Source organism: Cygnus atratus, chromosome Z, assembly GCF_013377495.2.
Source record: "Cygnus atratus isolate AKBS03 ecotype Queensland, Australia chromosome Z, CAtr_DNAZoo_HiC_assembly, whole genome shotgun sequence".
Classification (NCBI taxonomy): domain Eukaryota; kingdom Metazoa; phylum Chordata; class Aves; order Anseriformes; family Anatidae; genus Cygnus; species Cygnus atratus.
The window spans coordinates 61,279,069-61,567,426 of NC_066396.1; the positions used below are offsets into that span (position 1 = coordinate 61,279,069).

At 39.6% G+C, this 288,358-nt stretch overlaps 3 protein-coding genes and 2 long non-coding RNA genes across 33 annotated transcripts in view; 2 read left to right on the top strand and 3 right to left on the bottom strand.

Annotated features, from left to right (window-relative positions):
* The first annotated feature begins 15,956 nt into the window (after positions 1-15,956).
* On the top strand, positions 15,957-171,461 carry CAMK4 (calcium/calmodulin dependent protein kinase IV). 3 transcript variants are annotated; one of them, XM_035562629.2, is made up of 11 exons: positions 15,958-16,251; positions 86,385-86,463; positions 102,387-102,449; positions 103,070-103,152; positions 116,577-116,649; positions 155,812-155,902; positions 157,454-157,528; positions 161,519-161,594; positions 166,443-166,569; positions 167,500-167,652; positions 170,630-171,461. In XM_035562629.2, exons 1-11 carry the CDS (start codon positions 16,073-16,075, stop codon positions 170,792-170,794), a joined length of 1,164 nt encoding a protein of 387 aa, XP_035418522.1. In that variant the 5' UTR covers positions 15,958-16,072; the 3' UTR covers positions 170,795-171,461. The 3 variants fall into 3 exon arrangements, with proteins under 3 accessions (XP_035418523.1, XP_035418522.1, XP_035418524.1); XM_035562631.2 differs by lacking the exon at positions 170,630-171,461 and adding an exon at positions 168,707-170,608 and having other exon boundaries at positions 15,966-16,251; XM_035562630.2 differs by lacking the exon at positions 157,454-157,528 and having other exon boundaries at positions 15,957-16,251.
* Positions 171,462-182,300: 10,839 nt separating this feature from the next.
* STARD4 (StAR related lipid transfer domain containing 4) lies at positions 182,301-192,808 on the bottom strand. The gene is made up of 5 exons (XM_035562627.1): positions 192,510-192,808; positions 189,614-189,663; positions 187,949-188,075; positions 186,667-186,781; positions 182,301-186,146 (listed from the first exon to the last, which is right to left on the bottom strand). Exons 1-5 carry the CDS (start codon positions 192,612-192,614, stop codon positions 185,911-185,913), a joined length of 633 nt encoding a protein of 210 aa, XP_035418520.1. The 5' UTR covers positions 192,615-192,808; the 3' UTR covers positions 182,301-185,910.
* Positions 192,809-244,399: 51,591 nt separating this feature from the next.
* Positions 244,400-266,874, bottom strand: NREP (neuronal regeneration related protein). 2 transcript variants are annotated; one of them, XM_050716195.1, is made up of 5 exons: positions 266,714-266,874; positions 266,563-266,610; positions 265,070-265,124; positions 250,057-250,134; positions 244,400-246,082 (listed from the first exon to the last, which is right to left on the bottom strand). In XM_050716195.1, exons 3-5 carry the CDS (start codon positions 265,070-265,072, stop codon positions 245,957-245,959), a joined length of 207 nt encoding a protein of 68 aa, XP_050572152.1. In that variant the 5' UTR covers positions 265,073-265,124; positions 266,563-266,610; positions 266,714-266,874; the 3' UTR covers positions 244,400-245,956. The 2 variants fall into 2 exon arrangements, with proteins under 2 accessions (XP_050572152.1, XP_050572153.1); XM_050716196.1 differs by lacking the exons at positions 266,563-266,610; positions 266,714-266,874 and adding an exon at positions 265,686-266,156.
* A 404-nt stretch (positions 266,875-267,278) lies between these two features.
* On the top strand, positions 267,279-273,524 carry LOC118255979 (uncharacterized). Of its 2 annotated transcripts, none has more exons than XR_007709245.1 (3): positions 267,279-267,354; positions 268,165-268,351; positions 269,812-273,524. It is a non-coding gene; the product is annotated as an uncharacterized LOC118255979 (long non-coding RNA). The 2 variants fall into 2 exon arrangements; XR_004781121.2 differs by lacking the exon at positions 267,279-267,354 and adding an exon at positions 267,473-267,936 and having other exon boundaries at positions 269,812-272,683.
* An 11,394-nt stretch (positions 273,525-284,918) lies between these two features.
* The window catches only part of LOC118255977 (uncharacterized), an 85,895-nt gene continuing 82,455 nt past the window's right edge, over positions 284,919-288,358 (bottom strand). For all 25 annotated transcript variants that reach the window (XR_007709234.1, XR_007709233.1, XR_007709239.1 and 22 more), the window contains one exon: positions 284,919-288,358. This exon is cut by the window's right edge and continues 3,523 nt beyond it. This is a non-coding gene — a long non-coding RNA (uncharacterized LOC118255977).

Below are 288,358 nucleotides of genomic sequence, written 5' to 3' on the forward strand. Positions count from 1 at the left end.
CCCAAGCATGTGGGCAGAACGTGAAAGAATATTGAAATTCTGCACAGATGTAACAAGGGAACGAAGGTCTACTGAATGGGGGAGTTGTCATGCTAATGGTGAGAGTGTGAGGGTTGTGGGTATGGGCTGTGAAGGAACTCAGAGAGACAAACGAGTCATTTTTTGACTTGAACTAGAGGAGTCACATAAAACAACAGTTTGGGAGGCAAATTATTTTATCAGCACCATTTTGTGTAAGGCTAAATCGCATATGTTGAAGTCCAGGATCAGAACTTGAACTCATTGGGATGTGAATAGTTTTAGTTATGTAGATAGGTGGAAAAAAATATATTAAATACTGAGAGGAATCTGCAAGACTTAGACACAGCCTGCTTTGTGGCCAGGGATATCGGGGTCGCACATGTAATCCAGATGGCAGGCAGATGTGTTGGCAGTGTTGAAAGAAAGTATCTGCAATTAAGGCTGGATTGAAAGTGCTTTGGTCGGTAGAAATCAGATATTAAAAGTTGCACCCAGTTCCTAAGCCAGCTGCCAAAATACTGCCATAAGCTCCATTCCTTCCTCTTGACACACAAGGTGGTGGGTAGCTCTCCAGCGTCCCCATCTGCCCTGAAGTTCCTTGGCTGTACAATAATAGCTTGCTGTCACTGTACCCATTTCCCCTTCACACCTGGAACTTCTGATGATTCAGACAAGTTCTCATTGTATGTTTGCCACAGCACTGAATCACTGTGCGGCTTTCCCACCTTTGGTTCATCCAGTTCAGGAGAGCCTCAGGGGCCAAAGTGACTCACTTTGTGGAGGTGTGGCCAGTCTGTTCAGGACCAACTTCTTAGGCTTAAAAAAAGTCCAGACATTCTTCCACTGTTGTAAGCATCATTATTCTTTAAAACTGATATTTTTGTGGCCTTTCCTAGCTATGTAAAAGGAATGGATTACCTTGCAAAAGCTAATGACTTCACTGTTGCTGAGCTACTGGCTGCATCAGAAAAGGGAAGTTTGAAGTAGCCTATAGTGGAATGGGAGGTCAGGCACCATGTGTGATAGTGAATGCACAAAAACTACTCACTCATGAGGGTGGTGGTAAAAAGTGACATATTGGTAGCAATAGCAGAAGGAAGTCTATAGCTCTTGAACAGAATATGTGGTCTTAACAGCTCACTTCCTCTTTGGATACCTAAACCAAGTCAGTAGGAGGAATGCTGTTCATTTCTATATGTGACATGGAAGTGACAGACAGAGAAGAGGTGGGTGCATCTCCTGAGTGAAAGCTCTTGAGATTTATAAAGCACTTAAGATTTATAAAACAAATATTAAATTCCTTCTTTTTCCGCACATTCTTAATTTCAAAATAACACCATTTTCATTTTTTCTTCCCTAAATATCATTTGCAACTACAAAGATATTTTTTTCTTTACTTTTGTAAACTAGTTAAATTCTGATACAGACTGGTGGGAACTTCTGGGTATATAAGGAAAAGACAAAATATTACAAGACCCAGTCATGCTGGTATTGACACGTGTGTGTACATAGTCAATGATGGGTATGGATTTTTAATAACGCTTTGTGTGCTGTCTGCAATGTGTTAGCTGATTCTTGTTATATAGTCATAGATAAAAGTTGTCTAGGATTTGTTTTTTAACTGGAGGAGAGCTGCACCCATATAAAATCTCTGCATCCCAAACAAAGGGAACCTAACCAGCTAAAAAGATTTCCAACCATATTAACTCATTCTGGTTTATGCGTTTTCCTTTTTTAAGACAGAAAACATTTTCAGCCTACCTCAAGCTCTTAAATATTGTTTGTATATTTCACATGGTTAAATATTTGACCCCTGTTGGGAACAAAACTCCCTGCCAGCTAACACTGTTACAAAAGGTGTATCTGTTCTATCTACGATAGCAATGATGCATGCGCTAAATGCAGGTGTTGAAGTTTTCTGGGAGTTAAGCAGGTTTGAGATACAAAAATCTAAATACTCTGAAGATTGCAAGATTTTAATGATAAATCTCATGGGATAAATTGAACAGGAAGTTCCAGAAAGGGGAGAGGAAAAAAAAAAAGGAACATGTTGATAGAATTTAACTGGTGGTACCCTCGCTACACTGCCAGCACGCAACAGCTATTTTTGACCTAACATTTAATGAGAAAATGAGATAACACTTGAAGATAATTTTGTAACACACACATTCTTTAGTATTCTTCTGCTTTCATGTAAAAGCTTGCATTCAGATTGTAAAATTCTTGGATATACTCTAGGCAGTTTAAGAAAGAGGAAATGGGGGCAAGGGAGGTAGAGAACCTGGGGACAGCCTCTGGAAATTGCCAAAGTCAGAGAGGCCCAGGAAGAGAGTGGCAGGGCTGTAGATTTGGTCTGTGGTAGTTGCCTTTTTTTTTTTTTTCCCTTCGAAGGGAGGTCCCCAATGAGCTGATCTCCCTGTCCCTGCCCTGCAGAGCTTGGCAGCAGCCCTAGGGCCAGTCTCCAGCTCCAGCCTCCATGCTCCCCGTGGAAGAAGTCCTCCTTCCCATCACCTGAACCTCCTGCCGCTTGGCTGCCCTTCCTTCCCAGCTGGAATTTGGCCCCTTTTCGTTCCTGTGTCAGGGCAGGCATGGTGGTCAGCCCCTCCAGCAGGATGGTGTGCAGGGTCGGTCACACTGCGCTTGTCTTTCTGAGCTGCATTTCCCCCCTTCTGATGCGGGAGGAGCAAGGGCAGCAACTAGAACTGGTTTTCCTTCAATTACAATTATCTGGAACTCCTTCCTCTTCAGCCAGTTTTCACTTTGTAACCATTTAGTCCATTGCCTTCTAAATTAAAATGCAGCTGGAGTGGCCCACACAGTATGCCACATCACTGCTACATCTGCCTGCAAAGGAAAATAATTGCTTTGTATGGATGTGCTGAAGGCACCGCACTATATTTGGCACCATTGCCCAGGACTCCCCTTTTTCAATAATAAACGTAAACAACCTAGCTTCACAGGCAGTTTGCTATTTGTCAGTGGGTTATTCCTTTCATGGAAAGATTGAACCTGCCTGTACTTCAGGTATGTGAACTACGCATGATTGCTCACAGATGTGTTTCTATTTATTAGACTACTGCAAAGTAATTAAATCTTCTAGCAGAGAATACCTATCCAGAAAAGTCTAATAAGTTGAAGAGACAGCCCCTGGAGTCTTTGCTGAAATTTATATGAGCTCCTGCTGCTGCTTTCCTGTTTAGGGGCTGCTGCATTGCTTCCATTTAAAATCAACGTGTTTAAGAATTAAGTATATAAACATGATTATGGCAGGACACTGTAATATGTATAGGTGCCTTAGGCAGAGGGACTTTTTTTTTTTCTTGATGTCTGGTTGTTTGTTTTAAATGTATGCATATTTGATCTTTTGCCCACCTTTTTACCTAAGAAAATTTGACAGAGACTACTTATGGGTAGCATTTCCTGTAGTCTGCTACAAAAGTTTGCAGTTTGTGTAGATTCTGTTATAAAGAATCTACATTTTTAGGAAGTTAATGAGGGAGGCTATATAATCCAGTGGCATGGAGCTAAATCTGTTCTTCTAACATCTGAATTTTGCTATTGGTTGCACTGGGTGCCAGGACTTAAGTTTGTATTCACCAATCCAGTGATTCACCAATGAGTCTCTGATTTTGTTCAGCAAGACATATGTACGTGCTTAAGTTTCACTAAAATCAATGACATGAGTTGAAGTCCATTATTTATGTCTTGCAAAATAAAGTTGCTAAATCTTAGAAAGAGAGCCTGTTTTCTAGGATTAGTATGTAGTGGACTGGAACTTTAAAAGGGAACCTGTCTTATTCTGGGTGTGGTACATGCTAATTAGGCATCTATAATCAATTGGAAGCAATTGAAGCATCTGACTTCCTGTTCCTGCATTAGGAACTTTAAAGAAGCATTTCTGGAAAGAATGGATCATGTTGTGGTCACCAGTGACTAGAGGGGAGGGGATGTGACAGTAGTGCAGGGGCACACAGAGTACCACATGATGGGTCATGATCCAAACTCATCCAAAATGTCAATTCAGCAGATCAGTACAGTCTTTTGTGCTGTCTGACCAAGCTGAAAGCAGGTAGGCTTGGTAGCAAGAGCTGCTCGTGTCACCTGTATTTATGAAACGATGCATGGTTTGTGTGGATACCATCTATAAGTGCAATTCTACCGTGAGTCTATTGCAACAAAAATTCCACTGACATGAGTGGGACCACACATTCAACCTCTTATCTGCATGTCTGCCTCTAATTTGTCACAGGCACGCATCAAATAGGGTGTCTATGAAGCATTCTTTATCTCAGTTCTGTTCTGTATTGTTGGTCTGGCTGTCAAAACTTGGTTCTGCCTCTCTCTTTTTGCTTTCTGATGTTATTACTATTTCTTTCCGGATTCAGCAAAGTAGAAAAAATACTTTTTGCTGAGGGAGTGATTCTTAGATTTACTTAGAAAAAAAATTAGGGTTTTAACTCTAAAAATCTATTAACAGTATTGTGTCAGTGGTACAACTTTTATATTTAAAAATATTTATGTCTTGCTGACTAGAATTCTAGAGGAAAAATATTTGTTTTAAATGAAGATATTACCTCAGTCTCCGCTCCGCTCCTCTCCACTCCTCTCCTCTCCTTTTTGTTTTTATTTTCTTTTTAAATTGAGAACAAAGTTTGGACTGAAATTGTCAGGTTTTGCAAAGATACAATAGCAATACTAGAGTTCTACAGAAAAGTGCCATTTCAGGTATATAAACTGTCAAATTGCCCTGTAAAAATACTATGTTTATTGACTGAATTGCTGAGTGTTTACCAATCTAACAGTACAAGGAGAAGATTAGATTCTTTAAAAAATATATGTATATATAAACACAATGTGCACTTTTAAAACTGCCCTAAACTTGCTTATGAGAATAGATATATTTAGAATAGGGACCTTTTTATTTATCTTAGCAATCTGTTATTCTTTAGACCTCACTTTACTGCTTAGTTTTAAACATCTTACACACATCACAGTGACTTCCATAAGAAATTTCTGTTTAGTAAGTTAGATAGAAGGATGTCAGACTTAAGGTTGGAGATTTTAGAAAAGTGTCCCATATAGAATTGTGCAAATCAGTGTAAAGCCAAGAGTACACTGATTTTCAATATTTTATTTGACTAGCTTTCTCTTCTCTACTGACAGGGTGTTTTATGTGGCTTCCAAGTAAACTTAATTTTAGTTTTTAAGAATCCTCATTCCCATCATTTACATGCAGTAAAAATTCAGGCCAGGTAAAGAAGAAATCATTTTCACTGAAAGAATTGCACACAGAATACATTATGCATAATGTCTTCTTCCTCTATCCTTAGTCATACCTGCAATTATACTCTCTTCATTACTGTACCTGAACATGGTGAGAAAGACTTGGACAAATCTTACTCTCCTTTTAATTGCCATTAATACCTCCATCTTTTCTGCACCTGTGAAAATAATAAATGTGGTACAATAAGCAGTAAAGTGTCTTTATACCCCCACCGAAGTGAGATTGAAAGAAGTGGAGATGGGTCTACTCTGGCAGACCCAATTTCTGTGCAGATACATCAGGGATATTTGCCCCACAGTGTTTCTCTCATGCAATTTTTTTTATACAGGAAACAGTTTTCCCACTGATGGATCATCAAGTCCCAGGTGCGGCTATTGAAGAGTGGTACAAGGAGAAAGATACGATTTAAATGTTGACTTTTAACAGCAAAGAATCTCATATTTTATTATTTCCATTTGTTTTAATGTCACAACGGCAAATTCAAGCTTTCTTAGTCTCTCTTCTGCTGGACAGTTTTTCTACTGACATCCCAACAGGGAAGAATTACCCAAGAAAATGGCTGCAAGTGCTAACCAAAAGCATGTTGTGTTTTGCCATGGTAAGCTGCTTTACTCTGATAGAAGTAAAAAACCAAAGCCAAGATAAGTGCACCAAACAGATGGTTCTTCACATTCCTGTCTTTTAAGCTCTACATTGCTGAGAACAAAGTTTCTTTATGTTTTCTGTGCTGCTGTTTGTCTCTCATTGAACTGCAGAATTTTTTAACTAACATCTTCTTAACAGAAAAACAACTTTGGTAGAAATTAAATGTACTCTTTGGGCTAAACTCAGTCAATAATTCTGTATGAGAAAAATGCTGGAAATAATCAAGTGTTTTGTGTGGATACTTCTTAAACTAAATGTTTTGCTTCTAAAATAACTTTGTTCTTATAAAAAATCTGTTGAGAAAGATAACCAGAACTGAGTCAAATGAAGTGTTTATTTGATGGCTTGAAATAAGCAATTTGCATTTTACTGCAAAATCCCAAAATAGTGATTTTAAGTTGCCTTGAGTAAGTCAGTGTGGGATTCAGATGACCAGCCAGGAAGTCTCTTTCAGAGCTAGTCTCAGAGAAGGAGAAAACACACACAACAGTGTCTTCACTCTAGTCAAGAGTGAGGAGACTCTTTCTGTTGTTTCCTCTTATTTCATACTGAAAGTACATCCTTCCAAATACAGTCAGCAAAACATAATGAGCTCTACGATTCTTCAGTTCACTTCAGATAACTCACGTTTCCTTTCTTCTATGAGTGAAGATGCTTATCTACATAACTGTTGACATTTCATAACAGTTCTGCAGCTCCTACAGAAGTGTGAAAGTTGCAGGTAAAATAGAAGCAGTCTTACATTGCTGGAGTGCTCATTTTCTGGAAATTTCAAGTAGGGAAAGGCATTATTATCTGGTCAATAGAGCATTAAACAGGTCAGTTCTCAACTGGTATTGAAAAAAAAACTATTGTTTTCAAAGTCAGTTTTACAGCTTCTGACACTGGAATAAAACTGTTGACAATGTGTTCATAATGTGTAGAGTTCATTGGCATTGAACAGGTGAAAAAACAGAACAAAACAAACCACATTAGTGTCTGACCTATTACTAAATCATATAAATAATTGTTTAATCCTTAATCAGACAATAAAAATCTAATATTGAAAGCCTCTATCTATTGGACAGAAGGCAAGAAACACTGAGAAACGTACAGTAAGACTAGCAGGTGTGCTCTTGATACTTTGGTATGTTTGTTTCTAAACACTAGTTAAAAATTTTAATATTGCCTTTCTGCAAAGCAACTCTGTGGAAGCAGGAGAATTTATTTATTTATTTATTTATTAAGTACAAAGGCTTTATATACAGAAACAGTAATCATGTGCAGATCAGCACTCGAATTATGCATGATTTTTTACATAGACATAATTTGTTTACTCTTATAAATGCTGAGGGATCATTTTTAGTCTGTGGGTGAGCTCAGCTTTACTATGAAGGTCAGCACAATTTAATTATTTATGTTTAATTTTGAACATCGATGAATCTAAGCAAAAAGTAGATTCATTTGAATAATATACTCATTTGTAACATAACATTTTGATTTAGTGGAAAATTCTTCATTGAATTCCATGTTCAATATTTTACTGATTGTGTTCGAGTTTAGAGAGAGAGAGAGAAAGAGAGAAAGGAAGAAAAGTGAGAAATACTGCTTGGAGGAAAACAATGTCCCTAATTTTGTTCCTAACATTTTTAATGGCAGCAAAAAGAATTTATGATTCCTTGTAAAGTGATTTGTCCAACTCTGATGTTACCAAGGCTCTTAGAAACATTACATAAATCAAGGATCTAAGCAATGATAAGGGTATATATAGCAGCAAACCTACTGAGTGAGAAATAAACAAGAAAAAAAAAAGTTCACATAAGTAATGAAACTGTTCTGCTTTTTGCTTTTGACTTTTGGTGGTTATACTGGGACATGAAGGTGCAGATTCTGAAATACAGTGTTTATACACAACATCTGCTGAGCTACAGTAGAAATTCTACCAGGTGTCTTTATAATTCTTCATTTAATCCCTGTTCAACTTTGTTAGAAAAAGTAATAGTTGGAGGGACAAATACAGTAATAACATTGTACATTTGTTCAGTCTGGCAATGTGTTTGTCGTTGTTAGTTCCCAATACTGTAATTATATGAGGGGGGGAAACATTTAAAAAATTAAGCTACACAAGAAGGTATACAAAATAAACAGTAGCCGCTTTTCAAAAAAGCACAAAAAAAACATCACTTTTACTCTGAAAAGCACATTTTGGTGCAACTTGTTAGAACATGTATATAATTTTCTAAAGAAGAAATGACACTGCTGTGACTTGGTCATATTAAGCTCTCTTTTGCCTTGGAGGTATTCAGATCTTTTGTTTTACAAGATGTAATGTCTTCTATGAGAGTATAATCTCACATGATCTTATAACTAAATTTGCTAGTTAGTTCCAGTAAAGTCTCCTGGGTTTTGTTTTGTGTTAAATGAAAACTGCAGAATTTATCTGTGCTATAGGTATATAGCTGTGCATTTCTATCAGTGTGTTGAATAATGCTGAGATGCTGAAAAATGCCAAGACCTTGCAGTTCATCAGCAACTTAATGTACCCTATCCCTATGTACCTGCTTGAATTACAGTAATTGCTTTTGAAATGTAATAAATACAGGCTAAAAGCTTTCACATGATGCTTATCAGAGAGCAGATGATGTGCTGTGATTCCTTTTCCCTAACAGTAACCTTTTCTTGTCCCTAAGAGTTAAATTAGTCACAGCAAATTTTCAGGAATCAAAAGTGAATGACTGTAGGCAAATCCAGTGATAATATGGGGAAGAGTGATCATAATGAGGAAAGTTTTAATTTGAAGCCCCAGAGCTTTTGTATGAGAACTGTTAAGAGCTGAGCATTTAAGTAAAAGGTGTCTGAGGGGACAAAGTGGAGGTAATCTCAAACAGGCCTTCCTACTGACATGAAACCAGCATCATGCTTAGTAGAGACAATACAAGCTCAAGACTGTATTTTCCTAATCCATTCCTTGTCACTCATCTGCAGATAAGCTTATAAATAGTACTTCCTGGAACAAGGATGCTCATCTACTGTGTATCTCTGGTCAAACTGTGTCAGACAGAAATCAATGGCAATGTCTACCTGGAGTACTTGTAGTAGTACTGTGTTTAGCTCTGGGGCCCTCACCTTAAGAGAGGCATCAACTTGTTGGAACAAGTCCAGAGGAGGGCCATGAGGATGGTCAGAGGGCTGGAGCACCTCTCCTCTGAATATAGGCTGAGAGAGCTGGGGTTGTTCAGCCTGGAGAAGAGAAGGCTCCAGGGAGACCTTATAGCACCTTCTAGTACCTAAAGGGGACCTACAGGAAAGATGGGGAGGGACTCTTTGTCAGGGAGTGTGGTGATAGGACAAGGGGCAATGAGAGAGGGTAGGTTTAGGTTAGCTATAAGGAAAAAATTCTTCACTCAGAAGGTGGTGAGGCACTGGAGCAGGTTGCCCAGAGAAGCTGTGGATGCCCCATCCCTGGAGGTGTTCAAGGCTGGGCTGGATGGGGCTTTGGGCAACCTGGTCTGGTGGGAGGTGTCCCTGCCCATGGCGAGGGATTGGAATTAGATGGTCTTGAAGGTCCCTTCCAATCCAAACCATTCTGTGATTCCTTGGTTCTGTGACTAGGACAAGACGGATTCAAGGAGTCAGGTGACTTACAAAAAGAAAAGGACATAGATATTCAGTCTAAGGTGGACTTAAAGGAGAAATTCTTCTCTGGGCAGTATAAGCAGAAATATGGAAGTGCAAGTATTTTGACTCCTTCAGATTTTATGCAAAACCTTTTTTCCATGGCTGCCATCTCATTCATCTTTGTGAGAGCCATGAATACAAGCACCAGGTGTCTGATGCCACTTGAAATAATTGTCCCCATGAAGATCCAATGTACAGTTTAATCCCTGACCATAACACATAGATAATTAGTTAGTCTTTATTTTTAAATTGGGTGATGTTGTATATCTGTGTTGTTGTTGTTGTTTCCCCTGGGGTTTGATCTTTTCTTGAAACCTTTTTGCTAACACATAACAAATCTATTATCATCAATATCTGGCAGGGCACTCAATGCAATTAAGCAAGGCCATATCTGGATGTTTAATCAGAAAGTACAAAACAAAAACAAACCACAGCCATTTCCTTGCTTATAAAAGCTGCAGTTTTCCAGAATTTACAGAACTGGCATCTATCCAATCAGAAATCACTGAAGTAAATGACAATAGCTACTTTTCTTCCTAAGTACCATGTCCTTAACTGTCCAAAACTTAGCCCCAGTTTTCACTGGCACTGATGTGACAAGAGACCCAGGGACTATTACACTCTAAATAGAGCCCTCTCAACTTGCAACTACTCAAATATGAGGCAAATGAGTGAAACAGAGATCTGTTCTATACCGGACAGCAACAGTCAGAACCAATGGTCATAATAGCTTTTTTTATTTTTTTTTTTTATATATTTCACAACACAGTGGGGTTTTATTTGTTTTCTTTTGGATGGGGTGTGTGTGTTGTAAAATAGTACAGCTAGAAAAGCAAGAATTACTAGCTAGAACAGTTTGGGCAGCTATATGGAAAGTCAGTAGGAATGAGCCTTGATTTCTAGCCCCATGACTATAGCCATGGCTATTAACATCTCTGCTAGTGGAACAGCTACTGAACACACTTTGCTGCTGGATTAGATGCTGAGATTCTGGAACCGAAGAGTCCTCAGTTTCCTTTACATCTGTAGTAAGAAATGTTGCGCTGCTGAATCTGGAGAAAATTAAATAGGAGAACTGAGCAAATAGCTTTTAGAGTCATTCTCCTTGCTTGGCAATGCAACACGGAGGGATCTGCTGAATTTTAGCCAACTTGTTCACAAGTCAGCAAAGGGACTTGCACAACCTTTGAGTAGCTTTTAAAATCAGGAGAGTGGCAGCTGTTTCTCTTCATATGAATCCTTACTATTTGCTTTGATTGTGGCCAAAATACAAGTTGTAGGCGTTAGGAGAAAAAAAAAAAAAAAGTAAGTTTTTAAAGTGTGGTATCCTAGTTCTTCAGTTCTCTGTATATCCACCCAAGGTAGTAATGCTCTTGTGCATACACCTGCATTTAACCTTCCTCCAAAGTATCTACTATACTACAGAATTGAGGTTGGAACCTGGCCTACCATCTGAAAGCGAGTTTGCCTCATATGAATGACTATTTCTCAGAAACAGCTAACTTTGCCTTTCTCTTGCAGTTTTTATATAATTTTCTGTATCTAGATGTCTTTTTCCAAATACCAAAACAAAGATGAAATTGTCTTTTCCTTCTGTGAAGGGAAAGGAACAATATTAAACATTGCCAAATTTTTAAATATTAGTTATTTATTTTAAAAGTGCTTGGTTGTGACTCTTTGTGTCTGTTTTAATAACATTTCCTGTCTTTTCAACTTTCTGTATTACTGGAATCATACTGAGCCCTGGCAGAGTTTGTATTCTTACATATACATTTTAGAGCTCACTACATAATGTTTTTGTTGTTTTTGTTTGTTTGTTTTCCGTACCCTGGGCTGGAGTGTTGTTTAAACTGCGTAATTGCATTCTGGGAAACAAACAAACAAATCCACACAACCAAACCAAAAACATCTGCACATGAAAAAGCAAGCATCCATTTTGTCCTAGAGGAATTTCTTGAACTGCTAATGATGGCAGGGAATATCCAGCTGGAGCTCATTTGAGCAGGGAGTAGGAAGGCAGAAGCAGTTCAGTGGGTTTCATTCAGGAAGGGCAGTGTGTATCTTCTGTGGGTCCTGCTGGCTGGCTTGTGGTTTGTGAAGCCTGCCCTCAACAGATTGTTTTATTTGGATTTAATGACTCATGAAGGCTTGTGGATCTGCTTTTTCTTTAGTGAACCAAAGGATACTGTTTGATCCTGAAAATGAAAGAGAATGCTTCAAGAATGCCTCTACACTCTTGAAATCAAAAGATCAATTAAATCATTTAAAGAGGGACATGAAAGGTAGGTGCTGTGACTATGTTGCAAAGATAACTGTTCTGTCCATCCTCCGACAGAGACTATAAAATGATCCTGTTGATACGTGGGGCGCACAGAACATGGTTCAGGGATGGTTGAATCACATTGTTTTCTAATTGTACTTCCTCAGGGAGTCACTTTTTTATCCCCATTTACATATTTGCTTTCCCCAGACGTTAGTAACAATTATAATAATAATAATAAAAATGTCTTGAGTTCAAAACATGAGGAGAGATTGATACAAAAGGGCATGTTGCTGCTGTCCTCTTTCTCCCCTATTGCTGCTCTGTGAAGCAGCTTATGACAGTCTGTTCCTCCTCTTTGTTCTTTGGCATTAAAAAAAAAAAAAAAATCTGCCTGCCATCACTTCTCTTCTGGCCTCTCCCTGTACCCTGTGCTCATTCTTACCTGATTTAATCTACTCACATAAACAGCTGACAAAAGACGCTGTCTTTATCCAGCAGCTCTATTAATCATTAAGTAGCCTCACATTTACATACAAAACAGCATGAAAGATGATAAGAGATTATGATGAACTTGTTCAATATAGGTCATAAGGCTTCTTCTACATAAATAGAGACAATAACTGAAGGTTTTGGCATTCCTAACTGATGGGCATACTATGGAGGCTTGCATAGTCATCCAGAGGTACAGGAAGTTCAGTACAAGATGAAAGATATTGCAGAAACTAAAATGTAATGTGAGGCTTGGTGTTCAGCACAGAAAATCCATGAAAGGAAGGAGAAGAGAATTGGGGGATTTGCCACAATCTGAACTTTTTTTGATTTATATGTGCATAGTTTGAGTAAACTCTCTTTCAGAAGACCCAATTTGTTTTACATGCATAGCTGATAAAGATCAGATCTAGCATGTGTGCAAACATGGGTTCTGTACTGGATTATCTATGCAAAGGAGGAAGCTCCACTATATGCAAATGGCTTTAAGAGGAATTTTCCTTAATGATGACACAGTCTGAAAGTTTTGTTATTTTGTATGTCTATGTACTCTAAAACAGATGTGGACAGCACATACCTTCAATAAGCAACCACAATACTTTTTAAAAAGCATATAATGGACAAACAAATATTTTTTAAGTACCTTGAAGATGTATGCTGGTTCAAGACAGTTTGTTCAGGAAAAAATGCTAGCCTAAGCTGGCAAGGCTAACATACTACTCTTTTAAATGGTGCCCATAAACTGTGAACAACCTATTCAAAACTCTGTAAAGAATTTTCTTTTTGCGTTTCTACCAAAGGTCTAGCTACTTGAATTGTACAAAAATGTCAGAAGCCAAGTTTAAAAGGTTCTTGTTCTGTATTTATTTTTGAAGGATATGCTGTAAAGTGTGTACTGCTTCCATCTGACACAGTGATGTCTATATAAAAGGACATGAGTATTCACAAAACAGAACCACAGCCACTGGAAGGGCAGAAAGATTACTGACCCCATCTCCCCCAGCACACTAGATTAACTTCCTTCTTTCAGTTTAATTTGTGGGTGGTAGGACAGGGGCAGGAATTTGGACATCTCTTGTACATGTTTTTGTGTTCATAAAAACTGCTTCCTCTGCAAAAGTTGCATGCCTCCTTGACCTGTTTTCTTTTCCTCTGAGTTCATAACCTCAGTTTGCTGGCAGGAAAATTATGGTATTTGTGGCTCCAAAATAAAATTTCACACACACAAATACATAAATGAGGTTTTCTCCATTGTTTAGTCTCATGTCGAGTAATGACAGTGCAAATCTTCAGATTGTCAACATAGCTCAGAGATGAGTGGAGCACTGCACATTAGAAATGCTGCCGCTGGCTCTCTGAAGACTGAGGAAGGCATTCATATGCTGGTCACATGCAAAGTGCAACCTGAAGACTTTCTTTAATTGCATATTTACGTACTGTTATTTTAGTTTTTTAAGGAAGTGGGGCTCCAGAGAATAAGGTCTAGTCAGTTTTAAAGCACTAGCTTGTCAGCATGGTGTGATCCAAATCATGTTGAGGAAGTATTTTAAGGAAAGTCAAATGCCTCTCACATAGGATGGTTTGGGTTGGAAGGGGCCTCTGAAGATCATCCAGTTCCACATAGCTGGCCCAGCACAAAAATAAGTAAATAAATGCCTTGTGCTATGCTGTTAACACATAAAGGCCCAAGATAAAGTATATCTAGAACATCTGGGATACAAATCTGAGTGCAGATACCTGGATAAACCATAAAACTGATAAGCAAAACAAAACAAACAAGCCAAAATGAAACAAAACCACAAACAGGAATATCAGGAATATGTGTACCTTCTGTATTACAGAATATGTCAGATATTTGACTAAACAAAAATATGATATTTTATATAGCTGCTTTCTATTTTGCCAATTGGCTTTTTTGTCTGTGCACGATTTTTATGATCAGTGACTATTTCTGCTCCCAGGAGATGTGTCAGAAAATACTGTAAGAAAAGAGGAGGAAATGTCACCTAGCAACCAAAGCTTTATGAGGAAAAGTTCTGTGCTGACCAGAAGAGATGGAGTGAGCTGGGGAGTTGGGAGAAGGCATGAAGAGCAGTGGGAAGGCTGCCTCTCTGCTGCTCTGGGGCTGATCGCAGCCCGGCTGTGGTAGGTGCTCAGGGCCCACACTCGGTCTAAAGGGAGGCTTGGAGTTCCTGTTAAAATGGCTTGCAAAAAAACTTGGTTTGCAAAACAGGACTTTGGTTACTTTATTGCAGCTTTCCCAATCTTAATTTGAAAATGATAAAATCTCAAATTGTGATGGGGATCTTCATAGTAATTTTAAAACAGCAGAAAATAAACTTGAGAGGAAAGGGCATTATTTCTCTTTTGTCTACCTCATTTATCTCTTTTATCCTTTCCTACCAGTACCAAAGACCAGATTAGCAGATATTTTTTTCTATTATCTTGTTGAGATAGTAGAGAGATTATCAATAAGAGCTTTTTTGTTATTATTTATATAAATTTATTTATTTATTAGGTCTTTGAGGAATTAGGAGATTCAAAATTAATATTGCTTGTTCCCCAGTTCTGGAAGGAAGCTAGGGAACAATAATAGACAGACTTGTTTATAGGGGGAAAACAAAACAAAACAGGCTGGGAAACATTAACATACTTGAGTCAACACAACACTGAACAGGATACGGTGGTTTGTCTGAGCAAGGATACAGTGTTTAAAAACAGGCTAGCAGATTGTGGTTGAAAATTAGAGGACAATACTTCTGTCACTTCTGCTGCACAGGCTTGCATATGGTCCATTTTACCTCCTGCCTGTGCTTGCATGACAGTAAGAGTGGGTGTAATAGCATGGAGAGGATGTGAGTAGGATTGATCTGGCATACTATGCATGCGAGGCACACACAACTGCTGCTGCTTTATGCCACCACGGCACCAACAGCAATAGCCCGTATATAGGCACTTCTGGCTAAGGTTTTTGCAGGCAGGAATACAATATATTTGCATGCATCTCATAAGCTGCAGATTCCAAAACCTGTTAAGAATGCCATTGCAGCACGGAAATTTTATTTCTTTATGGCTTCTTTTAGTTCAGCGGTGGGAAGAGAAGCCCTATTTTTTGCCTTCTACCGCCTTGGACCGTGTTTGAGCTCTTTCCCACCGCTATTAATTTTTGCCCAGGATCTTCCTCCACACCCACCTCCCCCAAACCAGAGCAGACGCAGTCAGGGCACCCCCCAGCTCCCTTATCGCCCCACGACCACCGATCCCACACCTGGAACCGGGAAAACGGAGCAGCACCCCCGGTCCTCACGGGCTGCGCATCCTTCCCGGTCTGTTCCCCCCCCGGGCTCTTCCCCGACCCCGTGCCGGTGCCTCTCCCTTCCTCAAGTTCTCCCCAAATTGTGTCGGGCCTGGGGGCGCCCGTGGGCGGCTCCGTGCTCCGCGACCCCCGCCCCGGCGCGGCTCCGTACGGCCGCCCCCTGCCTCCCCCCCCCCTGCCCCGGGCCTGGGGGGAGCCGCTGCCGCCGCCTCTGCTCCAGCCCGGCCCGGCCCGGCGGGGAGGGAGGAGGAGGAGGAAGAGGAGGAGGAAGAAGGGAGAGGGAGGGAGGGAAGGAAGCGGAGAGGGAGGGAGACGAGGTGCCGCCGCCAGCAGCCTTGTCGCTCTGCTTTCTGCAGCCAGTGCGGAGGACGGGGCAGCCCCCGCCTGGCGTCCCGGCATGCTGAAAGTCACCATGCCCTCCTCCTCCTCCTCCTCATCGTCCTCCTCATCGTCCTCCTCCTCCTCGGGCTCTGCGGCCGCCGGCCGCCCCGGGGGCGCCGCGCCCGACTACTGGATCGACGGCTCCAACAAGGACACCCTGGCCCACTACTTCGAGCTGGAGTCCGAGCTGGGACGGTGAGGAGGCGGGCTGGGGACGGAGACCGGGAAGGGGATGGGGATGGGGACGGGGATGGGGGGACGGGGATTTCGGGGTCCCCTCCGGGCCGGCACCGTAGCGCTGCCTCCTCGGGAGCTGCCAAACTTCGGCGGGCGTGAGCGGCACCGGGGGGCGCGCTGGGTCTGGCGGCATGCGGGAGGGACACGATGCCTCCTAGGGGTCGCGATCTGCAGACCCCTCCCCCCCAAATAAACCGGTGGTTCCCATGGGAAGGCGTCAGACCCTTTCGGTAAGCGCGCGTCCACGCGAGCAGCTCTGCGTTAGCCAGGTTGCCCAGACCCAATTCTGCATCGGGGGAGTGGTCGGCATCGCTGTGAGAGCCCTAAAATGCCTGCCTGTTCACAGCCTCGCTTCATGCGAGAGCTTTTGCCCCTGCCGCCGTGCCAGCACCCCCAGACCTCGGGCTGACAAAACTCCCACCCAAGACAGGAGCCGTGATTAGGCCTCTGCAAGCAGAGCCACTCCATTGGAGCACAGCACAGGCGAATGAGCTGGTACACGTTCATTCATGAATTCTGCTCTACTGCCCTGATGCTTCTGCATGGCAAGTTAAAGGTCCCAAGTGCTCAGTTGCTCCTTTCCTTCCTCTCTTTTTTTTTTTTTTTTCCACGCTGAACCCCTGCATAAGATGTTGTCACCTTTATCTGATGTGCAGTTTTCCCTCTCTAAACACAGTCGTTGGTTTATGCTGCATTTGTGGGTAGAAAATAACATGTTCAAAAAGAAAAAAGTGGAAACTGAAAGTTTCATTATGGGTCTCACACTAGACTATTTTAGTTGGTAAATCAGTAGATAACAGCAATTGTTAATTTTGACAACAATCAATTATTAAAATCCTGGATGACAATAGGAAATCTGCAGGTAATAACATGGTTGTCCCAGTATGGAATTTTTGCAGGAAGGACCTGTAACGAGAGGTACTTCTACAAAGAACACCTGTGCTTGCCATACTGTAACTAGCAGGGGTAGGAAAGGCTGTAGGAACACAATATAGTATTATTCTTCACTTGCTGGCCAGGTCTCAAGCATTTGCTGCTACCTTTTTGCCACTGTTGCTACTCATGCTAGCCACATTTAAATAGGCATGGGATTGTGTACCCTTTTCCTTCTTGTGCTTCACTGCACACCTATGCAGGAACATAAAAACGTAAAGGAGGAAATAGTCATGTTGGTTTTGTTTTCAGAATTAACACAGAAGTGTGTGCTGCTGAGCAACAGCAGTAGGTAGCAACTCTGCCACCTGTATTGATACTGCTATCTGTGGTCTATCAAGAGTCCTTTTAGCACGCCTACCAGAGATTGTGGGCTTAATTTTTGAAGAGTCTGTATCGCTGATGCATCATGTATTTATTCTGTAGCTTGGGAGGAGGGGTAAAAAATGTGAACTTTCCTGTCTGAGGAAGGCAGAATCAACGAAAGCTGCAGTACAGTGGGTTTTTCTATCTCGCAAGGTGAGACAGTAGATGCTGAAACCCCAACAGAAGGTTTGGATAAGAAATGAGCACACCCTACCAGTGCAGAGAAGTAAGCCACTAAACCTGCTGTGCTATTGGATGGAACCAGGAAATTAGATTTCAAATAAAAGTAGGAAGAAAATAGGAGATAAGAACCATCTTAAACAAAAACCGTGGAGTAGGTATGGGAGCAAGAAGAACTCAGAGGGGTGCACACTCAGAGGGAACTGTACTCCGGGATTTGGCAGCAAGACCTCTGTCCACAGATCCTAAGGCTGTCCTGGAGATCCATGCATTATATGCTAGCATCCAGAGTGATGCTGCATATCTCAGACCCCTCTAGCAGCTCAGGTGTGTCTCAGCAAATCCAAAAGAGATCCAACAATTCCTCTTGGCTCCTAAGTGTAATATAAAATTGTGTTGTATCCTCTTGGTAATCTTGTCTCCAGCCTTTTAATGTTGGAGGTGATTTTGAGTACATCTACAAAGAATACACAGTGCTTAGGTTAGTGATGGTGAAAACATATCTGGATCAGGCTGAAAAATGTGGGCATATCATCCTGTTAGATGCAGTAAATTGAAATAATAAACTAAAATAAGTAACAAGTGGTACTATAATGAAATGTCTTTAACAAGCACAGGGACTGGAAGATGTCTTTTGTTAGACTGAAAAGACGTGTATTTGGACAGCAGTTGCCCAGTATGGGAGTGCCCTTTCCACAGAGTGTGCCTGGCAAATCCCTAAGCTGTGGCAGCCAGTAGTTCTTTCTTGTGTGACCAACTAAGGAGTCATGGGAGAAAAGGAGAGAAGAGGAGGAAGCTCCTGCTAGCAGGAAAAAGCCTAAAAGCTTGGCTAGGAGTAAAGAGTCGGCTTTCAACAGTGGGGTTCCACAGGGATCAGTTCAGTGGGCCATGCTGCTCAAAACACTCGTACATAAGGGGCTGGAGAGTGATATTTGCTTATTGGGGGTTTTTAAAGACAATATGAAGTATTGGAGAAAGACATTACTGGACTGAAAGGACATTTAAATGGCAGATGAAATTCAGTTTAGATGAATAAATGCACATGGGGCTAGGGGAGAAAACATTAAGCTGCACATAGAAAGATGAAATCTGATTGAATTGTTACAGTTGCAATTTACAGCTTTATGAAAGTACTGGCTCTGTGCACCCTAGTGATTAAAAATCCTCCAAATAAAAGGTTGGTATCTGTTTTCTTTTCCTTGTAAACCCTATAGTGAGGCTAAGACAGATTCAGTGGATGTATATGCCATGGAATACCTGGTTGGAGGTTTTCTTTGGGGCATCAAGCAAAGCTAGCAAGTCAAATATGAACAACAGGAGTTAAGACCATTTCAGCACAGGGCATATTTAAGTGGTGGATCTCATGGCCACTGGATACTGCGGATGCTGAAAACTTACCTTGGTTCAATAAGCAGCCAGGCAAGTTTACACTAGGGAAATCCTTTCAGACTGCTAATAAAAAAAATATACTGATTATTGAACTGTAAGTTGTTCAGTGTTGTGACAATATTCTTTGACAGTATTGACATTAGTTTGCTCTATTCATATTCTTCTGTGTTTGGCCACTGTTAGAGACAGTATTCTGGCTGAGACAGACTTTTACTTTGACCCAGGACGGCTTACTCAATGTTTGCCTGTTCATCTTCCCTTTAGTACATTTTCAAAACACTGTAAAAATGACATTTTCATCTTTGTTTTAGGAAGATTATTTGTTACTTCCCTGAAAGTGACAGCATGGATGAGTTGTGGATTTTTGAGTTTTGTTCAGAGTCTATTTCAGCTAAAAGCTTATTTTCTACACTCTCTTGGAAAAAGATTTTAATAATTTTAGGTTCTAAGCCTGTACATTCTTTAAAACTAAAATCTTTTGTTAGCTTTGTATAGCCAATGCTGTATCATTTGGTACAGTGTTTCCGAAATCAGGATTAGCATAACGGTATTATTTGAAGGAAGAGAATATTCAGTAAAAAATGTTTTGATACTCATCCATATTACAAAAAATTTGCTTTGTTGGAATTTTAGTAAATGTTTTACTTATTATGCCCTCTCTTTTGCCTTACTGTGCCAAACTTCACAATCATTTGAGTTGAAACTAACACTGTTATTGTAGGCATACTGCAGATCTATTAAATGGTCAAGAGCAGTTGGAAGTATCTACTACCAAAATACTTGGGGCTTTCTTTTAGTTTCTTAAATAAGATTAAAACAAACAAACAAACAAACTCAAAAGTCACAGCTTTTTTGTGTGTGTAAGGAGTCAGGATCTTCCAAGGTTACATTTTACTTAGTTGTGTGATCCTTGCTGAGGACCTGAAACTGAAAGGTGCTTGGTACTTGCAACTTTGAATTGACAGTGTGAGCTGAATGTCCTTGAGGAGTTCTGAGCACAGAGAGTTTAAATCCAAAGAGTGGTTTGAACTCAAGATTTCAGTGTGCAGGATGACATTTCTCAGTCTGTCAATCCTGTTTATGAATGCTGACATAGTAGCATCTACTTTTGCAATGGCAGCAGTAGATGAAATCGGGCAAATCCTTTGTATAAGCTTCATTTTATAGAAATGGGTTGCTTTTGCACTTAATGCTTTGAAGTTCAAACAGTTTTTGCTTTGAAAGTGTGCCAGTTATTTTCCCTTCCATTCCTTCATTAAAAAAAAAATAGTGGGACTTTTTTTCTGTCTATCTCAACAGTTGTTTGTTATACTGTTTGCCATGTTCACTTTGAAAAATATTTGCTCATTTTTCATTGGGATGCATTTAAAGTAGGTCACTCCCTTCTTCAGCAGCACTTCTTACTTGTTTGTGACTTTCAGTACTGGGCTTGAGGATTTTGTAGGGAGACACGTGTGCTGCTGATAGTACCCGGTGCTAGCTGTCTAAAAATTTGTGCATGCATGTATGTGGGGGGGTGGGAGGGCTGCTTTGCTAAACCACATTAAGAATTCCACATGGAGAATCATCTTTGAGCAGGAACTGCATGGGTAGATTTGCTTCTGCCCAGGTCATATAGTTCCAGTAATTGCAGCTTGCTTGTTACCCTGGCAGCTCACATCTGCGGATGAGCAGTAACCGTTTTCATGCAGGTAGTTCCCGCTGATCAGCTAGTAGGGAACGTTGTTGAAGATGAGGGTCTGAGGCCTTGCTTAGCATTGTTGTGATCTTGGTCACACAACTATTGGGACATTGCTTGAGGTAAGAAGATAGGAGTAAGACAGGACATGGGGTCCTTGTGGGTGCTGGCCAAGGCATATGGAGGTAGGTGGACGTGGAGAATTGTCTTCATGCATTGCACCAGGTCTAGTTGAAGATTTTCACATCCTTTCCACTTGAAGGGATTTGTCTCATCTTTCTCCTTGAAAAATATCTTAAACATGTGACAACAGGCTCTTCCATGGTGAACATGGGTTTTGCCTCTTCTATTAAAGCTATGCTGTAATGGAGAAGACAGTCCAATGTTAATTTGGCCAAAAAGAGGACATCAGAGAAATTTTTGTGAAGTGAAATGATGCTCTAAAGGGGGAGAGCAAGGGGTGGGTTGGGGCGTGTTGTCAGTCACTATTAAAATGCATGTTGACCTACAGAGAGTTGTAAACCAAAAATTATATCCAACAGTGAATTCTTTCTATGGAAGCTCTATAGCTTCTCAACCCAGTGTTCAGGGTGAAATGCATGGAGTTGGTACCAGGAACCAGAACTTGTCATGGTAATAACCCACATTTTGACAACTAAATCTCCTTATTTGGTGAAGGGAGAGTATTTTCTTCTTTGCATCTTGTTCAGTTCAGTAGTTTGATTCAGAACTAAAAAATAGGTGTTGAAGAAACAAGTAAAGAAAATTTCCTCTACTATTCTATAAATAAAAATAATTTGAGAATAGACATACCATTTCACCTAAGGGTCTCTAATAATGGAGAAAAATGGGCAGGTATTTTGGAGAAAAAAAAGGTAACCTTGCCATGGAAGGCTGTTATTAACTCTTGTTGTCCAAACACCTGTCTTAGATGCTTAGATACTTGTCTAAAAAATAACTCTGTCTAAATATTACAGACTGTTGTTTAAATTCCTGTACAGTTGGGATTTCTGGCAAAACCCTTGTTCTCCTTCATCTAGGAGAATTTCTTTGAACTGCTAACTCAGCACCTGCTTCACTGGGACTTAGAAAATAGATGATAAAATACACATTTTTTACAATGGCTTATGTGTATAACTGATTCCTTTTCCTACTATGATTGAGACATTGCTTCCATCTTGGAATGACGGAAAATAGGTTTGCTGATTCTATCTACTGTGGATAAAATGTTTATCTGTCAATGCTTGTGGCTAGTCACATCAGAGAAGCTAAATCTGCCATAGCCTAATGCCTTCTAGGAATAGGTTAATGGTTAGTTGGTTGTGTGAAAGAAATTGTCCTGTTACTTCTGAAAATAAACAGATACTCAGATAACTTTTTTTCTTTAGCACAAGCAGTAATATTTTGTCTAAGTCCTACCTGTATTATTTCAAAAATAGTATATTTTAAATAAGCTTTTCTTCTTCTAAATATGAACCAAAATAGACTACTGATGAGAGCATGTATTTCATGCTTTCATTTACAGAAGCATTGCAATTTTATTTTTAATGTTATATTGCACCATTTTTTTAAAGGGTAATTTGTGGATCCATCTACACTGAAGTTTTAATTTGGATCATGAGTGAAGTTTTTGAAACAAAAGCCTCAGTTATTCCCTCACACCATGCCTTGCTCATCATCATGGAGGATTCTTGGTGTGCACAGAGCAGACTGAATGTAACAGGCTCAGAAGACAGTTCAGGAGCACTTAACCCACTCTATCCTCTTGTGAACACTCAGTTGACAGAACCAGGTTGCAGCTAGTCTGAAGTAAAAACTGCAGAAAGTTGATAAGTTGATATTAGCACGTTGACAAGATCTGTTCCATTGTTGCTTTCCTACTGCACTGTACTACGAGCTAGTGCATACCTAGATTATATGTTTTAGTGATACTCTATTTGAATCTAAATAGTTAATCTGCAAGATGACAATAGAATGCTTATGGTATCACACATTAAACATAATGCTCAGGTCGATGTCCTTGTATTCAAATTTTAATTAACTTTTTAGCTACAGGGAACATATGTTAATGAAAATTTAGTGCATAGAGTGGGCAGTGAAAGAATAGTCAGTCCTTGCAGAGTATTGCGTTGCCTCTGTACTCTTATTGGTCTGTGTACTGAGTGCATTGTTCTGCCAATAAATTGAGCCATTAACATTTTTTTTCTACAAAATGAGTGCTGGAGCAGCTTTGAATAGCTGAAATGAGTAGATGATCATTCTGTATAATTTTCACAGCTTTCTTGAACTTAAAGAAGAGTTCTTAACAGTTCTATGACATCACTTTTTGAACTATTTTTTCTTTATTTTCAGCTACTTATTCCTTCAGCCCCTACACATCTTTTTCATTGGTTTTGCTTCTCTTCTTTTTAATTAAAAAATGTATTTCTAATGGAGAAAATAAATAGCTCTTGAAGTAAGTACTCTCAAGAATACTGTAGAAATTTTTTGCACATACAGCTTTTAAGAGTTGAAAGTAATGACATAATTTGTGTTAATACAAGAATATGTCATATTTGAAAAACATTACAGTAGGCTGCAAGGGGCCAGATATAACAAAGTTGTTCTTTTAGCTTGGTACAGAAACAGTATATGTGAAATTGAATAAGTATTTTCAAGTTCAGTTGAAAACATTTGCCTAAGTGTGACTGTATGAAATGCTTAGATGATTTTAGATGGAAGACAGGTAAACTTACTGAAGTCCTGTTGTAGAAGGGGTAAATATCTGTTCATTCCACTGTACATTTTTAGGTGTGTGTCCGAGTATACATGATATTGTGCAAGGAATTGTAATGATTGTAAAAAAAAAAAAAAAAAAAGGCAGAATTCTATGGGTATGTTTAAATGTTTGCTTGCATAGCAAATAGCCACATTTCAAAACACTTGTTTTCAATTATGTGTGGTAGTCTGTGAAAGAATACTTGCTGTTTGCTGTTACACGTGCATCCAAATGCTTGCTAGGAGGGGCTAGCTATCCTCTCCAGAGACTGTAAGACACTCAGATTAGAGAAATTTTATCTCACTGAATACTGTCTGAAAAGGTCAATTGGAACTAAAAAAAGTGGTCATCTTGTTGTGTGTATAGTCCAAGTAGCTGAGCTGTCTTTTCACAGTAAAGACAAATGATTTTTGTGTAATATTAGGCTACCCAGAAGGCTGGCCTGGCTTTGGGAAAGCAACCTTCTAATACGAAATGTGTCAAAGAAAAAAAAAAGTGCAAAGATTGGAATATTTCTTTCATCTATGTAGGTTCAACAATTATGAATCTTAGAAGTTACTATTGCATAAAAAGAAAAAAACGTAATCCTTTTTGCTTTCATGTTGAAACAGAATTTAGGCCTATAAACTTACATATTTACTATTGATTTCTCCATTTAAGAGTTCTTACCAGTTCTGCTTTCTCTCTTCACAATAAGCAGACCTTTATTATCTGAACAGAGTCATTAATTTCACAAGGGATAATCTTTTTACAGTGTAGTGATAATTATTTGAAAAAGGGTAGGCAAACATGCCATGAGTTTTAATAATGATGTTGCTTTTAGTTCTTGGTTTGTCTAATGTCTTTTTCAGTATTTACAGTTTTCCCGTCTCCCCCATTTTAAAAAATGTATAAGAATGACAGCTTTTACAAACACTCATTCACAACTTGGAAATACTCTTCCACATGTTTTTAGTGATCCTTCATTTGGCCTTGCATTGCCAGAGTTTTCAGCGAATCAGTAACCACCAGAAAATGCATTTTAACTTACCCATTCCTGTTCTTAAAAACTAAACTTATCTTCTAAGTTACTTTGCTGTGTTGGGTTGTGGAATCTGAGACAGCAGTTCTGTGATATGTAAGATGGCATATCATGTAGGATTGTTTGTACTGTGGAAGCACGTTGTTTTCTTGTTGTCGCCTTTGCCTTACTTTTCTATCTCAGTGTTGCAAAAGGTCTTTTCAGAGACAGGATGCATTTTTCCAGTTTACCCATGTTAGTTTTTAAATGTCTGGAAACTTCCAAACAAGTCAAGAGAAATGTACATCTTTCGTTCTCCTGTCCAAGGCCCTAGATTGTTGCCCGTGACACTTTCCCAGCTCTTTCTAACCTGGGAAATAAGACCTATTCTGGGAGCTAGTTCATTTTTTGCTGTGACCAGGTTTACTAGGGAAGGTGCAGGTCAGAGTGCTCTCCTGGCTGGCAGCATGCTTTGCAGCAGACCAGATGTACTGGATCTGCTGAGGATTATGTGTCTTTAGGGCAGAATGACATTTCCCCTGAGGCTACTGGGCAGCGAGGGAGGATTGTGGCTGTGTACGTGGAAGCCTGCATCTCTCCTGGGTTAGCTCTGTTTTTTAAGATCTATTAGGATGGTGCAATAGGAAAGATCATTGAGGATGAGATTTTCTAGAACATTTTCCAGTGTGGGATGTTCGATAAGCATATGCATTGTGTGTCCTCAATTTCTTAGACTACATAGTGTTTAAAACAGAAAGATGGAGTAGTGGTGATACAACACTAAAACGATACCCATTGCTAATGTATGTTTTTGTTATGGAATGTAAACAAAAATGGTATAGTTACTGCCATAGGTTACTATCACTTAAAACACACCGAGTGTCAAGAACCATCAATATTTGCATCTGTTGTCCTGAGAACAGATTTCCAAGGCAGAGTTGCTTTCCTTGTAAAATAATTCTAAAGATAGGTGACCCTGCATTATGACCTTGGAAGAGACCATTCAGTCTGTAACAAGCAAAACTTACATTTTCTTTGAATTTCATCCACAGGGAATAACAGGAGAGTAATTATTTGGCATGAACCACTAAACTACATGGTCAGAATTGAATGTTAATTCTAACACAAGTGAAGTAGTTGTCTGACCAACTTAATGCTGCAGCTTGTTAAGTACTCTTATTTTCACATATGCAGCTATCACTGCTAGAATTCTAGAACCATAACATGTAAATCAAAAGATAAAGAAAATAACAACCCATCTGAGGGAAAAAAAAAAGTATATATTTATAAAATGTGTTGCTCTTTGATGGTTTACTATCTATTTATCATGGCTTTTCTGGGGATAAAGCACTGGCAAAACATGCCCAACATTCCAAATGCATAGCCTCAAAAATAGCAACATCAAAATTTAAACCCTTGAACAAATGTATAGTCTCTGCTCAGACGCGTAGCTCACTGTGAGCATCCATATGTCGTGGATAAGGTGCCAGAATTGCAACTTTACCTCAGAGCTGATGTCATCTCCTCAGTCCTTTTCTCCAAATTCTCCCCACTAGAAGCAAGTGATACATCTCTCCTCTGGCTTTTCTCCAGGCTTCTTGGAAAAAGCAGTTGCTCGGGTTTAAGGAAGAATAGAATTCTAGAACAATTTTCTTTCCTTCTGAATACTTTTTCCTTCTTGAAAGTATTCATAGATTCTTCTGAGCTGAGGATATCATAAACATATCAGTACTGTTACTTATATTCTATATTTAATCTTTAAAACATATCCATATCTACCAGGTTCATTGCCTTTATGAAATCACACTACATCTTAAAATATTATTTTTGTGTGTGCGTGTTTTTAATCATGCAGATGACCCTGATTGTTCCACAAACTTCTGGAGAACTGAATATTGCATAAACAAAAAAGTTTCTATGTATGTTTTGATTTTGTTTTCTAATGCGGTAGCAGAGCATTCTGTGACAGAGGGAGTTTGTCAATCATATCAGTCATGACAAATTTTGAATAGCTTGTTGGCATTTTTTCATATATAAAAAAAGAAAAAAAAACAATCACTGACACTAGCAGATAACAAATTCTTGTAAAGAAGTTGAGATTAGCTCAGAAATGAAATCTAGGGTTTCCATTTTAATCTAAATAAACTATATTCAGTGAGCAATTTTGCCGTCGTGAATGAATGAAATAAAAATGCATGTGAGATCTCAATGACTATCCATGGAATATAGGTCTGGTATTATATTAAAGTACTTTTATAATAATATTCTTATTGATTTTTCTTTAAATAATCCTGTTAACAGAGGCACACGGCCAGTACCAAAGACTGTTCTGCTACATGATTTTATTTTGTGCTTAGTGTTAAAAAAAAAAAAAAATACTGTGCTAAAAAGAGTGGATTTACATACCCTTTCTGTGGAAGGCTGATCATAATTTGTACAACTTTCAGATGATAATGAGACCTCCTAGCTGCTAATACTCTTTGGAGACTAAGTTTGAATGTATTTAAACTAGAGAAAGTATGTCTTTCAGATTTGTTAAATATACAAGATGGTGTTTGCTGTTTGATTTATTAGGTGTCCTGCACCAGTCCAACATTCTGGACCAATGAGAGTGTTTGAAGAACATGCTTTTTTTTGTTGGACAAGTGTGTCATGGATGAGCACAGATTTTTTTTTAACCTATTGACATGTTTTCTGGATTAACAAATTACCATTCTGCTCTGGTATATGAACACAGTGCCTTACAGTTTTTTACCTTCCTGGTGGGGTATGTTTGCTCACTAGCTTTCTGTGGTGTTATAAACATAATCAAAGCATAAGGACCTGCAAGATACGTCTGCATGGATGTTTTTACCTTCTGGCTTCATTGGATGCCTCCCACACCTGCTCTTTTTGCTGTAAGAGCAGCAAGCAACCTACCTCTCTAAATTCCCTTTAAGCCCTCATAATTTTCTGGCTTATTAATTTAGTAAAATGAAAAAGAGAAGGCCTGAAAAGTTGATTTTGTAGTGCGAAGCAGCACTTCACTGAATCACAGAACATCCTAAATTGGAAGGGACCCACAAGGATCATCAAGTCCAACTCCTGGTTCCACCCAGGACCACCCAAAAACCAGACCTTATGTCTGAGAGTACTGTCCGAATGCTTCTTGAACTCCAGCAGGCTCAGTGCTGTGACCACTGCCCTGTGGAGCCTGTCCCGGTGCCTGACCACCCTCTGGGTGCAGAACTTTTCCCTAACACCCAGCCTGACCCTCCCCTGTCCCAGCTCCATGCCGTTCCCTCGGGTCCTGTCGCTGTCCCTAGAGAGCAGAGCTCAGCGCCTGCCCCTCCGCTCCCCTCGTGAGGGAGCTGCAGGCCGCCATGAGGCTTCCCCTCAGCCTGCTCTGCTCTGGGCTGAACAAAACAAGGGACCTCAGCTGCTCCTCAGATGTCTTGCCCTCCAGACCCTTCACAATCTTTGTAACCCTCCTTTGGACACTCTCCAACAGTTTTACGTCCTTCTTATATTATGGTACCCAAACCTGTACACGAGGCAAAACACTTACATGGTGTAGATAGTGATGACCATTTAGAATATGACTAATTGTTGTTGTTGTTTTTGTTTGTTTGTTTGTTTTGTTTTTTGAAGAAAGGAACATGAAGAAATATGACAAACTTTTTTTTTTTTCTTTTTTTTTCTTTTTCTTTCTCTTTCAGGCTTTGCAGGTGTTTATACAGTGCACCATTCACTGTGTGGTCATCTGTTATACTGGCAGGGGATTAATTTAAGTTGAAAGATGAAGCCAAGGCTAGTCTGAATAAAGCATTCTTGTAACACCAAGTAACTGCTTGTACTGGGGCAGTACTTTTGACACTAAAAAGGCAATAATACATTAATTTTGTTTGCTGCAGGAAGCAAAAAGAAAAGTGGATTCTGATTCTCCCTTCACAGCAATTTAATTCAGGAATATCTTAAGTATAAAGAAGAACAGAATTTGGGCTGGTAGTTAATAGTCTTTGTCTGAGTAAGATCATTAATCGATTGCCAAATTGTGTCAATGGGTATCGGAAAACATGCAAGTTAGTTAAGTTTTTTAAATTTAAATTCAAATCGCATCTCTATGCATAATTCATATACTAGGTGTTCAAAAGAAGGCGGAACAGGATTAAAACTGAGTGAAAAAGACATTTGATTATTACTATAAGAACTTGCTCAAAGAGTTGATTTGATTGGCAGTAGCATAGAGAGAAGACTCTTCTGTTTCCAGAGAATCATTCATTTCAAATGAGAAAACAGTCCAGGTCACCTCCTCTCCCGCCTTCACCTTCTCAGCAGAACAATATCTTTTTGACCATTTAAAGCTTCAGCTTGTTTAGTTAAAAGACAGTAGCCCAAGTTACTGTAAAGTCATTTCAGCTGGATTGATCTATACTAGTTTATTGTTCTTGCAACATTTATATATTAAAAAGGAAAGGAACCAAAATGGTTTTAACCTTCTCACATTCTTTTTCTACATGACTTTAGATAAGATGAAACATCTTTTGTGATGGAAGTAATCAGATTAGAATTTCTCTTGCAGATAACCATCTAAATTAAAGCTGGTGAAATCTATTCTTTAAATAGATTGTCCAACATATTGTTAGTTTTTCTCCTGTCAGCCCATATTTTGTGAACTGGTTATGTTTGTTAATTGTGAATGAATACAATAAATGTTTACCAGATAACCTGTTAAAATAGTTTGACATAGTGCTTCATATAAATCATGTGTTTTAGCTATACTGAATACCTAATAAGACCATTTAATTGTGTTTTTCCCTAGTCACAGCCCACATGAACTTACTAAACAAAATAATAATGAGTAGAAGAGGTATTATTCATCCATGATAGCATGTAGCCATTGGAAGACCACATTTCATGCTGTAAAGTCATGTTTATTAAAGCTTGTTTTATCTAAATCATAGAGTCACTTAGATTTGGAAAAGACCTCGAAAATGATCAAGTTCAACTGTTAAATATTCACATTCTTTTTGATAGTGAATAGGCAGAGATGAGAAACTCCACAATTTCTGTCCCATGATTAATTTCAGTATATTGGTCCTTGTTTTTATTTTGAGTTAGGGTGCGTAACTGAAGTGTTTACATGATATGGATAATGGACCATTTCAGAGCATGGAATTTTTCAACAATTTTGAATTAAGTTTACAAACAATTTCCCATTTTACATTTTGTGAAAATTAAAGCTATTTGTCAATCAAACTAACCAGATCTAAGATCAAATTACATTTATCTATTGTACCAGGGTGCCTTATGAGAATTTTTATGGAAGTGCCTCTTTTTCCTATTTTCACTTTGTCCTTGGTTCCTGTTTGAACTGTCTTTTACGTGTTACACCAAAAGTGGATCATCTTTCGTTCAATATATTCCCTTACAGTTATAGAGGGTGTTTGCAGAAATAGCATTTTTCTACTGACTCCACTTATAAAACTCTCAGACTTTTCTAGTAAGAACAATACACATTACTGAATGGGACAGGATCAATTTTGCCTTTCTCGCAACTGTTATTTTCTTGGTAGCTTATAGCTGTCTAGTTGTTTGTTGCCCAGACTCTGTGTGTTCCATTTTCCTTTGGTTTGTGACTGACAAAAATTTTTATATCAAAGCTCCTGTTATTTTTCTGTAATGCACGGCCTTACATTTAATACTGTTACTTTTTTCCCCATTCTTCTTATTCCTGCTCTCCAGGTAGCACAGTTCTTCCCTTCTGATATTACAGCCCTCTCCTGCACTGTCAATGCCTCCTACCTTTGTCATCATCAGGCTGAACTGTCATACTTGTAAGTTTGTGCCAAAGTCATTTATGAAAATATTAAAAAGGATGTCTAACCAACCAAAGGAATATTGATTAAATATGTATGTTGGAACAAAATAGAAACACTGAAGTAAAGAAGAGTAGTGTGTTTCTGGCAAGTTTTTTATGAGGGTTAGATTGCATAGGCAAATTTCATAGTTAAGGAGAAAAATCCCAAACAACAAAAGGCTTATAGAACTTTTTTCCATTATTTCACTTAAACTTGTAATAATCAAAATTCTTACAACATTGCCCATACCACGGATGAATTTGTTCTTTTTTTGTTCTTTTGCTGACTCCTTGCTTTTTTAGCTAAGGATGTCTAGGGCTATTCTCACTTTCCTTCCTTTAAGCACCTAGCACTTTCATTAGAAAGCAATCTCAATCAACTTTATGCAAAGAGGAAGAAATATCATCCAATATATTTAATGGGTGCAATGTCATAAGCTGAAATGTTGGCCATTCTGCAGCTATCTTCCTGCAAGGAGTGCCAAACAAAATATAATTGGTATGCTAGTCAGAAAGATGTCAAATCTTGATGTTTCAGGGGATGTGAGGGATTGGATTTCATTATTCAGATAGGTTTCTACCTACATCCCATCTTCTTCCTCCCATTTTAGGAATGTGGATTTATTGTAGATGAACTTCATGACTTTTGAATGTAGAAGGACTCAGCTCCAATAATTCTGTCAAAAAAAAAAAAGGAAAAAAGAAAGAAAAATAGTATGTTTTTGAGTGGCACTTGAAAATTATGCAAGTATGTGAAATATAGATCCTGATTTGTCCTTGGTTTTCATCCAGCATAATAATTGCAGCCATGAAAAGTGACTGCAACAGTGGTATAAAACACTACCCTACATATATATTATGAAAAATCTGGTTTAAACCTATCTGTAAGTTTTATCATCTGAAAATATACCGTGGAGGAATTGGATTTATTTAGTCCAACAGATGGTGCTGGGGAAAGGTGATGATAGTTCCCCAGCAGAGAATCACACCTGTGAAGTAGAATATTTCACTTAAATTTAAGGACTGTTCCTCTATGGAACGGAGGAGGGAAATAACTTGACTGTGATTACAATACCAAATGTAATTCAGGAGAAAGTGTCTAGCCATCTGCACTTTGGTAGCAGCCTTTTCAATACAAACAGGAGAGACAAGAAATGTGCTTAAAATCTGAATATGGTCATTTTGTGAAAGAGGCTGTATGACATGATTGTCCATGGTGCCAGCGGCTGTTTTGATGATTCAGGAGAGTTCTTCCAGCCTATCTTCAGAATAACTGCATTGATTTTTCAATGTCATCATCTTGTTGATAGCAAGTTCAATATTGATCTTTTGATATCACCAAGGTATCAGCCAACTTCTGATCACATTCTTACCTCAAATTGAAATCAAAATCTCTTCAGAAGCTCATATTGTGCGCTTCTACATTGTAAATACCCAACTAGTGGAAAATCTATCCAAAGTGAGGCTATTGATGTCAGAAATGAGTATGTAGCACACTGGCTATATGTTTTGTATTGTTTGAAGGAAGTTTAAATTTATAAGTAACTCGAACTATAGGATGGATAAATTTTCTACTCTGCCTAGTGCTGCTATTTCTAGAAGCATCTTATCCAGAAACACTAACCATTTGTTTTCAGAGCTTTCAGCCGTTTCGAAATCTCAGATAAAGTCACATCTAAAAATCCTGTCTTCTATATATTGAGTAGCATGTGCATATATGTTTGCAGTATAAATCTAAAATGAACTTGTAATCCCAGACTACTTGAGCCTTCATAATGTAAGAACAACAGTGCAGGGTCAGATCAGAGGTCTTCCTAGGTTAATACGCTGTCTGCAGCTGTAGCAAGAAGCAAATATCTACACAGGAGTGTAAGTACAGGGCCAATGTGTAAAGTTACTGGTCCAGAGCAGTACTTCAGCCTTCAGAACTCTAAAGCCTAACCTGAAGTTTCAGCTCCGTTCCTCATATCAGAATAGTAATGTAGATTTGCATGAAGTGTTCAATATGTGTTGTGGTTTAACCCTGCAGGCAGCTAAGCACAGCACCACACAGCCATTCACTCACTCCTCCCCAGTGGGATGAGGGAAGGAATCAGAAAAAAGGTGAAACTTGTAGGTTGAGATAAAGACAGTTTGATAGGACAGAAAAGGAAGGGAAATAATAGTAACAGTATGAAAAGAATATACAAAACAAGTGATGCACAATGCAATTGCTCACCACTCTCTGACCAATGCCTACCCCATCCCCAAGCCATGGCCACCTTCCTTTTCCCCCCACACCACTCCCTCCAGTTTTATTGTTCAGCATGGTTCCACATGGTATGGGACATTCCTTTGGCCAGTCTGGGCCAGCTGTCCTGGCTGTGTCCCCTCCCACCTCCTAGTGCATGCCGAGCCTCCTCGCTGGTGGGACAGCACCAGAAGCTGAAAAGTCCTTGGCTCTGTGCAAGCACTGCTCTGCAACAACTGAAACATCGCTGTGTTATCAGCATTCTTCTCATCCTAAATCCAAAACACAACACCATAGCAGTTACTAGGAAGAAAATTAACTCTGTCCCAGCAGAAATCAGGACAATATGTAAGACCAGATCACAGAATAGAGAGAGACATTTTTAACATTATCTAGTCCAGTCTAATTAACAAGGGTCAGCTACAGCAAGTTTCCCAAGACCATGTCCAGTCAGGTTTCAAATATTTCCACAAAAGGAGATATTCACACAAGGAGTTTATATAGGAGACAATACTTTATACTTCCTAACAGCTGTTTTGGTGGGGTTTTGATTGTGTGTTTGTTTTGACTACAGTTGAGCATTGAGTTGATAATTTATGGAACTCTTACTTAATTTTCAAGTTGTCTTTTCTTGTAATAAGTGGACACTTAGTCTGTTTAATATATTAAATTAGGATGGTGTTTGATATTCAGCATTTTATATTTATTTACATGGAATTTCATCTGCCATTCAATACCCCATCAATGAATCTCAATAGAGTCCTCTTGCAGCTCTTGAACAAAGCAGAAACTTAGTATTGTGGAGAATTTTGATTAAAGAAAAGGGGGGGTGTGGGGGGGGAAGCGGGAGAGAAAATGCAATCTTCTGTCACCTCATTTCTCCTCTAAGCTCCTGTACTGGCTCACTGAGTGGCAGACATGCCAGCTCTGGGCCATCAGACTTCACTGATGACCTCTGTGCACTGTGAGAACCGAGCACTTATTCTTTACCTGTTTTGTAGCTTGTAACCAACAATTAATTTATTTTCTCCTTCTGTGGCTTCCTCGAGAACCTTTGATGAGGGACCCTGTCAAATAAGTTTTGGAAATCCAATTAGACTAATCAACTAAATTTCATTTATTCATATGCTTGACAAAGCTTTCAAAGAAGCTCTTTGGTTTTGAGACATGACCTAATTTTATAGACACCACATTGATTATTCCCCAAGCTACCATACATACCTGTATGTCCACTGAACTGTTCCTAGAGCTTTAAATGACTTGGCCAATATAGAGCAAGTGTATGGTCCCCCAGTTCTCCATATGTCCCTCAGAAACCTTTTTAAAATTCACTGTTATATTTGTTTCTTTCCAGTCTAGAAAGGCTAAGTAGGAGTTGTATAAGAGGTTATACAACACTTTAATTTGAACTACTTCCTCTATGAGTTCCAGTTAAACAACTGAGTCCTAGCTGCTGCCAATGATGTACTATTGTTCATTTTATCTGTTGGTTCCATAACCTCTTCTACTTCTTCTCTCTGTCTTCAGTTTGAGACGTTTGAAGACCCTTTACCATTTATCTATGGAGTCCCCCTAAAGAAAGGTTCCAGTGTTGGTAAAACTTCACTTTCTTTAACATCAGCCCTTTCACAGTTCTGTTTTTACAGAATTAAGATTTTGTTATCACAGTGCAGCCACTCTTCACTGTTTCATGGCCATACCATGCTGCAAAATCCTGTAGAGGTTGCCTTCAAAGCAGAATATTTTTCATTCAGTGAAAAACAGGCAAGAGGTTGCTCTTCTGCCTCTTGTGGCAAGTGCCTGTCAGCAGAAGGTCTGAGCGAAGAATGAGGCAGAAGCAGACAACTACCATTTGTCTTTGTGAGATTTCTTCCTACACCTTCCTTTTCGTGTGTTTTAGCATGGTTTTGGCAAGGTAAAGGTCTTTGCTTATTTTTACTGGCTTTCATGTATGTTCTACTATATTTTACTGGCTTTTAAGTATGTTTTACTATGTTTATGCAGGTTAGTGACTAAGTTCTGCCAAGGAGAAGCCTATATGACTAAAGATAAGCAAAAAAGTTGTGAAATTATTCTACATCGCTATGCTATGACTTATCAGTTCATTTTTCTTTTTGGTGAACTGTTCAGGGGACGGAACGTTTTGGGGAGCCAAGGGTTACAAGCTAAAGGTTACAAGTTTAAACTTTTTATTTTTTTTTTATTTGTTTATTTTTTTTACTTTAAGCTAAGTTACAAGCCAGGGGTGTTACAAGTTTCTTAGCTAACAGGCAGATTGAGTAAAATTTACTTGCTGTTATATGCAGGTTTTGGTATTGAAATAATGAAAATTAGAAGTCATGTATCAATGCAAGACTTTTTCCAGTGGTACAGGGAATTCAGGTAACAACTTGTTTCTGTAGGTTATAAGGGTAATGTGTGTGACTGAATCACTGGAAAAATATTGTCAACATTAGCCAGTGAAATCCCTGCCTAAATTACCTCTGTTTAGCCTGGCTCAGCTATGTGAAGAGAGTTCCAGTATTTACTAATCTGTAATTTGACTGCTAGATCTTTGGCTTACTACTCCTCTCTTTCCTCATGTCAACATTCATCTGTAGCCTTACATTACAGTATCTGTTATGTTGTGGAAAAAAACTCAATATTGTTTAACTGCCTGGAAGTAAAACAAATAAGTGATGGTATTGACTGAAAGTAACGGTGCAAAACTGCTTAGCATTGTCCATAATAACTTAAGAGTTACTGTTTTGAACTCACTGCAATTCATGTAGATTCTTTAAATGCATGTTCATGTATACACACATACACATGGAGGCACCCCTCAGATGGATGAGAAGGTAACGTAAAAATTTTTCAAGTGTAATGATGTTTATAGTTCCTTGTGCTGGCAGATGAATGGGAACTGCCAGAGACTCTGTAGCGCTGAAAATGAAATTGATGACACACGTTTAGAAGCCTGATGTACGACTTATTTTTCTTTGGAAATGCTGGTCCCAGCTTCTATCAGTGATTGACAATGTAGCATTCTGAATTTAGGTAAAAAGTATTTTTGAAGATTGTTAGAGGCTGTTGGTCAAAACTGCTCTTGAGAACTGTTAGTGATAGAAGATGAAGCATTTTAAGTTTTGTAGGATGACTCATCTGCTGCAAGCCCTCTTGGCCCTAAACCAGAGGATGCACAACTTTCTGAAGGCATGTTGATCTCCATGGGGTGTGCACAGCAGCCTCTCAAAGACTGTCTGGGCTTCTTCTTACCAGAGATACTCCAAGTATCGGAAATTTCTGAGGCACTGCCAGCATCCCCGCTGATGCTGCCCTCAGTACTTCCTTTGCCACCTAGTACAGAGGTGCTCAGAAGAGATACTTGGGATCTAGGTAAATTATTTCATTTCTGCATTTTGTTGACTCCACATCTCTTCTCCAACTGTCAAATTTCTGTTAATAGCTGAGGTTGATAATTGCTAGTAAACATCTAGTAGTAGCTACAGGTTGCTTGGCAATTTGTCTTTCTCCAGCAAAGCACTCCTTTTGTCTGTCTTCTTAGGGTCACCTTTTTAATATGATTTAAAAGTGTATTGGGTATATATGGCAAGGGTTTGGTAGCAGGGGTGCTGCAGAGGTGGCCTCTGTGAGCAGAGCCCAGCAGCTGCCCCATGTCAGAGCAGAGCCAGCTCCAGCTGCTCCAAAAGGGACCTGCTGCTAGCCAGAGCTGAGACAGGGAGCGACGCTGGTTGGGCCTCTGGGAGTTATATAGACTTCAAAAATGTAGATATGACTGCTAGCCACAGGCAATATCCTCTGATCTTCAATGTTTGAGGATGTATATACAAGCAGGTATAATTATATATGTGTAGATGCAAGAACTATTTATACCCTATCCCTCACCTCCAAAGAGCTATTCCATAGAAATAATTTTACTGTATGTTCATTGCACTCCAGCTGCCGCATTACAATTCTGTGAGCAGCGTGGAGAAAAGCTAATGTGGTTATATTCTTCTTCACTTTTAACTTTTTCAAAGAACTTTCAGAAGTCCATCATCCCTGATTTTGCCTTTTCTGCAACCTTGAATTTTGTTAGAACTTTCTGCTACTGGGATGCAATACATTTTAATAATGTCCCTTGGTCATTCAGAAGTGAATATTTTCATTCAGTCCAAAAGGAAAGTTACTCATGTAAAATAAACTGTTCTCAAAATTCTGAATAGGAGACTGGTAAACAAAACAAGTGTTACATAATTCATAAACTGTTTGTTTGATGTGCAGTGCTGAACTTCATGATGGGCTCTACCTTGAATTGGCGCTCATTACAGGATTTGCCCCACAATGCAATTAAAGTGAGTCAGTGGTATGCTGTCATGGCAGTGATTTAAATTCAAACTCTAATGCAAAATATATTTTTTAAGTGTACCATTTTTGTAAAAATCATTCTCATGTGTTGGACTGTCTTCCAAAGCTGATTAAACTTAACTTGAAATACAAATGTGAAATACAAAAATTACTAATTGACAATGCAAACTTTTGCATCTGGGATTCATAGGACTGAACTCTGTCAGGATTGGGATGACTCATTTTATTGCTTTTCATTGATCTTTTCTACGCCAAGTATGAGACAAATCTGCCACTGGAACCATTACTATTTTCTGAAGTTTAAGTCTGAAAAACTGTAGATAGAAGACTACTTCTATCTAGCAGACAGAGTGCTCCTCAGACAATTGCAATCATGATGAAAAAATGCTGATTTATTTTTACCTTTAAAATACATTTAACATAAGAAAAATAACTATTTTAAAAGACAAAATGGAACATTTGATAGTAAAACTCCTTTTTTTGTTCGTTTTGAAGAAATATTGTCCATAATAGCAAATGCAAAGTGTCGTCCACAGCAAAAATAACATAAAACTCACTTTCAGGTAACTTAAACTTTCCTAAATGTGGTAAATTCAGCTTTAAAAACTGGCTTCAACCTGTTCTTCTCCCATATCACCATCAGTCACTGAAGTAAAATGTTAGCATGAAAGCTACCTTGAACTCATTCAGGTACATACCCAGCTTGAGTAGGCACAGTTGTTCTAGTTCAAGTCAAATAGTTAAATGGAACCTGGGTACTTAGAAAACAGACTTTTTCAGGTGGCTCTTACTTTACAGGACATTCATTGCTCACCACTTCAGCAAGTAAAGACTTTTTTCCACTCTCTACATATTAAATTGATCAATATTCCTTCTGTGCATTGGTTCTGCCACTGTCTTCCTCCTACTGAACAAATTTCTTGTAGGAATGATGGTTGTTTTTGCTACACAGTGATGCACAAGTTATTTGGGAAGCCGAAACACAGGATTCTGAAAACTAATTGGAGACTGGGAACACGCACTGTGGTGTTTAGAAAAGCAAAAGTAGTTGCTATACAAGTGAAGGTGTATGTGTAACACAACAAAGCAACCAGTGATTATTTTAGGGAAGAAAAAATGCATATAAACAACAGTGAAGCTCCCATTTTGCTTTTTTCAATGCGACACTGTTACCATTATTATAGAGCTTTGAACAGCTGATAACCACCTTTGCAACTTGTTAATTTGCCACCACAATAGCTACATTCTGAACCTGACTTAAGCTGTCATAGATGTGCCTATGTGCCACAGTTATATCTTAGATACAGATCTGCATGTACGAGAAACAGATTTATTTATTTATTTATTTTTTAGTATGAAATATCATTTGTGTGTCTTTTTTTTTTTTTTATGGTAACAGTGGTGGTCTTGAAGTAACTATATGTCATTTATGTGCAAATAAGTGATATCAGATCTTCAGCTTTAATACTGGCCAGTCATTGAAGCTTTTGAATTTAAAATAAGTCAAAGGAAAAGATGTTTTGTGAAGATTCTGAAAGAGCATACCTTTTTTTTTAAAAAAAAAAAAAAAGAAAAGAAAAAGCATATGCCCATCTGGCTTTGAGCACTAACGGGAGGATAAAAGTTAGGATATCTTAACTTTATCTAGCTAATTATGTAGTGCCTACAGAAAGTACATGCCTAAGTAGATCCCTGCTGTGGTCAGTAGAGAGAGAAGCAAGTAATTCATTGTACCTATGTTCAACACCTGTCTTGCAAATCAATATATCACCTTCTGAAGGGGCTTCCGTTAACTGCAGAGGGTGCCCTGCCAGTAGGATTAAACCAAATGTATTTGCATGACTCACATTAAGATGTGAATTGAACCACAACATGTTTAAAGAAACTGTGCAGCACCTTTCCAAGAGTTATGCTGTAAACTTGTTTCCTGTTGGATGAGTTCTCTCTGCCTGGATAGAGTGAATATACTAATGCAGTTTTATGTGTCCATTTCCAAGAATATCAATAAAGCAAATCAGGCCGACTCACCTGTCTTATCTCTGCAGCTTGAGTAATGCCCTAGATTATACCTAATAGGATAAAAGACCTAAATAAGCCATTAGAGTTGAAAATGAAGCATTAGCATCAAATTATGGAATAACAGAGCATTCGTAATCTTCTGGATGAAGACTGTGTGGACTATCTTGCCAACAAACAGATGGAATTCTGTTTATAGAATGGTGTTATATCAGTTGTACTAGAAGAGTGTTCTACTGGATTTGTTTCAATGAAATTTTTTGTTCTCTATTTTTAATTAAATATAATTTAATTTTTTTAACTAAATCAAAAGAAAAAAAAAGTCTCAGTAAGGGAAGGAGTGGGAGAGCTGCTCCAATAAAGCACTTCAGTGTAGGCTTGAGGCTGAATTCCAGTTGATTACACTTCTCACAGAGTTTCTTAGGAGCAGCTTCTAGAGCCCAAATTAGGAAATATAAAAATACTGATGCATTAGCTAGGTTGATTTTACAAGAGAGAGAGTTCACAGCCACTATTTTCTTGTAACAGATCTATATCCAAACATCACCCTGAAACATAACTGAAACTTGGAAATGTGGCTAGTTTCTTCTTGTACTATCAGTAGCTTGCAGGAAACTTTTAGGGCAAAAATAAATGTAGTCATTTTGGGACCATTTTTTCCCCCTAAATGTGAAATAACTGAATATGAAATGTGTTAGCAGTCTCCAGATTTGCCTCTGTGTTGAAAAGGCTATGTATGTGTAGCAAGATTGATCTCCATGTGGAGCTACCTCACACAATTAATGATGAACTTTCTCTGAGGAAGGCATCTGCACCTTTTAGAGTTAGTTATTTGAGGAAAAGGTGTCTTCCCGAACAGCTTGTCTTGTCTGCCAAGATAATTCTTGTATGCTCTCCAGTATATGTTCCCAGCTTTGTAGCATCCATGTTTAAAACAAACAAACAAGAGACCACCATATTTTTATCCTAGTAATCAACTAGTGACCTATCCAACTATCCATTAATAACCTTTTTTTTTTTTTCATTTAGGTAATTAATCTTCTAGGCTGTCTCACTGTATCATTTCTGAGAAGGTCATGTGAGACAATGTCATAAGCTTTGTGGATGTAACAGTGTGCTGTCATCTGCTGCCTCCACCAATGAGACCTACTACAATGTAGAAGAAAGTTCTCAGTTTGATAATGGTGTGTTCTTGAAAAACATGTCGGTTGCCAGTCATCTCCTCCTCATTCTCTGGTGCTGACAACTAGTTTGCCTAATTTTTCTTGTTCTGCAATTTCTCCAGGGTATAAAGCTGTCTGGACCCTGGTTTCCTGTTTCATTCTTTTTTTTCTTTTAGAGACAGCAACAGCCTGACTTTCATCCAGTCTTTTTCTCCCTCACTTATTTCCCCTGAGTTATCAAACATTGCCAGTCATGGCTATGAAATTTCTTCGGATCATTCTTCTAATATGCTAAAGTAAAATTCATGAAGACTAACTAATTTGGTAACATATAATTTATCCAGGTACTCTTTGGTATATTCTCTTGACAGTCTTCAGCTGTTAAAATACTAATTCTGTTCAGCTGTGCACAGTTGACCTGTTAGTGGCAGAAAGGCATTAACACCTCCACAAAACACAAGTTTATGACAATTGCTTTCTCTCTGTACCAAGTAGAAGGCCAAGTCAGCTCTTCATCTACTTGTATCTCACTCTTGCCGTTGATATGACTTGACTGTCACAATTTGTCCTTGCTTTGTCCTCCTTGCAAACCCTTGTTTTTCTTTTGCAACCATGAGTAATATGGCCTACTTTTTTTTTTGTCTGATGCTTTTTTTTTCATCACAGCAGCCAATGAAGAGTCCAATTTAGCCAAGTTAATATTTTATTATACTTCCCTATTCCTATGCTGCATTAGAATAGTTTTCAATGCTGCTCATATCTGTTTACTGTCAGGCTTTTGCCTTTTTGCCTTTAATTTACCTATACAAGATCTAACTTACTAGTTATGAGTTTGACTTCAAAACAGAAAATCCAATATTCAGCTTGTGATACATTATAGCCTGTAGCATATGAGTATGTAATAATTTTCTGGTGATTTTGTGACAACACATCATATTCATCACTGTTTACGTTGTTTGCACTGCTGAATCTAGGCTACAAACAAATTGTTCTATTTCTTTTTAATTTATTTGTACTCTTCCTTGAATTCACCTGCTTAGCCTCTTACTTATAACTACACCTCTGAAACATTCTGGTAGTATTTAAGTCACATTGCTTGTATACATAAACTTTCAAAGTTTTTATGGTGAGTAATATGAGACATTGAAATTTCTCAGCAAGGGACAGTGGGGAACAAGTGAAACAGTTATGAACAGTTTAGTACAGGTGTGAATAGCTCTTGGGTTTCATGACTTCTTGTTTTGTTGTTTATTCCTAATGTGATCCTACTACTACTTCTTTATACACTCAGAACTATTAAAACTGTTAAGTCAGGCTATGGGGGTTTGACTTCTCTTATGAAACATCATTTAGGTAAAATTACTTTAATAAAAATTATTGTTTATTGTATTTTACTCATAAAACAATCATCCAAGAATATGCTAGAAAACTGCACAGCTGAGGTATGTTGCAAACCTCTCTGTTGTTGGAAGTTGAAAAGGCTTTTATTTAGTGATATGTACCAATCACTACCTTCTATTTGAAGCTGAAAAGACACTGGTTGCTTTATAAATATGGTACTTTATATAGTAGACCTGTCAACAGCAAACAGAATAAATGTTAGCTATAGGGATTAATTTAATCAGCAGGAATACTTTTGATTGTATTATCAACATGAAATGAAATGTAGAGTTATTAAAACTGTTTTCAGACTGAAAAACAAAACAAAACAAAAGCTTGTGGACATACTTATTTCAGCAACGGCAGGATATACTGTTCATAAATGTAGAGATTTCTTTCCATTCCTGAGCAGTCTGTTAGTAATTGTGTGTTATGTATACCTACACTTGTTCATACAAGATTTCCAGAGGGAGTCATATATTCTCAGATATATTCAGAAGTTGACAAAAATACTATTCTGCTTGGCAATAATTTTCATATCCTATTTGCATTTCTAGGGGTGGAAAAAATCCTGGATACTGAAAAGGTTTGCTCTCCTAAAAAGTTGTATCCTCCAAAATATGATATAATGCCTTTGACAGAGTCATAACAGAAGCTTTTAGTTTCATTTAAGGTGGTGTTTCTGCTCTACACTGTGAATGCGAAATTTCAATTTCTTTAACTTTCATTGCAATTTTTCTTGAGTCATTCTGTTTCCCTGAATATAGAAACAATTTTTACTATCTGTAATTCAGAGAAAATTAGAAAAATTGTCTTTTTTTTTTTCTGCTCTAAATTTTAGGGAAAAAAAAGTGTCTTTGTTAGAACTTTAATGAGAGGAAAAAAATGTACTATTTTTGTTGTTAAAGTAGAGATGTATCACCTCCAATTTTTAAAGGAAAAGACACTTCTGGAAGCACACTGGGAAATATGTAAAGAAGTACAATATATGCTACAATAATGCCACAGGAGTGGAGGTACTATGGTATCTACAAAGTTCACAACCACATTCTGAAGTTATTAATGCAGTGCTTTCTGAAACTAAAACACCACTGTTTTATTAGCATCTAGGACAACATTAAGGACATGTTTTTATAATTTGTATCACCTGTGTTATTTTTTTTTTGTTGTTTTCCCAGAACATGCTACACAAAGGAAATGTAGATAGCAGACTGACTAGTTCAATGTAGATTTGTTGGTTGCCAAGTTTCAGACATTCAGATTCTACCAAAACTGAATTCAAAATAGCGAAATGGCTTTTGTTTGTACTCACTTTTAAGATGTGATTGTCTGGCCTGTGGATGTGACTGCAATATTGATATATATCTTAAAGTAACCTTTCTTTCTGCATGGCACCATTGAACCTTTAATTATGTCATCATTTACCTTCAGGAATATCTGGCTGTGGGAGTTATAAAAATAAACTCTAAGTGGTTTAGAATAGCAGAGTTCATTTTTAGATTTATTGTTGAAACCTTAGACTGTCTGTCTAAATATGTTTTCAAACAATGACCTTCTGCCTTCTTGTTTTAGCTCATACAGAGTAACCTTACTGGTTAGTTTCAGTTGCAAATTAATAAGCTAGTATGGTGCATTCTGAGGTAACTTCATCCAATTATTGTAATAAAAAATACTTTTCGTTTGCAAAGCCAACTTTTTACTCAAGGAATTAATTTCTTTAGTTAGAGATGTATGTAACTATACCATAGCAGCTATGACAAACTTTAAATTTTTCTTTCTAATATTCCACATTCCCTTGTATGTCGTCAATTAATGGCTCTTGCTATGATATCAGGCATATATGTTTAAAAGTGAATGTAAAGCTAGCATCTGTTATGGAGTCTACTGTTGGCCTATATGCAAAGTAGAAGCTCTTAATCCAACAGCAGAGTCACTTGAGATAGCAGAAAAAGTATGATATGCAATGAAAAACACTTAGGAATTTTGATAACCATAAGTTAGGTTTTTCCTATGGTTTTATAAAATGTATAGCATCAAGAAAATGAGATGCATTTTAAATATTTCAGTAAACCATAATGAAATGAAAGAGCTTGTTCATTCAAATTATAAATGAAATATATCAATGAAATTGTACTTGACCGTACTCACTGGGTAGCTGTTCAGTTTTGTTGTTGACATGAAAAGTAAACAGTTGCACAATCAAAATTGCCTTAAAAGAGTTATCAGGATCACATATTCTTAAATACATATAAAAATACCTTAAGAACATATAAAAATACTCCTACTGAATAGTGTTTTAAATAAATCTGTCAATCAAAGCAACAATATTCTCTCCAATTTAAACAGTCCACTTGATAAGGGTCTCATTTTAACTGTGTGAAGGAGATATATAGGCCTTTAATACCAAAACACAGAAAAGGGCAAATACAGATGGTTCAGAAAGTACAGACAGCACACAGGTAAATGAGTTAGTAAATGTCAAATGGCTACTATCAAAATAAATTTATTTCTTTGGCCTGTTACAGTGAACATAGTTTTAATAAGATCATCAGTGTCCTCAGCTTGAACTTTCCTCATAATGTCTTGAAATGCTGAATGAGATCGTAAAAATGCATGGAGCTAAGTTACACCCAGATGGCAAAGGATTAATTACAAGTATGCTTAGAACCTGTTCATGTTCATACTGTCAAAGTTGTCTGAATTTAGTTTCAAACAGATTTTGAACTTAACCTGAAAAGGATGTATATAGAAAAGATAAAGATCTCTGAATGTTCCAGTGATGCCTAGAAGCATCACAGAAAATGCTCCTCTTCCTTTTCTCTGATTGGTTGTATGGCTAGCAGGGAATTTTTCCTAAATTAATCTTTGGAGCAGACTCAAAAATATGTTTCTTCAAAATTGTTCTTTTCTCACCCTTACTTTAAATCCCATTTCATTTATTAGAAGTTTATGTAAGTATACTTATCTGCTCTAAATTTACAACAAAAGGAAAAGCTTTCAGGTTGATCATAGTTGTGAAAATTACTGGTTTGCTGTGAACCAATACTATTTACTTGAGGAAATTATGGAGATTTTAGGAGATTTAAACGACAAAATAAGCTTTTTTTTTTAAGAGTGAAAGGCTTTGCAGTTAGGAGGGTAGTATAAAAATAGAAACCTGCAAGAAAAGAGAGAGAAGACAAAAACATTTCTATTCTGGAGAGTAACACTGTGAATAGTGTTTATGAGTTTTTACAGTTTTTTTATTATTATTTTGTTGACTCCAAGATTAAATCTTCTGATTTTTTTATTTTTTTTATAAATGAGATTTTTCCTGCTCCTTATCTTCGCGCTTGACCAATAATAATCTTTTTCAGTCTGAACTTAAGCCTCAACTTGTGAAGGTACTTCAGAACTGAAGTCAGTGGTATTATTCTTATGCTTAATATTAAGACTAGGCTTAAAAGCTGTAATAGGTCAGGGCCACTTACCACAGTTCAACTGATGACGTTGAGATGATGTAGTATGAGCTCACTGTCCCTTCTGTTCTCTCTTGCATTGCAGAGACAATATGTAAAAATGTGTGATGCTTTCTCTGAATCCATAAAACAAGCACAATTTCCAATGTCAGCACCTGGGCACGTTGAGTAAAATGATTCTCTGCAAGATAAGTTTCGACCAGTATATGCTGTACATTTCATTTAAATCTATAAGGTGTTACAATGATTAGTAAAATGTAGTGGATTATTTGTCTTTCATAACATAACAATACAACATAGATACTTGCATTTTACTGAGGATAGATGCAGCTCATGTGATTCACATACAGAGTATGGTGCCATGCAAGCAGCTACTATTGTATTCACCTGATCAGAAACTAAAGTTGCTTCCAGGCCTCTGCTATGCGAAAAATTACTTCCATGTAGCCAAAAGCATCCTTTATTTTAATTGTGAGTTATTTTTAATTTCTAAGCTGCTTTGCATGGATATCTTTTAAATACATGTCATCTGAAGCCTTTCACCACCACTTCTGATTTTGCTGACTTGATATTTAACTATTTGCTTCTATGCATTTTTATTTTTTTGTAAGAAAAAAGCTAATTTCAATGATTTATGAACTCAAATCCAAGATCTTTAAATAGGCAAGAAAATTAAAAAGTCAGAGTAACTGCAGATGTGTCTTCTGTCAGCAACTGACAGAACAGCAGTTATTTTAGAAAGCCGTATGGAGGAGGGGTGGAGGCTGAATAGAAGTTGAGGTCCAGAAAATGTGTGATCTGAAACACATCAGCATTTATATAAATGTATATACCTGTCACTCAGAAACCTTATAAGTCTACCAAATTTGGATATGGGACCAAAGCCAATTGGTAACATTGTCTGTGTTTTTCTTTTAATAAAAGGAGTGTGAGTAAGATATGTTAATAAGTCTTTTAACTAGAGTTATGCAAGATCACTTTTAGCATTTTTAGCAATAAGGTGCCTTCCATAAAAAGCAATGTCAGCAAATTGTATTTGAACCAGAGAATGAGATTAGTATTAGTTATTTATAAAGCATTGTGCATTTATGTAACAGTGCATTTACATTTATGTAGCAGATCTGGAATAGATGTGTTCTGGACTTTCCAGATGCTTTTCCCAAGGGGATTGTTTTAAGCATAATGAAATTTGAGCAGCACTCATTTAAACAGAGATTGTGAATGATTACAGCTCTGCAAAACCCAGGTCAGTAGTTGCCTCTCTGCAGCATCATTATGTTAGGCAGTTTCTGCTTACAGACAGTATTTTGCCTGGATTTTGTGTTCATGCTGTGTGCTGCAGCGTCATTCAGGAGCAACAACTGCCTTAAAACAATGCAGCATCAGGGCACCCATCTTGTTAGTAATGCATGTATTCTACTCACAAAGAAAAATGAGGGCAAAGATTAATGATTTCCTTTGATATCACAGTTTCATTAGGGAAGACCTCATCTTGTCACTGTCTGTAAAGTACCTCCTGGCCAAGCAGCCACAGATGTAACACTGCCAGAGGGAGGAGAAGGGTGATCATTGTTAGAGGCTGATGAGGGTGGAGGGAAGCGGTAGTCCATGCCAGGCCTCGTTCTTTTCCATGTGACAAACAGCGAGTGGAGCGGTGGCCCACCCTCCCAGTGTGCCCACAGGTCTCAAACTCAGCCATGTACTAGGAGGGAGAGTATGTATGTATGTATGCATATTCGTTGTACTGTGCCACTGCATGGCTGGTTAGCAATGTCCTGGAGGGCATCATACAGTGTGGTGTGGCTGGGCAGCATTGACCAGGGTGCTGGGCCCCATCCCACAGCAGTTGTTGCTCACAGAAAAAAAGAGGGAAGGGACAGGTGACTCCGGCAGAGAAATGAAGTAAGAATAAAGACAATTACTTCTTTTTCCTTGTTATTGTGAGCAAGGGTGCTAGCACAATACAGAAGAACTCAGAACTTGAAAACATTGTTAAACTTCTTGTGTAAATTACCTAAGTTGAATTCAAACCATCTTTTGATCAGGCTTATTACAGAATTGCTGGTATAATAATTTAAGCAATGAGCTGCATGGTTTCTTCTGTGTGGCAGAACAAGCTGGTGGGAGTTAGAAGTACTATGAGAAAAGGAGAAAGAGAAGAGCAAAGAATTACAGCTAATCACCTCTGAAACTCTTCTACTCTTATACTTCCTCATAAGTGAGAGAACAATTTTTTCTATGGCTGGCTCAAGTCACATAGTAAAATGACACACCTGAGAACTTTTCTTCCCTGTCACTGTAGAAACATTGAACTGTTATACACTGACATATTCTTAAGTCAGGAGCAATTTTCTTTATCTCTTTGAAGCACTGGCAAGTGGCAAATATGTCAATAATGAGCAATCCTGTTTTCCCCTCAACAGCAGAAATCCTTTCTGCCAGTGTCTTCTTCTGTCCAGCCTGGCAAAAACAATTTTAAATGTTAAGATTCTATATGCAGTGCTGCATTTTTTGAAGTCTCACTGCATATGAACATGCTAGATGAAAAACATAGGTTTGAACACTTTGGAAGAGCCTCCTTTAGCTGTGCGTCTGCATTTGCCACGCCTGCACTTAATTTCTCCCTCATGAGTGATTTAGTAGTCAACATTATTTTTTGATATCCTTCTTTGCAGCCAGCCATCTGTGGTTGAAATCCTCCCCCTATGAATCTGCTGCAAGTCACTTTTTTATTTATACTAGAAGATGTGGATGAACAAGGCATCCTGCTTGTTTTGTTTTACTGTTGGTAATGTAGCTATTAACAAATCTCTCCCTTGTGAAATTAGACGACAATTGATTTCAATACGGCACAATGAATTACTCATTTTCTTTGGTTAAAGAGTTGAGAAGCAGAAAAAAATTTCACGATGTTGTCAAAAGAAAAATCAGTTGCAACAAGCCCATTGTTTTGTTAACCCTTCTACAGTAACCAGCTTTAATTTTATTAATAGATTTAATATAGTCTGAAAATAGAAAGCATTCTTAGATCATCTAATGTTACTTCCTACCTAATTTAGATGATTAAGTATTATGGAAGTATGCAGATTTTGAGCCCTTTGATGAAGGCAGACTCTTTTTTGGCAGTGGTATTCTCTATATACCCTTAAATGGACTAGCAAAACCCAGTCGAGAATATATTCTTCTATAAGATGCAAACCTTTCAGAGTTCTAGTCATTGCTATTTCACCAGTTCATCACCATTTCATCAGTCATTGCTATTTCACCAGTTTCACCAGTGTCCGAAATGGGGAAATCACAGCTAATAAGATCAGATTCTGTCATCCTAACTTTCACTAAGCGATGCTTCTAAGTCCTTGTTGAGATTAAATACATGAAGAGCAGGCCATTACAGAATATAGGCAAAAGCAGCACAAGTTGAAAACAATATTTATTATTTTATGAAAAACTACGTTACTCTTTTAGATATCATTTCAATATGCTACTTTTATGAAAACTCAATGCAATATTTTATTACAAAGACTTGCAAAATCCAATATACTTCACACAAAAATAGTTTCGTATTTGCAATGTATCATGCAAATGTACAGATTGAGTAGCTTTGCTTTTCATGGAAATAAATGAAAAAAGTTTGTAACTTGCTGGAAAATATGCTTGTGATATAATTCCTGCCAATTTTTTTGGTGTTCCGTGTGCAAGTGCAAAATGTAACTGCTGGTCTGTACATGGATCAAAAGTGGAACTGTCCCCACAGGAGGGGGGGGGCGGGAAAGGGAAGAAAGCATGGTGTTTATTGAGCTTAAAAAAAAAAAAAAAAAGGGTGAAAACTTGCAGGTGAAATGGTCAGGTTTGTATATACAATCAGGTGGACTGTAACTGAATAGGATGACTAAAGTCATTTGTTCATTGAATGTAGAAAAAAATATCCTTACGATGTCCTCTGTCTTTGATACCTCGAAATAAAGTTCCAACTCTGATGTTTCATTTAATCTGAAGTTTCACTCTGAAATTGGAAAAGCAAGTCAGGCTAAAGGCTCAGAGGCTGGGGCTTTGTTTTGATGTGATGAGTCAAGGAAGTTTGGATGAGCTTTCAGAGAAGAAGCAATACTTGCAATGCCGTGAGTTTCCCTTGGAGGAGAATAGGTGGGGAGGTGGTAACTGAGCCAGAAAATGTTTACTTGCTTTTTGCCTTTCAGAAACAGAAACAGATTGTCCAAAGAAGATTATCTGTGTTGTTTTCTCAGCTTATAGCAGACATAAGCTTGGAGAGAGAAGCTACCTGTGAAACACCTAGATTCTGCAGGAGCCACAGGACTGTTGTGATAAGGGTGGAAAGATGAAAATTCAGCACTTCTATAGGAAGAAGCATTTGGAAGAACAGGGAGGAAAATGCCATTTAAGGAACTTCTGTGAAACAAAGATAAAGTTTTTGGAAAGTGAGAACATACAAGAACATTGAGAGATGATGCATCCTAGTAATTAATTAGTTTAACAGTTTGATGTGTAACAACACATTCTGCTGCACAGAAATGCTATAGAAGAACAGAACAGATGAATGTGTATAGATCCCACTGTTTAGGTGGCTGGTGGGAGTGTTTTGAAAAAGCTGACAAAAGGTGACCTCTGGAGTGCCAGATCTCTGTCTCCAACAGCTATTTTATTATCAGGAAAGCAAAATAATAATCTTGTTTGGAAAAGGTGTTATATGGAATTGTTAGTTTTTTATTTAGGGTTACTGTCTTTTTAGATGCTGTTATGGAGCAAAGGTAAAAATACCTTCATTGTGGAAAATCAGCTGCACCCTATTCTATAGATATATGTTAGTCCATTAGTTTATCTGGGGTCATATTTCACTCAAAAATGCAACCAGAAAATGACGAAAGAAATCCGTTGTTTTATGAAGAGGAATAAAATAGGTAGTGCTGCCTAATCACACTCTGTCCACCACAGGATCATCTAAGTCCACTCTCCATTTTTCTACAGGGGTACCATAAAAACTTTTATCTTTTACCTTTCTCTGGACATTTTGTTTTTGTTTTGTTTTGAATAATATGATCTACAGACAAACTCAGTCATCATTACTGTGTTGACAAATCAAAGATCAGGCTCGTTACTATTTGTGTCTCCAGCCTTTATAGGTGGCATTTAATTTTGATGGCAGAACATTGAAGCTTTGGTCTTTCTTATACGTGAGGTTTCTTTGTCTGCTGGAGTTCCTTACCACTTACCATTTTCACTCAGAGCTAACATTTTCAGAGCACTCGGTGGAATAACGTCTGCATCCTTTCTCTAATGCTTATCTGATTGTAAACACTGCAAACGTCCAAAGGTGCAGTTTAGTCTGATGGTGTAAAAGTCAATTACTGTTTTCAGATCCAGTATACTAGGCACTGCAAGATTAAAAACACTTTGCCTTCAGAAATATGTTTAACGTATTGGTCTAAGCATTTTCCAACTTGCTTTTTCCTAGCAGTAAAAATGGGAAAATATCCTAGAGTTGTGAAATCCTTCATATACCCACAGCATAAACACTAAATCCTTATGATTCTTGCTTTTTCATATGTAGATATATATGGAGATGATGCAAAAAAGAAATCTCAAGGTGTTGACAGGGAAATGCAGTCTTCAAAGTTGTTTATGACATTCTAAAAACAGTTATTTACAGCACTTAATGTGGTAAAGTCTTTGTGATGTGAATATCTGCGGATCGGGATCTAAGCAGGAACTTCTGTTGGCAAGCTAATGTGGCTGTCAAGAAAGGAAATGAGTTTGGTTGCTACCAACATTGTTTGAGTTTGTTCCATTAAAACTTGGGGGAAAACATTTCTATGGTCCAATGGGAATTAATGTGCAACTCTGAAATTCAGGAGATCTCTGTTCTTTTTAAAGTATATCTTGCACCTGGGAGATCTTATATTTCCTTCTTCTGTGAATGTTCTTTTACTTCTTGCACATTAACAACTTCTTGTGTCAGTTGCTATACTCTTTGATTATTAGCACCTGCTGTGTCAGTTGCTATACACTTTGATTATTAGCACGTACCTGTGTATTCATATAATTTTCACTTTTTCCATTTTAGGATGCATATTGTTTCTTTTAATCTCTCTTCTGAGACTTATCAACTGCAAAGTTGACATGACTATTTCTGATGCCAGTACATTGTTATTGCATACCCTGAAAGAAAATCTAAGGAGTGTTATTGATTTGTCTTGTAACCCAAAGTATATCTGATTTATTTATTTCCTCAGCGGTTTTTAATTGTCTCTGTTTATTACTATCTCTATGTGTGCATATTTATAATAGATGAATCAGAAATTCCTTCTCAGACAACCTCACTGAATAAAAATAGTCTTGAAAGAAAGTTAAGCTAAACCACATCCTGTTGGTGTCAAGTACCATACCCTTCTGTTCTCATTTTTGTGACTAGCTGATAACTTAATTTCCATAAAACTTACATTTTATGAAAATCAAGTTAATTTTTTGAGATTTTTTTTCTTTTTTTGCTATGATGTTTTAGCACACTGTTGGCTTTTGTTGATTGATTTTTTAAATTTTATATTTATTTATTTATTTTTCCACATTGGCTGCAATGACAGTTTATATCCTTGCAAAAATACTCCTGTCAATAGCTTTTGGAACTACAGGACACAATAATTAACCCATAAGTTCCTTGTATTATCTGGTTTTCTGCTGCAAAAATCTACCACATTTTTCCAATGGAAACTTTTTTTTTTTTTTAATACTGCATTGCAGTTGTGTGATTTGATGCAGCGTAGGATGTCACTTGGTAGACTTAAATGTGCAACTAGGTTATTTGATCTTAATTCTGGTCAGGACCAAATTTCTTTGTCTTATGTGATCATTAAACACAATCAACCTGGTTGCCAAAATATGTATTAGCTTTGCATTATACATTTGTTTCATGTCATCATGTTAGAGGATGTTGGCAGAAAATCAGTCACCAGATCTATTTATGATTAAGAGGTATACAAAGATTTTCAGGAAATTAAAATAGAGAGATGTTTTGAACTTTTAAAAACACACAGGTGAGGTGAATTTGTGGAATAATGATGTGCAAAGGACACAAAAGCATTTAGCATGTCAAAAACAAAACCCAAAACCACACAGTTATTAATCATACCTTTTCTGTATATTGTCATTAGTCACTGGTAATGTAAAATCACATATTGTCCATCCGCATTGTAAAACAAATTTTAAAAGCACTTTAAAGCTTTGCAAGATGGCTAGGAAATTAGTTGGCTCAGAGTAGTTGGCAATGTGGTATCAGTCCTGTTACCTTTGACTTCTTAATTAAATCCTGCTGAGCTCTGAGAGTGTTTGAATGTGCTAATCATCTGGTGGTTTTGTGGTTTTGGTTCTTCTACTGTTTCAGTCTACTGTCTTGTCTGAGAGCTAAGCTTGCATGGAAAACATTAAATATCTTTAAAATGAGGTTTGATGAATCAAAAATTCAACTTAGGTGAAGTTACTTAACTTCATGGACTTCAATGAAATGATAGCTGAGCCTCTGGCTCCGTAACGATATATTCTTACTTGCGGATTCCTATTAAAAATTAACTCACATAAAAAACAAACAAAAAACCACAAGAATCTCAAAGGCTTATACAATCTAACATTTTTTTTTTCAAATTTTTGTTTCTCGTGCCTGCGCATGTAAAAGAAAAAAATTAACAAAAGAACAGTTATTGCCTAAATCGTTGAATTTTACGAAATGAATTGGAGAAGGATGCATTCTCTCCCAGTCTGAGATGCTGCTTGATTTACTCCTTGTTAAGTCTCTTGGGGAGTTTTGACTAGAAAAATGGTTTCCGATAGTGGCAGTGAGATGGACTTGACTTTACTAGGACCGAAGTGTAAACAGGGGAGAAACTATGAATCTGAAAGAAGTTCTATTTTAAAATAGTTTCCTCCATTCAAAAAGTCTCATAAAAGTTGCTCCCTCCAAATTAGGATCTGTGATAGTATCTTACAGAAGATAAGGGGCTTCTCTTTAAAAGTAATTACCAACATAGATTCTTTCTTAATAGCTCTCCAAGCTAGAAAATGTTAAGAAAATGTTGAGGAACTGGATAGAAGATTTTATAACATATTGTTACTTACATCCTTTGGGCTACAATTTAGTGGTTCTCCTGGGACAAATGATAAAAATGATGTATTTTGTGAAGGAGGTTAAGAACATGGTAACAACTGGACCATGCAATTGCAGAGTGGCTGAAACTGGCAGGGACCTCTGGAGATTTTCTAGTCACACCACCCACTCAAACCAGATGCAGCTATAGCAGCTTGCTTAGGACTGCTCCAGTTGGGTTTTGAGCATCTCCAAGGATGGAAACTCCACAGCATCTCTAGGTAGCCTCATCTAGTGTACAACCAACTTCATAGTAAAATATTTTTTTCTTATGCTTAAATGATATTTCCTGTATTTCATGTTTTGTCCATTGCTTCTTCCCCTGTCACTGGGCACCACTGACAAGGGTCTAGATCTGTCAGTTTTAGTACCTCAACTGCACCCCAAGCAGGTATTTACATACAGTGAGGAAGGAGATCTTCCCTGACTCTTGTTAAGACTGAGCAGTGAGACTTAAGAGACTTAAGACTCTCTCAGCCTTTTTGTACACCAGATGCTCTAGACTCTTAATCATATTCATGGTCCTTTGCTGGACTCATGACAGTATGTCCTTGCCTTTCTTGTAGGGGGAGCCCAGAACTGGACCGAGCACTTCAGATGTGTCTGTCTCACCAGTGCTAAACAGATGGGAGGGATCTCCTCCCTTGACCTGTGGGCAATGCTCTTCTTAACGCAGCCCAGGATGCTCAGGTCTATATGCCATCATAGGCTTTGGGTCTCCTTTGGCAATACCATTTTGTTTTATTTTTTAATTTCATTTATTTCTTGTTCCTATTTGAAGGTGATTTGTGTGGCTGGGGAGCAGCCTTTTTGAAAGGGACTTGTCAGTCCCTTCAGACAACAAGCAGAGCATGCAGTGCTGCTGCAACAACAAAGGCAAATGAGATCTTGGGCTGCATCTGTGGGGGCACTATCATCAGAGATGTGATCATCTCACCCCACTCACTGTTTGTCAGGCTGCATGAGAAGTACTTTGTCCAGTTATGATCAATGACAATTGAAAAAAGACACAGACAGACTGGAAAGGATCCAGAGGAGGGCTATAAAGATGATCAAAGGGCTGGAGAACTTCCTCTTTGAGGAAAGACTGATGTAGTTAAGTCTTTTCTCCCTGGAGAAGAGAAGGTTCAGGGGGTCCTCACCACAGTTTTCCACTACTTAAAGGGTGGCTATAGAGAGAATGGAGGTTCTCCCATTGTATGGAGCCACATGGAGCAGACAAGGGGCAATAGGTACAAGTGGCATGGGAGAGGTTTTATGTTGATGTAAGAGAAATTTTTAACAGTGAGAATAATCAGTCATGGGAATGACCTCCCCCGGGATATGGTGGAGTCACCACCACTGTAGGTTTTCAAGATGCAACTGGTCAGGATGCTAGATAACCTCATCTAGGCTCCCTTTTCCATAAAATGTGAGATCCCTTCCATCCTGGGCTGTTCTATGATTCTGTGGTTCAGTTTCCCCAAGGTTAAGCTTATTGACTGAGCACCTACTGAATCAAAAACCTTTACCTAGTTATGTGTTATAGTTTGGAATTTTCTTGGGCAAGATATGTTGTGCAAGAATGACAGATTGACAGATCTGAGCAATTCAGGTTTATAGAAAAATGCTTTTAAAGACAATTTTAAAATTCTAGTTGTTTAGCTTGTAAGTTGGGAAAATGTTCAAAAAATAAAAAATAAAAAATGATGCAGTAGAAAGCCAATATCTGTATTATGGTAGAGTGAAGTCAAAGAAACATAAGTGTTAGTCATTGCCGATTCATGGAGTAAGTTGTATGTCATTGTAGGAATGCATTATGGCAAAAGCATATGATCGTTACTGTTTGGTTTGTTTCAGTTGGATGTGCCATGGAAAATATACGTAAATTCCAGGATATATTTTTTCCAATCAAAAGTTGTCTTGTGTAGCCAGAGCATTTACCTGGCGGTAAAAATAATGTGTTGTAGACTGGAAAACTAATCTGAAATAAACTAGGAACACTGCAAATGTATTATAACTACAGTGAGTGAACACATTGAGGAACAGAGAACTACTCTGAGGAAGTCTACAGCTTCCTCGCGAGGGGAAGTGGAGGGGCAGGTGCCAACCTATTCTCCTTAATCACCAGTGATAGGACCCACAGCAATGGTGTCAAGCTGAGGCAGGGGAGATCACCTGTGTGGTGCCAGGAGTTGAACTCTATGATCCTTATGGATCCCTTCCAACTCGGGATATTCTATGATTCTATGATTCTACTTAACCAAACAGCAAAACAGTAACAAGTAGGTATTGAAGTTGGATATGTCATTCAGCACTTGTTGCTGTCAAAGGGAATATAGAAACACTGCTTCCTAAGTGTCATTTCAGTCTCTTTAATCCAGTCATGGATGTTTCTTACTATGAAAATAGGTATGATTTAACAGGGCTGAGAAAGGGATGTGACATGCCACAGACATTTCATAATTCAGCTTAACAGTGAATTTAATGCTGTGCTCAGCCATTTTCAGCTTCTTTTCCAAAAATCCAAAATTTTATCTCACTTACATGAGCTAGAGGAACTCAAAAGACTTCTGAAGTGTTGTTGATGGTTTTCAATTGTAGTACTGCTGTACGGTAGCTAGAGACTTTAGATGATAATATGTTCCTGTGGGACCAGTGTATCTGAACAGATTTATATTTTACATAAACATGAAATCAGACTTTAAATCTCAGCATGCCTGTATTGTATCTTGTTTGCAAGCTCTGTTAGCATCCAAGATGATTACATAGAGCTTAGCTACATGTGGAAATATGTGCTATGATTTCTCTCAGTGAAGAGAGAGATTCACTGTGCTTTTAGGGTCAGAAAGGATCAACACACTGTTTGAATCTAAATTCCTATGTAGGATGACTCATGGAGTTTCACCAAGGCTTTCTTTTATTTAATGTAATAATGTGATGGAACTAAGACTGTCTCCTAGAAAGGTGGACTTAAAATATTTTGCAATGGAAATGGGATGGAACAGAGGAAAGATAGAACCAAGAGCTGATTCTTTGAACTAGAAGTAAAATTATGGATGTAAGTTTTTAAACAAATTGGCTTCATGCTTGGAGGGGAATTTGTTATTGTATTTTTCAAGGGTGTAATTATTTGGCTTTTGGCAATGCCAATTAACATGGCTTTTACTTTACATTGTTATCTATAGCACAAAACCAAGAATGCTGATGTTGGTACAAAGTGTGTGCAAAACAACATGCGGCAAGGAAGGAAGTCTTTGCCCCAGAGATACTCCCCATCTACTGGAAAGGCAGAACCCACAGGTATATACATCGAGCAGTGTTGGATATCTGAGGCCACCAGCTCTGAATAAAACAAAGCAGCTGGAATCTCCCTAATGCATTTCAGGGGGAAAAAAAATACAGTTGTGGCTTATGTAACCAATTCTAGAAGTTCTGCATTTCTTCTGGTCAGCAATAATTCTGCTCATACATCTCTCTGTTGTGTTGCACAGAATATTCCTGAATTTCTCCAGATCCCATCTAAAGTTCATTTCCTAGTTAATAGTCTTCTCTTCAATTTATGGATGCCTTCACCAAGTAAACCTAAACTGCAATCAATATTGACCAAATATAGTTCTGAAAACTCTTTAAAATCACTGTACAAGGTTTAATTTTAAGCTGGTAAGTTAGTAGAGTGTATTAAAACCAGAAACCATATATTTATGTTCTTCAGTCTGTGTCTTAGTTCAATACACTACCATTTCTTCAAGTCTCATTTTATAACCCTTTTCATATGTCAGTCATGCTCCTGCTCCAGGGTTCAGCTGTTTGTGCTGTTTGTTCCTATCAGAACAAATCAGCTTCATTGAAACCTGATTTCTCTGGTGGTTAAATGTGCTTAATTTCTGAGCTAAAGGTAGTTATAGGCACTTTATACCCCTCGTGTTTTGAACCAGACCCTATGCTTTATGTCAAATGGTTTTTTCCCTTCCATGGTGAAGAAACTCAAAACTAGTCTTTTTGAAGAACTGAATCCATGACTTTTCTGGTGGCTTGGTACTTCTCAGTGCTCTGTATTTCTTGGTCTCCTTTGGCTTATGAGACTGACCTTGTAATTCCTCTGCTAGTCCTTATCCTCTCACAGTGAACTAATAAATTCTCATGAATTCTAATGCTTCATTGAAGTCCACAGAGATAAGATCTGCTGTATTTCTTACATATGTAAAATGATACATCTTAAAATAGCAAAGCCTTAATAAATTTAAATTGCATTTTATCCCATTCTCCACTTTTCACTATATCCTTTATTATTCTTCTGTTCAGAAAACTGCAAGGCTTATGCTAAAGCCTTATGTACTGCTGGGTTTGTGCAACGCTTTTTCTCATGTTGCTGTTTTCTTTCTACATGGTCTCTGAGTAAAGCTTATTTCTTCTTACTGGCTCCTGTCAGTCCTATATACAGTCTCCTGTTCAGTTTTGTATAACAAAATAGATCTGAAGTGCCTTGGTAGTCCATTTGTAGTAGTAATACCTTAGCCAATTAGCCATTATATTAAGAAATATAGAATCCATTACATTTTCACAGTTGCTTTCAGCAATATGACAGCTTTGATTTCTTCTACTTTTGAAAAACCAATCTATCTGATCAAAATAGTTTCTGGGCAGATGTTCATTCCTATGAGATGAATTTGTTTGTTTGTTTGTTTCTTTGTTGTTGTTGTTGTTAGTCTTTACCAAAAAACAAATGAAACAAAAAATATAAGCTTGACCACATCTCAGTCACTTCTGTTTGGTTACTGGAAAAGTACAAGGTGCATACAGAAATGCTTAGAACTTCAAGAATATATATGTAAATAAAAAATAAAAAATAAAAAAATAAAAAGGTAAGTAAAATGTGTTTAGCCAATGAACAAGGTATCTTGAAACATAATCTTAAAGAAGATAGATGATAAATTCATTTTGAATGACATACATACAATTAACATAGTATTTGTACTTAAATTGAGTGAAACTTTTACATTCTTATTATAGCACCTGTGGAAATCTCGCAAAAATTAGTGCAAAAGAAATGGTACTGGAATGATTGTGCCTATTATAATTGAAGATATGCTAGTAATATGCTAGTGAAACACAGTTACTGTAAGGCATGAACCTTAGTTAATAACACAACTCTGTTTATTCTTTGCTATGTAACATTGTTTAGAGAAAAAGAAATGTCTTTTTTCTACCAATGCCAAGAAATTTCATTTTCTTTACTATTGATCTGCAACAGCCTTCCAGAACTGCAGCATTTATAGAAACAGAAGAAGCATTTGACCTTTGGCTAAAAACATAGCAGACCTCAGGCTTCATCTAAGGAGCAGTTTCTCAGTTAAAACCTTCTTTCATTCATAAGAAGTGCAAGGAATCTAAGATTTTTATTTTATTTTTTAATGAATTCATTATGTTTCAAACAGAGTTAATGATTAATACCTGTCATTAAAATAGAAGATTAACTGTTTTATTTCTTGGCTGCCTGATGGCAACAAAAAACAGTTCAGGAAAAGATGAGAGAACTCAGATGTTTTTGGAGAAAAAAAAAAAAAAAGTGTGTTGTAGTAGAATGAAAACAGTGCATACAGGAAGGTTGGTCATTATTGCTACCCCCCTAACAAGATTATAAAATACATATTTTTCTTGGAATCTTAGGGTCCCTGTGACTGAAGAATGATCGGAAACACATGCTTGGATTTAATTTAGAAATGCAGAGCCAAGTTTTGGATTGTTAGCTTTCTCTTCTTTCAATATACCCAGTGCAGTGAAAAACGGAAAATGTGCACCACAGCTCCTAAATTCATGAATTTGTTGCTCACCATTTCAGACAAATTTTCCAATTGTTTTGCAGATTCTTGTCTGAAGCAGAGGCTTGGTGTGAGGTTGGGGAGTTCATCCACTCAAATATTCATAGTGTTCTGCCAACTCACATAAGTCTACATCCCTGCAGGATTTAAAAAAAAAAAAAAAGCCTGCCCATCTGCCTGAGACGTCCATAGAATTTAGAATCCGGTAGACAAAAGGTTGCAGTATCTAATCAGTCACCTAATTAGTGGTGAACAGAATTAATTTTTTTAGAAGTTTTTTTGATTGCCTGGTTTAATTCTGCTCTTAAACATAAGAGCATGGTTACAGGAGAAACCCTCTGAAACTGTGGCTACTGTAATTCAAGTTAAATATATTTTGTTGTTATAATGAGAAATACAAGAATAACATAAACAGCTACAATTGATTACCATGTAGAACACTATTTTTTTTTTTTAATGGACCCAGAAATTACAGGGAAAACAGTCTTAGCAACTAACCTCCTCAGTCCTGGTGATTTGCTAAAGACAGACACAAATATTTAGATCGCCAGGTGTCAAGTTTGAAAAAGACAGGAAATTTTTGGACACTACCTACTAAGGCTGTAAGAAAGAAATATAAAAAGGCTGTTTTTCTGTATGGAAGGAAAACACATCTTAATACAAAAATTTCCCTAGCCCATTAATCACTTGAAAGGCTGGCATCATGCCATCCTCTTTTTCTCTGCCATAGTTATCATGAGGAATTCATTGAGCAGCAAAAGCAGCTCTACCAAAATCTTTTCTGTAACCTTTTTCACACATCAGTTTAATGATGAAAATTTGTTAAAAGACTATATTTTCTACTACAAAATGAGAAAGAATCTCCTTTGAAAAGGAGAAGGTTGATAAAAAATAAAATGCTTTTTCCATTCAAGTGGTATTTGAAAAGAAAATAGGAGCTAACTCAAGTCTGTGAATTCAGTGACAGAAAAAAAATTGAATGGCCGGCAAAAGTAATCCTGTATCTATCCCATTAACAAAGACATACTTGCTGGCAAAGTGTGGAGAACAAATACCAGCAGTAGTATTTATTAGCCGATTCATTTGCTTAACTGGTGAAATGATGTTTGTACAGAGTATAGTTTAAAGAATTCTGGTATTTTTCTGCTTGCCTAGCCTGGGGAGAATGGTGTGTTGCTCAAGTAGCAAACTTTGTCTTCCAGCACTTAAGGAATAGCTAGAGTTAAGAAAGTAAAATATATGGTTCGTCAGGAAAAATCAGGATTTCTCCTTTTTACAGGAAGTGATAACACAATTTAGGCAATATAATTTACATATGTTTTACATTGTATACCATTTTAAATTCCCCTGCTTAATATATTGTGAATTATAGCACATGGCTCAGGAAGGGGTGGTTGTTCAGGTTTCAGTGCAACAGGTTGCAGCCTCTCTTAGTATTTTAGCAGACTAAATTTATGGTCACAAGACATATGGTCTTCTAAAACCAAGTTAAGCTTACTTCAGTCTCATGCATGATGCTTAACAAGCAACATTTTTTTTTTCTCCAGCTTCCAAAATTAGATTTATACTTTTTATCAGCCTGTTAGTATGCTGGTTTAACCTACAATGAACAAACATTGTCAGGAATCTCTTCAAAAGTCTTGCTGATCAGACTTGATTTAAATAGTATATTTATATAATAGTATAAAAATACTATATAATAGTATATATATAAAAGTATATTGCAGCAGCTTACAGTGTTCCCAATTAGCTGTAATCACAGGTATCTTAAAAGATAAACCAGCAGTATGCAATTAATGCAAACAGGTATGGAGAACCAGAGTGGTGTTGCAATTTTGTGCTGAAAGGTAAACCCTTGTTTATGGATTTGTGATATCTCTTTTTTTTTTTTTAAAGCATGAGTACTGTATAATACTCCGTATATTCCCCTGAGGTCATCTGTTAATGAAATAACTAGTGACGGCAGATGCTTTTAAGCAAAGATATTATATCTTGTTTTTTGAAAATACAAGGGTAGGGGAAAAGCAATACAAATAGACGTAGATCTGCTATAAAATTGTACATATCATCATGCTGCATGAAAAAACAACTAGAAAGAAAACAATGTTGTTATTTTGTAGTTGTGCACTTAGCTAGTATTGGTGATATGACATCTGACTGTATAGGTTTTTCAAATCCAGTTATTTCAAAATCACATCTATTTAGGTTTTTGTTTGGTTGATTTGTTTTTAAGTATTTGTCACATTGCTTTTTTTTTTTTTTAGCTTTTTTTCACCTTTTCTTTTTCTTTTGAAAAATACATTTGTTGCACGTCAGTACTAGGGCATCCTAACCACTTGGTGCAGGTGTTGGCTATTTAGAACCCAGTGACAATGCTCTTGCTGTACCACTTGTTCCTCTCTGTAATGAGCTTCTGAAACAAACAGCCTTAAAAGAAATAAGTACATTTCTTAGCATGGTAAAAAAACTTTATGCCCCACAGGATATGAGGAGTAAGCAAGTTGATACAGACATCTCTTTTCAAATCCAGCCATAGAAAAAGGTATAGTGTCCTTTATTTGAGTTCTGGATAAGCTGTATTTAGCACTGTTAAATAAACCTTATGTGACTTGTACATTTTACTGCAGCAAATGGCTGAAGCCTTACTAGACTTCCTGCTCACTGTGTGTCAGCCATGACATCTACAGCTGGCCTGCTAGGGAAGCATGAAAGTGCTTCCGAAAGTACCTGCCCAATTTATTGTCTCAGTGATGACTGGACAGCTTTTTAATAAGGCAGTGGAATTTAGTTAGAGTAAAACCACCCAGTGCCTTGTATATTGTATGAAAAACGAGAGCTGTCTTAGTTTATCCGATTATGTTTTGCCAGTGCCATTTTTCAAAATTCATGACACTTTATCCTTAGTCTTATAATGTAAAAATGAATGCAGGTCTTTTTTTTTTTCTTTTTTTTTTTTCTTCAGAGCAACAAGATTTGAAGTGTACTCAGCTTTACTCCAGCTGTTGCCTGTAGAGCTTCTGTCATGTGCAGCCAGGATTTGTCCAGAACCATTATATTCTCCTCTCTTCCAGTCACGCCAAGATTTATTCTTTTGTTACCATAGCAGGAATGCTGTAGCTGATCAATAATAACAGCAGCAATAGGAAAAGCAGCTCCCTTTTTATTTAAATGTTAAGTGATATGCTGCACATGTGCTTGAAACTAAATGCTACAGTTGGCATTAAAAACCTGACATTTACAGAATGCCAATAGGTGGGTAAAGACAATGCAAGAGGGCATGGTTTGCTTACAGAATCTATTGTTAATAGTAGAAAATCAAGTTAAAATGGTTTATTTTAAATGTACATTTAGGAGCACAGTGGAATTTCTGTACATGTACAAGAGAAGAGGAGATTGAGGGGAAGAGTATAGGCAAACTGCCAAAGGTAGATTGATACTGTTACTTTTTGCATTCCTGTTTAGAATTTGATGGTTTGTTTTTTTGTGTGTTTTTTGTTGTTTGTTTTTGTTTGTTTGTTTTTCAGTCTACAGAGTGTGTTCACTTTTATATGAAGATCAGATTTTCAGGTTGGTTGAGGAATATCTGGTTTAAGTAGTGTTGGTCACAATGTATTAATCTCAGACTAATACGTTGCACAGCAAAGCTGTGTAAAATTGTCACAGTCTTGTTGAATCTCATTCTGGTGTAGGTGTCAAGTTTTGCTTATGTACAAGACTGGGGTTTGATGCTTGAGCTTGATGCAGGTGCCACTGTGGATATATTTTGTGTGGAAATTCTTTTTCCAGTTTCTGAATGTGGAAAGTTTGAAACAGCATTAAGTGTAATAAGTCTGTAGCACTTTTTTTTTTTTTTTTATACTTGCCACTTTTGATGCTACATTGAGCTTAAAACATTGGTAAAACAACTAACTCATTTTGCAAGTTTTGCATATATCCCTTAGGATAGGAGAAGGAGCCAAGCTGGAGAAAAAAAAATCATTTTATTCTTTCTTTTGTTCCTATTCCTCTTCAGAACTTAGAAAGCAATGCAGTTATTGACCTCACACTTTGCACTCTTCTCTCTGGCTCTTGTTCTCTACTGTGCCGTGTCACAGCATGCTCTGTTTCCTCAGCCTCTGAAACTGTAAGTTTACCTACATATTTGCTATTTGCTGCTCCTTCTATTCTGATGTCCTTTTCTCATTTACTTTCTTACCAGCTATCTCTTGACTTGTAACATCTCCTGGCCCACTCTGTGCTCTCCCTCCACCCTCTCCTCTCACCACCTTGTCTTCTTACTTCACCATGCTTCCCTCCTCAGACTTCCTCAGTGTCTTGATCTCTCTGCCCATCTCACCTCCAGATATACAGGTATATGTATATGTGTCCTTCTCTGTTTCCCCACCTGGGATGGCTTCCCTGTGGTCTTTCTCCTGCTGCTTTCAATGCAGGTTTACTATAAGGCACATCCTTGGTGCACACCACACCGTACAAGGTAGCTGTTTTCTCACTGTGGTTTCATCACTCCTGATAATCCGCACTGGTCAGGAGGGGTCATGGAGGAGGCAGAAGATAGAGAGGTGTGTGATTTTTTTTTCAGTATTAGTTATATTAAGAGAGTTCCTTTTCAGAGATGAGATTTCAGTGCCCCAGGTCCATGAGGAAAGGGAATCATGGTGAGGTTCCTGCTGCTATGGAGAGTCTGCTACAGAGAGTTGCTTCTTTCATCAAGGCCATGTTATATCGGCTGCAGTACTTAGAAAGAGTGGGAGTAATTTCTCCTAACCATAGACAGTTACTATTATGGTTGCCTATATAAAGCTTCCGTCATGATCAGAGGAAGACAAAAGAAACACTTTCAGGTCATGTTCCACCTGACCTGTTCCAAATGTCCTTAGAAGGAGGTGAATCACGCTCCAGAATTGCCCATTTCTCTCTTTTAACTACAGAAGGAATTTAGGTGATTATCTCTGAAGTAAATGACAACATTTGATCACATGAGTTTTGCTCAGTTTTTGTACAGACTCAGATGGAAAGAAGCAGATTGTATTGAGTCAGAAAAGTAGTTTGATGGCTGAGGAAAGGTATTCAGCACTTGTGTTAGCATCACAGACTGTTATACAAATGGGGAGATAAGGCCAGGGTAGAGCAAGGCTGTTTGTGCTCATGAGACATCTGATGAGTCTGATAATAAGGAAAAATTACTCAGAGTCCTGTGTTTTAACAAGAGCTGATGTCAATATTGTGGGGAGGGAAAAACAGACACAGGAGTTAAATACATTATGTCTCAGTCTTACATTGCAGAAGCACATCTTTTTAAATTACCTTGAACTGGCATTGTTTGCTTTCCACTCTTTTTTTCCTCTCTGAAGAGAAACAATTCCCTAGGTGCACTTTAGAATTAGACTGGGAAGAATATTTATTTCAAAAGAGCCCAGCTAACTTCAAGGCTATTTCATTGATGCTCACAAGCATTTCAACTGGTCTGTCAGAATACATTGTGCTGATAGCTGCCATCTTAGGTACTCTGGACAAATTCTTCTTGACTGTATAAAACAAGAAGGTGAAGAGTCAGTTCTATCTATGACTAAGGTATGCTAGAGAGTAAAGGCTTTAAAAAATCAGTAGGAAAAAAAATTGAGACAAAATTGAGTGTTGTCATACACTAAACTCTTTGCAATGCTCAGTGAAACAGCATTTCAGTCTTTACAGGAAACCCTAGGTATTTTCTTCATAATCTCAGGTCATGTTTACTAAAAGCAGTTTTTCCACCAATGTGAGTATGCCTATTAAGATGCTTTCTTTTCCTGCAAAGCTTGCCATCTTAGACTCTCATGGCTAAAATAACATTATTCCTCTTAAAATTGCTGTGAGAATGTGATGTTCACTTAATCATATGAATACTTAAAATAGCTATGGAGTCTTTTTTTTTTTTTTTTTGACTCATGCCTATGTTTCTGAAATGGAACCAGAGAGCCAATTTGGTTTATGATGCTGTGTGGCACTGTGGGAGTATTTGATTAAATGGAAATAATTTCAAATTACATACTGTCCACTTCTAGTACTGCTGAGTTAAAAAAAAAAAAAAAAAAAAAAGCTTTGTGTGTTTATAACTAATAGTTCTTAGGAAGTGTAGATTTTGAGGATAAATCAAACAAAGCAAACAACAAAAAACCCACAGTACTTCACAAGTTCTTAAAAGCAACTCAAAACAAAAAAATTTGACTCCAGCCAAAATACTGTAAGCCTGTATGGGCAGCCATGCTGTAAGTAACTGCATTTCCTGTTTTTCTGTACCTGAAGCGATTGTGCATATGAAGCAGTCCATGGGGTGGTGAAGCACTGGTAGCAGGAGGATGCTCTCCTGGGCTCTGCTAGTAGAGGTCTGCCTCCTGTCACCGGGGGCAGCTGTGGCTCCTCCCCATGGAGCCCTGGAGCTCCTGTCTCCCTGTCACAGCCCTGCATGTCCCTATGCTCCGGGGCTTGTGGCTGGTACGCTATGTGACCCTGCTCTTCTTCTCCATGCTGGACCCTGTCAGGTCTTGCTTCTCCAATGAGGCTGTCCCCCGTTCAAATGCTGTCTCTGGGATGCAGACTGATGGAATTTCTGACCATAGAATAACAAAAACGCAAAGCCAGACTTCTCTTATTAACGATCTTCTCTTTTCTTTTACTCTAGTAGAGGCAAAGGGCTTTCATTAATTACAGCTGTGTTGTTCATTATTTGGCAAACTACATTGCCATACACTAAGCATCCAGACTAATTACCCATAAATCTTTGTTTATGGGTATCTACTGGTAACTCTTTGCAAATTAGATTCACTCTTATGGAAAAAAACAAGAAGCTCTTACTTTCTATCATTAGAGCTGATAGGAGTAGACTTGAAACCTAGGGGAATTATTTCACATCTTTAAACTCTAGTCAGGGAAGTTAATAAAGCAAACTGGGAGAAAACAGAAGTTAACTATTGATTTTGTTAATGGTATTGGCACTAGGACTTTCTGATAACAGTAAAAAATGTGAAGAATGCTGTGTTCCGCCTTTAGGAGCACAATGTGGTAATGAAGATGGAACTGAGATGGTTAGTTGTGTGAAACACTAAATATGAAGTGTGCTGATTATTATTTTTTAATATTTAAAACTTGTGTTGAATAAGTGATTATCAATAGTTGTTAGCAGGAAACTAAGGATGTTTATTGAGACATTCAAGTCAGAGGCTGCTAAAGTCTTTTCCAACCATAGTTTAATTATAAATAAATAAATAATAATAGTAAAAAAAATTTAATGAAGTCACCTCTGACATCTCACAGAATCTGTGCTATTTCCCAGCAATCAACTATTAAGTCTAGAAGTTGCTCTTAACTGGTAATTACTTTTTCTGTCTGTGTTACTGTAGCATTACTGCAGTGATGTATATATTCAAGTAATGCTTATATTATGCCACAGTTTACTTATCTAGGACAAATTCCGTAACTGTTGTTACCCACAAGTGTATAAAAAATGTCATGTGTATGGCAAGATCATTGTCTGAAGTACAGCGTGGAGCTCACTGAGATCCTGAATAGTACTAACAATATTATCACAGTTGATTGCCCTGTTCATTTATCTTCACAGTGCTGTGTCTGAACAAGTAGCAGATATATCTTTCTTCAGATTTAAATGGTTGAGACTTCCTCAGCTTAGGTTTTCATTTTCGCTAAAGCTAGGCACATTATCTTTCTCTCTTACCTTGCAAATGGAAATCAGCACGCTGTGTATTTTTTTTCTCCTTCCATCCATGGCTTATTAAAACATTTGACAGCTTGATACTGCCTGAGTACTGTCTGAATGCCTATTGAGTTTTCCTTAAAGATGACTTCCTCTTTGCCCAGTTTTCTTAACAGGGAAAAAATTACTGGCTAGGTTGATTCAACACTGAACAACTCACCTCAGAAGCCAGTGTGGGTATGGTGTACTTTTCCTGCAGAATGGCATCGTGCCCAAGTGTGGGTGGGATGCTGGAGCCTCAGAGGTCCTGTGTTCATCAGAGGATGCATCAGCATGGCTGTGCTGTGCCCTCTGTCTGGTTTTGTGGGTAGCCTGGGTCTGACAGTGTATTCCAGTGTATATTTTATGCAGAGCACTTGCTCTTTTACAGTACTTTCATACTGTAGCATAAGGAAATTACCAGAAGTTGAGGAATTATCCATGAGCTCTTACAAGACCAAGAGATGTTCTTTGATGTGAAAAGGGACATTCTTTGTCATAAGTCCATGTACATTTACTAGGAGGCAGTATGCTGTGGTAAGACCAATCTCCAGGAAATCTAGGTTTCTAGAAATGATGACAATGGCAAAATACTATCGCAAAACAAGATGATGGAAAGTTTTCTTTAGATTACCTTTTTTTTTGGGGGGGTGGGGAATAATTCAGTATTTGAAAATGTAAATGGAACAAACACAAAAAATGCATATTGCCTGGGTATGCTGCACTTTCTTCTATTTTCATAAAAAGCACTGCCCTAGTCCATCTCTCTCTTGTGGCCCATGTGAGCATTTTTGTAATATTTATTGCTCTCTCTTAAATGTAGGATGAAATAATTTCTGGCTAAAAATCATGCATATAAAGCACTTTTCCTCCAGTTCTTGTGCATTGGTGAGATGTTTTAGTTTCTATGCTATAGTGAAGAAGTGACTTGGCTCCCTGCAGTGTTAAGAATTAACTGTTGTGTTTTCTGCTCTTGACTATACATCCGTGAAGTGAAGACGATTCATTTGAACTCACAGACAGTGAACAAGGTAATGAAGCCTCATGAAACTTAGTGAATTAATATTAGATCCCCAAGCAGGGGAAATACAGTCTCCAATGAGTTCAACAAAGGAGAAATGTCTGACTCAATAGAAATAATACAGTTAATCTCCTCTTATGTGGCTGGAAAAAGAGATAATTGAAAATGTACCTCAAATTTCCTGCTGATACATGATATGCTAATAAATGCACTGGAAATATCTGATTCCATCTGTCCCATTTCTTTCATTTCTTTTGAGAGGAGAGGGAGGATATGCAACTAACAACAAAAATGTTGTTTAGATTTGCTATATGCTGAAGTATTTGCTGAGCATAACTGAATATTTGCCCTGTGTGCTTACCCCTTGAGAGCGATCCAGTGACCAAAATCGAGAGCTGTTTCATGACCCAAATGAATCAGCCAGAGAAATGCAGGTCTTCTGAGTCAGGGTGTCCTTTGTAGAGTTTGTTTCCCTCTTTCTCTCTGCAGAGCTTCACCATATGGCCAGGCTATCTGAGTATCTCTGCAGTAGCAGCACTGATTTCTCTGCCTGTAGCCAGGTCCACTCTGCTGAAAGATTAGCAGATGGGCGGTGTCAGAGACTAGTGATTTTCACTGGAGGTGCAATGCACGTGTATTTAAATACCTTTGTTTTTAGCTTTCAGAAAGGCTGACTGCCACTTCTTAAAAAGTCATTCTAACTTGACTTCCCCGAAGGACACAAATGCCAGAATAATGTAGCACTGGGAAGTGATTTTCTCAGATAATCATGTCCCTGACACAGACTAGCTGTTACTGGTACAAATAAATGTGTTTTAACAAGGAGAGTTTCTGTCTCTGGGCAATTTTTCTGGAAATTTACTTAATTATAATAACTTGTGTTCTGTAAATGTAGCTCGACACTACAAAACAGTCCCCACGGTAAGTGCAGGTCTTTCTGGAGCTATTTGTGACGTCTCAGATGAGAAGGATTTTTTGCCATAGATGTATCTTGTTTCTTTTCCATTTCCCTCATCTGTTTTTTGTTGTTGTTGTTTGTTTTGTTTTGTTTTAGTGCATTAGTAATCCTAGGTCAGAAGAATGATGTTGTTATAGAAAGGCACCCTTTTTAAAATAATTTTGGAGCAATGATGGTATACACTTAATACTCTGATTACCAATCTGTACAGATTTTATGGTACAACACTGCAGAATTAAGTCCTAATCCTACTCTGTTGTTGTTGTCAAATTTGCCCTGTAGATAAATTTTACATTTATGCTGCTACAGGAAAAAAAAAATAACAAAAGCAAGGGTCTTCAAAAGTACTTTAGCTGGCTAAATGCAGCTACAGGGTGAAATCCAGAGATAGAGGAAATGTAGGATAGTAGTGTTTTTCAGGCACCAGTTTTTTTTCCCAAGGGAATTGACACAATGGCTTTGAAGGTTCCTATTCAGAAACAGAAATACAGAGAAATGAAGCAATTAATTTGAAACACTTGACATAAAACTCCTAACTGGCTAGCAATAGCATGTCAGTAGCTTCATGTAAGAACAAGAATATATTACAGATAGAAATATTTGTTAATAAAATTTGTTTTGGAGTGAATTAATTACTTACATATCTGAAAGATTAACAGATAGAGCTAGACAGGTGTAACACCAGTTTTCTATGCTGTCATGCCAGGTCTGATTCTTTAATGTTAGGCTCCTTTGAGCACGTTTTGTCCTTTTTTTTTAACTGGCATATTATTCCAAATTGTGCAGCCATTGTCTACATGCACAACTGCATGACATCAGCATGTCCCACTTTTGACCTAAACTGTTTTTCAGGCCTGTATCAGATGTCCACAGCTGTGGCTGAGTTACACAATAGCCTTTCTCTTCACTCATTATGTCCTACCTCAACTTCCTACTCTCTCTGAATGGAGACACCGTCTTTCTGACCTCTCAGAGCAGCAGCAGAATGTGTTTGAGGTTCTCTGTCAACTCTGAAGAGTGTCAAACTTCTTTTCTACTGGGAGAATTGTCTGAGAGAATTACTTCTATTGAAAACTTCTGTTTTCCTGTAAATACTAGAAAAACATCTTAGCAATGTTCTTCTGATGGCTCTGTGTTTATGGCTTTAGTTTGTATAATATTTTTTACCCAGGAAAACAGACAAATCTAGCTTTTCTTGCCAGTGTTTTTGGTTATAGTGTGATATGGTGTTGCTTAGCATACCTCTGAAAACACTGGGAAGGCATTTTGCATTTTAGTAAGGCCTCTGATAGTGTCCCTCACAGCAGCCTTCTGGACGAATTGTCCACCTGTGAGATGGGCAGGTACATGTTATGCTGGGTGTTGGGCTGGCTGAATGGCAGAGCTCAAAGGCTTGTGTGAATGGAGCTGCATCTGGCCGGTGGTCAGTCAGGAGAGGTGTTCCCTAGGGCTCAGTTCTAGGGCTGGTCCTGCTCAACATTTTTATCAATGGTCTGGTTGCAGGAGTGAAATTCATTCTCAGCAAGTTTGCTGATGATTCTAATCTAGGAGGTGCTTTTGGCTCTCTGCAGGGATGAGAAGCCTTGCAGAGGGATCTGGATAGGTCAGAGCACTGGGCGATCAACAATGACATGAAGTTCAACAAAGGCAAATGCTGGGTACTGCACCTGGGGCAGAGAAATGCCAGACACAGGCACAGACTGGGAGATGAGTGCCTGCAGAGCAGCTCTGTGGAAAGGGGCCTGGGGGTGCTGGTGACGGCAGGCTCAGCATGGCCAGCAGCATGCCCTGGCAGCCAAGGGGGTGAACCACATTAAATGGGTGCATTAAACACAGCATCACCAGCCAGCCGGTCAAAAGCGGTGATGCTCCCACTACATTTAGCTTTGGTGCGGCCTCACCTTGAATATTGTGTGCAGCTCTGGGCTCCACAGTATAGAAAGGATTTTAAGACGGTTGACTGCATCCAGAGGAGGACAACAAAGCTGGTAAAAGAGCTGGAAGGCATGTCCTGTGAGGAGGGGCTGAGGACACCTGGGTTGTCTGGTCTGGAGAAAAGAAGGCTCAGAGGGGACCTTATTGCTCTCTACAGCTTCCTGAGGAGGAGAGGAGAGGGAGGTGCTGGTATTTGCTCCCCAGTAATCGATGTAGGACACATGAGAGTGGCACACAGCTGTACCTGGGGAAGTTCAGAATGGACATTAGGTAAAATGTCTTTACTGTGAGGGTTGTCAAACACTGGAACAGGCTTCCTGGAGAAGTGGTTGATGCCCGATGCCTGTCATAGTTCAAGAGGCATTAAGATAATGCTCTCTTTAATATGTTTTAACTTTTGGTTATCCCTGAAGTGGTGAGCCAGTTGGACTTGATAATCTTTCTAGGACCCTTCCAACTGAACTATTCTATTCTTTCTGTTAGTGAACTATTCTATACTTTCTATAAGTGAATAGAAACACTAGTTTTTAATGACTAAATATCCAAATTTTCCATTTCTAACAGGTTTACTATGAAATTGGGGGGCGGGGGGGGGGAGGAGGAGGATATTGTATTTTCATATACTACAGACAGAGGCAAAAGGAAAGAAGGAAAGGAACTCCAAATGTAAAATTGGATGAATTTCTCAGTCAGCATTATAGTGAACCTTAAAAAGCATGTGTTCTTTTTCCCCAGGATCAAACAAGTAATATAAACTTACAGTATACTTTGAAGCTAAAGCTTTAGGAAATCTGACATTGCCAAACTTTTTTATATATTGGACATATGCTAAAATTTCATGATATATCTTCTGCAAGGCATTATTAATTAGACACTTGCAGTGCATGTGAAAACACTGTAAATTCATTATTAATCAATCTGGATGGATAGTCTACTGATCAGAATGAATACTAAAAATTGTTAAATCTTCAAAAAAGAATCGTTATAATTTTGGGCTAGTTTTGGAAAATGGGGTACACAAGTCTCCACTCTGAAGCAGCAGTTAGAGACACATGAACCTCACTGTGTTTCCTGGGTAGATGACTTCAGTAGTTGGCAGTGCAGAAGATCTCATTAAGGGTATTTTCTTTCCAAGAATCAATAAAACCAATTTGGGGAAGGAGTGTGTGATGCCTTTTGGCAGCTTGGTTTTTATTCCTGAGCACAATTCTGGGATCATTCTGTTACCATTTATATATAATATGAGACCAAGAAAAATCCCTCGCTGTTCTTTGATTTCGTTTAGCTGGCATGCCTAACTGTCAAGATTCACTTGCTGTAAGGAAAAGCCTATGATAAGAGCCCAGCATTATATACTGTCAGGAGAGCAGTGCTTTTGTTGAGGGTTGCTCTGCATGATGAAGGACTTCCCCATGTGGAAGCAAGCATGCACACACAGGTTCTGTCTATGCTTAGGTCTGCAGCTGCCCTGAGAACTCAGGGTAGCATTAATAGGGCTAAAAGTAGCTCTCACTTTTTCCTTAGAAATTTAGGAGACCCTAATTTCTGAGGTAGGATAGCATGTTACAATATCATTAACACAAATTTGGCCCCTGACAGGGTAAACATGCTTCTAATTGTTTTAACAGGCATTGCTGTGAGTTCCAGCAGTGAACAATGATTCTGCTTTGAGGTTATAACAGTAGTACCCTTATTTCTTGCCACTGTAAAATAAGTGATGAAAATGCTCTGCATATGAATGCAATGCCTCTCTTTGGGATACAGAATGTTGTGCAGTGTTCCTGGACAGCACTCTAAATACTTGCTTATCCTAAAACAGCCTCTTGAAGGTCTGTGGAGGTCACTGTCAAAGACTTCCCCTGTGTTTGCTCATCAAAGCTCTCTTCAGAGATCTCATAGCAGTGTAGTGTCAAGCTGTGGCTGACATGGGCTTCAGAGGGCGTTTGCTGTGTAGGGTAGACATGGGCAACCTGTGTACAACAACAGTCAATTGCATGGCCATAACTTGGTGCATGTAAGTGCGTGAAGTTATGCATGGGTATAACTGACAGCACTGTTTATTCCAAACCTACATTGGGGAACATTCACAAATACGTTTTTTTTTTGTTTGTTTTGTTTTGTTTTGTTTTGTTTTTAATAAATAAATAAAATAAAGGGAATCTGTAAATCCTATAGAGAGTATGTTCCAAATACTGCTTAACTGTGATTCACATTCTTAATACAGGTTGAAAATGCCAGTCTTCAAGTGTGTCATTAGAGTCTGTTATGCTTGAAGTTTCAGTACTATGTGGATACCATGAAAGAATTAATTTAGTTTTAAATCTGTAATACATCATTGTGGTGAGTTCTTCACGTATGTGAGTTCGGACTGACATAGATTGGATTAGAATCATTATCCTGGATTACAGACCAGGTCTGACAGCTAAAAAGCCCCCAGCCTTTAAAAATGGAAACTGCAGTCATTGGAAACTATGGTCTCTCTCTAGTATAGCTGGTTAAACAGTGGCTTTTTCAGTGGCTGCTACAGGGAGCCTCAAGCAAAAATAATATAAAGATGCTGATGGACTAAAAAGTCTGGATTTTTCTCCTGGAAAACAGAAATTTCACTTGTAGTTACAGAAAGGGGCTTCCTTATCTCAAGAGTTTGGTAGTAGTGACACATTCTTGAATATGTCACTCATACATATGCTTGCTTGAATGCATTCGTCATTAGTTATCAGGAAGGTCTGTGATCACCATCACTAGGAATGATTTCTGTGTCATGCTGTGAATCCTTTTCAAATTCCTGTAGGTATAAATATCTGTATTAGGAGCTGTCAAATAATGGGGAGATAAAAAGCAGAATTTCACTAAAAAGTGGGGAAAAAAAAAAAAGAAAAAAAAGAAAAAACACAGAACAGAGGACACTGCACTAGCTCTAGGACTGAGGAAAGATGAAGGCTCAATGTTGATTATATTTGCCAAGGAAGAGATTTGAGTAATGAACTAGGAGGGTGAGGAAAAAGAAAAAGGAAAAAACAAACAAACAAACAAACAGAAAAACAACAACAAGCAAACAACAACAACAAAAACAGGTCTTTACTTAATAGGTCGGACCAGGAAATAAAACATTGTGAAGAGAAAGCTGAGGTCTTCATAAAAGATTTATAGAATACTGAAGGCTCAAACAGAACAGATGTGAGGATATTTAGGCATGTCAGAAGAGCTGATGTTCGTGGTAAATTGGTGAATTTCACCCCAAAATGCTGAAGAAAAAACCTCCCTGGAGCAAAACCTGAGCCATTAGCTGTTGTCCTTGAGAACTGACAACACAGAGGAGAGGTCTGAAAAGGCTAGAATAAAGCAAAATACATGGGAGTGAAGAAAGGGTCGAGGGCAGGGCAATTAAGCGCATAGACTGTAGTTCTGTATGGCTTATATCAGTCCCTGGAGAAACATTAAAGCAAGCTACCAAATGATGAATTTGCAAGAGCAGTAACTTGGTGCTTTTTGTTTGCTTTGTCTTGCAGAGGGCCCATGGCTGAGGGGTAAGGCGGGCACAGCGCATGCAGTGTGTCTTGACCTCTGATGAGCTTTCACAGGGCTGTGCATGGCATTCCTGTAACTCAGGAGGGAGATGCAATGGCCCTGGCCTCCCGCCTGCTTCACCCCTTGGTTGGGGATAGCTCAGGACTGACCCTGCACCCTTCCCTGCACATCCATCAGAGGCCCAGTACTTAGGGAAGGGATAGACCTGCTCTGGTCTTTCCTGGCCACCAGCAGTGAAGTCTGCCCAGCTAAAAATAGAGGGCATTATAGGGCTGGGAGGTCACATCTGACTGGATGCCTCCCCCGCACTGGAAATAAGTTGCCCTTCACACACCAGACTAACAAGAACAGCAAATCTTGTTGCTCTGATGGAATTAAGCCCCCCATTGACACAAGCTGTAGCAGAGTGTGTTGCCTTAATGATATCTTCATATTCCCAGGAAATCTGGTTTTCTGTTTTATGTTTAATATCACTGTGCTCACTGCTGCAGCTTCCTCTTTCTACTGTAGTTTTTTATTAGGTTATTTTTATGATGATGGTTTAGGGTGGCAAATTAGTGGCTTTTTTTTTTTTTTTTGACTGTTAAAACTATTAGAAAATGCAAATTAAATGTGACGCTATGGAAAATTTGTTATTTCAATTTATTCTTTTAGATTCATAGAATCATTCTGGTTGGAAAAGACCTCTAAGACCATCTAGTCCAACCTTTAACCTAGTACTAAAGCCCACCACTAAACCGTGCTACTAAGTTCTAAATCTACACATTTCTTCAAGACCTCCATGGATGGTGACTCAACCACTTCCCTATGCAGCCTATTCCAATGCCACACAACCCTTTCAGTGAAGACATTTCTCCTAATATCCAACCTAAACCTCCCCTGGTGCAACTTGAGGCCATTTTCCCTCATCTTGTCACTTGGTGCTTGGGGGAAGAGCCTGATTCCCACCTCATTACAACCTCCTTTAATGTAGTTATAAAGAGTGATAAGGTCTCCCCTGAGCTTCCTTTTCTGTAGGCTAACTAACCTCAGCTCCCTCAGCCACTCCTTGCACGACTTGTTCTCTAGACTCCTCACTGGCTTCACTGCCTCTCTCTGGACATGCAACAGCACCTCAATGTCCTTCCTGTAGTGAGGGGCACAAAGCTGAATACGGTAGCCATGGTGCAGCCTCACCAGAGCAGAGTAGAGGGGGACAATCTCTTCCCTAGTCCTGCTGACCATTCTATTTTGCATACAAGCCAGGATGCTGTTGGCCTTCTTGGCCAACTGAGCACACTGCTGGCTTGTATACAGCCAGCTATCAACCAATACCCCCAAAATTTACTTCAAAAATACCGTATCTTTAACAGAGAATATACGTGTGATCAGAAATTGCAAAATATTGTAAAACATATTCATTTAGGGAGCACTAGCAAAATATAACAATCTAAACTGTTTTACATTGCCTTCACTCTTAGGATTAGAAAAGGCTGTCCCACCCAGTTTAAAGAAGAAAATACTCAAAGTAGCTAGAAAAAAGCCAAAGAACTTTTAAATCTGTTGTATATTAAAGCTTTGTTTGTCTTCTTCTGGTATGAGGTCCTTTGCTAGCACCGAACATAAACTTTCTGGCAAAAGCAGCTTACTGCAGAGAAGCTGTTGCATAGGAGTTGATGATTCAGCACAACATGAGCCTCCACATAGAAAGCTGTGTAGCTTACCAAAATGAGCACAAGAGCTCACAAAATCCTGGAAATGTTTTGGCCTAGATTAGCTGGTAGAAAATTTTGTTCAAAGCTTAGTTTTGATATGTAGATATGAATAATTTTTCCCATCTAATTTTAGAAAGGTAACTTCTTTTCTATACAGAGCAATCTGCTCAGTCAACTTCCATAGCCTCCCTTTTGCTTCCCTTCCGTTGACCAGGAAAACATGCTATTCTCCAGGAATCACTACAGGGTGTCTGAAGCTGTTTGTGCTGCCACTTGTTGTCATTCAGTGCAAATGTCTGTTTGCCTTCTGCACCTGGAGATCATGATGAAGAGCAGTAATCAATGATGTTGACACATAGTCAAAGTACGGGCTGCTTAAAACACTTCCTCCAGTGGCATATAGCCTGATGAAGGAATGTGTCACAGGAGGAAAAGAGGCAGGTTATTCTGTGGTGGCTCAGAAGGAGAGGTCTCGCAACACACTTTCAAAAGTTTTTTTGTTTGTTTGCTTGTTTTTAATATATAAATTTTTGCTCCTCAGTTCATATCCTACTTAATTAAGAGCAAATAAATAATGACAATAGAATGTGTATTCAGCAATAGTGTTTCTCAGAAGAAGAAAAAAGTGCTGCTTGTGAGCTAATGGTGTAAAAGGTGCTTAAAATAAGGCATACATACTTCTCCAGGAGCTATGTCTGTCGTCAAGCTTTGTGTGTTGTTTAGGGAGGATCAGTAGCTGTTTGGCATGTTGCATAGATGGAAGGCGTGTGCACAGAATCTGTAGCTGAGAGTATGCATTGTGACTGCCAATCCAAGGCTTTGGTTGTGCATCTTGCACAGGTAGTCTATGCAACTGGTTCTGAGTATTTGCTCACGTGTTTCCAAAGTTTAAGACCAAGGATGAAAATCTGTTGGAGCAGCAGGAGTTTACTGGATCCTCTCTTCTAATTCCTTTTCTTTGCTCTCTGTATTTCATTGAACAGCCTGAACATGAGTAAGTAACTACTCTTCTGTCCCTAAAAAGAGAAGAGCAGTCTCAATGGAAAACTCTGTTCTAAATAAAATATTCAAAATCGTCTTCTGGATCTATTGGACTGCAGGAGCTACATGTCAAAAAATAATCTTGATGCTGTTACAAGCTGGGTTTCAGCCAACTTCCAGCTGCAAAATTTTTTCAGTTTTAAATGAAATTGGTTTTGCTATTGAGAAGTCCCCTGCTGTTTTAGAAACACAGCTATTATTATGTGCAGTCTAATCCATTTTTTAAAGGGGCTAAAGGAAAAAGAATGAAGCCCTTCAGTGTTTTTTTATACTTTTGTTTTCCTTAATGCAGTATTAAGTGCTCTGATCATCACCTCGTATCTGCATTTCAGAAATCCTGAAGCATTGTTCAGGAAGCATCTTTCTGAGGGTTGAGTTACACAAAGAAGAGCAAGGTGTACGTGTAGTGAAGCAGTAACCTCTGAAATTCACTGTATTTGACATTTGCTTCCATGTTTTCAAATGGAGATCTGCGAGCATCTGAAAGTTGCTTTTTAGTAAGTCTGGGTCAGTTATATTCTTCCATTCACTGAAACCTGGATTCATCAAAATGCTTTAAAATATGCTGTTTTGGTGGTCTGTTTCTGTTCCTCAACATTTGCCCAGCAGGTAAACAGAGACTCAAGAAATAGTATTTGAGTTGAGAGAAAGAATTTAATGTTAATGTGAATACTATAGAATGCAGCCAATTTAACCCCTAGCTGGATATCCTTTGTTTTAATAGGTAATAATGCCAGATGTAGTGAAGTGTTTAGTCTCCCTGTGGGATAGGGGTCTCTTTCTATAAATTTAATAAAATAGCCCAACTAGTGAGAAATAAACTGCCCCAGCAGGAATTATCAGCTACTAGTCCACCCAATTCAGCAGGGGTGGCTTGGGTTGCTACATTTTAGTTAATTCACCAGCCAAACTAACCCATATCCAAGGGATTACAGCTGTACATATTGTTACCTGTGGATTGTATGGGTTCAAGAAAATTCGTATGCTTACCTTTCACTTAAAAACTACATGTGTTTTTTATTGGGAATGTGCTTATATACAGCAATTTTTGTTTGTCTATACAATGTAGTGAAGTCTGAATATAGAATATACCATCTGGGTCCATTGCATTGCCTTTGTGGGTCAGCCTCAACAGGAATTGATTGCTAAAACATTGAATATTGGAAAGCCGGCACCACAGCTAAAATTCATTGTATCAAAATCTGAAAGGGTGTAGATTTCCTTTCTTGTAAAAATCCAGAAAGAGCTCTGAAAATTAAATGGAATTATCTTTTCCTTCCTGAAGTATGAATTATTATTTTCTTTTCTACCAGCTTTGCCTTCTTCAAAGATTAGTTTTACTCCTTATAGAAGATGGGAGCTCAAGCCATTTTTTCCCCCTACATTATGTTCACTTTTTGAAGTTTTCTATTTTCATTACAAGTTGTCAAATAATGAGGGGAAAGGTAGGGCTGCAGCTGCACAGAATTGTGTGCAAGTCCAACACATGTAGAGAGTGAAGTTTATAAGAAGATTTTAGAGCAGATTTGAATAGTGCTTTAATAATTGCTCAGAAGATTGTTTTGATACACATTCACATGAAATGTGAGTTATTTTCTGAATTTACATGTATGGGATTTTTAAAATGCAGAAAATAGTAATACCACTAAATATATATTTTTTAATGTAATATTCATTTGAAAATATGTTTAGAAAAGAAAGAACATAATTGTTCAGTTGCAAGGGACCTACAAAGATCTAGTCCAACCGCATCACCACTTCAGGGCTAACCAAAACTTAAAGCATATTATTGAGGGCATTGCCCAAATGCCTCTTGAACACTGACAGGTATGGGGCATCAACCACTTCTCTAGGAAGCCTATTTCAGTACCTGACCACCATCCTGGTGACAAAATTCTGTAAGCTGTATAAAAATGCAGTATTCTTTATGGGAACTGATACTGAATTTTAATGTTACTTCAGTTCTGGCAGCACAGATTTCTCTGGCTCTGTATTAAGCATGGTTTTCCTGGGACTGTTCATTCTTTCATCTAATTTCATTGGGCAAATCAGACTGTGTAATCATTCTTTGACTGCATGAAGCACAAACTAATGTATTTTTAAAAAATCAATTCAGAACTTAAGGAATTTAATCCAAATGAAATTTAGAGGAGATTACATTGGGGAGTGTATTTGTACTGAGTTGATTCAAAATGCAGTATAAAGCCGAGGATGATACCATGGTACGGAGATGCCGAACTATTTTAAAAAGGACCAATTTTTTTATTTCTAGTGGAAATACTGACAGTGTTGTTTGATCTGTTATAAAAACTGCAGCTCTAGGAATTCACCCTTCCTTCCTACCTGTGACCAAATAAATGTGTGACTGTTTCATTTTGCTTCTCCTGTTTCAGAGGTAGAAGGACTTATGGTCCTGGTGGTTTAGGGTGGAGGTAACAGGCTTTTACCAAACCAGCTCAAATTCTGCATGTTTTCTTGCCTTGTTTTCTCTCTGTGCCAGTCTTCCCCATGAGTCCAAGCCTGTTTCTGCAAAATCCATTTTATCCTTTATTGTCTTTACTTGCAAATTCTCATCGCTTCCACCTCCATAACGTCCTCCATGGGTCTTCCATCTGTGCTAACACTGCTATTTCTGACTTCGTGTACTTGAAGTGTGACTGTTCCTTTTCTTTTGGCTTTGTAGCCTGGTCTCCTGAGCACAGGCAGAGCTCCACCGCCCTGCTGCCTCTGTGTGCAGGGAAACTAGACCCTGCCATTCAACAGTCAGCTGCATGGGTCAATCATGGTTTACCTCTGATATGCAGATTAAGTAGCTACCCTGTACCGATTAACTGCAGTGTCTGAGGACATCAAAATGCGTTTCCTTTAAGTTCCCTTTAGACTCTTTAAGTCCCAGTTTTTTTCCAACTCCTTGTTAATTTCTGGATCTATTCCTATTAATTCTTTTTATTTTCTAATGACCTGTATAAGTGTTTTTTCCACTGTTTTCCACCCTCTTCTATGGTGAAAGGTGCTAATCTCATCACGACAACCTCATCAGCTTAGCAAGTCCATCCTTTTCTTTGGAGGTTGCTGTCTGAGTCCTGCCCTTCATGCCAGGACAAGCACCTCTTTAGTTCTTTTACTGTAGTCCAACTCTGTTGTGTGCACTGATGAACACATTCTCTGCTATCCACTTGGTATCTGGTATCTGCCAACCAAATGTAGCATACATATAACCATCTCTGCTGTTCTACTTATTTTAAGCATTTAAAATACTTCAATCTCTAAAATAGTGTCCTTCTAAAATAATTGTGGATTCAATAAAACCCAAGGTAAATATGCAGAAAAATAATTCAAAATACGGGAGGAGGGGGGAGGGAATACAAAAAGTTGTACACATGGATTTTTAGTATTTTAAAATGTTTTTCAAATATAGGTGGGAAACAACACACAGAGATGTCAGACAACAAGTTTTATTCTGATTTCATATATTAAGTGTTTCTTTTAATACTTTAAATTGATCATGCAATGTTTGGACTAAAGGCTGAGTGAGTTTATCATGTCACTGAAGAATCTGTACTGCAGGAAAACTAATTCTGTGCTAATATAAATGGGTTTTGTAGCAGCTGTGATTCGTTTCATGTAAGGGACATCATGAAATTTTTCATGAGTTGTCACTGGTCTTGGTGTAGGTGGTATGACATGGAAGCAAGTGTTTTTATTGTTGATTATGACCAAGTAGTTAAGACATAGAAACCCAGTTGTTTAGCAAAGCATATATTGCAGTGTTTTTTTCCTTTTTTTTTTTTCATCTTGAGCATGTTCACAATTATATGTGGGCTTTTAAAAGTAAATCTTTAACAGAATCATTAAACAACTTTCCAGACAGAAACACATATGTCAGTAAAAGAGAATGCTGATTTTTTCAACAACATAGGAATTCTAATTTTTACCGTTCTCTAACTTGGTGAGCTAAATATTCCAAGAGTATGCCTTTTTTCTTATTGTTCCAGCCAACTTCAAATAATTTATGCTCTGAATTCAGGCAGCCTGATATGTACAGAGAAGAGAGTTACAAGCAAAAAAGCAGTAACTGGGTATTCCTCTAAACATAATTTTCTTTAAAAGTAAACAAATACACATTCACCTACAGAAACATACTTCATATAATTGTAGTGTATATATACATACATACCTTGTATACATAAAGATATGTATGTATGCATTTGCGAGCTACGAAGAGGGAAGAGTTGTTAGGAACAACTTTAAATATGTCAAGCTATACAGTGAGTACTTTTGTGGTTGGACTCATCAGGTGTATGGGGTGCTTAATTTCTGGTTTATAGGCTGAATTGGAAATGGATTCATTGTCAATCACACACTGCAATGTACATATGCAAGTGATTATTAGCTGCTTGGGCTTAGGGTCCTCTCAGTTTCTTCTGTTGAAACTGCTCATGCTGTTGGATTAAAAATTCCATAGTTATAGTATCTGCTGGTATAATAGTTATGGTATCACTATTAACATTTATCATTCAGATATAGTGGAGCATGCTTACAGAAAGTGGCATGTATGTTGCCACAATAATTTTTGCTTTCTACATATTTCTGCTTTCTGACCAAACGCATCAACAAGATGTTAGTTGATACGAATTCCAGACCAGCTTCTGAGGGTGTTGTTGTTCTAGTCACAGTTTGATGCTGAACAGCTCAAGATGAGAGCAAGAGATTTCTCCTGTTACCAGCTCTCAGCTCTTCAGATGCACATGAGGTTTTTGCCACTGAAGCTCCCCACTCCTCTGGGTGATGGAAGCTTGAATCACTGTGATTATACTGGTGACCTCCTAATGGTGACCTCCCAAGTCATACAGGCTCTGGAAAACTACATGTGCTGATTCAGCAAAAGGCTCACTGAGTAGAAAGCCAAAATAAGCAAAGTAAAATGCACTTCTCTACACAAAGCAGTTTTGTTTGCACATTTATATTAAGTTCTGCAGGCTGCTTTCTCCCCTCCCCCTACTTTTTTTTTTTTTTTTTTAATGAGAAGAATCAAGGAGATCAATTTATCACCAAAGAGACAAGGAGTAAGGTCTGTACTAGTAAGGCTTGTCTGCTAAGGTTTGCACCAGGTGTGGTGTGATCCTGTTCCTGACTGTTGGTGCTGGTTTCTGGCATGGAGGAGGAAGGTAGTGTTAGCCATGAGCTCAGTGACCTCTTCCTTGGAACAGCATAGGCACATAAACCAAAGGAGATCTCTCTAAAAGCATTCCCAAGTCTTGTGTTATCTTATCATTTTGTCCCGAAATTATAACCCCAGAGATGAGCTGTCAGAAATCTTTACAACAGGGTGTAATTTCTAAACTCACCCCTTCTGTGTATTATTAAAGGTGACTAAAAAGACTGATGGCAAGCTGCTTACCAGGACATGCTTTCTTAAGTATCTGTTTCTTAGTGCTGTTATTTGCCTCTCAAAGATTATGCTGACACTCGTCTGGCTTTGGGTACATTCAGGTGAACTGTTAAAGGCAGTGCCAATGCCACCCTACGGTGGTTTCACACTGGTTGATAGCTCAGTACCACCACTTCCCCTCCTCAACGGAAAAACGGGAGAAAATATGATGGGGGGGAAAAAAAAAAAAAAAAAAAAAAAACTTGGGCTGAGAGAAGGCCAAGAAGATCACTCATCAGTTACCATCATGGACAAAACAGTCAGCTTTGGGAAGATTAATGTAATTTATTGTCAATTTATAAAGGACTAGAGCAGTGAAGACAAAAAAAAAAAAAAAATTCTCCCCACCCATCTTTTTCTACCTCCTACCCCTGAGCAGCGCAGGGGAAGGGTCAGTTTGTGACGCTTTGTGTCCGCGGCTCCTTCACGGTCACTCGCTGCCCCTGCTCCACGTGGAGTCCCTCCCACGGGATGCCGTCCTTCCCGAACTGAGCCTGCGAGGACTGCCCACAGGCAGCAGCTCTTCAAGAACTGCTCCCACATGGCTCCGTACCACGGGGTCCATCCATCCCCCAGGAGCAAACTGCTCCAGCACGGGTCCCCCACGGGTGGACGGCAGCTCCCCCCAGACCCCCTGCTCCTGCGTGGGCTCCTCTCCAGGGGCTGCAGCTCCTGCCCGGGGCCTGCTCCTGCGGGGGCTCTCCATGGGCCGCAGCCTCCTCCAGGCCACATCCACCTGCTCCACCGGGGACTCCTCCACACAGGGGGGCTGCAGCGTGGAGATCTGCTCCATGTGGGACCCATGGGCTGCAGGGGGACAGCCTGCTCCACCAGGGGCCTCTCCACAGGCCACAGGGGAACTGCTGCTGCGTGCCTGGAGCACCTCCTGCCCTCCTGCTGCACTCACCTTGGGGCTGCAGGACTGGTTCTCTCTCAGCTCTCATCCCACTCTCCCAGCTGCTGTAGCACAGCAGTATTTTCCCCTTCCTTAACTCTGCTCTCCCAGAGGCCCAACCAGCATCGCTCCCTGGCTTGGCTCTGGCCAGCAGCAGATCCGTTTTGGAGCAGCTGGAGTTGATTCTGCTCTGACATGGGGCAGCTGCTGGGCTCTGCTCACAGAGGCCACCCCTGCAACACCCTTTCCCCTGCTGCCCCCAACCCTTGCCATATAAGCTCAGTATACACCGCTGCTGGTTTAGCTGTCCATCCCATCACGAATTCTGTTCTGTAAAATCATCCAGGCTGTACTAGTGGCCAGGGTTTTATTCTTGTGGAAGACTTTGCAGAGCCAATTTACAAAATAAAACACAAAATTAATACAAATTAAACACTGACAACAGCATTACTGAGTGGCAGTGACTGCCCTCAGTCACAGCAGCCGCAGTGAATGCCTGGAGATGGGTACAGAAATGATGATCTATCTTTTGGGATCATCAGCTGCACAGCTTATCTAACTGTGCCTTCAACCTGATCAAGTCAGTTCTAGAAGGTTTGTTGCCTACTTAACAAGAGTATATGTAGATCAATTAGTTTAATGTTTATATTGCACTCTGAATATATGAAGTAGCATATAGGAACGATTAGCAGTTTATATAGTGACTTACCCATTACACTGCTGGAGTAAAATATTAGAGTTATAAATTTTGTCGTAGCAGGTCCTTAGAATTTTATCTTTCAAAATTTTTAGTTGTCCTTAAGACATATGATTTTTTTTAATGTGGTATTAATTGTTTGTTTCTTTTCTTTTTTGCTAAATAAAGTCATTTGAGAGTTGGCCAAGGAGGGATCTAATTAAATTCATGTGATGATTCTGGGAGTTACTGAGGCTTGCAGTACTCCCACACATTTATCAATACAATGTTATGAGAGACAAATCATTTTAGCATTTGAGTTGAAGTGAAGATTATGTTATGTGTGTTTGATGTACACAAGCCCTCAGATGACTGAGCTGCATAAACCTTACAGCCGGTGACCTTTCCTGATGAAGAGGTTTTTCCTGAAATAAATCTTCTCAGCCAGGTGCCAGCTCCTGTGCTCACTTGGACATGCCTGTGTAGAGCATTACCCAGCACCTGTGCCCATATGGAGGAGAGGGAAGTGCAGAGCATGCATGCCAGCAGCACAGAAGCTGGTTTTGTATAGAAATAACATATCCGGAATAATAAACCCCATGGGACATCTTAATTCATACAGTCAGCATGTCTGAACCCTGTTCAAAAGCAAGCTATTTGTGTCACGCTGCATCTCATGGCCATCTCTTATACTGGTGTGGGTTTCTTCTGTCTGAAAGAGATCTGCAGTGCAGTTGGCTGCATGGTCTATGTGATATCCTTTGATTTCATGAGGTTCTGCTATGTATGTTTTTCAGGAAGTTGTGTATGATAGTGCCAGTACCCTCTAGCTTAATGTCATGGTTTTGGCTCGGATAATTTCTTTGTAGAGGTTTCTGTGATGATGTGTTTTGGATTTCTGATGAAAACAGTGGTGATAACCCACTGATGTGTTTAGCTGTTGCAGAGCAGTGCTTGCACAGAGCCAAGGCCTTTTCAGTTTCTGGTGCTGCCCTGCCAGCGAGGAGTTTGGGGGTATACCAGGAGCTGGGAGGGGACACAACCAGGACAGCTCACACAGACTGACCAAAGGGATGTCCCATCCCCTATTGAATGATGGTCAGCAATAAAAGCTGGGAAAGAAGGGGGGGGGGGGGGGGGGGGAAGGAGAGATGTTTGTAATGATGGTGCTTGTCTACCCAAGGAACCATTCCATCTGATGAGCCCTGCTTTCCTGGGAGTGGCTGAATACCTGCCTGCCGATGGGAAGCAGAGAATGAATTCCTTGTTTTACTTTGCTTGTGCATGTGGCTTTTGCTTTACCTAATGAACTGCCTTTATCTCAACCTGTGAGTTCTTGCACTGTTGCCTTTCTGATTCTCTCCCCCATCACACCTGGGGAGTTTGAGCAAGTGGCTGTGTGGCACTTAGCTGTCTGTTGAGGGTTAAACCACAACACTTGAAAATCTGCAGCTAATGGGAACTGTGAGTCTTACCGAGGATAGCACATCTCCTGAGGACAGACTTCCTTGCTCTGGCCCATGTGCTCCATGCTGCTAATGGCTCCAAAATTGCCTTAAAGCGAGTGCTGAGATGCAGCATTTTAGTGCCTCCATTTTACTGGTGGCTGGCACTGGGTTGCTTAGAGACATCTAAGCATAAATGTGTTAGAATATAAACTTATCTGAATCCTTTGTAACTATTATGGTTTAGCCAGAGTTTTTTTCCCTCTGTTTTCCTAATTCATAGGGTACAGGTCCCTTCCTTGAAGGTAACAAGTAAAGCTGCTGAGACTGCCCTGATCTAGACCTCTGGAGAGGTCTCAACCTCCCACTCAGAAGTGTCTTCCAACCAGCCGTGCCATAACTTTGAGTGCACACATTTAACACATTCAGGCAAGTAGGCCTTGAAGGTGGCCTGCAGGTGTAATTTGTAATTTGTTTGATTTTTCCCTTCAGTTCCCACTTAACTAGAAGTGCTGCTCGGTCCATCTGGTGCTGTATGTGGCTGTTTGGGCAACCAGGCAGGAAGTAGCACAATACTTATCTCTTTTCCTCTTTTGTGTCTCCATCACCATTACTGCCATCAATGGTTGGCAAACAAAAACAACAACAAAAAGAAAAAAGAAAACATCTCTACTGATTGTTGCAAGTGGATTGCCTTAACAAAGACATGATAGGTTGCCGCATATTTTGGACCAGGTTATGTTCCTTGCTGCCCTAAGGAGTCATCCAGGATGTCAGGACATGTCAAGATCCATAGAAGGCATGATGAAGAGGCACCTTGAGATCTTACAGTTCTGTTGGCTGAACAATCAGTCACTGAAGTTCGCTGGTTTGACAGAGAGCAGTTTTTAGACCATATTTTTGGTTGCGTCTATGGGGAAAAATAAGGTATTTTTGCACAAGCTGGAAGAAGTAGAAAACATAGTTTCAGCTAGGCAACTCTGTTTATTGACATATTCAAAGAGGCATATGTACAACTATTCTTCCTTTTTTTTTTTTTTTTTTTTTAATTTAGTGGGGCTACATCCATTGTCTACAGATGCAGGCAGAAAGGGACCCAGAAACCTTACGCCGTCAAAATGTTGAAGAAGACAGTAAGTGTTTTTTGGTTTTGTTTTTGGTTTGGTTTGGTTTGGTTTTTGCTTTATGGCTTTTTTGTTTGTTTTCTTGTTTTTTGTTTTGTTTTTGTTTTTGCTTTGGGATATGTTTCTGACTTTCTGGTTTTTTGTTTGTTTGTTTGTTTTGTTTTGTTTTGTTTGTTTTTTCTCTTTGGGTGCAGTTTCTTCATGGGGGAAATGGACTAGATTTAGGACCCCACTAAGCTTTGTATTTTCTGTAGCGGGACTTCTTCAGTTCCTTATAGTTAAAACAGCTTTTAGAAGTAATAGTACTCTGTTGCAAATCCCTTATCTCCACAAATCTTGTTTGTATCTTCATCTGGTATTGTCAGTATGGACCTAGATTTGGGCAAAACATTTTAGTAAAAAATTTCTTTCACTGTGAAAAAGAAACAGGTTTTATATTATTAATGCACTCTGTGATTTCATATTGCTTTAGTACATTGATTTGCTCAAACAATATCATTATATGATTTAGCTTTTTCATAAACAGATTAAAACATCAACCCAAACTCAAGTAAAATTAAATATTTCATAGTTTTTTTTTCTCCCTACAAAATTGCAAAAGGACCAGTTGTGACATCATTTATTTTTAGAGCTCCATATATATAACACTTCTACCACAGCTATTTTTGTGTGTGTCATGAAATAGATGGTGGAAAACATGAAGAAAGACTAAAGAGGAAAGGCTAGTAATGGTCTGAGAAACTTCAAGTAGCAAGAGAATAGTGGGGGATAGGGAAGAGTAGTTCATATTTCTAACAAAGATAAATCTGAGAGGAAGCAAGCAAGCTGTGAAGCATGGGTATGATTTTTATTCATGAGTGGTTTTGATTCAGTTTATTCTAGTGTTAAATCATCCATTATTCCATAAAGTTCAGGAATGTTCGCATGTAGCAACATAATGATGGGTGGGTAGGCGTAAACATGTCTAAATGCTGAATTAACTGGTGGTCTCTGTGCAAGACATAATAAGTGGGTTCCACATGAGTAAAATGTTGGCATTAATTTGTCATCTCTGAAAGTAAGCCAAAGTTTAAACTGGCATAGAAATTTAGTTCTCTTTGCTGCTTTTGAATTTGCATCTGGTGCTTTGGAGGAAGCACAGTTTGCATGGCTGCAGCTTACGCTCTCTTTCTTATGGAAATGCATAGGACTTCATTTTTTTTTTTATATATTTTTTTCACTTTTCTATGCCAATAATTCCCTTAATGTTTTAGGAAAATACCTTTTTTTTTTTTTTTAATGATTCTCATTGTGCAGTGCACTTGGAAGAAAGATATTACTTAAAACCATTTCTTTGCCCTTTTTTTGGCCTTTGTGGAGATTAATTCATGTTCACCATGGCCGCATTAATACTAGATCCATCTATATGTGTCTGGGAACTATTCACTTCAGATTTTAGGCAGACTTATTTTAACACAGATTTCTTTTTATAATGAGAGCAATACTAGAAAAATGGCAAGCAAGAAGGACAAAAGAAAATGGTTATGTAAGTTATTTGCAGAACATCAATAGCTTAGCTTAATGCAACCTTGATTGTATCAGCAGTATGGTTAAACAACTTGTGTAAATGAGCTCTTCCCAGGGTAATGATACACATTTTGTTGTGTTATGAGAATAAGCGTATTACTGTACAACTGGGCTTATTTGTATAATTAAGAACATGATACTGATTACAGATACTGTAAGGATATGCTGCAGCTTCTGTCTGTGTGTGACGAGCTACTGTAGCTGTCTTCCAAATTGGACACATAATTATTATCACAGAGACAGAACTAACTGTGTTACAGTGCTCCCACAGTAGGAGGCCTGATCTTTGCTCAGATCCTCTCCCAGTAAAAATAACCCAATGTGGGCCAAGTCATACAGTAAAATGTTGATCAGCTTAAGATTCCTGTTGACTTTTTTAAACAATCATTAAATATTAATAAAATAAATAAATAAATGGCAGTTCAATAGTGGAGGAGATGATGGGAGAGAAAGAGGAAGAGCCTGTGAATGTTAGCTTTTGATACACAGACCCATTCTTCAATTCAGTTTCTTATGTGCACTTAAAGGAGTTTGAAGGAGCACAGGAAATTAGAAGACAAAGATGACAAAAGTTCAAATACTCTAATTTTTCCATTCAAACTGCCTAACTTTAAACACTGCACAGAGCAAGACTAACTCAGTAAGGAAGTGTCCATGAGAACAGGGTGGGGTCAGGGAGTGAGTGGTCCAGCATGTTCTGGAAATGGCAGCAAGCGGTGTGTGGTTAGAAGTCTGACAGCTCCAGACTGTGAGTGCTGATCATTACTGTACTGTCCTTTAAAGCAAAGCTTCTGAAATCATTGCTTTTGTCTCAAGGGAACAGCTCAGACAAGAAACAAATGATCCTTTTGGCCTAAAGTAGCATGCTGGGAATAGACTGTAAGAAACATAAAATGCTTATCAGTGTTCTTTTTATTTAAGTAATAAGATTAATTTTTCATTTCATCTAATGCAGTCTTGTTTAAAAGCAAATAAAGGGTTTGGCAAGATGTACCAGTCAATTATGAGAATACATACTTGCGGAAAGACATGAGTTTTTAGAAGCTTCTGTAATTAATATTACTTCATCACCTAGGTGAACAAAACTTAGTTCAAGGAACTTTTATAGTTCTTACTCTTGAAATTTCTGGCTGCCAAAGTTAGGAAATGAATTAGGACCATACTTCCAGAGTAGCTAAAATGCAACTGTTAGAAGAGGTAAAGGGGCCAAAAGAAAAGTTGATATATGTATTAGCAGGGGAAAAAAAACACAGCTCTGATATAATGTATATAAAATTAAATGTGGAATTGTTCATAAGAGATGTAAAAAGAAATAAGTTTAAAAGCCTACATCTATGGGCAGTGAATTAAGGTGCTAAACTGTTGTGTTTGATTTGCTTATATGCCTCATTCAAAGTTTATGCTCAGTTAGTCTTCTGAGCTTAACTGAAACACAAGGTTGTATTATCTACTCATTATTCAATCTCCTGTGTTTAGCAGATTTCTTACTTTTTGTAAAGGTTGTAGATATAAATAATTGAATCATATTCATTGAATACCTTTATAAGAAAATCCATTTCATTCAGAAAAAAAAATAATAAAAATTAAAAAAGCAAGCAGATTCGTATAGTGCTTCAGAAAAAAAAAAATCATCAAATGAGGTAAGTACAGAGATGAACTTACAAACTTGCAGTTGCAAATATGAGGTCAGTTTGCTTTTCACTATGCAGTTCTGCAATGATGACTCAGTATTTACTTAAGAAAAATGAAGTATCTTTAGGATACACTTTACAAATATGGTTGTTACTACTCTATGCAGGGACTAAAAAATTACATGAGATTTGTAATCAATCATTCTGGGACAGTTGTTGCATACAGTATATATCATATGGATCATACTGGAAGAACACTGGACTCTTGAAGGGGGTAAAATGTGCTATTTATAGAGTAAAACCTCTAGACTGCAGACCTTTGCCTCCTTTTGGTGTGTTCTGAGGAAGCTAGGCAACATATGAACCAGGGCCAGCCTGGAGATCATCTCGTTATTTGGGCAGGTAAATGCCTTCCAAGAAATTAGGTCCACCTCTGCCTTTAAATTTCCTGCTGTGGTCTGGATGAGTTGCTTAAAAAATATTAGTGAATGTCACCATTGAAGAAAACAGATGGCCTCTGCTCTGTCATTTTCCAAGTCAAGACACGGAGGGCCTCCCATCTTTTTAGATGTACCAAGTGCTAACAACTGTAACTGAAGTAATTTGGGAGCTGTCACTGCAGTAAAGCAGCATGCTCTCAGGAAAGGAGAGTGGGATTCTGAGTCAGGTTGCCTGGAGCTTGGGTCCTCCTGTACTCCAAGCTCAGCCTGCACTGTTAGCCAAGTTATTTACTGCTTTTGTTTCAGCTTCATCATTCATAACATGGAGATAATATTTATTTGATTTGTTTAATGGTAGTGCTTTGTAAGATAGCCTGGTTAATACTCCTAGGTTTTAACTGATATATACTGCCCCATAAAATTGATTAAGTATTATGAAATATTAGGTGTTCTGTGTCTCAGTCAATGAGACAACCAAATAAGTGAGACTACTTTGGAGAATTTTAATTTTAATTTCATTTTCTTCATATGTGGGCATCCTCCCTCACAGGGTTTGTGATACTTAGCTAATACTTCCTAGGCATTTACTTAAAATATTTTTTTTAAGAAGCAACATTCTTCTTGAAGACTGGTTGATGTTGTTCAGGCACATAAAGTTCTCAGATCAGAAACACAGCAACAGTTTGTAAGATACACATGTTGGCAATGGCTATGCTGGAATTAGTCTAATTATACTAATCAGTTAGACAATTTGAGAACAATAAATAGTTTACGTCTGTGGAGCAGAGAGGAGTGTCAACAAATGTAAAGGTAACAAGCTTCCCTCCTACATAAGTGGGGTTGGTTTTCAAGGGTTATATATGTATACATAATATACATATATATGTTATAAACTTATTTATTTCCAGCTGTACAGACATTATCGTGGGCTGGGCTTTTTATTCTGAGTTGCAGTGAATTGGTGGTATTAAGTCGTACTCAAGAGGCTTGTGCAAATGTCACGTCTGTTTTCCTGGAAGAGTGTTGCTTTTGGTTGAACCTTTCCAATTGACTGAGATGGCAGGTGCCACAGGTGTTTACTCTAAAAAATGGGTTTGGGGACTGTGTGTCACTCGTGGAGATTGCCAGAGTTAGTAAACAGGACTTCTGTAGAAAAAGCTCCTATGTCTGTGTCTATAAAATGAAAATATCTGTCTGCTGCCATGCGACCTTACAGAAGCCTCCATATTTTCCTGCCACTATGTTTCTCTATTGCTATAGACTGTACATATTGATGAGACCTGTATATATTGGTCCGGTGATGCAGTAATAATCAGCAGCCTTTCTGTACTAGCGTCTGAGAAGAGCAGAAATTTAGCTGGGAAAACTGGTCCACAGAAAAATTCAGAGACTGACATAATATTCTAATTTGTCTGAAGTGCTATGGCAGTATTCTTTTTTGTTTGTTTGTCCAGATCGGAAATGTTTACAATATGTATTTACATACATATGTATATTTAAAATCTAAAATTTTCCTCTCAGAGCTGATATTTTCCATTAATAAAATCATTTAAAACAAAATTCAATTTTAGATTTATGCATATATATATATTATATATATTATATATATATTAGTATGGAGGTATTCAAGTCATTTTGATTTACAATCTTTTTGAGAATATTATTACTTGAAGTATATTTAGTATTGCAAAGATCCAGCTCCTGTGGATCTCTAAGCAGTATTATCAGGAATATCAACCTGCTGAAATTTAGATTTTGTCTGCAAGAATACGTAACCATCATGTTGGTTTCAGCTCTTAGGGTGGTTTTGCACCCTCATAAAACAATAGTGCTACAAGAAGAGTTAGCATGATAAATAATTGTAGATTTCTGAATTGAGTGGCAAATATAGTAGGATTAGAATTTGAATGTAAATGTATGAGAAAATACGGAATCAGAAGAACTCTGTGGCATGGCTTTCTAGAATTTGTGGGAAAGGTTCTAATTTCTGCAGGTGAGAGTCCTATTTCCTACAAATGAGAAGACAAAAATCTGTTTAACAGAACTCTAGGAAAATTATTCATGTCACCATTACAGCCTATTTCAGCTGTTCTTTGGGGGCCATTACTGTGTTGTAGTTGCAGCACCACACTGAGAGAACATGGTAGTTTTTTCATATTTTATGGATGGCAGACACATGAGGTGCTGAGACTAGGAGCTGGATCTGTAAAGGATTTGTATCCAGGCAATTAGTAAGACAGTGCATAACGCAGCAATAACTACATCCTGCGTGCTTTTCTTCACAGATAAAATTCATGGAGATAAGGCAGGTATGTGCAAAGCTTTGGGTAAGGCTACTTGTCCCTTATTTTTGTTGTTTTACATTAGCTAGCAGAATGAAGAGTGCCAGCACAAAGGGCTGAAGAGAGAAAGGAGTGTTAGATCTCAGCTTTTCTCAAACTCTGGTGAAAGGAGCACTGTGTAGAAATTGGGGTTCATAGTTAAAAGCCTTTCAGATCTCTAGGTTAGTCTTTTCAAAGGTGTAATGAGGATTTAAGGTGATGGTGGTACCAGTGCTCTTCTGTATCGCAGCTCCATAATGAAACACTCGTACAGGAGCAGGGAGCTCTTTAGTGTCCTTCACCACATTAGAGGTGTAACCCCATGTCAGAAGAATGCCATTATCAGCTATAAGCTTTTCTATGTTCCATCTTTCCTGTTAAAATGATGCTGGGAGGCAGAAATGAAAGAATGCACAACACTACAAGTGATTCATAAAAGTTTCTTGTTCGTCTGAACTCTTCATTTTATTTGTTGATGTTAATGTCTTCAATGCAGAAATGTCCACAGTGTTTGTGGATGCCATGTCTGTCATGTAACTTGTGTGTTACAAGCCAGATTTTCTTTCTCCCATATCATGGGTGTGTGACATGTTCAAAGAGAGACAGCTACTGCTGAGCATTGCTCAGAACCTGCCCTTCCCAGAGCTTATGAGAGCGTGGTCAGAGTATTGCAGTTGTAATGGAGACTTCAAAAAACTTTGCTTTTAGGTCCCAGTAAGTTTATCAGCCTAGAGTGTCTGGACCTCACCAAAAGCTGATTTAGCCACAGATTTTACCTGCAGTAACAGAAGAATGTAAGAGGTCTTCAGGCTTTGTTTTTCTATGTAGGTACCAAAATTGATCCCCAAAAGGCACTTTATGCATCAGAGATAACTTTTAGCTCACTCTATGTGATTTGCGAAATCTGCATGTAAATTTGATGGCAGTAAGGGAAGAGATAGGTGAGTCTCCTGAAATTCAAATATTCATCTGGTCTAGTTCAAGCTCACATAGTTTATATTAGCCTCCTTTCAGCATCTCCTCTATTGATTCCTAAATTGTATAGAGATTCAGGGACTCCAGATTAAATGCAAAGCACCCTGCAGCACTTTCATGCAGAATTCACAGGTTGGGATTAAATCTAGGCTAATATTCTGCCTGATCTGCACACTTCTGCTGCTCTCAGCCAGCTCAGTTGCTTCTCCTTTTTTTTCAGATGGCTCATAGATCCTGGCAGAGGAGGCAAACTAGTGTGCCTGTCATTAATGTAGTTGAGATATCCTCCATAGGGATTGGAGAGATGCAGAGACAGAAACACTCCTGTAAATTCTGATGGTATTTATTGACGCTTAGCACTAAGAAGAAACTCAATTTACAGCTTCTAATCTATGAACTCTCCAAGTTAGTTGTATGGCCATGCTTTCAGATGTCTATCTATTTGTCTTAATCATCTCACCATTTCTACATTCTTCTCTGGCCCCCCTCCCATTTATTTATATTAAACATTTTTCATTCTTCATCCCTAAGAAGCTTCCTCAAGGCATTTTTTCCCCCCTTTGAAAATCTACTGTCTTTCTGTGCTATTAAGATTATAAGATATATAACCTGTAAATTATAAGCAGTTCTGGGCCCATGGACTCATTTATTTGGTTCTATCTATGGTCAAACAATACTGAAGTGACTTCGGGACTTCAGGACCCCTCGTTGGTATTTGAGGCTGATCTACCAGAAGGCTTGTCTAGCATCAGGAGACTGCAAATCTGCTAGTTCAGGTGCCATTTAAGCAGCAGGTCCAGAGATTCAGGGTATTTTATCAGGGATTACACACAAGACTTTATCTGTACCTGAAGTTGTCAAGATTTCTTCTTCCCCGATGTATGTTGAACAAAATATTCTCATTTGATCAGCAGACTCACAACCAGGCCTTACAAAATGAAGTAGTAGAGCGCGTATTTGATTACACAGAATAATTTGGTATCTGTGATGGAGATCACAATACTAATGGTATTCTTTATGCATCAGCGCTTCATTGGACTGAACTGAAGTTTCACATCCATCTGTGAGTGTGAGTCAATGCAGAGAACAATGTGTATATTAGCTTAATGTTTCTGTGCAATTTCTTAAATTGCAGTAGACATCACACTTGGCTAATAATGTGTAAGTAAGCATAATATATTCCAGATCTTTCTCATGCATTTGAGGACTCCTAAGAAATTAGAATAGCTTTAAAATAAAATGTACTTGATGATAGGAAATGTTCTACCTGATATAAGATACAATGTTCTATCTCTAATAGCTCTCAGTTTCTAAGGGGCTTCTATTATGTGGTGTCATGGTGTGCATGTGAAGCCTTTTACAGAATGCCAGATGTCTAAAATTGTTTACATTACTTAAAGTAAAAGCTAGATTAATAAATTTTAACTGGAAAGTGAGGTAATTTTGGGGTTTGTAACTGTATAAATGAAATGAGAAGAATGGGCAAGGAAATAGTAAGTACAATTTGCTACATAATCCCATAAACGTGACTATTTTGAACTGGAAAAAAAAATGTGATTACCTTTGGTTTACACATTGTTCTTCTGTTTTAAGTGTCTTCCCCTACACAGCTTTGGGAACTCTAGCAATAGCAGTGCCACACTATAAACAGTGAATAGGTGAAATGAGCAGCTCATGAATACCTAATAGCCTGAAATTTGTTTGCATAAATGGTTCAACATTTATCAAACATATTTGAGGAAATCTGTGTAAAAATGAGTCAAGAGCAGAAATAACAACAAAATTGGTCAGATAGATAGACTACAACGTACAATAAGGCCTGTTCTAATGAACATATAACCTGTATTGAACTTGTACAGATAACGTGTTGTTGCAAATCACCTCTGTTGTTCAAGCTACAGGAACCTTGTGATTCACCCTTTTGTGACACCACTAAGTTAATGTGGATGAGCAGTAGGACACCCTTCACAAAAGTCTGTGTGTTTTTGGAGAATATGGCAATATGACCTGCATCTGGCCAGCTTTACCATTAAAATCTTATATTACAAAGTGCAGGGGCTATTAATCAGGTAAATCAGCATTTGCTTTATTGTGCTTAAATATATACAATCCCACAAATCATCTCTATCCGTCTGATGGTTTGCCTGCAAAATGTCCTATGCTTTTTGACAAACACAAATGTTGCTCCTTTGATGGAAAAATTTACATGTAACAGTTTAACAGTATTATTATATACAGATACTGCATTTCTCATTCATTTTTTAAAAAGCATATGCTTGTACAAGCCCATCCAATCTATATTTGCAGCCCGCAGATTCGCATGTGCAAGCAGACTTTTAGGCGCCTCACAGGACTAATGCAGGCACATTAATGTAACTTGCAGTTCCATGCATGCACGTACAATCTGAAGCATACGTATCCATTGAAGCATTGTAGATGTAAATTAGAAGTGTGGTCCCGTGCCCAAAGACAGAAAATATTTGCTTTAATAAGAAATGGTCTGTTTTCTTTGCACTATTAATACTAGTTGATTTATGGAGGCTCAAAAAAAATTTGTCAGCAACCTACAAAATGAAAACTCCCTGCTGAGTTTATAGAAGATACTGCAGGGCTGTGCAATTACTGCTGTGCTTTATTGTATTTTTTGAGGTGTTCTTCAGGGCCCTCATGTTCAGCTTGAATAGAGACAGATCTGGAAAAGTCTGCTAAGTTTAAAATACCAAAAAAAATTACTTTGAACCGTATTTTTAAAATAATAATAATAATACTCCGTTATGAGTACAAAGGTTGCTCCCTTATGAAGAGAGAGCTGCTGACATTGCTGAGAAGGTCAAGCAATGCCCCACTAAGAACAACCCCTAAAACATGGGAGGAATTCTTTATTTCAAAAACTCAAGTTTTCCTCAGAAAAAGGACACACAAAGAGTCAAATCACCTGAAATAGGTGTTAAATACATTCCCTAACTGGAACAAAGAAGCATCCTTTTGTTCAGAAGGTTCAGCTTTTTTTTAACTCGACTTTTACCCACAGTCCACTGCTGCCGGTACGGAATAACACCAGACTAACCCAGAAAGATAGACTGGATCACATATAAAGCACCTATTTTCATTTGCTGTGGGATTTTGCAGCCATGCCACTTCTTGTGTTTCCCAAGATTTTTTATTACTTATGTTGTAGGATGACATCTTTATCTTGCATTGATATGTAAGCCAGCTCAGATACACGTTTTACATGGCACTAACCAGCTTTGCACAGACAAAAATGCAGGCTCAGAAGTCATCTTTGGAGTATTTTAATCTTTGTCATGACTGAAAGGCTTCCTGAGAAGACGTTCTGTGTATGAGCAGGGCAGAAATTGGAATTTCCGGACATTCTGAAATTAAAAAAATAAAGCTTAAAACTAAATAGAAAATATGTAGTTTGAATCTTGTGAATATTTATTTAGATTCATGCTCAGAAACTCATTTCACTTTTTCTTAAAACTTTTCAAGAGAAGCTGGGTAACCCAGCAGCCCTTTGCATATTCATGACAGTTGGGAACAGACCTGTAGACTACCAGAGATTCAACCTCTCTGCTTGCAGGTAGTCTATGTGTGTATACTTTTTAAGAAGTAAATAAAATAATGGCAAAATTAAAAAGTAGTTAGCAACTGACACCACGAAGTACAGAAAGGGCTAGGCTGCAGAGGAGTTCCTCTAACTGAGATGAAAATAAAAATTGTTTCTTAGAAGCACTTTTTGGCAGAGAGTGGTGGCAAGCCAATAATGATTTGCAGCATGCTCCCTGTAAATGCAAGGAAGTACGTGCTCACAGCCTGAACTGTTGGTTCAATAAAGCATTCATTTGCTCCAATTAGAGGTGTTCATGTGAGTCAATAACTAACCGAGATATTTAATAAGGAGCTGTGCAGAGCTGCAGTGAACAGCCTCAGTGAGGTGGGCTGTGCTATGAAGCTCCTCAAAAGCTGCTTTGTGACCCTTGCTGGGGCACAGCATTCTCACCTGACCTGCCTGGTGGCCACACCTGGCCAGATGTGTCCCTCTGTGTGTGTAGGGCCCTGGGAAAGGAGGACAGCATAGTGCAGGCTTGTAGGATGAGGAATGCACTCTGATTCTTGCTGTCTACTAAGTCTGAGGGGCCTCTGTTTGCCTCTTGTGTTTTCAGGATGATGTATGTACCTTACTGCAAGGAAGCGGCTAGGTGAACCTTTTCACAGTAACAGTTTGTTTTGTTTTGTGTTTGATTTAATTCAGATAGAAGCAACGCGTTCACATCTCAGGGGTTTGTAGTATCACTCAGCCTCACCATCTCAGGACATGGGAACATGGAAAAACCTCAGCTTTCATTAAGGATTTTTCCAGCCCTTTCCCTTGCCAAAATCGACTGAAATTTATAAACCAGAAATAGACTGATTGTAAACCAAACTCCACTGAGTGACCAGGATCATATTTTGAAGATGCAGGGCTTTTAGACATATATCTATAAGACAGATGAATGCCTAGTTCTAGAAAAGTGAAGCAATTGGGTAGACAAAATACTAACACATCCAGGAATAATTACATCGTTAAGTAAATGCTTTAACATAAAGTGGGTGGATAATTTCATTGACCCACACTGACAAATGCTGTCCTGACTCACTGTGTCTTCGCTGAGTGAAATACCCTAATAATGCTGTTAACCCTGTGTCTGTCTGTAAACAGGACATAGGAGTTCAGGTTTGAGTGCACACAGCATGCTGCCATTCATCTCGGGGCCACGTCCATCAGCATAGCAAAGCCACAACCAGCAGTGGCTGCAGTGCAGATAGCCATTTCCATTAAGTGCACTGGGTTCTTGGATGCCTCCTGCTCCCAAATTCAGGTTGTTGGATCTTTGCTGCTGTAGGTACTTTAGCTAGTTATGTGAAAGCCAGTGTGCAGATGCTTACCTGTGCTGCAGTCAAAGCTCCTGATGGACTTTACGGACAGAGGTGTATTGGGGACCACTGCAAGCCACAGAAGAAGGCAGTGCTCTGTCACACCTGCAAATAGTTCTTGCTGGTTTTCTGCATGTTAGCACTTCATTTGAGTGTCTTCACAGGAAAGCCATGGAAACATATAAATTTTTAGTAAAATAAAGTTTTAGTCATTAACATTTTTTTTTTTTCTTGTCCATGGGGAGTGAAAACTCAGTTCCTATGGTCAGCAGTGGAGAATAGATAAATAAGTGTTTCAAGATTGGAGAAGACCTTCTCAAACTGATGTAGATCTACCAAGCAGAAATGCAGAAGCCTGCTTCACAGGCCTATCACAGCAAATGCTTTTTGACTGCTTGCAGTATGAAGTTAACAAACAGAAAATATAGCTCTGTAAAATCACTTCACTGTTAAAATTACACAACCAGGCAGTCACACAACCAGGTACAGAATTAAGATAACTTTTTCATGCAAGTGAAAAATAAGCATGCAAACAGAAATTAAGTAATAAAAGGAAATTATTAATACTAATACTAAAATACTAATGAAATATTTGACTAGAAGCACATTCTAGTCCATTTGACATAAATTAAAAACAAAGAATAAAGAAAGCTTGTAGAAGAGTAATCAATAAACTAATAGAACTGGGATCCGTCTTAAAGGTAGCATGTGATTGTTTTCTCTCTTCACAAATAGACCATTTCTGCTGACTTTATTATTCTTGACTGTGATATAATTGCATAGGTCTCGCTGACAATCCTGTGACTAACGTTAATTTAAGGAAAGCTACAATTAATTGGTAGATATTGTGCTAGATTCCTAAATTGCATCCAGAGAGGAAGAGGCAAAAATAAATGGTTTCACAACCTCATTTTTGTAAGGTATTACATCCGAACATTTGCACAAACATTTGTGGTAAAAGAGTATTCTGGCTAAACTATCCAAATTTTAAAATTTGTTGCTCTAGCAAAATATGCTATGGAGTGAACTGCCTGGCTGTCATCCTGTCAAATCATTTCTGTCAAGAATATTTGTACCTGAATTGTTGATATTCCTGCCCAAACTGCAAATAGGCCAACTCTGACCCTGATTTAGGTACCTACATTTTCTTGAAAGGAGCTGCAACAAGATGAGTTTTGATACTCTCTATACTTAGGAGAATGTAAGAATGCAACAATAAGTGAAAAAACAGGAGGTTCCCTATAGTAGAATGTTGTGGCTACATATGCTGCTGCTTTTACTCTAAAACTATTCATATCACTTACACATGCACACGTCTCATGTAAAACATATCCCAATAGACATTTTCTTGGATGCTTTTAAATATTTAACACTCCTAAGCATGTGTATGTGACCTTATTAATCACCAGTGATAGGACCCGCGGGAATGGTGTTCAGCTGAGGCAGGGGAAGTTTAGGCTGGACATCAGGAAGAGGTTCTTCACTGAGAGGGTGGTCGCACACTGGAACAGGCTCCCCAGTGAAGTAGTCACTGCACCAAGCCTGTCTGAATTTAAGAAGCGATTGGACTGTGCACTTAGTCACATGGTCTAAACTTTTGGGCAGACCTGTGTGGTGCCAGGAGTTGGACTTGATGATCCTCATGGGTCCCTTCCAACTCGGGATATTCTATGATTCTACGATTATTTGCCATTGCAACCCAGCATCTTGATTTTTTTAGGTACCTTTTTCTCATACCATCACCTGAAGAAGCATTAGAAAAACAGTTTGTGTGCCAGGTCAGGAACTGGATCACAGAGGGGCCTGCCTATCTGAAACTGAGCCTCAAGTTGCTTTTTCACTTAATTTGTTGCCACTAGTGAGTTGAGAGGGGGCCTTTATCATTTGTCAGTAGTATCTACTTAGTACCAAAAGAAACATATTTAGGATTTGGGCAGACTCTTATATGCTCATTGCCAGGCACGCATGATGGGTGAACATTTTCAGAACTGGAGAAAACAAACTGCAGATTGTTCAGTTTGTACAGGCACCTTTGGAGGGGATGAGTTGCTCAATCTAAGCAGCAGCTGTCCCTGCGATACAGCACATTAATTTTTCTGATCCAGTCTGAGGTGCCTAGCCTATAAAAAGATCCCAGGCATGTATTATTACTCCCAGCATCACCAGAGCCTCCGAGTCCCCAGCTATGCACCTGCACCGGTGACAGAGAGGCAAAGGAACATGCTGATGACACAGGCATCCTGGACCCAAGTCGGACCTCTTGGCATGGGGAGGAACACGCAGGCTGGTGTTCATGGCATGGTAGAGAGACTGCATGTGACACATTTCCTCAAAGCCACTACTCGCTGAGGCAAGAACAGAGAAACGCATTTAGAGCAGAAAGGGATAGAAAGTATAAGGCCTGTGGCAGAGCTGAAAGGGCCTGGTGTTCGTCTGATCCCAAGAAGGTTTAGCTATTGATCCCATGTTCATCTTATCCCAAGAAGGTTTAGTTATTGACCCTGCTCTTTATCTCCCATTAGGTATTCAGGGAGTGGAGCATTTTATTCCTCTTTAATTTTTGTTTTCTGCTGCTTCTCTGATGCACCAAACCTGTTCAAAGTTGGTTTTTGCTTCTTTCATTTTGCTTCCTGTCAGAGCTACGAAAAGCAGGTAAATGTCAATGAGTTTCAAGAATTCCCTAAGGGCTCTATCTCTCTACTGCTTTACACCACTGACAAACCACTGCAGCACTGCTGTCCTGGAATTGTTCCTGACTTACACACACACAGGGAGAATCAAATTTTGCCTGTTCTGTAGTTCTGAGTGTGACTGATATTTGGATTTTGTCATTGCTGGGAAAAACTAGATACAGAGAAGAGCTTCTTGTCTTTCAGGTTATAAAGAAGGGATCATTTTTAAAGCATGTCTTCTTCGTTAAGAATTTGAAGATAATTTTATGTCCCTTCTAAAGATTTGTATAGTGTAACAGTTCATCTATGAACAACAACTATGTAAAACAAATGAACAAAAAAAAAAAAAGAAAAAAGAAACGTTTGATGAAAAGCCTCTGCTAAAAACAAAACAAATCTTCTGTTTGACTTCATTTGTGTCATCAACTTGGAAAAAGTTAGTGATTTAGCTTGGTGATTCTTATTCAGCTCATAACCCCTGAGATGAAGAGTGCTGTAGAAGAAAAATGTTTATAATTTTCATCGTTGTAGGATTTCTCTTGATTTTGTGAAAATATTTGCAAGCAAGAGAGTTGGTTTTTTTTTTCCATAAATGTATTGATTACCCTAGTAACATAAAAAGCATGCTTAATTTGCTTATGAGCATTTTTCTTGCTTGCTTAAGCATTCAAGTTCAGGGTGATCAGCAGTTATCTTTCCTGACTGAAATACTGCCCAGGTCTGCATTTCTTGTGGGAAATGACCATTTTCCCCCAAGAGGGCAGAGCTTGGTTGTGCCTGGATCGTAAAAGCCAGAAATTTGAGAAGGGAAGGAAAGGGAAAAGCTAATCCTCTCAGAGTTTAATCAAAGGAATAGTCTTTGCATAAGTAGACCTTTCTGTCAGATATGTCTGAAGCAAGTTGAAGTTAAACCTTACACCCTGCCTGCGGCTGGGGGGTGTTTGACCTTTGCATTGCTTTTTTGTCCTAAGCAGCAGGTTACACTGCTTTGATGTGCTCTTCCTACCTGCAGAAAACTATGTAAGTACAGCTGGTGACCAGAGTGTGTTTAAAGGAAGCTATTCTAGCAAAAACTGGAGAGTAGCAGTACACAAGGGCAGAGCTTGAATAAAAATAGGAATTCATGGAGCTTTCTCTGATACCTTTTCTATAGTCTACTTCTTTCATGATTTACATGTACATTTGTGATCATTTTGCTAGACAGATATGTTTTTCTGTTATAGTATCTGTCTCGTGATGATGGAAGACTGTTCTTTACAGTATACTTGATTTGTGTACCTTGCATCATTGTTTTCTCCCAAGAGATCTAGAACTGCTGTTCATACATCTTTTTCTGTGATACAACTAGAAGTTTCTGTGGTGAACAGAGAAATCAATTATTCACCTTTTTTCCTCCCTGCTTTTAACCAGGTAGACAAGAAAATTGTCCGCACAGAAATTGGAGTGCTTCTTCGCCTTTCACATCCCAACATCGTAAGTTCAGCTATGTTCCAATCCATTCCTTTTTTTAAAAAAAATAAAAATGCCTGTGTTCCTGAGAGCTCCACATGGACTACTGTGGTTCACCTATATAGATTTGTGAGAGTCTTAGATTAAAGCTTTGGTTTCTCCTCATGTGCTCATTAGCAATTCATTATGCAAGACTGTTGAATTATACTTTAAAGTAAATTATTGATGTTCTTACAGAGTTGAGTCAGAAACTGTACAAAAAGAGCTCTGTAAAGGATAGGAGAAATTTGGCATTTTCAGTCTTTGGGGAGACTTCAGCTTACACTGAAAGATTTACAGAGAGGTATTGACGAGCACTAAAGAAAGTAGATTCTAAAATTCTTGTATTATATAGAGGTTGCAGAAGGATTTATAGCAACCAGCAACAAAAAAGGGAATCTATAGGGAATAAAGCCAGAAAAAAAGAAAAAAAGTGTGAGAGAACGTGTATAATGATGTGCTGAACTGCAAAGTAAATGACACCAACTTCAGCTGGTATCATCCTCTACTTTACTGGCTGGAGTCTGTGTCTTTCTGTTGGCCCCGTGATGTGCCAAACAAGAAGACAAATACAAAAATGAATCCCTTTTGTTGTCTTTTACCAGATAAAACTGAAGGAGATATTTGAGACCCCTACCGAAATCAGTCTTGTTCTGGAATTGGTCACAGGTGGAGAACTATTTGACAGGTAAGTTGTCTGTACAAACCTCACTCTGTATCTCCCTCTGGGAAGTTATAATTCAGGTTTTTGCTCTGCACATAGTCCATGTGTCAGTAATTACTGGAATTATTTAATCAACATATAATTTATTCACATGAGTAAATATCTGCAAGAACTAATTGCAAAAACATATTTGGAAATGTGATTATCAGGATTTTGTTTTGGAAATGTTACATGACTAGAGAATGGAAGATATTGTCAGTAAGTTCTGAAGAGCACATACAGTGCAAGAAAGGTGTTCAGCAGGTGTATAGTGTTAAAGCATGCTGAAGCAGACAAAAGGCAAGGAAAACTGGTAAAATCACATTGACAGGTCATCATAAAATGTGGTAGGTGGCAATCAGCTAGCCAGGAGGATCGTGTTATGTTAGATAAAAAGTTGATAAGCAGAGTAGCAAAAAAGAAATATTACTTGATAGTCATTCTATTTATAAAACCTCTCCTGTTGTTAAAATGGTTCTGCAAGACAGCTATTGAGTCTGAAAGTAATTTGTTTGTGGTGCTGCACATCCTTGTGGAGTATATGCACATACTTAATCTTAAAAAAATTCTATGATAGTGTTGTGGCAATACTCTGCTGTTGTAGATTTGTTGTTTTTTTGTTTGTTTGTTTTGTTTTTTTGTTGTTGATTTTTTGTTTGTTTTAGAGCAAGAGAAAATATGAAATGCACTTTATACTGGTTTGAATAAATCAGTTAGTTCACTGAAGTTAGATTACAGAAAGTACATGAAGGTACAGTGCCTTCAAGCTCATGCAAGGACAGGCAATTTAATCTTCTTTGTTATTAAAGTTTAATATTTTAGAGGACTGTTACATAAAGTATGCATTGAAGACTCAGTCTGAAGGGCTCTTTGACTGAGAAAACAAAAGCATACTCTTTTGTATACCATGTTCATTGCTGCAGCCTTGATATGAACTACTTCTGAACTATAACAACAAAAACAACTCCTCTTGTAACATCTGTGGTTCAGCAGAAGAAAGGTGCGTGGTCTCTCTGTAGTTAGTCAAAGCAATCAGGAAAGATGTGCTACAAGTTAAACAACCAATAAGCACCAAGCTATGGAGGACCCTGTGCAAGATGCCTTACCTTTCACATAGCCTCTTGTATATCTACATGGCTTCAGATTGGGCATTTTTTCCAAAGGTTGGGATACTATACAGGAGTGTTTAATGAGAGTTTGCAAAGGGAAAAACACAACTAGGCCAGTAAAATGTTTACTTTATGAGCATCAACCATGTGTGTGATAGAAGAATCATAGAATCATGGAACGGTTTGGGTTGGAAGGGACCTTCAAGACCATCCAGTTCCAAATCCTCTGCCATGGGCAGGGTCACCTTCCGCAAGACTTGATTGCTCAAAGCCCCATATTGCCCAGTCTTATACACATCTAGGGATGGGATGTCCACAACTTCTCTGGGCAACCTGTTCCAGTGCCTCACCACCCTCTGGGCTAAATAACCCCAACTCCCTCAGCCTGTCTTCATAGGAGAGGTGCTCCAGCCCTCTGATCATCCTCATGGCCCTCCTCTGAACTTCCTCCAACAGACCCATGCCCTTCTTGTGCTGGGCACCCCAGAGCTGAATCAACTACTCCAGGTGGGTCTCACATGAGCAGAGTAGAGCGGGTGAACTGAAAAGACCACATGTGATCTGGCATGTGGCATTGTGTTACATGACAGAACTAGAATTCAACATTAGGACATGATTCAACATTCTGTATATCTGTACTCAGGATGTGATTATGACATTTGAGTACTCAGGTTTATCTTTCACCAAAATCATATGCTTAGTGGTTTGGTTTACAAGCTTGGTTACAAGTTTACAAGTTTGGTTTGGTTTTACAGTTTGCTTACAAAAAAGCTGCCTGGCATTGCCTGAAGAGAGATGCTTACTAGAATTGCGGTGCCCCCTTGTGATGCTACAAATGAGAACTAATACTATGGAGCTCTTCTGAGTTAAGCCTCTTCCGTTTCTCTATACATAACAAAACTGGAAACTTTGGCAATGCAGTCTTATCTGGTGTGTGATCTGGGGAAAAAAGAAAAAAAAAAGTTATTTTTTAGCTGTTAAAATAGCAATTGAAGTATTACTTTGCTCTTCAAGCTTAGTCCAAAAAAAACACCTCTAATAGAAATATGCAGCCAAGATGTTCTGCACTAATAACATGAATTTAATGTTAGCTGTCCCTTTCTTCTTTTTCAGCAGGGCTGAAGGGCTAACTCTTGTATTATGATATACAGTGGCTGCCTTTTGAGTTTCACTGAAAATAAACTTAGCTTTCTGCCTTAGGGCAGAATTCCCCTTTCATGCTTTATGTTTTAAATCTGTATATATTTATATCAAGTGTGAAGGATGACATCCTGAATATTCTGACATAGCAAGAATCTCAGTGCACTCCCTCTGCTGTGCTTGCATGACTCTTGTCTCAGTCTGAAGCCAAACAACTCTGGGAATTCTCCTGCTGGACAGTGAGGTTGTGACGGATATGGATGGCAGACTTCACCAAGTCTCAAGAATCTCCCTTGTTCTTGAGAAAAGACCCTGTACAGAGAGCATGTGGGCAAGCAGGACTGTGATGTGGGCAGGGACCACCCCATGGGTTTGCAGGACCTTACATGCTTGGTGGACAAATACACAACTTTGTAAACCACCTGACAGCAAAGTGACTTTTGTACTCTGAAGAAGCTGTCCTTTGGCCTCTTCCAAATTATCTGCTAGCAGATGATACAACTGGATCAATTACACCACTGTATCTGCTCTCCTTACTATGAACACGTTCATTGGCGTTACAGGTACTGCTCTTTCTGATAACATGCAGATACTTTTTTTATTAACTATTTTACTGCTTTCTGCCATCCCATTTGTCCATTCTTCTTTTGCACAGCATTTGAGCTGCAGATGAGCAAATTTGTTCACACACTCTTTCTCCTTATCATGAAGGTGATTTTGAAAATGCCCAAGTCAGATTCACTCTCTGGAATTGTATTACTTTTCCTGATGTGCTGCAGGTTTCATGCCACTCTAACACAAACTTCCTTCACCATATTTAATATTTCTATTATATAATCCATGTTACTGCTTAAATAACCTGTCATGTGATGGTCAATTGTGTTACCCAAATGGCGATAAATTCCAACAAATATGTCAGTTACGCATCCTAGCTAATATAATTGAATCAAGTTGGTTTTGCTTATATATTTAAAAGGCTGTTTCTCAGACTTCATAAATCACATTGTAGGCCATATTCTGACATGCCAAACACAATAAATACAACTCCACACCAAATTGGAGAAGTTTATGTAAATTACAATATTTATTGCTAGTTTGCATGATGGCTTTCATCACCCCAGTAAGTGAGTAGTCACAAAGGCTGTGAAGTAAGACAAACCAATGGACAAAATGACCAAAAGAGAGAGAACACCAGTAGGTCTAGTAGGTGTAAATTAAGTGATATTCTAGTTCATTCCTAAAGCTGTGTCTCCAGCCCAGTTCTGGCAGACATGCCTTTAAAATTGTTTGGCCTTCCTCTTTCTTTCCTGGGTGTTTGAAACAGCCACGCATGCTTGAAGAACATTTTGAACAGTAGCATTGTAACAGAGTCCTGAAGGACAACTCTGGTGCTTCTGAGCATCCCAGCCCTGTACGTCCAAGAGCATATGGCTACGTTTATCACACTGCTGCAATACTGATGCCAATTTTCACTGGTACTGGGGCATGATCTCACTGAGAAAAACAGAAACCCAGATGTAACCCAGCTGTTCAAATGCATGGTGCACTGATTGCACTAAGACTCGTCCCTGCTTTCTCTGTCTGCAAGACCAGTCTTTTAAGGACCTTTTTTCTACTACACTTGTGGGTAGGAAATTGCAGGATGAGGAGAACAGTGAAGGGAAAAGATCAGTTTTCATCCCTCTATCATATCATCCTTCTCACCGCATCTTCTTATGAAGTGTGTCACTGAGTTCAGACCATAGACACATCTTTTATATGAGAAGTTTGAGTGATGGAAAGAAATAATTAAATTGAGTTTTATTAGCTTTTTGTATGACATTGTATCGTGCATACAGAATAAAATGATAAACTCTATGTGGATACTTCAAAAGGCAGATTTATAATCAAAAAGCTTTTCTCCATTTCACCTCTTCTCCATATAAAAGGAGAAAGATAATGGCAGAATTGATGGAATTAACCCTCTAAATACTCTCAGATAGATAGAACGGAATTCAAGCTCAAATAATTTAACTCAAACATTTTAATATAAATTTAAGATCTCAGTGAAAAAAAAAAAAGAGAGAAAAAAGTTAAATTCAGCAATGATCAGGGAATGTAGAATGACTTAACACCATAAAAATTGATGTCTTTTTCCTAGAAAAAGTATTAGACTTGACTATTTGATAGAACCAAATTGTTCATCAAGCTATTTTTTTAACACACTTCTATTAATGATCAGTAAACTTTAGACTGTTGCAAGGTTTGTTTACATATATACTCAATCTTCTCATTATATTCTGTTAACACCTTTGATTACTCTCTTCAATTTTCTTTATAGTTCCTTCCTTTTAAAATAATGACCTAAGCTTGGTCCAGTTATATTTTTCTCTCGTCTCTTCCTTTTACCCTCCATCCCTTCTTCACTCTCTACGTAAATGTAATTGCTGAATACTTTTAACTTTGACTTTCTTTTCTATTGCATGATGTGTTTCATCAGATTCTTGGTCCCTTTGTTGATCTGGTTTTGCTTCTACTGATTAACCTCTTTATTGTGACAGGTAGTAATAGGTCTTGCAGTTCAATGAAGTCTGGTATCTGTTTTTTATAAGCTACATTTTCTTGAAGTTGGTCTCTTCCATTCAGATTTTATTGATATGTATTGCCTTTCAGCTGAATCACTGATACATCACTTTTACAAATTAATTTCAGCAAAAGGCTCTACTTTAAAAGAAAAAAATAGCTCTACTTTACCTTCATTTTGCTCACAATACGTGCAGATTGATAAGAATAGTTTTTGTTAGTCTCTTTCTTTTTTGTGCTTGAAATGATTATGACAATCCATGTATTTTCTTTGTCTGTACTTTGTCATCTTGACCACAGGTTTTTTTGTTTCTTTCTTCGTTTCATTATTAAGTACACCAACCGTTGTCTAAAAATACTGCCTATGGCTGACTACCTCTTGGTTCAATTTTAATTTCAGATTTCTTATAATTTCATCTGAAACATAGATTTAAACTGATAGTACCTTCTGTTATGGTAGCATATATAGGAATTACTTTTTCTAAAGAACTTGTCTTTTTAAGAGATGATGAAATGATTACCTCTTGTGAACAAAATTTCTCGAAGCCTTCTTGTTTCTGCATATGGAAATTAGAATTGCTAAGGTACATGAAAAAGAGTAAGAGAATTCATTGGTCCCAAAAGTGTGGGTGTTTTATAAATCAGTGGCAGAGTAGCATCTTTTATTTGTTTCTGCTGCCTGGTCCCATTAAGTGGTGGCAATTTGTCTTCTGAGCATGAGTCACAGCAGTCCTTTGGATTCTATTTTACATGAGGAAGATAGAGCCCCCTCACTTTTGCAGGACTGTGAAAAAAAAAAAAAAAGGTCTGACTGGCTTCACCAAATATGCCCTATTCTATGAAAAACAGAAGGCAACACACAAATTGGCTCTAGTAAAAGTGCTTGTTGATGTCATAATAGCTCATTTAGTGTCTCTTGATTTCAGCTGTAGTAATGATAAAAAACAGTAATTTACAGAATAAAGAGGTGTGTGTTATGGCTCATTTGTAGGCTTTCTAATGTAATTTGATATTTCTTTCCTGTACAGAGTTGTAATAATGCCTTTAGACTTGTTTACAGTCAGCACCTTATTCTCCATCACTGGCCAGAATTGTTCTAAGTCATTTGACTACAATATTCTCTTCAAGACAAGAGATACAAATAATTTTTGAAATGGTTGTATATAAGATACTACTTACGGTGTGGTCAGTGCTTGCACTTAGAATTAGATGAAATTGCAGGCACCAGAGGACACATAATTACAACTGTATATATATGGATAAATGACTCAAGCAATGATGATGGTGCAATTATAATACTGGCTGGCTTCCTGCTACTCTCTAATTGTGAACTCATGTAACATTAAAGCTTGCCTGGTTCTTAACTCCACTGTGGAAGCCTTTTCATTTAAAACATTCTCATTCAAACTGTCCTATTGCCTTTTGTTGTTATTGCTCAAGAAATAACAGGAATAGCTTTGCAGGGATTATTGCCATGGGTTTGTCCTAGCTGGGACCAAGCTGTATGCCATTAACCCATTCAGGAAGGGAGGCAAGCGTTTTTAAGGGAAAGCAAATCAGTGCCTGTGAAGCTCTAGGTTTGTTAAATACAGTCAATACTGAGACTCCTTGCAATTCCAGCATCACTAGCAAACTTTTTCTGCTATGGCCTCATCTCTGTAATGGAATCATAGAATGGTTTGGGTTGGAGGGGACCTTCAAGACCATACAGTTCCAACCCTCTTGCCATGGGCAGGGACACCTCCCACTAGATCAGGTTGCTCAACACCCCATCCAGCCTGGCCTTGAACACTTTCAGGGATGGAGCATCCACAGCTTCTCTGGGCAACCTGTTCCAGTGCCTCACCACCCTCTGAGTAAATAACTTCTTTCTTATATATAATTGAAATCTTCCCTCTTTTAGTTTAAAGTCATTACCCCTTGTTTCAATGCACTTCCTGATGAAGCGTTCCTCCCCAGCTTTTGTAAAATCCCCCTTGAAGTACGCAAAGTTTTCTATAAGGTCTCTCCAGAGCTTTCTCTTTTCTAGGCTAAATAATCTCAGTTCTCTCTGTCTTCATAGGGAAGGTGCTCCATTCCTCTGACCTGGACCATCATGGTCCTCCTCTGGACTTTCTCCTAGAGGTTCATGTCCTTCTTGTGCTGAGGGCCCCAGAACTGAACTCAGAGCTCCAGGTGGGGTCTCTCAAAACAGATTAGAGGAGGAGAATCACCTCCCTCAACCTGCTGGTCACACTTCTTTTGATGCAGCTCAGGATACAGTTGGCTTTCTGGGCTGCAAGTGCACATTGCTGGCTCATGTTGAGCTTCTCATCAAACAACAACCCCCTTCTTCTCAGAGCTGCTCACAATCTGTTCTCTGCCCACTCTGTATTTGTGCTTAGGATTGCCCTGACATAGGGGCAGGACCTTGCACTTGGCCACATTGAACTTCCAGATTTTTGCACAGGCCCACCTCTCAGCCTGTCCACGTCCCTCAGGATAGCATCCCTTCCCTCTAGTGTGTTGACTGCACCACAAAGCTTGTTGTGCTGAGGGTGCACAGAATTTCATTGTCCATGTCACCAACAAAGATGTTAAACAGTGCCAGCCCAGTACTTACTCCTCAGGAACACTACTCGTCACTGAGCTCCAGATGGACGTTGAGCCATTGACCGCAAATCATTGAGTGCAACCATCCAGTCAATTCCTTACCCATCAAGTGGTTCATCCATCAAATCCATGTCTTTCCAATTTATAGACAAGGATATGGGAGACAGTGTCAGATGCTTTGCACAAGTCCAGGTAGATGATGTCAATTGCTCTTCCCCTATTCACCAATGCTTTAACATATTGTGGAAGGCCACCAGATTTGTCAGGCACGACCTGTCCTTAGTGAAGCCATGACGGCTGTCACTAATCTCTTTCTTATTTTCCATGTGCCTTTGCATAGTTTCAAGGAGGATCTGTTTCATGATCTTGCTGGGCACAGAGGTGAGACAGACTGACCTGTAGATCCATGGGCCTTCCTTTTTTCCCTTTTTAAAAATTAGGGTTTTATGTTTCCCCTCTTACAGTCAGTAACTTCAGTTACTTCACCAGACATCCACCACTTCTCAAATATGGTGGACAGTGGCTTAGTAACTTAATCCACCAGTTTCCTCAGGATCCATAGGTGTATCTCATCAGGTCCCATGGACTTGTGCACCTTCAGGTTCCTTAGCTGGTCTCAAACTTGTTCTTCTCCTACTGTGGGTGCTTTTTCATTCTTCCAGTCTGTGCCCTTGCCTTCTGGGGCCTGGGCTATGTGGCTGAAACTCTTGCTGGTAAAGACTGAGAAAAAAAAAATATATATATATATATTATGTAGACATGTCCTGGATGCTAGAGAAGACAGAGATCTGCCTCTGTTAATTTAAATAGGAACAGGATCAAGCCCTGGCTGATTTCCTCAATTATCTACAAAATTAGCTTTCAAATTTGTTTGAAAGCTAGAGTTCTTAACAGCTCTGTGCAGGTGACAAGGTGAAGTATATACCTACAGACTCTGTAGCTGTAGACTATAACGTTTACAGGAAGTTTCTGACAGACCCAAGAGCTAACAGTATTTCTCCTGTGCCTTGATTCAAGATCTTTCCTTAAACTATAAAAACAGTTAGGATATGAGTGTTTTGTATATTTTATTGATTTTTAGATCAAATGTGTTTAGTTTAGCAGGACTGCATTCCTCCTTTTATTGTTTTCCACACAAGTAATACACTTTCTGCAGAGCAAGTGTGTCCACATTCTTTTACAGTGATATCCTATTGGTTTCAGTGGCTTCATATGAATGTGAAGTAACAAGTTATAAGGGGAAGGTCCCAACAAGAGTAAAATCCAGTGTATGGTCATTCCAAATTACACTGCAGGCTGCGGACGTGTGGTGAATATCTGTAGGACTTTATGCCAGTGCTGATATAGACTCTGATGAAGATGTGCATAATGAAAACATAAAAAGCAGCAGAGGACGTTTCACACTTCCATAGCAGAGCAACAGCGTAGATGTCTAGAGGCTACACTGAAAACTGCCTGGAAAACTAAAGAATATTGTCAGAAGCTTCCGACTACTCAGAATGAACAGAAACGCTACCAAGGCCGGGTGGGATTTGGCAAACATTACTCCAAGTTATTAAACACTTCAGTATGCATTCTTAATGACCATATGGAAGCTGCCAGATTTCATCTGCCTGCTGCATAGACAAGAGCGCTAATCACAGGAGAAAGGTTGCAGCCTTTCCCCGGGCTACCTTTTGGTTTGTGGGGCAGTGTGCCGCTATAGATGGTTTTGTTCTTTAGCTGAGCACCAGCATCCCTAGCTGCCCTACAGGAGAGCAGGGGAGATGCCTTTGGGAAATGCTTCTCCTTACAGCAGGAGTAGGTTTTCTTTCAAATTCATTCATGTGTGCTTCGAAAGGTAAGGTTAAACCAGGTGGCATTTTGGGAGACTTGCAGCTTGATGTCCATCAGAATGTACTAGGTGTGCTAAGTGTCCATCAGTATGTACTAGGTGTGTGTCTGGCTGCGTACAAGTGTAAATAACTGAATTGGCGTTATTTCATTAACTGTGTATGTGCAGGCATAGATGTGGTTCTACACAGGTAGGTATGAGAATATGAATTCTCTATAGCATCAGTATGGTATTTTTGCTTGCTCTAGAAAGTCATCATTGATGTGAAGTTCTGTCTTGAATTTTCTGAATGTTTGTGCCAGCAAATTTAGTGTTCTGCCAACCCAATTTTTCTTTGACTTTAAAATGGCATTTCTGTATCCATTCTTTCCCACTCCCTTCTGCCTTCCTCCCAGTTTTTCTCTCAAACACTCTTTTGGCCTACCAGGCTATTTCATTTGCATATCAAAGACAGGATTTAATTAGTTCCTTACCATTACCATTTTTGTTTTTCTGTCCTCTCAGTGAAGGCTTGATTTTTTTTCATCTAGGCATTTCTTAAAGATCATTCCGTAAGCTAGGTATAAATAATTGTTTAATTTCCATAATAAAAAAATAAGACATTCCTGCAAGTTTCCTTCCCTTTATGGAAAAAAAGGGCAATGAGTCAGTGTTAAGCTGCCAGCTGAAACTGAAAAATCCTTGTAAAGAAGCTTCACTAGTCTCAGGTAGCAAACTGGCACACCTACCCTTTGTCTTATGTAAACTATCACAGGGAGAATGCAAAAAATAGATATGCAGATGATACCCCAGCTTTATTAACAGGCCTAAACTACAGGAGTCTTCTTTCAGTACTCTTTCTTACTGCCTAAGAGCTGGTTTCAGTTTTAAAGCAGAATACCCTTAAAAATAAATTTTCATCTCTAGTATGAATAAGTATGTCTTATTTCATTTCCTGCTGTTACAGAAGATAAGGCTTTCTACTTGCTAGATTATCATTAATTAAGAGTAAGGTTTGTATTCTCAATCTCTCTGGGCTCTAGACTTCTGAAAAACGAGTAAGATAACTGCATGTTACATGAGGTGTAATTGGCTTGCCAGTGCGTGTTACTCACATGTAACTTCAGCTGGCGAGCCATGTGCACTGCACAATAATTTTACAGTTGTCTTGAATTGCTCCCCTGAAATATGGGCCCATGCTTCATTACATCCATTTACTGTAAATTGTAAATTCACAGTGTCTTCATCTTCAGCACCTGCATGCTTCTTCCATTGAGTGTTTAAATGTAAATAATGAAAACAATATCCTATCAATACTGGTATATAGTAGTGTGAGGCAGGGAGTTCTGATCTACATGCTGTGGTCAGGGTGCCAGTCCTGAGCATCTCTTTGATCTCCCATGTTTCCAGGAGACAGGCAGTTGGTAGATGCCTTTCTTGCATTGGCTGGGAATTGACAGGAAGACAGGAGCTTCAACATTTCTTTGATTGTGATGATTGGAGGAAATTTTTATTTTTATTTTTTTTATAAAAAAGGCTGCATTTAACAGATGTCTTTTTTTTTTTTTTTTTTTAATTCTTAACTTTATCTGTTTGATAAAGAAAGAATAGAGCAAATACTGGGCTATAGACCATACCATAAAATTAGGTATTTGTTGGATGGAGAAAGGTATATTGAACTGTAACTGAATTGCCATGTATTTCTCTGATTGTAAACACATATGTTGGAAAATCTGAGTATTTCAAATCCTGGTGAAACCTTAAAACTGTCTGCCTCCTGCCTGGCCCATGTCCAAGCTGAGATGCACAAGGTGGTCTTGCAGCTGTTGGATTGTGTTGACTCCAGCATGAGCAGGGTGTCCCATTCCCTGGGGATGCATGCATTACCAGCATTGCAACTAAACCCTGAGAGGTTCCACCTGCTCAGCTGGTGTGCAGCATGTCCACAGGCCCCATGCCGTTTGTTTGCTTGTTCTTTTTCCCTACAGTGCTTTGTGGAATATATTCTAAAAGCTATGGCAATTTGGAAGCAGAGGGTCAAACTAGCACAGCCCCTCTGCTGTAGTTGCAAGGACCTACCAGTAGTAGCACGCTCCCGCTGCCAAGCCTCAAGAACCTGAAGGTCATTAGCAGGAGCAATGTGATCCCAAAAGTGGCAGTGGGGAAGCACAGGCTTTCTGGTTTCATTACCTCGTTACCAACTTTGAAATTTTGTTGCTGGCTGCCATGCCTTACTAAAGATTGTAAACTTAATAAAATTATTATGCTGTGAATGTCTTTAATACATTAAATCCCGAAAGACAAGGGCAGTGTTTTTAACATGCTTATTGTGGTATGGTGGGAGGAGCAGGTTAGCACCCAAAACACTAGCAGGGAAGCAGGATGGTGGGATGGGAGTGAAGTCAGTGTTCTCAGAAATGCTTTCAAATGCTGAAGACAGGAAATTGCTGGCTAAACCTAAATACTTTTCATATACATTAATAAATACTGAATTCAAAAGAAGAAGGAAACCAAGACACTACGGGGTAGCAAAGACCCAGGCAAAAGGGTCACTGGGCTCAGTTCTCTCAGTGTAACCTACCAGACAGCGATAATCCAGAGAGCCTCAGGTAGCAAGGAGGAATCGTGCTTTCAAGTGTAATGTGGCATTTGATTGCATACTTTAAAACTTTTTGTCTACGAGAAAAGGGTGGAAAGAGTAGGGAGAAAGGAGGATGCTGTTCTTGGTATAAGCAGAATCCGGTTCTGGACCTTGAGGCAGGAGGTCTTCCCAGTAACTGTTGACTTCAGACATTTTAGGCTTGTCCCTCTCCAGGGGTTCTTTGAGCGTTGTATTCTAATATATATCTAATTGTTGTATTCTAATATATCTATAAGTTTGCGTGCTTGCAGATCACTTGATGAAATACATGACTAGGCAGCACGGGTTCAATTTGTAGACAATCTCTATGTTTTCTTGGGCTTCAAAAACTGAATATGGTGAAAAATCAAAACTTCGGGTCAAAGATTTCACCTTTTAGATCAAATTCTTTGAGGGAGAATTATTCTGGTTCACAAATAATGTGTGTAGTTACATATGAAGGTAAGAAGACTGTTGGGTTTCTTGCCAAACCATTATGGACCATTAATAAATGTTAGTGATATGTCCGTCTTTTATTAACCTCTTACATGTCCCTGTGCAAATCTGGTTCTCCTGCTGACTTTCTTGAACTGAACTGTGCATTCATGTTGTGCTTTATTCTGTAATGGCAGTTTCTATTATTGCAGAACATGCAATGAAAATCCTGAGTCAGCACTCAGACCCACTGCCACTGCCCATGTTCTTCCAAAAGTGAAGCGTGCAGTAACACGCCAGGGCTTTAGCAGGGCAGCCCAGAAAATGGCATTAACCCTTACTGTGGGGAGATAACAATATTAAAGAAGAAAGTTGGGGTTTTGATTGTTTTTATGAAAGTGATTTGATGTAAAAGCAAAGGCAGGGGGCAGAGGAGATTTTTCAGGATGTTCAGAACACATAATAGTTGAACTCATCAAAAGCTACATGTGGTCAGCATGTTTACAAACACACTACTGCATGTCATTTGTACAAAATAAATATAGTATACTGGCAGTTTACATTAAGAAGAAAAAAAATAGTTTAAGTTTTAATGAAACTTCTTTTTTTGACAACAGTGTCCTGATTTCCTGCTGATTAGGTAAGAAAGACAATTGTTCAGGCTGTGATACTGAGTGGATAATTTAGATTTGGTAGATTTTGACACCAACCCTTTCTTCTATACAGTTCAGATCTGTGTTGATAGGGCATGATGCTTTTGTTTAATAAATAAACAAAGGAGGTACAGAGATAAAGGTAAATCTGAAGAAGCAGTTCTTAAAGGATGCCTAGTTTTATATGAGAGCAATTCAGATTCCATGAGTTTTAGAAAATTCCAAACCCTTTCAGCTGAATATGTATGTATTATTTCTTCTTGCTGAGTTGATATCTCAACTTCTGCTTCTCATGTAGCTGGGAATCAAAGTAACCTGAATTGCAAAAGGGCTGTTTTCTATGCTTTAGAGGGCACTCCAGACTCCCAGGAGTATTTAAATTTGATTGTTGTCTAGCTCATTTTTCAAAAGAAGCTTTGACTGCACAGTTTATTTACCTTGATGCATAATCCTGAATGCAATTTCTTTCATTGCTTTTTCTGTAGGATTGTGGAAAAGGGTTATTACAGTGAACGAGATGCTGCTGATGCTGTTAAACAAATCTTGGAGGCAGTTGCTGTGAGTATTATCTAGCCTTATATGCTTAATATCTAATTTTTCACCTGTAATGGCTCAATAAATACTTAGGTATGAAAGAAACAGAAAAGTTCACTGGAGATAGCGCACACAACTTCCTTCCTGTAATTATTTTTGTATTGATCTTTTTTAAGGTTGTGGCACTTTAAAGGGTAAGAAGTGGCATAGGATGGCAGTCAGCAATACATTTAATGCTCTGTCATCTATTACAGTGGAGTGCATACTCTGTCCAGTCTCAAACCCTATGGTGTTCAGCACTGATCATTTTAGCCCTAAAAGTAATTTGCAATCACTGGCACTCGTGTAGCTTCTCATTCATTTTTTTTTCAGAGTAATTCACAGTAATTTGCTTGGAACCTTAAGGAGAGTGCATTACTTTTCTCACAAGTTAAAAGGATAATAGATTGACTAATCATTTTAGATGGTGTAAAAAGTTATAGGAATTTGAATGAGAGATTCCTGCAGAAGATTGTCATGAAAATAGTTATGCTTCATTTCCAGTTGTTGCCTGAAGGTGACCCATCACAGTTTCTGATGCTATGCAGAAGCGATAAACACAAACAAGACTCATCACAAGAAAGTGTGGACTATAAGGAAGGTAGACAGTATAGTTTAAAACATGTCGAACCAAAAATTAATTCTCACTGCTCTTCAAATTGCACATACACAGAATGACAGTAGTACTGAGAGAGGGCAGAATAACGTATGGGCCTAGTAGATTGTCTAGTTTGTGATATAGCTTCTTCCTCTGTATTTTGTATGGTTTTCAAAAATTTGAATTTTTGCACAACTATGTCATATTCTGCCACCTAGAGGAAGGTAGAAAGATTTCGAGCAAAGATAACAGCTTCTAATGGCTGCATAGAGTATTTCTGTACACTATCTCTTTTTCTTTGTCACTTGTAACTCTCCCATCTGATTTCACACTGTATGTTCACCAAACCAGCAATCAGATGCTGGGAAATAACTAAGTAATTAATTTCTTGACTTTCTAGTCTAAACACTAGCACTGAGCACTTCCAGTGCAGATGACAGGGGTCAAGTTGGACAAGAAGAAACAGTCCAGTTGGGACATTCAGAGGATTTCAGAGAAACAGAAACATGGAGGCTATTTTAACTTGTGATAATAAGATATTAGTAAGGATGTGCCTGACAGTCCGAATTCAGGGTCAGCAGCAGGTATTTTGGGTTGTGGCATTGTGTGGTTGCCTGTAGCAGATGTTTGGGGTGAAGCAGTCAGGTAGCAGAAAGACTGCACAGATCCTGGAGCAGACAGAAGCACTCAGCAGTGTGCAAATAATGCAGATGGGATGTGACTGACTTTGGCTGTATTCCTAGAGTATGGGACTCTTCAAACAAACAAACAAAAAAGAAACAGCTGTCAATCACATGCAAAAGAGAGGTGGATGGCAGTGTAGAGGCAGGAACTTGACAGATTGTTGGAGGAGATGCAGTGTCTTGGAGGTGCCAGGTGTTCCCCAGGATAGGACTGGGGTGATGGCTGACCTCTGTGGAAGGTACCTAGTAGTGAGAAGAAGTTAATATGTAGTCTAAATTATATATTTAAGTTTAGTGCACAACATAATCTATTTGTATTCTTAAAATTAGGTCAGATTATTATTTTTGGCTGATATTTTCTTTCAGTGGGAGTGCCCCAGGTAGGTTGGTTTTCCATTATTTATCCATTTTTTTCTGCAAAAATATGATTATGATTTTCTGAAAGATGGTTCAGAAGATGTTTCAGCTCTTTATTTTAAAAGGCAGGAAGCAGATGAAGGTCTACAGCTTGTATGAACTGTATTAGCTTGGTTGAAATTAGTGGAACAGAGATGTACAAAAGCCAAAAAGCTGGACTTTACGTGAGCATGCAGTAGCTCAAGTTTAGATTTTATAGGTCGTGGTACTAGATCCCTGGTTAGAAGGGTTGTATTGATTTTTGCTTTTACACCCGGCACTCAACATCCGTGCCAAAGCTATGAAAGCTGTGGAAGTGGCTGTTCCCAAACTGGGATCTTTGCAGCCCAACTGAGATACTGTGCTAGACTGGACTGAAACCTTGACAGAATGGTGTTTGTGAGCAGAACTGGAGGAGCATTAGGATCTGTCTGGAAAATGCTGCTGCAGAAGAGTAATCTTTCCCAAATAAAAGAATATATATCAGTGGGTCATTCTCCAAAACAGATAATTACACAATCTCCTCAACAGACCATGCCAACTAATACCCTGCTGACACCAGTTAAGCATTTTGACCTCCACAATTTTTAGAAATTGCTCCTAGCAAGAGAAGCATTTAGACATCACTTTGCTAAACTGTCTCAAAGTAGTGTGCTTGTTTTATACATCCCTTGTTAAGGGCTGCTGTAATACTGTAGTAATAGATCTGTCCTCACAGTGTATCATTGACACAAGGAGGTATTATCTCTTCATTTAACAAAGGTATTTCAGAGACACTTTGAAAGTATGTAATCAAGGGCAGTGGGATTTTAAAAGCACTTAAATGTTTTTGTTTAGTTCCTTTTGAAATTATTAAACCCAATGGAGTTACACTGTTTTTTAAAAAAAATAAAATTAAAATTAAAATTAAATTAAATTAAATTAAACCCCAAAGCTTCTAAGCTTATCTGTTTCTTGCAGCACCTGAATACCTGAAAGTCTGTCTCTAACTGGCATACCAAGAATTATGCAGGCAGTCAGACCAGCACACAGAAAATGAATCTTAATCTTCCAGGTCACAGACCAGCATAAAGGTATCAGTTATCTGTTCTCCCGAGAACAGAGGAAACAACAAAAACTATATTGTCAATTTTGCCCAAATACTAAAGAGTTCATTTTGTCTTTTCCACAATTTTTCTGTATGCTGGTGGTTACATATCTGATTCAGTTTTCAAGGCCCATGACTGTATTTGCTCCTAGTGGAAAGATTTTTTTTCCTCTCTGCCACACCTTCACCTTTTCAGTTATACTTCCCTTGTTCTTCAAGCCAGAAGACAGCCTCTTTCATAAGATGAAAGGCCTTTATGAAACTAGGGCAAGCCAGTGTTCATCCCCTTAACTATTCTGCTGTGCTGTTTGGGGAGGTTTTGCTGTTATCCAGCATTTCAGAACAGTGTGAATTGCATTCCTGAGAGAAGATGAATATGGGGAATTTCACTCTCTCTTTGCACACCACTGTCCTTTCTCTCCTTTTCAGAGGATGAGCTGAATAAAGAATGGTTTTCCTGCATGCTTTTTCTGGTGGCAGCTTTTCTGTTTTATGTCATAAGTGAATTTCTGCACACAGATGTCCTGAGGCCAGGTCTTCAACTGCCTGACTTGCAGAATGAGTTACTGATGTTAGGGAATTCACAGCATCTTTGAAATATTGGTCAGAATAAGATATTTAAGCATTTTCATTGTAAATATATTGTACTTCTTAGCTGATGAAACTTAACAAAATTATACTTTTTTTTTTGAACGTGTACTTTCATACTTTATATTTGTCACTAAAAATAAACCATATTCCTTCTTGCCTACTTTGTATCAGTGTCAAAGTGATAGGTTTCTACTTGAGGGTTAAATTACTTCTTTCATTATTTTCAAATTTGAAATAATTTTTAACAATTTTCTTTTTGTAATTAGGGTAGTTACAAGCATACCTTTTATATGTAATTTTGAACTCAACCAGCAGTATCTAAGTTAATTTCCCTTCACAGTTTATAATAGGTTGTTTTCTTCTGACTGGCTATTATCTTGTCTAGATAGGAACATTTTCCTGAAGCTATCTTTGGTACCCCCTCCATGTATGTTTCTATTTTTTATTTCAGTTTTCTGCCACTTCAAGCTTGTTGTATGCCGACACTTCTATTCCATTCCTTCTCAGGTAAATTCACAGGGCGTGTGCTGAATTCTCATCTGTGACTGCAACAGCTGAGGGCACTCATACATTTGCAGCTTTGAGGGGAAAAATCTAGATCAAAGGTTACTATTCATTTCAGTGAACTTTCAGCTGTCCTATCATGTATGATAGTAGTTAAGAATCAAAAATGAACATGCAGCTTGCAATTTCATTTTACAAACACTGTGTAACTGGTGTGTCTCACAACTAGAGCTTAGAGCAAACTAGGAAATCAGATCTTTAAAGTGTTAAGACCCAGGAGACTGGATTAAAATATCTCGGGGTTTTAGCATCAATAAGCAAGTGAACGTTAGAAGAAGATTGAGAAAAAATTTAATATTTTCTGTGCAATCCAAATTTGAAATGCAGATGACTGATGGATTTTGGTTTGAGCCACCAGCTACAAAGAAAACTTAACCAAGGTATAAATGTCACAAAATTTGAAATTTTGAACAAGGTATTATGTTATTATATATGCTATTATGTTATATTATCAACATACACCTAGGTAGTAAGTTTATTGAGACAAGTACGGAAGAAATCTGGGACTCAATTTTGTAGGAAGCAAAGTCTCATCAAGTTAAATTCCACGAAAGAAAGACAATGTCAGGGATGGCTATATATTGCATCACAGGATAAAGACTTGTGTAGAATAGTAACAAAATTTGTGAATTCTGTGTATATGAGGAGGAATCTTATGCATGATTGTAGACATTGAAGAATATCTACTTCTTCTCTTTATATAATAATAATATGTATATCTTATATATATATATATCTTCTAATTATATATATATATACGTATCTTCTATCATATCTATTTTCCACCTCTTTAGATGATTTTGCAAAAGGTTTCCTTTATAATAGAAGAGATTTATACTTGCAAATCTCTTCCCATTCCCTGATGAACCTCACTGGTATTAGGGAATGGTTTTCTGAATCTGGTCCTGGCATATGTGTTGTTTGAGTTATGGTTGGCAAACAGCGGTTCTGATCTCATTCTCTGGGCTTTTTTGCTGAGGAAGAAAGAATTCTTAGTCATGTCCACAAAGGGGAAATATTTTTAAAATTTTCATCATGCTTATTCAAAAGTGGTATTTCAGTAACTTGAAGTTTTAGTCCAGATCCAGCATGCTCTTCGAGCGTGCCGCGGTGATTAAAAGGCCCAAATCGTGATACTGTAAGACAAAAGAAACTTGGTTTTTCTGGCAGCACTTCTGTGCTAAGGATTATGATGTTGTATCGTGTTCCCTAATGGCATCATCCACTTTTGCCATTCTCCGTCTAATCCACCAACAGGATCTAGAAGAAAAGCACAGAAATTGTTGGTTTTCAGATTTAACACTTGCACTCTAGCATTCTTCATTTTGGGGGGTTTGATTGGCAACATTTTGGAAGAACAGGGAGGTGAACACTGAATTCAGATGAGAGACAGTAGCTATTGTCTATTTGGGGAAATATATAATAAAAATCACTTGCATTTGTGCTCTTTTTTAGGAAAAAAAAAAGGTATTCAGCATGCAAAAGAAAATTTATATCACTTTTATGGTAACCAACAAAGGGAAAAATACAACATAGAAAGTCTAGACAATGAGTCTCTTTTATTTTTTGTCCAAATTCTTCACCCATCTCATGTCACTGAGGTGATATGAGTTATGTTCATCCTCAAGCCTGCCTGGGAGTTACGGCTTGCTTGCAGAACCTTCATCAAGATGTGGTGTTCACACCCACGTCCCTGAGCCATAAGTAGTTCATTACAGTTGGTGCCAGTGGCTGGTGACAGTGTTCAAGAGCTGTCATCCTCACTCTGATTCCTGTAGCAAAGCACAGCTTAGAATGCATGGTGCCCCTTTTTAAGGGATGAAACACAGTCTCAAAGTCCTAAGTATACTTTTTTTCTTACAGGAGTATTAGCTGTAATATCCTGGAAAACTGACTGTATGAATATAATATTTTGCATACAAGGTTTATTGCTATGTATCTGTTGCCAGGTTTTGTTTTACACTCTGTCATGTAACGTGTTGTGTGTCAAACGAGCTGCAAATGGTGGATACACAGGATGTAATTATGGAGTGTTTTTATTGTCAGATGAGGTCTGGTTAGAGCTGTAATATGCACCCTGTTGTACAAACAACACCCACTTGTTTGTAATATCGTCTTCATCTTTACCAGCTACTGGGCTCCAGATTCAGCAACTGTGACTGGAAAATTCATACGAATGTACTTTTACCCAGCAGCAGCCTTTGCTCCCCAATATCCAGTCCCCAAATCTTGTTCAGAGTACTCCCTAGCTCTCTAGACTAGCTTCTTTGATCTCCTAAAACTTTGGCCCTTGAAGGGGGAGACTATGTGCAGAACTGTACACATTCTTGGGCTTCTTCATTGCAACTGTTAGTATTAACTACTGGTATTTTGCATAATCCTCCCATTCTTGGGAAAAAAACTCTGTGATGGAAATCTTTGGGTGAACTTCCTTGGACCACATGAAAAAGAGAAGAGCCTCTTCCAAGTGGAACCATCCTCCTTTGGTGTCCTGCCACTGTGAAGAGTAAGGCAAAACACCCTTGCTGCCCTTTGCAAGTGGGTGTGGTATTTCCTCTTGGCTTGTTGAGGAGAGTGAAGAGTAAGGCGTACTCTGGAAGACCAGCTATATACTCAGCCCGGTTTGCAAGGATGGCTTGTAGTTGTACTGCGGACTCTGCAACATGCTCTTTCTCCAAAAAGCAACAGTAATTCCAACACACTGTTGGCTCTTCTCCTGGCCTATTCAAGATCAACACTAGAGAAAAAGGTTTTCTGAAATAACATTTGAAGTTTAGGACTTATGCTTGCTTTACAGTGTTCAGCAGTGATGCAGTGCAGAATGTAGTGGCCTTAAGTCCTGGGAACTCACAAGTGCTAGTGTAAACACCTCTGTGCATTCAGATTTGAGCTGTTTTCCATATTTTGGGAAGGATGTAATTTGTGAAGAAAGAGGAGCAGATGGATCCAGCAATCTGTAATAGGTCTTGTCATGCTTATTCAAAAATGTCTTCTGAGGAGTAATCCATTAGCACTTTACTGATTTGTATGGGAATCTGCATGGGAATATGTGAGGAGCTTTCTGTGTAACTTTCTGTATTGGGTCCTTTTTGAGAGCTTATTATAATGCTAATGCAACTACATAGGATCCAGTGTGTTTAATGGAGCCCTAAATTTAAAAATTCCCATACAGTATAGGCAGTCTTTTGGCAGTTCTGTTTCAGGGGTTTTAGGGTCAAATGAGTTTATTAAACATAACTTTAGCAAACTGACATAGAAAATTCAAATTATTCTATATTTCAGTCCTGCAGTATTTCTCAAAAACTTTGGTAAAATGCATTTTTTAAAATGTAACTTTTTTGTTACCATTAAGAAATCTCCATTTTTAGAAAATCTTAATGAATGGTAAGATGCTGACATGACAGGACATGTACAAAGTTTGTTGCTGTTGGCTAGATGTAATTCATTTTACTCAACTGTGAAAGTGACACTGACTGGAGAATTACAAAAACAAATTCTTGAGTAATCCCATGCCACTCAACAGGCCAATAGCAATTGACAATAGTGCATCCATCTATAAAGAAATACATCATGATTTCTACCATTAGTTAAAAAATCTGTTCATTTTACAAATATGGTACCAAGTTATCAAATATGGTTACAAGGCACCCAATATTTTCTAAGTCCCCTCCTTTTGTTGACCTTTTTTACTGGTAATTTGCACTTTATTTAAAGAGAAAAAAAATACCATTCTTAATAATTACTCATTGATGCTGAAACACAGGAGAATATTGAATTTTTAATTGTGAGAAGTAGTTTAGGTGCTAAATATTTTACAGCAATTTAGCTGAATACCTGAAGAGCTACCACCTGTGCATTAAGGGCAGCAATATTCATATTTCATTACTTCCTGTGGCAAATCTCTTCAGTTGTGATCAGTTATGATCTGCAGTGTACTTAATGAAACATTTTTTTTAAATATCAATTTTGTTTACAAATTAATAATGTAAAAAAAAACATATTAAGGACATCTGCATGGCTTGTGGTCATAGACTTTGCACAAATTGAACATATGAAACTCTTCAGAGTTGTGCAGAAATCAGATATGTACTTTTAGCCATTTCCAGTTAAAAGCCTAACCAGAATTATGTCTAAGTGGATAAGAGATTTGCACATGCACGTGATGCACAAGCATACCATACATAAATCTAAGAGGAATTTGAAAACTATACTGAGAATGTCTGCTTTGCATTCAAATAAATTTACTAAAATAGCTCTAAAGTTCAGATTGGAAATTGAGTTCTGTAATCTATTAAAACATTGAAATTATTACTATTCTCTGACTTTTTTTTCTTAATTGAAAGACATGTTGTTTTCTGAAAATAAAAAGTAATATAGAGTTCAAAACTTTGCCCATCTCCCTGAATTAGTATTTCTCTCAGGAAATACTAATTACCTTCACTTTATCCAACTGATTTCTCTACATTCAGAGCCATAACTGCATGGTTTCATAGTTGTATTCAATAGGTAAAATAAGTGAAAATGCAAGTAATGCGTGTTATTTTGTGTGGTCATGATTATTTCTAAAGCCTGTTGTAATAAGAGGGAAAAGAGAGCAGTCAGGTTCAACATCAGTACTGCCAGCCAGTGATGCAGCCCACATATCTGTCTCTGCTTCCCATGAAGTCTGTTCCTAAAAGTGGTTTCTTCACAGGGTTGCCTGCCTTTTTCTGTCTTGTGCAACATGCCAAATTGTCCCCTTTCTCCTGCATCAACACATATCAACGTACGAGAAGTGACCTCACTTGTGTCAACTATCTCAGTTAAAAAAACAAAAAACAAAACAAAACTACAACAACCAACTAAACAACAATAAGAAAAAAACAACACAGTTGTTTTCTTTTGTGTTGTATTTTGTTTAGGTTCAAAACAGTGTATCTAGCACACAATTCACCTGTAACTTGTGTGACTGACTGTAGACCAAAAAGATTTCCTGCAGAATATATTCTAGAGTGTAAGCCTCCACAATGACAGTTTTATCTACTTCTATTAAGTTAATTTTGTGGATGTGACAAAATTATATATATACATAGATATAACCTTAAAGTGACAGTAGACGTAATGACTGCTAACAGTGTTTCCAACAATTTTAAATTGTGGGTTACAAAGAAATGCCTGACCTGAAGACAGATATGTCAGAGTTAAAACTCTTAAAAAGTTCCAAAGTGACATTTCTTTGTTATGAAAATTCATACAGAGATATCCTCATTGTACTACCTGATTTAACAAAGTCCGGATAATTGTCAGGTGCTCTAAATTCTGTGTGAAGTGTGTCCTGAAGTAAAGTACGAGACAATAAATAAATGGCATCCTAATATATGGATAGCTCACTGCAAATGGTTTTACAGTGCATGGGGTGTCACAGTGGGTGAGGGAAGAGAGCTTGTATAATTATAATTTTACTACTTAAGATATTGTAGTGAAATCACAGCACAAGAAAGATAGAAAGACAAGTCTGCTCATAGTGAGAAACATATTATCAGCTGTGTGCTATGATCTTGTTTGTAGCCTCTTGAAATACCATAAACATAATGGTCATTGTATCAGACTGCAGAATAAAGAGGTTCTAACAATGGTTTTAAAAAGGATTTCTGTAAAAGATCCTGTCTCTGACACATAATAGACCCTATGTATCAAGGCAGGATGTCAGACAGACAGAAGGAATGAAATGAGGGGAGAGACATTTGTTTGCTCTTACAATTGCAGTTAGTGAAAGCAGGTAGAACCAATGGTTGGTTTTATATCATACTGTTTTGTGGGAAAAATATAGACATTCTCCCCTTGATTTAAATCTCTTGTGAGGTTTGAGGGTGGCCCCTCCCAGGGAATGGTGGTTTAACACATCATGTACAGACAGGGCTCCATAGAGGCCGGGAGATCATCTTGGCCTTTAATCCCATTTGGTGACAACATCTTAACAAGGCTTCACGATCATCCTGTGAAGACCTTTCTAGCACATTACCATCAAGAACAAATAAGCAAGTAGGTGAACTGTCAAGTTTTGTAAGAAACCTACTGAAGCACTGCCAGTGCCTGGGAGAGGAAGGCATTTGTGTCCTAAATACTCTCCCTCTGAAGCAAGGTTAAATAACAAATGGCTTCATGCACAGGATAATCTGTTTAGGGGGCATGGGCATTTTGATTGACTGGATACATTTTGCTGGATTACATTCATTTGTTTCACTTGCTTGTTGTAAACAGATTTACAACTACTTTTTCTTGTTAATAATATGTTTAAATATTCAAATGAAGGGGAATAGAACAGGCTTTTCTATCACACCAGCCTACTTTATCAGTACCTTGACTCAGAATTATTTTGTCAAAAACATATTTGGATGCTTGTTTTGAGCTGTCTACAAAGCTCCTTTTGCAGCACACAGGGAAAAGAAGATTTGCAGTCAAAAGAGTCTGGCAGTGCTGCTGCCATCAGCAATAAGGAAATGAGGGTATTGTATTTGCTATTATCTCTAATAGAGGAAATGATCATGCTGCATATCTACTGTATTACAGTTAATGTCCAGTGCATCAAAAAGGCAGGGTCATATTTGCTAGGTTATTAGCATCTTAAATTATGCTTTCATCTAAATAAGGTGTCCTTCTCTCATTTTGAAAGCAAGTGGCTAAAATATTATTTCTGAAAAATATTTTAGAATAGCTATGAAAGTGATTAATTAGCTCTTGTTTTAATTCAAAACACACCACAAACAAAGTGCTGAATTCTGTTTTTTCTGAGCCTGTGCCTGAAACTGATTCTTATTCAAGGAAAGTGCCATTTATGGGGAAGTCATCCAAGAACTGATTAAGGACTTGAGGATTTGGCCCATTCCTATTCATCTCAGACAGATGGGGGGAGATTTGCTTGTACCTTCATTTGTAAGATAGGCTGTTGACTGTGCTGTGTGAGGAAGGTGCTTACCCAGCCCAAAGCCCCGGGTCTGTCTACCCGATGAGCTACCCCGATGGCCCTGCTGGCCCCTTTTGTGGATTCTATCTGGAACCGAGGGATTCCCATCTGCTCATCTCCTCCCAGGAGGAGAGACTGCCTGACACAGCAAATAAGCCCTGTTAGCTGACACAAAACACTTCTACCTGCCAGAATTCTTTTGTTTTTAATTGCATGTAGTGTGCAAACTGTCATTCGGGGACATGGGGTCTGAATACCTGTCCCTGTGAGACATAAACAGTGTACAATTCATATCTACAATGTACATTCCACAATAAACTCAACCACTAGTGATCTGATGGTACAGAAAGCGTCAAGAAGGGCTCTTGGCAGATCACACTGCAGACTAAGGACATCCTGCCTCAGAAGTTGCCAGAGGGGAAATAGCAACTAGAAAACCACTCAGCTAGGCATCAATAGGTAGTGGAGAAATGCTAGCTGGCACTGTGTGATTTTCAGCAGCAATTGCTGCTCTTCATGCAGACCATGCAACCTTGGTGAACTGGTGAGGAGTAGCAGTACATTTGCAGAAGTCACTGCTTTGTCTCCAGAAAGATTTGGTCAAGCCTAAGGAGGCCGTTTTCTTCAGCTGTCACCATTCACAGGCCTGTCGTCCTGCAGATGTACATGGGGACAGGCTTGTCTCTCTGTGTCTTCTTGTTCTTGCCTCGGTAATCACGGTAAGGAGAAAAATACACCGATTGTTCAGAAGTAAAATGCAAGTGAACCTGTTTAATGAGAGGCATTTGCAAAGCAATTGCTCAACAGTCCTATTACTGTCTTGTGCTCTTTTTTGTTGCTAGTTTCATAGCACCAAACTGACTGGATAGCAGGCTCTTAGCCAAATGGCTATTTACAAAATTACATTTTTCATTAGGTAAAGGAAACCCCTGTGCTTGTGGTTTGAAGAAAAGCTAAGAGAATATCTGTAGTCTTCAGGGAGGCTAATGAAGTGCCAGGGAATGGCATGGGCTGAGACTGACTGTGATCACTCCTGAACGGACTCTCTATAATAATTTATCAGTTCTTGTTTCAGATAAGTAATTCCATTTCTGTGACACTGACACCATGAATGAAACCAGTGCATTTGAATTTCCTAACTTATCTCCTGAAATGTGAGCAACTGTGGATATTTTTGACCCCATAATGAATTTGTTTCTCTCATTTTCTTTGTTTACTCTTTCCTAATTGTTTTTATGTCTCTGTGTGACTGGTTTTATGTGATGTTATACTGGTTTTCTCACCCATGTAAATTGCTTTTTGAACTCTTGTACCTCCATTTGTAATGTGTCCCAATAGCTATCAGCAAAAGTAGGGGGTGTCTTGGGCTTAAATAACATAAACCCCTTAACTTCTGTTGAGGTTTTTCTAGACTCCTGGGTCTGGAAGATCCAAAGTTTAGCAGAGGTGAATAATGAGGATCTTGTTTTCAGGAGTCAATGCCACTTCAGGATATATATTTATACAAGAACTAGGGTGTCTCCTTGATTCGGGTCACAGATGGTCAGGGGCTTCTTCAGAAACACAGGCCTTCCAGATTTATCCTTTTGTAAATGAATGCAGGGCAAAGCCAGGGGTGGTTAGGTTTCCAAGCACAAATTTGATTTTGTGGTGAACAGTATTAGATGGGGGGTGATTTTCAGACACAAGCTGTTGTGCATTAGTAATGATGGGCAGAAGCTGGAGTGTAAGTAAATAGTGTATATCATTACTGGAATGAGTTTTTTCCAACTGCTGCATTCATCTGAGTCCAAGTAATAAGTAGCAATAGCAGCAAATCAGTGTGTTTTTGATTATAAAGTAAACATACAAATCTTTTTTTTGCTTGGATTTTAAAATTACATTGTTGTCCTATTGTGGCCTCTCATATATGAAGTATTACCGTACTTTATGGTCATACTTTATGTAATAAAATATGGTAATACTGGATTTTATTTTCATGTGGAAGTTTCAGTGACTGTAGAGCTAGGTACCATAAACTATCACAGTTGTAAGTACATCCTTTTTCTTGCATCTAACTGTGCATACTTCATTGACGTTCTTGTATTTTTCGAAGTGACCTATTAATGCATGTTTTTATATTGCTATAAAAAAACTTGAAAGGCATGCAATAACAAATAAAATAAAATAAAATAAAATAATAAAAAGATAAAAGTGTCAGTTTTAGAGCCTTAAAATTATGTCTTTCCTTTAAAAATCAAAATTTAATCTAAAACTCTCTTATGATGTGGTAAGACATATTGTGGAAGATTGTTGCTAACAAAAAATGCAACATATTTTTCTGTGCAGATACAACACCCTAGAATAACTTAGCTCATGTGATAAGAATAGTTCATGAGGAAGAATAATTGAACAAACTCACAAACTATCAGCTTAACAGCTCCACATCTCTCAAAAATAAGAATGCTTTTTTTCCTGCAAGCATGCTTCTTTGAAGTGCTTGTAATTTGAGCAACACATGAGCATTCAGATATATATTGATGGTCTGTCTTGTGTTGCAGTCTTTCCCCCGGTGACAGGACTAAAAAGATCTCTTTCCGACTGCTTTTTTTTTTTCTCTTTCCTCCATTCTAGAGAGAGATGGGAGATGGGTGGTAAAGTGTCAAAGGAGTTAGCTGCCTGCCAAATGTATATTTGAAGTTAGTGAATTGGCTTCTTTCCTAAAAAAAAAAAAAAAAAAAAAAAAAAAAAAAAAAAAGTTAGAAGGCATAACTATGTTGTTGCTATTGCCCTTGAGAGCAGATCTATGAAAATAGGGTTTCCCTCCTCTTCTGCCTTCATCTCGATCCCTTCTGTTCCTTCTGAGAGGCTCTCTCTGACTTCTTTCTTGTCACAAACCCAAAGTCCAGAAGCTCGTCATCAGGCAGACATCCACTGCAGGCAGCCCAAGTGCTGCCTGGCAGGATCTGCAGCATCTCTGCTTTCTCTGTAGCATTGCATGAGGGTTGCTTCCCCTCCACTGTGGATGCTTTCCCCAAACCCTACTCATCAAACCATGCAGTGCAGAGATGCCACATACCCTATGCCCAGCTGAGGACTTTTGCAGAGAGCAGAAGGACAGGTAGGGCCAGCTGCTGTAGCTCACAGGAGCATTAGTTCATACTCCAGCAGTTCAAATTATCTCTGTCATGAAGAAGCATCTTGAGCACTGTGGCACAGCGAACAGTGGGCTGTTTTTAGTTTGTCTGTAATGAATGCTGTGCATATGCCATTCAAACGCAGTAAACCTCTGTGGCAATACTCCCACGAGAAAAAGAAAAAGGGCTCCAGTTCTATCTAAACTCACAGCATAGCTCTTCACACTGCTTGTAGCTCCTCTGGGACAGGACATGTCAGTCGTGAGGGACAATTTTCCATCGCTTGTTCTATGGCTTGAATGTATAGATTCAGTGGCAAAACTGGTGAGAGAGAAATGTAAGAGAGATACATCTTCTCCAGGTTGTTTGAAATATATTTGGAAGGGTGTGCAATAATTCAGTGTCCAGTCAGGCATTTAATTCTTGGTGGTATGTATTTCATGTAGTATGAAATTTAATGTCCAGATACCAGTTGGTTAATGGAAATGTTTAAATAAGATTATAAACATATTTTCCAAACCATCAGGTATGTTAAGCAGAAGAATTACATAGTTGGGTTAATATTGATGCTGGAGCACTTGTTACTTGGATGTATAACTCCTGGGATAAATAGCTACTAGGATATGTAACTACTAGGATTAATAGCTACTGGATAGCTAGTGAAACATGTGTCTGTTTTGCAGCTTTTTAAAATCTGTTGTGGGACACTGGGTGATCAAAGTTAAGGTCCACCTAGATGTTGGGACAGTTGTCTGCAGCCTCCCCTCACACAGGGTGCTCTTTTGATCGTGCTGTGTGGCTCACAGGCAGTGGCAGGAGAAAGGCAGAGGAGTAGCTGTGGCAGTGGGCTCTGCTCTCCGTGTCGCCACCTCCATGCAGACGTGCAAGACATGCCCCTGGGCTGCTCAGCCCCTGCGCTCCAGCCTGTGGGCAGCTCCCTCACAGAGCAAGTGCCAGAGACAGCTCAAGTTAGGTAGGCAGCTTCTGCAACGCAGCTAATGCTGTCTTCCCTTGAAAGCCTCTGATCGGTGAGAGCAAAAATTCATGAAACACTGCAACGCCTCAGGCTGGAGGTACTTGGTATGATGTAGTTAAACTGCTACACAGAATAGGCATGTGGCTTTTTAAAAGTAAACTATTCATCTCTAATTATCTTACATCTTCATTATTGTTCTTTCTGTGCTTTTCTTCTGTTGTGACCATTTCTTTTTATTTTTTCATAGAATTATTTTTCAGAAAGAAACATGGACCAATGTACCTAATCAGTGAACAACCCTGGTCTGGTTCCTGGCATTCTGTCAGTTTTCAATTTGATTTGTATATTTAAAATCTTACAGTTGATGTGTTTGATTTAGGCAAGGAAAAAAATATTTTTTTTAATTAATAAATAAATAAAATGTGGTAGGGCACAGCTGAGCAAAAGACAAGAGGTGATTCACTGGGCTGTTGTTTTCAAACATAATCTTCCTTGGAGAGTTGGGGTTTGTTTCAGAGCCCTGTCCAATATGTTGCTTACTTGGCAAGGGTCTTTGGCTGGAATCCTTTCATGCAGCTTTGGAAATGTGAGAAGAAACTACACTTGCCACATAAGGTAGCTCTTCATGCTTCCCTGCCAGTCTGCCCACCAGATATCATAGTAATAAAAGCCTTCTTCATAACCCTTCCCCAAAAATCAACCAAAAGCACCCCTGACACAGCCCCTTTCAAAAGTCCCTAGAGTTCCAGAGAGCCCACAAAAGCCTACTCATGAGAAACGGTGTGAGAAGCACCGCACACACAGACACGTGCCCATACCAGTAGTGACTGCAGACATTTCAGCCACTGGTGTTCTTGACTGAATTTCTTGTTCTCCTCCTTTAGCTTACTGCTGTTATGTTAGCACTGCAGCACTCAGGGGAAAACAGAAAAATATTGCATTTTGTGAATGTTCTGAGAGCTCTGAAATGCACTTGGAGAAGGAAGGAGGTTATCTAATTCCCACAAATATATTTCCCACAACATTCTCCTCAAGAAACTGGCTGCTCGGGGCTTGGACTGGCGTACGTTTCGTTGGGTTAAAAACTGGCTGGATGGCCGGGCCCAAAGAGTTGTGGTGAATGGAGTCAAATCCAGTTGGAGGCCGGTTACTAGTGGAGTCCCCCAGGGCTCAGTGCTGGGGCCGGTCCTCTTTAATATCTTTATCGATGACCTGGACGAGGGGATCGAGTGTACCCTCAGTAAGTTTGCAGATGACACCAAGTTAGGTGCGTGTGTTGATCTGCTCGAGGGAAGAAAGGCTCTGCAGGAGGATCTGGATAGGCTGGACCGATGGGCTGAGGCCAACTGTATGAAGTTCAACAAGGCCAAGTGCCGGGTCCTGCACCTGGGGCGCAACAACCCCGAGCAGCGCTACAGGCTGGGAGATGAGTGGTTGGAAAGCTGCCTGGCTGAGAAGGACCTGGGAGTACTGGTTGATAGGCAGCTGAATATGAGCCAGCAGTGTGCTCAGGTGGCCAAGAAGGCCAACAGCATCCTGGCTTGTATAAGAAGCAGCGTGGCCAGCAGGTGTAGGGAGGTGATTGTCCCCTGTACTCGGCTCTGGTGAGGCCGCACCTCGAGTACTGTGTTCAGTTTTGGGCCCCTCGCTACAAGAAGGACATGGAGGTGCTCAAGAGAGTCCAGAGAAGGGCAACGAAGCTGGTGAGGGGTCTGGAGAACAAGTCTTACGAGGAGCGGCTGAAGGAACTGGGGTTGTTTAGCCTGGAGAAGAGGAGGCTCAGGGAGACCTCATCGCTCTCTATAGGTACCTTAAAGGAGGCTGTAGAGAGGTGGGGGTTGGTCTATTCTCCCACATGCCTGGTGGCAGGACGAGGGGGAATGGGCTCAAGTTGCGCCAGGGGAGGTTTAGGTTGGATATTAGGAAGAACTTCTCTACTGAAAGGGTTGTTAGTCCATGGAATGGACTGCCCAGGGAAGTGGTTGAGTCGCCATCCCTGGAGGTCTTTAAAAGACATTTAGATGTAGTCCTTAGTGATATGGTTTAGTGGAGGTCTTCTTAGTGTTAGGACAGAGGTTGGACTAGATGATCTTGGAGGTCTCTTCCAACCTAGACGATTCTGTGATTCTGTGTGATTCTGTGATTCTGTGATCTGCCAGGGTCAGTGAGATGCAGTCTTTTAGTGGTGTTTTTGAGGTATTAGATACCATGTGGACCTTCTCTGTGGTTTCTCCTGTAATCCTAAACTGTGGACAGCTGTATTTATGCAAATGCAAACAAATACAGTATGGTGGGCCATAAATGTTCTCCAGTTCCTAAATGTCTAAAGGTCCTTTCATCACACAATCCAGCACACCAGCAGAAACATGCAAAGAAATATATGTCTAAAGTGTTGGGATTTCAAAAACTCAGCTCTGAACCCCTCTCTGAACACTAACTTTTGTATTGAAACAAAATTGATTCTACATTTTTGGATTTTGTCCATCCTTTCCACTGCTGGTATAGGTCCATAAAGCTTTTTAGATATGCAATGGAAGTAACTGCATAAGACAGAAGGATAAGCTGTAGCATCTTGTATACTGTCGTCCTGTTCAGCTGATGTTTTTATTTCCTCTTAATTTTTTATGTGAACGTGTCAAAATTATTTCGGAGTAACAAAAAAGTATACAAGAGTGAAATATTCAAGCAAAATTTGTATTCCTGAAAAGCTGTTAAGTTACTTTCTTTCTGCCTTGCATGACAATGTCAGCAATTATACTTAATGCTAATTAGATTCAGGGACTGCTCTTTCTGTAATGACACAGGCATATGGGACCTTATAGTTGGAATGAATGACTGCTTTTCACTGTGTGGTTTCACTAAATGATGTACAGGTTCCAGAGATTAATGTGTGATGAGATAGCTCTGGAATCATCCAAGCTTTTACTCGTATCTGTCCCAGGAAAATGCCACTCACAACATTTGCAACTTGTGGAGAAGGTAATTTTTATCAAAGTGGAAGACTTTCTTTACTGATTTGTGCATTTTCTATCTGATGTCAGGAGGTTCAATCTCTCTTTGCCTTCTGGCCCTAGTAATATTTGATTTGAATCAAAGTCTGGTATCCATGTTACAGTGGACAGGGAAAAAGTTCCAATAAGTCAAGTGTTACATGCATTGAAACTCTCCCTTACCCTTGGCTGTTACTCAGCCTCAGGCAAAGGCTCCTTGCTACCAATGATCTTTTAGGTGTCAGGTTAAAATAATGAGGCTTTAAGTAAAGTGTTTCTTTAAAGAAAATGGTAAATAAGGCAGACATGGTATTTAGCCAAGAAGAAGTTTCTTTGTACCACTGAACTTCTACGTAGGAATGTCCTTGACCTTACAGCCATGGCCTGAGCAAGGTGAAGGTATTTGCAGGGCACCCTGAAAGGATGTTTTGCCAATGGGACCTTTCAACAGGGCAGACAGTTCTGATGATCACTTTAGGGGCAGAGTTCTTCTTACATATAATGTAGTCCTGGTATTTGAAGATAACTTGCAGGCTATTTGTGAATGAATGTTTTTAAACTTTATGGAAAGGCACTGTGAACGTGGCCTCGCCACTCTTCCTTGTGTTCTAGCATAGGTCTTCTTTTGTTGCATTTCCCATGTATTTGGTGTAAACTTTCGTTTCTATAAGCCAGGTAGCATTACTAACAAACAATATGCCAGTGTTCGTTCTAATAAGCAGTGTGTTAAAAATTACCTTAGGTGCAGATTTTGTTGATAACATTAGTGGGATTGTTTTGCTACTAAGACACCAAACACTTTAAGTAAGTATACAGAAATGACTTTAAGTATACCAAACTGACTTTAAGTGTACAGAACATACATTTGAATTAACTTAGAAAATTGTTTAAAGTTATTTATTAATATATATATATATTTTTTATTTCAAATAAGTCATCTGCTCATAGTAGAGCATTCTACAGGTTAAACACAGCATATTTAAATCCAATATTAGAAATAAATTCCTTTAGAATATAATTTATGTTCCATTTGAGTAAGCTTCCTTACTGTGCTTCAATACAAAGAGGAAAGAAATCTGTTGGAACACAGATTTGCTCAGAAATATGACCTGAACAAGACTGGAATAAACCCAGCAACAAATCTGGGAAAAAAAAAAGAAGGCTGAGACCACACTAGGTTACCCTTTCTGAGCCTGGAAAGTTTATCCCTCCACAAGCAGGGTGTACATGCTGGGCCCCTTCTTGCAAGATCAAGGTGCCTGTCCCCCAGGGGCTGCTCTGCAGTGTCCCACTGCTGGCCCTGGAACTTGTGGCCATGTCTGTGTCCTTCAAGGGTGGATTCGGTCCCTCCAGAAAGAATGTCCAAGTGCTGGAAGCAGCGACCTTGCTCTCTGCCTTGCTTGGGGCAGTGGGGGTCCCTTGGAGCCCCTGTTGTGCCCTGTTGGTTGATGGAAAAGAAGAAAACAAATCGTCAAACTTTCATCTTCCTAGATTTAAAATAAAGGGGAAAAAAAAGTCTAGAAAATTGATAGTGCCCTCTCTATTGTTAGTGGATACAACTCATGTTTTGGCCTTGACTGGTAGAATTAACAGCATTTGTCAACCACAGGCTGTGTGAGCTTTTGTCTCTTCTCCATGTAGTGAAGGTCAGAAGAAAGAATGTTTTAAAACGATTTGCAATAGATGGCAGCACATTGAGAGTGAGTTTTAGTGTGAATTCTTCTTATGGATTTCTGCCTGAAACTCCCACTGCAATGGAAATATTTTTATACTGGATTTACCTTGAGAAGATGGTATTCCTAAACCAAAACCAAAACAACAACAACAACAAAAATTTAAAATGGCCTGCAGCCATTTAAAAAAAAAAAGAAAAGAAAAGAAAAAAAACCAAGCAAGCAAGCAACAACAATAACAACAACAACAAAAAACACCACTTCTTGGCTGCTAAAATTAAATCCTCCTTTTAGTATTTAGTTGGTTGGTGGTTGTTTTTTGTTGTTGTTGTTGGTTTTTTCAGTATTTTGCTTCTGGCATTTTGCCTGAAAAGAAGCAGTTTGTCTTCAGGAAAGGACTGAGGCTCTGCATAGTCACATATTCTAACGTGCAGTCCACAGAGAAGTACATTCAGTCTTTAAGATGCAGTATGTACAGCCTCAGGTGTCACATAATGATAAGCTGAAGCCACTGGCACTGTCTCAAAAAACAGAAGCTCTTTAGACTACTGATTTTAGGTCCTGTACTGATTTTCAGAATTTTTGGTTTTGGCAAGCATTTTCCTAAAACTGCACTTTTTCCTAGGGATTGTTTTAACACATTTTGGTGTATTTAGTTCATGGCAGGTAATCATATGCCAAGAATCAATCTCTGTCTTGATTTCTTGAAGGGTTATGCAAAGCAATGGAAAGTATTATGATCAGAGTAAGGAAATACAAACCTATATTCCCTCTGATAGCCAGCAAAAGAAAATAAAGCCCTGCTGAAATCTTTGCACATCTTTTTCAGACATTTTTTAAAGAAAGTGGGCCAGCAGAATGCAGCTAAAGCCACTACTTGGTACGTTCCTGGTGGGCTCAGCAGCTGTTATTGTGTGACCCCTCTTTGCTTTTACAACCCTACACAGACCAGCTGTGTGACTGTCAGCAAGCTGGTATCCAATTCTTCAGTGTCCATAGCTTGTCATGCAGAGGTCTCAAAATGCCTGTAGACAATAGACATGCAGACATAAAGTCCCTCAGCAGCAGCAGGGGCTAACAACGAGCAGCACCAGGTATGAGTGCACCTGGGAGCAATGCCAGTGTGCTTCACAGCTCTCAGTTTTGCACTGATGTTTACCGAGTTAAATGTCTGTTTGCCTTCATCTAGGGAAAGTACATCTGTTTTAATTTTGTTTGTGTACGGTGTTCTGGTATGTATTTATATGCATGCAGTCATCCATGTAACTTCGTAGTTTGTAAACTAACATTGGCTGCTCAGTAGGCACAGTAGTATTTTTGTGTTTGTGTGGAAATCAACTTTTGCACACAGTTTATATGCATGCTGTTACAGTTCAGTGATAAAAGCTTCCAAAGCCTGGGATGAGATAGCTTAAACACAGTGGCGTTTAAGATAATTAAGTTCCCCTAAGAAGTAACGCCAGTAAATGTCATTTTAATGGTTGAAAACGTTGGCATTTTCATCAGTGTTATATTTCTCATCTATTTCTACTAAATCTTGTCTTTGACAGTGTTGCCTGGTAGTGTCTATTTCCTTGTTTGCAAACAGCATTGGTTTATCTGAAACTCTTCTCCCTTTATTTAGTCATATGTGTCTAAACACAGTTACTCTCATCTCTGCAAGCTCACAGATGCTGAATGCTGACTGCTCATAACTATCAGCAGAAGCCCCAGACTTTCTGTTCATGGATTTAGCAGGAAAAAAAATACATGCCTGCACTGAAACGTAGGTATACATTGTGTAAAAGAACTGATTTTACCATGACTAGATCCCCTGTCCATGTGGGTCATAAATATTACACTGAAGTCAGTGGAGCAAACACAGCAGTTGAAAGTTTGGCCTCACTGACTCCACAGGTTGCAAATAAAGCATCCTGACCTCACAGGGTTGCTCCCTTTTGGAGCCTGTGGAGGATGGTTGAACGTGAAGTTCAGCCTTTTGTTTCCACCTTCTCCATGGCTCTAGTTTAGACAGTTATATTTTGCAGTGTTGTGCTTCCTTTACAGGTTGGATGGAAATGCGGGGTCCTCTGGGATTTGCCACCATCATTGCACTCACAATGCAATGAGCCTGAATCATAGGACCAGTCAGCTTTTTGCTCCCGAATTCCTGTTGTAAAGCTGTTTATGTTACCATGGTTAGGGAACAGCTGTGACTTTGCATTCCTTCTTTCATCTGCTACATTCCAGGTGTTTACCTGACGTCTTGAGAAACGGCAGTTGCTTCCCCACACAGCCTCCAATTTTTGCTAGACCTAAATAAGGCTATATTTAATCTCTGCTGATAGGGACCCGGTCTCCAGGACTAATGTATTCCTGACTGGCCTGAGTTTTAACTATTCTGGGAGACTTCTGTTGAAAGACACCATTGCAGGTGTACGTGTTTAAGGAAAAATAATTGAAAATGAAACAAATGCTACTGACCATCCAGCTAGACCTTATCTCTGCACACATCCCATGATACATTTAAAACATCACATCCCAGATAAATCTTTTCTTTGACAAAATGAGAATTTTCATGTTCTCCAAAATACTTGCTTGTTCTTCAGCTTGGAGAAGTTTCGTTATAGAATTTGGTGTTACAGTGTAGGGTAGCACAGCCGTCAGCCTGTCTTGGCATCAGGCCTAACAAAAGCCACCTTTTGCAGCACTCTCTCCATAGGAATGCCTCCATGGCTACATCCAAGGAATGCATTTGTCTGATGAAAAAAAAAAAAAAAAAAGTTCACACTAGGAATTCATAACTGTCTAGTGGTATACAAATGAACCTAAATCTTTCTCCTCTGCTGTCTCCAGCTGATGACTCCACATCTGTGTGCTTGCCAACATTTTACAGATGTCCAGTAACAGAAATGATTACTACCCTTGAGAGGAGTTGATATTTTACAGATCACAGTAGACCTGCCAATACTGAATGCTGTTCATCTCTAGCAGTCATGTAAAGCCATTTCTCTGTGCTGTGCAAGGAAAATAGCAGAGCTGTATGTATTAGAGGATATGCTGTCAGGACGCTGGAGGATACACAGAGGAGAATGTGAGCTGGTGCATGTCGCAGCTCTTGGTGATGGCATCCAGGTACAGGAGCAGTGAAAGGACGTGTAAAAAACCTGATCAGGAAGACATAGTATGGCTAAAACTGTCAGTTTGATAGTAGAGAGGAGTGGTAGGACCCCAAAGGACTGAGAAAATAGAAATGAATTGTCTATTTAGCCCTGTGGGATGAAAAACAAGAAATAAAATAAAAAAAAAAAAAAAAAGGTATCTGGAAACTGGTTTTAACATGTGGTAGTAGAAGCAAAGATGGATTGTGGACAATCTACTAGCAGATTTATGAGGGACAAGTAGAAGAATGATAATTTCCCAAAATAAAAAAATAATGTAAGCAAAAGAATGCATATAAACTAGAGATCTTGTCATAAATGAGACAGCACAGAAGTTCAGCCTCGTATTCTTGCAGTGCTATCTTTGGTGTTTGACAGAAGTCTGAGAAAAACACATGTGCCAGTTTTCTCTGAGCCTCACAGACTGAAAGAAGTAATTTTCAGCAGTAACTTTCCTTTTAATCACTTCCTCAGAGCTCTGAGATCTCCCTGCTCCACATTCACCCTTGAAAGGGAGCTAGCAGCCCCTTAAATCATTCCTCTTTGACACTTTGCTAACAGCTCTGAGCCTGGGCTGTTCTTGCCTGACAAAAGACATTCCTCATATGAAATTCTTCCAGTGCAGCTCTGAGCAGATGGGAAAGCCATTTCCCCTTCCTTGCTTACAGTATTTTGTATACTGCTGCCTCAGCTGAGCAGAGACAGTCCCTTAGTGGGATGTTCACCCTGAGAGGCACTGAATTGAGATCAGTATTTAAATGAGGACATAGCTGTTGTTTCCAGGTCATTGATGGAACAAAGTCCTCCTAGCTCACTGTTTTCCTTTTGGCCTTACTCTTCCAACCCCCGTGTATTCCTCCAATCCCACTGCACAAGTGCTAGCAGCCTGCTCTTATGTGAGCAATAGTATGTAAAGCATGGTAGGAGAATCCCCCAAACTGTCAGCTAAGCAGCACAACCCACTGAAGACACTAGAAGTTGCAACTAAGAGCCATTCAAATAGCTAGAAAGGGAAAAAAAATGGGGGGGAGGGGGAGAAAAAAAATTAACACACTCTATGGGCTGTAGTGGGTTGAGGAGCAGAGGCAATATGGGGAGGAACAGGAGATGGAGGAAAAGGGAAAAGATTGGCAGCTGCGCTCAAGTGGGTCATGGGAAAGCCAGGCGATTTTCTTTGGTGCCCACTTTGAGAGAGGTGATCTAGGTGGGTTTGGTAACTATCACAAACCCCTCTGAAGCAAGATGGAAGAGTTTCTCCCTGCAGGGCCCCGAACCCATATGGCACATATCTCCCTAGCTCTCAGTTGCAGTCCCTGCCCATACAGGAGCCGTAACATGTAGCCTTTTAAGTGTACTGAGCATTACCCCAGCAGGAGTTCATATTTTGACCTCTACACGCTTCTTGGAAGGTTGCCCTGAATACTTGCAACTTTCACAGTCAGAGCCTTTTTCTTACTTCTAGCCTAAAGATATTCATAGCTAGTTTCTGGATTTATTTTTTTTTTCTGTGTGTGCCAAGAATCCTTTACTTAAATCACTTCCTTCCACCCTGCCGGCTGTTTTAGTTATAGACAGTGGTCAAATCCTCCTTCAAGCCTTCATTTTGCTTTGCTGAACAAGGAAAGTTTGGCATCATCTCATCACACAGCAGTCTTCCTGATCCCCTGTTGATCCCTAGTCATCCAGAAGAGGTTTCTCCACAGCCTTCTGCTATCAGTTAAATCCTTTCCACTGTCTTCTGGAAATAAATACTTTACCTACTTCGCCCTTGGATTGTGTTTAGCTTTTTCAGAGGTATATCATATTGATGTCAAGTAGCCTATGAGCAACTCGTAGAGCTAAGTTTTACTCCTTATTTGTTTGTATTCCTTAATACTGATTTTCCAGTATCTAAGGTGCCTTTTGTTTCTTTTTTTTTTTTTTTCCTAAATGATACTCTCCTGGGTACTGATATTGTTCTCCTGTCCAACAAAACAAGGGTGCTCTAAATTTTTTGAAATTTAGGAAATACCAAACAAGTGAAATTGCTAGAGAAAAATAATTCCTTCAGTATTCCTCAGCCTCATTTTTCTATTTTCACCACTGTCCTCTTCAAGTGAGCTGCCTTCCCATCCTCTTTGCATTTCTCCTACTGAGCCAACAGTGTACTTGGGTGGCCAAGAAGGCCAATGGCATCCTGGCTTGTATCAGGAATAGTGTAGCCAGCAGGAGCAGGGAGGTGATTGTCCCCCTGTAGTCTGCTCTGGTGAGGCCACACCTTGAGCACTGTGTTCATTTTTGGGCCCCTCAGTACAAGAAGGACATCGAGGCCCTGGAGCGTGTCCAGAGATGGGCAAGAAAACTGGTGAAGGGCCTGGAACATAGGTTCTATGAGGAGTGGCTGAGGGAGCTGGGCTTGTTCAGCCTGGAGAAGAGGAGGCTCAGGGGTGACCGTATTGCTGTCTACAACTACCTGAAAGGAAGTTGTAGTGGGTTGGGGCTTGGTCTCTTCTCCTAAGTAACAAGCGATAGAATAAGAGGAATGGCCTCAAGTTGAAATCCCCTCGATTCAGCATTTACTCTGTAACAATAAATACACTTTATATCTCATAACAATGATCAGACTAAATCACCAAAGATCAGACTGTGGATTAGACTGAATGCTAATTATTCTGCAGGTAGTCTTTAGCATGAGAATAAATTCAATCCTGTCCCTAATGTTTAAGCCTCTTGTACACTCTATAAAAAAGCAAAATCCTAAATTAAAATACTATATATATAAATATTATATAATAATATAATTATTAATTAATAATTAATAATATTAATTAATAATTAATATAATGTATAATTATATAATATTATAATATATATATGTATAAAATATATATATATAGCCACCTTAATTTCTTTTTCCCCTTATATAGTGTTTCATTCCTCAGAGCAAGAAGAGTGATAACACGTGACTGAGTGATGGTCATTGCATTTAATTTTAGAGTTTTATATGAAGCCTCAACTATCTTTGACAGTTACTTTGTTGGCTGTAAGCTGATCAAGGCTAGTAAGATATTTGAATTATGATGGTAGTGTGTTATAAAGACCAAAACTAGCACAGGTACTTTGCTTTCATTGAAGGTAACAGAAACATTTCCACTGATTTCATAGGATTCATTGCAGTTTGTCATGTGTGGGTGATGTTTTTTCTAGTTGTAAGTCCTAGAAGATTAATACTTCCCAGGAGCCCATAATACATATATCTGAGCAAGCTTTGCATCCTATACTCCTCTGGCTTGAGCAGCTTTTCTGACTACAGAACATGAGGCAGGCTCAGAGGCTGCAGCATGTTCTTACACAGATTTCGTCTCTGCTTACTGCAGAAAACATTCATATTATACGAGTTTATTAAGAATTATTGTCATTCTCCTACAAAAATAGCCCTGGGGTCTGCAGATTGGAAAAGGTTGCATTGGGAATACCATCTGTCCATGAATTAAAGTGAAATTACCAAGGTTTTCTTTTTAGTTCCATAGCTCTGAATACTGGTAGAATGTGTTACCCGTCACCATATTTTTCTTCCATTCAAATATTTTTACCAGATTTTACTGAACCCTGAGAAGACTATGGCACAGTACCTGAGGAACAGAAACTTAACTTTTGTAGGCTCTTTTTGGATGTCTCCATTATAGCAGCAGAATTTGGGATTAAATGAAGATAGATATGAAGAGAGATACATGTAGACACTCAGAAAAATAAGGATGGAAACACAACTGATTTTTTTTTTTTTAAAAGAGTTCTAGATAAATACTATAATTATGTTTTCCATTATCAGTGGATCTCACGAAGGAGAGTATTTGTAGCCTTTTGTACTTGAGACATCAATAATATGGCAAGTTTTCTTCATTACACAGAAATAAAACGTCTCACGTTGATCTGTTTCTGATCTTTCTGAAGACAGATGGGCTGATGGCAAATTCACATTTACAGTTCGGCATTTCTCCAGGTGGCATGTGATATTTCAGAATTCCAGTTGAGCAGCATTAGGCATTCAGGGAAAAACAAATGCCAAATGACTTAATAAGGCTGTCACATTTCCAAGCAGAATCTGAATTGTTCTTTTGTATTCAGGAGCCTGCACAAATCATGCAATATTTATTTCCAGAAAACAATTATATTCATATGCAATCTGAGAGAGCTTTCCAAAGGAGCCAGTCACCTACATAATCGAGATATCCACAGCCTAATCATCCTGACCACCTCCTCTTTTTAGCAGATGAGAATTTCTTAGCTCCTTGTAGTTATGCTTTTTTCAGGCATAGGTCATTTTTAAGGCTTCAGTTTTTTAAGATATATGATTTCTTCACAAACATTGTAGGTACTTTGTCATATATGGCAAAAATATTTGTTGTTAATGTCATCACCTGGAGACAAATTCAGGCTTGAAAACCTAGAATGGAAATGAACGATATGAATTCCAGCTGCTTTGGGGATCCTAAATAACTGCCCAGTAAGACTGTTTTTTATATGGACAGGGTGCTGAGTGACCATGCTAGGGCTTTAGTAGACTTCTTTTCCGTCTTTAAGTGTACATTTTGTTTTGCAAAAGCACGAACAGGTCAGATAATTGGCAGATCTAGTCTCTAAGGTACACCTCAAGAGAGGAAGTTCCTGAGGTATGGGGGAGCTGCCAGAAACCACATATTGCTTTCCTTCCTTGTGTCAGAATAGAAGTGTGCCAGTGTCCCTGTGCTGCAGGGCTGGGATCAGTCTGAGCTTGCTGCACTGCATCTTCAGGGTAACATAAGGGTGCCTACGAGACTGAGGTGGGCCTTTGCATTGCCCAGGGCCAGCCCTCACCTTCAGTGGATGAATAAATTCAAACACTGCTGTACATGTGGCCCTTGAGAGATGTGTGTTGAGAACTGTGTTTTGTAAAAAGTCTGCTTTTTGTAAAAGCAAACAAACAAACAGAACATTAAACATTATTGGTTTTATTAGTATATGGCCTAGGCATTCCTTTCTGAAGTGTAAGATCAACATTAGGCTTCGGAAGTGATGCTACCACATGTAGGCCAAACTTCACCATTCGAGGAACGCAGTACAATTAACACAAAACAAGTTCAATGTGTGTGTAAAAATGGAAATTTACATATGTAAATATAAGTCTTCATTAGCTTTTACCACAATTACGTGGTAAAAAGGTTAGACTTTTTGTACACATCGTTCAGGAAGAAAGTTTTGCAGATAGGCAAGAGAAATGTAATCATCTTTCATAGGTTTATTACCTTGAAATGTTACCTTCAAAACACTTTGTAAATCTTTTGATTTACTTGCCAAAACATACATATGAGAGGTGCTGTGCATTGCTGAGGTCAGTGCACCTGTGGTGCAAAGCTCAGCAGTCTGGTCCTGCCAGCACCCCACTGTTTTGAGATCCCTGTGGCTTCTAGGCAATCAGCTGGGGACACTGTCCCTCAGTGAGGCCGTACAGCTTGCAGCAGCCTATATCCATGGCATTAGATCATTGCAGCTTTCCAAAGTGGCCAGATTCATGTTGCCTGTTGGGACTAATCCTTGGAGTGGCTAACTGTGTCAAGGAGTTGTTTCTGTCAGTGCTCATCTACCCTGGACTCTTCTGAAAGTTTAATGGTGTAGACAAATGAGTTTTAGCACCCAGGAGCATTCCTTGGCACAGCTTAATTTACTAGTGTGATTGTACTACACATGCAGGACAAAATCACCTTATTCTTCAGAAGCAAGTAGTGGAGACTCTAATCTACCCATTTGTTACATTATTTTATGAAAAAAAAAATTCTCAGGCACTTATAGTTGATTTATGAAGCTTTTGAGGTTTCTTTCAGCTTAGTCTTAAAATAATTGCGTCTCTAGTACCTTTTAAATATTATTCATATTTTGAAATTAATTGAATTTCCTGCTTCTTACGGATTCTTTTTCTTGTTTATAATATAATTGTAGTTAACTCAAGTAAAAAATGTTGAAGACAGAATGAACAGAAGAAAGTGATAGAAATGTTTTTTGTCTTCAGAGCACTGTACAAACAATAAAAGCTCAGCATGCTTTGGTGGGTTGTACATGGTGCTGTAAGTGAAGATAGTCAAGCAGAGAGGCTCTGTGAATTGTGCAGAGCTGTAGAAGGAACAGGAAGTGGTATGAGGAGCAGGACTGCTAGGTTTTGACATGTTTTGGTGGGGGAGTTGATTATTTTTAGTTTTAGTTTTTAGTTTTCCTATGGTTTTAGTTGTTGTTGTTGACTTTTTTTTTTTTTTTGGGGTGGGGGAGGTGGTCGGAGGCAGGGTTTGCAACTCCTGTTTGTGGAGGAACAAAAATGTTTGATTTGTAAAGTTACACAATTTAACTAGGCCACTACCATTTTGTGACATCACACTTCATCTAATACATAGTCCTTCTGAATTTCATCACAAATGACTGAGTCTTTCCAGAACATAAATCCTTCACCATTTTGGTAAGCCACCTGACAGAGGGCAGGCACACGGTGGGTGCCCAGTAGGTGAGGAGACTGCAGTCGGAAAGCTCCCCTGCGCAGGGGCTCTTGCTGCAGGAAGAGAAACAGCATCCTTCTCATCTGCACCCCAGCCATGCAGAAGAAAAAGGAAGTTTGAGCAGAGGGGCTGTGTGAGGAACAGCGTTAATATATGCTGATTCTTCACTGAATTCAGATAGTCTGCAAGTGGGTGGCTTCTCTACATGGATCTGAGACGAAGCCACTGCAGCAAATCTGTTCTACCTACTCTGTTGCTGTGGCCTACTTACAGTGTAAGAGGAGAACTTTATACCACTGCAAACAGTTAGCTCCCTGCACAGAGCTCATTTGTTTGGGACTTGTGTGGGAAGGTGTGTGCTTTATCCTCTCCTATGTATGTTAGACTGTGCAGAAATGGCTGTAAGTGATTTGCTGCAATCACACCTGGCATAATGTTGTCATCCTTCAGGATACCTCACTCTTCTAAAAGCAGGAACATTAAAAAACAAAACTGTTTCCAAATGTAAAAGAAAGGAGTTGTGGAGCTTACAGTTAAAATTTAATATAATCTAATTGCTGAATTAAAAAATTCCATCTGAGCAATTTCATACCTTTGGATTTCGTAGACTAGCAAAGAGAATAAAATTATTTGGATTTATGCATCTATGCTAATGCATTTCTATATACTTCTTAGTAGTACACAGATTTATAAACTGAATTAATAAATCAAATTAGTTGTGTTAATGCATATTTGTACAAAGTACAAAGGCAAATACGCTTTGTTCTGCTAAAATAATATTCTGTTAAATGAGTTTCACTAAACTAATTGAAGTTTTATGAAAATGTTTGGAAGTCAGTGTATCAAGTAGCAGACATAATGCTGTCTTCCAATTTCCCAGCACAACCAGTAAAAGCAAGACAAATGCAAAGAATAATCTTCCTACAAGATGTTTGGGGAAGCTTTTAGAACCTGATCCCTTTTATCATTTATCAAAGGACTCTATTTTATTGTTATCCAGAAAAGAAATCTCAGACTTGCTGAAAGATATCCAGAAAATAAATCAATATTCTTTTTCTTTTCTTTTCTTTTCTTTTCTTTTCTTTTCTTTTCTTTTCTTTTCTTTTCTTTTCTTTTCTTTTCTTTTCTTTTCTTTTCTTTTCTTTTCTTTTCTCTCTTCTCTTCTCTTCTCTTCTCTTCTCTTTTTTCTGCAATGATAAAATGGTCTTCTGTTCATTTTGTTTCAGAGTTAATGTGACTAGTAAGGGAATAGTGGAAGAGGGAAAACTATGCTGTGTATATAACTTTATTTCACAATTACTACAGCAACCCAGTTGGTTCTTTGGAGCTAGTTTCTGACAGCATCACTGTTTTTAAATCTCTTTAAGCAAGAATTCTCAGACTCTGCACCACATATGAAAACAATCCCTGCATTTTGAAAATATTTCAATGATTGTTTTCCATTTTGGAAAAAAAAAGTAAAAATGATTATAGTCCTAAATAATTTGTTTATACAAGTCAAATACCAAATCAAATAAATGTACTTTTTCATAATCAGCATAAATCACATGACCCAACTCCCATAGTCCAAGCATTCAAGATTTGGGTCCAGTACTGCATTCTAACTTATTTGCTGCCTGAGAGATAAGTGGAAGCATAAAAACAGGCCACTCAGTGTTTGTATTGCTGTTTTCAAATATAGCCTGAATCAGTTGAGGCAGTGGAGTTTTACAGGGACTTCAGTCAGGATAGCACAGTTTCAATGATAGATAGTGATGTAGCCCCATTCCCATTTTGCACTTGTCACTCAGACATCTCAAACACAACTTGCATGTCACAACAGATGTGGAAAACAGATGTTTTAAAGATGTGGAACCTGTGGTGTGGAGGGACCACATCTTTTGCTCTAGGGTATAGAGCAGGTCACATATCTTATTCTTGTACCAGCGGGTAATTTGTGTGTAATTATGGAATGTGTGAATTGTAAATCACTGGATACATGCAGAAGACTGTAACATAGGTGCTTGCTAACTATGACATTTTAGGTTTGTCTTGAACCCCCAAACTCTTGTTATCAAAGATGCACATGGCTTGTTTTCCAAAGCCTACACCAATGTAGAGTGTGTGACTAAGTGTACATTTCGAATGCTGAGTATTTGTCTCTCTGTACTCTGTAAGATATGTGCTCTGTGACTATTTCAGACACCAAGTACACGGAGACTGGCTTTGCCCTTCTATATGTACAAAGTGATTAACAGAGAGCTCACTCACTTTCCTAGGAATAGAAAACAGGAGCGTATATTTTCTTCTTTCGTGAATAATCCCTCTCTGCCCTGTTAGATCATTAAAAGGTTATTTAAACTTTCTCTTAACTGCTTCAGAAACTTTATCAATTAACCACATCCCTATCAAATGATAGTGATAAATCAAACTAAATTACTATGCAGTAGCTTTCATTACACAATGACACACTACTGTAAGGGCTGCAGAAAGGGCTTAATTACAAGTCTAGACAGTCTTGAAAAGGGAGAAGAAAAAAAACAAACACATACTGTTTTCAGCCTTTTAAAGGTTTAGGGACTGTATTTATAGCCAAAGACGTCGAGTACTGAACTTCTACCCACAGTTCCTTTCAGAACCCTGCAGGCTTGATTTCATAACAAGTTCAACATGCAAGTCCTAAGGAGATCCTGTGTACTAATAAAGATGGTAGAAATTTTCCCTTTGAAAACAAGAGTGAATCTGGTGCTCATGAATGTGGCAGTCATACTGTAGGCATGCTTGGCAGAAGTTCATTTGATGATAACTCCACTGGGTCATGAAAAGAAACCACAAAACCCAAAGGCTGTGAGGCTCACAGTCACTCTCGCAAGTGGAAGCAAAGGTATTTTAGGACCTTCTCCTTACTTACAGACAGAAGAGAACTTGCAGTGTTGCCAGCAGCAGCCCTGTGCCCATCAGAGAGAGTGCAAGACCCTGGGAGCATAGTAATGCAGTCAAGGGTCAGCTGGTTTCTCATCACTCCATTTAAACGAAGGATGGTGCTCGGCCCAGAACTGTGCATCCTGGAGTTAAATACAACCTGAAGCATATAGAAAGCAGAAAATAGGTCATTTTTTTAAGCTGGAGTTAGAAGCATAGCAGGAGTGTGAAGGATAAAGCCAGAAGAGCCAGGACAGAAAATGAGATGCATCTAGCAGGAGATAAGAAGGGTAGCAAAATCAGTCATTCTCATAAGAAGAAATCCAGGTGAAGGAGACGTGGTGAAAGGAGAAGTGTCTTTTTTTTTTATTATTTATTATTCTTTTCATTAAAAGTTCAGCTATTACTAGATACTTAGCACAATTAACACCGGTGACAGAGTGGTAAAATATAAGCCTAGAATAAGAAAAGGCTAGGTTAGAGATCCTTCAAATCATTTAGCCCTTTTTTAATTGGCTGCACCTGGTGAACTCTTTAGTACAATCTTTAAAGAATGAGCTTCTTGAGTCTGAAACAGATTAAACAGTTAACCATTATTTCTCCTAGAGGAGAGGCAGAGAACCATATATAGGTAGTACACATTTCAAGAGGAAGGAAGGGAGGAATTATAGGCCAGCTGGCTTGGTTCTACTTCCCAGAAAATAATCCATGGTAAATAGTAAACAAAGTAATATTAGGCACCTGAGAAATAACAAAACATGGAGATCATCAGTAAGGCAAGTTTTTTCTTAGGATCAAGTCATGCCAGATTAGTCTAATTTTTTCTCAAGCAGTGTAAGAGGCATTATTAATAGGGGAGGAACAGGGGATATCATGCATACTCAACATGAGTAAAGCTTTTGGTACTTTCACCTGCCAGTCTCAAAGTAAATTAGGGAAATGTGGTCATAAAGCTGTGATTTTAAGCTGGATGGAATTTAGACTGGCTACATGTACCGAGGGAGTGCTAACAGTGTATCTAGAGATACAAGAGCAGAGGTGCAAGAAAAAATCTTCTTGGATTTGCCTCTTTCACTGCTTTTGTTGGCAGTCCTGGATGACAGAATATAAAGTACACTGATGAAAATTGGGAAAAATTGGGAAAGGCTGCAAGTATGTTGGAGAGTAGGATCTGAAAAAAAATAACTTCAGTAAAATTCAATGTCCCTTCTGTACTGCCAATGACAAAATTGTACCTGAGCTTGACTAGTCAACAGTAAAAACCTAAGAGTGTGATCCAAACAGAAAGGACCAGAAGGTTACACTGGATCAAAAGGCAAACAGGAGTGGGATACGTTGCAGAAAAAGGCAAATACTGTTATGAATACATCCTGTAAAATTTGTCAGGCCACAACTGGAATGCATATTTACATTTTGAACACATTGATGCAAATCAATACAGCCTGGAGAAGAGCAACAAGAAGGATCATGAGCCTAGAAAAGATGGTCTGTAAGAAAAGACTAAGTCTTTTAGTCTTACGAGGGAAGATTGATCTTGTGCATGCTAAGTACACAAAAGACCTTTAGAAAAAAAACGGGGGGGGGGGGGCAGAACATATGCCTTCTTCATTTATGGTATGTAAGAAGCAAAGTAATGTGCTTCATCTGCTCCCATTGCAATCCAGATAAGTCACAGGTAAAGACAGCACAGCCTTGAAATAAATTGCTCAGGGAGGCTGCAGAGTCACTGGTATCAGAGATCTTTAAGTATAAATTGGACAAACAACTGTTGTAGATGTAATTCATTCTGTCTAGGAGCATGGAGAGGAGTAGATGATTCAGACTGATTTCAGCCCTACTTTTCTACAGTTCTCTGTAATATGTACCATAAATAAAACTAAGAAAAAAGGCCAGAATTTTAAGCAGTCTTCATTCATCCTTTTGTCATAAAATCTTTAAAGTTAGATAGGAACCTTAATTATTAAAGGATTAAACAAACAGAAAACGAAACTCTCATGGAGCAATAAGCAAGAAGCTTTTGAAAAGGGAAGAAAGGAAAAAAAATCTTTCTTCTGTAGTCACAATTAGAGTCACGACAATTGTTCAGTCAAGAGCTGCTGTTGTATGCCACGGGAATACAGGCCAAGGTGAAGGCTGCCTTTATTTAAACTGGTGATTCTTTTAGAAAAGTCTCTGTGTACTGTTCCCAGCTAGTGTCTTGCTGAGTCTATCCTCAAGTTTTTTCAAAGAGTAGTAAGACTATCACACTCAATTTAGCTAGAATACATTTGTCCCTGATTATCTGAGATGCTATACAATGATAAAGCAGTAGCCTACTGTGTGGCTGAAGCATACACAGTTCACCTGCCTGGCCAACTTACATCTCTTTGTCTTCAGAGGATGTGCAAGGCCCTGTGTTTAGCAAATAGAGTTTTATCACTATGTATTTTATTTTATTTCATTTCATTTGCATTTACATTCACTTATTTAATATACACTGACACACTGTTCCAGGTCTCTGTTGTTTCTAGTTTCCATTTTATTTTTTCCTGTTCATTTTCTTTTACTAAGTGGAACAGCCATTCCTTATAAGGAATGTTCTTTAAAATCAGTACTGCCTTGCAAGTGCCTTTGCTGTTAAAAAAAAAAAAAAAAAAAAAAAAAAAAGAGAGAGAGAGAGAAACAGGTACAGGTACACGAGTACATGAGAAGGCATAGTTTCTCTTCCCTGTGCCATTGGCCAACTCAGCTGTTCTGATGAAACCACCGTACATGGAGAAGACTTCTTCCACAAGGCTTCGTCCACACCTCTTGTTCTGATATCCTGTGGTGGCCTCTCTTCCATCTACATCTCATCAGGCCAGACCAAAGGCTGTTTTTCTATCAGTAAATATAACATTTGATACATAGATGTTACAGGACATAACCAGATTTAAATATACCCATGTAATGTTGCCATGGAAATATAACACTATGATTTAAAAATAAATTTTCTGTATCCACCTTATTTCACTAACACAAATAAGCAAAGCTGCAATCAGACAACTGCTATGCCCATATTTTCTTCTAGTGTATTACCTACTGAATATCAGAAGAAAGTGAAAACAGGACTTTTTTAGCTACTGAAAGAATCTCTCTTCATGTTATAATCACATTTTACATGCATGCTATGCTAAATTGTTGTACAGCGCTCTGCAGTTAAATCTCTCCATCCATCTGTAGAATGCAAATGTTTTTCATGTTTCATCTGCATTTTACAGGTGGGGAAAATTATGTAACTCAGCAAAGCCTAGATCATAAAGAGAGTCAGTATCACCTCTTCTGACTAGATAGATAGGCCATGATCTTCACTTTTAATCACGTTATTTAGCCATTGAGAGACATAACATTTAAACAGTAGAGCATGGGTTAACTATTCTAGTATGAGAGTATGTAATGCCCAAAGCTATACCCTGAAGTGGGAGACAGAAACAATTGTCTTTGAACTTATGCTGCAGAGGCACTGCCTGTAAAGGAAAGTTCTATTCATTAAAATCAATATGTGAGAAATGAAGTGAAGAGAAATCAAAATAAAGCATATATAAATTGAAATAGGTGCTATACAAATAAAATTATGCTAATTTAACTAAATCAATTTCTAATTAGACAATAAAAAAAATCAGTAAAAACTTCTAGAAAACAGTAAATCTCAGAATATTGTTCACTTTCATAAAAGGCAATGTAATTACCAAGTAGTCTTCGATACCAGGAGCCACTGTGTTATGTGGTGAGCAGAGCTGGTGGCTGTACTCTCTTCACTTTGCCTATCTGGGACTGGTGAAAACTAGCAAACAAGGCCCAGGGTCCAACCATCAACCTGACCTTGATTAGGTTTGGTCAAGGTCAGGTTGATGGTTGGACACATCTCTTCAATACCTGAAGGGACAGGGAATCTACCACCTCCCTGAGGAGCCTGACCACCCTCTCTGTGAAGAAATTCTTTCTAACATCCAATCTAAACCCCTCCTGGAACAACTTGAGACCATTTCCTCCCCTTTTATCAGTTGTCAAACAAGAAAAAAGACCGGCACCCTCCTTGCTTCAACCTTCTTTCAGGTAGTTATAGGGAGGGATGAGGTCTCTCCTTAGCCTCCTTTTCTCCAGTCTAAACTACTTCAGTTCCCTCAACTGCTCCTCATAAGTCTAGTCTTCTCATCCCCTCATCGTCTTTTTTGTTCTTTGCACACAAATGGAAAGGGGAAAAGTAAGGCCACTGCTTGGTCTGGAGACCTTCAGTAACAAGGCTGTTGGGAGACAGGTACATTTTAAAGAACTCCAGTGAGAAACCTCTCACCTCCATATGGATAGCTGATACTTTTGAGTTGTTGAAGAATGGGCTTTCTTCATCAGTGAAAATACTGTGTTCTTGTTGTTGTTGTTATTGCTGTCTATTTGTCCCTTTTTCCATTGGTTCACAATGTAACTGTTGACTCTGTAGGCTTACCTCAACAAAATTTGACAGAAGGCTTGGTCTGAAAGACACAAGATGTCAACAAGATGTCTGTTAAACATATGACTTGGCAGCTTGAGGCAGCCCGAGCCGTATGCAGTACCTTTGCCAGTAGCTGAGAGACAGCAGCAGGCTGGTGAGCCAGCATACCTGTGGGTCTTGGCTAGTCTGAGCACCACATCCTGTGCCCAGATATGAACTCAAGCAAAAGAAACTACAGATGAGAGAGGACAAAACAGAGGGGACTGAGGTCAGGGATTGTAGCAACCATGAAAGGATCTACATTTCCACATGGAGAGGGCAGAGGAGGTGAGGGTATGACTGGGGGCAGGGAGTGGGCGGGAGATCTGGGCTGGGATGTTGGGAGATAAGGTGAGATGTGGTGGAGGGGACAGAGAGAGCCATGAATATAGCTAGACGTTGATTAGGTTATTGAGGGAATTCACACATCTGTTGCACTCCCACCTGCATCCTGTTAGTTTTCTTCATAAGGTGGGCTGGATAGAGGAGGTTATTTTCCTTACAGATCTTACAGATGTATAATGAAAAGGAGTTCACACTGCAAATTCAGTACAAATCTGTCAATAAATCAGTAAGTCATGAAATGCAAACACAGTTAGCAGGCATAGTTGTTTACAGTTCTTGAAGTATGTGAGAAGGAGTCCTGTGAGCGTGGCTTACTTTATGACTTAACACAGGAAAAGCTGAACAGATTTTCCACTGCTTTTTCCAAATTTCACTTTCACAAAAATGGACTTTATAGAAGAGAAGAAAATTTTGATGTTTTCAGCCTCAAACCATAAAATGTTTTTAAGTTATAGGCATGTGTAAAAAATGACCTGCTAAAAGACTTTCTGCAAACTTGGCTGGATCATTTCTCTGCACAAATTTGGTCTAAACTATTCCATGTGAAAGAGTTGGAAGTGTCTGCTTTCCACTGAGTGGTTGCGAAATATCTGTTCATTCTCACTCCTACAACTTCAGCTAAACTGATCTGCAGTGTGTGAACACAGATCAGTTCAGAAATCTTTCTGTCCAGTCCAGTAGAGCACACTCCCTTTTTCTATTACTACTGCATGTCAGACACATTAGTGGTATAAACTGTGGTAGCCTCTTTGTTGCAATTATGTCTTCACTGGAAGATAAAGATGTATTCTTATCCAGGTTAGATGTGGTTATGTGCATCCATGCAGGTATGACCACAATAAATGATGTAGCAGAGTGCAATCCATCAGTTTTGTATAACTAATTAGCCATCTCATTGTAGAAAACACAGGTGGGACAAGCACTTAGATTTCACTGTGAAGTAAATTCGATTATAGTCTTTGGCCTATCTCCACTAGCAACATCATGATAATACTGATACTTTATGATTTTAGAGGAAGTCAACAAAATATATTTATTGCACTGTAAGAAACACACTCTTAAAAAGCATTCAATGTCAGTAAAATGATGCTTATGGAAAGAGCTATATATTTATACTTAATGTTACTTAATCACTGGCAACTTTGCAAACTTTTGATGCACAGTCAAAAGTTCATCTCAGATGCTAACTCAAGTGAACATTGTAACTGTACTTTCCAGACAAATGTTCAACAATTTGTGATTTGCTGCCTAGTAGTGCACACACTGTATTTTTTTCAATAGGGAAAACACATCTGAGAGGTTCTACTAAAATGTAGACCAGGAAGTTTTCAAATAAGATAGATACTCTGATTTTTCCCTTGAGCATCATATTTCCAAGGTTTTAGAGATTTCTGATGGAGAAAGAAAATAAGAAAAGAAAGAAAATCAAGAAATACAGAATTTGTTTCACTAGTTTATCATTGTTATACCTTTTTTCATTGTTCATCCCTAGCAATGTAGAAAGTGCCCATATATATGCCAGAAGTGCTTCCTTCTGTTATGGCAAGGCAAGGACAACATCTATACAGGAATTTAGTGAAGAGTTCACATGTACTGTACAAGCTTCACCAAGACAGCTGGAAATCTGTGCACCTACAACAGTGTGGTATTAAAACCTTCTAGAAGTCTTGGTCAAGGGACCATAAGTATTTTGTAGCTGACAGAGTACACGTGCTACTTTTTTTCTTTTCAAGGTTTTCTATTTAATAGTTTAATAGTTATATGACTATTTTTTGATTATCTCTTAGAATGTTGTAATATGCAGAAGCTGCCTTTCTCTGAGGCAGACTTCTGTATCTCAGCATTGATTAGATTACTTCCTAGAATTTACCACTGTATTAAAAGGTCAGCAACATTTTCTGAGAAGCTTTTCTTCTCATATGGACGTGATGCCATCTTTGCCTTCCCAATTTTCATTTTCTTATCCAGATCTCAATATGTATCTAAGGATTCTGTGCTGAGCAAATTTGCAGAAAAAAGCTGATGAAAGTTAGTTAACTGACTGTGTCTCATAGGTAGCAGCCAATGAACTGCTGCTATAGATTATTAGGAAGTTGTTAACTCGTACTTGACCGTAATCTGATGCTGAGGTAAATGTTTTGACGTTTTCTTTTTGCAGTACCTGCATGCAAATGGGATTGTGCACCGTGACTTGAAGCCAGAAAATCTACTCTATGCAACACCAGCACCAGATGCACCACTGAAAATTGGTAAGCACCATTAAATAGTTGCTTCCCTAATTCCTTTGTACCAGTAGTATGTGCTAACTCTATATGCTTCTCACCACTACCTTATTGTAATCTAATGCTAATGCTCAGGTGAACAGCATATTTCTTCTTCAGTAGCGTTGTTGTGCATGGTGTTTTAAAAACAAACACAAAGCTAGCCTCTTGTCCTGGGAAATTTACAGCTAAAACCATGCAGAAAGTGGCAGATGATAAAGAGTGTGGGAGGAACAAGATGGATCATGAGATTAGCGTACAGTTGTGTGCACCACTTCTCTGTCCCTATTTTGTTAAACTAGTATTTTAAAGGAAAAGATTCCTGGAGGGGTGAGAAGATGGAGGTGAGGTCAGGCTCTCGTGAGTGGGGATGTATTATGCCAATGCCCTCAGGAGCAGCAGCCATTTGCCTAGGGCCTGACCTCCAAAGCTAGGTATGCCCAGCTCTTGTTGGAGCAAAGAGGAGCTCTGAAGAAGCCTGCTGGTGTGGTGTGGTGTGGTGTGGTGTTGTACTATGCTGTGCTGTACTGTTTCGTGTTGTGTTCTTCTCTGCTCTGCTGTGTTCAGCCATGGGCAGCTCCTGGGCTAGGTCATACAGAGCAGTGAAGTACTCCCTGGTGGAAAGTGGGCTGTGGCAGTTCAGATGTGTTAAACTGGAAAAGGACTGATATGTACATACTAAAAGAAAAACAACAAAAGCCCTGAGCCTCCTGCTCTCTTCTTCTGAAAGAAACAGAGCTCTGCCATGCACCCAGCAGGTGATACTCCAAGTGTGCAGTGCTCCTGAACTGCAATCAGTTTAGAAATACCGCCTCGTGCTGCCTTGCCAGGGAGCATGTGAGCATGCAAGGAGTGAAAGTGTTGCCATGTTCATCATGCCTTTGTTCCTCATGGGTTTCAAGGATCCAGATTTCCAAGAACTATTTGCAAGTACTTTCATACACATTTCTAGGAAAGTCTGGCATCTCATGATGATAGTATCCTGATTTACATTCTGTCCTCATTCTTATCTTTCCTGGAAAAGCTCTAATAATGTAATAGTTTAATACAGCCTTGGTGTGATGGCCAGAGTGGTGTGAGGGCTTCTGTAGCATTCACCCAAAGAAGAGGAGCACTACTAGGGATGTCCTCACCTCCATTCTCAGCTCACCTTCCCTCTTCTTCCCCAGATGCCAGCCTGTGCCCAACATTGCTACCATACCAGTGAGTGGCAAATTAGATAAAATTGAAGTGAGACAAAGGTACAGCTTTTTGAAATGCATGTCTGTATCACTGATTGTACGCCCTCAGGCATCTCATTGCATTGGCTGTATGCAATCTTCGGGATAATCAAGTTAAATTTGGGTCAGTCAGGAGCCAAGAATACCCATTTGTACAGACAAATTTTACTTCTGGATTGCAGTCTGGGTAGATTCCTTAAATTGACCCTCATCTCTGGAAATGACAGTACTGTTCATTTAACTACATATACAATGTGAGAAAAGTGATTTTACAAGGAAATGAAAATGCTAACATTTATAAAAAAAAAAATCTTAACAGCTGATTTTGGACTTTCCAAGATTGTGGAAGATCAGGTGACCATGAAGACAGTTTGTGGAACTCCAGGGTACTGTGGTACGTTGCTTCGTTATTTACATGATGCTGGATTTAATGTGAGGATGTTACATTTTTTCTTTCCAGCCTGCCTTCAAAGGAGAGGTATTCATATTGTCCAGCTTAATCAAATCCACTAAGTGTAATCAAAACATGTTTTGGTGCAAGTCCATTATTTGCATGGGAATAAGTCCAACCATCATAAAAATACTGAAATTACTGAAATAATACTGGAGAGGCATCAGCAGAAATTTGGGGTATGGAAGGCTTAACGGAAAACTCTAAAAATGTATAGACAATTACAAATATTTGAATATTAATTATAGTGAATTTATCTTAATACTTTTTTTAACACAGAGGAAATCAGAATTATTTTTTATAGCATGCTCGTAATTTAACCCCCTGAATCCAAAGCATTTAAGTGAAGACATGGTTTTAAATGCATGCTTTACTTAGAGTATTCTGGTCCATGCTAGATTGGGACTGATATAACAGAGGACTACAGGTGCAGTATCAGTGCTGAAAGGAGCCTTGCAGACTGTCCAGCAGCTTTCAGCAGTGCATCCTGTGCACCCTGCTGGGCTCCCAGTTCAGCATCCTTATGCACAGCTGCACTTGTGGTGGAGAAGAGAGGAGAAGCTTGCCTGGACTCTTGGTGCCACCAAATGCAGCAGAATTGGATCCTGCACTGCCAGAACATGCAAAAGAAGGAGGCCCCATGTAAAAGAGGATTGCAGCTGCCTCTGCAGTCTGCTCACCCTTCACTGCAAGGCACTTTTGTGTGCGGAAAGAAGCTGATGGCCAAGGAAGTTGGTGATCTTGTTTACCCCAAGGCAAGCTTGCTAGGCTTGCCGTGGTGGATGCTCACCCCCAGAAGCCAACATAATCTTGTGCAGAAATATATTTCTGCTGTTCTTCATGCACTTTTGGCCCTGAACAGGCTCATACAAGAGGCTGCAACTTCCTAACAGTGTGCTGGGCTGTAAGCATCTCAGGTAGTATTGGACAGAGCTGAGCCAAGCCATGTGGAAACTAGAGATTTGACATTTGCCTTTTTAACTGTAGAAGCAAAGGAAAGAGAACATGGGAGAAGACCATAAGATTATTGAGCTTGTAGCCCAGCTGATAGTGCAGTTCAGGTGACATGTCCATCAGCTTATATGTCTTTCTCTGTCAAGCACACATAGGTGCCAAGAATGATTTGGAGTAGCACTGGGTTCCTATCTGCTTAGCTTCATAAGACTGTACTTTGAATATTAACTATTAATGGTCTTGTCTTCTCTCATGGCTGTTATACTACAAATGCCATAAAATTATAGATAACATTTAGCCCTTTTTATGCCTATCTTTATATACTATTAAAAAATTATGATAAGGCTTTTTCACAAATAAGAGCCTTCAGAGTAGTGGTGGTTTGGTGTGAGGGTTGAGGCTGAATGGCTGTGTTGAGGAGTGGTGAAAGGTGCTTTGTGCCTGCAGACATGGACCTGCAATTGCTGCTTCATGACCTGAGTTAACCGACCCTGCAGAATTGCTGGTGTTTGGAAGATAGTAATAAAGCATTACTTTCCACAAATGGAGGAAACTCAGGTGCGATACTGTTGAAATGCCAAATTAAACTATGAATAATTGATAGCCACAGGCTGCCAACTTCCACATCCTGCCCACCCTACTATCAACAGCTTCTCCAGGAAGGGCACAGCAAGGAAAACATACTGTTGGAGTGCGGATACTTTGGCATCAAGACTTCACAGTCCATAGTCCCTGCAACAAGCAAAGGGATGCAGAAGACTGAAAGAAAGAAGATGGTCACAAAGAACTTAACTTGCTGAGAACTTAACTTGTCCTTTGAATGAACTTAACAGGAAGGGCATATGTGATTGCTTACAGTAGCACAGGAAAACAAGCCAACACAGGGCTGTGATTCATCATCAGTCTGTTACAGCCAACATCTAAACTAACAACAATACATCATTGCAATCCATTTGCATCATTGCAATCCATTTGCCAAAAGCAAACTTTTGGAAGTTTGGAAAAAATCATACAGCTGTGTAATCACAGTCTAGACATCAAGGCAGACCTGGATGGATGGATGGATGGATGGATGGATGGATGGATGGATGGATGGATGAATGGATGGATGGGGGGGCTGTTGGTCTCTTTGTGGCCATTTTACAGTGGAAAGAGGAGGAAAGCGAAAAAAAAGGGATGAAAGCTTCTTCTGCCCTTATCCAAAGCAAGAAGACATCCCAAAAAATGTTGTTTGCTTTAGAGGAAACATATCAGCCATCAAAAGGAAAAACCGTCCTGTCTAGTTCATAGCACACCATCTGGCATTAGCAAATATGACAGAGGGAACACTGAGTGACACCTCTTTTCTTGGACCATCTGCATGTCTTTCTCTAAGGTCATTGGCTGCCTTGCCTCTAAGTTGTTCTGTTAGCTACAGGTTGATCTGAGTTCAGACCAGTTGGGATCTGGTATCCCTCCTCAAAAACTCACCTGCTCACCACCTGACCTGAAAAAAGAATGAAGAGACAGGGAAAGTCTGTGCTCAGACTGCCAAGCATTTGCCCAGCTCCCAGGTGTGAAAGTACTATATGGCAAAACTTGGCTATTAATGTCCTTTGCCTCCCATATTAATGACTTGTAAAAATGCTTAGTATGTTCCTAGTATGATAGATCTTTCAGGTAGGTTGAAGAAGTCTGAGCCAGCCGCCTGGAGGCCCTTAGGGAGTCATGTGTGCTCCGACTAATGTCTGGCTCTGCGGAACCTCGCTCCACAGGGATATGGCAGCACACAGATATAATGTTTGCTATCAGTAATACCTGCAGATACTTGGAAGGATGGCTCAGCAGTATCATTTTGATTATTTTTTCCAACGCTAGTTGGCTATGTCTTTTCTGTGGCCAAAAGGTAAGGGAGGGAAGAGTCTTGGTTCCCCCAGCATCAAGCGCTGGCGATTACACTTCCTACGTGGATCTCCTCTGACATTCACATCCTGCCACCACAGGCACATAGCCTATGGAGGCTGGCCCAGGTCAGAGACCTCTCTGGAGGCTGCTTGGAGCTGAGAGCCTGGGGGCACGAGGTGCTCAGGGTGGGCACATCACAGTTTGAGTGTGCAGAAGTGCACATTTTGGTCACACATGGCAGCAGCAGCAGCTACTGTGTGCAGGGTGAGCCAGGCTGCTCAGCTTTCCTCAAGGTGTGACTGTCAAGCTACTCAGACAAAGGTTGACTCTACCATTTTAGAGCTAGAGTCCCCCAAGACCATTCCTTTCCACCTTCTCTGCCCTGCAGGAGGAGTAGTTGCCTGAACTGGTCTTGTCTTTCCTCGGGGAGCTAAGGAGCTTGGAGCTAAGAAAAGACCCATTTCTGAGGCAGTAGTACCTGCAGTCCGTCAGCTGCAGACAGAGGGATGCAGTCCTCAATTTCCTTGTAATGCAGTAGAGTTTACAAACCAAACTAAAGCATGGGACTACAGTTAAGAAAAATAAAAATGAAGGACTGGGGAAGGAAGGGGCAGGCTGTGGGAGGAATAAAGGAAAATCGGATGTGGTCAGAATGGTGGTTTGGAATAAAGTATGCCTACAATGTTACACATCAGCATTAGATATATTCATACAATTAAAATACCAAAAATAAAGCCCCAATAAACTACCAAGTAAACCAAATACCAAAATAAGAATACCATCTCCTTTGCCATGTTGGATTTCCAGTGCTGGTGTGGCTATCCCTTTTACTTGTGCAAATCTAACCTAAAAAGCCATCTGACACCAAAGTTCCCCTGTCACGTTGCACTTTATTCTGTCCACGCTTGGACATCTCTTCTGTTGCTTTATATACTCAGTGGAGGGAATCACTTGACTAATTAAGGGCTCAAAGAAGCCCTTAACCTAACTGTTTCAAAGATTCCTGTGAGCGTGCACACAGTTTATGTCAACTTTTTTGACTGTTATTTCTGCATTCAAGTTTCATCTTACTGACAAGACTTTTATCATCTGCAGCACCAGAGATACTACGAGGATGTGCCTATGGCCCTGAAGTGGACATGTGGTCTCTGGGGATTATCACCTACATTCTGTAAGTGCAGGCAGTGCCATGGGGTGCTATGCAGCTGGTTCCTTTGGTTTAAAATACAGCAACTGCATTTTTTTATGGCATTATATATGGGATGTGCTGTTGGAAAACAAACAGATGCTGAACTTGAGTTGTGATGTTCCTAATTTTGTTTAAGGAAGTCAAAAGCTAAAGGAGCATGGCAAAATACACAGGTGATGTATTTGATGAATATAATACTTCATCATGAATAGCAGCAAGGTCTGTGCAGAGTCATGGTGTTAATGTGAATGAACTGCAGTGAATGAACAGAATGAATGGATGCTGAAAGCAAAAGAAAAAAAATACAAATGTCAGTAAGTGTTGTACATTTTTTCCTCTTTCACAGAAACTATGAAATGTACCATTATTCTAAGTAACTTCTCAACTACAGACTGGGCAAAGAGAAGCTAAGGTGCATGCAGTAGTTTTGCAGTGCCTCTGAATATTGCCAAAGACACATTCCTCTGTGTCAGCCACATATGCTGCAGCAGCTTTTGGATGCAGCCTCAGGCTCAGGCTCAGCCCCATTGTAGCCAGCAGGCAGGGGACAGTCCTGGAGCTTGTCTTCAGATCAGTCTGATTGGTTAAATGATTAATGATGAAAAGGATGTGTTCCACCTCTTACAAAATACCCAGAGATTCATCTGACAAAGGGCTGTGAGCAATGCAGGCCATACATAAAGAGCTGAAATTTCAACTGCAGACCAAAATTTTCAGAGTTGTGTCTAAAGATAAGCATTTACAGCTGCATTTTAATATGGCTAGTCTTAATTCAGTTGGCAAGCATTGCAATTATTTTATTGCATAAATGGAATCTTTCAAAGGAAGATTTCTGAGAAGTGAAAATTGTGTCCATTGTACTGACACTTCTCTTTATGGCAGAATAAATAACTTCATTTATTCCCTTGCCAATACAGATGCTAAACTGGCTTGTATATGATACTTGTGGAATGCCTTCTGTAGGAAGAAAAAATAATTTTGCAGATATACATTAAAAATACAGAAGGTTTTCTATATTTAGGCCCATTTCTTTTTCTCCTTCTAGAATTCGCTAACTGTCCAGCAAGTACAGTGCATAATACAAATATTTTGTTTCTGTCTTTTGGAAAGACACAATTATATTTTTTTAGGGTTTATAGTAAAAGTACCTGTAATGGTATATAAGCACTCTAATGGAAGCACTAGAAAACATCTTCCGTACATCAGCTTCAAAAAATTCATGGCTCTCCTTTTGTGTCCCTTTAAATAATTGGATTCAGTATTCCTATAATACGCCAGAAAATACATGCATATAATAATGATGAATTTTGGAGGCCATGCTTTCCATTCTTGTCATGGTTTTGTTGCAGTTGTGTTATCTGCTCCTTTAAAAATGTGAATCTTTGCCTCAATGCATGGTTCAAGTCTGTAGAAGATCACACCTTAAATATTACCTGCTCTTACACCCAGTGGTCTGATAGTGCCAGCTTGGGTACCATCCCACTTACACTTTTATTTCAGCTCATATAGTTCATTTGTGTAAAAGTCCAAGGCTGAGTTTAGTGGGAGGGTGGGTCATTTGTGCAGGCAATCATTTCTCATCAGTTCTAGTGGCCCACACAAGAGAAATGGAGAGATTTGAGGTTTGCCACAGGGCTGTCACTGAGATGGGAGAGGTGCCTTTTGTTGTCCCTTTACAAGGATATATGAATTAAGGCATAGGCTTTCCTAGCTATTGAGCAATTGATGAATAGCTTTTCTGCTTGAAGTTGAGAGCCTTCTTTAAGCAGAACTTGCTTTCAAGTGTAGTCAAGCACCAACTGAGAACATATAGCAAATTCCTGTTTTAATATATGGAATGGTATTTGCTGTGTGCAGCCTTTCTAAATCTTATAGTTGTTCAGGACATGCTCCCAAGCCAAGTTAAACCTCTGCACTGGTGTGAACAAGCATGTAAGCTCCTGCTGTGCTTCCTCTTCCTGGTCTTCTCATCCTGCACCACTGAAATCCCATTTGACCTACAGGAAGAAGCCAGACAAAAAAAAAAAAAAAGGTACCAGTCTGTTGTACCTGACCATCTCTTCCATGTAGCCAGTGAATGCAAAGCTTTGCAGGTCAACTTTTCTGATAGGTTAGAAGCTGAGGCCAGATCGGCAGGCACATGAACAGTAACTAATTCATTAATCCTGCAGCCTAAAGGACAATATTGCATGTCCCATCCTCATATTTTAGCAGATGGGATGCAGATGTGTACAATACAAAAATGTCTTGTTGATTATGCCTCCCCTCCCAACAGAACAGATGTAAGAGTTAACTACCGTGCTACAGAAGACATGCATATAAAACTCCATCTTCTCACTAATACAAAGCTGACTTACCAGGTGACTAAAAAACTTTGACACATACTTGACAGAAAAAATTATTCCTGCTGCTAACTGTCATAATTCCAGGGAAGCCACACTTATAGTTTTAATAGCGCAGAGGAGCAGTCCTTTTGTATTCTCACAACAGGTTGGAAATACTACTGTGCATTCAAGATGCAGTTAGCAGTCAACAAATATGTAGGTTTCACCTGTAGTCAAAATTGCATGAATTTCATTAAAGATATTTTTTACAAATGGATTTAAAAGGGCACAAAACACTGTCTGGTAATGTGTAATTGATTTTGAACCTGTTTACATTGACTTTTCTTTATTTTGTTGGTAAATGATTTAAAATGAATCAGCATAATGCTATTTTAAATGAGAGCAACCCTGTTGGGTTTTACCGTAGTTTAATTTATCTAATTTGAAATCACACCTATAGTTTTACTGATCTAATGGGACGTATAGTGAAAAATCTGTCTGCTGAAATGGAAGTTTTTTGGAGGGTGAAAGTGTATCTACAGAAATTGTTAACTGTTAAGACAACAGTAGCTAATAGTAGTGAGTAATGATGAAAATATTTTTAAGTGTAAATAGAGAATCACTTAGAAGTCATCCAGCACAGTGAGAGCAAGCCTTAAGCATGGTCTCACTACATGTAATCAGTTACCTGGTAACCAGAGGCTAATTTTGGCTGAAGCAGTTGTGGCCTAAGGACTCTGCTCAGCAGAGGTGCTCCCTGGGGAAAGGAGATGACCTGGAACAAGCTCTGAAATGGTGCCGAGAGGCAAACGGGAGGGAAGGGGCAGGGTAACCATGACCAGCTCCCACCTACCAAAGTATAGTATTTGTAGGCTGGATCCTCGTATTATAATCCGTCTCTACCGGACTTGGAGATGAATAATGCACCTGGAATGTGCTCGCAGGGCAGGATTTTTCCTCTGCAATGGTGCAGTGATGCAGCTGTTCAGGCTGCACATCACTCTCTAAAAAACATTTGTTGCTTGACCATCTGTCTCCTTTTTCAGGAATGTAAGCACACTGACTGGCTTTAAAAATAATAATAATAAATAAATAAAAAGAAGTCAAAATGCAAGGTTACATTTACTAGATTTGTTGTCATCTTGTTCTTTTCAGTTTGCTATCATCCTCTTGTTGCTTGTTGCATTTTCTGGAGACAGAGTAGAAGATAGGGTAGTAGAAGATACAGCTTTTTTGTAGCTCAGATAACTTACTGCTTGAATAAGAAATTCACTTTAAAACATCTGATTATGTGTGTAAACATGATTAAAGTGCAATGAAGTGCAAAAATGACATTATATAAGTAGAACCACTTCTATTAGTTTGCCTTCCCCAGGGTCAGCAATGTGGATCTGTCAGGATATGTATTATTCTATATATTCATAAATACATTCATTAGTGAGGTTACAAAACTTCCTGATAATACTTAGGTTACCCAGGTAAAGATGAAAGCTGATGATGAAAAGCTGCTAAAGGATTTTGTGTTGCCGAGTGCCTAGGTGATAGGATGAAAGAACGTACAGTGATGAACATAATCAAAAAACAGTACTGACTTGACATAGAAAAGCTTCTAACTTCACAGGAAAATGAAGGCTAATTCTGTCTTCTCAGAGAGCACATAGAGGGATTCTGATAATTGCTCTCTGAACGTGCTAATTCTCTGCTTGTAAACATTCCAAACAACGGGTCTAAGGTCAGGAGTTGTTAGGAAAGAAAGAGAGATTAAAATCTAAAGTGTTCATCAAAAGTTTTCTAATATGCAAGTCCACAGTGTGCCCATGCTGAGTAGTATACGCACCCACTTCAAAAACACTCAGAGCTGGTGAATACAGAAGAGGGCAGGAAAGAGCAAAGGCTTCAGGCTGAGCAATGACTAATTGTCATGATCAGCAGTTTGCAGTTTTCCTCCAGAACAATCACAGGGGTCGCTGAATGAAAGCTCCAGAAGCAGACTGCCACCAAGGTGTGCAGCTGGCCCTGGTGCACCCATCTGCAAGATGTTGTGGGTGCTGCAACTTTGCAGCGGTTCAAAAAGTGATGGGAAAAGCTCAGGAGATGAAAGAACCAAGGAAGTCTATTTGGTACAAAAACATCAGTTTCAGTTAAAGAAGTCCGTGAGCCTTGAATCACAGTTTTTCTGCTCCTCCCTAGTTGTCTGATTTTAGCTAGTCAGAGGCTGAAATACTTAATGAATGGTCTGACGTTGTATGGCTGCCCTTGTGTTACGCTCCTATATTAATAGTTCCAATTACAGGTATGTGACAATGGAAAATAATCACTTTGATCAGCCTTGACCAGTATTTGCGAGTTATTACAACCACACCTTGGTTTGCTCTGTCATAGAAATTGTGTGCAAAGTTCATGTGCACATCCAGGTCTGTTTTCCAAAGCGGTGTTCAGATCATGACGTACCAGGGACCAAGGCCAAGTAATGCTTGATGAACTTCTCTCTCTTTTATCCTTGCAGACTCTGTGGCTTTGAACCATTTTATGATGAAAGGGGAGATCAGTACATGTTTAAGAGAATCCTGAACTGTGAATATGACTTTGTGTCCCCCTGGTGGGATGATGTGTCTCTGAATGCCAAGGATTTAGTAAGTAAAACAAAAACGAGAGTGCAATACCTTTGCTAATATATATTTTATTAGTATCACTTCCAATGATAAAGAGAGTGCATTTTGGGGTGGGGTGAGGGGAAGAACAGGTGGTTAATTAATTGCTTATGTGGCTCCTTGCTTTTCTTCTTATCTTTGGTTAATTATAGTGCTGTAAAATATCCCTTGGTAGCCCAGTCCTGTAATTTTACAAGGTACTGAGCACTCAAAACAGTGGATATTGCAGTCCATCCGTGAACAAAGCCACAGATTGTTGGTGATCAAAACTGCATTCATCTATGCCTGGCTTTGACTCTTGGTCTTGAGACGTTTCATTGTTCTGTTTTTGCAGGGCATGCACCTTCAGGGGAATGTAGAAACAGACCCTATATCTTGTGCAGTTTTCAAGTCAGAACTTCAGAAGAGGAATATAAAAAGATGATAAAAAGTGATGTGGCATTCCGTCCGTCCCTCCTCCCGCCCCCTCCCCCCCCCCCCACCCCCATTTTGCTGGCAGCATTTTTCTGTCTATTTAAACACTTTCTCAGTAGATGAGGAGATGTTACTGTTAAGTATGGTTCATTAGTGAAACATAAGGGCTGACATGCTACCTGTGCTGTATTTGTTTATCCAGTAAAATACTGGATGAAGTAAATTGGATCCAGGGGTATGTCTGTAGTGCTGTGTTTCCCGCTCTTGTGTTTGGTGAGTTGCAGTTCTCCTGATCACAACAGCAGAAACAGTGGCATAGGTAGCATTAGTTTCAGAGTGGACTAAGAGAGAAATACTTATACAGTACTTTCCAGTTCATGTTTATACAAGGTTATGCAGTGACTGAATGAAACACTTGATTTTTGATGTGACTGCATGGTACAATTCTGCACATGAAATAAGGTTAACAGTCTTGTGTATTTTATCTTTGTGATGCAGGTTAAAAAGTTAATTGTTTTAGACCCCAAGAAACGCCTCACAACTCTACAGGCTTTGCAGCACCCATGGGTCACAGGAAAGGCAGCAAATTTTGCACATATGGACAATGCACAAAAGAAACTCCAAGAATTCAATGCCCGGCGTAAACTTAAGGCAAGTCTCTGGACATAGTTTCTGTTTTGGCTATGAAAGTGCGCAGTAAAATCAATAGCTTACAGAGGCCTTGCAGACTTTCCAGAACAATGTCCTTGTGGTTGTATGGAAGCGTTTTATTTAAGATAACTGATGTAGGTGGAAAACATGAAGATGATTTCATCAATGTCTGCAAACAGACAAATAAAATATGACATTGACTGAAAACTCTGCACAGACAAAACTGCTGAGAATGTACACAGATGTCCCAAAATCTCTCCCTCCCTTCCTACGTACATGCATGCATACATACATACATGCATGTATATACATCCTGTTTAGTGCTGTTTGCTGCACCCTTGGAGTGCTTACCAGAAAGAACAAAATTCCGAGTACTTTCTTAGCAAGATATACATCCATAAATCTGGAAAGTATTTAGCCTACTGCAGAAGCTTTTGATATGTAAGCTACCCACAGTAGAAATATATACATATAGTATAGAAATATAGAGAGATAATATAGAAATACTTATCAATATGAAACAGGAAGTTAAGCCATCCCGCTGTATGATCTAAAGCCAGCATTTTCGACACCTTGGGCTGTGATTAGTAGGCCCAAAATATGCATTAGCAAGTACCTCCGAGAACAAATGTGGAATTATTTATCTGGAAATTAAGTGTTGTAAGGCAAGACTGCAGGCAGGACCTGCAGTGAGCATTCCATTAGATTTTGTGTCACCAAATTGCTGTTTTACAATCTAATCCATTTATCTGCCTTGGTAGGACGCAGGGAAAAAAGTAAGGTGTAAATTGCAGGTGGTTGGGCACCTAACTGATATAATGTCAGGAAACTTCCTTTTTCCCTGGTCCCTTCTTCAGTTGTTCAAGATTTGTGTCTTCTTAGAAGGCTACTTCAGCACAGAAATCGTTCCCAATAGTTACAGTGAAACTGCCTTTGTAGCCCTAGGGAACAAGAGTTAAAAGCATCTTGTCTGTGAACTTTACAGTCTCATGCAAAACCAAATTCACAAAGAAATTACCCTTAATTTTGTTTTTGATCTGTTTTTTTTTTTCAGTGTTATTAGGGAACTGTGACAGAGAATCTCTACAGGGCAAAGAAAAAAGTTTTGTCATTTATGAAGTTCTTGGACATGGTAGATATAATTCAGTGATGCTTTGCCCCTGCAGAACCGGCTAAGTGTGTCTATTAACATTGCTCCCTTCCAAAAGATTTCTATAGCCTTACAGCAGGATTGCTGTGAATTCATTGAAGAAGCCGTATAATGTTGTTACATCAAAATGATTTAAGAGCACTGAGCAAAGTCATAAAATTCATTATTTCTGAATGAGCTGTTATATTACCTGCCCAGGAGGTCACAAAGAACCGTGTGCCTTTTTTGCATGTTTTGGTATTGATTCTCTCTATATTCTTACACCTTTGATCACTAGCTTGATTTTCTGAAGTTCAGTCTATTTATACCAATTTAGTCAACAAACTTATACCTCTGTGTTTAAAAGCTGTTGCTTTTTATGAACTTATTTTTCATTTTTTTTCTGTCAAAGGCTAAATGACCAATTCTGTAATTATTAATTAAAAATAATTTATTGAAGTTTGCAGTTATTGTACAGTTACAAGTTTTATACCTACATACGTATAAAATGAACCATAGATTTGTAGATAATTAATTCTTGTTCATGAAAACAAGAACAAAGAAGAAAAACAGGCAGTGAATAAAAACTATGTATTTTGTTAATAATATAAGAATAATACAAAATTACACTCTCTGTCCCAGCATATGAGACCAGTTACAGGCTTTTCTTTAAATAAAGGAATATGTTACAGAATAATTCTAAAGCTCTCAGTGATGATTTGGTTTTTTATAGATTTGTTGAATTTTTTTTTTCATAAACATTTACATGCCTAGTGAGAGTAAATGACATTAAAAGTATCTTTATACATTCAAATATCAAGTGGCTTGTTCTGTTTGTAACTTGTTTTCTGAAATGCTCTCACCATTTAATATAGATACCTGTGATTTTCCTTTAAGAGGTCTAGAATCCCACCTTCAAAATTCTTGCCACTTTTATTGACTCATTTTGACTTCATATTCTGATGATGATTCTTCACTGACGCCAACTTTTATATAACCTGCTTTTTCATTAGCATCTTTTTTTGTCTGTTTGCTTGTTTTTGTTTGTTTGTTTGTTTGTTTGTTGCATGTTCACCTCTACAAAACCATCCACAAATACATATAATCCTTCTCATCCCTTCCTTCCGCCCCCTCTTCTGTGATGCCTATGCAAACAGCCACCTAGGTCAAAAAGAGCTAGAGTTGTCATACACAGAGATAGTGTTTCTTCTTTCTTTCATATGTTTTTTTGTTTTTTGTTTTTGTTTTTCTGGCAATAAAGGCAAGGGCTAAGAAAACTGTCTTTATGTGTGTCCTCCCTTTTTGATGTTTTTGACATTTTATACACCATGAGAGCCTGTCCCCAAAATTTACTTCTTTGTATATGTCTATAAATATATATATGTGTGTATACATATATATGTGTGCATATGTGTACGCTTAGACCTATGGGCAGTTGCCCATATGCCATCCACTGGTGTGCTTGGCATATGCAGTAGTGATAAATTGTTTCCCTTGAATAATCAATGGTAATAAATTTATTGGTAAGATGGAAAAGAACTCTGTTTTTGCCATCTAACTTCAGAGCAGGAGGTCTGAAGTAGTTTTTAAAAATAACGCCACATGTGCAGATGAAATAAAATTCCTGTTCATGTTGGTGAACTTTGTAACCTTATGAAAACAGCTCTTTTAAACCTCAGTCCAGTATTTCAGATGCTCTTCTAAATCTGACTGAGCCCATGCAGATATCTGGATGATGTTACCATGAACAGCAAGCACCATAATGTTCCCCAGCACCTTGATGCTAAGGCTATAATGCTGGCAGGCTGTGTCCTTTAAGGAATGCTTGTTTGATCCTCTCTTTCTCAGGCTGCAGTAAAAGCTGTTGTGGCATCGACTCGCCTTGGCAGCGCCAGCAGTCACAGCACTCATGACAGCAACAAGCCCAGTCGTAACCCATCTCCTGTCCATGACGGCAAACCTGAAAAGAAACCCACTCAGGAAGCAGAAGCAGCTCCAGAAGAAATGTCTTAGGTCAATGCGCTTCCTTGTTTCAGCTGAGATCTGTCATTTCATACACCAACTAACTTGTCATTCAGCAAGAGAGATTCGTAAGCTTGGCCTCTCTGGTTCTGCTTTGGGGTGCCAAACGCACTGGCTGGTGATTCTACCTTCAATGCATGTGACTGCTTATGAAAATAGTAAACTGTTCCATAAGGCATGTCATGGAAACAGTGTTATTTGCGGTAATACTGGCAGGTGAAAACATGGGAATGAATAACTACCTACCATAATGCGTATACTCCATATACATCTATACAGTGTTTCTAGATGGCGTTTGAAACAAATACTATTTAATTCAGTTTTACGGAAGTAGGTGTCTTCTGTATGTCATGACTTCCTTTGAACTGCTTCCTTCCAGATTCATAGTCCTGCAGTAGACAAAATGTAAGGAAATACCAAACAAATAGCTTTTAAAAATAATGTATGTATGAAATAATGCTTTTTACCTGTAAAGTTAAGAAAAAAAAATGTTTGGGGATTTATATGCAAGAAACATTCCACTACTTCTGGGAAGAAATTGAAATGTTAGTTCCACTGGGCATGAAAATGTACATTCCTCAAGCTTGTTTTGAGAATGCCTTACTCTGACTTTTCCTGTTTATATACAGCATTTTAATGACAACCAAAATTACTCAGACTTCTGCTATCTCATTCTCTAGTAAACTGTTAGCCAAACAAAATGACAGAAGAATAGGGGATTAGAGTAAATGCAAATTTTTTGAATGCCGTTGTATTTACTCATGTATTTCTAAACTGTGCAGCTAGAAAACGTTTTTATAGGGCCTAAGGGAATAATCTGCAATTACACAAGTTTTAAATGCTTGAAGGAAGCTATTCCACAACATGATGATTTTGCTCTGGGGAAACACTCTTATAGAAGGTCTGGGAGACAGTGGTGTAATCTGGCTGCTTCCTAGGTAGTTTAACCTCATGAGTAACCCGTCTCACTTATCAGCACATTTAGTTCAGATTTTCCCGACAAAGGGCCCCTTCCGCAAAATGATCCACCAGCACAGATCTTGCATCCACCTAGAGCTCCTGTGTCTGAAGTTACAAGCCATGTGCATGGATCAGCTTGTGAAATTAGGATCAGGCTCTTCAGCTGTCTTGGTCTTTTTTTTGAATGTGATTGATAGGAACTGAGAAACTATCAAGAATCAGTATGTATGACCGTTTACACTTCTTTGTTATCATTTTGATAGCATGGGGATTTCATAATGTTATTGATGTATTACAGAAATTGCAAAAAGAATCTGATATACAACAATGTCGTTTGTGTTTGTTAAACTTTTTAATGATGATAGTTACCTAAAACCCTTACATGCTCAACATTCCTCTTTTGCTTTGTTTTTATTTTAAGTTAGGCCTTGCACAACTTGCTTTCAAAAATATATTGGCTACCAAAAATAGTCACTGATAAAATATTCTAATATTCAGTAGCTACATTTCCTGATGAAATTAAAATAAAAGGTACAAGGATGTTACTCACATGGTAGGTTTTCTAAATAAAATGTAATTTAGCTTAGCACAAGAAGGAAGAGATAAGATGCTGTCTTTGAAGGTATGGATGCGTGCTAATGAATGTACTGTACTTGATATTTATTCCCATTTCCATTTCTTAAAGCGCTTTGAAATTGTACAAAAAGATTTGCTAATTGAGTGAGGTTGAAATTTAAAGTACATGCATCCAGCCTTTCCCTAGGTGATGGCACACTTTGAGGCAGTACAGGGCCATCAGCTGGAGAGGCTGGTGAGGGCCAGGCAGCTGTTAAAGTCATGCTGAGGACTCTGCCTGATTTTATTGTTCTCACTGTGAGCAGGGCAACAAGACACATTTGCAGATTTTCCCTTGGAAAAAAATTCTGTAGGAATAACCACTTTGGAGAAGGTGATGGGTTCATCCATCTGCCTCACTTTTTACTGTCTTTCTTATCTGCTGCAAAGGGACTGCAGGACTAATGCATTTCTCAGCCACAGGTCTCCTCCCTCACTTACAGCCTTGGAGGCATCCGAGTTGGGTCAGTGAGGGGGGTTAGATTTTTTTAATGTTTCATCCTTCAGTGGGGATAGTTGCTTCTGATCATTGCACACCTATCAATGCTTGAGCAGAAATATCTTCATCTGAAACATGGTGTGTCTGAGATGAAAAGTAATATAGTCCTAGCTGAGTCTTAAATGTATGTGCTGCTAAATTATACCATGGTGTATCATAACTATGAACCAGCTCCGTGCAACTAGAGACCGCTCTGTGAAAGCATGATCTTGGCGGCAGCTCAGTCTTGCGCATGAAGGCTCTGGGGCTTAAAATGGTTTTGCTTAGTTTTCTTTCATTATGTTCACTTTGAAACAATCAGGATGTCTGTGCTGAAGGAATTACCAATATGTGACTCAGGAAAATAGCATGCCTGGTATGACAATACTGCGCAGAAGGAACAGCAGCACCAGGGTGTATGCACTTAACTGAAGAAGGAAATGTTATGTGCATTGGTTTTGTCTGGAAAATCACACCCCATAATTCAGACTTGGGAGTGCAATGCCAGCGCTGTGTGATATTGTGGATAAAAAATACAAACACACCCTAAAGCTATTGGAGGCAGGCCAGTTCCACATCTGCAGTTATAAACTAGGTAAAAAATTAATAATGTTCTTTTCTGTTGAAACCCTAAGCTTTACATTTTTTAAGTGTTCAGTGTATCAGCAGAGTTCTTCAGGTACAAAAGGGAGAACCTTGCCATCTTCCTGAAATATCTGAACTTAGAAAAACTTTTCCTCTAGATGGAGATTGTAGTATTAGACAATTGAAAGCTAAAATTTGAGAGTTAGACTGAGGAGCTGACAGCTGTTAAACTGACAGTGATTTCCTGCCTTTGCACAAGAAAAGGGTTTTTTACAAGCTCAGAAAGATTCATTCTGAAACGGTAACAGATTTCCTATCCTTTTGAATACTTTGTGATTTTGCTGATGACAAGGTAAATTGCACTGCATCAGCCCAGTGCTGTCTTGTTAGCTGGAGTTTGTATTTGGCATTGTGCAAGTGTTCTGTAAAGCTGCAGGCACACCATAATCAAACTTTTGAATGCAAAAGACCATAAGAGCAGAAGTTTGATCCAACATGCCCTTCAGAAGATGGGCAGTAACAGTTCAGTTCCTGCGAGTGAGCTGGCTGTCGGGCATGTGAAGGTGAGTGACTGAGCATCCCCTTTGCAAGGACCCGTGTCTTGGTGAATAAAGCAAAGTGCTATGAAAAGCCATGTGGTGCTAGAGTAGGATGAATATGGCAACCAAAATGTTTTGAAAAAGGGTCTTAGGCTAGCAGGAGCAGGCAGTCACAGGCTGGTGGGAGCTGTGGCTCAGCATTTGTTGAGTAAGGATCTGTCTCCTGCCGCTCCTGCTGCCAGTGAGGCATGGATGTGTCTGGAAGTCACAGGGAAGTGAGGACACCTCCACAGTTATCACAGAATCACAGAACCATTTCCAGGTTGGAAAAGACCTCTAAGATCACCTAGTCCAACCTAGCACTGACACGTCTGCCAGTAAACCAAGTTTCTAAATTCTTACATCTACATGTTTCTTGAAGACCTCCAGGGATGTTCCCTGGGGAGCCTGTTCCAATGCTGCACAACTCTTTTAGTAAAGACATTTCTCCAGCAGGGAGAGGGAAGAAGGTGTTAAAAGCTGTCAGTGTCCAACTTAGCAGATGGATAGCAGTATTTGCTAAGCAGCAAGTACAGGAGGACTCTAGAAAATACACACATTTCCAAAAAAAGAGTGGCAACTGCCCCTCAGCTCCTATGCACATCCTGGGGCATGCTGTTGGCAGAGTCCTGCCATGCAGCCCACTGTTCTTTCAAGAGAATGATGTGGAAATATGGGTGGAGGACTCGCAGCAGATCCTTGCACAGTGCCCTGTGTATTGCCTGCTTCCAGAGGGACGGACACTCACAAGTCTCGGCACAGTGCCCTGGCTCCTGGCTTGTGCAAACGTTATGTATATTTCTTGACAAATAATTCAGTTTTGTGTGGCTGACTCCACTTGTTGCTGCTCAGGTTACTGGAGTGCAGCTTATGTAGGTATGGCATTTAAATAATAAACATACCTTTTGTATATGGGAGCAATGTAGGGATGCTGCTGACCAAGCAGGATGCACAGCTGAACCTAGAGCACAGTGGCAGTGATACAAGAAAGTCCTGAAGATACCAAAGGTAACCAAGAGACAGCCCAGAACATCCTTAAAGCTACTTTACAAAACAATAATAGCTCAAAGAATGTCCTTTCCTCCCCTTTAGAGTCATTCTGGTTAGATCATACAACCGCAGTGGTGAAAGATAATTCTGCTGTTGTATAAAGAATATTTGTTTCCCAGCTAAGCCTCTACACAATACTGCATTGTATTGAACAAAAGTCGTTAGCCATGTTGGAAAATAAGAAGTGTGATAAGAATCTAAGAAGAGAAAAATAGGAATAAAATAAATACCTGGTCTAGTTATCTCTGGAATGTAAGGATATTGGTTCCAGAACATGTATAAATTTCTACTTACAAGACTGTACATTCTCCACATAAGCAAAATTTTGCTTTATGCCTGGGAGTTAAAACTTCTGGCCAGAGTAATTCAATGAAGATCAATGGAGGGTCATTACAAACACAGAGTGTAACCTTTGCAACATGAATCCTCTAATGTAAGGATGTAACAATGTACGTGTATACGATTAAAAATCCTGCAAAACAACAACAATGAAAACCTGCTTTGCATGATCTTCATCCCCTCCAGAGTGGAACAGAGAACAAAAACACAGTCATTGTGGGAAGGCATTCAGATCTTGTTGGGATAGGCATAGCACATAAGCAGGAACAGAACAAAATAGTCACAGTGGCCCAATTCTGAATTTATCAATAAAATTAAATTTATAGGTTTATATATATAAATATATACATATGTGTACTCACAACTGTGTAAAGTTGTTGAAAGAGGCAGAGACTGCCGAAGAGTCTTTGAGACCCATGTCTGCATTAGCAGCTGCAGTAACTTTCTAAGTCATCTTCTGCCATCTGCCAGCATTGCTCAGCTGGAACTGAAACCATAGTGTTTCACATTCCTATATACATGGATTATGTCTGGATGAAATTCAGTGTAATGGACATCAATGTACGAAAGATTAATAAATACAGTGGAACAGAGTTTTCCCCAGCTCTGGCCCCTTTCTACCAAGACACAGCTGGGAAAAGAGTTCTTCAGTGTCCTCATCCCCTCACAAGCCAAGGACACAGGGGGAAGTGGGGTGACAACACCAGCACAGCATTTTGTGGTGGGTGAGAGCCGCCCTGAACGGCACTAGAAGCCCCTGCCCAGCTGTGCTCCATCCACAGCACGTCTGAGCAGGAATGAGAATCTAACCCTTAACTTGTACACCAGGAAGACATTTATTGTCCAAAGGGCGTTAAGCACCATGTGTTTGCTCCTATTAAATAGCAGAGAGGTCCTCCTGTAATGAAAAGCAACCACTGCTTTTTTCTGCCTGCCTGAGATGCAGCACTGCAGAGTGTTATACGCCGATACGTAGAGAGCAAAGCTTAAAAGAAAAGGCTCTTTTGTGTTTTTCCACTAGAAACCCTGGTTTCAAGAACTGGTGACATGCATTCAGGGCCAGATATCTTGTTGTTTTTCTTCCCCTCTAAGCTCCATCCTCTTTCCTGGCCACTGACCCCGCAGGGCTCCCAGGAAGTGCTGCCAGCTGCCAGCCAGTGGGCAAGGAGCATCTGACACTTGGCAAGTTTCAGACACGCTGTCCTGACAAACCCGCCGTGGCCCTTGGGTCTGTCAGATGGTTTTGCTCTTCCTCTTTCAGTTGATTGTACTCCAAAAAGTCTGGGTCCACTGCTGAAGTACGAACGTATTCCCATATGAGCTGTCCTTGGTGTGATCAGTTGTTGCCAGCCTGTACCCAGGTGGGGTGCGGGTGGTGTCTCCTCTTCCTCCCCATTTCCTAGAGTCACGCTGCTTTCTGGCGCCTTCTGTTTCCTTTCTCAGAAGCATATACCTGGCTGACAGAAATAGCACAAAGCTGTGCAACAGATGCCAGAGCCAGCAAAGAATTCAGCAACTTGTGTTAGTTTCTAAACAGAAGACAAAGGCACCTGGTTTGCCTCAGATGTTTTGGGGCTGCCAGCTGGTAACACTGAGGGAGTGAGGGGCTAAGAGCAATGTGACATGAGAACAACAGCAGGCCAGGTGTTGCTCCTGATCACCAGGAACCTGCTTCATCAACTGCATCTTCCTCCTTCCATGGAGAAGATGTGGCTTCAGCCATCCCAAAGAAACACATACTCAGGAACTCTGAAAAATATCACTTGTGCTATGAGCAATGTTCTTCTTAATATCATGTAATTAATATCAGTTGATATACATATAATGGTATCCTACTTTATGCAGCATTGACACTTAAGAGTGCTGGCAGAAGAAACAGCAAAGTCCATTCGTAACACTCAGTCCTCATTGTTGTCTATAAATAATACAACACTTCAGAATCAATCACTGCACCTACATAGGTACACATGGGGAAAGTCAATCAAACAGAGAGAAAAAAATGTAATTTTTATCCCTATTTTGGGAGGATCTAAGATGGCTCTCCTAAGTGGAATTAGCATGTCTTAGACTTCAGGCAGTTATTCTGGTAGCTCAAAAGGTGAGGCAAGCCCTTGGGTATGGTTTATAGCTGTAAATGGCATGTGATCTCTCCCAGAGATAATATGCTCCAGTAGCCACTGAGTCATATTTATTCATCCACAGAACCATGCATAGAGCTCTGCTTTATCATAACTGCCCTTGGTATCATCTGCCATGTCCTTTAGAGCTACTACTGCCAGGAAAAAAAAAAAAAAAAAAAAAAAAAACAAAACATTTTTTGTTAATCATCTAAGAAATTTAAAATAGCACCAAGTCAACAGTAGTTAATCAAAGTCGCCTTGACATTGCTGCCCCATGAGAGCTTGTTTTCTGACCCCTTCCAAAGCAATAGTCTTGGGCTGCGTTGAGGCAATGTTGTTTTAATCCTGCCCAAGGTTGTCTCTCTGCACACCAGACAAACTAGAGGAGCTGTAGACTTTGCAAATGTCCAGTGAGCAAATTACCAGTTTAAGCCATACCTAACTAAACAAACAGGATGTATGAAGGGTAAAAATTCATGGTTGTTGAAGAGACGCATATCTGAAACACTGCTGTGAAAGTCCATCTTACACTTCTACTTGATGTTAACCAAAATGAGTCAGCCGATTTATATCAGTTGGCCTAGTCACAGCAATAAAGGCACCCATGTGATAATATCTTTACAGATTAATGCATAATGTTTACAGACAATAACCACAAAACCCTCCAAATACTAGTTCCAAGAAGCTGTATTGCACTATGAGAAATTGTAAGCACCATACCTATAGAAACCCAAGGGAAAAAGAAAAAAGAAAAGAAAACCAAGGCATAATTTTGTCACTTGCAAATGCTAACTCTCCATAAACAAGCACAACCACCCCCACAAATCCCTAAGTACCACCAATCAATGATTTCCCACAATAGAAACACCAGAGGATTTTGCTACCAAGTGCACCAAAGAGAGTTCCTCTTTAGTGTTGTCTGAACAAGGAAAAAGGGGAAATGTATCTCTAAGTCCGTTTCTATTTTTTCAGACCTCACAATCAGCCATGTGTACGAAAGTAGAGCAAATAAATCTAGGTGGAAAATTCTCACCCCTGACCCCACTTCTTTTCATTAGTAAGAAATCAAAGCTGTTTTGCTTACACTATTACTACAGCTCCCAGTCTTATCCTTGGTTTGTTATGGAGCACATGTTCCTCAGTGGCATGTTGTTACTCCATAGGCCTGGAGTAGTTTTTAATGGTGAGCAACATCACTGAGAAACATTCATGAAACTAAGCAAAATGGACAGTGTGCATATTTAGAAAAAAATATATATCTCTGGAGGATTTGCTAAACCCTGCAGCAGTGGTGCCCTCTCTAGGAAACACCTATCTGGGGAACAAGAGGGACCCATAAAACCCATTGGACCTGCGGAGTCCCAAGCAGTTGCTGTCACCAACCTACTGCCCTCACTGCAGCAGTGGCACCTTGTTTGCTGTGCCCAAATCTTTACTGCCTTGGCTGCAGGGAAAGAGTAACTGAGTACTATGAGAGCTTTTACTAAGATTAAGGGCAAAAAAGAGCTAGCTACTGTGAGCAAATCCCAGCTGTGGCTTGGTGCTACTATGCACAACAGGAACCGCTTTTTTATTCACACTACGTGCTCATGAGAAGCCATGCTAGTGCTCCTGATTAAACACCAGAAATTTCATTTAATGTTTCATAGGGGACTTTTTTTCTTTTTTTTTAGAATAAACAGTGTTAAGAGACCTTTGCTTGTGGGAAAATGAACTCTGAAGTGATTAGGTGCTCATCTTATGAAAGATGGGGATAGGAGGGGGTGAACCCTAGACCCTGAAACTAATATTAATAGGATGGTCTTTAAGAATAGCTAGGATGGCTAATCCAGCGGTGGGAGTAGAGACTGGGAGAAGAGGGGAAGGGTCAGCATGTTTTTCTCACCTGGGGGAAGCGATTTGTTAGTCCGAAGGCGCTGTGCTATGATGTCCTCTTGCAAGCCTGGGAGGCACCGAGCAGAGTCTCGTTGGCTGCTCCAGCCCCTTGCTAAGGAGCTCGGAGTTTTTCACCTGAGGTGGTGCAGTATGTGAAAGGCTAGTGTCTGGCTTGGCCTTAGTTTGGAGGCTCCTGGTTGTCTCTTGGCTTTGAGGCTGGATGAGGACCAGACCAAAAGGAGGAAGCTTTGTGCTTCCCCTAATTCAAGATGAGCATAAGCTGCACAGGTAGGGCATGTGCTGATGCTTCTAAGGCAAACAGACAAATGGTGCTATGGACTTGTAACACGAATTATGTTATAAGCCTGTTACAGAAGCTCATTGCCTCAGAGCAATGGCGGCTGGACTCCTAACAGTAATAATGAAGTGTAAGAAAACCTGTACTGTCGACGCTGCTTGTACTAGCAAAGATGTTAGTGACTAAATAGAAATTCATGGATTGCTTGTTTAATTGTACACATTTACTTCAGACTAAACCTGTTTGTGTAGTAACTTTTCCGATACTCTGTAAATGAACCAGAGAGGAATTGGAACCAGAAAAAGTCAGCTCTGTGGTTTTAGTGTGTTTTATTGGGGACCAATGTACCTGCTTGTGTGCTTGTATGGAAATGCTGATAAGCTGTGAGAATATGATTTTATTGTGGAAAGTCTGTTTTAATAAGTGGCTTGCATGACTGATCTGACGCTAAATAAAATAGTTAATCTAGAAATGCTTACATCTGTTATTTGCTGACAGCTAATGTTCAGTGTAGAATAAGGGACGGTAGTCATCATTATAGTGAGATGAAATTATGTGTCTCATCAGTTCCTAGCACAGTTGTGAATTAATTCCAACTTGGCATAACATTTCAACTTCTCTTCCCTCAAAAGCTTAGCAGTTGGATTTAAAAAAAATAAGATTAAATCTGTTACAAGTGGTGTAACACAGAACAATAGGGCTGGAAGGACCTTTGTAAGGTCTATCCCTGTGCCCCAGGGAGGGTTGTGTGAGGTAGAAGCTCATTTTAGCTGTTCTTAAAGACCTCCAGCAATGAAGCACTGCAACCTCCTTGAGCAATCTCCCTGTTTTGCTACTCCTGTGACCAGAAAGTGTTCTATAAAGTTCTGAGTCATTTTGTTGCAGTTAGCAGCTTGTCTATCATGGAAACCTGTTTTCTGCAACCATTTATTATGAATCTAAAGGCTACTAAAATTTTGGATTGCATCCAAATAACAAAGGACTCATGCTTGCAACTGCTCAGATGCACTCCCTCCAGTGAGCACGACGGCTTGAATTAGTAACACCAATGTGCTAGCCTTAATGCTGTGTGATTGAAACCCAAATTAAAGGCAGCACTCAGGTAGTAATCTTGAGCCAGTCAGGGAATCTTACGCAGGATGGTATTTTGTTGTCCTGCACTCTGAGCTCGTAACATGCCTAGGAGCTGGATCTGTGTTGCAAAGCAGGTGAGCAGACCCAAGCAGAGAGCTCAGGAAATGCTTTCTGTGAGGCATGAGAGCACAGCCAAATCAGCCCTTAGCCAACCTTAGCAAGATGTTTCTGACAACTGAGGAGTTGATCCTCTAATAGCTTCACAGATGCCGCCTTGTAACAAAACAAAACAACAACAAAAAATTTTTTCAAGGATCATTATGTAGTCATATTGGCTTGACTCACCAAAAGAGAAATTCACTTTAGAAAAGATGTTTCTAGATAATGTGCTGATCTGGGGGCACTTTAAGCCAGATGCCCAAGCAAGGGTATTGTGACACCTCTTCCTGTGGGGATCAACTGTGAAACATGCGCAAGCATCTCCTGTCATGTTCTGTTATCATTTCCGCCTGTTTTCTCCCTGCTAGAGGCACAGTTCCTGGGAAGATGGACTCCACAGTTGTCAGTCCACACCTGTACTCTGAGTCACCAGCACACCTCAGTGAGGACTGGAAAAGGCAGAATGCATCACAAAGCTTAACTTCTGGACTAGGACTTCAGATGTCCCTACAGAGCATTTAATCTTTAGCATGCATTTTATTATTAACTGCTCACATCTTCACATCTCCCACCAGAAAATGTGTTTAGATTGTGATTAAACATCACAATTTTTCTTAATTCTAATTGGGGTACTTAATCATTTTCCAACAATCTGAAGTAGCTGCTGTACCTATCTCTACTTTGTACTTATCACCAACTTTGTAATATGGTGAGATGTTACATTCCCCACAAGGGTGTGCTGTATCTTAGAGGCACAGTTCCTCTTCTGTGCAAGAGAAGAGGGCTGCAACTCTGCTCTGAAGTCAAATGCTACAGAGCTCTCCTGCCTTCCTATAGGCTTAAAAAGGAGACAAAAGCAAAGAGGTATTTTCTTCCTTTGCTTGTTTAATAAATACACGTCAAAACAAATGTTCTAGAATGTAACCCTAATACACATTTTTTGCAAGATGCTATGTACCCATGTGTTTAGGATGAACTTAATTTTGATGGTTAAGAAACCATTTCTTAAACATGTTAGAAGACAAGTAATATTAAGAGAAAACTAACAAAGTTCTTCCACAGCAATCATGGGGTCATTAAAAATATGTATATAAAAGTTATGAAAAAATCCTGTCTGTATCTTTTTCAAGATATTTTAATTTAGCAGAAATCTGAGTCTGAGTTGTTCTGGGAAGCTGAAATCTTCCTAGGCTACATCTAGATTTTAAATAAAGATACTGGGGTTTGTTCTTAAGTATATGGAGACTGACAGTATTAGATCACCATGCAGTTGAAGATGCTAGATAATCAGACACAACTCCCCCCCAAACTAGCCAAATACTACATCCGACTGCACAAATATCGAAAAAGATGCATCACGAGTCTGTTGGAGTTCATGTTTTAATTTATTCTGCAATTGCATTCAAAATATAAACACAAATCTCTTAAGCACTGAACACAGTCCGTTAAAACCACTGTTAAGACAGATTGATTTTGACTTTCTGAACATAGGCACAACTTGACTGGTTTCAATAGAACCATGGCTCTTTTTCCAGCAATGAACCTTGTAGGTTTATTAATCACCAGTTCACACCGTCAAATAGTTCTGGTTATTTATGATTACTGAAGGAATTACACACTGTCATCACATTTTGGTCTATTAAAAGCATTATAAATTAATCAAATGTGAGATCAAGGCTCGTGCTGTTCCCAGAGTATCTGTTTGAGGTACTGATCCACCTCCTAGCAGGCTGTGGTAGAGTACAAAACAAGCAGCACAATTACACACAAGGTTCAATAATGAAGGTTTTCAATGACAAGCAAAAGCTAAACATGAAAATCATCTTATCATTAGCCATCCTTCCCATTCACACAGGACCTAGTTAAAGTGCCAAACTTTAAATAAACTGGTATATTGCCTAAACCCCTGAAAAGAATATTTATTTTTCCCCCCAGTTACTAGTCATATAAAAATAATTTTGATGCATTTATATATATACACATGCTATTTCTCCAGCAAAAACTGGTATCTTGGGCACCTCATTCAGAAGCTACTTTCAGATGACACTGTCCTGTTCTAGTTTAGCTGAAACACTAAACTGAAGTAATGAAGGTAGCCTGTGAACCTTCCCAACAAAAATATTGGCTAACCTCACAAACGTGCACAAATTCCGCTGTTGTGAAACTACCTCCTTACAAGCCAAGTAACATGTTCCTGCACTTTTGTCCCCTCAGTTCTCTTCCTATTTGTACCACCTTGCTCCATCTAGACCATCCATTACCTTTGGAGGAAAGCAATGCAATGATGGGGAAAGAAGTTCTGATCTGATCAGTACTTGATTTTGTGGCTTTCTTCATTCTGAATGTACTCTGGATAAAGAACAGGTCTGCTGCATGACATAACACTCCTCTCAATCCCTAGCTATATAAAAAGAAATAAAGTTTTGATTTTAAACAAATACAATACCATATGAAATTGGACACCTTTCTTACAGTTCAGTATTACTCTATAGATGAACTGTTTAGAATAATCAGCGTAGGGCTACCAGCTATGCATTGCTTCAGCAGCGTAATCAGCATACGTTGTCAATTGTTGTGCTCCTAAACTAGAAAATCTTTTACAAGAATGAGAATCCCCAAAATAAATCCTTAAGGTTTGCTAGCACCTTCCATGATTTCTCCTTATACGAAAACTGAAGAATTGTTTTATGCTGACATAAAAACATCTAGCTCCCGTCTTCGCCTCTGTAATCTCTATTCTGTTACTAACTTTAACGTTCAGACTCATTGGCAGAAGCAATAGACTACTTGTGTTAAAACATATGAAGCCAGCTTAATCAGTGCTAAAAGAACAAATTATAATGTACCACAATGCAAAATAGAAGGCATGCTTTGCTTTCAGATATTTGCCCTTAGTCACAAAATCTTTCCATCCCTAGGACTGTTACTGAAAACTACTCTGTCAATAAAAAGGAAACCTGCATGGAGAAAATGTATATAAAAAACACTTTCATATTTAAAATGCCAGTGATTTTCTTCTGTTTAAACACAAGCCTTCTTCCTTTGGCTGTCCTGTGCTTCATCAGCCTATCTTCACTGAAAGTGTAAAAAGCCATTTCACTTAACACAAATAAGGCTTGATACTCCCAAGATGCTACAGCCCTTATAATGGGTATTTACAACAAGGACCTTGTGATCTTTTCTGCAGTGTCCAGTGCTCTGCAAACATCCTCTCGTAAGAGTCTTGAGCTCCTTTTGACCTGCTTCTCTAACACTGAAGTGGCTCTGTGAAGGTTTAATCAGTGCTCTTTATGGAGCAATGGAGTATTTTGCTCTACATACATCTGTATCAAAACCCCTCAATCAGCCCAGAAGCATTAAAAAAAGGAGACAACAATATGCAGAGATTAGCGACTATACATGTAGTCTATGCAAGGCTTCCTCTATTATCATAGAATCATTTAAGTTGGAGAAGACCCTTGAGATTATTAAGCCCAACCATCCACCTAACACCACCAAGTCCACCGCTAAACCATGTCCTTTAGTGCCAGGTCCACACATTTCCTAAATACCTCCAGGGAGTGTGACTCCACCACTTCCCTCCCGGGCAGCCTGTTCCAATCCCTAACCACCTTTTCCATGAAGTTGTTCTTCTTAACGTCCAATCCAAACCTCCCCTGGCACAACTTGAGGCCGTTGCTTTGTGTCCTTGGATTGCATGTATACAACTGGTCCCACAATATTATGGCTCTAAGGTACTTTCCCAAACTACTGTGCAGCTGCACTTGCACCGGTAAAGCACAGCAATAATTACAATCTCACCTGAGCAAATGGTGCATACTAACATTAAATTGTCAATGTAACATTTTAAAGAGAATGTGGGTTCCTAGCAGCACAGAGAGTAGACTTTTGAAAGCCCCTTCTGTATAGCCATCAGCATCACTGTGTGACTAAATATCCTTAAAAATTTGATCCTCCACTATCCAGCGGCTCTGAGCAACTCTACAGCTCGTGCTTTGACCTTCAGTTCCTTGTGTTTTAAGATGCTCATTTCATTTATTGCAAAAATCAACAGAAAGCTTTAGTGCAGTGCAGTCTGTACTCTTGTGGTTAAACCAATGCCTATGTCTGAAGCAAGTTGGTGGTACTGTCTGTACTTCTAGTAACTCCAGGTTTTTCAGTTTAGGAAGACAAAAATTAAGCTAGAGAACACAATTACATGCAAATTCAAGTAAAAAATCATTTAGAAGTGCAGAGTATTACAGAGGATCCACTGGATGTTTGCTATTTTGACAATTATTTGCATGATTAAAAGCCCACTATAAACTATGGAAAGATACCTGATGACTTAAATGAGCTTTGGATCAGCTGTAAGGACATTTCTTTATCTATGCACTGAGATTGTTACTTACAACAGTTATCAAGCTACAGTTACAATATCAAAGAAATGCCAATAATGAATACTTATTTTGCTAACATGAGCAAATAACTTTCTTATGAACAGTACTGTTTAAAAATTTAGCTATGGACCATCTCAATAGTAAATCAAAGCAAATTTCTAAAATAGAAATTAAAGATGCACCTGTACAAACTACATAAAGCAAAAATTTAAAGTAAATATAAAAATATATATATATTACGAAATTACATCTCCAGTGAGATGCTGCCTGTACAGTAACCTGCACCCACAAAATCCTGAGTACTCTACTCTCAATACTGTTGGTGAGAGCAGAGTTTGTAATGCATTTTTCAAGCCCACACTCATCTTGTGTTTAGATTCAGACTACTCCTCACACAGTTGCAGTGTGCTGAGCAGGAAACAAAATCTTGTGCTGTGAATTAGGAATGTATGCTAAGTATCACATCAAACTTGTCTGGATCCTTCTACATAAAGGTTCAGGAACCATTCAGGAACAATGTAACCTCTGAACTCACTAGCTAACCTATGCTAAGCTAAACAAGGTAATTTGATTGCAAGAAACACATGGGCTTCTGAGTCACTTTTTGCCTGTTTTCAGTGCCTTTTTGAGGTCAGAGTAGAAATTGGCCAGAGTACTAGCCATGGCAGTGTCTACTGCAGATTGCGGCAGCATCCCTCGCAGTTCGGTCTGAATGTAACCCGTCAAAAGACTGTGGCTAGGATAGTCTTTAAGAGGAACGCAGAACCAACCGCAAGGGTGATTGAATCCACGGACAAAAGCAGGTCTCACTTCTCCATAGTCAAGGCTAATACCTGTCAAGGAAAACAAACAAGAAAAGGAAAATGAATTTCAGAGATAAAAAATAAAAGTTTCTACCTGGGGAATTTAGTAGCAGTGACAGGCACACTTTAAGCTTTTGGATACTTGCATACCTGAAAGCTGCCTGCTCGTCATCCACACTCCTTCACAAACAAGCAGTGCTTAACAAGCAGAAACTGACAGTAAAGACGTTCCTCCCATCTACTAGGAAGCTTTTTACTTTGCTCAGTTTGCTGTATAAGCTGAGAGAAACCACACTATTTGTCTCTACCACTCCGGTTCTACAGTTGGCATAAATGAATTCTGTCACACATGAATGGCTAATGGGCAAAGCAGTAACTTGTATACTTCTTTAAATCTGTAAAATCTCTAAAATCCCTCTGAAATATTAATTGGAGACCATTTTATATCATTTTTGAATGTTTACTACAGAACTATACTTAATTTGAATCAAATCTTAAGCCCGGCAGGTGGTGCAAAATAAGAATTGAGCAAAGGTAAGTGGTGCCTTACCACATGTTAGAAGACCATCTTCATAGCTTGTGGTGTAAGAGAAATCAACAAACTCCCTTGGTGCTATGATATTCCAGAGCTGGCCAGCAGTGGTGTAACGCATCACACAGCAGTTCTTGTTGAGTGACAGAATGAGGAGAGTAACAAAACAAAAGTATCTTAGTATAATGAATCCAGGGATATTTAAGCTGGTAAGCAGCTAGCCTTTTCCAAAAAGGTGGCACTATCTTTCAACTACATGCTGTCCAGAAAAACTTCAGTGAGATCTGAATGGAGGTGTCATTTTTGGTCTAAAGGTTGGAAGTCCTTAATAACTTGTAGTCTGCAGCTGAGCACTGCAGAGGCTGAGGGTATCTGGCTCCTTTAAACCATCCTGATTAAAACAATAGAACTGTAAGTCATGTCTGGGAACTGAAGGCCATGTGCCTTTTACATGCCCTTCCCACTACCTACCAAATCTGAAAAGATCATGAATAAATTGCAAGAGGCTGCTCTCAGCACTAAGATCCTCTGCCAAGGACTTTTAATCCACCAAGTGAACAAAACAGAATGCAAACAAGTCTTCCAAAAAGCCTTTCTTATGAGACACTTAAGTTCGTGTAAATACTAAGGAGCAATTAGCAAAAACACATTATCACATAAATCCTCCTGAAAAGCCAGAGCAAAAGACAATGCATCCATGTTCAAGCCAGATGCCTACATCATACTGGATGTCCCCAGTAACCAAAACAAGGCTAACAACTTCTGCATAATCAATGTCAAAAGTATCTCTCTTTATCAAGTCTTGCCCTCCAGTACAAATTATTTTGGCTCTCAGCAAAAAGCCCTGCCACACAGCTAAGACAACGTTTTAGGAAGAAGTTGTAGTTTCTGTAGAAGTACAAGTGGATTATTAATACCCACGACTTTATTTGCTGTGGAATAGATGAAAGTGAGGAGTATGTAAAGCCTCTAGTGTGTAGAACATTACACTGTAACTCTTCTACATGTGAATTGTACCACAGCTCCCACATATCAGTTGCAACCTTTTAGGTTTTACTTCTCTATTTTTTTCATTCATGGAAAGTTGAACATCAAGCTTTAGAAGAGGGCTGTGCAGCCAGAAAGCATCTTCTGAAGTTTCCCCCAGCATGTATTCATACTGGCCATGCAAATAAACATGCACTCAAGAAAACACGTGTAAAAATATCAGTACTTATTGGAACTACTGCTTTTCTGTGACATTAGATTCACGTATGTGCCTACACACATCTCCTTTAAAAATCTATATGCAAGTCTTCACCTCTTCAAACGTTTCCATGATGTCCATTGTGGTCATTAAGCTGTCCCAGTCCAGTCTATAAGGTCCAGGGCGAATATGATCCACAATTCTGTTAGTAACATCTTCCACCACTCCTTGAGCTTTGTAGCTAGAGAAACGTAAGTTTACATTACGTTCTGACAAAAGTCAGAAATTCTTATTCAGTATTCCATTAGTTTGCAACAGTACACTGACTATAATACCTTGGTATCTGGAATTATAGTCAGTGGATAATTGTATGAGAAAGACAGTACAGAAGAAGATCCCTGTGTGTATCTATTCTTTTATGCAATAGGGATCGTTCTGGGAAGCTTTGTCCTTATGCTGCAATCTGTATTTCTTAAATTGCAAACTCCTTCCTCAGACAAAAATCATCATGTTTATTTCTCTAACAACTCATTATTTTGCTGCTCTTGCAGGGGGAGCAAAGGAGTCCACCATGGATGAGTAAATATAACGTATACAATGAGGAAAAAAAAAAAAAAAAAAGAAAAACAGTCACAGTCGTCATCAAGTAGAAGTAACAGTAGTAGAACCAAGCTAACAAGAAACTACATTATGCTTTGGTGGCCTACTAGAGTACCAAATAATTTGGTGTAAGACTTTACAGAACATTCATTATGTTAAGTAGATACCAGAAATTTTGATTACTTGAATTACTGGGTCTCATTCTCCTGAGGGGGAAAAATTGATAATAACTGTTATTTTCAAAACACTTCTTATTCATTAAGCTGTTCTTATTAATAGTAGGTAACTAGTCACACAACCCATTCATTTATTCTCTTGCACATTTCACCCCTTTTCACTCATAGTTAGCTGGCTGTGGCCAACCTCAGTGTATACCAAGAATGCCAGTGTCTGGTGGGTGTTTGGAGATTTCAATGTCCTTTTTTAAATTGGGTGTGTTCACAATCCTGGAGTCAACTGCACATAGCAGCTGACTTTGTTGGCATTGGTTTAAGTCACACAACTTGGTGTTCACGCTAGTGTGCTGGTGGCCCAGTATAGAGTCAGTAGACTCGTGGTACCTGGAATCGTCAGCTCTAGCAGATTTAACAGGACTTACAGTACCCAGAGCGTATCAGTCCTTCAGGTACTTTCAAACACTACCTTTACGCAGCACTCTTTCTTTCTTCGAACTGCTGCTTTCTAATAACTATTTCTCAATTTAAACCTATTGCTAACTACAGAACCCAGCGACAGAAACTCACATGGGAATGGTCTTTATGTCAGACATCTTTCCCACAACTACATGCTTGATGTTTTATTCTACCAGTTGCATAGCCACTAAGAGTGTGCAAACACTGACTGGCTCATCACTCAATAATGCTGCAGACCTACTGAACCTGTATGTGATGTATATTTCTAAGAAGTCTGGACTTAAGTTGTTGCCCACATCAGCCGGTGGGAGTTTTGTGGTGTCTGGACACCATGCAAGCACAAATCATCAAAGCATAACACCCCAAATAAATGATAACACCCCAAATAAATGATACAGGCCTTCACATGACAACAAGGCACACCAGATGGCCCACTTCGCTTCTCCTGTGAAGAATCTGTGTAGTTTATCCACAACCTTCATTTCTGAACTCTATACAGCACATCTGTGGAACCTTAACAATTGATCTAGTCTGCAGGCAAACTTACAGGTATCCACTGAATTCCTCTGATGGTTTACGCCACACCGTTGCATCTTTCTGGAATAAAATGGAAGATACGATGTTACTTGTCACCTACATACCATTCTAAGATGTCAAGAAAATGCCTCACTTTTTCCAATGAAAAGCAAAATACTCTATCATTAACTGTGGCTCACCCCAAAGTGCTCTCTTGTACATTTTTCTGCAGAAAAGCAGACGTCTTTCAGACATCTTTGCTGGTAATCCTCCATTCTTTCAAAAAAATCAATCAAGTACCTTTCTCTGTGTCAAGTACTAGAAGTCTGAGCAGATAAACAGCTTTGCAGGCCAAGCCAGTTTACTAGGAATACATACAGAGTAACGGAAAGACATATTAGATACAGCTTTTCAATTAAAGGCAACTGGAAAGCGACTATCCGGACGCTAATCAGAGAGAAAGACCATACGACCTCTGCCCGCACTCCTGTAACACATGACCAAGCAGATGTGTGCAGGAAGTGCTGACAGTGACAGACAAGTAAGCTTAAGTTACTCTTCTCTCCTACATGCCTGACTAGAAACGTCTTGCAAGCAGTGGTCTATTCGTTTTAGCGTAAGCCAGGTAAAATAAGTAAAATGGTAACTTCTGATTGTTATCTAACTATCAAATGGAACGTATGTACAAGATCTCTGGAATTCATCATTAAAGAGAATACTACTTACTTTTTGTTTGGAATCATGACTGACTACATAAGCTCTAAGGACTAAATGTCCTAAAGAACAGTAGTGTAAGTATTGCATCCAGAAGTACAAGGACAGTGGGATCGAGTGCACCCTCAGCAAGTTTGCTGATGACGCCAAGCTGAGTGGTGCAGTCGACACACTGGAGGAAAGGAAGGGATGTCATCTGGAGGGACCTGGACAGGCTGAGAGGTGGGCCTGTGCGAACCTCATGAAATTCAACAAGGCCATGTACAAGGCCCTGCACCTGGGCCGGGGCAATCCCAAGCACAAACACAGGCTGGGTGGAGAATGGATTGAGAGCAGCCCTGAGGTGAGGGACATGGGGGTGCTGTAGGATGAGAAGCTCAACATGAGCCAGCAATGTGCGCTGGCAGCCCAGAAAGCCAACCAGATACAAGGCTGCACCAAAAGCAGCGTGGTCAGCTTGGTGATGGAGATGATTCTCCCCCTTTGCTCTGCTCTCATGAGACCCCACCTGGAGCACTGTGTTCAGCTCTGGCACACCCAGCACATGAAGGACGTGGATATATTAGAACAAGTCCAGAGGAGGGCCACGAGGATGATCAGAGTCCTATGAACAGAAGCTGATAAAGTTTGAATTGTTCAGCCTGGAGAAGGCCCTGGGAAGAACTCAGTGGCCTTCCAGTACCTAATTGGGCATGTAGCAATAGAACAAGGGGTAATGGTTTTAAACTAGAAGAGGGTAGATTTTGATTAGATATAAGGAAGAAATTCTGTATTCTGAGAGTGGTGAGAACAGGTTGCCCAGAGAAGCTGTGGAACCCCCATTCCTGGAACTGGAGGCTAGAGGGTCTCTGGGCCATCTGATATAATGGAAGGTGTCCCTGCCCATAGCAGGAGGGTTGGACTAGACATCTTTAAAGTTTTTTCCAACCCAAACCACTCTATGATAGGCTTGGATGGTCTGTTCCTCCTTTTCAAGACTCCGGATTTATTAATTTTGTGAAAACTCAACTTACATTTGGAACATTTGACCCTACCTTATTTATGTCTATTCACAAAGAAAGAATACTGTAACCACTAGCAGCATTGTTATAAAAAGGCAAAAATGCAAATTTCCTCCCCTAGTCCTACCACACTGCCAAACCGAGATGTCAAAATACATTTCTACCTCCTGGGCAGGACAGGGGTAAAAAGTATTCCAACAGCCTAGAGCTGATGCACCAGCAAAGTCTATTTAGCTTGATGAAGCAGAACTCCGAAAAGCCAAGAAGCTCAACAGAAGGGTATGACAAACTGCTTGGGGAAAGCAGGAGCTGCATTCTCTTCAAGGGGGGAAAACTTCTGATAAAGTGGAGGCTCTGATACACAGTCACAGCTTGAAGGCAATGAAAACGTATGAAGCAACATGAGGGAAGGAACAGACAGTGATCTCACATTTTATGAGGAAGACATTTGGAAGCTGAAGCATGTGTTCCTGAAGATTTTTTTCAAACGTAAATGATTCTATGATTATAAACAAAAAGAGATTCCAAAAGCCAGCAGAGCCTAGCTACAGGCTGTGACTGATTAATTAGAAAGTACAAGTGAGAATATCGCAGCACTGCTGGTGCTAGCAGTATTTTAAATTTTCATAGACTCATAGAATCATTAAGGTTGGAAAAGACCTTCAAGATCATCTTGTCCAACCATCCCCTACCACCACTGTCACCCACCAAACCATGTCCCTAAGCACCACGTCCAACCTCTCCTTGAACACCCCCAGGGACAGTGACTCCACCACTTCCCTGGGCAACTTGTTCCAATGCCTGACTGCTCCCTCTGAGAAGAAATGTCTCATAATTTCCAATCTGAACCTCCCCTGGTGCAACTTGAGGCCATTCCCTCTAGTCCTATCACTAGTTACCTGTGAGAAGAGGCCGACCCCCAGCTCCCCACACCTTCCTTTTGCTTCAAGTAAAGCCCCAACCCCACACAGGTAGGACTGTGCAGGACTTCCACAACAACGGGCACAAGGCATGGCACAGTATGTCAGGGAGAACTCCTTCTGCCATCCAAAGCTGTCCTGTCCTAGAAGGTTCATTGCACGGGGCCTCTCAGAGGAAAGCCCTGCGAGAATTGCCAGATGCTTCACACCCGCGTTACGCTATGTAATACCCTTTTTTTTTTTTTGTTACCATGGGTGACCTACAGCCCGCCCGCACGTTCAGCCCACTCACCGTTTTCTTGGCGACCCGCCACTCGCTGTCCGCGATGCCGTGGTACTGGACAAGGGTGTTCCGCAGCTTCGTGGCCAGGGGCGCCGAGCTGGGCAGCAGCTCCATCTCCTTCCCCCTCGGAACCGCACACAGACACAGACACAGACACAGACACAGACACAGACACAGACACAGACACCGGGGCCTGGGGCCTGGGGCCTGGGGCCCGGAGCCGCTCCCCGGGTCACAGAGACCGACGCCGGGTCCCACCACCCCCCTCCCACCGCCGGCCGCCGCGCTCCGCCCGCCCAACGGCCGCCCAAAGGCCGCCCAACGGCCGACGGCGGCAGCCAATGGGAGAGCGGCCGGCTTGCCGCCGCAGCCAATGGCGAAGCTGCCCGCCCTCGGGAGAGCGCGCGCGGCTGGCAGGCGGTGAGGCGGGGCGGGGCGGGACGGAACGGTCCCCGCCCACGCTCGCGGCCGCCCGGCATGGCGCGAGGCGCCGGCGGCGTGTCGTCACGAGCTGGCGGCCGCAGGGCGCCTGCCCGTTGGCTGCCGCGGGGAGGGAGGGCGCTCTGATTGGCCGCGGGGAGCGGGGTTTTCCGCCAGACTCCTGCCCGTCAGCGCATGTGGGGGCGAGGCCTGCGGCCGCCCGGCCCCGCCACAACCTGCTGACAGGGCTGGGGGCGAGGCCTCCCTCACAGGACGGTCCGGGTTACCTCAGCCCGCTGGGGTTGGTTTTTGTAGCTTCAGACTACTTATGGGAAGAAATGACGCTTTTTTCTTTGAAAATGACGATTTTTGAATAAAACCGTATTTATAGAATCACAGAATCATCAGGGTTGGAAAAGACCTCCAAGGCCATCTGGTCCAGCCATCCCCTACCACCAATGTCACCCACCAAACCATGTCCCTAAGCACCACGTCCAACCTCTCCTTGAACACCCCCAGGGACGGTGACTCCACCACCTCCGTGGGCAACCTGTCCCAATGCCTGACTGCTCTTTCTGAGAAGAAATGTCTCCTCATTTCCAACCTGAACCTCCCCTGGTGCAGCTTGAGGCCATTCCCTCTAGTCCTATCACTGGTTATCTGCGAGAAGCAGCCAACCCCCAGCTCCCCACACCTTCCCTTCAGGTAGTTGCAGAGAGCAATGACGTCTCCCCTGAGCCTTCTCTTCTCCAGACTAAACAACCCCAGCTCCCTCAGCCTCTCCTCACAAGACTTGTGTTCCAGATCCCTCACTAGTTTTGTTGCCCATCTCTGGACATGCTCCAGGGCCTCGACGTCCTTCTTGTAGTGAGGGGCCCAAAGCTGAACACAGTGCTCAAGGTGCGGCCTCACCAAAGCTGAGTACAGGGGTACGATGTGGTGGTTTTACCATGCTAGGCAGCTGAACTCCACCACAACCACTCTCTCACTCCCCCTCCTTAGAAGAGGAGGGGAGAAAGTAAAGGAAAGAACAACTTGCGGGTTGAGACAAGGATAATTTAATTAAAGGGAAAAATAATTATTAAGGAAAGATTATTATTAATTAGACAATTTAACTAAAGGGAAAAAAGGGAAAGGGGAAAAGCGAGGGGAAAGGGGAAGAAACAAACAAACAAAAAAAACACACAAGTAAAGGCTGTGTGGAAGTCCAGAGGAAAGAAATTACTCTCTACTTCCCACAAATGTGTGATGCTTGACCACGTCCTTGAAGCAGGGCCTCAACACACATAGCCGGTGTTTGGGAGGACAAACGTTTTCAGAACGAGAGCCCACCCCTCCCCTCTTCTTCCTTTTTCCGTCTTTTATTGCTGAGTGTGACATCATGTGGTATGGAATATCCCTTTGGTTGGTTTAGGTCAGCTGCCCTGGTGATGTTCCTTTCTCACTTTTTGCCCACCCCCGAGGAGGGTTAGAGAGAGTCCTGATGCTGTGCCAGCACTGCTCAGCAGCAGACACAACACTGGTGTGATACCAGTGCTGTTCTAGCTACAAGTGCAGAGCACAGCACTGTATGGGCTGCTGCAGGGAAAGTTAACATGCCAGCTAGACCCAGTACAGATGATCACCTCCCTGGTCCTCCTGGCTACACTGGGTCCTGCTGGCCCCAACACCGACCCCAGGGGAACACCACTGGTGACCGGTGGAGCCAGCTGGATTTCACTCCATTCACCACGACTCTCTGGGCCCAGCTGTCCAGCCAGTTTTTAACCCAGCAAAGAGTGTACCTATCCAAGCCATGGGCTGCCAGCTTCTCCAGGAGAATAGTGTGGGAGACTGTGTCAAAGGCCTTGCTGAAGTCTGGGTAGACTACATGAACAGCCTTTCCCTCATCCACCAGGCAAGTCACCTGGTCATAGAAGGAGATGAGGTTGGTCAGGCAGGACTTGCCTTTCATGAACCCATGTTGTCTGGGCCTGATCCCCCAGTTGTCCAACATATGCTGTGTGATTGCGTTCAAGATGATCTGTTCCATCACCTTTCCTGGCACTGAGGTCAGGCTGACAGGCCGAGTCCTCACATTAGCAAGTCTCCAGTTATCTGGGATCTCTCTAGATGACCAAGACCAATGATAGATGATGGAAAGCAGACCAGCAATCACATCCACCAACTCCCTCAGCACCCTCGGGTGCATGCCATTGGGTCCCATAGATTTGAGGGTGTCTAGCTTGCCTAAATAACCTCTAACCTCTTCAACTGGGGGAAGTCTTCCTCTCTCCAGCTTTTCTCTCTTGTTTCCAGGCTTGGGAGTGCTTGGGGACTAGCCTTAGCAGTGAAGACTGAAGCAAAGAAGGCATTCAGTAACTTTGCCTTCTCTATATCTGTCATCACCAAGGCACCCACCTCATTTAGCAGCACACCCACATTTTCCGTAGTCTTCCTTTTGCTGCTGATGTATTTGAAGAAGCCCTTCTTGTTAGCCTTAATGTCTCTTGCTAAATTTAATTCCACAGGGCCTTGGCCTTCCTCCATGCATCTCTGCATTCTCTGACAATGTTCCTATATTCCACCCAAGTGGTCTGTCCCTTCTTGCACATCATCTATGCTTTCTTTTTCTGTTTACGTTTTCCCAAGAGCTCTTTACCTATCTGTTCTAGTTAGATTCTGGGGGCTGAAGCGGATTGGTTCAGCTCAGCAAGGATCAGACAAGAACTATATATATATATATATATAAAGCAGACGAGCTATTTGGGGATGTCAAATACACTCACACACACACTCACACTTGAGCAGCAATAGAAAGACAAAGAATTTATTACTGAGTTAGCTTGTTAACATACTGACCTCAGGGTAGCGACAAGCACAATGCTTTTCCCAGTCATTGATGTTGTGGATACTTAGCCAGTTCATGGTGGGCATCCCATCAGTGTGGTAGGTATCAACGTCTTGCAGGCATCCCTGTGGAGGCAATGTTGACCTCAGTTGATGTTCCTGCCTCACCGATGCAGAGCAACTTGCCCTGTTTATAGGTTTTGCCCCTGCATGCTCCCAAACGTGAGGCAGCACACAATTGGTGTCCCCAGCCTCAGGGGAGCACTTGGCAGTCCTTTATAGGCTGCTGTGATCAAGCACAGCTGTGTGGCCAGTGTGTCCTGTGTGGATGGCGGCATTTCTCATGCCGGATGACTTGCGGCCTGGTGCCATATTGCTGAACAAGCAATATGTATCATTGCAAGGTCAGAGTTTTGCCTTGCTAGTCTTACAACAATACCTGTTTCACATTGCACAACCTAACAGTTTTTATCCCTAACACACCATCCACGCAGGTCTCCTGCACCCCTTGTTCGACTTTCTCATAGGGATGCACCAATCCTGAGCATGGAGGACATGAAAATACCTCTGTCCCGCAACCTGAAAACAACCTGAAAAATCAAATTTCTCCTGAAAAATGCACAGCCCCATGAAGCCGATCAGTTGTCCTAGGATAGCTGATAGTTCATCCTAGAAATAATACTTTATGGAGAAGTATGAGACTAACTACTGCCATTTAATTTCAGTTAAACTGTGCCTAGCAATGGACTTGACTGCTGAAGGTGTTCCTCTGTGAAATGCACATAACTCATAGTAAGAAGGATGTTGTGGGTTGTTTTCAAATAAAGGAAAATGCACACATCTAGCCTTCACATCTTGGAGGTGCATTGAAGGTAAAAAAATAGATGCAGTTTGCCAAACATTATGGACCAAATTCTGCTTTTGTAGCAAAGGGTATAGAGCCACTAATATTTAATGTGCTGACTCCTATCTGACACTCAGTGGGCTGCTTCCAAACCAAAGCAGGGCTGAAGTACTTTACCAGATCAAACCTGAATGTCAACTGCTGGTGGACAAAGAGCAGCAGGCACATGGTTGCCTCATTAAAGTTAAACAATGTATTTTTCTTAAATGTAAATGTCTCCAGACAGACTAGCAGACTAGTGCCCTTTTCAGAAGAAAGCTAATGGGCTGCCCTTACTAACAGATTTGAAAAAGTAGATTTTTTTTTCTGTAATTTTCTGCTTAGTTAGGATCTTTCTGCTATGTGCAAGCATTGACTAAGACTTGCACAATTACACATGTAATTCACATACAGATTCACATACAGGAGTCTGGAGATAATAGGGTCTGGCACACTGTCTTCCTCTGGGTACCTGCATTCCCTTTGACTGGTGAGTAGGCAAAGCAGTTATACAAAATTCTGAGGAGGAAAATGTAACTAAATAGTAATATTGCTTAACGCTTTTGGAGTGGGGGAGTGGGGAGGGGAAGGGAGAGGGGAGAGAGGGAAGCAGTACTTTCTTACCAAACTACTAACCTCCTTATTTTCTGGTGAATAGACTACAATATATCAGTGCAGGGTACCAAAAGTGCTCCCAATGACTACTACCAAAGTAGTGTAATATATTCTCTCTGAGCCCAAGTCTTTTTTCGTGGTCATGCAGTTATGAGAAGTAACTGCAATGCCCATGCCAATACATGTTTTGTTGTACAGTTCTATCTGAGACATCATTGGTTATTTGTTTTGTTTTGTTTTGTGCTCAGATACTTCTGTAGGGTATTAAAGAGTATTATGTTGATTGATCAATTCATGTGTTCCTAGACAAGTGCTCAGTTTGCTCATGAACATCGTGTTTTCCCTTATTCTCATCTGGCTGCTCAGTTTTCCTGAGCTGGATATTGTGCTCAGTGTTACTAGAGCATTAGATGTGAATTTACAAATACTTATTAGTGCAAAGTGTTCTAATTAATTTCAGGCAATGGAAGGTATTTAAAACTGCAAGCATGGTTCAGAACCGTGTGGATTTTTTCCGACATTCTGCTATTAAGTGTGAAAAGCAGAAAACATTCCACATCTGTCAGAGTTCTGCAGTTTTGGGGCCTTTGCACAGCCACCAACTTTCATGGTAAGACTCAAAACTTTTTAGGCCCCAACCTTCAGTCTTGTGCAAAACACATAGGTTCTTTAGCCCTCTGAAAGTCCTCTTTGCTGCAGATACATAGAAACATGGAATGACAATATGGCAGAAGGGCTGAGGTTGGTGTGGACCTATGGAGGCCATCTGGTCCAAGGCCCTGCCCAAGCAGAGACGCACAGAGCAGGTTGCCCAGGACCATGTCCAGATGGCTTTGGAATATATCCTAGGAGTGAGACTCCACAACTTCTCTGGCAACCTGTGTCAGTGCTCCATCACCAGCACAACAAATAATTAGTTCCTGATGTTTAGAGGGAATAGTTTGTGTCTACATCTAACTACAACACATTTTGTTTTTCTTGAAACAAACTACCAACTAATCCAAAATGTCATGGACCCAAAAGTTTCTCTCTAAATGACAGACCAGAAGAATGGTGTTGCCCTGAGCCTCTGCTGATGTTTTTAGTCAGACTAGCATAACATTTCATCTCACAGGAACACCGATGTCCAACTCATTTGGAACATCAGCCAGAGAAATGTCGACTCCAACATACACAAATGTTATCCAAGCTGTCCTGGTTTCAGTTAGGACAGAGTTAATTTTCCTCCTAGTAGCTGGCAGGGTGCTATGTTTTGGATTAGGATGAGAAGAGCGCTGATAACACGCTGATGTTTTAATTGTTGTAGAGCAGTGCTTACACCAAGCCAAGGACTTTTCAGCCTCTCTCTGTCCTGCTAGCGAGCAGGCTGGGGGTGCAGCAGGAGCTGGGAGGGGACAGACCCAGGACAGCTGACCCAAACTGGCCAAAGGGGTATTCCATACCATCTGACGTCATGCTGAACAATATATAGGGGTGGCTAGCCGGGGTGGGGGGCCGGCTGCTCGGGGATAGGCTGGGCATCGGTCAACGGGTGGTGAGCAATTGCATTGTGCATCACTTATTTCGTACACATTATTACTATTATTATTATTATTATTATTATTATTGTTGTTATTCTTTTCCCTGTCTTAATAAACTGTCTTTATCTCAACTCACAGACTTCACTTTCCTGTTTCTCTCCCCCATCCCGGAGAGGGAGGGGGGAGGGTGAGCGAACGGCTGTGTGGTGTTTGGCTGCCAGCCGGGCTAAACCACAACACAAGCACTAAATGTCACACAAGTCACTAAATGCAACTGACCAGAGGTCTGTGTTAGGATGCTCTCTCTAATCCAGTATGGAGAAAAGTTGGTGGTTTTTCTTTTTGTTTGGTTGGTTTGGTTTGGTTTGTTTTTTTGTTTTTTTGTTTTTTTTTTTTTTTTTCCATAGAATCTTTGGAAGTATGAAGAAAGCAAAGAACTTGTTTTTGCTATTAGGAACATCAGTCAGTGGAGCTGTTCTGAATGGCTTGCCAGATAATGATTCCTGCAATATTATTAAAAAAATAAGCCTCAACAAAAGACCTCTGTCGAAAACCTCTAATACTCTCACATATGACCTTCAAACAGTTATTTTAATTCTTCTTTGTCTGGATTCAGGTAAGTGCACTACGTGCTGCTTTTCCATCAGAGCGTGATAGAAAGCAAGAATTTGTATATTTTATGCTGGACCACATTTAGCTGTAAAAGTGGAATTTCATGGTTTTTTTGTTTGTTTGTTTGTTTTGCCTAATATCAGCTGTATTAAATCAGCTGTGTTAAGTTAGCTGTCTTGACCATTCCTTGTAAATGCAAAACCCAAAAGGCTAACACTGAGTTCTTAGCACTCACGTGTATTCACAAATGCAACTTCCCAGATGGGCAGAAGCCTAGCTAGAATTCTTCCTTGTTTCACTGGTATAGTACTGATAGCATTTGTCTCTGCTCTAGAGTGAGCCAGACTGGAACTTGTCTCACTTCTCACATTATCACTTTAAAGTGTGTGTAGTTGAATAAGAAATATGAACCCATTAAAACAGTCACCGACTTAGCCAGACCTGAGTCAAAGGCAAGTCTCTGGAAGACAGAATGGCCCATCATCTCCACGGTAAGATCTGGGCTATTAGACAAAATGTCTTTTTTGTTGGATCAAATTGTCTGAGAAACCCATTGAATTTATGGTCCATGCAGTTGCAAGTCGCAATGCTGTAAGGTGGTGCAGGGTGGGGGAGTGGTGGTGGAGCGCAGCTTAGACCAAATAATATTAAAAAAAAAAAAAAAAAAAAGCTCTCCACAAAACATCAGTTGTAACTTTGTTTAAAAAAATGTGTTTTGTGGTTAAGCCACAAGATGGCAGGAAAGCAAAATAAATATGTTGTTGCTGAGGCAGCTGCACTTGAAAGAACTCTCTGAAAACAAGTACAATAGAGAAAAGGGCTAATTTTCCTTATTAAATTGTAGCTAAAACCTTACAAAATTTTGGAACCTGTTAGATATTCCTTTAATTAACCTGATCTAACTGTGACTTGTGCTAAACTGTAGTATAGTAACTTTTTCTTACTTGCCATTTGTGGTTCAGGACAAATACTGCCTATTATTTTGCTATACACAGCAAGTAAACAAGCTAGACCTGGTTATTTCCTTTTTGGATCCCACTGGAATATGGCATGTATGAAAATGAACTGCAGAATAAAGTGTTTTTGTACCTGGAAGAAGAACCATGATTTTCCTGAATTATTTAGTTTATATATTTTATTAGTACTACCTCTGCCTACTACTACTGTAGAGTACTACACTCTACCTCTGCCCTTGGAAAAAAATCAACCTTCACATTATTCTCAAAGTTGACAGTAAAACCAGTTAGGAGATTCAAATGCTGACTCCATTCAGAAGATATCCTGAGCTGAAGAATAAAAGGTAGAAGTATCATGCAATCATCTTTTTTTCTTCATCTGCTTGCATCATCTAATATTAAGGAACTGATGTAGTCTTTTCTACAAGATTTCAAATGAATGAGTTCTGTTCCTTTCCTGCCTAGTCCTTTTAGTGCAATCTGAACAGATTGGTTTTTATCCCATCTCCACTTTCAAAAGCAATGGTCACACTTCATCATTAGAGTGGTATAGTGTACACACTTACATTGTGTAGCAATAGCATCAGTAATAGTGATAGCGAATCTTGAATCATTAGGCTGGAAATGGCCTTCAGGTTCATAAAGTCCAACCACTAACCTAACCTACCAAGTTACTAAAACCATGTGCCACCTCCACACACCTCTTGAATACCTTCAGGGGTGGGGACTTCACCACTTCCCTGGGCAGCCCATTCCAGGGCTTGACCAGCCTCTCCATGAAGGAATCCTTCCTAATAGCCAACCTAAACCTCTCCTGGAGCAACTTGAGGCCTCACATCCTATCACTTGTCACCTCAGAAGAGACCAACACCCTCCTTGCTGCCACCTCAGGTAGATGTAGAGAGCAATGAGGCCTCCTCTTCTCCATACGAAGCAACCCCAGTTCCCTCAGCCACTCCTCCTAAGTCTTGTTCTCTAGTCCCTTCACCAGCTTTGTTGGTCTTCTCTGCACACACTCAAGCACCTTGATGTCCTTCTTGTAGTGAGGGGCCCAAAGCTAATTACAGTACTCAAGGTGCAGTCTTACCAGTGCCAAGTACAGATGGACAATCACTTCCCTAGTCCTGCTGGCCACACTATTTCTGATGCAGGCCAGGATGCCATTGGCTTTCTTGGCCATCTGTGCACATGGCTGGCTCATGTTCAGGTGTATAGCATATGTATAAGTGAAGTCTTACAATCAGTCATCAATTGTTTGAATAGTCCTGGCCCACAAATCCTTCAAAATCCTACATAGTGCTGTCTATAACCCAGAGAAGACCGTCTGGCACAGCAGTTACTAATGTTCAGGGATTCTTGAGCTTTCTCCCAAGTGCATCAAACTGATGAAAAGATCCAAATCCAATGACACACATGGTTTTAATCTTTCTTGCCCTATCTCTTGATACAGTTGCCACTCCACCATTTATTGTATTAGGGGTCCTCCAAGCTCTACCTGTTCTGAAATGCCAGATAGCTTTCTGAATTTGATAGAAATATTTTTCCCCTCAAGAGACCACCCAGTCATGTCATCTGAGTGAACCAGGAAGCCCCTCACTTATAAAGTCTAAATAAATAGTATTTCTTATCTCCAAAATGTTTTGAACATATTTCAGGTAGGCTTCAATTATATATTCAAGGGTTATCTTTAGCTTTGTCTCTTCTTCTCCTTTGTGTCTTTAATCTACTCTTTGTTGCTGGCTTCCCAGCTCTTTGCCTTCTAACCGGAACACCTTTTATATCTAGGACAGACGGCCTTGGTAATATGACAATGGCAAAGAGACTTCTTGACTGAGCCTGTCAAGAAGTGCACCATTCTGCAGGTGCAATGGCTGTGTCTTGGCCACAGAACAAAAGCACAGATAATGTGCTGAAGAAATTTATCACACACAGGAAATGAATAGTGGTTTTTGGGTTCACAGCCTAATTATGTAATCACGGTCAGTCTGTGCATACTTAGTTGTCTTGGTAATAAAAGGATAAAAGCATAACTGAAAAAAAAAAAAAAGATCTTCACTATTATTATTAACACAAATTTTGGAATGCAACACACTTGTTTGTAAGAACTACTGGTCCCACATTTTCTTGTTATATAAATAATATAATAGAAAGAAAATACCAGTTCAGAGCTCTACCTAAAGCGGTTTTGTTACCTTCCAGTCTAAGGCTGCTATTCTAAGAAAATCTCTTAATTTAAAGCAGTCACTTCATTGTGTTTTCTGCGAATTTCCCATGATTATAGTGATGTGTGTGAATAATATCGGCAAGGAGTAACTTCTGGATATGTTTCTGTTCTAAGTCATTATCTCTGCCATGTTGAGGAATTCCTAATTTGGTTTAGGTAGAAGTTTGATAATGAAGAGCAGAAGTGACTTCTTTATGTTAATCTCAAAATCCACCAGGACTGAAGCAAGTGTTCCTTGAAAAGAAAGACATATTACTCAAGTCCCAATCAGGAAATACAATTCAGATTTAGAAAAGTAAAATTTTTATCAGAGCAATATGAAAAACACAAATAGAAAGCTGAGGTTATGTTTCTTCAAAGGGCAGATGTTGAACCAAAGACAGGATTCTGCACTAAAATATTAAGATGCTTTGTTGATAGAATTTGCCTAGGAGAACTCACAGCAACAATTAACCCTCCTTGTTTATAAAGCTAATTCTTTTTTCTAGAAATGTGTTAAGCTGAAAGTTTTCATAATATACCTTTCCTAGAAATTTGTTACACTGAAAGCTTCTTGGGACTATCCATCAATTTCCAACTTTTGGATTATTTTGGAACCCATTTTGTTATGATTTTTGCAATTATGTTGTTAAAATCTTAGTCTCTGCCATATTTCCTTTTTTCTCCCACTACCCCAAGGCAGAGAACAGGTTTAAAGGAGTCAGTTTTTGCAGCAGTGCAGTCCCAGAGTCTAATATGCATTTACTTGTAGTGGTCTTATAGCAGTAGCTATGCTCACTCTCTGCCCATTCATGCTACCTACAATTTGAGCTGCAGTAGGTTTAAGGAAATCATGGGTCAGGCAATAAAGAGAAACAGTAATGGCTGACAATAGCAGAACTGGAAGCCCTGTTCCTGCTACATTTACTTCTACAATGGTTGTACCCTTTTACAAGGAAGTTTGAATATACTGTTTTTGCAGATGCTCTTATGATTTTAACTTTGTTTGTGTGCAAGGCTAATATCATCATAAAGATTATATGAACATATGTTTATATGGTTACTGTCAAGAAAAACACGAGTTCTTGTGACTCCTATGACTTCCAGGCTAAACTGAAATGCTTGTTTTCAGCAATTTCTTTCTGTGTAGTATATGTTCTGAAAATTTTAATTCTCTTACATTTCCACAAATGGATTATTAGCTGGATTTTTTCCCTAGAGTTTTTAGTCATAATTTGTCAGTGCGTCTGTAGCTTTCATTCTGTCATTTTTCTCCTTTAAGCAAGAACACTCCCTATGTCTTATTTTTTCTTACAAATATAGCCACCTTATCTTATTTATAAAATGGAAAATACTTACAGTACATGCAGGCTAAGAACTTAGAGCTTTAAGATTTTAAAGCATGTATGGTATCTTTTCAGTTAAGTAGGATACATTTATCTTGGGTGTCTGAGCTATTTCCTTTGTGAAAATGTCATTCGCAGTTGAATATAAGTAAACCTTTTTGACTAATGAATTGAACATGATGTAATTGTTTTAACACACATTCTGTCTTAATCAGCTCAATATGGACATAATAAATGCCTCAGTTTTCTCAGTCTGTCCAAAACAGACTTGACATCATGGATTTTATCTTCATCCTGGTTATATTTTACATATGCAATACTGGAAGTATTAAGTAAGTAAACTAATAGAGCAACATAGTGCTGCTTCAGACTTCCAGGTGGATACAAGAAACCTAAACCATTTTTTCAGATAAGATAATGGCAGGAGACTTAAAACCGATTATCTTAAAAGCCTCCTTCAGTTCTATGACTTGTTTTCTTAGCTTTGGTGCAACGCTGTGGTATAGTCCAAACAAATAGTTCTTACTCTGTCTAAGGGTGTCAGGGAGGCATGGCTTGTCTTTCCAGGTGATTATTATTAAAATATATCTCGGGGTTCAATATTTCAGGAGACTAACAGCATGTGGGAAGAAATTCAGAACACATTCTGAAACTTACTTGAGACAACTATGTTGTTGCTTTTTGGTGTCTTTTTTTTTTTTTTTTTTAATATGGGGAGAGTCCTTGAGGCAGCCTCAGATGAGATAAAAATGTCTAGCAGAACATTTTTAGGAAATGATTCATTTCCAGAAGGAAAAGCACCTCTTTTCTCAGATGGGATCCTGAAAGATCACTTCAGGGGGGAGGGAACGGAAGGGACAGGGACAGGACACAGACTAAAACTCAACAAGTGGCTAGAGCACTCTGCTAAGATATAGGCAAGAAAGTATGAGGAAAATCTGTGCAAATTACCGGGTTTCCATAGAGGCAAAAAGCAAGGTTATTGCTCAAGGAAAAGCATGTATGTAAGCAACAAGAAGTAGGAGGTAATTCAACGATTTGTGTAGTATCGTTCAGACAATTAAAAGGTTCCAATTCTTCAGTAACAAAGGCAGTATGATAGAGGTCGGGGAGAGTCTGTGTACAGCCCAGAAATCATAAAACCTCAAGTGGCTTCAGTCACATTGATTTTCTGTGTGTACAGCAAGGTAGAGATTGAATAAGGCTCTGCTCGGAGTGTAAGGAGTTTTAATATATTTGAAGGATGCTATGACACATGCTTTCATGCACTTCTCCAGAAGAGGCTCAAACTCTATCAAGAGAGCAACATTCTTCAAAGGAACAGTACTTTAAAACACAAGATATGCTGGAAGGCCAAAGTGTTCTCTTCTTTCCCAAAGAGGTCTGGGAAATTAACTGTGTGTTAGTGGGAATTTTCCATAGTTAATCCCTCTGCTCTGTTTCTGTGCCAAAAAAATGTTGGACAGATAGTCCAGAGAGGAGCATTTTGCATTAGTTTACTTCTCATTTAATTCTTCTTATAGCAAGAAGATGTAGGTGGATCCATTGACTTGTAGTATACTATACATATGACATGTGGATACATATACTATATGTAGTAAATCTTGTCATTGGCCCAGTGGTCAAGCAATATATACCTTAGTAGCTTCATCTTTATACATCAGAGATTTTTAAAACTTGTCTACACAAATTTCTGTACATGCACATTTTAAGTGTTTAAGTGTTTCATACTCTTGTACATTTTCTCTCCTTGAATATTCCATCTTCTATATTTGGAATAGTACTGGGATACTTTGGAACAGTAATTTTATGTGTTTACTACCACCTGGCACAGCTTTTGGGTGGTGTTAAATAGTTTAAAATAATAGCTGTGTTTTAAATTGTCCGTAGTTATAGCTGTGAAGTGATTGCTAAGTAGACAGGATAGTCATAATGCTTGTGTTTTTAGCTCATGTGAACAATAGCACAGTTCAGGGTTCTAAACAAGCAGACAATCAAAACATCTTTCCCAGGAACCAACAGCAAAAATATTTCTTGTTAAAATGTGTAACTTGTCACAAGTCTTAGAAAGCCATTACAAAGAAAGTATATGTTATCTGTACCTAGGCAATTTTAACTTTTGTAAACAAGTAAGTTAAAATTAATCAACAGCATGCCAAAAGCCTCTGCTGAAGTGTGACTGAATTCTTGTTCTGTTTTCTAGAGATATGATTTTGAATTCTGGGAAGTCTTAGTAATGGACTCTTGTCTGACTTTACATTCTTTCTGTTTATTTTATCAAAGTACAATATCCATGACTTTATACTCTCTCCTGTCTCAACTTTCACACATCTTCACTCTGCAGCTCCTAGATTCAGACAGCTTCCTGTTCATTCACTCTCCCTTTCTTCTCTTCCCTTCTCCCCTACATTTGGCCACAGGCCTGATCTTTTTTTGTTCCTGCCAAATTGTTTAGCATCTGGATAATACTGACACATCAGGGAGGGAAACAGGGCAGGTAGCTCTAATGGTATTTCTGACATGAATTCACACTGCCAGCACTTCCAGATATACAGGGCAGCATTGGTTGCATTACCCCAGCTTATATTCTGGAAGCCAGATAATTCAGACACAAAGGGACCCCTGGGTCACTGGCCATGCCTGTTAGGCTTTGTGATAAACTCGCCTTTGCTCACACCCTCAAAGGAGCACAGAGGGGCAGTGGTGATGGAAGAGACTACTAACACCCTGCCCTGGCTGCTCCCAGGCCCAAAAGAGGGGCCATCAGCTTATACAAAGCCCATCTCCACACACCCAGTGGAGCACAAGGGCCTAGAGGCAGGCAGGAAACCAGACTGAGGACTCTGAGGACAGGGAACCTTGTCTGGGCCCTCCCAGGGGCCCCTTTTCCTGTCCCAGGAAAGCTACAGCCCCATGATCCAGCTGTGACACCCACCAAGGTAAGTCTGGAGCACCTTTCAAACTGAGGGAGGTTTCTGCTTAGGAGTGTGGGACACATTATAGGATGCATAATGGGAAGAGCTTTTCAGGATGGCAGAGGACTTACTATGTGGTGTTTAAGGGAGGAACCAAAGTTGGGGAAGGGGAGGAATTTAGATGATTTAGAGAGGAATAAATGTGGGAAAACAGGAGAATAAGGTGACAGAAGGGAACAGTTGTTTTTAACAGTCTGTAACAGTTTGCTGGTCAACATGCTTGTCTGTCAATGCCCTGATCATCACAATCTGTGATATCTTATATTAACTTTTAACTCTTACCTGGCTGAAGGACTCTGCTCTGTGTGAATGCGTGCATATGGGGTCTCAGTGCCAGCAGCTGGAGTCAGACCACAGGTCAGAGGGCCCATGTGTCCATGGTGCAGGCCAGAGTGGGCAGACCAGCGCCACTCACTGGAGTGAGACTTTGAGCCATAAGGACTGGTGTGTCCATGGTGCCAGCAGCTGGAGCGAGCGCAGGAGTGACGAACAACCAAGCCCAGCCAGCTAGTAAGAAGGTGAAGTGGCCAGCGAGCCAGGCATGTGGGCATATCTCTGAGGAGGAGACCACAGGAGAACCTGTCTATTGCAGAGACCAGGGGAGTCCCATCCAGCTGCTGGAGGGACCTGGGGAGCCACAGGAGAAATACAGGTTGTATGTCACTATATGCTCTTTACGTGAGCACTCTGTGTCTTTGGCTGGCTGCATACATGTGCACATGTGGTGTAATTGCGTGCCTGCTGGCAGTATATGCTCATGGTGAGATGGTCTCATGGCAGCCTCACCTCTCCTGGGCCGTCAGGTATGGTGTGGTCTTCTGGCAAAGTCTGATGTACATTGTTAATTGCCTTGGCTAGTGCATAAGAGGCTTCAGTGCACTGCACTAATCTACACCATACTCTCTTGAAGAGGGGTAAAATCCCTGTGGGTGCGACATGAATTCACTAGTGGGATTCACTAGTGGGCAGGGCCCCTTCACCCTGAAGTGGTTCTGGAAATACATTGCCAAGAAGCTCTCAGACATCCACCAAGAAATCCATTCAGCCTCCCCAGGGCAGAATAGCTGCTTGACACTCTCAGCAGTCAAAGAATTCAGCCTCAGAGGAATAGCCAAAAATACCATTTATTTCTGGTCTCCTGCATTTATGGGTAACCACATCTAGTAGCTCCCTCCAAAAGTGATCAAACTTCCAAATCACATTTAATTAAAAGATTTGCTTATAACTCAGTCACACAGGTCTATCAAGTAGGCTCAAAGTGGTGTAGCCACTGCTGACATCAAGCAGTCAAATAGTTGAAGAAACCACTTGCAAAGTGCAACATGAAACTAAATACTAAATGCATCACTGGAAGACCAGTTCCAACCAAAGTTACATTTTTGTAGGTATCTATAGACCCCGTTAGTATTTGTACCTGTGGGGTTTTTATTAGGTTGCTGAAAGACAGCAATTTATACCAATGGTGAGGTATTGGGAGAACAGAAAAATGCAGGTAAACTATGTGTTTGTTTGTTTATTTTTGACTGTTTTTAATTTGAGGCTGGAATACTTAACATAACTACTGGCCAAATAATTTCAAAGCTAATGCCTTGAAAGAAACCATCTGTACTAGTCTCATGGGAGATAGAGGTAGATGGAGTAAACTGTATGACATGTAAACATTCATCTGTTTGGACTTGAACAGAGCTACATGATACATTACTTTTATAAGCAGTGTTCCTCAACTACATGGAAAAAACCTAGAAGCTCTATGACATTTCTATTACTCTCTGAAATAAAAGTATGTTCTCAAAGGATTTTCCTGTCCATTTTCTAGAGTCCTAACATCCATTTCTATGAAAGTGGTTTTCTGAACAGTGGGAAGTCCTGACAGCATGTATTTCACAGAGACTGGTAGATGAGGTGTTATCCACCCATACCATCCATATTAAGGGAAAATATGAGTCTATATGGTAAGTGGATTTTTAATCCCTCTCTTTTTTTTTTCTCTCCGTACTGCCATTACCCATTTCTTCAGTTATTTCTTTCATGTTTGCTTTGTTTCTGCACTTTGTTGTGTGTTGTTCCCCCTCCCCAACTTTTTTTTTTTTTTTTGGCGGGTGGGGTGGGAAGGAGGAGGCTGCTTCCTGATGAAAAAGAGTTTATGTTACTAAGTGACTGATCTCATACAATACTTCCAATTTTCTGCTGGTAGGAGTTACTGCGGGACAGGATCCAGAATATTTGACATACTAAGTTCAACTTAGTTGAGCTGTATATCTGTATAACTGTTTTACTTGAAGCTAGTCACAAGCATAGCAACATAAGCTTATGAACAATATTTGTATCATTTTTTCACATGACCTAAGAGATGAGAGCAAGAGACATCAAATGTAGAATGTTATCTCATCTCCTGCTCAGATTCCTGCTCTATTTAGGAAAGAGAAAAAATAAATAGATAATTCATACCTCAGTGAAAATATGCCATTTACAGCCAGTGTACCTTAAATCACTGAAACAATATGCTTTTATAAAACATTTATAATATTAAAAGCATTCAAAATAACTCTCAGAATTTCACTGTAAAGAATATAAGAATGTGCCTTGCAGTGGCCAAAAGCAGCTGCTTGTAGAAGCATATAACAATAAGATAACCGTGTATGAGTTTTCTTATATATAACCCCCCATCCTTTGACTAGTTGAAGACAGATATGGCTTTGATTTAATTAAAAAAAAAAGTTATGTATTTTTATTCTATGATGTTGCCTAGTTGCTTTTCAAACCCATGTAAAATATTGCTACCCAAAACTTCACCATATGCTGTGTGGAAACCACCTCCTTGTGTTTGTTTTGCATCTGCCTTCTGTTAGTTTCCTTTGGTGCCCTTCCTAGCTCTTCCACTGGAACACACAGTGAACTGTCAATTCCCATTCACTGTCTCCATGCTATGAAGATTTTATTGACTTTTGTTATATACCTCACTTAGTTGTTTATTTTTCCAGAATGAAGAGTCCTCACTTAGGAATCTTCACTGAAGAGTCTGCACTTAATTATTTCTTATGCAGAACTAATTCTACACTTTTTAACCACGTATCTTGCCTTTCCCTTAACTTTTTGCAGTTCTCCGCTGTCCTTTCAGTCTGACCTACTTAAAATAAGCCAGTATTTCTGCATGGACTAAAGCTTATCTGTTTTGAAAAAGGTATCCAGAGATTATTTAAAGATAACATCTGCTAGATAAATGCATCACATTGTTTACCACCTGTTTCAAGCATCTTAACGTTTGTACCTTTGGTGAAACCTGGCCAATGTGAACATTAATTTGCAAGTGTTAGATCTTGGTAGATTTTCAACTGTTGATTTATAGAGGTTAGGATTTGCTTGTTGACTAATTCTATTCAATTAGGAGCTCATGTGAGACCCTCTCCAGGAACAGAGGTGTTTGCTCTGTGGCCCTGGTTGTTTGAGGGGCTTTGTTCCTTAGATTATTCTCTGTGATTCTTTAAGATTTTGTTGTTGTTGTTGTAGTTGTTTTTTGTTTGGTTGTTGTTGTTGTTGTTGTTTTTCCCTCTCAGATGTCTTCTCACAACATAGTTACTCATAGGCAATGGTAGAGCTCCTCTAGAAATATGCCCAAAAATGTTTTATTCAATTCTCTAATCTATAACTTGAAGAGAAAAGACGACAGATGGTGTTTTCTTTGCCTAACATGGAGGAGTTGTTTGTGCTGGCATAGAGTAAATGGTATTTCATTACTTCTCAATGATTCTATGTAGTTTTGAATAAGAACAGAGAGAAAAAGACCCTTGGTGAGTTTCACTGCTTCATTAAAATCTACTTGCTCAGTCATACTGCAGCCCTCTCTGTAAATTCCTGGGGGATTTTTGGTTTAGTGCACCCCCAACTACCACCACCACCACCACTACCCATGACACTGAAGATAGATACACAGTAGCAACATGCTCAACCTCAAATGTCAGACTGGCTTGTTTTAACTCTGACTATTTGTACAGGTTTTACTCTGAAGGTGAAATAATTCTGTTGAGACAGAAGCTGTTGCTGTGATCATTAAGGGTTGTCTAATCCGTCATCAATGCTGAGACTAGCCTAAGCCAAAAGAAACTAGTCCATCCTTAATTGCTCTAGACTAGGCCTTCTTCACTGAAAATGTTCACGACTCTCTAAGCTTTTTTTGACATGCCTGCTTGTCTGTTCTAAGGGCTTGTGGTGGCATTACAGCTTGAACCTTTTACTCCTGAGAGAGCAAAAGATTGAAAGGCAGACTTGCTGTGAAGCACCTCCTGATCCTTCATTTTGTCAGCCCTAGTTTAGAGATGAAGGAATTGCAGCAGCTAATGCTGGATCTCCCAGGTATCTTGGACATTCACACAAATGTACGTCCCAGTGTCTCTGTGGAAGAGGAAGTAGAACCGCTGCTGATGGAACAGGACAAGAGCACTGTGAAGAGAAGGATGCAGGGGAACTGATTTGTGGTTGGGATTCTCTATCTAGAAATGATGACAAAAGGTAACAGAAAACTTGTGGGAGGCTGAAAGCTGGAGAGTAAAGAGACTATGAGATTATTAAGAAGAGAGTGCTTTATTCGGGAATGAAACTTCTGTTTGTGTATGTAGTCTTTGAATTTTAATTCACTCTAGTTGGCGGAGAGTATGGACTTTCATTCTTAGTTTCCAATAAACTGCTATGTTCTCATAAGGCATTTTTGTTTTAACACTGGCACAGCATTACTGACTTGATAAATTCTATTTATTGATCACTTTAAAAACTCATTCTCCTCTGATCATTGACTACTCAGCTGTGTAACCTATTCCTGAGTCTGTAGTTATCACTTCATATATGGTTTGTCTCTAATTCATAGGTGGTGTTTTGAAGCATTTTTTTCTGTTTTGTTGTTGTTGTTGTTGTCATTGTTGTTGTTGTTTGTTTGTTTTTGATTTTGTCTTCCAAATTCATTCTAGAAGACTTTCCACTTTTTACCAAAAAAAAAAAAAAAAAAAAAAATTTACACTTTTGTCAGATTTTTAAGTGTCCTGACATACCACTCTTCACCTCAAGGGGAGGACACGGAGATAAATGATTTAGTTCCTGCTAGCACTGGGATTTAAAAATAATGGTTGTTGCACCTGCACAAATCACAGTGCATATATATGCAGAGTACACATGGATAAACTTTAAATATGATAAAGAACTGCTTTTTACTTCCATGGATGCATTTTTAATGTGATCACGAGGAATAAGATCTTCAGTTTACACATGACATTAAAGTCTTCAGTCTTTGATATGACCAGAAGATTCACTCATTGAGAGGTGCCCTTGCTTCAAGCTGCTGCAACACCAGCCTGTAGATGGCAGCAGAAAGTTCCCGGAATTAGTTCCCAGGTCGGTCTGATCTAGACTGGTGTTTAATGAATGGAGATTGTAAAAGCATCACCAGGGTCTATGATACAGTCAAATGTATTCAGAGTCAGCATGCACCATCTTTGCTTCTGCCTGAATGTAATTAAGTGGCCACTGCCTCACAGTTGTTAAAAACTACTGAGCTCATGTACAGAACTTTTCTTCAGTTTCTTCCAACTGTAGTGAATGAATTCTCCCAGGCTGCCGTCTGGGAACTACAAGGAAGAAATGGTGGTATTTCTTCTGTCAAAGATTAACTCTAAATGTCTAGTGTTTCAAAAATATAATTACAGTACACAGTACAAAAGAAGGAGGAGGTAAAATAAGTACTTTAAGTATTATTGTAATCTAATGACATTATTAAAAGGTAGTGTTATTCCAGTGCACCCATTACCTCTTGTTAAACAAGTTTTCATAAAAAACAGGTCAGTAGTTCAGTGCTTTTAGAATCCTGAACTTCCCCTTGCTCTTTAGTTGCTCTCATTTCATTAGAAATATTTCACATCACATAAGTTTTCAGAAATTCTCTGGTCTAGGAGGTGCTGTGAGAAACCTTAGACAACTTTGGAATATTCTGAAAAAGTTAGTTATAGCATTCATAGCTCACATTCTCAGCCTTTGAACTGTCTCTTGTCTTCAAATGTGAATTCTTTTGGGAAGCAATTAATCTCTTTGTATCAGTAGGCTTGTCTGTAAACATCTAGCACACCAGCTCCACATCTACAGAAATTCTGGTGGGTGCCTCAGAGTCTGATTTACTGCAATAGCTTCAATAGAGTGGATCACAAATTAAACAGATGGTATGGGAGATGCGTATTCCGATCTATTTAGAGACGGTAAACATTTGCTCTTCAGACAGTTTTCTTCCCCTCTCTCTCTTCTTCTCCCCTCTCCCCCTATTTTTTGGCCACAATCTTTTCCAGATAATAAGCAATTTACTTGTTTATGCAGTTATCATTTGCTTTGCCTGCTAAGAATGGGAAATCTTTTATGTAATCTGCTTTCTGCGAAATGTGTTAAGGGCCATTAGAAATCTTACTCTTATATTTCTACATCGAATTTATTTGTGTTTAAATCATTTTGAATGCTTTTTTCCATTTTATTGTATGACAAACAGCATTAGTTGTTAAGTTGCTATATACTTAATAGTGTTTCTCCCTAACCTAAGCATTTGCTGTTTCATAAATTGAACTCCTTGAATGTGAAGAGGCCCTCACTGTAGGTCTAGAAAGCACTTAGTTCATCCCAGTGCTGCCTAATGGATTTCAAAAGCACTTACAATCGTTGGGTACCTTTGTCATCTCTTCAGTTTATAACGCTGATGATCTGAGTCCATTTATATACTGAGTTTGCAGAACTGGTTGAGCTGGAAATAACACGTGACTGCTTAGGTTTCCCCGTATGAGATAGTATCGGTGAAGGCTGGTCTGTTGAATTGAATGAGCTCTAAACACACCATTAAAACACTCTTGTACTAAGACAGAGTTACGATCTAGTTTCCATTTTTAGGCATGGCAACTAGAGGCATTTTTTTATCCTTCCTTTGTAGAAAGGATAGCATGCTTTGGTATTTTGTAAGGGATCTTTGTGTGTTTGTGTGCATGTGTGCATGTGTGTGGCTTCTTATCCTCAAAAGGGTGTGCTATTTTTGTCTCTTACAGACACTTCAAATCTGGTTCCCTTTTTCCAAATGTTTAAGTTCTACTCCCATCCTCATGTTTAAAGGAAAAGCAAATAAAATTTTTATTAGTTTATCTTTCTTTATAGAGTAATTTGATCTGCACATATGTAGGCTTGAACTCTGCGACAGTTGGTTGTGTAGGCCTTAGTAAAGATCTTTGAACTTCCTTCAGTTTCCTTAGCTGCTCCAAAGTAGAATAGCCAATACCACAGAAGTATCCTCATCTGAAATAAATAAACAAACAAACAAATAAACAAACAAACAAATAAATAAATAAATAAAAATACCAGTATGCTAATTACTAGTTCCTGTGTAGTTTTCATTGCTGATGGAAAGATCTGCATGGAAGATTAGGGAGAAAGATGTCAATGGGGCACTTCTGTACTCTTTGAAGTCTTATTCTTCAACAGATGAATTACCTTCTGCTTTCAAATAGTGTTTTTATTACAACATTTTGCCTAGTTGTTTTTCTGATTTAGTTATGCTGGGCTATGCTCTTCCACCATAATGGAAAGATTGGTCATCAGTAGGAAGATATAGCAAGTTACTGGAAAGCAGCAGATGGAGCTAATGTGGTGTGGCAACTGTATCCAAATCTAACATTCAAAGGCTTTTATGCCTACAGCAAGTCTGCATGGCAGTCAGGTGTGACTGTAGCATTTGTAGGTGTACCCAAGGTGGCAGCAATCTAGGTCTGTTGATACCAGTAAGAAGAATTAGCAGTCACAGGCTTGCATGCATGGGGTTTGCATAAAACACGAGTAGCTATCCCATGCTTGGCTCTGACACTGCTGCTGATACCTGCTTCAGGTAGATTGAAGTTAGCAAAGTTTTTCCTACTCTCCTGATTAGACTGCAATCATGTACAATGCACTGTGTTTGTGCAAACATATGCATGACCCCTGGGGTCACTTCCAAGAGCTCCGCTGGCTGGTTGGCTTTCAGAGCTAACATTGGTAATGTTATGATAATGACAGAATCAAAAATGCTGGCTGGATTTCCGAGCATTTTGATTCGTACTCTTTTGGTGCTGTATCTTTAGATGTTTATTCATCTGTTCTTACTTCTCCCAGAATTTCTTGCAGATAATTATGCAAGCTGTAGAGGTTGCCAGGTAGATCTCTGAAATTTTAAAAGGATCATTAAATCATTCACTTATTAACTGGTGTGAGGGGGAAAATACTGAAAGTAAAGAGAGTGTTTGGGGTTGGACCAATGGATAAAGGGGACATCAGAAGGCTGAAAGCAATCATGGGTTACAGAAAAATCCTATGAAATGCCAGCAGCTGCGGCTATATGCTCTGCAGTAAGAAAGCCAAGGACTGGTCTGGGGTAAAGGAGATAGGGTTTAAAATTCACATTAAGAATAAAACAAAGTCACTGTTGCAAAAACAGCAACAGGAGTAGAGGCCTGGGGGAGGAAGACAGGTGTGCAGACAGCAAGGTTTCTTCTTCTGCTGGAGTACCAAGCTCCAAGGAAATTGTTCTCTGGGCAACCTGGGGACAAGCAACACCAGGCGGACTGGAGCCCTGCGCTACAGACAGTGACAGTGAGTATCTAATCCATCTAATGTAGGACCTTCCTTATATACTGTTTTTGTTTGTTTGTTTGTTTGTTTCAGAGAACTAGGACTCCAACACAAAGTGATGTCACCACTTCATTGTGTCCCTTCCACTGAGGGTACAGAAAGCCAGAAAGAAGTGCTTCTGTCTGCTCAGGATCCAGGCTAACTTGGGTGGTGATGGCAATGCCTCCTTTTGCCTTGTGCTCTGCATGACTGAGATTAACACCCTGTCACCAGAAGACTGACCAAACTTCAAGGCCATGCATATCTTTGGTGAGAGCATTTTCTGCTGTTCAAGTTCAGTTTCTCTGAAGCCAAAAATGCAAAACCTAGGGGAAAAACAACAACAGCAAAGAAAGACTACAAGAAAGTTTGATGTCTTTCAGGTTAGGATGTTTCATTGACAGTGGAGATGGGAAGGAGCAAGTCTCATTTTTTTCTCTATGCTCCAAAGACTGCTTTCTTTTGCTAGGCAACAGGAGGCCATTCTCACTTTGCACAGAGCTGAGTCTGGAAGCCCAGTTCTGCCTGTACCAGACAAGGAGTGCTGGAGACTGCTCTCAAAAAGAAAACAGCAAAACTTGTTGATTAGAGCATGCTATGCAATAACAAACAATTGTTCATCAGCCTTCTTTAGAGAGTGACCTGTAGACATTAAAGCTGTCCTCTGTTTTGGCTTCCTGTGGATCTTAGGCAGGGTTCTCACAGAATCACAGGATGGTTGAGGTCAGAACGTCAGAAGGGACCTCTGGAGGTCACCTGGTCCAACCCCCTGCTCAAACAGGGCCACCCACAGCAGGCTGTCCAAGACCATGACCAGACAATTTATGAATACCTTCAAGGAGGTAGACTCTACAACCTCTCTGGGCAACCTGTGCCAGTGCTCTGGCACCCACAAAGTAAATAAATCTTTCCTGATGAGAAGGAGCATCCTTCCTGAGAGAGAAGTCCTTTCCTGAGAGAGAAGGAGCATCCTGTGTTCTAGTTTGTGCCCATTGCCTCTTTTCCTGGCACTGGACACTACTTAAAAGAGTCTGGCTCTGTCCTTTTCACATTTTCTCTTCAGGTATTTCTATACATTGATGAGATCCCCCCTGAACCTCCTCTTCTCCAGGTTGAACTATCCTGGCTCTCTCAGCCTTTCCTCATGGGAGAGGTGCTTCAGGCCCTTCATCATCTTTGTGGCCCTCCCTTGGACTCTTTCCAATATGTCCAGGTCTCTCTTGCACTGGAGGTCCCAGAACTGGATTCAGTACCCCAGGTGTGGCCTCACCAGTGCTGTGTAGAGGGGAAGAATCACAACCCTCAACCTGCTGGCAATGCTTTGCCTAATGCAGTCCAGGATACCATTAACCTTTGTTGCAGCAAGAGCACATTCCTGACTGATGTTCGTCTTGGTGTCAGCCAGGATCCCCAGTTTTTTTTCTGCAAATCTGCTTTCCAGCTGATCATTCCACAGCACGTCTTGGAATCTGGGGTTACTCTTTTCCAGGTGCAGCACTTTCCTCTAATGACAGCTTCTCATTTAAAATGTGGTTGCAAGGAAACTATAGGTGTCTTGTGGTCAGTCCTCCAAGCCAGGAGATACCACAACTTTTCATTTGGTTCAGGCTAGACTAGTAGCCTGGTACACTGGTAGCTTAGTAGGTATGTCAGCCATTTGTTTTGAGCCATTTTATTGTGCCATGTAAAAAAGAACAATAGCATATGAAGAAACTTGCCTTTGAGTACCAGTTTGGGATGTTATAACTGAAGTATCTTTAGCCCTTTCAACCTAGTTTTTCCTGAGGTCTTGTTTTTAATGCAGTAAGATGAATGTAGCGGGAATTTGAGTCAAAACAAAATGCAGACATTAGGCTACCTACCATCAGTAGAGGTTCATACATCTTACCCTCAGAAATCACATCCAGAAATGGCAATGAAGAAGACCAAAACCTCACTACCAACTGCACACTATCTCTTCCACCATTGAATGTGAACAACACTTTGTCCCGGCTCACTGTACTTGTCTTCATTTCTTCCTGTATTAGATACTTTTCTTAATTTCTCTCAGTAGGAATAGTGGAATAGTTTTGCCAACCAAAATTAAGTACTTCTGCTAATCCTAGGAAGAATGGAAGTACACCACAAAAATCAAGGTCAAAGGTAATACCATCACCATAAGAATACCGTAGCCATCTTTACTGCTCCTTTATGTCTGCAGGTGGTGTAATTGGTTAAATGATAATGTGTTTAAATGGTTTTACAAATTTTAGCAGCTGTAGGAGCCACCACCTAGGGACAGATCTTAGCTTTCATTTTTCCTTTGAGTGGCCTTTGACTTGCCAAAGCCTGAAGGTAGTTCTAAATCAAGATCTATTTAGTAGGGAAATCAAGGTGCTAAAAAAGAAGGCAATGCATGATAACAATGCAAATGTTAGACAAAATGTCACCAGGTTATAAGCCTTGAACATAAGGATAATGGACAAGTCAGTATTCTTTCTAACCTTTTCACTATGGAGAATAATTATCCAGTGATAATTTTTGAATCACAGAAACAGTTCAAGTAGAACAAAGATCCTCTAGGAACCCGTTCTGGTGTGTGACCACTCACATACGGTGAAGAAATGACTTTCTTTTATTTATTCAAATAGTCTGCCCGTCCTTCATAGTAGTGTAACATGTGGTGTATTCTTCCTTTTTTGTCACAAAGACAGAAATTAAATAGTGATTTGTGCAGCTCTGTAGCATTTTTCCCTTGTCTCTACCCTCAACTTTAATGATCTCTCTAATTAGCAGAAAACTTGGGTAGGCATGAAGAAGCACAAGCCTTGTAATGCCAAGTGATGATGGCTTTGACTTCGATCAGATTAGGATCTTCACAAACACATGTAGGACCTTCACGAATCCAATTATACTGTTTAACATACCAATAGGAAGAGTGTCCCCAGCATAAGCCTCACAGTCATTAATCATGACATGAGCCACTAATCCATTCCATATTAATTCTAATTCTGGTTAGGGTAATAGCAAATAACAGCTCATTTATGGAAAATGTGTTAGATTTTTTAAATTAATTTTTATCTGACTGAACTTTGTCTATTAGTGTGGAGTGGAAGGTACTCAGACTGCTTGTGATTTGGTTCAAAATGTAATTCCTTCTGATTTTAGATTGATTATTTCTGTATCTTCGGTGGAAGCTCCTTTGTTCCTTGTCTTGTGAAAGTCTGGTGGCTGACACTTGGCTGACCTCCTGACACTGATTGTTACAGGGATGTTTCTATCTGCTCAGTCTCTGCTAGGCTCGGATGTGTCCAGTGGCCAGAGCAAAGAGCCCTTAGCTGCTGCCAAGTAATTCTGCCTCAGAAAGGACATAGCTCTGATCCTGAGCTAAGGAGCCTGCTCAAAATGATAGTGAGATTAAGCATAGCAGCATATTGACATACGCCCACAAATTCAACCTTGTATTTTATTTGCAGTTCAGAGGTGTCCTGTACAGATGTAACACCTTTTGAGCTTCACCATTAAAGTGCCTTACCCAGCATACAATGAAGAATAATACTCTTTCACATACAGAAGTAGTTCAAAAACTATTCTTTGCAATTCCACTTCTGAGTCCTTGCTGCTGCTGTCTGTTTGTCTCTTTTGTCTCTTTTGTTCAGCATAGCTAATATTTTTCCTCTGCTCAGAAGATGACAGATGTGCAGCTTTCTGTTCCTAAGCGTCAATCCAGGGAGGACACCCTATTCAAAAATGCCTGCTACAGGCCCCAAAGCTGCCATCCAGGTGGGGCCAGTGGTATCCATACTACACACAAAGAGTGTCCTCAGGCCCCATAGCTATCCCTCCAGGCTGTCTTAGCACTTGCCCTGCTCCTGACTTTGCTGACTCCATCAGGCAGCCTTTAGAAGTGAGCCCTCGCAGGTCCTTGCCACCAAACTGTGCAGTCTCTGGAGGTGCAAGAAAGGTTCACAGGCAGTATAGCCTTCCCACACCTTCCTTGGCAACTGGACTTTGTGGGCCTGGTAAGGAGGGACACCTGCCCCTACAGGCCCTGCCTTCATGGAGAAGGAGGCTGAGGAAAGTGTGCATAGTACCTTGTGAGCCTCACAAAATAAGAGGGGATGGATATCAGCCATAGGACAGGTACTGTGCTTCTCTTGCTGCTTGACCAAAGCTGTTTCTGAGGCACTCAGCAGCAAGCACACAGTGTATCCAGCCCTCTGTCCTGCCCTGTGTTCTGCAGCCAGCGGCACACTGAGACCTGACTTGGTAGGAGTCTCTGGGGTGGTGAGGGGAGAGGTATTATTCAGTACAGCTGTTGTGAGCTTGTTATTCTGAACTGCCCATTGCAAAGCTTCCATTTTGGTGATGAGAAATTGAAATAAGAAGGTATTCAGCCTTGCTCCCTTCCTGTCCTTTCTCTTTCACTGTGCTGCTAGGAGCCACAGATGCTTGCTTAGGTTGCAAAGAAGCTGTTTGACTGTGATAATTTGGTGCTATACTGAAGAACATGCTCTCTTGAACACATGCAGCATCACAGCTGTGACTGTGCTGCACAGACCACACTACACTCAGAGCCGGCTTGTTTTCTCATGTTAGGCTGTGTTCTTGCTGCTTTTCAGGCTGCTTTTGCCCCATTTCTGTCAAATGCAGAATGTGTAAATAGTCCTGGGAGAACAGAGGAGTAGTTAGTAGTTAGTAGTAGGAGACTCTCTTATTAGAGGTAGAGAGGCATCCATTTGCCAACCTGATCTTGAGAGAATTCAGCTGCTTACCAGCTGTTTGTATCAGGGATGTCACTGAGAGACTGCCAAACCTCATACAGTCTAGTGACTATTCTCCACTGCTGCTGTTTCACATGAGTACCAGTGATGTTGTCAGGAGCTGTCAGAGGAACATCAAGAGGGATCACAGAGCCCTGGAGCAGCAGTAAAGGACTCGGGAGCACAGAAAGTTTTTTCATCAGTCCTGCTGGTCAAAGGGAAGAGGATGGAAAGGACGAGTCAAATCTGGCAAATCAACAAATGGTTACAGGGCTGGTGCCTCAAACAGGGGTTCAGCTACTGTCACAGACCATCTGTGACAGGACTTGCTTTGAGAAACCTGGTCTGCTGGGGGCTGATGAGGTCCACCTCTCAGAGAAGGGGAAGAGCATCTTCAGCCATAGGCTTGCCAAGCTTTAAACTAGAGTTACCAGGGGAGGAGAACCTCACTGCATCACATTCCTCCCAGTTTGATGCCAGTGTCAGCGATAGATGCCCAGAGCCTGGAGAAGGGTCATGGGTCAGCAGAAGAGCACCTGAAGAGCAACACAGAGGAATTCCAGCCACTCCAGCCAGTCAGGGGCTGACTGAAATGTCTCTGTGCTAACACAGCACGGGGAACAAGAGCAGTTAGAGATGTACACATGCCTGCAGGGCTATGGCTTAATTGACATTAGGGAGATGTGGTAGGATGGCTCCCCTGACTGGAGTGTTGGCATGGAAGGATACAGGCTCTTTGGGAAGGACAGGCAGGAAAGGCAAGGACGGAGTATCTCTCTCAATGTAAATAATGATATGATATCCTTGATATCCTTGTCTCTAAATTGGAGAGATGTGGATCTGAGGGATGGACTACTTGGTGAGTAAGGAATTGGCTGGATGGTTGCACTCAAAGAGCTGCAGCCAACAGCTCAGTGTCCAAGTAGAGATCAGTAATGGGTGCTGTTCCTCAGGTGTCGGTACTGGGACTGGCACTGTTTGCCATTTTTTTGGTGACGTGGACAGTGGGACTGGGCACACCCTCAGCAAGTTTGCCAATGACACCAAGCTGAGTGGTGCAGTCAACATGCTGGAGGGAAGGGATGTCATCCAGAGGGACATGGACAGGCTGAGAGGTGGGCCTGTGAGAACCTCATGAAATTCAGCAAGGCCAAGTGCATTGTGCTGCACCTGTGCCAGGGCAATCTCAAGCACAAACACAGGCTAGGTGGAGAATGGATTGAAAGCAGCCCTGAGGAGAAAGACCTGAGAATGTTGTTTGAAGAGAAGCTCAACATGAGCCAGTAATGTGTGCTTGCAGCCTAGAGAGCCAACTGTATCCTGGGCTGCACCAAAAGCAGCGTGGCCGGCAGGGCTAGGGAGGGGATTGTCCCCCTCTGCTCTGCTCTTGTGAGACCCCACCTGCAGCACTGTGTTCAGCTCTGGGGCCCCCAGCAAAAGAAGGACATGGGCTTATTAGAACAAGTCCAGAGCAGGACCACAGAGATGATCAAAAGGCTGAAGCACATCTCCTCTATGAAAACAGGCTGGGGGAGTTGGGTTTGTTCAGCCTGGATAATGGAGGAACAAGATAATGGAGAATAGTCCTGCCCAACGTGTCTCAGGGTTCTTGTGCATGAGGGCTCTTGTCTAGGAATTGGGACCTCCAAATTTACAACTCAAATCTCACAACTCTGGGCAACATCATACCCCTCGGCTGACCCTTCACTCAAGTGCTTTCCTTGTTTATCTGCTAGTTAAAGGATGCAAAACCAAGATGCAATGAGTTTAGGTAGGCAAGGTGATTCAAGCAAGTAGATTTTCAGAAGTGACAGAAGGTGTCTAAGGTTTGTGTACCTCAAGCAGCAGTTTAAATTTGAGTGTTTCTGGCTAGGCAGTTCTTGTCCCTGACAGAAAAGTGAGCTTTCTGGATTTCCCTTCATGATCCAGCCATGGATGGGAATGGAGCATGACCAAGTGCCTTAAATTGTCCTCTTTGGGCAAAGCTTTACAATGCCTGTATTGCAGGTGTCTGGCAGAACACTGATGAAGAAATGTTTATGAGTATTTAGAGGCCTCTTTGTTCACACAGAAAGTAGTATACAAAAGTACAAATAGTAAATAAATAAATAAATAAATTATAGAAGGTGCAATAAGATTGTAATTATTTTGCTTAGACTTATGGAATACCTCATGGTTAAGATCAGGAATATTAGCGTTAGTAGCAGATAAGAAATAAATCAGCCTACATTTGACCCAGACTTATCAGCAGTAGTTACTGGATAATCAATTCAAACATTACCTTGTTAGTAAACAGAAATATTCTCGTCACCCTCTAGTGCATTCTAAGCCAGATATTACTCAGATAACATTTATCATTTTGCAATACTATATTGACATGTGAAACAGACTTTGGGGGTTGTTGATTTTTTGTTTGTTTTGCTTTGTTTTGTTTTGCTTAGCATAACTACAAATCAGTGGTGCATTCTGCTTTGTTCAATAACCTAAGAATAATGATAATTAATTCATTTTCAGTGTATCTTTTCAGGATGTCATTCTTTGTCGTCGTAAAGAACTGACACCAAAAACATTTTATTTGTTTATTTTAGTTGACTTATTTACTTATTTGTTTGTTTGTTTGTTTTAGCAGATTAGTATCTGTCCTAAAAAGGTCTTGGGGCAGATTTTGAGACTTTTGAATAATCTCTCTCAGAAGCCGTATTCTCATGCCAAGGGTGGTTCCTTCAGCTTTCTTCACAGTTTATATCACGTGTAAAGACATAGTCCTCAGCTATGGAATCAACGCGATATTTATTTAAAATTCTCAAATTGCAGCAGTTTCTTTCCATGATAATATTGCTTGCTTGCCTTTATGAATTGCATACAATTATTACAATGCCAACATATACTGTCTTTTAAAAGAAATATTAAAAAAAAAAAAGGCAAACCAACAAACAGAATAGGTGACTAACCCAATACATAGATTTCACCACCTTCTCACCTACTGCACTATTTAAAAATCTGATATTCTGCAATCATATAAAAATATGTTTTAAAGATACTAGACAATGCTATCTGACTGGTTAAAGTTTCAAGTTAACTAGCTTAACTTATGAGCAGTGGATGTTTTAATTGCTCTAGCTTAACATCTCCGATTTTCGTCTGGCTTACACCAGAATATGCAGGACAGTATGAAAAGTTTATGCAGCAGCCCTTTGACCCAGTGAAGTGGAGTCAGCAGGATGGGGGACACTCAAGTATGTTCTTATTTTGTGGCTTGTTTACCAGGCTGCTCACAGTGACTGGAAAATTCATTGTACATTAACTTTAGATTCTGCGTTTCCTCCTGAAGCGTGACTGTGGGCTGCGTGGCAGAGTGAAGTGTTACTTTCTATATTCTCTCTGGTGTACTTGTTAAATACAGCGACTACTTCTAATGATGGTGGGTTTGATGCTTGTTTACTTAACTGCTGGTTTATCCCTTTTTTTCTTGTTGTCGTTGTTAATGTTGTCCTGTTGGAGCAGAAGCAGATAAAACAAGTTACAGCAATAAACATTCTTCAGAAAATCACTTTATCTTTAAAATTGTTTTTCTATGGTTACTTTGTAGTTTTAGTGTCTTTTCCTCGTTTACTACTTTATCATTACAGCTTATGTGCTAGCAGCTATATAATACTCAGCTCTGCATCTGTGAATAGAAATGACATAATTAAAAGCCAGCCAGCAGCATATTCCATCTACACTTTCATGCCTGCTTTAGCTGCCTTATTTCCCAGCAGAAGTCTGTTTGCGTTTGTTTTTCAGCAACTCAGTATGTCCAAATGTGTCAGGTTTGCTGTGACACAGCTTGTTCGAAGGGCACATTGGGCAGTGTCCACTTGGTACATGTGCAGTAGCTTCTGATGTGCTGTTTTGATCTGTTTGTGCATGCAAGATATTTGTCCAAGTTGTATGGGCATCTGCAGCTTATGCTCCACCCAGAGAGTCTGATCTCCCAGCCACACAGTCAAAATCTACTGTTGCTTCTAGACATAATTTCCAAAGAAGAAGAAGCATACATGTAAAGAAATTAAAAATGCGGTGTACCTAAATGCATTTTTCTGTTTACTAGTTACTTAGGTGGGTAGCAAAGCTTCAAATATCAGCATTTCTTCTCTTATTTTTGAAGTATGTTCTCTTTGACCTATGGTCTGTTTACAGGAAAAACTACCTTGAGCAACTTTTTTTCCGTATATAGGAACTTTCTCCTGCAAACGCAGCACATCTGTCCTATTCTGCATGTGAACAGCCTGCAGTGGAATTGGTTATTTTAAATGGAGAATGTGAGTAAGTGCTTTGCTGGACTGCAGCCAGGAAGTGTGGAGCATTTCAGAACTCAGCCCTTCCTCTCTTTGCTTTGATATTTTTCAAAATCAAAGAATGGCAGTAGGCATCAAGTTAATTCTACTGAATTACTCTATAAGAAGTAACTAGTAACTGCCTGGCATATTCAAGAAAGTTTTTCAAGGGCTGATTAAGAGCTGCTCAAGGAAACTGGCCTAATTTTCATATGACCATTTTGAACAAATACATTTCATGTGCATTCAACTCACATTCAGTCATCCTAAGACATATTGTGATCAGTTTAGTTTCAGAGGTGAAGAATCTCCTTCCTAACAGCATGACTCACTGTCCTATTTTTAGGCAAAGTATATATGATTACATAACTGTCTGTGGTATTTTGGCATTGGAAAAATATTATCAACCAGGAAACCCTGAAGCACTGGGGCTCTCTGCTTGTAGAGTGCTTGGAATGCAGCCTCCCTTAAATCAGATTGCATGACACTCAAAGTAAGAAGACCTGAAAACCAATAAACTTGGAATTAGTCATGCATACTTGTTCTGGAGAATCTAGAGAGCAAGTGAGTTTGATAGCCCTCAAAACACGTAGTTTTGAAAACATCTAGTTTTCTTTTCTCATCATAAATAAAGGAGGTTTGAAAGAGAAATGTAGGGCAAAATCTTTCTCTTCCTCACTGTGTCTGAGTAAACTTGTTAGATGTAAGACAAAAGCTGGAGCAATGCTTCCAGCACCATTATTCAAAATGTATGTCTTTTGTTTAGTTTTTATTTCAGCTTAGATTAATGAGTGCGGGTAGAGGAATTTTGACTGTTTGGAATAGATTTGAAAGTCAGACCAAAACAACTGTGCCCAAGTAAGATGTTCATATGGTTTAGCATAGCATTCAAAATAAATATGGTGAGCTAGAAAGACTGTTGTGTATTTATGCAGATGCATTGTTCTCATGATGTAAGAAAAGTGGCCAATGCTTATCTCTAATTTACTGAATGGAAACTTGCAGGTAAATATTATACTCCTGAGGCTGGTGAGTGAGATTGGACTTTTGGCATCTCTATCTCACACACTTGCCAAGCTGGACAACTTCCTACATAACTGTTGCCTTTTTGGAAAATACTTAAACTATTTCTTGGAAAGTGGTTGAAGGTCAGGCAGAGTTTGTTCTGTGTTTTACAGTATTTATTATTGCATAAGAAGGTTGTGTCCTACTTCTCATTGAGGTCTGGCTAAAGACTATTGATGTGAAAGACACGTGCTTCCTAACACAAAAGAAACCCTACTGGAGATGGTGAAAGGCAGTACTACGTACAGGTCCTTGCACGTGTTACACATCCATATTCATATTCGGAAAATATGTACTCTAGAATGGTCTTTAAAATCTCTCAAATATATTCAAACTGCAGGTATTTTGATCCTCACAAGGGCTTTAGATAGTGTTTCTGGTAACATGGCTTTGAGGTCATCCTGCTCTTGGTCCTTAAGAGTACAGCCAAAAGATGGCAGAAGAAAGCAGCAAAAAATGTGTGAAGATGTTAGTAGAGGCCAAGGATGGAAGCACAAACCACAAATGGCCATTCACTGGTCACTGAAGGAGTGCTGCCTCTAGAGCTGGTGAGATTGGATGTAGGGCTTAACAAGGAGAACAAGGAATGTGTATCCTACATGTAAAAATCCCAAGTATGGTAAAAAAAGCGGGTGGTAACAGGGAGCTGTGAAAGATGGTCACAACCCCTAGAAGAATGGGAACAAAGGAAAAACAAAAAGAGAGGAATTGTTCCAGTATTGTCTTCCTCAGCTAAGGACACCACTGCTAGGCAGCCACAGCAGGTCACCCTCAGCTCTGGCAGGTAAACAGCACTGCTTTTTTGCTTACTGCTCAGCACATTTTCCTGTGTGTGAAGTATCTATAGTACATCACGGGGCTAAGCAAATCTGGACTCTCCAGAGCACTAGGAGTGTGTGTGTCTGTGTGTGCATGTGCATGGGTGAGTGTGTGTGTGTGTGTCTGCATTTTCTGCTCCGACCTACCCACACAATGCAGTGATTGATACCACAGCACTGACTCAGAATAAACTTGGGTGCAACTGCTCCCTTGAATGAATACGAGAATTTCAAACCTCCTCTCCACTCCCTCCCCCAGTTTCTTTGGTCTACTCTTACATCTCAGCCCATCAAAACAGAAGTACACATATGCGTTTATGCACACAAACAATCCCAGCAAAGTTGAGGGAACAGAACACTGCTTATTTCCTCACCAGCACATCTCCCTCTCTTTGCATTTTTCTTCTTGCCTTTTCTGACTTGTGTGCTTTGGATTTGTTGCATGCTTGTTGCTGCCTGGCGCACGTATTTGCACGTTGCATAGAAGAGTGCTGTTCCAGCCCAGTAAATTACAATTAACTGAATGGCAAAAGAAGGATCTGATTCAGAGAGTAATGGGCCTGCTGCAGAGAAAAAGAAACGGTTAATACAAGGAAGAAAAGTACTAGGGTGTGTGTGGTATTTCCGTTTTGTTTTCTCTTTTAAGGTTATGGTTTGCCTAACACTCTGTTTTTGTTTGGCATAGAATTAGAAAAATTGTGTGTGGAGGAGAAACAGTCTATACAATCATGCGTGGATACTTTGGTGTTCTCGGTCTTTGGCAAAATGTCTCAAAATTAATTGAATTTTTTTCTAAAGAAATGCTGTGACTTTGATTGAATACAGAAATATAATAATTGGAAAAGAACTGACTTGTACTTTTGAGTGTTCTGGAAAAAAAAATGTTATTTGTTTTACTGCTTCTGAGAGTTACGCTGTGCTCAGACCCTCATTGCTTTCCTACATCATAGCAGTGCAACAGTGCTACGGCACATCAGTTCTGAGGTTGTCCCAGTCATTTCACATGACATTTACTCACCACGGAGTCCAAAGTACCCTTTATCTTTCACTGAGCTCTGTCTGGATAGGCAGACAATAAACTGCTAAAATTTCATGGACAAAAGCCCAAGTTGCTACATTAACTCCAAATGATCTCATTAGCAGAGCATAAATCCAAATCTATCAGAAAAGTATCGCTGTGTATATGCCACTCACCTGGAGGCAATCTTCCCTCTCCCCTACAACTGGGTTTGCTAACGGTGATGCAGAGGAGATGTGAATGAGCACAAATATGCAGGCAATATGTAGCACAGACACTGAGTTAAAAACAAAACAAAACAAAAGACTTTGGGGCAGACTAGCTTCTGGGAAAATGACCGTTTTGTGAAGCATGCAGGCCAGGCCCTGCAGATGACAAAATCTGATAAGCTGTCACATGTGTCATAAGTAATGACCCTTGTTCAGCAGCTCCCCAGTGGCAAGGTTTGAGACAGATCATTGCAGGACTGGACAAGCTTCCCTCTTTCCTACTGCTCCCCAGCCCTCAGCAGACTCCGAATGAAAAGAGGGCCAAATTTAGCAGTGGCTTTAGATTAAAACAAGTGAACAAACAACCCAACAAATGTAGAAGACCAGAAAAACCCACACCAATGGTGCAAAACATAAATGCTGGGGCTCTTCATTTGTATTCTTCTCAGTTTTCATGTCTTCTTCAAGAGAAACTTCATTCCATGTTTTTAAACAGTATTGGCATTTTAGTTAGAAATCATATATTTCCTTACAGATTCACAATTGTTAACAGAGAAGTGCCAAGTGGCTAAAAATAGAGAGAGGACACTCTTTGAGTGAAACACAAATGATTTGCTGCTTGAACTCTAAAGAGAAAAAATGCTTCTGAAGTGAGCTGAAGTCACCACCTTTTAGATTTTCCCTTCACTCAGAATGTCCCAATTTTGCTTTCAGCATCTTTACAGCAGACCAATGCTGAAAAGATGCTGTGTCAAAACCTGAGGGGCTCCTGGTGGTCTCTGTGTAAGGGTGACCTTCAGGATCCTGGATTTTCTTTGCATGAGGTAAACACAAAACACAGCAGTGCTCCCATGAAACCAGATCAGCAGTATTACCATCATCAAACGCTGTGCTTAGTCCCTGCTTTCACAGTGCTGACTCAGTGATGCTCATATTCATTAGTTAGTTTTAGCAGTATAGGTGTTCTATATGAACAATATACTTAAAGAAAAATGCTGGAGCAAAAATTACTTCCTTCATCTCTTGTTTTCACAGATTTCTTGTTTTTACAGCTGTCACGGATGTAGCCCCAAAATTAATAGGGTTTCATATAGGATTTCTAGAGGGGAAAAAAAAAAAAAAAAGACTTATTATACTCCCACAAATGTAACTCAGGAGCAGGTACCAACCTGCAGACAGCAAGACTCGTTATAATTTAACTGTGCCTTTCACATCTACCAGCACAATTGCATATTTAATCTGAAATACCTAGAAACACCGGGCTCATTATATTCCTATAAAGAGCAGTATGCCAAAAGTAAAGAAAAGGCTGCTAGAAATTCAGGACAGGTCTGCTTCCTCCATACCTTGTGCATTTTCTCCCTTAAATCTCTGTGCTGCAAACTCTCTTAATCCTTATGCTGTTCTCTGTTCCAGCACTGGCATTGTGTAAAGGGAGGGCACATAATCGCTTGACTGTAGAAATGGAAATACAACTTGTTTTGTCCCTTCCTGTAACTTATGGATAGTTGCTGGGAAAATGTGGAGCTCAGGGATTCTAAGCAGCCTGCAATGTTTGTCATCACATTATCGTATCAGGTGCTCAAAGCTGCATACGAAGGAAATTAGTAAGGTGTTAATTCACATCTTGTCGGTTTGTATTTAACTCAGAGAACAGCACTGAAAACAATATAGTGATTACTATATATTTCAAAGGTGATACTGGATGGAAAGTTTCTGCCACAACCTCATTTTTTATCCCAGCTGTTTGGATGGAATACCTTACTTAAAACCATAGGAACATTCCTAGAGGTGAACCATAGGAGAACCTGGAGAATTCCCTTCACAATTACAGGTGCTTTTTACAAATTCACTCACATTGTAGTAGAAGCGACTAAGTTTAGTTCAATGTTAGTACAAGGGGATTGCTTTACTAAGTCAGGTCAGCGGCCTGATTAGTTGGGTACGCTGTCTCTTAGGGTGACTAGATTCAGATGCATTTGATAACTATGAAAAAAGCAGAATGGTAGGAGGAAAATATTTCTGCTACATGAGGTCTTCCCTTTTATCTCCTATAGCAAAAGTAACCAATCATAAAGCTAAGTTAAAATTTAAAGACTTGCTGTTTGATGGTGGTCCTCTTATCTTCATGAAAGCCAGCTCTATAAACGTTCCTAAATTCTTGGCTTCACCTCTGAGGAACGATGCTTACAAAACTTTTTAAAATTAAGTTTAGTGATCGTTGCATTGGCTCTTGAAAGATGAAAACCACACAAAGTGCTCCAAGCATTTTAATATTCACAAAACAAGAAAAAGCTAAGTAGTTGACACAAGACTGCTTTCATATGATATAGGAAACAAAAATAATTCTTCCTGTCAATTTTTCCTTGTGGAAAGTCTGTAGAAATGAATGTTTTCTTTCACTTTACCAGAAGAAAGAACATTTTAAAGTTCTTTTCAGGAATGAATGTATGATTTCAGATCTATCCATCATTTAGCACCGACCCCTTGAAAAATACCAGGAGACCAGCCTTCAGGATTAAGCAAGAATGATGCCCAGAAACAGATTTACACCTCCATACTCAGTGAAAAGCATAATAAATTATATTCTTCCAAGTGCACATGAATTAATATAATTCTCCTGATGGTGATACCCAAGGAGCCAGTTATAGGTAGATGTTCTGGGGGGTGATCTGGATGCTAATGTGAAGACAAAATTTATTTTTGAGCTCTTGCATGGTCTCATGTGGCTAAAATAATGGGAAACAAACAAACAAACAAACAACAACAACAACAACTAAAAACAAACATGGAAAATGTGGCTTTCGCTAGACACACCTGCAAGCCCCCAGGAGCAGGGTGGCTGTTGCTCAGCCTGGACCCCTGGATGCACCTCACCTGCAACTAAGCTGTTGGGTCAGCCTGCCAGGGTCTGCAGGCTGCACGGCTTCTCCTGATGCTGCTCCTGTGAACTTTGGTAGGCTACGTGCAGCTATGAGACCGCCGGCTGCAGCGCAGCCCTGCCACGGTGTGACAGGCAAACAGCCACGGTTCAAAGTATTAATGCTTGTCTGCTCGTACCCGTGGAATGCTGTGCACTTGAAAATACGTGAAATGTTTTAAATAGGGTGCAGAAAGAGAAGGGGGAGGTTAAAAATAAAGCACTGAAGCCTTTGGTTCATTGACATGGTATGGCATTCCCATTTCTTTTCTGCCTAGGTAGAGAGACAGAAGAGAAAAACTACCAAAAATTTTTCTTTCATATATAATAAAAAGTAACTGAAATCATCTATTTGGTGTGAAAATTCATTTAATATGTTGGGTGGCTATCCTTGAGGTCTTGTGTGCAAGCCTCAGAAGGGACAGTAAGGTGGGCATGCACGAGAAATGAGAAGACCACAGCTTCTCCGTCCACGCACTGACAGCACTCCTGCGAAGTTGCTGCTAGCCAAGCCCAGCATGGCACAGCCCAGCACAGCACAGCGTGCAGCCTCACTGGTCCTGCTGAGAGCACCTCGTGGATGCTGCTGTGGTCATCAGCTGGTCTGCAAAAGACTTGGCTTTAGCTGATGAAGCAAGAACAGGACACCTTACTGGCCATGACAGGGACCTGTCACCCCTGGGGACCAGGATGCTGCCATCAGTAGTCTGGGTGAGCACCACCACCACCTCCAGAGCAGCCCTGCAGACCTCCACTTGGCCACACACGTGCCCTCCCCACTGAGCATCCCAAGCAGGTTTTTGCCAGCTCACATCAAGTGAGATTTTTCCTTCTGCCCAGAGCAAGAATGGCCGATAGGGCTTGCTGACCAGGGCTAGTTGGCTCCTGGTAGCCTGACCCCATCAGGACCAGGCTGCTCAAGCAAAGGATGAGAAAGCACACATGAAAGAAAGGCAGGCAGCCCACATTCCCCCATTCTGGATGGTGTCCTGAACTTACCTCAGGTGATGGAGATCCCCATCTCATGGCTGCTGAAGCCAGTTAGGTGCAGTGGTGTTGGCGCTGACCTGAAGATCTCAGGAGACAGTGCAGCTGCAACCAGGATATATTAAAATCAAAAGCTTCAGGTCTTTGAGTGTTCAGCCATTCTGTGTCTCACACTTAAGTATTTCTGGAATTACTGCAAAGTGGAACGGAGGCCTGAGAAAATTTATCCACCCCCTAATTTATCTACAAGTATTGCACCTATCTTTCATCTGCTGTTCCTTTTTCTTTGCTTTGCTACACATGAAATGAACGTAGTTGTTGGTAGGTGCTAGACTGGATAGGTCTCCAGGAGGCTCAGCTGCATGCAGCAGGACAAACTACCTGCATAGCTATGGTACTTCTGAGAGAAATTTGTGCAACTTTTCCTGAGTGTCCATCTGGGAATTTCCAAGGCATCCCGTAGCACTGCCCTAGCTGTCAGAAGACACCGCCCAACTTTCAACCTAAAGCCCCATGCTGAGGTTTAGGCCTTTTGTTTCCTGCCATGACTCTCATGGGCCAGGAAACAAGATTTTCTCCAGCCCCTTTGCAGCTGCCTTCAGGCGTTTTGTCATGTTTCCCTCGCTTTAAACTAAACAGTCTTATTTCTCCCTGTCTCTCCACACCAGGCACATGTTGTAGACCTCTGGCTATTCTCACTGCTCTCCTTGGACTCCCTCCAGCAGCTCCCCACCTTGCAGGAAGTGCCTTGCCCAAAACTGGATGCTACAGATCGCCTGAGGTTTTACAAATGTTGACTGGAGTGGAACGAGTACTGTACAAGCGCCGTAGGTTGTGCCTCTGTTTATATATTCCAGTGCAGTGTTTGCTATTCTAACAACAGCAGCAGATTAACTCCTGCTGGCTTCAGATCCACTGTGACCCTCAGATCCCTTTCTGCAGAATACTCCAAAAAAATGGGTATCTGTCTAGTCACTGCATAATGCCTGCACATAGTATCTTCTTTTTGATGTCATCTGCTTGAAAAAAACATTTCTCCAGTTTGTCAAGATAACACTAAGTGCTAATGGTGTTCACCAGCATCACTATCTCACTGCCTAAATTTTAATACGTTTGTTTCCTAGCTCAGTATCCTTGTTCTGAAAACGTTGATTTGCAGAAAACCCATGGCAGGACTTTACCCACCACTGTGTTCTTTATAGTAGGCAGCTGAACACTTTCTGGTATGGGTATCCAGTTTTGTCTCCACCCAACAGTATTTCATCCTTACATGGTTTGCCTGGTTTGCTTATAAAAAGATCACATCAGCCAACGTCAAAAGCATAAAGAAGGGCAAGATTTATGGCTTCCATTGTTTATTCACGGGCCTTTTGCCTTACTGTGAAGGAAATGAGATTGGTTGGACGTGATTTTGTTCTTGATGAATCTTTGCTGACTGTTAAAAATTTGTTTGCTTTTGTATCAGTAGATCCTTTTGTTTGGACTAAACTTACAAACTTTCAATTTCTTTTCTTAAAACTTCTGCCAATTGGTTTCTTTAATTGGCCAAGGTAAATTTCTCTTACCTCAGAGTTTAACATACAGACCACTGCACTGCAACACCCTTCAGTGCAGAGCAGCACTTGTAAAGTTGTGTTGCAAGCTGCTGCTGAGCACAAAGACCAAACTATCCAAATGATCTTGAGGACAAGATTAATAGAAATAAAATAAAATTAAATGCTAAATCCCACACCTCAGGGCCAGCAATAGCAACAGCTATTAGCAACTTAATAATAGCAACTTATGCTGTTAGCAGGCAACTCTCCTTAAGTGAACAGCAATGGCACTAAAAGGCATGGATTTATTAGTCAGTGTAATTACTCTGAGTTTTGACTACCAACAGTGACTATTGATATGAAAAGGTATGTCAGGATTTTGGCAAAGATGTCATGGGAAGCCATAAGTAACTTATGCTCCTTAGGTGGTCAAGGAATAGTTTTCATGCAGATTAGATCCAAAGAGCAACAAATAATAACACAAATGAAACAAATGTGTAGTTGTTTCTCTTAAGTTAGTCAGAGATGAACATACAGGGAGGAGGAAGAACCACTGATGATCCTAAAAATGTTACCACTTGGATAAATGAATGTAATTCAGGCAAAACCTGTGGGCTGAGGCAAGTAGTGATAGCTATAGTAGATATTTCATAATTGTACAGAGCAAAAGTATCAGTAATCAGTCTTACGAATCATTGCAGTAATAGTGTGTAGAAAAGAATAATGACAACTGCTGTGTGAATCTTTCATATGTATGTGAATCAAATCACCATGCTTTTACTGTTTCACAATCTAGTACTAACGTGTCCCTGCAGTATTGCCATGGGTGAAGGTGGTGTTTTACAGATGAGTTATAGCAAAAAAAGGGACCATGAAGCCAGAGGAGGCAGAGTGAGGTGAGGACTACATATCTGTAGTACCTACAAGTAGGTTCCAGTACAGAACCTGTAGCTAATTACTTTTTTGTACTTTTTTTTCTTCCTTTTTCTTTTAGATCTGACACAGTCACTGGCCTTAATTTGCATAAGAAATCAGTGGACTCCACCAGTCTCCCACAGTTTTTAGAATCATGCTTCAGCCTTTGGGCTGTTTTTAATGCACACTTTTAATTTGTCCTCAGAGAACTCTGCAACCTTTCACATTACAGAACCCAGTAATTGTTATTATTACTTCTTACTTCTGGAAAAATGTTGGCCCGAAAGTTAAAGCTAGGTTTTCAAAAACAACTTTTTCTGCTGGTGTAACAGGACCTATGACCTTGGAGGCCTTTAACCTATCTGCCTCTTACAACACCTTTTGCAGTTACCAAATTTGAAGTTATCTCGATGAGAGAAGAAACAAAAAGAGCACAGTCCCCCATTTGCATCACCAAGAGAGACCACAAACATACAAACTCTGCAAATGTCCTTCTGCTGCAGCACTGCTGTCGGGGTTCCCACACTCAGGAACCACGCATCACCCCACCATTTCTTGCTGACTTTCCCTCTGTGCTTGTGACAGCGCAGCAGGGCACACAAGGATGCACTCGTGGCACATCCTCTGGTCTGTCCTGCAGCAACTGGCACAGGCACGCTGGTGCTGTGGGAGAGGCTCCTGTGTGGTGGCCTTTATCATCCTCCCCCTGAGACCTTATCTCTGGTTTTACAACCTCTGGCTTTTATTAGAGACAATGTATTTGCAAATGTTCAGGGAGCGCTGTGTGCGTAGGGTATCAAGCCAGGACATGCAGCTCACTCACTATGGTGTTTTCCTTCTACTAGGTCTTCAGAGGGCTAGGGAATGCAGTAATAAATCAAGAAAAGAGCATGACAGTGGACATACGTGCCTGTTCAGATTGGTAACGTGAGGTGCATGCTCCAGCGAGTGCTGTGATTCAAGATGCTGTCATATGAAGTTTTGCTTCATAGGAAAAAAAAAGAAAAAAAAAAAGAAAAAAGAAAGAAAAAGAAAAAAAGATATTTTTAGCAAACAGTAGAAGATAAAGGAGTTTTGAGTGCATTGGATAAAGCAGTTTCTCTGACCCAACTACTTCCTTTTTTTTCTCTGTCTTTTTAGTAGCTTCCCCATCATTCAGGAAGCGTGAATGAAATCAGGAAACCCGTTTGTGGCCCAGGCCTGGTGTGGAAATGGTAATTCTTTGGGGTACTTGAAAGGTGGTGTACAAGCTGAGGTCTTCCAGATCACAGGTGAATAGTGCAGTCCCAATTAGCCACAAATTCATGCCTCTGAAACACTGTCATTAAGCAGTTTTCAGAAGACACCCCTCCCTCGGTCACAGATAAGAGTCGCTCACTGTGGCACTGAGTTGCTCTGACATACTGGCACACCAAGAATTGCTTGCCCAGGCTCCCTCACCCTCCTGCCCCAGATCCCACCTGCCCACTGCCAGAGGAGCCGCCGTCACTCTGTCCCGCTCCTTGGCCTCGTGTCGGTGTAGTAAGAGCAAACTGCTGGCTCACAAAGAGGCAACATGAGGCACTTAATCCGCGTTTCCTCATCTACACTGAACTTGCATAATCCACAGAGCAGCCAGGCCAAATCTAGTTATTTATAATCCAGCCAAATGCTGGCTTGCTGTCTGCACTGCCCCAGAGGGGGTTTCCCAAGGTGCAGGGCACCATCCCATTTCCACTACTGCTAAAGATCATCCACGTGAAATACTGTGACATGATCTACTTTAAACGGGTATTTTGCCTCAGATGTAGCCTCCACCCCGAATACACGTAGTTGTGTTTACTGTGGTGTCATAAACGATTGGACGTTGTTATCCTATGAGTTAATTTGGAATATGGAGGTAGCATGATCCAAAATTAACATCTCTACCTGTAGAGTTTGTTATCCCTGTAGGTCTCCAGACAAATGTTTTCTCGTTTTTGCATATTTCTTATCTGCTGCATTTATTAGTGTTTTTTGGTGTTTAAGGCTTGAAAGTCTACCAGCAAACGTTATTCTCCAAAGAAAAAGAAGTGCACCAGTAAAAAGTGATATTCTACCAGTCATTGAATATCCAGCTATTTAACTCTGTTATATCATCCAGAGAGAGTGTTTGTGTTTGTCTGGGGTGCGTGGGAACAGGCTTGGTGCTTCATGCATAATTCAGAAAGATATAAGGAAGCCCAGGCTTTCTGAAATGGGTTCACATACAACAATGTACAAGAAAAAAAAAAAAAAAAAAGTCTGCATGATTTTCAGAAGTAGAAACAAACGTGATCTACCACTGGACAAAATGTTTTTGCCCTATCCACAGAAAAGTTGCTGCCCGTTTTCATCATGGTGAGTAACTTCAACTACTGTTCACATATGTGATATTAATGTTTACAATCACAATGGACAGGAGTGTAAAATAAAAGTAAAATACAAGGATATTGTCCTTGCAGCAGGACATGGGCAGGAATTACTGCAAAAGCAGAGAGTTGTGTCCTTCTTATTCCTCTGTGGTGGCCCAGCAGAACAAGACTGGTTCTTGGCCCCAGTCTCAGGTTATCTTCATCTCTCAAGCAAATTAGAGCAGTGTGAAGCCTATTAAAGCAGCTGGGGGAAAATGAGTTTTCAGGGAATTTGTGTTATAACTCCTTTCCCTGGGCCTTAATCCTTAAGCCAGTTCAAAATTATTTCCTGTCCAAAAATTACCTGGTAGCTGATTGTGGTTTTGACTTGGTTTCCTAGGGGATAAGTAGGAGCAGGACCCAGGCTGATTGAGCACAAATTGGGCTGTGACTTGTGTCTTCTCCTGCACACAGAGCTGGGCAGTGCCTGGCGAGAGGTCACCAGAGCACACCCACCATGGAAAGCCATTAAGGATTAGGGCAGTGGTCTCACTTAAAAGGCAGAAAGAGCTTGAGCACCTAGTCAGAGGCAACCAAGTGCTCTGGACAGGGGAGAAAACCTCTAGTTTGCCTTTCAGCTACCAAAGAAAGGCAGAGAGGCAAGGGCATGTGAACAGGCAGAGCCCACCCGAGGCAGCTCACGTGCACTAAGCTTCATTGTGCCTCTCAGCTCAAAGCCTGCAAGTCTGTAAAACACATTTAGTGACAACATCCAGGCTGTGAAAGCTAAACTACACAGTTTCAATTACCCAGCTGACCTGTCTGCATTACAAGTACACCAAAAGCCTTGGATCAGCCCTGTGAGCCTAGTTTTGATCTTGTTTATTCAGCCTAGTAACTCCAGCTGAATAGCTCAGGATTTACAGTTGTGTGAGATCAAACTGATGGCTCACTCTTTCAACATCCCTGGTGTTTTGGCATGTAATTTAGGCACACAGTGTTCTTGGATTCCCTTCCCACCTAATTTCTTGGAAGTTAGGATAGATAACAATATCCATATAAAAGGATTTGATTAAGGTCTCTCTTTTCTACCACAAGGAGCCATTCCTCTCTCTCCAGACCTGAACCCCTCTTATTTCAGGGACTGGGGTGAACCCACCCCTTTCATTCCCCTTTAGAGAGATTCTCCCCAGCCCCAGGACATTGAGTGGTATATTTTTGTGGGAAAAACCACACCTGGAGGTGGGTTTAATATGCATTTTTATCAGATATTTGGCTTTCACAGCTGCTAGACATGGTATATCATTGCTAGAACATGCTTGCGTGTGACCCTCCGGGCGGAGGGAACTGTAGAAGTGCAGAGGAGCAGTGTTGGGCTTTGGCAAGATGTAGCCATGCACTTTCCTGCTGGTAGCCATGCACTTCCCTGCTGGTATACAGATTCACCCTCCTGCTCCTGACCCAGCATGTGCAGGGCGTTCAGCAAAGGGACGAGCAGCAAATGGGACCTGGGGAAAGAGTGCTTTGGTTCTGCCCCCGCTCATGTGTGAGAGTTGGCAATGCCGTGAGCTTCACCAGCTGTAGCAAATTGCAGGTCTGCCAACTCGGGGGTCCCAGCTGGAAAGAACTTTACCAGACTGCTGCATTTCAGATCAAAAAGCAAAAAATGCACCTCTTCTCACTTTGTTGATCAAAGTGCACTTTTAAATAGAAACAATTCTGCACTTTACATAACTGTTTCCTGCCACAGTTAGCTTTCCAGCATCTGACAGAGACATTTCCTGCTGCTACAGTTAACTTACTGATAACTTACTGCTGTTTATTTACAAATGCAATGTTCAGGCATCCTTTTCATTCCCTTCCCCTTTCTTTTCCCTTCCTTTTTTTTTTTTTTTTTTTTTTTTTTTTTCTGAGGCTGTTTTTGCCCCACACACAGCCCTGTCCTCACACAACCTTCCTGTGAGCAGCCCTGCCAGCTTGCATGGGCTACCAAGGAAACATTGAGAATTTGTTGGACTTGAAAAGAAAGCAAATGGGCTGTGAATTTCTGAGAGGCTACAGGTGGTTTTGAATGGCCCACTGAAGTCTGTGCCGGAAACATTACGGCTCCAGAGCCTCCCCGGGGACATCACCAGACAGGGCTCTACAATTGAGCTAGTAACTAATGGGCAGAAACCTACCTCCGAGCAAATGGTAGTGAGGAAAAAGTGACCAAGCCACAATGACTCACAGGGAAACAAAACCTCCAGAGATGAGGCTGCCTTGGCAGCCTGCTAACATGCTTAACTCGAGCAACAACTGTGCAGTTGTCAGTACAGTCACCGATGAGGCTGATTGCATAAGCAGTGGGAAAGTAAATTGAGATGTAGCAGTAAACCTGCATAGCCCTAAACCTAGCAGCCTCTGTAGCTTTCTGTCCAGTAGTCTCACTGTAGAAACTAGGTGGTCAGTGGTAAGTCTTAAGTGACCAGGTACAGAAAATTTTCATAGGAATTTAAAACACCTTGATATTTCCAGATAAGAAATGCAAATTTTGGGATGATGAGGTGTTGAAAGGAAAAATGGCACAGAGAGCTTTCTAGGTTCACATATTTGTTAACAGAAATCTGTTGAGCTGCACAAAGACTCGAAACTGCTTAAAAAACACATGACAATACATTACAAAATGCATGAGAATGCCGGTCAGTACTTTCAACCTGGGGATGTGTCTTGAAAGCAGTCCCTACTGCTGTGCTTTCTTCAGGCTTTCAGGATCTGTTCTAAATTGCATAAAGCAAGTTGCCCAACAATACAATTAGCAAGTCTGGACTGATTCATGGGTTTAACTTTGGACACGTGCAATACGAATCTGAAACAGTGCTGTGCAAACAGGATACTGTTTCTTTGTATAAAACATCAGCTGTTGGGTCACATCTCTTCCTCTGGAATCAGCAGCTGGAAAATATTAGATGAGTCACAAGGAATTGAGAGCTTTGAAATGCAGCATACACCAAGTGATATAGAGGGTGAAGTCTTTAAACACACAAGTTAAAACACCAGATAGGAGCCTTGAGAGCAGGAATAGAGTTAGATTGCTCTGAAAAGTAATTTATGGTACAAGCTGACAAATAGGTTCAAGTTAGCGTAACTAGTATGCTCAGGCAACATCAGAAAGAGGAAGGTAGAAATGAATGCGTGAGGAGTGTGAGCGTCCTTCTGGTTTTGTTAAGCAGCCCTGATTTTGCACTTACACTGCATCCTGAGACAATTCACACCAGCCTACACAGTGCTTCGAGCTGTGGTCATCCCCTGACAGACAGATGGTCGCTCGAAGCGCTCAACACTGACAAAAACTGTTCAGATGCATCTGTGTAGGCAGCAGGGATTGTCAGTGTGCTAGTAGGTCACCTGAGGATTTTAGGTTATGTTTATATCGCAGACAAATTATAAATGCAGGATGCATTTTCTTATTTATTCTACAGCACGGGTAGGCAGTATTTGGGTATCCAGCTGTTGAACCCTTTCTTCAGCAGGATGTAACCCACAGCATGCCTCTGCTGTTTCACCGTGCCCCCTGCCTTAGCCGGGGGTGAAAGACACAGGCTCTGACTGCTGGTGCCTTTCTGTGTCTAGAAAGGAAAGTATCTATGTTGGAGTTTTGGAGACAAAACAGTCATGTTTTGTCTCTGCTCACCTTGTGTCTCCTGAGCTCCTTCTCAGACAGCCACAAATTCTGAATTTCCTGTCTCCCCTTAACCATTTACTACACCCTGTCTGCATTTCTCATTTCCTCCTGGTCTTTCCTTTCTCTCAGCTGGAGTGTAAGTTACATACACTGTCATGGCTGTCACAGCAAAGTTTCTCTTGTATTTCACCACAAATAAGTCTCAGAAAAGAGGGACATGTGGGACTGCAAGGAGGGCTCTGGTGCTTTAGCACTTGGCTCTCACAGCCCCCTCGGGCTCAGCCTCCAGCAAGAGTGAAAGGTGCATGGGGAATGCAAGTCTAGCGTGGATGGTCTCAGATATGTACGGGGTCATGCTGTGTTAGCCAGGAAAGTTTTTAGGAAGCCATAAAAAGGCAGAAATTCCTGATTCTAGTGTCTCATTCCTTCACGATAGGGTCATCTGGTTTGGAGTAACTGGCAGCATGAACCATCAGAGATATTTGCTGGCTGCTCTGAAAGTCCTCAGAGCATCCCACAGCCCCTCCCTTAGCAGCCCCCTCCAGCACATCCCTACCCTTCCACCTCAGAAAGGCTTTTCCACATTTCTAGGTATCACCTACACCCTTTTTATGATGCTGAAGTCTAATCTGCCTTGCTCTACCCCTACAAAGAGTCGTATGTTATCTTCACTTTGGGCTGAATGGGCCTGTTTCTTCCCGTCACTCCTCACCACACATGTTCTCCGCAGTCATCTGCATCGCACGTGCTGCTTTCTCCTGGACTCTTGCCACTGGGAGCACATCTTCTCTGAACTGGGATGCCCAAGTAGGATGTCTTACTCCAGCTGTAGCCTTGCCAATGCTGAGTAGCGCTGAACTATTACCTCACTTGGCTTGCTGGCTATACTCCAGGTTATTCCACCACCATGTTTGCTTTTTTTTTTCTTTCCTCAGTAACGTGATGCTGTTGAGACAGATCTGGGCTCATTTTCTTTCTATTTACATTTGCTTTTTGAATTTGAACCTCTTATCTGGAATATTGATTTTTTTTTGTTATTTTGTTATATGGTGGAACAGCTTTATATTGGAAGACTTTGTGAACAAACTCATCTATTTAATCGGAGTCTGATATTAAAGCAATACTAATTTAAATGTGTTATTCTTCTTTTGCACAGATTTTGTATCTGTGTGGACAGAACTTAGCTAACTTCCACTGAATAATATTACATATATAAATCGGGAGGAGGGAGGGGTGTTTTTTTGTTGTTTTTTTTTTTTTTAACTGACCTCCTCATGTTGACATGGTTGGTATAAACTCCAAGGTGTAAGGTCTAATATTTTCTTTATTTGGTAATTGAAAACACATTTTTTTTAGTACTGGAATTTAACTCATAACACATGCAGTTCTGCCCTACTTTTCATTTAAAATGTGATACTCACTGCTAACAATAGCTAGCTCCTAATTAGTGATTTTATTTTCATAGTTTAAAGTGCTTTGTGAAAAACAGGTAGCCTTTGTCATTCCTATTTTTCAGATTACATGTTTGGGTAGGTATTTTTTGGTTGGTTGTTTTTTTGTTTTGTTTTGTTTTGTTTGTTTGTATACTTGTTTGTTTTGTTTTGTTGCTTGATTTGCTGAGGGATGAGGATTGATTTGCCTTTGATCCTCCATTATATGTGATTACTACTTTTGAGCTTTAGAACCAAGTCTTCCCGAATCGGCCTACTTGACCATAATGCTTTAAAAGTACTCTCACTAGCCTTTCTGTTGCACAGATAACTGTTTAATAAAGGGATCAAAAAGGTGGCTTTCCATGCTGTACTGCATCGACTAGCTGTGAAATGCATTCACAGCGGTTTTCTTTCCAATAGTTCTAATCAATTTTCCAGCTCCAGGAAGCCTACCTGACAGCCTTCAGGAACACTGATCTCTTCCATTTGCCACCCTTGCCCTACCACCTCCTCTCTGGACCTGCTTTAACACTGCTTCTTCTCAGAACCAGCTCAAGCTCTCGTAGTGGCACAAGTAAAGTTAAGGGTTGCTCCACAAGGATAAGAACAATGTAGCCTCTTTGCCCCTACTCTTGGTGTAGCAAAGCTTGGCTGATCCACTGACCAAGGGAGGCTGGTGGCATTTTGGGATGCGGGGCAGGGGGAGGTGGCCAGAACAGGTGTTTGTGAGGCAGGTGGAGATCTCCATTCTCCACTAAACTGCCAAGCCCTCAGACCACCAGAATTTAGTCGGTGATGGGGGACGCCCCCTTGGGGCTTCCATTTGCAGAGGCTGCCAGGACACCACCACCGTCCCAGGCATGGTGCCAGAGCATGGCCCAGGACAGATGCCCACAGCATCGGGCCCGTGCTGGGCTAGAGGGTGACTCAGTCCCCCTTCTCCCCCTGTTTCCCAACCCCAACCCTCACCTTAGGGGTCTGAAGCCCGTGGCTCATCCCTGCCCCTCTTATGTGCCCAGACCCACCTCAGCACTCGCCCTGCATGCAGGGGCCTTCCCAGGCTGAGACTTTCTGCTGTCTGTGTTAGTCCTGCCAACCTGCAGGCCCAGCTCCAAATCTGAAGCCACTGAGCACTGGGGAGATGCTGGGAGGGGAGCAGGGTCAAGGCCAAGAAGTGCTGCAGGGCCAGGGAGGGATGCAGCGAGGGTGCGTGTACAGCTGCCAGCAGCAGCTCCACAGCACAGGACCTTGCCATGTGCGCCCCAGCGCAAAAAGTCTGTCTAGGACTTGAGGGTAATTTTGTGTCCAGAGCCAGTTTTGTCCCATATGTACAACAGATGAGCAAATGTGGTGCACGTAGTTAGTGTCTCAGAGTGTCAAACTGGATCATTTCTTCACAGCCGTGTCTAATAATTATGATTCATGGAGCATTACAAGAAAGATATGTATGAAATTCTGAGGCATTCCTTAAAATGACTGTACTATTGTGCTTTTGTTTGTTTGTTTGCATGGTCACACATTTCATTTAAAAAAGCTTTCTGAAGGTGATGCTACAGCCTGCATTTTGTTGATGCAGAAATGTAGGTCACCTTTGCTTATTTAGGAAGCCTGTATTAATCATAATGTATATGAAATCATCTTTGACAAATCTCAGTCTCTAGAACATCAGCATAAGAAAAGTCTCTGTACACCTTAGGGGTCTTCCATGTTTATGATTAACAAAAAGATCTGTTAGTTGCAGTATTCAGTGAGTGGTTTTCAGTTCTGTTGTAGTTTGACCAAAGACCTTAACCCGGAGATCCTTCTGTCTTAATTAAAATGCAGCATGCTGCTGTGAAGATTAAAAAACAGTGCCAAGGGTCATCATTATTCCAGAAGCTGAAAGTTCTAAATACGTGTGCAATCCTTTAGATTTGTCAGATTTAAAAGCTTTTCTTGTGAAGCAAATTTAGATATTACTAACAATAGGATTGGGCTTTTAAGGCTTTTTAATCACCTTTCATATCTCTTTCAGAAATGGTTCAGTTAGGGGTTGTTTTAATTCTGTTAACTGTTTCTCACCATTTACCTATGCATATACATGTATATATATAATGTTTATATCTATATGCATATACTGCAGATGGGTAAGATAAAGCTGCTATCTGTTGTGTTTCCTACACAGCAATGAGAAGGGTGGTCATTTAGGTCAGAAAGTGGCGGTGCCATGTGAACACTGTCAGATTCTATGATACAACCAATGTCATCAAACCAAACTCAGTGCCTGTGTAAATTCACTCAGTGGAATAAACAATCACGACATATGGAATTGCACTCATTTGCTCTCGTGACCGCAAAACTTTAGGGGCAGACCTACATCTGGTATTAATTGGTAGATCACTGCCTGTGTTTTTTAAAAAATGCTACTCTGTGTTCTATGCTAAAATGGAACCAATACTTATTTTAAACCTAGAATAATGCAGATATTACTTTTTCCCCCAATAAAATTGTTTTTAAAAGGGAGGAGTATACCAGCATTCTTTTAAATTAAATTACACACACTAGAAAAATTATCTTTTCATTTGAGCTATCAGAGATGGAAAATGAGATGTGCTGTATTTGCCATGCACATAATCCCACAGCTTCTTCCTGGGATTACTAAAAATGGCATAAAGTATCACATCTGACCCAGCCACTCAGCAGTCTTAAAAGGGAGGTACATGACTGCAATTGTCCAGAAGCTATCACTTCCCAGCCCCACGTCTGGTATTTAGGTTATCTTAGTGGTTATTGTTTAGCAGGCAACAAAAGGAATCATCTTTTACATCATCAGATATTCCTGAAAAAATAAACTCAGAAGTCACATAAGAACAGGTGCAAACAACTAAAGGAGCCCTCCCATTAGAAAAAAAAAAAAAAAAAAGAAGCAGAAACATCATGGCTACCCTTACAGATTGCATATTTATTGAACAAATCCTACTAAAATAGCTAAAATACATTGGGTACTGGTAGTGCATTATTAAAGATCACATTGTTACAAAAGCCTGCGTTTTCAGCAGTACACAACTGCAACTATACATAAATGCCACAACTGCTGAATATTATTTGTTGCTCTATATACAGCACAGTAGACATATCTAATCTATTGGAAAATAAAATGTACAATAAAAGAGATACTGAAGGAGGGAAAAGGAAAGAAATCTAGGAAGTGCAGTGCATGCATTGGTATTTAACAGTCAGAAGCTAAAACAGTTCAGAACAAGGCCTGCCCTGTGAAAGGAAGAGCTAAAAGACAGAATTATATAAAAAATTAAGGTGGGCTTTCAGACTGTGTCTAACACAACAACATCCCATGAATAGATGATACTGTTTAGTTTTGTGTTTTGTATTGTTTTGTATTGATAGTATTCTGGGAGCAAGAACAAAAATGTAAAATCCACATGTTGACAGTACTGTGGGAATGTACTCTTTCCCCTTTAGGACTTCACCTCTCAGGAATTTGCTGTATGTTTCTTACAATATCCCCTATATTATTGATTTGAAGAGGACATTAAAACTTGTCACTCTTTCAAAAAGGCATTAGAAAATAACAAAACTCAAAACATTTTGAGAGGTTGGTTAAAAATTATTGCTTGTCTTTCTCCCATTTAGGTGGATAGGAGTCAGAAAGGAGATTTTACGTAAATTACAGTTTTGTGATTGCTCCCACTATAACTGCATATTTGTGAGTGGACCCTGATAGGGAATCAGTTTCTCACTTGTACACTATAAGTAGTTACTCACCTACGGCACTGAATAAGAAAGCCACACTGAAGACACAAGTAAACAAGTCAGTCCAGTCTAAAGAACAACATTCAGAAAAACAAAGTACCAACACCTTCTCAGAACATGGAAATAAAAAATAACTCCATCAGAGCTACCTTGCCAAGGAGCATATTTAAAGTCCAAAATAGCACCATTCATCAGTGTCTCAAATCCCGTGGCAGCATCACAATCACTTACCACAAGGAAACCATGAGTTTCATACTACTTCTATACATCAAAAGAGTACATGGATAAAATATAGAGATATACAGACAATCGATGAAAATAAACTACTAGGCTTGTTACATCTAAATGAAAAAAAGGGGGACTCTCAGCCTCTGCAAAAAGCAGTTAGGGATGGTGGAAATGGAGAGAGCAGTTTACCGGTTGCATGTGAGCAATGGAGTTTGAGTAGTGGAAGACATTGCTGTGGTAGAACCAGGCCTGAGGGCCCACCTGTAATGTTTGTAAACATGGATTCACAGTGAGAAATTCTGAGAGCTTTCGCTTGAGTCAGAATGTTAAAACCTAGTTTTATGGTACACATTTGTCCACTGTTATTCTCTAAAGCAAGGCTCAGAGTCCCATAGTTTCTTCTTACACTTGATGATTTACACAGAAACAATTCCCGATATATGACACCATGACCTCATCAAACCCATACACCATATGTAATACAAATGGAAAAATCATGATTAAAAAGAGTAGAGGTAATTGATTTTAGTGAAATGGTGTCCATAGCCATTTACAGGAGCCCGGCATGCTCCTTCCACCTCATTTTTCTTCTTGCGGTTTACTTCCTTCGAGATGGGAAGACATTCCTGTGAAGAGGAAAAAGAGCATTAACAGGGCTTCTCTGAAGTGAGCCTCGTGGGTCCTCCCTGCTCATGTCCTAACATTTCCATCATCCCCTTGCTTTAGTTCAGAAGTAAACGTCTACTAAACACAGCATAATCAACAGTAAATACTAATGCCAAAGAGTGGGAAAGATTGTTCTAATGCCAGCATCTGAGGAAAAGCCTCTACGTGGGGCTGAGCAAGTGTGCCCTGGCAGCAAAAGCATAAAAAAGTTGGGTCAACAACAGTTCTCCACTAGGGACTTTGGCCACTTGTTGCAGATGGGGAGACCCATCAAGGTTACAGGGGAAGAAACTATAGAGTGACAACTCTTTCCACAGCTCACTGTCGATTGTACATCCCTACACTATTCAACATGATTTTTCTTGCACTCAACAAACCAAGGAATTGTTGTGCCCTTTGAAATAGCTGAGACTGCCCAGAAGATGTTGCCTGTGCAGTAGTTCTGGCGTACAGATATGGCCAACAACGAGCGATTATCTGTTTTGCATGCATGCAGCATAGAATCCAGACACAGTGTCTCAGTATCGTGAATGCAAAGCTCATGGCCACAGACCAACAGATGGCACCGAGCCCCTTTGAAAACATAACTCAGAACTGGCATGGGTAAGAAAAACATTAATGTTCATGGTTCTGTCTATCTACCAACACGTACTACATCTACATCTACTTTGCTCACTTGCTCTTAAACCCCAAGCTTCATTTTGTGGCTCCAGCTGGACTCCAACTTAAAAGTGTGTCTGAGTTAGGAAAGATCATCTCATTATTGTGAGAACTTTTTGCAGTTTAGACCACTGATCTTTTGAACAACTTACATCTTTAGCCTCTAGCGTACATTAATAAGAAACTTTCATACAGTACTTCACGCAAAAGAGCACTTATTCCTACTGGCGCTTCAAAGGCTATGTAGTGCATCACCGTGGTCTCTCAGAAAGTAAGGAAATGGTTTGCCATGATAGCCATCTACGTCAGAGATGGTTTTGTTCACCATACTTAATCATTCACTAGTTGAAGACTATGCCTATTCAGCAGAGCCCTTAAATACGTTTCAGTTTAAGCCTCAATGGGAGGCCTAAAGACTATGAACATGGTTAAAATACTTTTCTGCTGATATGTCACTATAGGATCTTAAACTAAAAGAATGTGTTTAGCTAGTAATGCACTGTAAGTTATTGAAAATTCCTCGTGTGTGTGTGTGTGTGTGTGTGTTTAAGAGATTGTAATTGTAAAGGTGTTTTATTGATTTTATTGCTAAGGACAAGTTCGTCAAATAAGATCACTTTTTCTGAAACTTTTTTAAAGAAATTGAAGTTATCTTCTCCAAGTTCAATTTTTCTGACAGAAGGGTTCTGAATTTCTGAATTAAAAACTGAACAAACACCAGTCTCACAACTACCAAGAAAGAGAAATTTCCAGGGTCTTCTCCTTTCCTGGCTCTTCAGATCCATGATTTTCACTGGAACGTCCATATTTGCTACATTTACTTGCACTAAGAACGAAGCCACCCACTTTGCACTAAGAATGAAGCTTTCCCACTGTATTTATCACAATTCTGCTTTCAGGAACACACCTGCCTCCATGGTTCTGCACTGCATACAGTCAGGAGCTGTTTTCAGTCTAAAATCCTTTCCTAGGGGCAAACAGTGCCCTCTCCTGTAGGGGCACCAGAAACTGAGAAACTGGGCAGATTTCAGTCAGCACACACTCAGGACTCTCCAAGTTGGCTATAGAAGTGTTGGAAACATACCTTGCCTTGGCTAGAGCCAAACTGGGGGTTTTGCAAGAGACATCATTTCAGAATGAGAAAGTAATGTTTAAATTTTAGTTACTGTACAAACATGTTCTCTCACAGGACTCCAGAAAATTCCATCCTTGTGATATTTTTGCTTTTTTTGTTGACTAAATTTGCTACTTGTGTATCATTACAGGATATGAGGAGAAAACTAGAAACTTGCACATGCAAACAGGCACACCACACAGACCAAAGGTCTGGGCAAATTTCCAAAAGTATTGTGTTGGGCAGTTCCTTTTCAGCTGTGAAAACAATCTTAGTCCTGAAATTCTGCCATACAATCATAAGATAAAATTCCCATATGACCCTTCTAAGGTCTGGAAGTAAGTTGTCTTTATCCATTTATATTTGTTGGTTGCATGAGGGGAAAAAAAAAAAAAAAACCTTTATCTGAAATTAAGATTTTCAGAAAATTTATTGATTTCAGTTTAGTCTTTCAGTAGTTCAGCCTATTTAGGATTAAAAGTGAGTATACAAAATGTTGAGCTGAAGAAGGACTGAGCAGTTTCCGCAGTTTTCTCCCACAATTATACCTTATTAATTTTATAAGCCTCATGAAAAATAATTAGATTCCAAAGACATTGAGTCTGTGTTAAGGCTGATACTCTGCTGGAAACTGGATTTTGTGCAGCCAATATTTAAGTTGATGGTGAAACTTAATTGTGAAGTTTGGAGCTAGTTCTAAATTCTGCTCCTTCTAAACATATGCCAAATATGTTCTGAAGAATTACATAAAAGCTAGAATAAATGCACGTTATTTAAAAAGCAGGAGCATTTAAAAAAGCATTTTTAAAAGCATTTAAAAAAGCATAATATTTTTGACTACTTCAGAAACAACTATGCCTTTTGATGATTTTTTTAAGATATGTACGATATAAAAACATGTCTTTTCAGAAACTCAATATAATGCAGCTTTGATACCAAATATGCTGCACATAATTCACAGCTTTTTTTCCTGTGATTTAGGAACAACTTTGAATAATGATGAATGAAAACTCACTAAAAGCTGCTAACTTAAAATTTCAATTAAAATAGTCCAGTTAACATACAGCTGTTTAATAAAATTAGTAAATTTATTTAATATAAATATGACCTTATGCAGCACAGTTATCTTAATCTGGCATTGCTATCAACTTATTCAGATGAACTTTTAAAATACTTTGAATGTTAGGAGTGCCAGTACAGCCATATATGTTAATTTAAATAATTCAAATTCAAATGAATCAGCTCAGTTATGAATTTTAGAACTTCCTTTATAAGGAAAAACTATGCAAAATACAGCATTACCCAGATGGAATAGCAGAATTTTGTTAACACGGAGCTGAAGTCTAGATAGTAATTGAAATTTAATCAAAACAGTTTTCCATGTTCTCTCTCATTTGCTTACCTGCCATTTTTTTGCCAGACTTTGAGTCATCAATGAATGAGAATATGCGAATAAAACATGTACATTCTGTAGTTCCGAGCCAACAGTTCTATTTTCCTATTCAAATTTCATACCCAATTTGGGATTTATGAAACCAGCAATGGTAACAAAAATCTTATCAATCTTGTCTGATAATCCACATCTTCTGCATTTATGTTGGGGTACTTATCTCTTTGTCAAACTCAAAATAAAAATGTTCTGTACGCTTGTTACTTAAGCCAAAGCACAAAACTGCACAAAAGAAAAACAACAACAATCTCCCCTTCCCTCCCCCTGCATTATCATTGACTTTTTCCTCTGTATTGGTAAGTGAATACTGCCAAAATCAAGCATTCAAAACCCAGATGTCAAGCTTGAAAAATCATGAGACAGTCTTAAGAAATTTGAGCTCCTGAAAATTAGCATGTTTTCTTTCTGGTATGTAGCCAGCAAGAGTCCATGTTTTCTGCAAGCCTGAAGGCTAAAAACATAATTTTAAAATGAAAGCTGAAATCCTCACTTAACTGCTTGGCTCACGCAGCCAAGGCTTCAAGAAAAACAGAATACCATGAGACTCGTGATGAAATCATGAGAGCTGGCTACTCTCTTGAAACAGTCATAAAATAAAATCCATTGAACTTTCAGTGTTTCGTGGCTTGTTTTTGTTTTGTTCTGTTTTCTTCAGAAAACTTTCATCTTAGTTAACCATTAGGTGAGATTAATAACATAAATAACTTTACCTCTGGAAATCCCCCATCCCCTCGGCTGGTTGGGAAGATTGTCTGGCTAACCCAAATAGTTGACCTTGGCTGATTAACCTGTAGTGACATAAATACATACAATTTCTTACTAAAAAAAAGAGACATTCATTAAATGCAATCAAATGGTGTTCATATGACAAACCACATTAATAAAACCAAAATTCAAATGTCAGCTGAGCTTGGGCCAGAGACCTAGCTGTGTTTTACACTCGGTACATTTTTGAGTACCCATGACAACAAGATTTGTCCCTTGAGTATTTCAACCATTTTGCATATTGTAATCTGTATTCAACAGGCATTTTTAAAAGTGCACAGGATGTATGTTTTTTATATGACCTTTACACAGTATCTTTAAGAAATTCAGTATTCAGTCTGTTACCATTAAACTGGCTGAGGACATTGTGAGACATCTAACCTCCCCACTCTCTTCTGCCAAAACTCACTGGCAAAAGGCTATTTAATGAAGATGATTACCTTTGCTGATGACTGCAGGAGACAAGGAGAACACGCCTTTGATAGACCTTTCACACCAAACTGTGAACTGGAATTCATTGCTTTCTAAGTACATTGAACATTGATTGCTATAATCCTATGATTGCACCCTGTATCTTACACTTTAAAGGGACTTTTACACTTTAAAGGAACACATTATAGAAGATGTAAGATAAATGAGCTGGCAGCAGGATTTAATGGTGCCGGACTGTGGCTGCTCTGGTGGCAAAGCTTCCTAAGCAAACATAGGATAAATTGTTTGGCCTGATTTATCCTGGCTGAGACTCTCAGGAATAAGCCCACTTCTCCTAGGCCCTGTATGCAGTGAAGAGGTTCACTCATCAGAAAATGGGTGAGATCCAAAGCAGTGGGCAGCTGGAGTGAATACTAACCTACCATGAATCTGAGCTGGAAACCTCCAGTGCTTTAGTTTCTCAGCTTCAGGATGAGGATCAGAACATTTTTCTATCTCACTCATTAAACTCTGAAGTGGTCAGGTAGGAGTTGTGTACAACACTGAAGATCTTAAATTTGTTCTCCTGCTGGGTCTCCCTGCTGGGCCTTTGGTTTTAAGAATTCAACTCTTTCTGCACAATGCCTGAACATCAAACTGTTTCAGGCTGAACATTATAAATTACAACATTCAAACTTGTTTGTATTTTGGGAATAAAAACTTGCCTTGTAACTGAAATTCCTGGTGGATAGGCTTTACTCACCTGCTTGTCATAGTATTTATATTGAAACCTGAGAAATGTTTCCATTTCTGTGGAGTTGCATGTTGATTGTTAGCTATCACAACTGGACTAGACATAGCTCCGAGAAATTACCTGCAGATTACTTAAATCATCTTTCAAAGAAAAAATCCTGAACTCTACTGTAAGGTAGGAAATAGAGGAGGGACATGTAAAGCACAGAGCCTAAGGCAGTGCCTGCTATGATATACTCTCCCATTATTTTCCACAGTACAAAAAAGAGTGCTGCCTACTAATTAAAGCATCAGGATTTATCTCATATTTATGACTACTGTATGATCACAAAAAAGCCAGTTAAGCTCCCTGACTATGGCTGACATAGGATAACTACTACACATCACAGAGCGCTCTGTGAATTCATCAGCTAATGTTCACCCTGAATCTCTGAGACACTCTAATGAGAGACAACAAGTAAGCTCTGAGTGCTCCCGTTGATATGTATAAACACTGACTATGTATCCTGTACCTATGCCCTGATTTTATTTATGTAGCTATATTCTTCGTATGAAAGCTCATGATGTGAACCAGCAGCAGGGCATGCATGCTTAAATGGGCAAGTACATAAAAATGCATATTTTTCTATAGAAGGAAGGAATAAGCAACAAAATACATTATTCATTATGATGAATATGAGCTTGTACATTTTCCAAGGAGTCTGAGATGGATTCAGGTTAGCCCATAAGTCTTGTAATCCCTAGTAGCAATTTAATAGAAATAAAATAACACCTGCAATTAAATGACAAAAAAAAAAAAAAAAAGAAAAAGAAAAAGTAGTCTCTAGACTTAAATTATTAAGAATGTGGAAGAGCTGCAGTTTTGAGGGTGGGATATTGGGATGGGGCAGTGGGAGAAAGATGTAAACTGTAAGATATAGTAACTATGCTCCAGGGTTTAAAACAAGCAAACGAATAAATAAATAAGCAAAAAAACACAGCCCCTACCCCACCCCAGCTATCTTTCACATTAATTTCCTCCATGGAGAAAATACTTAGTAATGTCCTACTCTCTTAGTACCTTCTCCAAAAGCAACTTCTGTGGCCACCATTGGTAGATAAAAATCCCATGAACCTACTCCATGTGCAGTAACTGCTCTGCTGTAATTGCACTTAATTCCTAAACTGGGCAGCCAAAGGACTTTCAGTACCCACATTAGAACAATGCCAAAAGGCTGTGGAGTCATGTCTTGGATGCTGGCTAAGGGGGGGAAGTTTCTGGAATGGAAAAATAAAATGCCAGTGTGGAAAAGTCCACTTAGGACTTCATATAATCCACAAGGATTAAAAGAGGAAAAAAAAAAAGACACATCTTGATGTCTTGCCATGTTATGGGCTTTATAAAATGCAGGAACGCCTTAGATGTTCAAATATACTGATAGCTATGGTGCTATAAATGCACAGCAAGAACTTTAAGTCAATTACAGCAATTCAAAACAACTGATATTAGCATTGCAAGATGATCTACAGAGAAAAAAAAGTGCAAAGCAATGCTCCAACAGAGTAGGATGTAAGGCTTACAGCATTCCAGCTGTTAGCGTGAAGCAAACACTTCTAGATAAATGCTTTCATTGATACACACCATATTTTCATTTCTTAGTACTTCCTGTGTGACTATTATGAGAGTACAGGCTTGGCTTAAAAAGCAAAAATATCAGGATTTAGAAAAGAATTACTGAACTTTAGGATGGACTGAAAACTGAAGTTACTGCAAGTCTAGACAATACATAACAGCAGTATGATGAGTGAAACTGATAGCCTCACTCTTTGATTCTCATTAAGGAAAAAATGAAGCTAGTAAACTACATCCATAAATTGTCAGATTGGATCACCCCTAAACATCTGACTAACAGCCTTGGAAGCAATCCTTCCTGGCAGAGAATGTGATACACAAAACCATTCACTCACACTTTGAGAAGTCAGGAGAAAAGAAACCCACTGATCTGGGATATGCTGTCTGAGGCAGTGTTCTACAATAACAAGCAGTTTTGCCCAAAAAATTGAGGCCAACTTTAAATACGGAGTTACGAGCTGTAAAGAATATGCTTTCAATTCTTCAGTCTCTATTTTCTTGAAAATCTATGAAAATAACAAAACAAAAAAAAAGAAAGGTGGAGGAAAATAAATTTATGGTCTATTTACTGGCTATTACCTCAGAACTACTTACTGCTACTCCTTTAAAAAAACAGAAGCATGTCTCAGAGTGGGCTCTTCTTTTCTCCTCTGCTCAACAAACCAAGAATCCTCTTGTTGTTACTGCAAAGGTTCCATCTAACCAGCACTTCAAAACTTAAACATCTATTCTTCCATTCTGAGTCGCTACCACTAGTCCTGTCATAAAGTTCTGTCTTACGAGTTAGAGCAATGGAGCACAAACTTCTGCCCACCTTCAAAACAAACGTGAACTTTGTAAGAGAGCTGCACAAAATCTACTGTATCAGTCACAGTACAATGCTAAAATGAATTTCTTACTACCCACTCTTCATTCCTACACATTAAGAGCATCTTTCAAACATTCAGAAGAATCCATCAAGAGAAAGATACAGATTTAAGACATTCTAAACTTAGTACAGTGAGCACAGTGAGCACAGTCCTATTAAGCATTTCTAAGTTTGTTTTTTTCTTTATGGTTAAGAAACAAAGAAGAAAGCTCCCAGAGTTACTTTTCTATCCTTTTTTTTTTTTTCTTTTAACATGGGCCACAACTAAATTGCTGTTCAAGTCTTACTCAAGACTCACAGGACTGCAATTCTACTGCAGTCTAAATCTCAAACCTGAACCTTAACAGAGAAAATCAACCACTCTGAGTGCAGCAGCAATCATCTTTTGAGAAGTTTCAGCTAACTTCTTTGTCATATAAATCAATTTGGGGGATGGGCTGGGGAGGAAGGTTATGAAAAGAACACTGCAAATTCCTAACCTATAGTAATTCTGTGCTAGTCTACCTAGAAAAAAAAAATAAAGAAAGAAAAAAAAAGGAAAAAAAATGGAAAATCTTTACTAGACGGGTTAGCAGTCTTCCCTCAGACACAAATGGCCATGAGCTAAGGAACAGGGGAGTAAAATGCTAGATAAATGTGTGGAAGAGAAGGAAAGAAAGTGGCATTACACCTCTTTCATGGCATGCTCTTCCCCACCGCAGCACTAACTTTTCATTTGTGCTGAGGGCCCTGTGTGTCTGCAGTGCATGACCCACCACAGAGAGAGCACATCCTCCTTCCATGCTCCCCTGGCAACAGGCCTTATAGCTGGAGAGCAACACCTCATTTCTGTACCTATATGCCTGTAAAGTAGTTCAGGGATTTTTCATCACCATTGCTCTGTGTTGCAATGACACAAATCAACGGTAGTAGGGCACCCAGAAGAAAAGTTGTAGATTATTTCCTTTCTGCCTGCTCTCAGCACAACCACAAGGTGTCTAGCAGATTTTCTTCCCCAATTGAGTCTTGATGCACTTCCTATTGAAAAAAAAAAAAAAAGAAAAAAAAAAAGAAAAAAAAAAAAAAAGAACAAGAACATAGTTGCCTACTAAGTTTAAACAGTTATTACTTTGCACTTTCTTAAGATTCTTAGTTACCAGCTGGTTTGAGCTACAGTGACTTTCCCCAGCATATTCTATGGGGGACTTTTCAATACCCCAAATGACTCCCACTGCAGTAAATATTCTTTATAACCAACAGCCCACCATCACCATCCAGGTGTGTAAACAGACCCTTCACTAAAAATCTCACTGCATTGCTGCTTGGACATCAAATAAATCATCCTGTTAAAGAACTAATAAATTTTAAACAAAACTGGAAGGAAAGCTCTTACTAGGATCAAAGCATGTTTTATCACTTGCTGCAGTGCAAGATGTAAACTAATGCTCCCATCTGCAGTCATTTATTTTTAACACTGTGAGGGGAACATCATGACAGCAAATGATATTAATGTCCACCATGTTCCAAACCTAGCATGCAAGATTTAATACATATAGCAAATGTCAGCTGAATGGTTGCTGCTTCTCATGAGTGTAGCTGGGTGGCAGCCTGCTGCCAATCAGGTTCATCCTCAGCATCTTCCTGAATGCCAGGACATCAAGAGCACTCATCATTCCTCCTCATTTCAAAGACTAAGTCAGTGAAATTTCAACAAAACTTTCTGTGTGTGTGTTTGTGTATTTAAGAAGCTGTAGTCTCAATCAAATAGGATGCTGCTGTCTTGATAGGCTGATTCTAAAACAGCATCAGTGAGGAAGCTTTCTGTACTCAGCTACCAGAAACCATAACCTTCTCTGGTTAAAATGCAACTTTATGACCTTAACCGATTTAAAAATACTTTGAACAAGTGGCTGAGTAGGTTTGAGGTCTCTCAGTTTTGTGTACTTGATTGCTTTTTCTGCGTGGCTCTGCATCACAAGTCTGAATTTCTGGTTGACGTACAGCAACAGTTATCCCAACAGGTTATTTATTACCTGTCTTTGCATTTTCAATATACTGTCAGGGCAGCAGGTTTACCTAGCAATTATGCTTTCCACATCAGTGACATGCCATGAGCATTCAGAACTCAGTGGAAAAAGAAGAAAAAAGAAAAAGAAAGGAAGAAAGAAAAGAGGGGGGTGTGTGTTATAATCATTTCACACATCTTCCCCACAGCAAATAAAGGTAGATAAATGGTTTGAGAGAACTGATGAACAGGCATACGATCAGTCTCCTCCTAACTGGGATTAATCCAAGTAGCCTACCTTTCAGAGTAGACTTGAGCTGCCTGTTAAAGTAACAATTAACACATACCAGTATATTGGCAGAACACGGCAAGACACCTGCACACCTGAATTTGCCTTTAACTTTGCATCAGCATCCTTTTCTGGCACTGACTTTCCATGGGGAAGATATTATTGCTTCTTTTTATTCCTCCCCATCTGATGACTCAAACTCACAACCACATAGAGATGAAAAAGCCTAAATGAGACAAGTACGCTTTTCCTTGCATCCCCCTCTCCATGCTGTACATGAATTAGCAAGTTTATTCATTAGGGGTTTTTTTGGAGTCCTTGTTCATCACTTCTTCAATTTCTGTCAATTTTAGAGAACTAGATGTCATCTGCTCCTTTCCTACAGAACATAACGAAATGACCTTGGAAGTAACTTTCCTACATTTTAACTACAAAACTTATCATATAAACACATCTTTATTGTTTCTTTAATTGCTCTTAAAGCTTGTATTCTTCGGGTTACACTGAATTGTTTGCTTCTATCTAGCCTCCTACACTGGCTCTTCATCATCAGCTTCTTCAGAGAAGTCACACCTGTCTTCATCTATATTACACAGTTTGCATCTTTAAATATCTACTTACAGCATGCCATGACATATAAAAGAAAACTATCTGAGCGACTGTACAAAATTTACTGAAATGCATACTTTTAAGAGTATTGTGCTTTATTGCAGCAGGGCCTCTTGCTGCAGGAAAGGATACTGGTAGAGACTAAGTTCCCTGAGCAAGCATGTTTTGCTACCAAGAGGTCTCTTACCTGACTACTGGCCTCCAAAACTGAGCAAGTATGGTGTTGAGGAGGGGAAAAACACAAGCTAATCCAGATTGAGTATATAGTTAGCACGTTCCTGACAAATACTTTAGCTGGTAAGAGCCCCTCAACAGAAACGTTAGCAGTCTTCTGGTATACATGACTGAATGAGGTTAGTTATAGAAAACAGTTCATTCTTCCCTTCATTCTCCCCACACCATCTGAGTGTAACAAGGTTTTTAGGCAGAAAGAATTTGGACTTTTCTGTATTAGTCAGGATGAATCTAGTTTGTGTGCTACAAGTGCTCTCATGCTGCGCTTTTTCCTCATTAAGCATGTAAAAACCATTGCAAAGCATTGTTAATATTTACCATGCATATGAAGAGTAAGAGAAAAAAAATCAAGTGGTACATTGTGAATGCTGCCATAAACACTCATCCAACTTCTGACTGAATTCATGAATTTAACAAAGATATTCATTACCACAGTACCACACTCCTTGAAAGGAAAAGAAACGCAATTATTTCAGAATAAGAAACAAATGTATACTATATTGAAAGTTTCATTGGCTGATAAAAAAAACTGTAAACTACTTTATTCCACCAGTAAATTTCAGTACATGGGGCTCTAGAACTACAAAACATTACAGAAATCGAATAACAAAACAAGCCCTCCAGAAAACCAAACTCAAAACCTGTTCAACCCAACACCTTTTCTTCTTGTTTGCCTGTGTGCAATAATGGTAGCTTTTGTTACTTTACTTAATATAGACACAGAAAAACATCAGTAACAGGTGTGAATATTAAAATAGTATCTGAATTTTCAGTCAGTTATCTGTGACTTCATCATTTGCTCTTCAAGAGCAATCAGGTAATGATTTAATTAGCAACTATACGTATCTATACTTAAAGGTAACTGCAGAAGCAGATGCACAACCAAGTCTCCTGTTACAGAGTTAGGTAAACACAAAGCATGGCAGCAAAATTCAGGATCAAAGTCTGCATGCTTAAGTTCTTCAGTAACATCATATCCAATACTGACAAATCACTGGAGCAATAGAGTAGAGGGAAAAAGAAAAAAAAAAAAAAAAAAACATGGTCATGGACTAAAAAGCTAAAAGCTAAAAGTCCATTTAGCTGTTTCCTCACTGCATCAAGTTTTAATCCTAAGGATCCTGGGAAAGACCAGCATGAACAGTGGCCAGTATAGCAATCCTGAGGAAAGAATAAAAACACAGAAAGCCCAGAACACTGCTTCTCCTTATGGCCTCCCAGTTCCCTCCTTCCAATTTTAGGTTATACAAAATGTATACACCAAGCTAAATCCCAAAGCATGTGCTATTATTTAATTTCCTATAAATTTTCTAGTTTAATGTACCTTCAGAAGACTTAATACACTGCTCTGGACTATCACTTGTTTTTGGTTTGATTTGGTTTGTTTGTTTGTTTAATTTTGCTTACATTTCTCACACATACCAGAAAGATGACTAGAATATCACAGTGACATCCTCCAAGTGGCGGCAAGCTCACCGCCTCTGCCGACCACTTTCCCGTAGAGGCCAGCAAGGAAAACCTTTTTCCTCACGAGATACCAAACCCTTTCCCAAACAGCATATTTCAGGGAAGTATTAAAAGTCACAGTAATAACCCTGGAAATGAGAGACAGAACCACTCTGTATAGCCAGTACTTACCTTATTAAAATAGATGTAATGGTCATCTCATATTGTAACAGGTGCTTGAAAGCATTATGGTACATTTACCTGCACAGTCAGTCTATTACCAGCATTGAACATAGCTTAAATGATAACCCAAATATAAAAACACAACTAAAATTGTATCATATATGTCACATAGGTTGTATATAATAAAATACCCAAGGTTTCTGTGATCTATCTAATCTCAAGAGACACGAAAAAAATCTTTTTATGCCAAGTATTGTTTCTGGTTTTTGTTTATGTTGCCCTATATAATTACTTAGCTGAGAAATTAAAGGCAATAAAATTTACCATTATTTCCACAGGCTTTTATTCTGCCACCAGGAAGAGTTATTGAACTCATTTCTTTCACGATAGACATTTATCACAGATATAATCACATTAAAATAAAGAAGGCAGATTTCTTCATCTCTAACTTAATATTTTTGAGCAGCTATATGATGTGCTTTCTTAACATCAATGATTTAAGAATTAAGGAGTTCTTTCTGATAATGCACATACTAAGTCAACGCTTATAAGTCAACGCTTATACCACCTTCAGTGAGAGTATACAAATTCCTTTGAACTTTTTAAACTTCTTCCCACACAGGTAAGCTATGCAAGTAGACAGACAAGAACATTAGTGTTAACAAAATTAATCTTTTCTTCCTGCAGGATGAGTAAATGCTACCTGCTCTGAGTTTGTTTTGTTGTTGTTGTTTTGTTTGTTTTAATGCACTGTTTACAGAAGGAAACATCAGGAAGCCTCACAGGAACATCTACAGAGCGAATCATTCAGAAGCGCTACAGAGAATTTGCCAGAAAAGCAGGCTAAATTGAATTTAATGTAACACTCAATGATTCATAGTATCATTCTACATTAAACATTTGAAAAGAACGTTTTTGTATCTTTCCAGATTGCACCCTCAACCAATACTGTTTAATCAGGTATCAGAGTGAATAAATATTTGCAATAAAAACAAAAAACAAATATTTAAAAATATTTTTATTAAAAAGTCCTGTCCCAGTCAATGATATTAACTAAATTATTTTTTATGAAGGTGCTCTGACGCTACTAGACACAGTGTCTCTCCCCTCTCTTTATCCATACATACAATGACCAGATTTCAGGTGGAATGTAGCAGGATTCTGATTGAAATAAATAAATACATAATTATTGGTGATGGCTTTTGATCTCAAGACTTAAAAATCAGTGTCATGACTGTGTAGTATTACAAGGTGTATATGAATTCTTTCTGATTTTCCAAGATTTCAGCCTGTGTGAAAAAAAGCTCAGTAAACATTTGTCCTGGACAAAGTAGTACTTAAACTTGCAATTCCATGTGAAAAAACACTGTTTTGTTCAGATACAGTGCATAGTTACAAAATTTTAGCACCTACAGTGTGCATGGTTGTGACTGCAGAGAAACACAGGTACAGAGAGCCTTTGTTTTTGACTGTGCATATGACTTGTACAACTGAAATATCCACAGTATCTGCTTTGGACAAAAATTACTTTTTCTTAAACTCCATTTCAAATTGTTCTAGCCATAATCAAGTAAAGGTGCTTTTTCTGCACAGGTGAACAGCTGACTTAACAAAAATATTGCAAAAAGTGAGTTTTTATTTCTGCTTTTTTATTTTGTAAGGTGGCAAGCATTTGATTCTCCCTAAGTTTTCAGAAATGAAGTAATGTTGGGCACATTGCATCAAATGCATTCTTCACACACAGTACATAAGCATAATAAAAATGCACAATATACACATTCACGTGGCCAAAACTGCTCAACTGTCATCTCTCTCAATTACTTCTCTTGACCTTGAACAAGTTCTGCCCATGACTACATGAGAACAGAACTGGATCTGATACAGTCCTACAACTCTTCTGCAGCTCTGAACTACCATTGAGACCGTTTCTGTTCTGGACTCGGCAATAAACAACAAAGCAGTGTAAGTTTTTTCATGCCAGACCAGGAGTTACATTTGCCCAGTGTGTATCTAGAACCAGGCTGGATGTAATGTCTCATCCTGGTATTTCATTCTTACTCCTCAGAGAGTATGAAGGGTACTTAATAATGCCTGTCTCTGCTAGACCAGTCCCAGGCTCCATTTTCCACAAACAATTCAAAAGCTATAAACAGTTGTTTCAACTGAAGTCATTTTATAGACACAGAAAATCACAGAATGTGTGAAGGTATCTGCATATAACTCACTGGAAAAATGTCCATAATGGATAAGTTCGGATTAAATCTTAAATACTAGCTTTCCCTCATAAATATCTTCACCTAACTTACATGATATTATACATTTCCCTACAAACTGCTAAAAAAGAAAAGGGATGGTGTTTTTTTACCCTTCATCCAAATGCACGCTACCATTTATTTCTCCCCGAGTTAATGACAAAAAGCTTTTTCCCCACGAGTTTTTCTCTCCAAGAAGCCATCATTCAATTTTTTCTCCTTTTTTTTTTTTTTTTTTTTTTTCCAACTAAGACTGAGAATGGAAATGATAGAACAACCTCAAAACTGATCCTGCTCAGACAAGGACATGCTATGGTAAGTCTTCAGCCCAAATGACCTCTGTCCTTTGCTTTGGGATGACACAGGTACAACACCAAGCCTTGAGATTTCACAGCAATAGTGCTTTAGAAGAAAGCCATCTAACCATGGTAAGCCAGAAATACGCTAATGAGCTCCTCTGGAATACTTTTTTTGTTTATTCCAGATAGGTCAGAATTAGATTATTAAAGATGCAGCTGTTTAATGATGCACTCTTACTAGTTACTGATAAACATGTCATTTAAATTCCATAGCACCTGCACTGCAAAGTCTCAGAACTGAGCTTGAAGTCCAGAAATGAACTGCAGTGGTAGTAGGGGAAAAGGACATACATGAGTGATTTAGAAGGGAAAAACAAAAACAAACAAACAAACAAAAAAGACCATACTGTGAAGTGTCTAAAAGGCTTTTGTAATCCTTTGTAATTTCTTTCTTTAAAAGCAAATAATTTACCAGGGTCAGGGGGGAGATGAGAAAGAAAGGGAGAGGGAAAGAAAAGAAAAAGAAAAAGAAAAAGAAAAAGAAAAAGAAAAAGAAAAAGAAAAAGAAAAAGAAAAAGAAAAAGAAAAAGAAAAAGAAAAAGAAAAAGAAAAAGAAAAGAAAAAGAAAAAGAAAAAGAAAAAGAAAAAGAAAAAGAAAAAGAAAAAGAAAAAGAAAAAGAAAAAGAAAAAGAAAAAGAAAAAGAAAAAGAAAAAGAAAAAGAAAAAGAAAAAGAAAAAGAAAAAGAAAAAGAAAAAGAAAAAGAAAAAAGAAAAAGAAAAAGAAAAGAAAAAGAAAAAGAAAAAGAAAAAGAAAAAGAAAAAGAAAAAGAAAAAAAGAAAAAGAAAAAGAAAAAGAAAAAGAAAAAGAAAAAGAAAAAGAAAAAGAAAAAAGAAAAAAGAAAAAAGAAAAAAGAAAAAAGAAAAAAGAAAAAAGAAAAAAGAAAAAAGAAAAAAGAAAAAGAAAGAAAAAAGAGAAAAACCCTCAGCTGGTTTTGCTAGAATTCTTCTTTGAGGTCACAGAAAACTAGACTTAAGACTTCCCTACTCTGTCTTCTGACAATATCCTTTACTTCAGTGACTGAATCACATAGCTTTTTGGGTGTTTTTTGTTGTTGTTGTTTCTTGTTTTCTTTTTTTTTTGTTGTTAGAAACCTTGTTTTTTCTCAGTTAGCACTAAAATCTAACTTCTTATGTGATGACATGCAGCATTTTCCATGAAGATAGTATATTGAAATTCTACTATTCCAAATAAAAATAGCATTTAAAATCACCTCAGGACTTTACACACTGCAAATAAATACAAAAGATTCCTTTTTTCCTTTAGGTGAGCACTTTGTAGGCAAATATTACACAAGTAAGGACAGATCCTTAAATGTCAGGTATTCTTGTGTAAGACAGCTCAAAATGTCCATGAGTTAAAATTATAATATTAATATACAGTATATTCTTTTGCTTTTTTATTTCTCTTCAAATTATTATGTTAACATAATACAGCTCCAAGAAAGATTAATTAACTAGGTATGAGGAAATCATAATTCCTGCCTAGGAACAGGAGAAGCAACATTGAAAACTAACCCTCTAAGTTGATTGCTTTTACTCCTAAGCAGTTCAAGACACAGTTTAGGGAATAAGAACATCAAGAAACTGAGAAGATAATACAGTGAAGTTGCACAAACAATTAATTTGTTTTCACTCAACAAATTAATTCTGGTCACTCTTAATCGATCACTGTAACATTCTGGTCACTGTAAGCTTAACTAAATAGTTAATGCACCTTCAGTTTACCTGGAGAATAAGCATTTTTTTCCCATTTTTTCAAGTTCAGTTCAACTTGGTGAAGTGAAACAGCTCAACTCTCACTGAGCAGTGAAAGCAGAATAGAACCCTTGCATATGCTCTTATATCAAAAACAAAGTAAGCACTTTTGTAATTATTTATTTTGGTGTAGAAAGTACTGACATGCAAAGAATTTACCTGCAAATTAGAATGGCTGAAGAGACACTTGGAATAAATACAGGAACTATGCCAAAGACAAGTGTGTCCACTGCTGCAAGGAAAGTGTGTCAGTGATCTGACTTCATATTACATTCAGTGTTATTGTGTCAAAAGTGAGAGAAAGAAAGAAAGAAAAATAAAAAGGTGGCAGTAGGTGAAGAGATCCTGCCAAGTATCCCATCTTAAGCAACTTTTTAAGTTGGAGCAAAACCTAGTCTTTCTTACATTGAAATTCTCATCAACAGTCACAAACAGGTGTAATTAGGTATTTTCATAACAAATACAAAACTTCTCAAAAACAGCCAAATCAGATTTTGATTTATGTCATACTGCAAAAACAACAGGTGTGTACCCACCCCACTAAACAGTTGGGTAATTTCATTTTATTTTCTCCACTGCGATAGTCCTAACTTGTATTTTATGTTCTGGCCTGGAGGCTGGCTTTACAAAACTGATTTCACTGACTGCTAGAGGAACCTTGCTAGATTTATAGAACCATCTGCTGGTAAAAATCAGAGGCTATTTCATGCTTAACAAAACTTAAAATAATATTTTGTTCCATAGATAGGCATATATTGCACATAACAGCCTGCATGCCATCTCAAAATGTGGGCTGATTGTCACCTTAGTGTTGGTAGGAAAACAGTTGCCTTATCCAGTATACCACAGTTATGTGAACAGAATGTATTTCAACATGATTTCTATTCACAGCTTAAGTGAATCATTTCCCTTTTAATTCCCCACCCCCAACTATTCATTTATATACAGATGAGCAAAGCACTTTGATGAAAGTAGGTTCCAGAATAGACAAAAACTCCAGAATTTGCAAGTTTATTTTTGCAGATGAGAATGATATAAAACAAGGAGCCAAAAAGAAAAAAGCCTTTACAACAGATTACATATTTTCTTATTTTAAACATCCTTTCCTTCATCCCTCCTCCCCCATGCGAAAACAACTCCAGAGACCCAGACAAGTATAACATAATTAATGCAATTAATTTAACCCAATCTCAATATGTTCTTAAGAAACTCATACTTTGGAAAATAATTTGTGCTTGTTGTACACCTTATTCAACGCTACTTCAGACAAGAAAGCAAATTAACATATTTTTGACTATGATAGTATTGCATACTAGTAGCACTCAAAATATATCATACTTATGTCAATATATGTATTCACTGATAGCTGCATCAAGAATGCTCCATGACTACAGAGCATCTAATTTAATTCTGCCTGTTTTACCTACTTTTCTGTAAAAAAGATTTTTCTTTGTCCTGCTGTTTGAGACACTAAGACATTCTCGGGGAAAACCATATTTAGAGAATGTTTAGAAATGTAACATGTTCTATCCTTAACTTTATACATTTGTCAGCAGAAGTATGTCAGTATGGGCTTTACCCAGAAAAAATATAAACACAATTAGCACTGAAGCAAATGGATAATTGTTGGATACTGTTCATTAAATATATTCCTACTAAGCGCCTGCAAGTTCAGCTAGGCTGAGGCCTAGCCTTTTTTTTTTTTTCTGGAACAGATTTGTATCACAAAGAAAAGCTATCCTTCTGAAACAAATACCAACAAATAAGAAAAATTAGTTTGCATCTTATGTACCTCCCTGACAGAGAGTAACATTAAATCTGCTTCATTTACTACGTGCAATGACCTATTTCTTCTTTTTGGGGGTAGAGTGAAATTACTGGATATTGTTTTGTCTGCATGTTTTCCTGCAAGTGTTATGATGTGTATTTTCCACAGTAACCTAAACATTTATTGTTTCAATTAAATAAGCCTTACTGCACAAAGAGGGATTTCAGATTTTTATTCAAAAAATGCAAGGAAACCAAAGATTCAACATCCGGAGGTTTTCAGGGTACATCAATCATTGTATGGCAAATCCCCACAACCTCAAAGCATGTCTTATAGAGGTCATATTTATTATTTGATATTGGGGATGAGGAAAGAAGGCTTGTATTTATCAATATATATATATATTGATTCTTTGCTAAAACAACTAATTCTTACCATTTTTAGACTGTAAAGTCTTGGGACTGCAGTTTCTCTCAGGTAGCACAAGGATCTGAAAACAATTAAAAAATAAAAAATGAATATAATTCAAACTGTCGCAATACTTAAAAAGATTTTTTTCTCCAGCATAATTGCGAGTGATCCAAGCATAATCCTCAGTGGTTAAGATTAAAGCCATGCAAATTATTCTAACCACATGTACGCTTATATAGCATGCTTCTCTGCACTTCAGTGGTCTGTAGGCTTAAATATAGGACAAAGGAATCCCTGGTACCAAGATTTGCAAAACCCTATGCTATTCTTAGCACTTGGTACATCTCTAAAAAGCACTATACCTAATGGTTAACACACCCAAAAATCAGTCAAGGGGACAAAAATCTGTCATACTATGCTTATTGTCAAGGTGGTCCATTGTTCCCAGGCATACGACAAAGTGTGTTTTTTTTCTTTGCAATCAAGAAACAGTGTTAGGCTTTCACAACGTAATGGCCCAGAGAGTAGGTATTTTTGGAAATGGCACTGCATTACATAACCTCCACTTTCGTCTCTCTCTATTCCACACACAAATGCACACACCTATTTTAAATAGTGAGGAAAAAAGAGTAAGTCCTACCTCTTTCAAACGGTTCTTTAAATTACTGCTCTCTCAATTGAGTGAAATTGTAGCACACCTCCTTTACCAGTTTTCATACAGTGACAAAAATTAAAGTTCTCTTCTATTGATTATGTATTTCTTACCTATAGTGTGTATGTATGAAATGCAATTAGGTATGAGTCATATGTTTGCACACAAACACATACATACATACTGGATATAAAACTGCAAACTCATATACCTATAAATGGACATAGAAACGTTTGAAAGAAAGCACACCATGAAATGCACACCAAAATACGTTTGTTTTTGTTTTGTTTTTTTCCTCTCTCTAAAGAACCACCCAAAATTTAACTGCTGCACATGCAAAAATGCAGAAGGCTGTTGCAAGAATGACTGCTTTCTAAAAATAAACCCCAGCAGCCTGAGAGGAATCCAGTGTCAGGGCGGAGAAGAGGGAGATTCGTTTTACAAGGGAGAAGAAAAGAGACGAAAAACCAATCCTAGAGCCTCGCATGCATGCTAAAAATTTTTAAGTGCATTAGGTTTAAAAATGCATTTTGGTGGTTTTGGAGTGCAAAAACGAAAAAAAAAAGAAAACAGTTTTATAAAAACGCTCCTCATCTCCCCTTGCATGTGTGCACAAAAATCCCCAGCCTAGAAATCCAGCCTTAAAGCATAAAGACAAAGAGTTAAATACATATAACTGCACGTTTTCTCATCTTCTTTTAAAAAAGCCTGTTTGGAAACGTGCACCGAGAGGGGGGAAGGCAAGCTGCAGCAAAGTCCAGCTAAGGGCAAAAGGAAATGAAAAGAAACAAAGAAAGAGAGAGAGAATTAATTTAAAAAAAAAAAATCAAATAAAATTCTGTGGATTGGAATTGCATATACTTACAGACAAAAGCCCCCGCTCCCTGCTCACTTTCTGTCCTTTCTACATGATCTGAAACACAAATGTGGATTAAAAAAGGGCAGCATGCTACAGAGGGAATTTATAGTTGGGGGAGTGGAGAGAGGGTAGGGGGTGTGGGGAAGAATGACTGCACCTCTTCCAAAGTGCAGCCTTGGAGAAAAAGGGGTGGGGGTGGCTGGGGGAAAGTCTCTCTCGCTCTCCCTCTCCCTCTCGGGCTGGGTTTTGGTTGCCAGCGCTGGTTTATATTGAACAATGAGCTAATTCTGATGGCAGCTGGCTAGCCGCCAGCTCTTCCCCCCCCATCCCCCGTCCCCTCCTTACACACACACGCTCCCCCCCTGCCTGCCCGCCTCCCCCCCCGCCCTCTGCTGCAGCGCCAGACTGCTTAGTCTGCAATAATCCGCAGCCCCGCGTCCCCCCTTCGCCGTCTGGCAACCGGGGCCAGCGACCGCCCCGACGACGGCCACGGCCGCCGCCGCGGGCAGCGCAGGGGGACGCCGCAGCCGCCGCCGCCCCCCGAGGCGGCGCTGAGGGGAGCGGCGGCCGTTGGTGCGCGGCCGTTGGTGCCCCCCCCCCCCACACTCCAACCGTTCCCTCCCTTCAGCGCGGCGCCCTGCCAACGGCTCGGGGCGGGGGGGGTGGGGGGGCGGGAGCAGGCACATACTGTAATAATAACCCTGCAGCAGCAAAGGGCATCTGAGGAGAAGGGGAGGGAGACGGAGACGGAGGCGGCCGCCCGCCCGCCGCTGTGCCTGTCTGAGAGGAAAGAAAATGGTGGGCGGGGAGGAGGGGGCGCTGCGCCGGGCGGGTTACGGAGCGGGGCAGGCGGCGGCCGGCAGCAGGTGCGGGCGGATCCGGCAGCGGGGCTGAGTCCCCCTCCAGCCCCGGTCCCTTCCAGCGCCGGGGCTGCGGCTCTGCGGCTCTCCCCCAGTCAGGAGCCGCAGGTGCGCCGAGGCTCGGCTGAGAAGCGGCCGCCGGGGGCGTGAGGTGCTGGCCCAGGCAGCCAAGGTGCTGCTTCATTGCTCCCCCCCCCCCTTTCCTCCTTCCGCGTCCGTGAGGGGGAAACGCAGCCAGGTGGCACCTCACAGGCGTGCCAGTGCATCGACGGTTTGCGCAGGGTCTGCTGAGGGTTGCGGGAGCTTTGTGAGGTCCCGCGTTATCGTAAGTGGCCCCAGTTGTGCTTGTAAGGGGCAGAGAGTGAGAAACAAGCAGCCAAGGGAAGTACAGCATGGTGGCTCAACAGACTACACAAAGACTCCCACTGCGAAGGCACCAGGAGCAGTGTAGACACAGCACAGTGAAAGAGAGATGATGTGCTGCTGCATAGTGTCACTCCAGAAAATGCTACACAGGGAGGTATGATTAAATAAATAAATAGAGAAACAAGTGCTAAGAACCGGATTCTGTTACCCTGCAGCTTTTGTAGTTACCTTCCTCAAGGTTAAAATGTCTGAGGCAAAGTAGGTTGAAATGGTTTGAAATTATACATGCTGCAGGCTAATAGAAAATTCAGATTTCTGTTTTTGGCCTTAGGTTTTGAACAACCAACCTTGTTTTTCGAATCCACTTTTATTAACTCCCCAGGAAACCGCGCTTTTCAGTGGTCCACAAAGGATTTCCATTTGTTGAGTGAAATCAGCTTGATAGCATGTCCCTGCACCTCCCTGATCAGCTACTGCATCACTGGAAATGCTTGCAAACCTACCAGAAGATCAGGCAACTAGAAGGGAGAAATGTGGGACTCAAGGATCCTCTGATATTCAAACCTACGGTAAGCTGTGATAGTAATTCAAACTTCAGTGCATCAGGATCAGACTGTTAGCCACTTAGGGCACGTTGCTACATCATGTAATTATTCCATTTCCTGGAACAAATTTCGTCAAAGAAATCAGAGAGTATCTTTCATCCCCTCTTCTTTCTGCTGGACGTCACATAACCTGCTGGCACCACTCCGTTGGCACACACGACTGGACTTCAGTCACAGCCACTCCTGAGACCTTTTCACCAGCTTGTTCTTGCTCCCTTCACTACCTCTGCTCAGAGGCGGGTATCTGTGATGTCTCTTCCTTACAAGGAGGGCCAGGTCCGCATTATTCTCTTCTGTTTGGACGCATGCCACACTCAGACCTCTTCTCTGCTGTTGTCAGTTCTGAGTATGGACTGTGCCCGCTCCCTCCAGTTGGAGGCTGAGCAGGTCTCTGTGCCCACGCACTCCCTCTGAAGCCTGGCGGAATTCTAGCTTTTAATAACAACCAGCTTGATACCAGGTAACCGAGCTCAGCCACCTTCTTCCTGACAGCGTGGGGCCACTGCCAAACCCCATCTGGCCTTCTTCACTTGCACCTCTTTTACCATTCATACGTTCTCAGGACATGTTGCCAGCTGCCAACAGCCTTGCCAACAGTTCTGCAAGCACTGCCTTGCACACAACTCACAGCATTTGCTTCTTTGATTTGACCCAGCTCACAGCCCTGTGCTTCCCAGCAAGATGTGTATAGTAGGGTGTTTGTGGTAGCACCTAAAGTTGACTGCCCCAGCCCAGAGTGGCAGCTGTGAAGGCACTCTCAGAAGTTTAGCCCACAGGTCCCAGTCTCCCAAGCAGCTTTGGCTATTCTCTCTCCTCTTTCTTGCCCCGTCTTTGCTGCAGTATGATAACATACAAAGACACACAGCAGAAAGCTAGAGAGAGCACATTTCAGACAATTTCAGACACAGTCAGGTTTTTTTACACAAATGAAACGTAGAAATTCTTAGTTAATAGTGGTTGTGTCAGTTCTCCTGCCTGCTTTCTCTACAGGTTCCTACCCATCAGCTAATAGGCCTCTTCTCACATTAAAGGCTATATATTTAAACTCTGTCTTGAGATGGTGAAGGAGAATTCTTCCAAATTTTTGCTGAAAAGCAGACATTTAGGCAGCCACGTTCCTTATATGTCCCCTCATCTGCACACCATTTGAGAACCTACCCCACATTCCAAAGTCCTTTACTGGAACCACCACCAATGATTGTAGATCTCCATCTTGGACATGAGCCCTAAAACCTTCATTTTCTTCCCAATGGCTTAGTTTGTTACCCCAGGTAAGCAACCTGGTTTGCTCTGCTGTGTATGCTTTCCCATATCTGGAAAGTCTTATACGTGTTTGTTGCCTGTTACAAGCTACGTTGCTGAGTTCTCCTCAAAGTCTGTGCTGTTTAGTTTGGCTGTAATGTCTTGAATATTCTTGTTGTTAGCCACATTCCACTTGAAGCACTGAATGGAAACTCAGAAGTGAAGGCTTAACTGGCAACAGGAATAAGAAGACAAAAACCTGTAAGCGTGGGAGAAGAAAAGGAGGCAGCAGAAGGACACAGAAAGACTCAGTCTGGCCCTGTATGGAATAGGAGAGGTTCAACCACTCCTGGTTCTGGAAATTTAATTGCAGATCCAAGGTTTGCAAAACAAAAGCCTAATATGGAGTTTGTTGGCCCCAGGTTACAAGGTGGAAACCTGGAAACCTTAAGAGTCAATTCAAGCAAACTGGTAAGACTGAGCTGAAAATAGCGTTGAAAAACAATTGACAGAAATTATTAGTTGAAATACGTTAAATTTTTGATCATTTATTTGTTTTAACTATTTGTTAATCCTTGGTGTTCTTTCCCTATTCCTGTTATTCTTTACCCATTTGTAAAAAAGGTAAAGAGCATTAATATGCTGAGAAACACGAACAGGCAAAATGGTAAGTTACAGGGAAGTGCAAATCGTTTTGCACCTGCAGATGGGACCTCCAGCCCGACTGTGACTCCAGTGACAGACTTCCCTCTTTTACTCTCAAATCATCCATGCAGTACTTCATTCCTGCAAATGTGTAATGCAGGTAAATTGTTCCACTGTCTCCAGGAAGACTAGATTTAACCTCAAGCCTAATTTTTATATTCAGTGGTTACTTAAACCAGTCTGATTTTTTTCTGCGGTCAATTTTAGATAGGAAGAAAAAGGTTGTTCTTTCTGCTACCTCTTAGCTGTGACAATTCCTTTGATTCTTTTTCCCTTTATTTCTCTCTTTGGCCTGAGCTATAAAACCCAAAATTGATAAAACCCTGACTTACAAAGCATTATGATTACAAAAATAGTCTAAAATGGACTTGCAAAGCAGGGAGAGCAGAACAGGCTCTTGTGGCTGAGGGGAAGGTAAAAGCAGCAGAAGTTATGCAATTAAAAAAGATACACTGTTATATCAGAATATAAGTCAGCAGCTGGGAAACTCCATAGATTGCAGTGAACAGGCACAAAACAGTCACCAGAGAATTACTTAGAAGCTGTCCTTCCCAGTTCTGACAGTGAGCAGAGAAGCTGTATCCTACACTAGAGGCCACAATTCCCACTCTTATTCTCACCTGCATCGTTCAGCCATTGATTACAGTATTGTGCACGATGCAGAAAAGTAGCAGGATCCTGATCTGGAAATGGGTCAGATTCAAGCGTGACACAGGTATTGTAGAGAGCTGCTAGCTCGTGTAACAAATGGGCTGCAGACTGCATTGAGCACCTGAAATAAAAAGGTGGGAGGATAGCAGATGAGATCCTGGTAGAAGCAGGCAGTTTAGCAACTGAAGCCAGGTCGTGCGTTCAACTCATTATAGAACCATCAATAAAAACGAATTCAGTTATAATTTTTCAGCTTTTGTGAATATGCAGCTTCTCTGAATGATATCACCCCTGCAGCACGTTCACAGATATATTCCAAAAAGACCATATAGCACCACAAAGAATATCCACGTGTAAGCATAAAGATAGAGCTTAAATATCCACATGTAAGCATAAAGATAAATAAAATGACAGCCTTTCTTTCTTGCAGATTCTTCTGCTACTTGTGCCCTTTCTACTCTTAAGCTCTATTCATCAATAAATTAATTCAAGGAAGGAAGAGGGTAATTGCTTTGCTGCAGCTAAAAACTTCAGCAGATTTTCCATATATTTCCTTATAGCCATAAGGGGGACAACATAGATCATAAACTAGTTATCAGAAATTGTGTGGTGTTTTCCTGGCAACTAAATTAAAGTTAGAGGGGAAGGTTATCCATTAAATGACTTTTCAAGAAGACTTAAAATGTGGGATCTATTTCCAGTTTAGTCTTCTGGGGGCTGGATTCAGAGGGCTTCTTTTCCTGTTTGTCTCCAAATCTATGAGAATTTTGTTTTCATGTATTTCTATTACCAAACAAAATGAGCTGTGCATAAATAACTGATGGAACTGAGCTATCTGGAAGATTTCCAATTAAGATTAGTTTGTCATTACATAAACAAATGTTAAGGATTTTTTTACTGGTGCTCCATCAGAGGACAACTTGGATGGAAGAATTGCACTTCAGCTCAAGAAAAGAAATCTGCTGTATGAACATATTCTCTTCTAACAAACAAAAGCTCCTCACACTTCCAGAAGGAATCATTCACCACAGTTCCTCTGCAATAATGACTGACACTGAATGCTTGACACAAAGATGTAAAATATGCAGGATATTTCAAAAATATACCAATGGAAGGAATGTCATAAACCTTGATCATGGCAAAGCCTGTACACTTAGATTAGCCCCCTTGATTTAAGTGAAGCTGCCTACAAGTGTACAGTTAACTACACAGCTGAGGTTAAACATTATCAAAGTTAAAATTAAAGTCTAGATCCACTAAAAATCTTTGGATTTTTTTGCTATGGACTTGGATGTTGTTTTTTTGTTGTCATTTTGTTTTGTTTTTCTGTACAGACTAGACAGAGATGATTTGTGAAAGTTGCAGAATAAGAAGCACTACAAAAGCAGTATGATTTGATCATGACTTGTGGCAACAGAGAGAAAAAAATGTAAAAATGGTGCAAATTTCAGTCCTCACACAGAGGTGAGTAGAGTTCCAAAAGGAGTAGTAGATAGTAAAAGAGAACTGCTACAGAAGCGGTGAAAAAGATTGAATTGAATGTATTGAATGTTTTCATTTCAGTCAAGAGCAATTCATAATTTCCAGATCAGCAGTTCACAGAATCACACAGTCACAGCAGGGCTGAGGCTGGCGGGGACCTCTGGGGGCACTGCTCCAACCCCTGCTCAGGCAAGGCCACCCAGAGCAGGGTGCCCAGTCCAGGGGGCTTTTGGAGATCCCCAAGGAGGGTGACCCCACAGCTTCCATGGGCAGCCTGTGCCCATGTTCCTACACCTGCACAGCAAAGCAGTGCTTCTACATACCTAAGTCATGGCTGCCTAATCTTTGCACGATCAGAAAACTATGCTTAAAAAACAGTGCTAGTTACCAACTAGCTTAAGGTCTGGATGTACCACAGATTCAAAGAAGAAAATGAAAAACCATCAAAAAAATCAACAGAAAAAACAATTTCAGAATTTTAGTAGATACTTTCTGGGCAGAAAGAACACTAAAAGAATCAGATCCATTATTTATGGTAAATTATCCTCTCACCTGTGCTCAAAATTCAATCTATTGGCAAGTTTGAAGTGACAAAAAAATTACCTGACTCCTATTTAGAGAAGCATCTAATTTTTGCTTCATAGGAAGACCTGAAGTGGTGTCTTGATTCCTCTGCATACTGTCACAGAACATGGATTAAAAGTAAAAAGCAGCTACAAGGAAAGAAAACTTCTCTCTCTTGGGTTTTATCTTTCATTTGCAGGTTGTGGCCAGATAGCTCATGCCATATACATTCTTTGTTAATGCAGTGCTGTATGACCTTGTCCATAGATTCTTGCCTACACATGTTCCTGCTATATAATAGAGTGTCAGATACGATGAACGTCAAGGTGTTTCTTTCATTTGAGAAGAGCACTGTAAGCCACTCCATTTCCCTCTGTGGTACTCTGCTGAGAAATGTTTTAGTATAAACGTTTAAAAGTGCATACAAATGTAGAAATAAATGGAGATTTTGGAATGAACAACAAAAATTATTAAAAGCATGGATAACCTCTACGACAAAAATAATAATAATAAACAACACAAAAAAATGTACAGCAGCCACAGCACCAATATGGGCCTAAGGCCTCTAGCAGTGCAAGCAGCTGAAAAAAACAGCTACAGTGGTCTGCTTACCCAACAGTCTTCTGAGGAAGCTCTTCATGATCCTAATTCAGGGGTGCTCCCTTGAAACACATAACTTCTCTGATCTGGTTAACTCCAGCAAGCCTCAGTCACATTTAAATTGTAACAGGTGTCAGATGGACTCTTAAAAATTGTGACCAAATGAAAAAAAAAAAAAAAAGGTTTTATTTTTAATCTACTACCTGACAAGTCCATTGAGTACCTCCTAATTCTTATGCTTGAGTAAAACTGAATTATTCCTTAATCAGGATTTACAGTTCCCATTAGCTTTAGAGGAAGTTAGGGTTTCTGTTGTAGCCAAGCCCAAAATGCAGAAATGGATAATCTTGTGGATTAGTTTGTGAGTGATTTGTGTTACCAAAAAAATAAAAATAAATAAAAAATCCTGTAGGTCTAATTGATCTTTTCAGAACATATGCATTTTACTTATGGAACACCTTGATTTATTTATCAGTATCATCCATACAGATATTTGTACCAATATTCTAAACACTAATAAATCAAAAGGCACATTCATAGTTGGTAGATTAAATTTTGAAGAAAATTTGTGTCAGCGTATTAAGCAAGTATTGTGTGACTAAACATTTAGAATTTGGCTTGACTTTGACCTTTTGTTCTCTGTAAAATCAGTCAGTGCTCCTGTTGTACAGCTGGATTGCCAAAATATTCAGAGCAATATTTTCAAGCCTGGAAAATGGAATCTTCTGAATTCAGAACAATCTTATATGTGGTCATTGTAAAGCTTTCTTTGTCACATGACAGAGGAAACATTGCCATTGAATATTACAGAGACACCATTAACTGAAGTGCTGCAAGTTTGGTATGATTTGTATTCCATTGCCAAATTTTCTTTCAAGGAAATTATGATCAATGACTAGAAAAACACAGGTTCAGAAATTTGCAAAAGAATCTGCAGCTTGGGTTTGAAGTACAGCAAACCCAGGTGCTTGAAAACAGAGGGAGCACATGTAACTCTAAGAGTGACTGGAAAACAATTGTTCTGCTGGCCAGGATGAAGAATTAGCATGTCCCTGGAGAAGGAGGTCAAGAGCATGAAGAGGAGACAGCAGATAAAGTCTTAGACATGAGTAAACTTAAGAAGAAAAATTAAAGTGCAGATCATGAGATTTGTTGTTGTTAAGTAGCCAACTAAATTGAATTCAAATATGAGAGCGTTTGTGTACTTTGTGTCAAACCAACTTGAGATGTTTCCTAACTTACGTTGACATTCGATGAATGTCATTTTGATATATGCACTTGTATTGTTGTTGTAGTTGCTCTGTTTAAGAAACTTGAGATGCAGACCAGCTCTGTAACTCTCACTACTATAAGCAGCATTCATTCACATTAGTGGCTGCGGAGAGGACAATGCATTTAATGCTGTTCCAAGTAATGGTTCAAGAGATGAGCCTTTCTATTCAGGTCAATTAAATAAACACAATCTATTTAATTTGAATTCATGAGAATTCACTTAATTAAAAATGTAGACTACAGTTTTTCTGTTATGGGCTATGCTTTCAATTATTCTCAGCATTTAGTGAGAACTTCAAAGATTAGCTTAGTGAACACTTGAGGAGGATAAGCCCAGGTTAAGTCTAGCTATAAAGCTGAGTTTAAAATTAAAATTAATTTGACTGTAATGTCAGAACAGAGGATCAGTTGTTGCCAGTTTACCAATTCTTGAAAGCAGGATTAGAAGATAGGGGTTTGCTCCATATCAATTCTGTCAGTTTATTTTCAAATGTCTGGATTTTTACTTTTTTTTTTTTTCCTCACTATAACGGAATTAAATACAATCAATGAGAGAAATTTCATTCTAGATTAAGTTCCAAAATATTGAGGACCACCATTGCCAATCATGCTGAGAGTTTCTATGATTTCTATGATTACAACAACATCATTGTCATTACGTTAGAAAATAATTAAATACCTCTGAAATTTCTGCCACCAGATATGGAAAGGAAGGTCTGTAAAAGTTGTTGTAAAAGGGAACACAATTAGGGTCAGACACAAAAATAAATATTTGTGTATGAGGAATATATAAAAATCAACCAATATACCCAACGGTACCTAAGGAATAAGTGAAATTCCTACAGCTCAGGGACCTTTAATTCTTTATTATAGACTACATTTCCTTTAGAGTGTTTCAGGCCTAGTATCAAGAAAATGTGAAGCTGTGGAAATGATGGGTATGGAATTAATGACATTCTTTGGCTAGATTCATGGGCTCAAAACCAAAAATTAATTTTTCCCTTTAACCATAATGAGTCATAGCTTCCTCACTACAGAAAGAGATGGTAAGAATTCAATTGCCCCATGATTCTCTTTTTTTTTTTTTCTTCTAACATTGCACTATGCTTTCTATGACAATCTGTATCACAGTTCAATTTTTTTTCTCTTTCAAATGCCTGCAGCGTATATCTGGAACTTCACTTAAAGCCATATTGTTTTACTCTGCAGGAAAGAGTTCTGACTCTGTTCCCCCATAGCATATCTCTCATTCATTCCCACTCACTTTTGGAGAAAGTAAGCTTCAGTCCATTATCCTCCATCAAATGGTTCTCTCTTTTTCCTGGTATTTTTCATAATAGCAGCCAAAGAACCAGGCAGCAAAGGATTAAAGTTAAAAGAAGTTAAAAGGTCTATCTTAAAATGGTGAACAGAGCGGCTTCCTTGAAGACTTGTGCATGTATATTTGCAGAACTCTGCCTTTGTTGCCACTGGTAAACCTGGGATTCAGCAATCCCAGCATGCCATATAAAGAAATTATGCTTTTTTGAAAAAAAAAAAAAAAGTCCTAATGACAAACTACTTCCTCAATTTACCAGCAGGTCAGTTACTCTGTATTTTACACTGATGAATGAAAACCTGATTCTGGCTCTGGAGAGATAATCACCTGCCTGGCATCTGCCAGATATCCATTGTAGAATATTGTATGAGCTTATCTCGTGCATTTGCAGTTTTGCCAATACACCTGCTTTGCCACCTTCACCAGTGTTGGGTGAAATGGACTTCTGATCTCAGAACAAAATACTGTGATCACTCCTACATTCTTACATTATAGCATAAAAATGCAATATTCTGCCTCCTTTACTCTGGCTTATTTTTAACTACATAATATTTTTATCAAGGGTAATAATAATGGTTACTTCTTAAAACTAGCACTTTCTCCTCTTGATCAGCTACAAAAGTGTTTAAGCTAGATAGAGGAGATGGGGGAACTGGCAGCAGAAGAGCTTTGTGTACCTAGGAAGCTGCACATTACAGTCAAGAGTGCTGTCACCTCCGCAGATGACTATAGTTACTTGCTACTAATAAGTTAATAATACATTTCGAGTGGCCTTTGGTGAAAGCTTTGTTGATTTGTGTCTGGCACTACTTAAAAAGAGCTTTGTTTATGATGTTCCTTTTGGAGTTATCTTTTTTAACTTCGGCAGTGTACTCCAACATCATGTACAGCTGTTTCATAAGCAACTCTAAACTCTGATGAATGCACAAAGCTTATTATTTACCACTGCAGAAAGCATTACACAAGGAAAGGAAGTTCTATCTCTAAAGGAAAAAAAAAAAAGAAAAAAAAAAAAGAAGAAAGGAAACCCTGATGAGAAAGTTTAGCATAGAAATAGAAGAACAACCTTAACAGTCTTAAAACTGTGGAATAACATTTGAAAGGCAGTAGGAAAGTTTCAAGTTAATTGTTGGATGTATTACTGCCTCAGATGATGTTAAATTTCCTTCTTTGGACCCTTTCCATCATTCATGCATAGCATGTTTGACAAGTGTTCTGTCTTTATAAACAAATGATGATCACGTCATGCAGTGTGCAAAAATGCAAAAATGCAGTTGCAAAAATGTATACTGTCAGATCAGAGCAATCTCAAGCTGTAACAGGGAAAAGCTCCAGAATTTTAAATTTATTCTGGGTGTTATTTTTATGAAGAACTACTAAGAGATGCATTTGAAAACTATAAGCCATTTAAAAAACTTTTAAAATATTAGAACTTGCCCCCAAATGTAAAACATATCCTTTCTAAGTCCTAAATGTCAAAAACATCTTGTCAAAGTAGTTTTACATTTTTTCTTGGGCAAAAGCATCTTGTGCTTGAGACTGCCCATGAGAAACAAGCACAAGGGATTTTTTTAAAAGGTGTTGTGGTCAACATCAGGCTTGACATGAACAACGATTTCTAATCAAAGAATCATAGAATAATAGAACCATAGAGTCACAGAACCATAGAATCATAGTATGGTTTGCATTGGAAGGGACCTTAAAGACCATCTAATTTGTTAATTAAAAATGAATTCCAATAATAAGTAATAATATGTAATTCCACCCCCCCACCCCCGCCCCCGCCATGGGCAGGGATACCTCCCACTACATCAGGTTGCCCAAAGCCCCATCCAGCCTGGCCTTGATGAATGGGGCATCCACAGGTTTTCTGCTCCAATGCCTCACCACATCCATTGTGAAGAATTTCTTCCTAATATCCAACCTAAATATACCCTCTTTTGGTTTAAAGTCATTACCCTTTGTCTTATAACTACCTCCCATTTTATAAAGTCCCTCTACAGCTTTCCTGTAGGCCCACTTTAGGTACCAGCAGGCCACTATAAGGTCTCCCTGGAGCCTTCCCTTCTCCAGGCTGAACAACCCCAACTCTCTCAGCCTTGTTTTTCATAGGTGCTCCAGCCCTCTGATCATCTTTGTGGCCCTCCTCTGGACTCTCTTTAACAGACCCACATCCTTCTTGTGCTGGGGGCCCCAGTGCTGAACGTAGGGCTCCAGGTGGGGTCTCATGAGAGCAGAGCAGAGGGGGAAAATCACCTCTCTCACCCTGCTGGCCACACTGCTTTTGGTGCAGCGCAGGATACTGTTGGCTTTCTGGGCTGCAAGTGCACATTGTTGGCTCATGTTGAGCTTCTTATCAACCAGCACCTCTAGGTCCTTCTCCACAGGGCTGCTCTCCATCCTTCCTCTGCCCAACCTGTATTCATGCTTAGGATTGCCCTAGTCCAGGTGCGGGACCCCCAGCCCAGGTGCCTCTCAGAGGTGGTTTGGTAAATGGATAGTTTTAATAATGACTTATAGAAAAAAAAAAAAAAAGGAAAAAAAAAGGAAAAAAAAAGGAAAAAAAAAAAAAAAGAGGAGAGCCAAAGGAACAGAAGCTGGTAACTAAGAGCAGAAGTTTGTTTTTGTTTGATATTCCTGGGAGGAGGGAGGCAATACACGAGTACATGGGGCCTTGAAGCAGCAGAAACAGGACGGCCAGAGAAATGGGTAGGGCTGCCAGAAGCCTCTCTTGATGCATTGTGCAGAGCAGGACAAGCTCCACTCCTAAGAGGCCAACATGGGAACAGCTGATTAGAGTTAAAAGCCATTTGATCAAGCAAAGCAACCAGTGGAGACAATATTTGCCAGTGCTAGTGTCTGTAGTGACACCTATAAAGCAACCTGATCTGCAGAGGCAATGAACACACACCATTCCTCCTCACTTTATTAAAAACTAAGTTTTTTTCTGTATTTAAAAATAAGTTTGCATCTTCACCCAACTGTGCCTAATAAAAGATTTAAGATCCTGACTGTAATTCAAGTTGGCTGCTTTTTACATTTCCAAAGCAGGTATGACCGACACACGCTTCAAGGTTTATTTACACTGCCAGAGAGGTAAACTGTTATCTTGCATATGGTAACTTGATATAGTTGTTTGACTGAGACTACAAGTTTGGCTGATAAAGCAGTAAAGTTGGTGCAATGACTTCTGTTCGGAGTTTGACTTGGTGCTCATGACATTTTGAATAAACAGTGAGAGAAATTCAAAATCTGCATGGACTATGCTCACTGGATGAAACCCCAGCTAACTGACAGCTGTGTGTAAATAGCTGGCTGTGTACTGCAAGGCGATATGGCTCCTGGCCATTCACTGCTTAAAAAAGATCAGGAATTTCATATCTAGAATTAGAAGAGCTGCTGTTAAAGTTCTCAGGGAGCGGTGCACAATGACAGGGATGGATCAGCAAAGCAGAATGGTCCTCGCTGCACTTCATCATTCCCTGGTGTCGTAGCTCTTGTTGACAGATACAGGAAAAAAACACTTCAGTGATAGTCACTGCCCTGTCTAAACCTTATTCAGCAGAGTCTCAAGGAAGGTGCTGGGACGCAAGCAGGTGGAGTGTATTTTTTTTTAATATTAGTGTGGGCCAATACAAGAGATTTCACCTCAGAGGCCTCAGCTATTGACAGAGCCAGGTTACACAGACAAGCTCACCATTTACTGTCACAATGGCTGTTAGAAGCAGAAAGCTTGCAGCACAGCTGACCAAAGTGGTGTTGGTGACACTGCTGAATTCATCATGCTCACCAGAACACAGCAAGTGTCTCAGAAGCTTGAGCAACATCCCACTGTCTTGTCCTGCCATGTTGGTTAGAGGAAACTTAAGGAGGAGTGGGGAAAGTAATGCTGCTTGCCTCTCCTGTGTAGTTGGCAAGGCCATTGCCCCTCATGGCAGAGCCACTAACCAAACCCAGCCGCAGCATCTGAGTGCAAATTGCTGTTGTCCAGGAGCCTAGTTATGAGTGGAAATAGAGCATTAGTTCAGTTAACACCTATAGCCTGTGTAATATAAGAGGTTCGTATGGTTGATCATGATAATTCATTCTGCAGCTATTTTATTTCTTTACTTCAAACCAATCTTTGGTATTATTTATCTTTGGTGCCCAGGACACGACCTGACTCCCCAACCTTTTATAGATTTTAGGACCTTGGAATGCCATTTTTAACCTCGAAGAGTCCACTTTATGACTTAATACTGACTTAGATATTCAGTGAGGACCCTGTCATATCTTTTTATTATTTGCTGATTTTTGTTCAGTTCCCTTCTGTTCAAAAATCTGACCTCAAGCTGTCAACGAAAAGAAAGATTTTACCTATTGTGCTCTTTATTGATGCTACAGTGCAAACCATATCAGAAACAATAGAAAGACTGAGATTTTTCATATCATATTGAAAAACATTTTCAGGTTTATTTGTACACAAAATACCACCGTTCATTTTGTGCCGTGGTTATAAGGTTGTAATTATATTCGTATTGCAGTTAACAGTAAGGGTGCAATTCTGACACTGTGCTCATGCTCTACCACTCTTCCTACTGTAGTAATATCAGTGTTGTGATTGTGAAATGGCTCTGTCTGTTAGAGTGCCATGTTATGCTTCATGTTGTCTAACTTGGAGCACTTTCATTTCTTCAAAGAAAGCATGTGCTGACTGAACTGACTACTGAAACACTCTGAAAAGTATTTCAAATTAATGATGTTGATCTTTTGATAAAATACTAGACACAACAGATTTGAATCTGAAGAATTTTGGCTCCGAGCCTTTACCGGGGCAAAGAATGGTTGGTGACTGCTGAAGTGAACAGACAAAGCTGAGCTTTGAAGGGTTGCATTCAGTCAGATTTCTTTACAGTATCAAGTAATACTACCTTGTTCTGTAGTTTTATACTGTTCAACATTTTCATTAATAATCAGGATGATGGGGCAGAGTGTAGCCTCAGCAAGTCTGCAGATGGCCCAAAACCAGGAGGAGTGCCCGGTACACCGGGGGCTCAAGCTGCCACCCAGAGGGACCCCAACAGGCTGGAGACCTGGGCTGACAGGGACCTCATGCAGATCAGCGAGGGGAAGGGCGAAGTCCTGCACTTTGGCAGGAACAGCCCCAGGCACCAGCATGTGCTGGGGCCACCCAGCTGGAAAGCAGTTCTGCAGAAAGGGCCTGGGGGTCCTGGTGGGCACCAAGATGAACATCAGCTAGAAATCTGCCCTTGCCACTAAGAAGGCCAGCAGTGTCCTGGGCTGCATCAAGCAAGGCATTGCCAGCAGGCTGAGGAAAGGTGATCTTTCCCTTCTACTCAGTACTGGTAAGGCCTCACCAGGAGTGCTGGGCCCACTTCTGGGACCCCCAGTACAAGACACAGACTTACTGGAGAGAGTCCTGCAAAGGGCCACCAAGATGATGAAGAGACAGGAGCACCTCTTTTGTGAGGAAAGGCTGAGAGATCTGTGACTGTTCAGCCTAGAGAAGAGGAGGCTTGGGGGATCTCATCAGTGTAGAAGAATACCTGAAGCGAGAGTGCAAAGAAGACGTAGCCAAGCTGTTTTCAATGGTGCCCAGTGCCAGGATAAGAGGCAATGGGCACACACTGGAACACAGAAGGCTCCTTCTGAACATCAGGAAACATTTCTTTACTGTATGGGTGAAGGAGCACTGGCACAAGAAGGTTGTGAATTCTTCCTCCTTGGAGATCTCCATGCTAAGATTCAGTGTTGTATACACGAAGATAGGATGCAAAGATGATTTTGAAGAGATGTTATTGAATATTGCGAGTCATGTCAGTACTTTTTATATGATTAAAATGTTCTGTTCGTTTAACTGAATAGTTTTCTCTATCACCTGAAAACCGTTATAGATTTAACTGGTAAGTCTCCACTTAACAATGTGATGTCTGGCACTTTTACTTTTGTTCAATCAGTACAGGCTGATAACGATGTCTTACAATAAGCATGTGCAAACCTCCCTTTGCTTGAACTATTAGAAATTAACTGTTAACTATCTGCATTTGGTCATGTTCATGCCTCAGGCCAAATTGCTATACTTTAAAGCAAGTTTTCTGCTCCTGCAAAAAAATAAAATAAAATTGAAAGGTAAAGAGGATGGAGAGAGGGAAAGGGCAAAAATTCAACCAGGCAGCAAAGTCTAATATTTAGCTGTAGGTCATGTACATCTTCAGTAGATCATTCTTCTTGAATCTAAACAGATTTTCACCTGATACATGGTTAACAACTGTGCATGAAAGACTTGGTTGACCAAGCTTAGTTCATAACAGGCAGATATCTGTATCACTTAATGCCTGCAATATGATCAGGAGCAACCAACATTCTCACTTCCTGAAACAATAGAAATGTGGTGGACTAAAAAGCAATGCAGACTAGTTGAGAAGGCCCCTTCAGAATGCTGCTGTGACACTCTGTGAGCAGTATGGAGATACACATAACCACGAGCCTTTTGCTCTTGTATTGTTTTTCATAATAGATCCAGACAGTCTCATTATCCTTTTCTGTTACACCACTACATACCACGAACTGGTGTATTATCACAATAAAGATCCTGTTTCCAATCTTTAAATAAACAGAGAATAAAAATTCTTGTACGTTTTTATTCACTTTACTGCTACTATTTGTTATTAAACCAGTGCTTTCTAACACTACTCAGATTCTGCTCTTTGACCCTATGACAAAGCCATAATCCTGAATTTACCTCATCTTAGTCTCTTGTTCTGGAAATGGTTAATGGTGAAAAGGTTAAATTCAGACTTTGTACTTCCACACAACAGCAGCTTAAAATAGTAAAAAAGATAGAGTGTGTAGATTGAAATTCATTTTGTATGTTTAACAGCCATGTGTTTTCCCTTAAACATATTTTGGATGACTAGAAAAATTCTGTATGTTAAGTCATAAGTCTGCAGATTTTCTACTTGAAAGCAGTAACAGTATAGTTACAGTGCGGGGGGAGTCAAGTTCTTTCCAGCATTGCTCAGAGGTTCTGGGTAACACTTTTCAAAGTTGCTTGGCAAATGTCTATTTGGAAAACAAACAAACAAACAAAAAACCACATCCATTTCACTTTGAAACCTTCTGCATCTATAAACATAACATATGAAATAATAAACCATAAAGAGTATCTTAATACTTTTATTTTTAAAGAAATAAACCGAGCTCTTAGCTTTTCCCTCTGAATTTTTCCTTACAGATTGTAACAATTTAACACCTATCAGGAGCATGGTTTTTCCAAGATACATCACAGGTCATGCTGATTAACTACAAACTGATTTTTCACAGATGAACCCCTCATACTCCTCATTTAATCTGGATTTTTATATGTATATGTATATATCTATACATATATATGTCATGGAGAAAAGTACTGCTTATTTTGGATTACGCTACCGAGGGCCTTGGCCTACAGTGACATTCTTGTCTGGAAGCATGGTTCTGCATTAGATGGACTCGATGGGCTTTCAGTAAAGCCCTTAGTCTCATCTTTGGCAAAGCAACTCATGTCTCCACTTTGCAATTGCCTGAGAATCACAGGTGCTCAGACTCAAGCTGCATAACTCAATTTCCCCCCATATGAAATGGAAGTTATGCAATCTGAGAGGTAGAATGATATGTCTCTGCCCAACTAATGAAAGGTTCATTATTCTTATCTTAGAGTGGTTCACAGACCCAGGATTTTACTGGAATAATAACTATAGCTTGCATTCTAAAGTAACCATGGTGACTTGAAATGCTTCATGGTATTTATGAGCCAAGAGACTGCCTTATCCATAAGGGTGACCTTAGTGCACTTCTGCAGCCCTTTATCATCTTCAATCTGCAGGACTACAATATATTTTTCTTTAAATTATGCTTTAAAAAGAACTGAAGTCTTCAGACAGTGTTTACCACAGCACGTCTCCTCTTGCCTGGTCAATTCTGGGTTTCTCTACTTCAGGGATTCAGTGTTTCCTCCATGTTATAATTCACAAATTTGAATTTCTGCAATGTCTAAATTTGTGCAGGTTTTGATTCTTCCAGAAAATTTTCCTTACCTGCATTTTTCTTGCCTATAAGATTATGACTAGGTGTGTTTGCTCCCAGGGAAAAATAATTTATATATATGTATATATCTACGAGCAGACTGTGTATGTTCACAAGAGAATGATCATGCCATGTAAACTGCTTTATTTAAGAACTGGGTGGCACATGCATAATCTGTCCATCATAGCATGCATTGTGGCACATCTATTTAAACACTAACCTTGCCAGTCTGGTATGGAGAGGGGTCTGTTTGCTGGTAACAGAAGATTATTTAATAGCTTTGAAATTGTGGCAACCTGTCTGGTTATTTTTATTTCAGATCACAGAATCACAAAATAATTCAGGCTGGAAGGAACCTTGGGAGGTCTATAGGCTGTCCTCCTACTCAAAGTAGAGTCAGCTCTGAGGCCAGAGAGGGTTGCTCTTGAACAGTTTCAAGCACGTTGTCCAGCTGGGGCTTGATAAACTCCAAGAAGAGAGACTGCACAACCTCTCTAGGCAACCTGTTTCACCTCTTGACTGACTTCATGGGGAAAAAGTTTTTTTTCTTAAATTCAGTATGAACTGCTTATTTCAACTCATGTGCCTGCTGTCTCCCCTCCTCTTCACAGACACCACTGTGAAGAGTCTAGGTCCGTCTTCTTATATGATTTATTATGCAGCTCTAGGACATCATATACATTTTACAACGGGCAAAGGAAACAAGCCATGGCAGAACCATAACTCCAGTATGGCAGCAAAAGAAGAATTCACACTTGTATCAGCTGATAAATGAAATATATATATATATACACACATATATTTTGTCAAGCAATATTACAGTATTTCATAAATTTTACTACTGAGCTCATATTAACTAAAGTTATCTGAAGCCTAGGCTTTTGAAACATTTTTAGTCAACTTCAGGACTTTCGGTTGCCCGTGTTGTTCCAAGACTGTGGAGTTCTACAAGAAACTCATCACACTGCAGAAGAGACAGACACTAGTTCTAATGTCAGAAGAGAACTGACCTTTTTGGAGCTTCTCTAGATAAAAAGAAACCAAATCATGCAAGAACTGCTGTTAACCACAGCTACTAGCATTAACCATCTCCAAGCAGGTGAAAGAGAAAGATGATTTTCAGCGTTATTTCTACGAGTTACATAACATTTCTGGAAGAGCTCACTGCTGTGACTCAAGAAAGTATGTTACTACTGATGGTACAGTTCACCTTCAGAATGACCCAAGACTGGAGATGAAGGTTACAGATACAGAGCAAAAGAGAGGTAGGAGGCCATTTCCATTACAGGACAGCATTTTTACTGCAGTGGAGAAGAGCTGCTCACGGCCTTTCTGTTTAGGGCACTCTGGAATGGCAAATGGCAAGCTGGAGGTAGCCAGAAATGTGCTAGGAGTGAACACAGGTTTCTGGAACAACCTCTTCTTCAGATGTGGAATGAGTAAAGGATAGCACCAATGTTTAACACAGAGTTTGATATATTTCTGAAAGAGTTTGTATGTTCTGTTACGTGCTAAAGTAAAAGGCTGGGCTCAGTAACCCAGGTGATTCATTTTGCTGTTATTTTTCCCCATTTCTTCCTTTCACAATTTCCCTTTTCATTCCTTGTGTCAAGCTTTTCAGGAAACTGGAACACTGGTTATTTCTCTATTTCTTATTAAAACCTGACAGAGATATTTAAGGACAGAGAGAAAAGGTACAAGAGAGTGGGAAAGTATCCTGTAGGAAATAGGAAGGATGCCTTAGCTGGACAGTGTTGTTTCTGAGGCACCCACTACTACACAGACTGCCTTGCTTCTAGAACTGAAGGTGATTTTTTTACACTATGTCAGTTCCTCCACTACTCTCTGGTTTATGATTTCCAGAGCCCAAAATTTGGTCGTGAATAAGAGGCTGAACACAATTCCCTCTGTGCACTGGAGTAGAGGAGAAAAATCACATAATGAATAAAATCTTTGCAGAAAAGTCAATGGAAAGTTATATAAGGAATTCTATGTAAAACGAGACACGAGTTTTTAGGAAGCAAAGGTGTCAACTGTAATCACTGATTTACATGAAGTCACCGTGTGTTTTAGGAAGTGTAAATTACACTAGTGTATTCCTGAAGCAAATTTCTGTTTTTTGTTTTTTTGTGTTTTTTTTTTCCACTTTTCTGAGAAACAAATCAGTGCTAAATGAAACAACCCTGAAAAAAACTTGCCTTAAGACTTTATTACATACCACTCTGGTAGTAGTATTTGTGTTGGGATAAACCAGCCAACGCTACAGGAGTATGGTGCCTTCCTCAAGTGTACCCAAAAAGGTACTCAGTAAGACTGTGGAGCTCTTCAGTTAGTGAATTATTTATGTTTCACCTTGGACCTAGCCCAAAACTCATTTAAGCTGGCCAGATTCCTATTGACTTTGAGCATTTGGAATGAGGCTTCTAGCAATCACTATATTTTAGATATCTGAGAAAGCTCTGCTTTGCTCTCTGCAAAGTAAAACTGCAAGCAAAATAAACTAGCTTCCAAAATAGATTATCCAAGCAGATGTAAAACCTGCCTGAAAATTGTGTAGGTTGGGGAAAATTATGATTTATTTATTAGTAATTTTTTTGAAGAATGACTTGGTAGAAACTTTGTAGAAATTATGTAAAAACTTTTGTATTATGACAGGTTAATCAAAATGCATTGGCTTTTATTTCTACTTCTGTTGAGAAAAGATGCTAATCAATTTTAAAAGCTTAGACAATAATAAATTATAATCTGAGTCTTAGAAGCCAAAAAAAAAAATCATTTAAAAGAAATAGCGAAGATAAATCAAACACCAACAAGCGAGATGTACTTCAGTAAACGCATATATACTGAGAAATGTACATATGAACATACAGAAAAAACAAGTGTACCTATAATACTATGTCAAAAATGTTCAAATTTAGTGACATGCTGAAATCAGAGGCATGCACCTAGCAATTTTTATGTTTGTTAAAATCTTAGGTCAAAAATGAGGCATTTGCACAGACATTATTTCCCATTTTGCACAAAACTGGATTGAGAACAGCTTCAAAACTCAGAGTCTCTGAGGCCCTGAAAATGAGGCTTTGATATATATACTGTAAATACATAATCCAGAGCTCTCCCTGGTACTCAGTCTTCATGATGATGGGGATAATCCTTGAAAAGGAACATTTATTCAAAATAATAGTGATAGATGTTGCAGAATTTAAGAAATGCATTCTTGCAGAGAAGATGGATACATCCTCGGTAAGAGCAAAATGCCTACACGCATTACAACATTACTAATCTGGGTATTTACAGTTCAGTAGGATCACTGACCAAATTCATTTAATGAAACTCCAGAGGGAAATGTCCTTAATGTCTGGGTTTGTCTAACCCTGCAGCAGAGCAGGTCTCAGTTCTCTCTGTACACATTCAATGTCAACCTGTAGGCCACACCAGCAAGTTTTACCCACATAACCATGTTGGCAAGGAGACAGGAAAGCATACGTATAGCTAACCAACAATGCTTTTGCAGCAGCAGAACTTTTATAGATTCAATTATCCTGTCACAGAAGTTTTTCGAGTTCTACTTTTTAGGAACGTAGGTTTTTTATGTTATACTGCCTTTGCTAGGGTAAATTGTAGTTGTTTCTACCCATCTCACTCCACCTACAATAGTTTTTAACTGCAACCAAAAATAGGTAACTTTTGACCCTGGACAAAAGATAACATCAGAAATGGGTGAAAATGTAATTTATCATAGTAAGTGTTTCATCCTAGTCAACAATCAAACATTACTGAAACTACATCTGTGGCTGAGAAAATATTGGTATTTCATCCATATGTACTAATATTTATCACCACTACTTTTGTTATTTTTTATAGCTTTAGCTCTAAAATATTTGTACATACAATTAAGATTGAGTGGTCTAGAAGAATCTATTTAATTGTCAGTCTGTTCCCTGGAATTTTCAGGTGACTTGGCATTCATGTGATTCCCATTTTGAAGTGAATTTTCCAGAAATGCTCGGCTTGTTCATCTCCTTTTGAAGTAAACAAGAAGTGAGGTGGGGCATATATCTCAGTAAGAGGAG

Excerpts from the sequence above, each read along its gene's own strand:
- CAMK4 (XM_035562629.2), top strand. The coding sequence starts at position 16,073 with ATGCTGAAAGTCACCATGCCCTCCTCCTCCTCCTCCTCATCGTCCTCC. Across the intron at positions 16,252-86,384 it reads CTGGAGTCCGAGCTGGGACG|TGGGGCTACATCCATTGTCT; the intron begins GTGAGGAGGCGG and ends TTTTTAATTTAG. Across the intron at positions 116,650-155,811 it reads AAATCTTGGAGGCAGTTGCT|TACCTGCATGCAAATGGGAT; the intron begins GTGAGTATTATC and ends TTCTTTTTGCAG.
- NREP (XM_050716195.1), bottom strand. Across the intron at positions 246,083-250,056 it reads GGGATGGGGGATTTCCAGAG|GAATGTCTTCCCATCTCGAA; the intron begins GTAAAGTTATTT and ends TCCTCTTCACAG.
- STARD4 (XM_035562627.1), bottom strand. The coding sequence starts at position 192,614 with ATGGAGCTGCTGCCCAGCTCGGCGCCCCTGGCCACGAAGCTGCGGAAC. Across the intron at positions 189,664-192,509 it reads GGCGGGTCGCCAAGAAAACG|AAAGATGCAACGGTGTGGCG; the intron begins GTGAGTGGGCTG and ends ATTTTATTCCAG. Across the intron at positions 186,147-186,666 it reads AGATGGTCTTCTAACATGTG|GTATTAGCCTTGACTATGGA; the intron begins GTAAGGCACCAC and ends TTTCCTTGACAG.